Genomic DNA, 288,358 nt, shown 5'->3' with positions numbered 1-288,358 from the left:
TGCTCAGCAGAGCATTTTGTCTCGAGGGGATGGTTGATTCTATGGTGGCGGCCATTTTGGAAGTTGTTGCCTCATTGAAATTTGCATCTAATACAGGAGGTGGTGGGAGGCCGGGGGGGAACAAGTGGGGTCAGGGTCTTCTAGAGCGGCAGAGAGAATTAGTGGCCTTAAGTACCGGCCTTGAATTCCGTCTGGCTTCGCCATCCTGCTTGGATTTGCTGGTTTCTTTTCAGGCAGCATGGAAGAAAGTAAGAGTAAAGATCGAAAATGTATGTCCACACGTGATGAATATAAGGAGCATGATGAGCAAAGAGGTAGAGAGATAGAAAAAGAGGAGAAACCTAAGAGACGAAATGAGGGGAAAGACAGAGCCAAGGAAGGGGCCATAGTGCAAAAGGAATGGATGGGAGGACAGATATTACTCAAGTTAGACCGAAAGAGCATCAATGGTGTTAGAGAGAGGGTAGAAAAAGAAGCTCAGAAGAGAAGGAAAAGGTACAAGAAAGAGCATACAAAGAAGAGAAGGAAAAAGAGAGGAAGCAAAAGGAAGAATGAAGAAGGTATGAGGTACAAAAGAAAGAGAAGGAGAGACTACAGGAGAAGAAACACAGTGAAAAAAAGCCCAGAGAATGAAAGAACGTAGGTTGCAAAGAAGGCGAGAGGAAGAAGGAAAAAAAGGAGATGAGCAGAAGGGAGGAAGAAATGAGAAGGAGCAGGGAACAAAAAGAAGACAAAATAGACTTGTTAACAGATGCATAGTGCCAGGTGACGCACAAGAACGGTGGGAAGAAGAGAGAAGGTCACAACAGCCCCATAGGGAGTTGCAGGGAATACCAAGAATACATTTATGGGCTGACGAGCAAGAGACTGAAGTTATAGGGAAAAGGATAGGTGGTTTATATAGGCAAATGAGGGATAAGGATGGTTACAAAAACAAAGGGAATTTCAAAGGATCTTGATTAGAAGGAACAGGAAGTAGATTGGATGAGATAATGACAGACGAGCATAGAGTGCCGTCCATGAGTGGACTAAATCATGATGACGAGGAAAGGGACGATAGTCATATGAGCTGTGGTATAATGATGTCAGGCGAAGAAAGGGAGCAAAATGAAAGAGCTCAGAGAGTGGGTGCATGTGGTTTTCGATAGACCCGAGCATAGAAAAAGGGGTAAATGGTCAGACTTAGAAGAATCTAAAGAGAAAACACCAGAAACGACAACAACATTCTGAACGACCGTCAGAACGATCGCACAGTGCAGGGGATATATCTGCGCCATATGTGAGCAGGCTAAGGTCTATGCCAGGACGAAGACAGATGGGCAAAACTAGCCCGACCTGGAAAATGATAAGTGTAGGTGAGAATGATTATGGCGAGGGTATACACAATTCCCATTATTGGAGAAAGGGGGAGGACGACCGCAATATATACCATGCCACAAATGGATGAAGACAACCCGAAATGTAAATTGCTTAGTGTGACTGCTGGTGTGGGAAAATGGATTTATGAGTAAGAAAGAATGACAGCATGAATGACGTTAGCAGTGAGTAACGTAAAATTCCTACTAGCAGCCATTCTAGGAGAGAGAGCTAGGTCTGCAAGTTTAACAGCACAAAACATAACACATGATGGAGCACCATTGAACAATTGTAGAGCAGATGTATGGAGAGCGCTTAGAGTACAGTACCCCGACACATCAGACATGGCTGCGATTATGACAAGGAAAATGGGTGAGGACGAGGATCATGTTGCCTTTATCCAAGAGATTCAGGAGCATTGGCCTCTCAAGACGAGAGAACCGTGGGATAAAACAGTGGCATTATGTTATCATATTTTATGTCAGGAACTGCCTGAGCCAGTGCAACGGCAGATGAAGAAACAGGTAGGAATGGAAGCATAGCCGTGGCCAGAAATATTGTTCACTATTGTTGCAAAAGAAAAACAAGACGAAATCTGATGGTAGAAAGCAAGAGGAAGAGAAGTTAGTTCAAATTGTCAAAATGTGCAATAGAGTGAGCGATATTGACAAGTGGCGAAGGTGTGGTAACACAAGGAGCACAGCCACTGCTGCCAAGCAATATAGGGTACCCTACAGATTAAGGTGGAAATCATTTTTGTCCACGTGGCAGAGGGAATGGCCCTAGAGGCGGACAAGGGGGGGTTTCAAAACTCCCAAAGAATAGGAGGTTTTAATTGAGGACAGCCGCAGCAATGTTGGAATTATGGGAGAATGGGACATATAGGCTGAACATGTAGAAGTAGAGGGGGCATGCAGCAGAACTAGCAGGCTCTGAGGAGGGATGGACTATTCGCTACAGTATATTACAGAACCGCAAGAGTGTTATGCCCAAGATCACACACAGAATCAGACACATGTGCTGCAAATACAGCAAGCACAGCAAAGCCCAGCACAAGTGCAAATGCCACCAGGGCATCTACAACAAGTGCCTATACAAACAAAGTACAGATGCAGCAAGCAATGGTACCACAATGGAATGCAAATACAGACGCCCCACAAGCATCCATGCCCAGGATAGGGAGTGTGACCATGGTAGGAAGAAATCCTTTCAGGGGTACTGGGATGAATTTATATCCACAATATCACAGCCCACAGAGTGACGCGATGTACTATCTGTGACACCAGACCCCCAAGAGAAACCAAGGGTAAGGGTAACGATAGGTGGCAAGACATTTTTGTTTTTTGTAGTCACTGGAGCAACTCTTTCCTGTGTTCGAGAGGGAAAATACCCAGGATCCGGCATTGCCATGAATACACAGGGATTCTCTGGGGTGACAAGTTTAGTTCCTTTTACTGATCAGTTACCTATTTCTATAGGAGAACATGTTGTGTCTATGCCACTATTGTTTTCTCGACAGACACCAGTCAACATATTAGGACATGATGGGATAACAAAATTAAATATGACAATATCTTTCACTGATAAAGGGATTGTGTGTTCCACACCAGGAATACATCTTCTGAATCTAAGGGTTAATATTGGCATTTAAAGGTCAAAAAGCATTACAAGGGGTTGCCCTAGACCCAGAAGCATTTTTGTATGGAGTAATTGTTCTGTTAACATGGCTCCCCAGACTAGTAAGTAAAATATTGAGAATGCCTGCTGAATGTGTGTTTAGACCAGAAAAAAATATGGAGGGTGAAGATGCACAAGTTATTCCCATAGAGTTAGAAGAAGCAGCATTAAGAGTGCAGATGATGAAGGAAAAGGATGGAAAGCAGTGATAGCTCTTGGTGAAGTATATATATTGACAGACTTGACAGACAAGGAGTTGTTCAGAGATGATTATTCAGATGATGAGTTAGTATTTTTTATGAGTCTACCTATTGGATTAAAATAGAGAGTAGAGAAATAACACAGAGAATGGTATTGGTGAAAATAAAACTAATTTTTTTCAGGAAGATTTAGAAAAGTTGCCAAGTATTTTATGGACTAGTAGTCCTTATGATAGAAGTCTACTGAGTGGAGTAGGAGCAGTTAAAATTAAGCTTAAGCTAGGAGCCATTGTGCCATGTGCAAAGCGGTACCCCGTGTCCAGAGAAGCGGATGAAGGTATATTCAAAACCATTTCTACTTTAATGCAGCAAGGCATATTAGTGCCATCAGAATCTCAATATAACACGGCTGTGTAACCCGTGAAGAAATCGAAAGGGGGTCGTGGAGATTTATTCAGGATCTCTGTCTTCAATAATATTGTCGAAGCAGTGTTTCCTCTAGTTCCAAACCCAGCTACAAGATTATGCAATATTCCAGCCACAGCTAAATATTTAAAAACTGTTTTCCTCTCAGTTCTCCTTCATGAGTATTCACAGGAGTTTACCTAATTTTAGTATAGAAATCAGGGCCTAAAACATACTCGACTTCCTCAGGGGTACTGTGAACCTCCCTCAATCTTTAATAGGGTCCTCCAAGATGGTCCTAGGTAATGTACAGCTTGAGAGTGCAATAATTCAGTACTTAGATGTTTATTAGTGTGCAGCGAGACAGAAGAAAGAAAGATGCAGGAGAGACTCTGTTCAACTCATGACCATACTAGCAGAGAAAGGATATAAGGCAGACAAGGAGAAGCTACAATATTGTCAGGAAGAGGTCCTGCATATAGGACAGTTAATCTCTCAAGATGGGAGAAAAGTAACACCTGAGAGAGCAGAGGCAATCCAGAAGACTCCTGAACCAGAGACATAAGGGAAATGCAACAATTTTACGACCACTTTTAAAAGTACTCAAAGAAGCACAAGTGGGCAAGAACAAGATAAAATGGACATAGGAAATGATCAAAGGATTCGAAAAATTAAACAAGGCAATTTGCACAGCCCCTGTGCTAGGAATTCCAGATTATAATGAATAGTTCTATTTGTTTTCACATTCAAATAGAGAGGTAATGACAGCAGTCCTCGCACAGAAAACAACTTTAGGACATGGACACAAACCATGAGCTTACTATGGTGGGATTGTAAACCCAGTAATGAAAGGGCATTACCCTTGCGAACAAGCTTTAACTGCTCTCAAATTTGCGATTGAAAAGGCTGCAAGTATTATAGTGGGGTGCTCAATTACGTATTTGTCGAGCACTCCCTATTTTCCATTTTAGAGAAACCTAAAAGTAATTGACTACACAAAGAGCATCGGGATATGAGGTAATCATTTCAAATTCAGCGATTAAAATTGTTAGGTGTAGAATAGTGAATCCAACGACATTTCTAGCCAAGTTGGTAGGGAAAGAGGATTATGTACATGATTCCACAATGTATACTGAGTTTTATGATGATATTTCCCATGTTAGAGAAAATGCCCTTGGAGGGGGGGAGTTCTCTTTATTGAATGTTTTTCGAAAATGTATTAAACGAAAGGGATAAAGGGATGGCAGTAGTGAAGCAAAAAAAGAATAGTGAATTGAGGTAGTGACAAGTGCGAGATTGCCTATGCATTGTTCAGCACAGGCTGCAGAATTGGTGGCGTTTATCGATGCACTCCAGAGATATGAGGTTGAGGAAGTGACAGTGTACTCTGACTCTGCGTATGTCACGTCAACCATACACGCAGAATTGTCACGCTAGAAAAGGAGGGGCTTCCTCTGCGCAGACGGTTCACCAGTGCAACATGTGCCGCTATTGGATAAGCTTATTAAAATATTGAAGCTTCCATTGGCTATCGCAGTCATGAAATGTGCAGTCCGTATTAAAAGGGCAGATTTGATTTCTCACTGTAACAAAGCCACAGACATTGAAGCCAAAATGGCAGCATATTTCCCAAACATTTCTGATTTTGAAGTAGAGAGTGTTGTGCAATTGTCAGGCCAGTACATGATGATGAAGGAAGAGTGGAAGGGTTAATAGGTTATCTATTGTACAGTTAATTGAACTATAAGGTCGAGCTCCACAGGAAGAACAGGGCTTATGGAAAGAAACAGGGGTGTTCTTTATCCCCCACTGAAGCTATATTGAGACCAGATAGCACTGTAAAGACAGGTATTCCTCTAGCATTATTGAAGGTAGCAATGGAGCAGCTGCACTATCCATGCACACAACAAGAGAGAGTCTTGCTGCCACGATTATAACGTGTGGCATAGTTTATTGTGAACTGTATTGTATGCCAGATGTTCACAGTAGGACACACCTTAAGGACAGTGAGAGGAGCAATCCCATGGCATAATGGTTGTTTTCAACATCTACATATAGATTATGTGAATATGCTGCACTTATGCAATGGATACAGGTACATGATAGTAGTAGTTTGTCCCTTTTCCAGATGGATCGCGGCAGATCCATGCATGCACTCCTTGCCACATGTGCTGCCAAGTTCCTCATACGTGAGGTGTGGCTGCATCTGAATGATGTAAAGCTCTACAAAGGAGAGACCCGTACCCCTCGACAACCGATCACAGGGAAGCAAGAGAAGAAGTTCCAAGGATGACAAGGGCAAAAACAAAGACTTGTCAGAGTAAAGAACATTTCAGAAGTTTTCAGTCATTCCCAAGTCCGAAGGGAAGAGAATATTGCAGCAATTTCAGAACAATTTTAGTTAGGAAAAAGGAGCAATGTGCCAGAAACAAAGCAACAAAACATGCATGCGTGATACTTCATGATACCCATAACTGTAACGTTACACGCATTTCTGTATGCTGTTTTCACCTATATTCCTCAGTTTTGCCCAGCTTTAGTAAGACGATACGTGGATGCTGTTACATTTTAGGGGAATCCTAAAAATGTCCTATTATTTTCAGAATCCTTAATGAGATTATTCTGCAATTCTTGTTGTATAAAGGAACAGTTCATAAAGGTGGCCTAAGCACATGTATTGAGAAAAAAGAGAATGAGAATGTTTCAGAGTACAAGACATAAAACATGCCAGTGAGAAGACAAATAAGGTCATTTGGAATGATGCTTGTATTATCATTTTGTACAATGATCTGTCTTTCCTTCCTCATTATTACAGCCTTTTGACAGTTGATTCTTAATAATACAGATGACATATTCAGTGATGGTACTTCTATGGAGATCTCTAACAAAGGTACAGACAATATTTTCCCTAATGTTTCTGAACAAATTGTTCGAGCAAAAAGAGATGCTGAAGAAGATAATGAGGACATAACTCATATCTTGATAATTCTGCCCCTTCAAAGAATAATATGTGGTATCAGCACATAAAGGAGGTGGGGAAGAGATTGTCAGAGGAAAGCTGCTACATGTGTTCTCTCATCCCTTATGCCATGGGCACAGCCAGAACATTTATTGCAAGAGTAATACCTTTACATCATGCGAAGTGTCTCAGCTGTCTAGCAGCGTGCACAACAAGAGGACAATTCAAAGGAAAATGGGCAGCCCCAAGATGGAGGTCAAGAAAGACATTCCCATATGAAGATGAATATGTAAAAATGCAGAAGATGGAGAACGATCCATCTTGGTTAAGCTGAATGCCCTTATATATACACAGTGGCATGACTGGAGACAAGATAAGGATGGTTGAACAGAAACGATGTTGCGAGAGATCTCAGATGTTAGTATATGAATGAGTGGCAAACAGCACATGATGGGAAGATGGAATGCTAGCTTGCAGCGCACATCTACAGACGACAGCACCAGTGCGGATTGTGCAAATAGTGAATGACGAATGTCTGAAATCATGGGCCAAGTATGCAAAATTATTGACATCGGTCAAGGATGAAGCACGGCCTGTGTCCATATTACCAATGAAGATTGCCAAATATGTATTCGAAATAGGGGTCTGATTCAAATTGGAGAACATAAAGAATGTAACCAGATAATTGATGTACCAGGAATGAATGGAGTAACTGCTGTGCTGATGGACCACTATTGGGCTTGTGAATCCAAAGCTCATATGCAGCTGCCCGAGAATTGGGGAGGAATATGCTCTATGCTAGTCATACATGTTCCTGCATTGGTAATTCCCCAAAGGATCTTCAGATGTAAAGCTTTCCGAAAATGGATGCACGCCAGAGATAGAAGTGGTCACTTACCCTTGTTTCACTGAAAAGAGAGAGCTATTTCAAGAAAAATCGATAAAAGCTTATGACAGTATTCCAGATGAGCATAAACTATTTGGCAAGACGATGATGATACTTACATCTATATTCATGCCAGGACTTCAGACTGCAGTGAATGCAAAGTGGTTACAAATCACCAGATGGGAGCTGCTGCAAACAATTAACACAAAAATAAAAGGATTTAAAACTATTTGAGAAGAATTAAGGGACATTCGATTGATGGCCCTCGAAAACAGGTATGTCTTGTACTTCATTACAGCAATGGAAGATGGTGGACCTGATTACGACCCTGGCGGAACGGGTTAAACGGCGCCGTAAAAGGCTGCGGCGCCGTTCAACCCGTTCCGCCACATTACGAGGTCCCCTCGCGGGACACGTTAAGCACGCCTGGGAAAACCAGGCGTGCATACCGGGTCCCGCGAGGGGAAGAGGGAGCAAACAACGGGCCATCTCGTTATGGCCCGTTGTTTGCTCCCTCTCCCATTCCCATTCAGCCCTATGGGGGCTGAAATGGGAATGGGGATGAACCGTGTCCGGTCCTTGACTGAGGAATTACCGGGCCATCCGAACTCGGAATGGTCCGGTAAGTCCTCATTCCGAGGACACGGATGCGGTTTTGCCGGCAGCCATGCCGCCAATAGCGGCATGGCTACTGGCATACCTCGTAATGAGGCCCGGTGTGTGTGCCAAGATCAGGCCTTCTTGCCATACGTACAAACCTGCTCATGATGGAGAAAATGGAACCCTGCCAGTAGCAATAACAATCTTCTCAAACCTTTATACGAAAATGGAACAAGAAGTAGATGAGACTGAAGGCAATGACTGGTTCTCGTCCCTGTTTTCGTGGATTCCGACCTGGATGGCAAATGCCCTCAAGCTGCTATGAGCAATGCTAGTGTTGATGATGCTGGGATTCAACACTGTGAGAATCATCATTGGACAGTGTCAGAAGACAGCAAAGAAAGCTATTGGGATGGAGATAATGATCGATATAAATGCTGAAACTGATGAACTTATGCAATCATAAGAGCACCACCCATGAAAATATAAAGGGAAGTCCCCTGGCACCCGAAAGATCGACGTTTTACTGCCCTACAGATCATAAGAAATATAAAGGATGTTGGGTATTCTGTCAAACATCTAGGGAGTGCTGCTATATGACTTGGAGTGTGGATGAGCACATAATAAATGCAGGTCACATGTGGGGTTGATGAAGATTTGGATTCCAAAGAAACGACAGTGAGAAGAAAAGGTGGAGAAGATTTAGGAGGTGGTTGAGGACTTGACCAGAGGGGGAATGTAGAGAAGCAGATGACATCATATCTAGTGCATGCCCCCTCACCTCTGTCATACTGGAAGAATAGAAGGAAGACCGTACATGACCCAGGTATTATCCCAATACTGCATCAAAGATATGACAGACGTTATGCACTCAGACAACCGTATCAAATGTACCCTCTCACTGATGTGGTGGAAAGATGTCAGCATACACCATTAGACATAGAAGAGCTTCAAGCAAAAGCAGACCAGCGCAAAGTGACGTCATGAAGAGAAGACACTAAGATGCACTGAAACGATATGTGAATACTTAATGAATGATAACGTAACTGAAGTAACAAGAGAAACATGTATGCAGAGACAGGGAAATAATGTACACTAAGAAGATAAATGAGAAGAGAAATAGCAAATGTATATATGAAGAATCGCAAGGTAAATGAGATATATAGAAGCTTGGTGAGGTAGAAACTATAACATGAGAAAAGCAGCCATGATGGAAAGATGGACATCGGATCATGTCAAAACTACCTCAGAGACAAGCCAAGGCTGCAAGGCTGAAATACGCTGAAGAAACTATTTCGTGCAAGGAACAAAGGATATCTGTTTGACTGAGGCTGAGGATGACACATCAAGAAAAAATGGGAAGGTACAGAGGGAGTCAACATGGATAATCTATAAACAAAGGGCACATTTCTCTTAGATTAAGCAGAAGCGAAAACATTTGCAAGTACCAAGTATTGAACAATCAAGGATTCAAAAAGTATATGTAATATGGAGCGACAAAGTCTCTAGAGGACAAAAGGAGTAATAACACCGAGTATAATTGAATAAAATAGCAGTAAATAAAAGGTTGAAATGGACACATTCGTGGTTTACTGACACGAGGTGCAAGACTAAAAAATATGGCCTATTCATCAAGTTCTGACTGAAGACAGCGATGTACCTGCACTCACTACAAGTCCCACAGAAGAGAACAGTCAGCAAGGTCAGCGACAAAGAAGAAGCCGTGGCTCATGGTCTAACTGATGCGAGATGGTAGGCTAATTGACCAATGTGGGCAGTGGTCTGCCGTTTCTCCCCGCATCAGGATTTCGCTTTGCTTACGTGCTGCTAACAAGCAGAATGTCCAAGGTTAGGAGATTATGCCAACCAATCGTAAGGGGCTATGTAGCAGCATGCTCTACAATGTTTTAGAAGCCAATCCGTTGTTTCTCTATAATCTGTTATATGTATTTAGAGGTAGTTTGAGGTGTGCCTAACAGATAAGGAGCAGCCAATTATGTTATTAACACTTATACATACTATAGGTATATGTGTTCCCTTACCCAACCCCTCCCCCCTTGCTAGATTTTATCATTTGCCATGTAGGATGATGTCAAAATTGACATACATCAAAGTATGAAGTCTTTGTGAAATGGAAAAGTAACTGAGAGTGAGTGAGCTGCAATTCGTATGGTCACCAGATGTCCCTACTTTTTTTGAGCTGACAATAAAGTAGTACTTTGCCATATTCTTTGAGTCTGTCTGGTTATTTGGTTGCGAGATCATTATTATGGTATTTCCATTCTGCGTATGAGAAACGCCCAACGGTGCTATTGCTCAATACAAAGAGTTTGGAAAAGTATTCTCTGGAGAAGAGGGTGAGTTAAGGAGATTTGACCACCTTGAAATGAGCGAAGGGGATAAATAGTGGTACAAAAGGAAAGCTCCATTGAACATCAAAGGGACTTTAAACTGAGAATTGTAGAACTTGATTTGTCATGGAGACATTGAAGAAACAGACAGCCTCATTACGAGTTTGGCATTAAGTGGTAAAGTTGGCAGTAACTTTGTTACCGCCAGCTTTACCACTGCACCAAATTATGGGTTTGGCCATGGAGTGGAGGATTTGCCTCCAGGAAAATTCAGGAGGCGATTACTCCAACTCACTATCAGGATTCCCTTCCTCTGTGTCGGTTGACTCAGTCTCGAAATCCCCCTCATCCTCCTCACCTGATAAATTTGTTTCAGGCGACAGGATCCTCTTACTCCTCCGGGTGATGACCTCCTTTTTTTGTGAAGGTACGGTCTGCCACGGAAGGAAGCCACCGTGACTATGTGGGATCAGTAGGCCAGTGGTAACCTCTCTTCCATGACAGCCAAAGAAAAGGGGAAAAAGCGTCACGGCATAAAAAAAACCTCTGAGGTCCAGATTCCAGGTATGTATGTGAGTAGCTGAAGTTCCCAGGATTGCCCTTCTTGTATCTTCCAGATGGCAAGTATTCCAAAGAGTCTGGTATCTTCAGAAGGCGTATAGCACAGAGGGCAGAGCCGTGAGAAACCAACAGGAAGCGCCCCCAGACCGCGAGGAGGACAGCGGTACGCTGACAGGGCAAGCTGCAAGGCACAGAGAAAAAGCCGTGGAAAAAAACAACATGAGACGGTCACAGATCGCGAGATGGGCAGAGATGCAGTCACCGGGAAGGCAACAGCAGGACAAAGGTATGAAATCGGGAATAAAGAAGCAATGGCACAGCCTAGAGTGGGGACGGCAATATGGAGAGGAAAAGGAGAGAACGCGGCAAAAACGCTGTACCCAAAGAAAACAGAGAATGAGAGAAGAAGGTGCTGTGCATGAAAATGCGGTACAGCACGGGGAGACGGAAGAGGAGTGCCGGGCGAGCCAGCCGGACAAAGTGGATAGCAGGGAATAAAGCTGAGCACCGCTAAGCAGAAGTAATAAAGCACAGGCAACTAAAGAGGAACAATACCTAAGAGTTGCAACGCACCGGCTGCCGGATGGAATATGAAACGTCCGGCGGCGGCCATGTTGCGAAAAAGGCTAGACCACACATAGAGAATGCGGAAAGAACGTGAAGGGACAATGAATGGAGGCAACGCCTCCATCGATTCCAAAGCCTCCAGCCTCCCGGAGCCGTGACACTCACTGCCCAAAGATTGGCAGAATCAGCGGAATTACTGCGCCAGAAATTCTGCTTCGGTAATTCCACCAAAAAAAACATTGAGTCCAATGCACTCAAATTAAACGGGGTATTACACTGCCACCACCACTTGTAATCTGGCGGAAATCTTTTGGGTTGGTGTGCTGCCAGTTTTTCCCACTGGGATACCACCCAACTCGTAATGAGGCCTAGAGTGTTTTGAATGACTTGCCCTGAGTGTACTGGTGTCTAAATTGTGTGGGGGAAATTAGATCATTCCCCAACAGGACTCTCCCAGGCACCTCATTCTGGACACTGACAGGGATCCTCACTGTCATATTATTACACTGAATGAGAGCTGGAAGAATTGGAACCAACTGGACAGGGCCTCCAGAAGATTTAGTGGGACCCTTGGGTGCTTTAGCAACATCCTCAGGCTTGAAAAAGCTTTCATCCACTACTGCTCTGCTGGTCCCAGTGTCTCTCCTGTCAGGAGTATCCTGGTCATTGACAAGAACACTGTCCATATAATATTCTCTAGAGTTTTCTGGAATGGATTTATAGACATCTACATTTTGTTTCTTACCCAGACCCATGGACTCTAAGGATACAGTTGCCTTTAATCTTTAGCATGCCCCTTAAGAGGTGTGAATGGTGGGTGATTAGAAAGGGGAGGGTGTGTAAAGCTGCATGCTCAGGGGGACAATGAATAAGGTAATGGGGGCCATTTAAAATGCATTTTCTTTCAGTGGCTGCTGTGGAATGAGGTCAAGGCAGGACCCAGTTATGAGGTTTGTATTGAGTGTGGGGGATTGTGGCGATGTTTTTTGTGGGAAGTGGGCTGGGCCAGGAGGGAACATAGTTCCACTACATTTTATCGGACACTTCTGTTAGGCAGAATTATATGCAGTACCCTTTGGGAACACTACACATAATTAAGACTACAAGTCACAGCAGCCAGACTTATCTCAAGAGTAAGCGAGCAGTACAAGATAGTTACACAAAGGACAGCAATTACTATGATTCTGGCAAACACTGACTCAAGGTTTCTAAGTAAAAGAATATATATTTATTTACTTATCAGTTATATAACAGTTCACCTTTCTATGCAAGTTAAGAAATCACAATCATAAATACACCACACCACTTCCCTTAAATTCCAGACAAGTAAAGCTCACAAAATGAAGTGGGAGCAAAATGGCACTCCAGCAATTTAAAAGGGAGGGAAAGACAAAGTTATTAGAAATTAGGCAACACCAACAGGTAAGTAATCAGGGCAATTGAACAAGAGAGGCTACAAGGTTAAAATCAGATAGAAAAGGCTTAGGGCCAAAGTCAATGGTTCAAAAGTCTTTTGCTCAAGATAAGAGGTTCAATGTAGTTCGCAGTAAAGTTCGTGGCACAGATTCCGGACGAGGTTGGTTGGTAGAAAAGATAGTTCAAAGAGAAGAGAAGGACAAGCCCTCGGATTGGAGAAAGATTTCAAACACTTTCACCGTTGCTGAGAAACGCACAACCGGATTTGCACAGTACCTTAAAACAGAGAGGGGCTGTAGCTGATGCAGACGTTCTTGGTAGTTCCTGCAGGCTCACGGTTCCTAAAGCGATTGTTGGACTGATCAGAAGTATGAAGACTGGAGGGTCCTGCACTATCCATGGAAGAAACCAGCAGCAGCGCCAAACAACAAATAAAAGGTCCGCTCCTTAAAACCCAAGTAGGGTCTGAACTTCCTGGCTATCCGGCCCACTGTAGCTCTGTACAGCGAATTCGACCAGAGGAGGGGTCCTGGCTTGTTCCCACTGGCTTGGGCAAACTGGTTGGTCCCACCAGCTCAAGGGAAGTAGTTTCCTGGAGGATCTTCTCAGTCGTCGGATTCGGAGATTCAGCCCTGCAGCAGGGCTTCACCGGGTGGTTCAGTCGTGCTAGGGGGTCCTCTTCTTCCAGTTCTTTGTTGGTTCTTTCGTTCCAGTGGCGACTCTGCTCTTCCAGTCCCAGAGACCTGCTTTTCATGCAGTTGTCCCCATTCATACAGCCTGGCTGTCAATCACACAGCAGGGTGGCTGGCCTGGAAAGGCCAATCCCCTTAGCCAATCAGACGAGAGTGCGACTTGGGTTACTAAGGCAACCCATGGCAGGTGTCCAAAGATCCCTCCCTCACATCCTGCCCCTCTAGACTATCAGGCGCCTTAAGGAGGGCTTCTGTGCAGAACCCCGAGAAAAGACAGCGAACAAAGGAGCCATCCCCAGATTGGCGTGCAGAGAAAAACACAAGAAAGACTTTAACAAAAAGAAATGGTGAATAAACCCAACCGGAACCAAAATTACATGTATTTGGTCAAGCAGATTTATGTTTGAGGCTAATATAATAGCCTAAAACATTACCACGTTGATATAAGATAATCGTGGTAGAAAAGTTAGGGTAGATACCACTGCCACCAGCCAAGTCTTAACATTAAGGGAGTGAAACAAGGCTCCAAGAGGCACAGACAAAAAGGGATAAGAGTTAACCCTTTCCAATACTCCACGTAAGATGGGGTGTACTGGGTCTGTGGTTTAAAGTGACTATATAAAGTAAATGGCAACTTTACCTGTTTCTGGGGGACAGTAGTCATTCCCTGAAAAATGGAGTCAGGGGCATGTCTCAAAGACAACCCTGTGTCACTGCACTGAAAGTGCTGTGTAACACACACAAAAAGTGGTGCACATGGAGTAGGTGAGGCTCCAGTGCCCAAGATCACACATAAAGTAGAAATACACATAGCAAAACACATGTAAGAGTGGGAAAAAAAGGCTCACACTCTTACCAGGTGAAAAAAAAGAAATCCTAAAAATCCAGCAAAGCTGCTGCGGGGCTCAGTGAGTAAGGGAAATTAACCATTTATGATAATTCTCCCTAACAACTTCGACCACTGGTGACACATGGTAAAGCCAAAATGTGGAGTGTTATTATATTGTCTTCAACTTGTCATCAAGCTGACTTCAGTGAGGAATCTAAACACTGTATATGTTTTAAAACTCCTATGCAAGCACTAAGATGTTGACAAATGCCCTATGGACCCAGGCAAGCTGTTGCTGTTTTCCAGAGGATAGTGCTGACTGTATTCCAAAGTGTTTTGGAAGTATATATTTGTGTATAGCATGATCAATTCCCAAGAACAGTTTTGAGGAAATCTGAGAAATTGGTTGCAAGGAGAAGTGATACACCGGTGCAGAGGTTGTTTGAAACGTAGGCTTATATCTGCTAAAATGATGAAACCAAGGGTGCACCTAATGCATGCAATGTTAAAGTCCCTGAGCCTGAGGATAACGGATAAGGACATCTGCTCCTGGGTTTGCTCAGTGGCGATATCAAATGTGTTGAGGAATGTGTTGAAAGGGTACAATCTGAGTTTTGCTTAATGTAGAGGTGCTTATCATTTAAATGGCTTCCAGAATGTTGAAAGCCTTGTCGTGCTGTACCCATAATAGGGAGTTTAAAAGTTGAGTGCAGTTTAAAAGTTGAATGCACAATACTTCTTACAGGTGATGATAGTGAAGATGGTCTGTCTGACACTTTATGGTAGGTGGTAAAGAGCCAGCAGAAGCATTGCCCCGCTTACATGGAAGGAGGTGAATATATGTTGTAGCAGAGCAATCATCCTCTGAATGTCTTGGGCCACAAAATCTTTCTAGTTCTTTTAATGGGATCAGCCATTTGTTAAATGTTCAGACCACAAGCCACTAGTGCAGATCTTCACCAGCCCTGATTAGCACAATCGCACCCCAAGAATATTGTGTTGTATGCTTGGGCTACAACAATATGATTTGGAGATGTTGCATGTATTGTCTCTCGCAGTGGCCCTGGGATTTGAAGGAAAGAGTTAAGGTTCCCAGAGTTGAGGAAGATGTTTTTGCTTCTATTTGAGAGGGGGCTAATCAGACCTCAGGGTGGGAGCAACATTGTCTGAGGATTTGCTTAATGTCAGGCAAAGTCAGACAGTGGATTGTCAGCAGACAACCTACAAGGAGAGCATGAAGAAGCTTGTTTTCATTGGTGGGGGATCATAAAATGGCTCAGTATGATTAAGTACAGACCTTTAGGAAGTAGTGAAATAACTCCTCTGGAAATAGTGATGGGGGATTGTTATTCTGGCTTACAGGTGTCATTTTGGCAGGGCTCGCACCAAGGGAGAAATCCGGCATAGATATTGGCGGAATGGTATAGAAAGATAAGTGGATGACAAGCGATATAGCATGACTTGTGCACTAATAGCAACAATGGTAAGCGGTGGACAGAGGTTCTGCCGTTGCCTGTCAAGGTGCCTGATATGTGGGACCATGTTATGCTCTTGGATAAAACGCAATCTTTCTTGGTCTTGATTTTGTATTACTCGAAGCAGATGGTAGTCAAATCTGTGCGAAAGGTGACATTAGAGGTGACAATGGGGTCTTTAGACAATATCTTCATTCATTTTTTTGTGAAGAAGGGCCAGGGAAACTGTCATAAGCAATGTTGTGCATATTGGCATCAGAAATAAGCAATAGAGTCAACAGAGAACTCCTCCTGACAAGATGGACAATCCAAGCCCGCATAGGCCTCAGAGAAACAATGGACCTGGACACTATATAAGGAACCTTTTCTACTTGGGAGAAGAATTAATCTTGTCTTGTAAAATCTGTAGTGTTTTGGGTATAATCCAGGGGACACCATTTTAAAATACCTAGTCATTTGAAAAAGGTGACAAATATGATTTAAAAGATTGTATTCTTCTGATGAATGTATGTCATTTGCAAGGGAAGACTGAAACATGTCAGGTTTTTTTTTTAGAAGCGCACTGGATAATATACTTTTCAATCAATCAATCGAACAAACTTTTATTCGGTGTAAAAAAAACTTCAATTTAGAAAACAATGGAACACAATACAGTTTTCGTGGTCAAATTCATAAATGTACAATTGGCTAAAAGTATGATGAAAAGATGGAACTTCGTCTAATAAAAACCTTCATTCATAAAAGAGAAGCAATAGTTAGTATCAGTAAAATGAGTAGACACACAGGGTAGAGCCTCACTTGGTATAGGCCGGGGATCCAAAATCATAACCACTGGTCAGATAAGTATGTACTGATGGGGAGAGCAGGCTTGCAGCCCTGATAACAGTATCATAGAGCTGTGTGGACTAAACTCCTGCACCTGTAGACTTTAAAACATTAAGGGGTCGATTCATGGAGCAAAAGTGCGCCGTAAATCCCAGCGCAAGCAGGCGCAAGGTGACGCACGCGCGAGAAACCCAGCGCACACGCACGCGTGCGATTCAAGGAAGACGCTGCGCGTGTTTCCCGCTGTCCGTGCGCCAAATCCTGCCATGGCGCACGCGGGCACACACGGCGTGCGCTACACGCACAGCAAAAGCACACATAGCGCGGCACACACAACCAAAGTGTGCGGAACAGTGGGCGTAACACGTGGCATGGGGAATAACGCGTGAAAAAGAAGGCGTAACTGGGGGAGTACTGCAGGGAAATACACGGAACGCCCACACGCACGCGAACAACCCGTATTCATGGATTCGAATACGGGAAACCCGCACACGGCAAAAGACGCACACAGGCGTCAACGCGTCCACCACACGAAGGCAGACGGAAGCGTCCCCGCACACAGTATAAAAGTGCAAGCATACAACAAACACGTATATACAGCTACGATGAATGCCCCATTTGTCGCAGCACTGATCGTGGGACACCGCAGGAGGAGGAGAATAGCCAGGGCACGCATTTTCGCACCACGGACAAGCCTTTTTGGGATGCCTGACGACCAGGTCTACGGCAGGTATAGGTTTCCACCCCATATCATCCTAGACCTGGTCAGGGAGTGGGAAGATGACCTTACATCCCCCACCCTTTGCTCCCAAGCATTGAGCCCCTTGGAGAAGGTGCTCAATGTCCTGCATTTTTTGGCCACTGGGTCATTTCAGCAGACTACTGCCATAGTGGGGGGGGTCTAACAGGCCAGTCAGTCACGCTGCCTACACCAGGTACTGGCAATCATGACAGCGCGCCCCTCAGTCCGCCGGCACATATACATGCCCAGAACACCCGCAGAAAGGCAGGCCGTTGTCCTAGATTTTTTCAGGGTGGCACACTTCCCCAAAGTGCTTGGTGCCATAGATTGCACCCATGTGGCCCTACGTCCACCTAGGGCCACTGAGCACATCTACCAAAACCGCAAGCACTGGCCTTCCATCAATGTACAGGTGGTATGCAATGCAAAGGGAATCATCACCTCTGTCTATGCAAACGACCCTGGCTCCACCCATGACAGTTTCATATACAACATGTCCGCCCTGAGCCGGGCCCTGGAAGCTGGGCAGCATGGCGACACATGGCTCCTAGGTGAGTACAAATGCCCTTGCACATGCATGCATGTCACACACACACACACAAATACACAAACCCCAATAATCACAACCATTTACACCTCCCCAGGGGACAGTGCCTACCCTCTGAGCAACCACATGATGACGCCAATCCGGAACCGCACCAGACCACCCCAGGTAAGATACAACACCGCCCATATTGCAACCAGGGCCATAGTGGAGCGCACATTCGGAGTGCTCAAGTCACGTTTCCGCTCCCTTGACCGCTCTGGCGGGCAGCTACTCTATGCACCCCCAGTAGTGTGCAGGATCATTGTGGCAGCATGTGTCCTGCACAATGTTGCAACACGGCAGGGCGTACCGGTGGACATGGTGGCGCCCCCACATCCCCAACCACAGGCACAGGCGCTGCCCATGGGAGGGGACAGGGCACGTGGCGAGGAAGCCCGGACCCAGCTTGTGGCCACATTTTTCACCTAAACTTCCACCCCTGCGGAGTGCACACAGGCCTGGCACATACCAGGTGACAATCGATGATGACAAAGAGACAGTCAACTGTCACAACCCTACCACCCTGAGATAGTTGCCATGGAAGTGCCACATTGTCTGCATCCCTAGCTACTTAAACACAAGCTATCCTGTGTGACCAAAAGGCACACATATGACATGACATGATATGGCATTTGTAACGTGCCTATACACAAGTATTTCAAGGTGCGATGAGGCAGGGAGGGGGGAACAAGGGAAGACAGACAACGATACTACTAGGCCAGGTGTCATTTAGGTTGTGCAAGTGCAGGGGTAGGGGGAAGGGAAAAGTGCAAGGGGAAGGGGAGGGGCGGAGTGCAGTACAGGGTAAGTAGACTAAAAAACAAATAAATAGGCCAGCTGGTGGCAACTGCAAAGGTAAGTGCAGACAAGTGCTGGGAAGGGGGGGTGTAGGGATAGAGAGACAGTCCCGCAGTGCAGGGGTTGCCAGGGAGGCAGTGCAAGTGGAGAGTGGCTGGGCCAGGGACCGAGGTCAGTGAGAGTGGCCCAGTTGCAGATCCAGTGCAGTTCCAGTGAAGAATCTTGCAAGGGAGAGGCAGAGAGAAAGCAGAAGCAAAGAGGAAGGTCTTGAGGTGCTTCCGGAACCGGAGATGGTTCTCCTCAAGTTCCAGTGAGGCAGGAAGGCTGTTCCAGAGGGAGGCCCCTGCCGCGCAGAGAGATCTACCCCCAGCTAGTTGCTTTGAGAAGCGGACGACCCTGACATGCAAGGTGTGAATCACACACACCTGCAAAACAGGCCATGGCCATCACTGTTATGTCACTCAAACCCTCCCAAACCACAACATGACATGGCAAGCAATACCCATACACCAACACAGTACCAATAAGGTACACATTGCCATGTCAAAAATGTACAGTGGCATCAGACAATGATGCCTGACATGGAATCAGATGAAATGACTGACCAACAACCTCCCACCCAAAATAAGTCATTTCCAAATGCATTACAAGAGTTGTAGACGTAACATAACAATGAATGCCTGTCTACATGCACATTGTGCATTGCAAAATCAACACTGCAGCTTCTGTGTGATGTGTCCAACGCCTGCAACACACTGCTCAGCGCACAGCACAGTGAACAGCCATTGTGTGTGATGCACACCCTGAGCATCACATCTAAGCGACAGACCACATCAAAAAGCAAATTAGGCATGTACAGGATCCATAATTGGTCACAGAACATGTGCTGCAGGGACACAGTGGGCAGCAGAAGGCAAACAGTGTACACATGGATATGCAAGGGTGGTTGTACATGTAGTGCATCATAGTGCAAGTGTGTGGGTCAGTAAGGACATGCACACAACATATGCATGTGCAATCAAGTGACCATCAGTGTCCTCTACACATCACATGTGAACATTCACCATGTGTACACCCCAGCATGTCAAACCACAACTATCCCCTCACACCTGAAAGGTAAACACAACACATGAACAGGCATTGATCAGCAGAACACAACATGCACATAGGATACCACCATTACAATGTCAGGGTTCCCATCACACTGCAGGGCAAGGCAACTATCAACAACAACCCCCCCTCCCTCCCTCACAAATGACCATGACCGACTGAACAACTGCACCTGGGTCATGGAGCCTTCAACCCTCAATTTCACCTGGCCACAGGATCACCCTTCCCCTTCGTCACCATCTCCCACCTTGTGTGTAAAAAGGTGCCTGCACCCTCAGAGTCCACCCTCATTTGCAAAATCACAAAATCCAAGCCAGAAAAACGAACCAGAACACCCTCCAGTAGATGACTTGACGTAGCAGTACCTCACAAAGGCCAAGTACTACCACAATGATGTAACAACCAAGGTAGCACAGTAAAACAATGTCACAACAGGATGTGAACCATGTGTGGTACATAACATAGAATGATGCATCATGAACGGATGTGTACTGTCACAGGTCCCGTGTACAGGCGCAGGAGTGTCACGAAACAACCACCCCCACCGTGTCCCGGGTGCCTGCAAGGTCAAACTCACACAGGCCTCTGAGACCCTGGTGGGGAAGGAGGGTCAGGGATATGCAGTCGGGACAGCTGTTGGCACACTGGATAACTGGAATGAGTGGCAGGAGAGGGGAGGAGGAATGACACATGAAAGTAGGGAATGCACGAAAATGTACTACCTGCATGAACACATACACAATCCAAACAAACTTGGACATCATTGTCATGGCCTTCTGTAGTCCAGGCTTAGGAGTGTCACGAACCAACCACCCCCTCTAGGATTTTGGCGCCTGCAAGTTTGGGGCTTACACAGGCATCCGCAACCCCAGCGGGGAAAGAGGGTTAGGGAACGTTGCTTGGATAGGTACGGGAAGCAGGAACACCGGGTAGAGGGTACAGGGTTTAAAATTGGATAGGACTCCGGGTGATTAGGGGAAAAAAAAATACCAAATTGAATTACACATTCATCCATGCATTAGTGCACCCTCCAGCAAGCCTATGCAGAGCAGTTTGAAAGAAAAACAACAAGACACTAAGCTCTGGTTATGAGTGCTGGCCTCCTGCCTGCACACTCTCAGGTCCGGTTACAGGAGCACTGCAATGCTGCAAAGAGAGCCACAGTCAATAATCTGTGCGTGCCCATTACACAAAAACACACCACCAAACATGCCCCATAGCAAAAAACTACTCTACAAACAGACAATTTGGTGTAGATGCTTCGTACCCATATATAACATTACCCCTGTGATGGGTCATACACAGTCAATGCAGTAAGTCAGCCGCCAGTGGGTGCATGGCAAATGGAACACCAATGCGTCACAATTCACACAACATGCAATGTTCCCTGGGTAAGCAAACAGACCCATATAGCAAGGCATGACTTCAGAACAAGTCGTGTTCCACCATGACCAAAACAAAGTTGGCAGTGCATGTATCAAAATGTACATGGAAATGAAATGCACTGCACCCGAGTATGTCCCTTGCTGTATGTCCCTGTGAGCTGCCCCTTTCCATGTCTCGGAAGGCTACATGGTTGATACGAGTGCCTCAATGGACCTTGGTGTACCGGAGGGTATGTGCCACTGCCCCTGCAGGTGTCCCAGACAACCTTACAATCAACAGCCATCAGTCCACCAACACATCTGAGCTGCATTGTGTGCTTCAACACCAATATTCGTCCAAGCTCACCCTCAGTGCTGTGACTAAGCCTGCATGTGCAACTCGCCTGGTGCAAGCTTTGCTGTGTTGTGGCCCCCCTGTGCTGCTCACCTTGCCTGGAGTTCCTTGGAACACGTCAGCAGTTCTAGGATGTAGGTCTGCAATACCTGTGCCTCTGCTTGTGCACACATGTGCATGTGGGCACCAACAAACGTGTCCAGAATTCAGACGTCCAATGGGCCATGTCTGCTGGCAAAGGTGCTCTGGAGGCTCATCCCCCTGCAGAAAGGGCATGAAACACATGATTAATGCTTTAGAGTCATCTGTGTGTGTCTCTTCAGGCATCTCATTACTGGATCAGGTCAGAGACGTACATCAGAAATCACACCATCAGTCCGTCTTTCACATCCAAAGTGTGCAACACACTATCTATGGCATGAATTGCAACGAGCACGTGTACAGTAAAGATAAGAAACATACTACACAATGCATAGCAATGAATGTACACATTAATCATGAAACACCCCATCTAGCAAAAGCAGAACAGTGGTCAATAACACCGCAATCATCCCCACTAGGGTGTTAACACAAGTTACACAGCACCAGACATGCCAAAGATATGACAGTCCAAAGCCCTTGTGTAATAGGCTGTTACACCGAACCATCCTTGCGAGCCCATGGATAAGGGAAGCAGGAGTGGCATATATGAGTCAAGGACCCCAAGCAGCAAACACATACACAAGCCAAGCCTGAAGGGCAAAGCTGGAACAGACAGTGGATGCCTTCAAAAGCCACAAAGCACCGCACCGTCACATGAAAGCACAATAGACAAGCAATTTTAAACTTTATTAACTAATTACACTATCTATGAAAAACCTACATTACCTAATTAAACTAACTATCAAACAGAAACTTAACTAACTAAACTAAAAGAAAAATCAAAAATGGCCACATACAACCCAGGGGGCAGGGGAGGCACCCAGGAGGGGGGAGGTACATGGTGCTGCTCAACACCCACATGCGATGATGCTGAGCTAAAAAAAAAACCTCCATGGGCTCAACGCCTGCACAGCCCGACCTATGTGGGAGATAGATGGTCGTCCGAGTCTGGCTCATCCTGGAAAGGAGGATGTGGCACAGTAGCCTGGCCATGCCTAGCCGCAGCTTGCCCCTCGTCGGCAGCAAGTCTGAAGGACGGGTGACCCTGGTTCTGTGTGGCGATGTGACGTAGGTCTGCATGCAGAACCTTACGTGATACACATGCTTCCTCTTGCAAGGCAGCACGTGTAACACAGAGTTCCTCCTGCAAGGCCTGGCTGGACAACCGCTGCACCTCCTGGCAAGCCTGTAGCTCAGACGAGATGGTACGCTCAAGCTGTGCAAACCTCTCCTCTGCCCGCTGCCTCTGGGACATCATAAGGACACCCAGAGTAGATTTGAGGGAAGCATACTCCTCCCTCAGGGCATCCATGTGCGCCTCTGCGTGAGCAGCAATTGCTTGACGCAGAGATGACATTTCAGCCTGGCGTGCCTTGTCTGAGGCTGCCATGCCTAGCCTGAGCGAGCGGGCCGTGGACCGTGCCGCCTGCTGCTGGAGAAGCACCTGCCTAGCAGGGGGGAGCACAGATTAGGCCACACGCTCCATGCTCTCAGCGATGTTCTCCATTGCTGCCCCCTGCCGTTCTGAATTGGCAGTCATGTCTTGCTCCCACTCAGTATACTGCGGTTGCGCACGGCGACCGCGTTGCCGGGCTTGACCCCGGCAGGACCCAAGGACCGGGGGTCCTCGCTGTGTTGGCACCGCCCGTGGCTGCACGACTACATGCCCCCGTCGACGTGATGTCCCAGGCACATCAGTGACTGGTGTGGAGGGTGACCCTGCGTCCCGACCCACCACGGGCAGAGGAACCAAGACTGTCTGATCCCTCAGTGCAGGTGTCGCAGACAGAGGAGTGTCCACATCAGAATCACTCACCCCTGACACATGGACTTGATGCTCATCCAACTCAACGTGGACGTCAGAGTCGTCATCAAGGTTGGACTCATAGGCAGCCAGAGACAAGATGGACTGTAGCACTTGGGGGTTTTCGTGGCCTACCACCCCACGACCCCCACTTGTGCCGGGTTGATGTAGTGGTAACAACCCTGTGTCTGGCATGACAACACCATCCTCTGCCTCCATTGCGTCATCACCTGAAAAATAAGAGAGAAAAAAGGTCAATACACATGTCAGAAGCACACAACACACACACACACCGACAGCAAACGCATCAGGCAGACATGTGACACACAACATATAACCTGGCATGCAAGCTGGGTCAACTTTGAATTGCTTCTGTGATCAGACCTGTTGAAAGGTGGCAGTTTCCATGGAAGTGGGTCTATGCAGTGCAGAAAATGTGTACGCCACTCACTACCTACATGTACAAGGACTCCATGGTGTGTGCCAGGAAATGTGAAGGCAGTGCAAGGTCAAATTCAGGCATCACGTGCATTGTGCATTCAATGTGTACCATATCTAGAAGCCAAGCACCCCTCCACCCCAGTACAAAAGCAGGGATGCCTAGCATGGTATCAAAAGGCTGACCATACACCTGTGTATTGACAGGCAGTGTTGACTGGCATCAACAGCTTAATGTGATTCAAGTGACACCACTGAAAATGATGATGGGACAGTAAGCAGGACACATGATAAAAACTCTGGAGGCCGCCCACGTGTGAAGAAGACACAACAACAGTTGGACAGAGTCATTGGCCATTGAACAGGCTGACGCCTGTGAGCCACACAGATTGTCAGACCCTAAACATGTGTGCAACGCAGTACTGAGCCACAGTTGACATGGGAAGGCTGATGAGATGCCATGCAATGTATGTCACCCAGGACTTGTATTACAGTGATCATCCAGTCAAGGACACATAGGGGCATGCGTGCAATGCACATGGAGCATGAATGGGCACTGCGGGACATCTGACCTATGCACAGTACAAGTGAGATACCCTGCATCAAGTACTAAGGCTGTACCACACGGCATATGTCTGGCAGATTCTATGCTGGAAGTTAGCATCTACACAGGACGCATGAACAGGAAAGTGCACATTGGCAAGATTGAAGCAGACCAGTGCAAAGGTGGAACTGGGGTGCAGAGTGGCGGAGGAGGGGCAAGGGAGCATGCCTACATGGAGTCCCCGCATGCAGGCAGAGGAGACATGCATCACGGAAGCATTGCATTACTTACACATCAGAACCATGTACACGTCACATGTAGTGGCAATCATGCACAACACATCCCACAAGTTAAACACACACGTCCTCCACAAACACGCATCAACACTCACTGGACTGGGCATCAAAGTCCAGCATCTCTCCCACTCCTTCGACCAATTCAGGTGGTATAAACTCTGCAACGAGTGCCTCATGCGGAGTGAGCTCTTCCTCCTCTGGTGCAGGCCCACCGCCAGTCACCAGAGTCAAGTTGTAATTAGAGGCACGCTTAGCCTTAGTGCTGCGTTTGATGTCATTCCAACGCTTTTTGCACTCTTGCGCCGTGCGCACCTCATGGCCGAATGAACTGACATGTTCCGCAACATGCTTCCAGTGGGTGTCACGTTGGGCAGCCGTAGTCTGACTATTGGCACCCACTAGCATGTCACGGCTGTGGCCCCGCACGTAGCCCACGAGGAAGTCCAGTTCCTGCTTGCAGAAAGGCTTCTTCCTCGACGTGCAGAAGGTCGTGGCTGTGTGTGGGGTCCCAGCCTGTGCTGCAGGTGCAACCTTCCTCCTCTTGGACTGTGGCGCAGACCCTGGCTGGCTAATGCCGCCCTGACCAGTATGGCCAGTGGGTTCGGTGGATTGAGCCAAGGGAGTGGCAGGTGGAGGGACGACCAAAGGCCTGACTTGTGTCAGTGGCAGCTGGGTGCCCTCTAATGGACCCTGCGCAGCAACATCAGCTGTGGCAGGGTCATTGACCGCAACTGTCCTGGTTGGCAGACTCACAACCGGGGTGTTGTTGGGTGCATCTGCCCCTGCACTTGCCAACACCCGGCTGTTCGGGGCAGCAGATGACATAACTGCCCCAGGGACACATGTCTTGGTCTGAGCAGCCCGGCCTGTCCCTATGGTTTCCCTCCTGGCCTGTTGGAAATCTACCAAGGGCTCCTCAAGTGCCAACGCAGCCTGCGCTGGCAGACCCTGAGCCTGGGTGGCGGTGTCCACAGCTGCACCTGCAGCTACCACTACCCTTGGGCCTGTGGCAGTCGATGGAACGGACTGCCGGGTCACACGGGCGCCAGTGCCAGATGCAGAAGCTGCCTCCCCCGGAACCACAGGGGGTAGTGGCATGACTGCACTGACACATGGCACAACATTGTGCTCAAGTGGCGCACCCCTGCCTCTTCCCCCTCTGTGGCCGCCCTGGACACCCTGGAGTCCCCCTACTCCCTGGTCACCACGGCCACGTCCCCGACCATGCCCGCCATGAGGAGTACGCCCAGCTGAGGCGCCCTTCACCTTTGGTGTCCTCCCAACCATGGCACAGATGTAGTAGTGCCGGCACAGATGGAGTAGTGCCAATGGGAGGTGTACACCACAATTGACCTGGGCAATTGGAGTGAAGGGGGTGGGAAGCAAGATGTTAACAGCCCCCCTGCACCTGCAAGGCTGTATGTGACCCCGGTGATGTAGTGACGGGTCACGCAACGCTCAGGCACCCCAAAACTGCAGTAAAACCGTGCACGCAACCCTGCAGCCTACATGCGTGGATTCAACCTCCCGCAGTACGCAGTGGCACCCAGTAACACGAATAACGCGTACACGTGGGACACGCAGGCTACTATGACATTGAAAATGGGTGCGATACACAGGGGCACCCGCAGTGGGAAAAATAGCGTGTGCGACTCACCGTCTGACTAGCGCGATGCATAAAAACACGCGTAGCCAATACTCCCGCCAGAAGAAGAGATACGTCCTTGATAGCTGTGAAGTTGTGATGGCGCGCGAAAAAACAGGAAGCAGCAACACACGTCGGTCTCCACGAAAGGCACGTACAGCAAACTGCTGGCCCTGCTCACCTTTAACCCGTGCTGAAGGAAACGCCCGCGCGCGTCACGTCACTTACGCGCATGGGCCCCTTCCTCGGATTACACGTGGATCTGCAGTTTTTCACGCGTGCTGAAACGCCCATGCACGCCTGCGCGCGTCACGTCACAGAGGCGCTTGCGCTTGAAGGGCCTTCTGTCCAATGAAATTGCGTATGCGTGCAGACGCGCTTACGTGCTAAGGGCCTTTCCTCGAATTACACGCTGACGTGCAGAATTTTCACGTGCCAAATCACTCCGTATCAAGCTGGACACGCATAAGCACACGGAAGACCACGCTCCTGCCCAGAAGGCCAAATTACTGCCCTCCAGAGCCCCGAGCACGCTCCCACCTGCCATCTGCTGCTGCCTGACTGCCTGCTGCCCACGTGCCCTGCCATTTGCTGCCTGCACATCAGCCAGGGGTGCTGTTGCTATGACCACCCCTGCTGGAACTGAAGACTCCCGATTGGGATTCCATCGCTCCACAGCCCAGCCCCAGGACCCAGTTGCCCACCCACTCCTGCCTCTGGGGTTGTCATGTCGGGCACTGCAACATCTGGCACCACTGACAACCCCGGGCCAGAGAGGCAGAGGGGCACCAGCTTCAGTGCCAGGGAAGTTGGTGTCCTGATGGAGCAAGTCCTGGGGCAGTATGATGCCCTCTTCGGAAGTTCCCGCGCCGACAAGGAAGGACGGACTCGGATCTGGACGGACATCGTGACTGCCATCAACGCGGAGGGGGTGGCAGTCCGCGACTTCCAACATGTCAAGAAGCGCTGGGAGGACTTCAGGTCCAGGACCCTCAACAAGGCCCGGCGCCTCTTAAAGGCAGCGGATGCTAAGGGGCGCCGGGGCCACTTGTCGGAAGATCAGATGAGGGTCCTGGAATGCATATCCCCAGCGCTCCACGTCCAGGTCCTTGAGAGGCAGACCCGTCTCGAGTCGAGCGGTAAGTGTATATGCATCCTGATTGTAAGCTGTGCGTGTGGTGATGTTTCAGTAGTGTGCAGGTTGCACATCTGTTTGTATGGGGTCGAGTATGGGTGGGGGTGTACAGGGCCGTGAGGCTAACACATGCGAGGGCTGTCATGCGTGAGACATGGATGGTGCTTGTGTGTGTAGGCTTGCATGCCAAATGCAGTTGTGTGGGCACACATGTTTGGATGAATGTGTATGTAAGTAGGCATGTTCGTGATGTCACGCATGTATGTTGTTTTCAGCTGCATGTATCAGCACTGTGTACATGTGCATGTGTGTGTATTTGACAAGGGTGAAACAGTAATGCAACATGGATGCATGTGACAGCGGGATGTGGAAGCCTGATTGGCAGATGTGACATGGATGTCCATCTGAACACTGCGACAGTTGGCAGAGGTGTACACATGCATGCAAGTGTGGTGGTGTGTGTACATGTGTAGTGCACTCCCTGTGTTGCATGTGATGTCTGGCTCACCTTTGCCTGCTCATGCTGTTGTATGTGTATGGATGGTGCTGGCAGTTGCGATATGGCTGTGGTATGGCTCATGTGTGCAAGTTGAAATGACATGTGTGTTGGGGATTGTGATGGCATGTCTGAGGTTTGCCAATGCCACTCATGTACAACTGTCATGTGTGTATGTGTCCATTGTACAGTGCCCTGATGCCTGTGTTTTATTTCTCCCTGTCTGCAGCGTCAACTGATGAAGAGGGCGGAGAAGGTGCTATGGAGCACAGCGGCGGGAATCGCACCGCCAGCCGGAGACGCAAGGCCCGGCTCCCCTCCCAGGTTGTGATCTCGTCGGGGAGTGAGGAGTCCGGTGCCGCGTCCCAGGCCGCAGCTGCCGGGGGGAGGTCCAAGAGGCGGAGGTCGGAGTTAGACTCCTCGGCAGCAGAAGGGGCAGCTGGGACCCCACAGGGCCCAACAGGGGAAGATGGCACGGAGTCATCCAGGTTGGTGGGGGGTTTGGTGGAGGAGGAGGCCGTGCAAGCAACAGAGACGGGGTCTGGAGGTGGGGATTCCACTGGTGCTAGTGGTGCAGTGCAGGACCAGGGACAGGAGGCAGCACAGGCCGCCGCAGAGGTGCCTGTGTGCAATCCTGTCCCTGATCCTGTCACTGCATCATCTTGCACCAGCAGGGATGCCTACGTCCAGAGCCGTTTTCAGGCAGGGGATGAGCTCACGACAACTGGCCTTCCTCTGCCTGCGGACGTGGCTATCCGGGTCCGGGTTGAGCCTGTCCTGACTGGTGTGGCGTTGCGTCAATGGGCCATGCGAGGTGACCTGCAGTCTTTTCATGAGGAGACTGCACGTCATCTCGAATGGCTCGTTGACTGCATCGGCCTACTGGGACAGGTCACCCAGGCCGGATTCCTCCGTTTGATGGGGCTTGCTACGACCCCCTCCTCAACTCAACCCCCTATGCGCCAGTCGTCCTCCGTGCCATCTTCCCACCCATCTGTCACCTGGGTGCCCTGTGGAGCTGCCTCTGACGGTGCAGCCAGGCGGGCGGAGGAGGCATCCCTGCCACAGTCGGGAGTCGGATGTCCAACAGGGGTGGCCACATCAACGACTGCACCCCAGCCAGCGGAGGATGTGCAGGCAGCAGGAGGCAGTGCACAGGCAGAGGCACAGCAGCAGCAGCAACGTGGTGGGAGCCATGATGGCTCGGGGCCTTCGACATTGGAGGGGCAGGCATCGGCCGGAGGGCAGGAGGACCCTGGACGGGAAGTGTCTTCCTTGTGGCAGCGGTTGGGCCACGCCATAGATGCGGAGCGGCAGCGGGCGGAAGAGGCACGGCTCACGATGGTCAGGGCGCAGAACTCCATGCAGAGGGCCCTGAGGCGGGCCGAGTGCCTCGAGGCAATCCGCAGGGGGTTGGAGGTGGACACGTCGACGGCCCTGCGGACCCTCGGGGCCATGGAGGAGGACCGCCTCCGGGACATTGAGCAGGAGTTCGATGATGCCCCAACCCGGGACATCCAAAAGTGAGCCGTCGGACTAGCCGCTGCCCTTGTAAATAGTTCTGTAGTTAGTGTTAGGTTTCCTTTGGTTTTGCATTTTTTTTGGACCTTTTGGACAATGGGCCACATTTTTGTATATAGTTTTTTTTTATTAGGTAGTGTTATTAGATAGGTTTCATTTCTTCTGTTGGGATCATGGACCCTGGATTGTTTATCTGTATATAGTTGACTGTTGGATTTTCATTTTTTTTTTACGATTTACCCATGGAGCAATGGTTCTCAATTTTAATTTTCCATTGGATTTACTTTTGTGGACTGTGACTTTGGACACCTTTCCTTTGGATTAGGATTTGTGGTTTTGCATTATTTCACGGACATGCTGGTTTTTATTTTTTTGAATTCCCATTTTAGTTTGTTTTTTTTTAATTCAATTTATGTTGCTTTTAATACATATTTTTTGTTCAAACTTCAATGTGTAGTATCATCTCATTGGTTTCATGCATATCATGATATGGGTTTTGAGATTCACTGACACCCATTGGGTGTATGTGAGGGACATGTGTTCATTTCCAAACTTGCAATTGGGGTTCTATCATGTTATTGCCATTTCTAAGTGGGTGGATGCAATACTCGGGTGGGTGTTTGGCATTTGGAGGCTGACCATAAGGGCCACGGATTTAGATTGTGATGACATGTTGGCTGGGGGACATGTGTGGGGGCCTGGTGGAGGGTGCCCCACAGTGCTCGGGGGTGGGGGTGCAGGGGGACATGAGTTGGGGCCTGGTGGAGGGTGCCCCACAGTGCTGGGGGTGGGGGTGCAGGGGGACATGAGTTGGACATGAGTGGGGGCCTGCTGGCAGGTGCCCCACAGTGCTGGGGGGTCGGGGTGCAGGGGGGCATGAGTTGGACATGAGTGGGGGCCTGCTGGCAGGTGCCCCACAGTGCTGGGGGGTGCAGGTGCAGGGGGACATGTGTGGGGGCCTGGTGGAGGGTGCCCTGCACTGCTGGGGGTTGGGGGTGCAGGAGGACATGAGTTGGGGGCCTGGTGGAGGATGCCTCACAGTGCTGGGGGGTGGGGGTGCAGGGGGACATGAGTTGGACATGAGTGGGGGCCTGCTGGCAGGTGCCCCACAGTGCTGGGGGGTGGGGGTGCAGGGGGACATGAGTTGGGGCCTGGTGGAGGGTGCCCCACAGTGCTGAGGGGTGGGGGTGCAGGGGGACATGAGTTGGGGGCCTGGTGGAGGGTGCCCCACAGTGCTGGGGGGTGGGGGTGCAGGGTGACAAGAGTTGGGGCCTGGTGGAGGGTGCCCCACAGTGCTGGGGGGTGCAGGGGGACATGAGTTGGACATTAGTGGGGGCCTGCTGGCAGGTGCCCCACAGTGCTGGGGGGTGGGGGTGCAGGGAGACATGAGTTGGGGCCTGGTGGAGGGTGCCCCACAGTGCTGGGGGGTGCAGGGGGACATGAGTTGGACATTAGTGGGGGCCTGCTGGCAGGTGCCCCACAGTGTTGGGGGGTGGGGGTGCAGGGGGACATGAGTTGGACATGAGTGGGGGCCTGCTGGCAAGTGCCCCACAGTGATGGGGGGTGGGGGTGCAGGGGGACATGAGTTGGACATGAGTGGGGGCCTGCTGGCAGGTGCCCCACAGTGCTGGGGGGTGGGAGTGCTGGGGGACATGAGTGGGGGTGCAGGGTAGTCCCCCGTGGTGTGGGCTGCCTGCAGGGGCTGTGGAGGTTGTGTAGAGAACACCTGGGAGGACCCACACGGCCAATTCACGTGTAGTACACCACGGAACCCCTGAAATACACGTACCCTGCTGATATCGCGCGTGAAACTTCCCGCACACCCCAGTAATACACTTACCACGCTCGCACAGGGCCAATCGCGTGTGAAACTTCCCGCGCACCCCAGTAATACACGTACCCTGCTGAATTCATGTGTGTAACTTTCCGCGCACCCCGAAATACACGTACCCAGGACATTCGCGTGTGGAACTTCCAGCGCACCCCTCATATACACATACCCTGCTGAATTCACGTGTGAAACTTCCAGCGCACCCCAGTAATACACGTGCCACGCTCGCACAGGGGCAATCGCGTGTGAAACTTCCCGCGCACCCCAGTAATACACGTACCCTGCTGAATTCACTTTCCGCGCACCCCAAAATACACGTACCCAGGACATTCGCGTGCGGAACTTCCCGCGCATCCCTGAAATACACGTACCCTGATGAAATCGCGTGTGAAACTTCCCGCGCACCCCTGAAATACACGTACCCTGCTGAATTCACGTGTGAAACTTCCTGCGCACCCCTGATGTACACATACCCTGATGGAATCGCGCGTGGAACTTCCCGCGCACCCCTGAAATACACGTACCCAGCTGAAATAACGTGAGGAACTTACCGCGCACCCCAGTGATACACGTACCCTGCTTGCCGTGCTGGTACAGGGTTAGCACAGCCCTTTGCGCTGGATTGGGGATTTTGATGGCTTTTCCCTGCGCCAGGGGCGTTCTTGGGTACGTAACTGGCGCTGCTGCAGGGTCGCGGCGCCACTGTGCACCACGGCTGGTTTTGGTGGCTGGAATCCATGAATACGCTGTGCGCGGAAATGTATTTTGGCGCACGCGGGTGGCGCAGGGATACGCACGCGCACACTGTGCGCCAGCCGCGTGCGCCACTTGTGCGCTGAATTCTATGAATTACCCCCTTAGTCTGTGCAACCACACTCTGTGGGTGTATCTAGCAGTTGCAAATATAACGTGTGGTTGCAGAGGCTTTCTCAGGAGCTTGGCAGCATCACCTGTACAGCAGAACCTCAATTAATTTAAAACTGGTTTCAGGCAGCACCATCTCAGGTTAATTGTGCAAGGGCATACCAATAGATAATGAGTTCGTATTTCTTCTGCTAGTGTGCACATAGGGCACAGTGCAGAAGCGTTTGTGTGCCACCATCTAGTGAAGGAGGCAATCTGTAAAGTCCCAAGTTTCATTTGAATATATAATGACCGTTGGAAGGGGGGCGAAATGTAATCAAGATAGGTATATTGGTCAACTGCCGACCACCGAGATAGGTAATCCGTGCCCAGCTTTAACACAGTGGCTTTGCCCACTAATCTCTCTTTGATTCTTGTTTTTATCGCCTCCTTCAGATTCAGTGACCTTGTGCCCGGGAGGGATTTAAAGTGCTTTCTCATGTCACTTATTCCCACCATGCTCAATGTGTGTTTCAAGTGTGTAACCCATTTAACCCTGTACACTCCATTCAAAGATACAAATGGTTTGCTGCTTTCCGATAGATGGTCAATTCGTCTGTTTTGCGCAAACGCTCCCAATATAATACTGATTTGAACTCAAGTAACTCACATAATGGGGCAACATTAAGTGCAAGCTGTGGCAGCTATGAAGGTCTACTACTCGGTTGAAGGACCCATTTTTTTTAAAAATGTGTGCTCTATACTGGCAAGTTTCCTGGTATCGGCATATCCCCAGAGTTCAGACCCATAGGTGGCTGCAGATACAGCCTGTTTCTCATGTAGCTCCAAAGCCAGGGATATTGCATCACTACCATGCCTTCTGTGTGATCATTGAATTGCCCACTGTATTTTTCCAGAGTAATCCTGATTTAACAATTTGTTGTGACTATGCCCCAGAGTCTTACACACAAGTAGTCAAAATATTTAACCTGCTCCAGTCTGACATTATTAACTTGGATCGGCATGGAGCAGTGCTTGGCAGACTGTGGTTTGAACACCATACTTTAGTTTTTTCTGCATTCAATTCAAGGTGCAATTCTTTACATTTTGGCAGAAAAATATTCAAAGGATTTTTCAAGCCCATTGGTGTGGTGGCCAGGATAACCGCGTCATCCGCGTATAAAAGGACAGGGATCTCCAGGGTTGCCATCTTTGGGTGATCAAAGCAGCCCCTCCCCAAGGCATTTATTATCTTGTAAAAATGCATTCATTTCTGTATTGTAATGTTGGCCTAAGCATATACACATTGAATCGCGCCATTGCTCCCTTTCGAACTCCATCTTGGTCTGTTTTGCTCACTTTCCTGGGTTTTCATTCCGAACGCGGTAAAGATTCACAAAATCTCTGCTCCAAAAACTCTTCAGACATGCCCCTGCACAGGAATGCTAAAACGGCTGAGTACATTGTTTGTTTTTAATGTGGGGCCTTGAAGAACTGGCACAAACGTAGCTAATTTGTAAATTAGGTGCCTTCCTGTCTTCCTGACTCTCTTGCCTTTCCACAGCTAATTGTGAATGTGCATCTCGACGATTAAAAGAAGCACAATTCATGGCATGTGTATTCCTAAAAGCCGAGCTACTGAGTCGAAATGCAGACTGACCTTTTAGTCTAGAAATAACATAGATAATGTAGTGCAAGGAATGTTGCCTTGTGTTAGGAACAAGATATACTCCTACACCCACTCTGCTCTGTTCCCAGACAGTAAATTGTCTGAGAGATGATGCAGAGTGCTCCAGCATATGTTGGCATAGTAGAATGCTCACGTCGGTAGGTCATGAAACCTCATCACATGATGGGGTAGAACAAATTCGCCATGTTGTTCAAGCTGTATAAAATATGCTCACTCCCCCATTTCTTTGCTCACCTTCTCTATGCCTGTACAAATGCATTGACGAATCTGGGTCCGCTTAAGTGATAATAAACGGTTGTTTATATATCTGTTCCTCGTGACTGTTGTGTCTTTATTTACTAGCAATAGCCTCATATTTGGGACTAACAATCTCCTGAATGTAGAGGCAAAACAGAAGGGGGGCCAGGACACATCCCTGTCTCACCCCTTTGTTCACAGTAAAGGCATTGGTCTGCCCCCCAGATCCCTAGCCCAGGACATAACGTACGGTTGCTTGATTTTCCCCAAATAGTAGCATTATGGTGGTCAACAGTTGAGTGGGGATATTGTGATTTCTTAGCATCTGCCACAGTAAGTTCTTTGACACCGTATCAAATGCAGTATTTTTTTTTAAACCTTTATTTAAATTGGCAATTTAATGAGTACAGCAGTGAGTGTGTATCGTATCACAGATATTGAATATACATAGCATCAGCAATGGCATCTTACATAGTTCACAACTTGTGTATTTTAGAGCAACTTTGGTCCGTGAAGAGTCAACTATAAATTACAGCAGTAGTACATTCATTTGCCCAATTCCTCTGGAGCGAGGTAAATGTGGAAGTTCCCCCAGCTCTCCCTGGGTCTGGCTGCAGTGGGTAGGGTTTGAGCATGTTGTTCCTCATTCTCCTGTGCTCAAGTCAATGCTGTCAGCCACTCCTTCACTGTAGGAGGGGTCTTGTTCTTCCAGTTCAGAAGAATGTCTCTTTTAGCTATCATGTACCCCACATTAACAAATGCTCTATGACATTTACTCAGGGTAGTAGACCACAACTAAATAGTGCCCCCAATGGATGCTTCTCCAATGTGGTGCTCACCAATTTAGACATGATATCTAGAGTACCATTCCAGAAAACAGCCAATCGAGGACACACCCAAAGGATGTGTAGGTGATCTGCTGATGTGGTGCGGCATCTGGGGCTGTATTGATCTGTTAACGGGGCAATTTTTGAAAGCCTAGCGAGTGTGTAATAAAGTCTGTGTAATATTTTGAACTGCATGAATTTGAACCTCAATTTTAAAGAGACCCTCTTAGTATGAGCACACATGTGTGAGCATTGGGCTTCAGAGAGTTCCATTTCCATTTCTTCGGACCAGTCGGTGCGTGCTCACGGGGGAGGAATGTCCGTGTTTTCCAGTATCATTTTGTATAAGGTAGATAGTATGTTTTTAAAGTCCCCAGAGTTTGCTATGTACGCAAGTATAGGTGTTTCGGCAGGTTCTCTGGGGTAAGTGGGCCACCTGGATGCCACCGCGGAACAGAACCTATAATTTTAGAACAATTCTCCCCCTGTACCTTCATGTCCAGGTTTCCAGGTCTCTGGTGTAATAAATACCCCGCTCGGGAACAGGTCTGCCAGTGCCCTATTTCCCAACCCCTCCCACTTTGCCTGGATTGCCTTGTCCCACAGAGGCTTAAGCTCTGCGAAGTTCCTGAGTGGCAGCCACCGGTAGAAAGGGTATTCGTCCCCTATAAGGGTAAATATGGAGTGCCATGCTCTCAGCGTGGAGGTGACTGGGTTCATTGGGGAGTCATCTCTGTACCGCCGGTCCAGTATTAGGGTATTAAGGTTGGTGTGTCCAGCGGCCAGTGATTCCATCTTGGCATGAGGGGGAGGTTGTTCCACAATATACCAATAAGAGGAGAATTGTGCCTGGGAGGCCAACCAATAGAGCTCCAGATGAGGTGCCGAGATCCCACCCTTCTCATATACGAGTGTTAATTCAGCCCATTTCTTTCATACCACACTGCAGTGCCACAACAAGTGAGAGAGGAGAGAGTGCAGTACGGCTTACTGGGCCAGACTGGGACATTGGAAAAGATGTATAGTAACTTGGGTAGTAACGTCATTTTGATTAGGGAAAATGTAGCTGCTGTGGAGACAGGGAGAGATTGCCATTTTTGCATTTTGTGTTTGAGTAGCGGCCTCATAATTGTATTTTAGTAATGTAACACGTAATCTTGATATAATCACCCCAAGATATTTGATGTGGTCTGGTGCCCACCGCAAGTGGAAAGGTCCCTGATATTCGTGGGTGTTATCCGTGAGCGGAAATATCTCAGATTTCAAGATGTTAATGGTAAAGCCGGAGAATTCCCCAATGTGTTCTATATCTTGTAGGATGGGGTCCAGATTTATGTGTGGATCTCGGATGAATAGCAACATTTCATCGGCCTACAGGGATATTATCTCGGGTGGTCCAGTTAGGTGGCATCCGTGTTGTCTATGGCGTTCCCTGATAAAGTCTGCCATGAGCCCAATGGCCAAAGCAAACAAAACGGGGGAGAAGGGGTAGCCCTGATGGGTGCCCCTGCCTAGTTGAAATTGTTCAGATAGATAGGAGTTAACAAGTACTCTAGCTACTGGTTGTGTATATGATAATTTGATGTAACATATCATGTTCTGACCTATCCCCATCTTTTCCAGTGCTGACCACAAGAATTCCCATGAAACCATATCGAAGGCTTTCTGTGCATCGATCATTACCGCCACAGCCTGTGCTCAAGGGTTTATTCTAGCCATGACATTGAATAGTCTTCTAATATTCCGCGAAATAGATCTTCCGGGAATGAACCCGGCTTGGTCGCAGTGGACCAGGTGTGGCATCAGAGGCAGTAGGCGGTTTCCCAGAACTTTGGCAAATATTTTAGTATTGCAGTTCATAAGCGATAGGGGCCGATAGGAGCCGCATTGATTACCGGGTTTGTCTTGTTTGAGAAGTATTGTGATCACGGCCTCCCGCAAGTACCACATTAAGGTCCCAACCTGGTGGTGGGTTCGAAATTGGAGGGTGGAGTCTTTTTACCCCTTCCATAAATGCTTTGACGACTGGCCCTTTCCACCATGACACTTTGTTATGGGAAGTGGTGTGGGTTGATAAAGCTGCCAGGTGCACTTTAAGTGAGTTAAACACTAACCCTGCATCCAGTAAGTGAAGCATATAGGTGACAATATTGGAAGGAGTTAAATCAACTGGGTTGATTAGCTTATTCTGACACCAAATAACAAATCTTTTCCACTTGTCATAGTAACAGTGCCTTGTGTTAGGCTTTCTTGATTCTTTTAGGATATCCATACATCTCTGAGGTAAATTGAGATGTCCGAACTCTATAACTTCAGGAGCCATGCTGCCAAGTTCATCGAGTTGGGCTGAGGATGCACTGTTAGCCCCTTGTGCTGGGAGAGTAGGTTGTACCGGCACGGGTGTTTGATGGGGTTGCACACCGCCAGTTTGCGTAGGTGTGGATACCATGGTTGTCTTGCCCACATAGGAGCAACCAGGATGAGCGTCATCGATTCCCTGTGTATCTTGTTGACATCCTTCCTCATCAGAGGGGTTGGTGGAAAAGCGTAGGCAGCCATCCCTGACCAATTCACCCATAGGGCATTCCCCTGGGAGCCTGGCTGGGGGAACCTGGATGCGAAGTCTGTGCATTGCCTATTTTCGTATGTAGCGAATAGGTCTATAGTGGGGAAACCCCACTGAGAGAAGAGGTTTTCCACGACTTCTTCGTGTAGTCGCCACTCATGTTCCTCTGGGAGGGGATCCCTGCTCCTAGTGTCTGCCAGTGAGTTGAGATCCCCTGGAACATGTTGGGATGACAGGTAAATCTTTCGTTTGAGTGTCCATTTCCAAATTTTCTGGGCAAACTTGGACAGATTTGGCGAACGAGTGCCCCCTTGTTTGTGTAAGTAAAACATTGCCGTAGTGCTGTCTGTTAGGATCTGCACTGACAGGTTGGATAGGAGGGGCTGGAACGCCCGAAGCCCTCTGAAGACTGCCAGAAGTTCTAGCATGTTGATGTGGTTCTGAACCACTGTGTGAGACCAGAGACCCTGAGCTGTATGGTGCAGGTAGTGGGCTCACCACCCTGCTAGGGAGGCGTCTGTCGTGACAACGGCCTGTATCTCTGGATCGAAGAAGGGTTTCCCCTTTGTTAGATTCTCTCTTGTCCACCAGCGAAGACTCTGTACTAGTGTTGGTGAAAACGACCGCTAGATCATCCCACTGACCACTTGTTTGAGACCACTGTTTCGCCAAGCATTCCTGCATGGGTCGCATGCGCAGCCGCGCGTGGGGAACCAGGTAAATGCAAGATGCCATCGTGCCTAGCAAACGCATCGCTTTGCACACCCTTATTTGACGACCGGCTTGGTATTGAGGAATTTGCAGCAACAAATTTCGAATTCTTTCCTCTGATGGAAAGGCCAACCCCTCTTGGGTATTTAGGATAGCTTCTAGGAACTGTTTTGAGGTGCTTGGCACCATGCTTGATCTTTTCTCGTTGATCGAGAAGCGCAATTGGAAGAGAAGGTTGATAGTTCTTTGGATGTTTAGTCTGCAAATCAGGGGGGACTCCCCTGTAATGAGCCAGTCATCCAGGTAAGGGTACACTGGGATTGCCTCCCTGCGTAGGTGCGCCGCCACCACCGTCAGTACCTTCACGAATACCCTTGGAACCGAGGCTATTCCGAAGGGTAACACCTTGAATTGGTAGTGCTGGTTGTCTATCTTGAAACACAAGAATCTTCTGTGTGCTGGGATTATTGAAATATGAAATTAGGCATCTTTCATATCCAATGTTGCCATGTTATCCCCCTTTCTTAGTAGTGGGATTACCTCTTGCAATGTAGTCATGCAGAATTTTTGTGGCTTGACATACTTGTTTGCAGGGCGCAAGTCTAATACTGGGCGCATTGTCAGATCTTTTTTTGGCACAAGGAAGTAGGTTGAATAAATACCCTTGTTTACCTGGCTGCCCGGGGCAACTTCTATGGCGTCCTTTGCAAGCAGAATGGTGATTTCCTCGAGAAGGATTTTCTGGTGTTCCAACGAGTGTACCTTCTGTCGTGGAGGATGGTCGTGGGGGCACCCTAGTAGTTCTATACATTACCCTGTGGACATTGTGGACAGCACCCATCTGTCCGAAGTGATCCCCTCTCATACATGGGTGAAGGTGGAAATGCACCCCCCTACTGGGGATGCATGGGAGGGGACCCGAAGCAGAACCTCACTGTTTACCAGGTGGCGTACCACCTCTGGCGAGGTTGCCTCTGCCTCTAGTGCGGCCCCTTCATTGCTCTCTGGGAGCCTTGAGATGTCTGGAACTGATTGCTGCCCCATGAGGTTCCTTGATTTTGATAGTAGTTAGAACCTTTTTGTGAATTTTGGCCGCAAAAGCGACGAAAATTATTGTTTCCCCTTTGACCTGAGGGTTTATTTGTGAGTTGGCCGAGGGACTTTAATGTCTCGTACTCATCTTTAGCTGTCTTTAGGGCCTCCTTTACTGCTTTTCCAAATAGAATGTTGGGCTCCACCGGCATGTTTATGAGAGTGGCTTGAGTTTAAGGTTTAAACACTGACTGCCTCAGCCAAGCGTGGCACTTTATGACCATGCCCTCGGCTATCAATTTTCCAGCGTTATCTGCTGCATCAAAATTTGTTTTAAGGATGCACCAGATACGGACCTTACGTCTGCTGCAATTTGGGCCAGCTGGCCTTTTAGGGGCTCAGGTGCGGAGGATACTAAGGCAGCTCCCTCTTCCCATTGATGACAGTTATAGCTTGCCAAGAGAGTGTCACTGTTGGCGATGTGTGCCTGATAGGCTGAAGTGGAGGCCACCTTCCTACCCAGAGAGTATATTCCTTTGCTCTCTTTATCGTGGGGTGCTTCAGAAGAAGCAAGAGGTGTACCTGCCCTTTTTCTGGTGGTTGTAACCACCAGGGAGACGGGTTTTGATTGACCCCTAATGTACATAGGATCAGAGGGTTCAGCACAAAATAATTTTTTGACTTGTGGATTAACCGCACAAGTCAGATTTGGGGTTACCAGAGAGGGATCAATCCTTTGTTGGATAGATTTTAATATAGGAATAGCCTGAGTAATGGCTCTCTTGTCTCCTAGGATCTCTTCTGCGAAATCCCTATCTTCTTGCACACCTTGTGTGTCGATATGAAAATGGGCTGCTGCCTTAGCTAGTACCTCATTAAGGAGTGGCTGGTTATCTATCAGTGAATCATTCACCAGTGGGTCTTTAGGAATAGGCGAGTCGAGATTATAGGCTTCAGCCTCATCCTCTTCCTCCTCCTGGTCCTCGTCATCCCCGTAATAAGAGACCCCTGTCTGGTCATCTACCATTTGTGGTTCTGTCTCATCACAGAATGATTCGGGGTGGTAAGATTCAACCATCAAAGGGTCTGTGACCAAACTCTGTGAGTGTACCTCAGAGTGGAGTCTTTTAGCAGGGGGCTGAGAGGCTTTAGACCCCGAAGGGGCAGAGGTAGCGGGGGTGTTAACATAACTATGAAAATATTTAGGGTCTTTCTCATAGAGGTCTGCCATAAATGACATCCTTCTCATCACCCTATCAATATCAGCTGAGTTCCAATTCCCTAGAACCGGGAATGAACCTCTCCTGTTCTGGTTCCTCATCCATGCCCATATCATGAGGAGTGGGATGGACAATTTTACTCTTAGGAGTAGTGTCAGGGACCTTGGACTTCTCTATTACTTTAGGAGTCTTTTGTTTTTTCTTATGGTGTTGTGAAGGTTTCTTGTGTTGTTTATCCCCCTTCCCGTGTCATGTGGCGACCGCGAGAGGGAATGCCCAGAGGACACAGAATCTTTGGACCGCTCTCTCGGTGCCTTCCGTTGCTGATCGCTCGACACGCGTGTCAAGTCACTGCTGGAGCTGATGTGTATTTGGAGGGCGTGGTGTGGGTTGCGCTTCTTCCGCCGGGTGTTGTCCCCACAACTGGGCCGCTGGCCAGTCATCCGAGGTTGGGAGCTTGCGTGTGGGTGTCTGAAGTCACCCCTCTGCCCTCACCGTCCGATACGGCGGCGTTGCTGCCATCGCTGAAAGAGCCCTCTGCTTCCATGGCCTCTAGCTGCCTGGCGTAGTGGTCCCAGCGCTTCGTGGATCGGTCATTTAGTGTTTTTGGCTTGAAGAGTTTACAAGCTCGACACGTAGCCTCGGGATGGTCTTGTGGGAGACAAAGGTTGCATGTATTGTGATTATCTTCCATGGGGAACTTCCTGTTACACTTAGGGCAGAATTTGAAAGGAGTACTCTCCATTCTCCATATGTGTACATTTTGGCAGAGGGGCTGTGTATGTGTAGGAAATAAATGTGGGAAATTATGACCACCCCCCACTCTCCCTATTTGTACAGGGTCCGAGGCCAGAGGCCTTCCAAGGCCCGGGCCGAGGCCAGAGGCCTTCCAAGGCCCAAGGTCTGTCATGTAGCTTTAGACAGCTGGTTCCCTCGATCTTCGCTGACATTGATCTTCGGCTAGGATGGAAGATAATGGAATTATTTTTAGCAATATTTAAGTATAATTGGCAAATGCCAAGGGAACTCCGCAACGTGTGTCCGACTAATATGGTGTAAAAAAACAATCTGAGGGTCTGACATGCATGAGGGATCATGGGTAAACGGGACGTCCTCCTTGGGATAGTATTACTGGCATGCCCTAGTTCGACGCCCCTTTTCGAGTTTCGAAAAACAAACTGTAATACTCCGCAGCTTCCACTAGATGTCGGCCTATGCATCTAAACAGATTCCACAAGCCTCAGAAATACAATTACAATAAGGCTATCTCATTGTGATATATGTTTATGAAGACAGACATGGATGAAAAGAGGATACAGGCTACAGGCACCTTACTGGCCTCCCATTATCTCATCTCAAGAGACCCTGAATAATTTACTTTTCTTATCCTTTTCTTGATACGACTGTGAATCAATGGGTAATAACAATGAACTCTTTAATCTGTTTTGGTTCCCAAATTCTAATAAGTAACTTTCATTTTCATGTTACATTGACCTTACATAATCCCCTCATAAGCAGGGAGGATAGCTCTGGGGCAACGTGTTTGTCTTGGAATTCACGCAGAACAACAGAGGTTTGAGTCCCAGTCCTGTGCTTAGAGAGTAGTGTCCCGAGCAAAACAGATTCGAAACCCAATCCCGCCCTTAGAGACGGGTCTCCGGTACGAAGCGCCTTATAAAACAAATAATTAAAAAAATAATGAGTGCATTCCAACAAATTAATGAATTTATATTGTAATGAAATATATGCTACTTGATTCCCTTTTTCCACAAGGAGTGCCGATGTTCCTAAAAATCAGTGCCGCATTGACCAAAATGCGCAGCGCCCAGTACACGCGTGCAAGCTCAGGTCAGCTCTACTCACACTTTTCAACTTGCCATTTTTTCATTTCATATTCTAAAGATGGTGACATTGGTACATCTTGGTCAGGAAAGTAAAGAACTATCCTTTATAAGGCAATATGGTTGGTTCTCTACAAGACATTGCAAACAAATAAAAAATATTATTTATAATGAAATCAATAAACACACGCTTTGGCGCACTTTAGCTTCACATTCAATGTTAAATAAAAGAGGATGGTGTGAATTGTCATTTAGCAGTAACATGTGAATCTTGTTAAAATGGCAAATAACTTTCATTGGACATCATTTGACTGCAGCAGGGTATTGAATACTGATAAGGCGATCGGATTGGAACTTGGTTGTAGATATAAGGGTATAATGTTATGATGTAGATAGTCCACTTGTACATAGTTCATACTTGCTCAAGATGCCAGCAATGTAACCCCATCACAAATGGAACACGGTCATTGTCATCTTCAGAACCTAGGGGTTCAAGAATGTGCAATGTTTGAGAATGTTTATTTTAGATTAGTACACAGTGCGGGTTCATGTGTTTTCCAAACACGTCTTGCATTGGTTGTGGTGCAGGTGTTACCTGACCGGGAATCCCTCACCCCAACAAAGTTCCTTCCCTTCTGTCCCCGGGGGCGGGGTGGTTGGGTGTGGCAGTCACTCAGCCAATGAGTAATGGGGTAATCCCCGCTCTGAGCCACCACACGGCTGGAGGCTGCCATCTTCCCCCGCCGGGGACAGAAGGGAAGAAAGGTAATTGTTGTTCACTCCCACACCCCACTTACACAGAATTCCCTCCCTGCCCTGCCAACCCCACTTACCTTTTTTGCTGCCCATTTCGGGAGCGACGCGCTGGGAACACTTCTGTCCCCAGTACGTCCGCTCCCGATCTGCGACAGGCCGTCATGGAAAGGAAGAAGGGACTAGACATAGGCCCTCATTACGACCCTGGCGGAAATCGCGGTGCTAAATGCACCGCGGAGCACGGCGGAAAGCTGCCGATAGCGCCATGGAGGTTGGCGGATTTTCCGCCCCATGCCGACCTTGGCGGGGCGGTAAATCCCCAATCCCCATTTTACCCTTCCCCATTCCCATTTTTGCCCCATAGGGTATAATGGGAGTGGGGAAGGCGTTAATTGCGCCACCGCAAAATACGGTGGCGTAATTAACATCAAGGTCCCGTAGCGCCATGGATTTCTCCGCCCGGAAAAACCAGGCGGAAAACGTTCCATGGCGCTACGGGAACTCGTAGTAGGGCGGACGGGTCCGCCGCGAATAACGCTGGCGTAAACCCACTCCGCCAGGGTCGTAATGAGGGCCATAGTCCCTTCTGTCCCTTCCATGGCAGCCATTTTTTGTTTACATTTTTCACAATCTTTTCAATGGCCGCCATGGAAAGGGAAAACGGGGGGGGGGGGGGGTGAACGGACTTCGTTTTTCCTTCCCCGGTGGCCATATTCTTGAAATTGTTTTTTCTGTTCTGAAAAGCCGGAGCGTTTTGGAACAGAAAAAAAATGCTTTGGCATTAGCACTTCAGGTAATGCCCCCCCCCTGCTCAGGGCCTATTGCTTAAATAGTCAGTTGAAGTGCTCACCTTAGGAGAGGGGCTGCAGCATGTTTTGAGCTGAGAATAAAGCTTTCATAAACTTCACTGAAGGAATTATTTATTACCTACTACATTACAGTACCAACCATATTGACTTGACATTGTATCTATAGTTGCGAGAAGAACGAGGCTCCCAAATCTTGACATAGAGGACCAAAAACATGAATGTATTGTGGTAGAAATAGCTTGGCAAGCCAGCTTTGCTGTAGATGTGCTACCTGTTGCTCCGAGCATCGCGGTCCAAAACAAAGGAATTTGCTCCAGCTTAAATATTTAGAATTTCCACAGAACTCGTGGAGGCGTTTTATTGGAATGACGTCCTCTCCTTGTTTTGAGGTTGGGCGCCCTAGGAGGCTGTATCCCGTCATCTTTTCATGGTTAATACTGAGAAATTACAAAGCAGAGGGCGCTCTTATTTGTGGTGTACAGCTTTATCAGCAGGCAGGGGTGTTGCTAGGTCCGGAAAAGACCCGGGGCTACGCTAATGTCGGAACTTTCGGGACTGGGGGCTAGGTAGCCTTTTGGCTGTAGCTCCTGAGATTCTATCCGGGGCTACAACCAAAAGACCAGGGGATATATCCCCCTTAGGCCCCCCCTAGCAACGCCTCTGTCTGCAGGCCTTGACTTGCAAACTGTACCTCATCCCTCTCCAAAGACTAACCTCCTTGTATTAGCAAGGGGCGCCTTTTGTTGACAGTGGCCATTTTTAGAAATATAGATGGGGCAGCTGGGAACGATAGCTGGAGGGGCACACATCTAAAATGCCATCCCTTTTTAAATTGAAGCCCAAGAGTCCAAAAGTACATCATAGCCACAAACAAGTTTTGACTGGCATGAATCTCACAATCTCCCACAAGATAAGTGACGTTTGGACTGAATGAGGTGACCCTGTTACTAACATCCACTGAATGGCCACACCTTTAAGTGTCGGACTGGTTTTCAGAGGAAGCCGTTCCAACACCCTCCACTTCTGCATGCACAGGGCCACAATGCATGTTTTGCAAATGATAGAGGGGTGTTGGTGACCCACAAGACTGTTACATCTCAGAAAATCCGACAAACAAAACTGGGTAGTGTCAAAGGTGGCTGTGAGTATATGGACTGCTGACTGGGAGCCGCTTCATCGTTCCTCATATGGAATGCTGACTCGCTGCCCATGGCCAGCTGAATGGGAGCCCCTTGATCACTCTGCAAATGGACGGCTGGCTAGGGGCCCCTTCAGCCCTATGCATATGGAATGCTGACTAGGGGCCCCTTCAACCCTATGCATATGGAATGCTGACTGGGGGCCTCTTCAACACCCTGCATATGGAACGCTGACTGGGAGCCGCTTCATCACTCTGCACATGGAATATTGACTGGGAGCCCCTTCATCACTCTGCATATGAACGTCTGAATGGGGCCGCTTCATCACTCTGCACGTGGAATATTGACTGGGAGCCCCTTCATCACTCTGCATATGGAATGCTGACTGGGGCCCCTTCACCACTGCATGTGGAATACTGACTGGGGCCCCTTTATCACTCTGCATATGGAATGGTGACTGGGGCCCCTTCATCACTCTGCTTGTGGAATGCTGACTGGGGGCCCCTTCACCACTGCATGTGGAATGCTGACAGGGGAGGGGGCTTCATCTCTCTGCATATGGAATGCTGACTGGGGGCCCCTTCATCACTCTGCATGTGGAATGCTGGCTGGGGCCCCTTCATCACTCAGCATGTGGAATGCTGACTGGGGGCCCCTTCATCATCCTGCATATGGAATGCTGACTGGGGGCCCCTCCATCACTCTGCATGTGGAATGCTGACTGGGGCCCCTTCATCACTCTGCATGTGGAATGCTGCCTTGGGCCCCTTCATCACTCTGCATGCGGAATGCCAGCTGGGGCCTCTTCATCACTCTGCATATGGAATGCTGGCTGGGGGCCCCCTTTAACCCTGTGCATATGGAATGCTGACTGGGGGCCCCTTCATCACTCTGCATATGGAATGCTGACTTGGGGACACTTCAGCACTCTGTATGTGGCATGCTGGCTGGGTTCCCCCTTTAAGCCTCTTCATATGGAATGCTGACAGGGGAGGGGGCTTCATCTCTCTGCATATGGAATGCTGACTGGGGGCCCCTTCATCACTCTGCATGTGGAATGCTGGCTGGGGCCCCTTCATCACTCAGCATGTGGAATGCTGACTGGGGGCCCCTTCATCATCCTGCATATGGAATGCTGACTGGGGGCCCCTCCATCACTCTGCATGTGGAATGCTGACTGGGGCCCCTTCATCACTCTGCATGTGGAATGCTGCCTTGGGCCCCTTCATCACTCTGCATATGGAATGCTGGCTGGGGGCCCCCTTTAACCCTGTGCATATGGAATGCTGACTGGGGGCCCCTTCATCACTCTGCATATGGAATGCTGACTTGGGGACACTTCAGCACTCTGTATGTGGCATGCTGGCTGGGTTCCCCCTTTAAGCCTCTTCATATGGAATGCTGACTGGGGGCCCCTTCATCACTCTGCATATGGAATGCTGGCTGGGGGCCCCTTCGTCACTCTGCATATGGAATGCTGGCTGGGGGCCTCTTCATCACTCTGCATATGGAATTCCGGCTGGGGGCCTCTTCATCACTCTGCATACGGAATGCTGGCTGGGGGCCTCCTTTAACCCTCTGCATATGGAATGCTGACTTGGGGACACTTCAGCACTCTGTATGTGGCATGCTGGCTGGGTTCCCCCTTTAAGCCTCTTCATATGGAATGCTGACTGGGGGCCCCTTCATCACTCTGCATATGGAATGCTGGCTGGGGGCCCCTTCATCACTCTGCATATGGAATGCTGGCTGGGGGCCTCTTCATCACTCTGCATATGGAATGCCGGCTGGGGGCCTCTTCATCACTCTGCATACGGAATGCTGGCTGGGGGCCTCCTTTAACCCTCTGCATATGGAATGCTGACTGGGGCCCCCTTCATCACTCTGCATGTGGAATGCTGGCTGGGGCCCCTTCATCACTCATCATGTGGAATGCTGACTGGGGGCCCCTTCATCATCCTGCATATGGAATGCTGACTGGGGGCCCCTCCATCCCTCTGCATGTGGAATGCTGACTGGGGCCCCTTCATCACTCTGCATGTGGAATGCTGCCTTGGGCCCCTTCATCACTCTGCATGCGGAATGCCGGCTGGGGGCCTCTTCATCACTCTGCATATGGAATGCTGGCTGGGGGCCCCCTTTAACCCTCTGCATATGGAATGCTGACTGGGGGCCCCTTCATCACTCTGCATATGGAATGCTGACTTGGGGACACTTCAGCACTCTGTATGTGGCATGCTGGCTGGGGGCCCCCTTTAAGCCTCTTCATATGGAATGCTGACTGGGGGCCCCTTCATCACTCTGCATATGGAATGCCGGCTGGGGGCCCCTTCAGCACTCTGCATGTGGAATGCTGACTGGGCACCCTTCATCACTCTGCATGTGGAATGCTGACTGGGGACCCTTCATCACTCTGCATACAGAATGCTGGCTGGGGGCCCCCTTTAACCCTCTGCATATGGAATGCTGACTGGGGGCCCCTTCATCACTCTGCATATGGAATGCTGACTTGGGGACACTTCAGCACTCTGCATGTGGAATGCTGACTGGGGACCCTTCATCACTCTGCATGTGGAATGCTGGCTGGGAGACCCCTCATCGCTCTCTATACCAGAAGGCACTGCCACCCGCCAAGCCTAAGAGTTTGTTGTGTTGCAATTAGCTATGCGCATCTGTACTATGGGTGCATCCAAATGCGGGGCCTGGCTTTCTTTTGCCTCTATATTGCACAGGATCACGTCCGCAAACTGAACATTTTTGAGGAACAACCTTTGAGGGGGTGAAGGGGAGGCGAGGGGGCGTGATCTTTCCTGTCACCGTGTTCTAATGGAGCAGACTTCACGTTTACCAATAAGCTCTAAATTGGCTCTTGTTTACTTGCCCGCCTCCATGACTCGCGAGAGTCCTGTTTAGGGATCCGGTGCCCAGTAGCCTCGCTGATTTCCCCCTTAGGAGACTTCCCAACTGCCTGTGCCACCTATCTTAAGGAGTGCTCTTGTCTCCAAAGGGTTTGCCTTCACAAGGTTGCCTGAGCCCGTCGAACCTCGGCAGTGGCCTGGACGAGTTGCGCCCTCCCGGCTGGGAAGAACGGCAGGGCCATTGTTCTTGGGGTCGTACATCCTCCATGGAATATGGACCACCCCAAAGAGCCAAATTGTGGCTCTGCATGAGCGATGGTACTGAAGGTTGCAGATTTTACTTTACAGTGATAATGAGTTGTTTTACGTGATAAACACAACAAGGTCATCATGGGAAGGAAAAGGAACATTAACAGGCCTGTCACGGACAAAGGAGGAGCAGGGAAATATTGGTAAGGTTTGCGGGTGCAACTCAGGTACAGTACGTGTGGCTGTGTGCATTCCAGTGCTCTGGAGCTTTTCCATAGGGCGTGCACGTCTGATCTGCAGTTTGCAAGTTGGGTCAAATCAGGCAAGGCTGCCTGGAAGCAGCCATAGGGTACCAGATGCCTACCTCAATTTGTCATTTAGTCTGTTATGTAGATATAATAATGTGCTGTTTGTTCCATTGCGGTATGCCAGACCTTCAGCATGGCGATACAGGATTGCATGATCTTCCCCACAAAACCTCCCTGCAAATGGGGATGGCCAGGTGGTAGGGACGGAAGGATAATGGAAATGGAAATTACTGACTCGCCAGAGGGTCCACCACCAACGGTGGCCGACTGGGGGTGATAGTCCGGCACGCTTCCAGTGTTGATAATTAACACTTATGTTTATGTACTGTCATAGGAATTGGAGATATCTAAGGACGATGAGGATCGCTTCAGGTTGGTCTCTGGATTATGGCTATGAGTACGGCAGATGTGCATAGATTTTTGGTAAGGCGTGGGACACTCCCACAGGGTGCAGGCTCAGCGGTAAGACGGGATGAATGCTTAAGTGCACTGACAATGAGAAATGTTGGTTAGAATGCAAATGAGGAAAGCATGCACATTGTTACCAGGTGTTCGGTTGGTCAGCAGGCCTTCAATTAGCACAGGATGCGCTGGACACCTGGGCCACCTGCATGTAATTATGGCATTCTCAGCGCCAGGGCTGTTTTCAAAAATCCAACGAAGGGCTTAAAAAAACCACACTTTTGAGACTGTACGAAACTCTACCCCCAGTATAAGGCTTTGCAATTTGAGCATTGGGTAGCGTTGACAGACCGGTCCTTTTAGGGCGGTAGGTAAGTTATGGTTGACCAGTAGTATTACGAAGAATAAAGGTTGCATGAACGGTTATGATAGGACACACATATCCATGGGGAATAATACCAGCTGTTAATTGACCCCTAGCAGCACACACCATAATGAGAAGGGACTTGGGGTAAGTGAGGCCGTGCCAAAAACAGTTTGTGGAGGATCGCCTACCCAGGGGGGTGTATACACTTGCGTCCCCAACTCCTCAGCAGACATCACAAGGTGGAGGGACCTCCGGGGGGCCCCCGTTTTAGTTACAATGTAAGATTGAACATGATTTTAAGTGAATGGTAATTTTGCAAATATGGTCTCAGTCCTAGCTCAGGGACTCTGGATTGGGAGGTGTGCTCTGTTACAGGGGGCCTGGGTGCCACAGGGCCTTGCAATAGGTATTAGTACGGGATACAGAGACGCTGGGAATTGTGAGCAGAGAAAGCATGTGGCGGACCTGGGGTTGGAACACCAGCCGGGTTGATGGGAAATGGTTACGTTATGAATAGGGCTGGTTATCAATTAAAGAAAAGGGGGTAGGTCCAGGGGATTGTTCACTGGGGGAGTGGCTCAGCGAGTGAGCATTCGGGAACAATAAGCCGGCCAGCGATGAGAGGCACTGCAGGCTACGGAGTGCCCCCCCTAAAAACGTAAAATTTTCCTTAGTTCACCCCCCGCTTACCCTACCATGGCTGGATGGTTAGTGTTACCCTGCTAGGATTAATATTACGCCTCACAACAAACTGGGTGCATTTGGTAAACGAGTGTGCCAAGGGGACACCCGAAAGGAGGATGGAGAGTATATCTGGCCTGAAATATGTGGGGCAGTGATGGGGGTGCTGACCTGGCGGTCAGTGTTCAGAGGTGAGCCATGCTTGCAAGAGCGCTGACATAGTTATCCATACAAAGGGTATTGGAGCGACTACTGGCAGTCGGATACCAGCGAGGGGCTGTGCGCTCTGGAACAGAAACCGGAGTGACCCATACAAAGGTCATGAGTGTGACTGATCTGGCAGTTTGAAACCGAAAGGGGAGGGCCGTTCTCGCTGTAACTGTAACAGGAGAGATGCATACAAAGTTTATGGGAGTGACTGACCTGGCAGTCGGATACCACAACCCCTCAAGGTAGGTATTTGTGTTAACCCACGGCAAAAGATCTCCCCGTGGTTGTGGTCACAGCACCTAAGCGGCCTGGCTGTGCTAATCAGAGACGGGGAATGTAGAAAAGGTCTGAAGTTATTGGGGGCATTAGGGGTAGCAGGGGGCCACATCCAAAATATGGGAGATTACGGGGCAGTCCTAGCCGGGGAGGAGAAGGACGCTGCGGCTTCGGCCGTGGACGGGTTCCCAAAGGATGCACTCGAGCCAAATTCAGACGACGGGCACTGAATCCTTTAGGGACAGTTAAGACTCCTTGTCAACGATATTCAGTGGTCCCGAAGAATTACTGTATGACAGTTACAATCAGAGGCATATGTCTGCTACTATGCAAACCGGAAGTGACAAGTGTCCCCGGAAACTTATGGCAATGACAATGCCTGACTAAGGGGCTACCTTAGAAGTCTAAGGATTTCAATTTACTTAGGGCTGGGACTGCCCCCCATATTGCTGTATGACTCCAATAAATGTGATCTTGTGTTTCCAAATATACACCAGTTGTCCTTATTATTCTTAGGTATATGTATCTATTGCATGATGTCTTCTGCCCCCAGAAAATGGGGCGGCCTATGTGGGAAGGCCCCGCTATGGCCTTGAAGTTGATACCCTAATTCCCCGGGAACTGAAGTTGATACCCTAATTCCCGGGGAACTGTATGCTCTGAACACCGGTCTACCTCTCCTCTAAACCAGGATAATACACATCTCTGTGCTGAGAGAAAGCTTTTGAATCCCTTTGGTGGTGTTGGCGGTTAAAGTACTTACAAGCAGCTTACAACTTTTATTAAAACCCCTCTGGCAACGATATCTCTTCTTACCTTCTTATACAGACAGTCCCACCGTTGCTGCAGTGCTCGGTAGCTGGATAAACCTGTTTGGGGTTATTGAATTAGTACATTTTCTGATGCGTTCTCGCCATATCTTTTTCATTCCTTGTTTACAAAAACTCCAGTTTCTACCACTGTGTATTATTCCTCCATAGGTGTTATTATATTATGCTGTAACGCTTTTATTCTGCGCCAATCACCACCAGAGTGATGCATGTTAATGTTAATGTTAAAGGACATTTGTACCTCGCACTATCACCACCGGAGTGGTCCCCTGGCGCTCTGGCAGCTCTGAAAGAGGAGGGGAGGTTGAGTTAGTGGGAGGAGGCAGGAAAAGTGCAAGAGAGCAGTGATGTGCTGTTGGCGGCCTCAGCCCAGTGGGTCCGTTGACTGGGCCTGGGGTGTTTGCGGCCGGTAGTCGCCGTGTACTGTTGTGCGAGTCTATGTGCCTTTTTGTTTTGTTGTTGCAATGTTGTGAAGTTTGTGCGGTTTGTTGTGCTGTAGGTTTGGTTGTGTTTGGTTTGGAGTTTGAGAGGTGTATGCAGAGGGGAAATTGTTAGTGGAGTTGGTTAGTTGGAATCTCTATCCTGAATTGAGGCGCTGGGCTTGCGTAGTCTCCCCTGATTCGGCTCTGTCCTGACCTGGGTCCATCTGACATTCCGAGGTTCCTTACTTCTCTGCCCCCCACCTCTATCCGGCTCGCTCATATCCCGCCCTGTCCTCCCTTCATACTCCTGTGGCCAGTGCACCTGTCGATGTCCAGAAGTCAGGTAGTGTGGTGAATTGTCAATATGTCGACAATTCCACAACACTGTGGTATCTGGTGGTAACTAAGGGGCGGGTGGAGATGTTAGGTGGGATTGGCTGGGGTAGTTGACTCGGTCTCTGTGCGTGTCGCCTGTATTCCAGTCTATCCGGTGTCACCCGTCCAGGTGCCGTGGGAGCTTCCTTGTCATTTCTGGGGCTGTCTGTGTCCTTTTCAGTTTAGTCATCCTTTTTCTCTTTTTGTTTTCAGTTTGAGTCTGAGGTGTTGAAGAGCCAGGTTTTTAGTGATTTCCTAAATTTTAGGTGATCTTCGGTGTTTCTTATTTCTTTTGGGATGCTGTTCCAGGTTTTTGCAGCTAGGTGGTAGAAGGAGGTGCCTCCAAGTTTTTTTTTAAGGTATGGTTTGAGTTCCATCCAGACTTCGTTGCTTGATCAGAGGGGTCTATTTGGTTTGTAGATTGTTATTTTCTTTTGTAGGAATTCTGCTCCTTGTCCGCTGATTGCCCTGTGCGTTATGCACACTGTTTTGAAGGTGATGCAATGTTTTACTGGGAGCCAGTGTAGTGTTTTTAGGGCAGGAGTGATGTGGTCTCTTCTGGATAGTTTGAGGAGTAGTCTTGCTGCTGCATTTTGGATCCGTTGCAGTTTCTTCAGGAGGTATTCTGATATTCCGAGGTAGAGGCTGTTAGCGTAGTCGATTCTTGACATGATTAGGGCGACGATAGTGAGTGTTTTGTGAGTGAAGGAGAGGAATGGTAGAATTCTTCTTGCCGTGTGGAGGAGGAAGAAACATTTCTTCACTGTTGCATTTATTTGTGGTTCTAAGGTTAGGGTGTTGTCCATTAGGACTCCCAGATTGTTTACTACCTTCGATGGTGTTGGTGCATTTCCCATTTCCGTAGGCCATGGGATGGTGGTTTCATTCTCTTGGTTTTTGGATACGATCATGATTTCTGTCTTTCCTGGGTTGATTTTCAGGTTGTTTGCATTCATCCAGTTGAACACTTCTTTAAGACAAACGATTAGGGTTGAATGATCAGCATCGGTATCTTCGATTTTGTAGATGATTTGAGTATTATCTGCATAGTTGTAACATGTATAGTATTATTTGAAGATTTTGATGACCAGACTCTGGTAAATGTTGAAATATAGTGGAAATAGTGAGGATCCTTGTGGCACTCCACAGTCGTTAACTCGTGGAGTGGATTTGAATGGTTTAATCCATACAGTTTCTGTTCTGTCTGCTAGGAATAATTTGGTCCAGAGTAGTGCTGTGTCTGTTATGCCTATGTCTTCTAGTCTTTTGGTCAGGGTGTCGTGGCTAACTGTATCAAATGCTGCAGAGAGGTCGAGTAGAATAAGGGATGAGGTAGTGTTTGAGTCTGCGTTAGTTTTGAGGTCGTCCCAGATGGAAAATAGTGCTGTTTCCATTCCTCTTGCTGGTCTGAAACCGACTTGAGCTTGGTCTAGCAGGTGCTGTTTTTCTACGTGTTCTTGGGTTATTTTACATATGTACATTTCTAGATGTTTTGCCGGGTAGGGGATGTTAGAGATCGGCCTGTAGTTGGAGAGGTCTTCTAAGTCGCCACTTGTGTTTTTCAGGAGTGGCTTGATGTATGCTGATTTGAAGATCCTCGGTACAGTCCCTGTTGCTAGTGATAGATTTAGAAGGTTTCTGTGGTGTTTTGCTGGCGTTCCTTGTGCGAGGATTGACTTGTAGATGTCTGCGGGACATGGGTCGATGGGTGATCCAGCTTTCTTGCTTTATTTTACCAGCATTGCGAATGCCTCTGCTGATATTTCAGGAAAGCTTTTGAGGTTGTGCTGTGGTGTAGTGTTAGGTTTGTTAGGTTGTATGTTGTGGTTGGTTGGTCTCTTTTGTATAGTTAGTCGGATGTCATTGATTTTTTTTTTTAAGTGGTCTGCCAGGTCGTTGCATAGTTTTTCTGAGGGGGTTGGGTGTTATCGCAGCCAGGTGGGTTTCTCATTTCTTTAATGATGCTAAACATTTCTTTTTGTGTGTTGGTGGCATTGGTGATTCTGTCATCGTAATGTCTTCTCTTCGCCTTTTGAATTTCCTTCTTGTATGCGAGGATTTGTTTCTGGAACAGTGTTTTTTTTCTGGGTTGTATTCTTTCCCCCCTTCCAGTTCCATTTTTTTTGTTTTCCTTTTTCATGGCGTTTAATAGTGGGGTGAACCATTTTGCCATTGCTCTTTTTTTGATGGGGTGAACGGTTTTTCTGGGGCGATCTTGTTTATTGTATATGCGATCCATTTGTGTAGTATCTCCGCTTTCCCGTCTAGGTCAGCTAGCTCTAGTTCTGTAGTTGAGGGTTTGGTTAATTCCAGTTGTTCGAATAGGTTGCTTTCTTTGATGTTTTTCCAGTTTCTTTTTGTGGTGGTTGCGAGTTTCAGGGGTAGGATGCAGACTTGAGTAGGCAGAGTGATCATGAATGGGATGATGAGATGGTCGCTCCACAGTATTTGTACTGACGGTGCCGTGGTGATGAGTTTTTCGTTGGCGAAAATTGCATCGAGGGTGTGTCCTGCCAAGTGAGTTGCCCCTTTGACTAGTTGTCATAGTTTCATGGTGGCGAGTTGTTCAATCAGTGAGGTTTGGGAGTTGGTGTGATTGTCTTCAAACCAGATGTTGAAGTCCCCCAGGATGATTAGGTGTTTGTGGTTGATGGCTAAGTTGGTGATGGCTTCTATGAAGTTGTAGACGAATGTTGCATCATAGGTCGGGGGTCTGTACACCAGAATGAATGTGATGTTGGTTTTTGGGCTCGCTGTTAGGTGTATTACCATGGTTTCACAGTTGAGGATGTTGAGAGGTTCGTCAGTTTTTATTTTCAGGTGTTCTTTGAATGCTATTGCGATGCCTCCTCCTTTTTTGTTTTTTCTGTATATTTGCAGGAATTTGAAGTTTGTTGGAAGGCAGTTTTGGAGTGTGATTCTGTAGTTTTCCTCCAGCCATGTTTCTGTGATTAACAAAATGTCAATGCCTTTGTCGTCGAGTAGGTCAAAGATCTCTGTTGAGTTTTTTTACATGGATCTTGCGTTTATTAGATTGCAGTGAAGTTTGGAGGTGTTGTTTGGTTTGGACTTTCTTGTTGAGGTCGTCTTCTGATCGGTGTTGAGGTTTTCTTCCTGGTCGATCTCTTGTTGGGCTTTGGGTTTCGGGGTGTCAGCGTCTTCAAAGAGTTTTTCTAGGTTTTGTCTTGGGTTTTTTTTGTTTTCATCGGGTTCGTCTTCCGGCAGTTGTGGTTGTTGATTGGAGGTTCTTCTTGCTTTGGTGATGTAGGGTGTTATCGCATAGGTTGTGTGTTTGTTGTTTTTTGTGTTGTTCCTCCTTCTTCTACTTGCTTGTGTTGGGCTGTTTGATGTAGCTGCGTCTAACGTTGGGGTGGATTGCTGTGGTTGCCAGTTGTCAGCGAGCTATGGAGTTAGGTAGAGGGATTTGTCTCTTCTCTCAGCGTTGGTTCGATTTGTGTTCCTGTCTTTCGGGGTGTATTCTATAGTTGTCGTTCTTAGTTGCTGTTCTGGAGTGATTGTTCTTTCTTCTCTTCGTCTTTTACTTGGAATGGGTCATTTGCGCGGCATTATAAGGTTGAGAGTTGTTTAGTCTATGTTTGGTGATGTCCAGTTGGTCCTGCTTTGGTCTGGTTGTCTTGTGGTGTAGTAGAGGGTGTTTGAGGCTGTCCGCTACTAGTTTGGGCTCTGTCTGTCGGTGGTATTCTGGCTGAAGTTGGCGACTCGTTCATACCTTCCTAACCTCCGGGTTTTTAAACATTTCTCTGGATCTCCGGGGAAGACCCTGGAATCTCTGGGTTTTTGTTGTTGTTTCTGGGTCCCGTCAGATCCTCTACCCGATTGGCTGCCAAAGTCTCCTGCTGGTAGCCAATCGGGTGGAGGTCTGGGTGGGACCCGGAAATGGCACGAAATGTCCCTGGCCTGCACACTATATATATGAGGCGCCGTTGCTGGCGGCCAGCTTTTACTTACTTTTTTTTTCTTCATCCTTGCAGGATTGCGCAGCGCCGGTGGACTCCAGTTGCGACCTCAGTGTGGCCCAAAGTAAGAGAGACCAGTTTGCGTATTTTTGTCACCCAATGCGACCGCCGGTAAATACAGCTTGAAATCCAGCCATGTCATGACACCGGATTGCAAGCACTATTACTGTGTTAATTTTTCTGAAATTGTTACTTAATCCCGGGTTTCTGGGGTACAGACGTGTAGCATACTGAAGCATATCTGCTGATACGGAAATATACAAGGTTGATGTAGCAGGAAAAGAACATGCTCATCAACGCGTGTTACTTTGCAAAGCAATCGAAGACAAATAAGGAGAAACTTACATTACGTTACACTGACATGATGTAACCATGCCATCAGCTTACCTGGGTTTCTGACCGAGTTAATGAATTATGAATTAAAGCGGACCTGAGGGGTTGCACCACTGCCATCAGGTTTGCAGGCTGGACACATCACCACTGCATTATATAACCTCATGAAAAATAACAAACCAGGTGAAATGCCCAATTTTGGTACTGCAAGTTCCAGGAAAAACCTTTGTATTGGTTCTTGGAGTTTAAAACATGCACACATGTTAACGTTACCTAATAGTGGTTCTTCAGTTTGATGGGTATTTTTGGATTATGATTGCATTTCACTGTAAAGGGCAAACTGAAAACACGTTTCTAATGACAGCTACAACAACCGAGTTTACCTTTTTGACAGGTGGGCGGGGCGTGTGGGTGGAGCTGTGTGCAAATGGGCGGAGTCTTGTGTGGCTGTGGGTGGGGCATAACTCTCAGGGGTTTTGATTTTCAAATGTAGGCAGCTATGCACTGGTACCTTGCCCAAGAAATGGTCATACTGTGCTAGTCCCGCCTGAGTTAACCACGCCCTAGGCTGTGGAGGAAGGAGAAGGAAAAGGGACAAAAGTGAGGGGGGGGGGGCGGGGGAAGCAGGCATAGGAGGACACACAGCACTAACAAAGTGGGTAGATACGATGGGGGTGGTGAGGTAGCGGGCATGTGGCTGCATAAGTGGGGGTGTGGGCAGCGGATCAGGTGGAGTGCTGATATAGAGAGAGGGAAAAGAGGACTTCTAGCGCTACCAAGCATTTTCCAGTAATGGCGGCTTCCAGTACCTTGGAAGGAACTACTAGAATAAGTGGAATCGTAGTTGTGTGGTGGCTCGCGGTGTGGCCTTGAAGTGTAGAGGCCAGAATTATCAGGTGGGGTGTTTTTAAGGCACCCCATGAAAACCCCAGAAATATACTGGGCCTGGGACGCCAAGTGTCAGAAGGGACAGGGCCAAGGTCTGGCTCTGTAAAAAGGTGAGTGCAGGAAATCACACTGGCGGGAAGCGAGTTAAGACTACCCTGCAAGAGCCACCCAAGTATGGCCTCCCCATCAGAGCACATTCACGAATGCAGGCTGTCACGATATGCAAGAAGCTCTGGTACTCTGCCCACAAGGTCGGACTGGGCGATACAATTGCCTGGGGCACCAATGAAAAAGTGGCCCACAGTTGCAAATGGCAATTCATTCCTCATGTAACACTGTTTGAATTGTACCCATTTTTTTGTGTGGATAAAATGTGATGCAAATTATGCTTTTTAAAAAGTATTTGTTCAGAGGGGGCGCTGTTGCGCGGCGATCAAGATGGCCGCCTAAACGTGGTGCTCCGGGCCGGCAGAGCGTTCGATCCTGCTTTCTTCTGCCCGACGCCATCTACGGACCTGCCCTCTGCACCCGATCCTGCGGGAACACTTCTACCGCAACCGGACGCGGTTTGCAGCCGCTGCGAGCCCCGCGGACGGAGCTACGCCCTTCTTCCTACCCTGCGGCTGCGGCCTTCCGCCCTCCCCGAACCGCGGCTCCGACAGCGTCGGCCCGCCTTCGACCTGAGGCCGCGGCGCTGCGGGCCGCTTGGGGGAGGGGCGCCCGCCCGGCGAGAGACGCATCAACTTGGTAGCTGCTTGGAGGTAGGGGGAGAACGGGGAGGGGACTGCACCTGACTACAGTGATTCCGGCGGGCCGGCCCGCATCCTCCATACCCTGCGGGTGCCTCCTGTGTGCCGGCGCTGCGGTCCCCTCCCGCCCCCCGGCCTCTCTCTCTACGCTGCTAACTCCTGCGCCCTCCTCCCAGCCCTGCGGCTACGGCCTTCCGCCCTCCTCGACCCGCGGCTCCGACAGCGTCGGCCCTCCTTCGCCCTGGGGCCGCGGCGCTGCGGACCGCTAGGGTGAGGGGCACCTGCCCGGCGAGGGACGCCAGATTGCTGGGTCCGGCTGTGACCAGGCGAGGGACGCCAGATTACTGTGCCTGGCTGTGACCACTTGGACCACCACCTCTTCTCCTGACTGGCGCGGGAGCCGACCTGCCCCGTGCAATTGGTCCGGGCCCCGAGGGGCCACTTCAACTTTGTGGCGGCTTGGGGGTGGGGGGAGCGCGGGGAGGGGACTGCGCCTGACTGCTGTGACTCTGGCGGGTCGGCCCGCACCCATCACACCCTGCGGGTGCCTCCCTAGTACCGGCGCTGCTGTCCCCTCCCGCCCCCCTGCCTCTCTCTTCATGCCGCTGACTCCTGCTGCTTCTACCCAACCACTGTGACCCGTTGGTCCGTGCTCCATTTCCCCCCGGGCTGCAGGCGTCCTGGGGCTGAGGCGCTGTTGAACATTCCTTGGAGCTGCCTCCGCTGGACTCCCTGCACCGCGCCCCGGCCACTGTACGCCATTTCACCGGTGCGCGCCTGGGCCTATCACGGCGACATCCACTCTCCTGTCTTAGAGGGGCCACAACCTCCACTCCGGCCTCAAGGTGTGCTCGCTTGTTGCTCTGTGTCTACATTACCCCGGAACACGGATTGGCCCCTATATTCCGGAGGACGCTCCTTGGCACTAATATTTGGCTCTCATCTCTCCCCCTTCTCTTCGCCTGACACACTCATAAGACAGGATGACCAAGGGAGGTGCAAGGAAACAGAGCTCCATCAATATGTTTGCGAGAGCTGCGGCAAGGCCACCTGAAGAAGCCTCCGAGTCGGTCTCCGACGCCCCCCTCGACACATCCCCGGATTCCCGAAATATGATTGATCTCATGCGTGAGGGATTTACCGCTCTCCACTCCAAACTTGATGACATGACCGGCACCATATCCTCTATTAAGGCCCACATTGAGAGGACGGATGGCCGTGTGTTGGAGGTCGAGACACGGGTGGGCTCTGCGGAGGATGCGCTGGGGGCTCTTCGCGCCGAGGTCGGCGCTCTCTCCAGCCGAGTCACGGAGGTGGAAAAGAAGAACGAGGATTTGGAATCCCGCTCGAGGCGCAATAATCTCCGCATCATCGGGGTTCCTGAGGACGAAATCCACGAGCCTATGGAAGACTTTGTTCAACGCACACTCCTGTCGCTTCTTGACGAGCCTGAGCTTTCTCCACACTTTGCAATTGAACGGGCCCACCGCGCCCTGGTGGCGAAACCAAGACCTGGTGCCCCTCCTCGACCCATCATAGCCCGTGTACTAAATTACCGCGATCGGGACGCCCTCCTCAGGGCTGCGAGACTCAAAGGTGAGCTACTTCTGGGTGGCGCAAGGATCCACCTCTATCCCGACTTCTCGACTGCGGTCCAGCGGGAACGCAAGACCTTCCAGGCGGTGAAACGCAGGTTGCGAGACCACTCCATAAAATACGCTATGCTCTACCCTGCCAAGCTTCGCATAGAGTACTCCAATCAGGTGCTGTTCTTCACTATCCCGGAAGAGGCTTCCAAGTTCATCGATGAACACTTCCCTGGCTGATCCCCTCCCTCTGATCTCGGCACAGCGGTGATCCTTGGTCCCCGATGGGAGGCGTATGGTCCACTCGCCCCCCCGGAACTGGGACCATGCCAATCCTTTCTCCCGCAACCTGCTTGTTCAGCTCGACCTTGGTGCTCGCCCGCTGTTCCCTTGGCGAGAACTTTGTCTAATATGCATCTCTCATCCGTCACGGGCTTCCCATGCACTATTTGCTCTGCTGCAACCCGGAGCGTTACGGCCAGTCGGGCCTTCAGACCCCCAGGCGATGATGCCTCTGCTTTTGTTTTGTTTACTAAGGGATGGGCTGGTCATCCCTCTGATTGGGAGGGGGGTGTGGGTGGGGGTGGGGTATGTTGGGGTTGTTTGGGTTTTTGTTATTGGAAAAATGGCGATGGCAGCGAAGGCGAACTGTGCTGGGGCATTTGTGATATGCTCCTGTGGAACTGTTAATTTGACCTCTCGGTCCCCGACATTCAGCTTTATTCTTAATACCGCCATACTGTGACTGAGAGTGCCCTGACCTTTATGAGCTGGAATGTGCGAGGTCTGGGGAACTATAGGAAGATGAGACAGCTCCAGCTGCAGGCCGAACGCCACCGATCCAAGATTCTCTTCCTTCAGGAGACTCATGCTCGTTCTATACACTGCATGCGCTTCGCCAAATCCTGGGGTCCTCACCGGTTTTTCACTGATTATTCTTCCCAGAGCCGAGGAGTCATGACCCTCATTCATAGGAGCCTCCACTTTTCCCTCATCTCCTCGAAAATCGACCCCCAGGGTAGATATGTACTTCTTCACGCCATGCTGCACCATAAGGAAGTGATCCTCCTGAATATCTATGGCCCTAACCTTGACGACCCGGAATTTTATGTGCAGGTCACCTCCCTTCTCGATGGCTTCCCCCTTGTTCCAATCCTCTGGGGAGGGGATTTTAACACGATCTTCGATATAGCCCTGGATAGATCGGGCTCCAGGCCCCGTCACCTCTCCAGGGCGGCCTATGCGGCACTTTCCTCCCTTCCCCGTCTGGCCATGGTGGACGCGTGGAGGTTCTTCTACCCGGATTCCCGCATCTACTCCTTTTACTCCTCGGTTCACGACTCCTATTCTCGTATTGATAGGTGGGTGATTTCTAACATACTAGTCAAGAATGTAACACAACTAACGATCCTTCCGAGAACCCTCTCTGACCACTCTCCTGTCACCATTACAGTAGACTGGGGCCCCGATCCCGCCCGCTCCCGACACTGGAAATTAAAACCCCTTTCCCTGCTGGACCCTGAGTTTTGTACCGAACTTGAACTGTCGATTGAGGAGTACTTCGAGACCAATATGGGCTCGGTAACGTCCCACGCAACCCTATGGGAATCATTCAAGGCTTACACTAGAGGGATTGCGCTGTCTAAGGAAAGCTGGGTCCTTAAGTCAATCCGCAGAGACCTCGCCGCCAGCGAATCCAGACTTTCATCTCTGGAAACCACATGCTCACTACACTCCACTCCGGGCAACCTCGCTAGCATTGGGGAGGAACTGGATAACTTCCGCTCTCTTGCGGACCGCGAGCAGAGGTTCCTCGATAACCCTGGTGTGGCTAGGAGGTACGGGGAGGGGGAACGCCCCGGCCGCTTCCTCGCTAGGTTGATCCGGCGTGAGACGGGGCCCCCGCACATCCTCGGGGTTGAGAGATCTGACGGTTCCATGGCGGTCTCTTCACAAGAGATCAATAGGGAATTCTTCACCTTCTATGAATCTTTGTACTCCAATGCCGATGAAGTCTCGTTGGCGGAGATTGACTCCTTTCTCGATACCCTTCCTCTATCGACCCTATCCCCGGAGGCCGCGGGCTCCCTCGACTCCCCACTCACACGGGAGGAGCTCTCGACCGCAATTGACTCCCTATCCTCGGGCCGCACACCTGGCTCGGACGGTATTCCAGTCGAGTTCTACAAACGCTTCAAGGCACAACTGATTCCCCATTTGCTGGCTCTCTGGGAGGAATCTGTTGGGGCTGGGGCACTCCCTCCTTCTCTCCGTGAAGCCACGATTGCTGTGCTACTTAAACCCGGCAAACCCCCTTCACAGTGCGGCTCGTATCGCCCACTGTCCCTCATAAACTGCGATGTCAAAATATTTGCCAAGGCTCTGGCTCTCCGGCTGGCTCCCCTTCTGCCATCTATTATCCATCCAGATCAGGCCGGTTTTATCCCAGGTCGCTCCACTTCCCTGAACTTGAGGCGGCTATTCAACATTATTGATAGAATCAGCCCCGACACACACGCTGTGGCTGTTACCCTTGACATGCAAAAGGCATTCGACTCGGTCTCATGGAAGTATTTATGGCGAGTCCTTGAGTGCTGTAAATTCGGCCCCTCTTTTATCTCCTGGATCAGACTGCTTTACTCTGAACCGGTTGCCAGGGTCAGTACGGTGGACCGATACTCTCCCCTTTTCAAGATCGCCAGGGGAACGAGACAGGGATGTCCCTTTTCTCCCCTGATCTTTGCGATAGCAATCGAGCCGTTTGCCGACATGCTCCGCCAACGTCATGCCGACAAGGGTCTCCGCTCCACGGGACACACAGACATAGTGTCCCTCTATGCAGATGATGCCTTGCTGTTTGTGCGCTCTCCCTCGGCCAACTTACCCCCTATACTTGCAGACATTAGTCGCTTCGGCCGGATCTCTGGCCTTAAAGTGAACTGTTCGAAATCTACCCTTTTTCCGCTCACGGAATGCACCCCTCACTTCCCTGATGCCTTCGGTTTCACTTGGGCTCAAGACACATTTACGTACCTTGGGACGGTGGTGACTCGCCAACACGAGCGGACATTCCACGAAAACTACCAGAAATACCTCACGCACTTGACAGCCAAGATTCAGGTCTGGGACAAGCTCCCAATATCTCTGGCTGGCAGAATTGGCCTGTTGAAGATGGTAGTATTACCCCAACTGCTCTATAGGTTCGCTTATGTTCCCTTATGGCCGGGGGCGGGCTTTTTCCGCGAATTAGACTGCACCGTGAACTCCTTTCTTTGGCACTCGGGTGCGGTTCGTCTTAAAATCGGGACCCTCTCCACCCCCATGTCTTACGGGGGCTTCGGTGCCCCTAACTTTCTTAAATACTGGATGGCGTCACAAATCCAATATACCTCCTATTGGTTTGATACCACGGATCCTGCCCCGCATGTCCGACTTGAGAGGCTCGCAGTAGCTGACCGAGACATCCGCTCCCTGGTGCTACAACCCGCCCCCTTGACTCGGAACTCGCAGAGCCCGGTTGCCTGCACAGCCGTTGCACTGGCAAAAACGTGGAGTCTGTTGGGGACTGCCTACGCCTTCCACGGTAATCTTCCACTGTGGAACTTTCTCCCCGGGGTCCCGCGGGTCCCATTGGTAGCAGTGCGCCGATGGGCGGACCTGGGCTTCGAACTGCTACGCGACGTGTTCGACCAGGGTATATTCGTCGAATGGTCTGACCTCCCCCTACCCCTGAGAAGGGGCCAGAGCGTATGGCTCCAATACGCATCCCTTCGAAAGACCCTTAAACGACACTACCAAACATTCCCCGCAATACCGCCTGATGACCCTGCTATTGACGAGCTCACTTCTCCCACCCCTAGGAGGGGCAAGATCTCTAGGCTATACACCATGCTGCAGTCCAGATCGATTCCAGACTTCACCAAACTGAAACTCGCCTGGGAGGCGGACCTTGGTGTGGAGATGTCCGATGATCGTTGGACCCACCTATGCGACCGCACACAACGGGTTTCTTTCAACTCTCGGTTCAAACTTATCCAATTCAAAGTTCTTCACAGATTCCACTATACCCCGATCAGACTACATCGTATGTCGGCCGACTACCCTGCCAACTGCCCCAGATGTGGTCGGGATGAGGCTGACTATATCCATATGATCTGGTCTTGCCCTCGCCTGGCCCAGTTCTGGGAGGCCGTCTGCTCGACTGTATCCACCGTGACGGACCACCCCATTGCTCTCTCCCCGCTGGTATGTCTCTTCCACGATCTCCCGGGCCTCCCCCGAGACTCCAAGAAACTAGCTGGTCTTTGCCTCCTCCTCGCGGTGCGCTCTATCCTGCTCTGTTGGCTTCGCCCCTTCCCTCCTACACATGCCCAATGGTTGAGGGCGGTCACATGGGCCTCTGATGCGGAAGAGGCCTGGTCCCACCTACAACCCACACATTCCAGACCGAGAAATATTTGGCTTCGATTCCGCTCTTATATCTTAGACCTGGCCGTGACTCAGACCTCCCCTCCTTCTCCGGTTTCCCCTGGCCAGCCTGGGTCCTCAGCTCAGTCATAGCTCCCCGATACCCTCCTACAAGATCTCACTGCTTTTTGCTCTTTGATTGTTCGAAATGTGAAGTAACATCTGCATACCAATGCTATGTATACTGTTCTTCTACAATGTTTTGCCTGGCGCTGTTCGCCTGTGTTTTGCTGCCACGCTTATAATAAAAAGAAGTTTAAAAAAAAAAAAAAGTATTTGTTCAGCAACACTGTTCAAAAATATTAGCTGCAGAGTGAAGTAACTCATGAACCTGGCCCATATTGACCAAAAAAGTGGCCCACATTGTCTCAAAAAAGTGGCCCGCACCAACTTGTGTGATTTTGGTTCGGCCATGGGCCTATTGCCCTATAGGCCACCCTGAGCCTGTCTGCGCCCAGCACTACCATAGTGGCCTTGCAACACTGGGCCTCATTTAGACACATGTGCGTGTTTAGTTGTGCATCTGCACTAGTAACCCTTTCATTATTCATTATGCTGGTGCCTTTGTTATGTTGTATCTCATGCCACTTTCCCAGCTCGGGTAATGTGTCAGCATTGCCTTTCGTCTTCCCTGCCCTAGCCATAGCAGCCGCAGGGCGTGTTTTGTTTGTTTGTTTTATTTATATAGCGCTCGTCACCACAAAGGTATCTAGGCGCAAGTTTACATGATACAGGTAAAGTACATGTATTTTTCATTACATTTAGAAGAGTTACAAGAGTTCCCATTGATATTAACATGTACATATAAGAGAGATGGCATAGTACCTATTTACCAAAGCAATTTGGTAGTGGTGTACAAATTGCATAGGACAAAAAGTCTATAGGCTACAGTTGTGTAGTTCATCAAGGGCAACCTCTCATTGCGGTGTGAATAACAGAAGTTGGATTAGAAAGGTAATTCCAAAATACGATAACAGAGGAATTACAGGTGGATGGGAGGAGACATGCGCAGTAAACAGGGCTGGCACATTAGGCAGACCAATCAAGACAGCAAGCGGATTCATGGGGAAAAGTTATTCTTGTGAGACTAGCCATATTTTTACTTTTTTAAAAAAAAATGACCAATAAGCTGTCTCGGTTCTTTGATCAGTAGGTAAATCATTCCACTATTTGGAGGCTAAGACTGGGAAGCTCTTACCCCTAGATGTTTCAAGTTTATAACTGGGTATCATGCGTTGGTTGGTCTGGGCGGATCTAGTGTGTCTGGCAGAAAGGTTTTTGGGGAATTTGCAGTTTAAATATTTAGGAGCTTTGTTTGCTAGGCACTTGTGAGTAAGAGATAATGTTTTGTAGATGATTCTGTTCTTCACTGGGAGCCACTGGACCTTTTGTCTGGCGGCTGTAATGTAGTTAGCTTTGGGTATGTTAAAGGCAGCTCTAAGAGCGTTATTCTGTGTTGGAAGGGCACCATGTAGTGCCCCCCTTGGGGACTATTGCACACGCCCTACTCTTGGGGCCGGCAACCTTTAGTTCTCCACATGTTTTTGACTACAATTCCCGTCAGGCGTAGCCATCAAAGTCAATGGTGAGGAATCATGGGAGCTGTAGTCCAAAACATCTGCAGAGCCAAAGGTTGCAACCACCTGCCCCATCCATTCTTAATGGCCAGAACCTGACCCTTGAACATCTAATGATCTCAACAAAATGATAAAATGTACATATAAAAATACAAGGAGACATTGAAACTCAGATCACATGTCTTAGTTTTAAAAAATATATACAAGTTTTATTATATTTTTACACATTAAAATATTACACCAAACCCCAAACCCAGGACAGCACCAACCCGCACAGCAGTGGTAAATGACAAGCTTTGTACAGTAGCGGATGTGTGGCCTCCAGACAGTCCCTTCTGCGGCGGCAGCCTCCGGGGTGCAAGTCGCCTCACATCGTGCGGTAGCGCTTCCTCAGCCGGCCGTACAGCACTGCCAGCGTCACAGTCGCCAGCACCAGCAAACCTGACAGGGCAGACAGGGCTATGATGGCCCTCTCTGCAAAACACAAGATAAGAGGCGTCAGAAGATGGCCGAAGAGGTGGGAACACACACAGATATATGGGGCTGGCAGCGGAGTATGTGAGGTATCGGCATGAGTGCTGCCGACATGCTACTGCAGCAAGACATGTCAGGCATAATGATGCATTTGCAAGCAATCACCCCCAAACTGCACCAGGCAAGGCGCCGCACCGATGAAAATCAGATTGGTGGTGCACCTTGTACCTACATGGACCGCAAATGCTACAGGGCTGAGGCTAGACGTATGCGCGCTACTGCACCAATTAGTGCTGTGCATGCTACTGCTACATTTAAGAGCGACAGACATGCTTCTACACCAACTGCCAGGCAGGCCCATTCACTCACCAGCACCAGGCATGCTACTACACCAACAACTGCCAGGCAGGCCCATTCACTCACCAGCGCCAGGCATGCTACTACACCAGCAACTGTCAGGCAGGTCCATTCACTCACCAGCACCAGGCATGCTATTACACCACCAACTGCCAGGCAAGCCCATTCACTCTCCAGCGCCATGCATGCTACTGTACCAACAACTGGCAGGCAGGCCCATTCACTCACCAGTGCCAGGCATACTACTACACCAGCATCTGTCAGGCAGGCCCAATATCTCACCAGCGCCAGGCATGCTACTACACCAGCAACTGTCAGGCAGGCCCATTCACTCACCAGCACCAGGCATGCAACTACACCAGCAACTGTCAGGCAGGCCCATTCACTCACCAGCGCCAGGCATGCAACTACACCAGCAACTGTCAGGCAGGCCCATTCACTCACCAGCACCAGGCATGCTACTACACCAGCAACTGTCAGGCATGCCCATTCACTCACCAACACCAGGCATGCTACTACACCAGCAACTGTCAGGTAGGCCCATTCACTCACCAGTGCCAGGCATGTTACTACACCAGCAACTGTCAGGCAGGCCCATTCACTCGCAAGCGCCAGGCATGCTACTACACCAGCAACTGTTAGGCAGGCCCATTCACTAACCAGCGCCAGGCATGCTACTACACCAGCAACTGCCAGGCAAGCCCATTCACTCACCAGCGCCAGGCATGCTACTACACCAGGTTACCTTGCATACTTGTACACACCTGTTGTTGTGTTTTTTTCCCTATGACAATACCCATGGACCAACTAAGGTCCTGGACTGCATTCACTCTTGTGTTGTAAACCCTTGTTAACTGTGTATCCAAGAGATCTTGCACCATCAGAAGGCTTGCACCCTCCACACTCTTGAGGGTGGTATCCAGTGGTACACCTACATATCAAAAGTACAACTGTCCGTCTGTCTGTTATTATGCTAACAATTGATATGTGTATCATCACCAAAATTCAGAGATTAAACTAAAATGATACTGAATCTCAGAAGTGTGGGTCTCCCATCCTGATTTTTTGTTTGAATATATGCTACTACACCAGCAACTGCCAGGCAAGCCCATTCACTCACAAGTGCCAGGCATGCCTCTGCACTTATACACCCAAATGACGAGTAGCTGGGAGGCTGCTGCAATCTCAAGCACAGGGCATGCCAATCACCCTCATGCAACTTCATCTCAAGAGTGTCAGGCATGCTAATGCACCTGAGTGATGAGCATAGCACGGAACAAACAAGTACCAGGTGTGCCACTGCACCCATACCCAATAGCATGCATCTGCACCGTTCATCCCCAACCATGCCACTGCACCAAGGAGAAAACAGCATGTTATTATTAGCCTACTCACGGGTACTCATGATAGATAATGCGCCCAGGAAAGATAAAAGGCGGAGTCAGCCTTTGTGGGATCCGAACAGTAACACACAGACCTTCCACCCACGAAGCCAACTAACCGCCAACTATTGTAAAACTCTTCCTTCCACTGTTCTATGTATAGCTCTCCAACATTTTAGGAAACACAAGGGTGAACATTTCTGGGAAAACACAATCTGCACACACATTCTGAAGTTACTGGTATGAGAGCACAAAACACAATGCAGCCCAACACTGCTAAGTGTAATGCAACTGGCACGGACCAGCAACCTGCTCTGCTCTAATCACTCGTAAGTGTTACATGCGCACATACGCCCACCAGTTCCACTCCTGCAATGCTGAGCCCGAATCACTGACAGTTGATACATACACAAAGCCATTGGCCTTTAACTGTCTAATGTAGCAGGGGCTTACCTCAGTGTAGTACTCAGCTGACAGCCAATCGCTGTCCAGTGCAGGATGTGCAATGCCAGAAGTGACATGCTCATGGTGCTAGGCCAATCACTGCCTAGTGTAGCATGCAACCAGCACCAAGCTAATCACTGCCCAGTGTTGCATGCAACCAGCACTAAGCTAATCACTGCCCAGTGGAGCATGCAACCAGCACTAAGCTAATCACTGCCTAGTGTAGCATGCAACCAACACTAAGCTAATCACTGCCCAGTGTGACATACAACCAGCACTAAGCTAATCACTGCCCAGTGTAGCATGCAACCAGCACTAAGCTAATCACTGCCTAGTGTAGCATGCAACCAAGACAACCATCCCTCGGCTAATCACCGCCTAGTGTAGCATGCAACTAGCACTTGGGTAATCACTGTCTAGTGTAGCATGAAACCAGCACTAAGCTAATCACTGCCTAGTGTAGCATGCAACCAGCATTCTGCTAATAACTGCCTAGTGCAGCATGCAACCACACTTGGCTAATCACTGCCTAGTGTAGCATGCAACCAGCACTCCGCTAATCAATCACTCGGCTAATCACTGCCTAGTGTAGCATGCACCCAGCACTTGGCTAACCACTGTCTAGTGTAGCATGCAACCAGCACTCTGCTAATCAATCACTCGGCTAATCACTCCCTAGTGGAGCGTGCAACCAGCGCTTGGCTAATCACTGCCTAGTGCAGCATGCAACCAGCACTTGGCTAATCACTGCTTAGTGTAGCATGCAACCAGCATTCCGCTAATCACTGCCTAGTGTAGCATGCACCCAGCACTCAGCCAATCACTTCCTAGTGTAGCATGCAACCAGCGCTCTGCTAATCAATCACCTGGCTAATCACTGCCAGGTGCAGCATGTGAAGAGCACTTGGCTAATCAGTGCCTAGTGCAGCATGCAACCAACACTCTGCTAATGAATCACTCTGCTAATCACTGCCTAGTGCAGCATGGGAACCCACTTGGCTAATCACTGCCTAGTGCAGCATGCAACCATCACTTGGCTAATCACTGCCTAGTCTAGTATGCACCCGGCACTCTGCTAATCTCTGCCTAGTGTAGCATGCACCCAGCACTCAGCTAATTACTGCATAGTGCAGCATCCAACAACCACTCAGCTAATCACTGCCTAGTGTAGCTTGCAACCAACACTCATGTAATCACTTCCTAGTGTAGCATGCACCCAGCACTCGGCTAATCACTGCCTAGCATAGCATGCAGCCAGTACTCCACTAATCAATCACTTGGCTAATCACTGTCTAGTGCAGCATGCAACCAGCACTTGGCCAATCACTGCCTAGTGTAGCATGCAACCAGCATTCAACTAATCAATCACTCGTCTAATCACTGCTTAGTGCAGCATGCAACCACACTTGGCTAATCACTACCTAGTGTAGCATGCAACCAGCACTCCGCTAATCAATCACTCGGCTGATCACTGCCTAGTGCAGCATGCAACCAGCACTCTGCTAATCAATCACTCAGCTAATCACTGCCTAGTGCAGCATGCAAACCACTCTTGGTTAATCACTGCCTAGTGCAGCATGAAACCAGCACGTGGCTAATCACTGCCTAGTGTAGCACGCACCTGGCACTCCGCTAATCTCTGCGTACTGTAGCATGTACCCAGCACTCAGCTAATTACTGCCTAGTGCAGCATCCAACAATCACTCAGCTAATCACTGCTTAGTGTAACATGCAACCAGCACTCCGCTAATCACTTCCTAGTGTAGCATGCACCCAGCACTCGGCTAATCACTGCCTAGTGCAGCATTGCAGCATGCAACCTGCACTTTCCTAATCACTGCCTAGTGTAGCATGCAACTAGCACTCAGCTAATCACTATCTAGTGTAGCGTCCAGCCAGTACCCCGCTAATCAATCACTCGGCTAATCACTGCTTAGTGCAGCATGCAACCAGCACTTGGCTAATCACTGCTTAGTGCAGCATGCAACCAGCACTTGGCTAATCACTGCCTAGTGTAGCATGCAACCAGCATTCAACTAATCAATCACTAGGATAATCACTGCCTAGGGCAGCATGTAACCAGCACTTGGCTAATCACTGCCTAGTGCAGCATTGCAGCATGCAACCTGCACTTTCCTAATCACTGCCTAGTGTAGCATGCAACTAGCACTCAGCTAATCACTATCTAGTGTAGCGTCCAGCCAGTACCCCGCTAATCAATCACTCGGCTAATCACTGCCTAGTGCAGCATGCAACCAGCACTTGGCTAATCACTGCTTAGTGCAACATGCAACCAGCACTTGGCTAATCACTGCCTAGTGTAGCATCCAACCAGCATTCAACTAATCAATCACTAGGATAATCACTGCCTAGGGCAGCATGCAACCAGCACTTGGCTAATCACTACCTAGTGTAGCATGCAACCAGCACTCTGCTAATCAATCAAATGGCGATTCACTGCCTAGTGCAGCATGCAACCAGCACTTGGCTAATCACTGCCTAATGCAGCATGCAACCAGCATTTGGCTAACCACTGCCTAGTGTAGCATGCAACCAGCATGCAGCTAATCACTGCCTAGTGTAGTATGCAACTAGCACTCGGTTAATCACTGCCTAGTGCAGCATGCAACCAGCACTCAGCTAATCACTGCCTAGTGCAGCATGCAACCTGCACTTGGCTAATCACTCCTAGTGTAATATGCACCCACCACTCTGATAATCACCACCTAGTGCAGCATGCAACCAGCACTCTGCTAATCACTGCCTAGTGTAGCATGCAACCAACACAACCAGCACTCAGCTAATCACTGCCTAGTGTAGCATGCAACCAGCAATCAGGTAATCGCTGCCTATTGTAGCATGCAACCAGCACTCAGCTAATTACTGCCTAGTGCAGCATGCAACCAGCATGCTGACTGCCTACTGTAGCACGCAACCAGCACTTGGCTAATCACTGCCTAGTCCAGCATGCAACCAGCACTCGGTGTAAGGAATTTGATCATCCACACGGTGGGTATGCGCTCACCTGGTCTTTTTTTAAATGTTGAATGAAATTGAATGATGGTAGATCAACCTCTGGAAAAAGTGTGGGGCTAATCCGCTGACATTTGCCTATACTCACCGCACAACTTACGCATACACCTGTATACTCTCTGTGGACACAGCCTACAGGCGCAGCCCCCACAGTGTCATATTTAGTTGGGATCTGACAGGTGGAGCACACAATGCATCTCCAGAAGAGGAAGGGCCAAACCTTCCCCCTGCCATGGCCAGCCTAATTAACTAACAAAGGCTCCATGGACCCACCCTGTCCTTTTGTTGATCCCTGCAGCTGATGGCATCGAGTCACATAATTAATATACAAATAGAATGTACTTCAAACAGGCCCACATGGGGCCTGGCTGCAGAGGCTAACAAAAACCCCAACACCCTTTCATATGCACTATGTCAACCTGAAGCTAGCTCCCAACCTCACTATCGATTGACAGTGAAATGTCATGTCTGGGACTGCATGTACTACAGTAGTCATCCTCGCAGGGGGACCCGACTCAGAAGGTATGATTGCGTGGGTTGAGGGAGTCAGAGAGTCTGGTCTCGCCGCTGCTTCAAGGGAAACCTGCCGCTTTAATCAGGAACCACAAAGAGCTCCATTAACCAGAGAGACCCTTTGATCCACAACAGACAGGAAGATGGTTGGGATTTAGTAGTACATGTTTTCACCCCTTTATCTTTTCTGTTGCAAAGGAGATTGTTGGTAGGGACCCAGGATTGGTTCATTAAGGTAGGCTTTGCATACACCAATCCCTGTGGTCCATTTGGCTTCAAAAGAGGGAAGAGCCCCTCTTTTGGCAGATCATCTGAAGACTTCACCAGAAGCAGAAGGAAGAACTCATCATTGAACCCTGGCTGAAGGTACAGTCTGTCTTACATCTTCTGCCACTGAAAGAAGGCTAGGACCTCCAAGAGGGAAGCAAGATCCCTCCCCTAAACATCTCCAAGGGAGCAGAGGGAGCTACTGAATCTAAAGAACCCTCCAGCTGTTCCAGAACCGGTCCCAAGTCAGCACACAGCATGTCCTGCTAGGCTCTGCAGCGAGCTTCCACAGTGGGAAGTGCCGGAGAGTCTCTGAACCAAACCAAGGACAAGACAGCTGCCTGAAACACTCTCTTCAGCTTTGGGCCATTCGCCTTAAAAGACGACACAAGCCCAGTGAAGAAGCTAGGAGAAGTGCCTCGACGAGCATCTACTGATGTCCACCTTAAAGGACATTTTTGGGACAATCGAGCCTCTTGACCTGCAACCGAGCATCTTGACCTGCAACCGACTGTACCACTGACTGTTGATATGCCATAGTCGCTAAAGCCATCTGAGATGCTGCAACCAGCGCTTCAGAACCGCCGACCAGTACTGAGACCGTTCCTGACCCTGAGTCGCTGTGTAGGCCAGCCTGCAGTCATCTGTCCAACTTTGCTTGCAAAACTGCCTGCTGTCTGATATGCGCAGCTGTCTCCCATCTTGAACTCTGTCACAGAAGCTGCAAAGTGCCCTGAAACTGACTCGACCCTGTCGAGCACCAAGAATAAGGAACATTGTGGTTCTGTCCCCCCCGTCCTTATCCAAAGGCCCCTAGTGACATTTTATGACCCATTACTCTCTTTGTGCTGAAACCAAGTATCCTTGAACTGTTGTGATTATTTACTATACAAACTACCATCCTGTCAGTATCCAGCGTGCATCCCTTTTCCTTCTTTGAAACTGTCTGTCCTCTACATTCCCTTGAAGGGTGGGTTGTATTTCGTTGTGTGCTAGAACTGTCTGTTGTGATAATAATGAAGTAGATATTTGTATGCAATCTTGTCTGGACAGTCCCCTTTATTATTGGGTAAAAATAAATAATTGTATTTTGCTGTGTTGCAACTAACCAACGATCTACAGCCTTTCATAGATAAGCCTGCCATTCCCTCCATGTTAAAAAAATTACCATAGAGCTTCGCAGACTGGCACTTGACGAGAAGAAGGAGGCCAACAGATCCACCTCTAGCGAAAGCAGCAGTCATGGCTAAAACCATGGTTCCCAGGAAAAACCCTGGTACCACATCCCCAAAGACTTAGTGCAGGCCTACAAGGTGGGGAAGGATATTTTTGACTGGTTTGAAGTGCTCGTGCTCGCCTTTCAGCTACAGGAGGGGGACGAGGTACTGTGGGGTGCAGCCTTGATGAGTCGCTTACCGACACCAGTGACTGAGGCAATTCTTCTGAGGAAAGGTCCATTTATGAGAGCATGAAGGCAGCCCTCCTCAGGAAGTTCTGTACAACCCCTGAACAGTATCTCAAGAGCTTCTGAGAGCTCGGAAAAAAAGTTGGCAAACATTTGAAGTGTTCACACACTTGTTGAAATATCTGAGCGGGTGGGTGGCTGGTAACAAAATGGACACATTTAAAGGAATTTACAATTTGATTGTGTGTGAGCATGTGTGAGGTTATGTGAGCATAATTGTGAGGTTGACCTATACCTGCAGTTTGTGGACAAGACTATCAAAGACCCTAGGGAGCTTGCAAAGGCTGCAGACAGGTTTGTGAGTACTCAAGTCCAGAAAAAGGCTCAGGTGAGCACACCCAAACCAGAAGAGAAAAGTTAAGAAGGATGGGAAGGACAAAGTTCCAACCCAATCCTCTTCGAAGTCAGGTCCCCAAAAGAATGAAGGTAAATCACAAACTTTTAGTTTAGCTGTACACCCCGAAAAGGAGAGCGCAGGCACCCCTAACAGTGGGACTCCTGCGTTTTCACCACCCAAAGGTTGTTCCGTGTGTAAGGAGCTGGCCCATTGGAAAGGGGATCCTGCTTGCAAGGGCTTATCCAAGCAAGCCATAGTGAATGTTGGACTCATGGAGGAGGCCAACCCTAGTGTGGTGCCCCTTAGAGGAGGACTTCCCACTAAGCAAAAGGCGTAGCTGAATGTGGATTGGTTATACTGAGTGGGAACGGTACCGGGTCTCCTGAAGAGATCCCAGTTCCCAATAATAGTCAACTCTATTTAGAACATATGTATATCAATGGATACAAAACTTCTGCGGTCCAAGACACAGCCGGTAACCTCACTGCTGTCACCCGGCAGTGGGTACAGCCAGGCTAGTATATTGATGGGCCTGATTGTAGCATCAGTGGGTTTGACAGAAAGAGTAAGTGCCCCTTAACAATAGTAGATTTCAGCTGGTGAGGTGAAATGACCCAGCACCATGCAGCAGTGAAAGACTCCATCCCTGTCCCATATCTGTTGGGTAATGATCTTCCTAATCTCACAGCGGCCACCCTATCGAGGGCCAAACAGATGGCCAGATTGAACACTCTCAGAGCCTTTGGGCCCGGAGTGCTTCCAGAGGGCTTGTTGGAGGGACCAGCGTGGTCGGTAGTCCCTAGTCCAGTTCCACAGAGTGACCTACTCCTGAGGGAGAGTGGCCAATAGCCACTGAGGACCCTACTTTGGTAGCAGAGGACTCAGTGACTTCAGAGTTGCCTGGCGCAGCACAGGAACCTGAGGTGGAGAACCGGGTGAGCTCAGATCTGAATAGCCTGCCCAAGTTGGATGAGTTTGCATCAGCTGGGGGCCCAAATCAGACTGACTTCTTTAAAGCCCAGAAAGAATGTCCCACTCTGGCGGGTCTGTGGAAGCAGGCGAAGGAGCAGGGTAAGGGTGAGGCCCCTGGAATGTTCAAAGTTTAATTGGAGGATGGACACCTGTACAGTGAGCCAAAATACTCTGAGGGTGAGGGCAGCAGAAGGTTGGAGACTCCCAATGCCACAGAAAGATCCTTTTGGATATGGCTCACCAAATTCCTTTAGCGGGTTACTTGGGAGTGACTAAGACACCAGACCAGCTGTCTGTGTACTTTTACTGGCTGCATTTCGGTGTAAAAGTTAAGGAATTTGTCCGGTCCTGCCTGACTTGTCAAGCTCCTGGCAAGTCAGGTGGTTCCACAAAGTCTCCCTTAATTCCACTACCCATGGTTGGGCGGCCTTTCAAGAGAATAGGCATTGACATTGTGGGTCCTTTGCATCCCCAAACTAGCTCAGGGAACAGATGCATCTTGGTGAAAATAGACTATGACACAAGGTACCCTGAGGCTGTTCCTCTGAGAAGCATCAGAGCCCCCGTAGTTGCGAAGGCTCCAATTGGCATATTCTCCTGTGTTGGATTCCACAAGTAAGTCCTTTCTGATGGGGTTTCAAATTTCATAGCTGCGTATAAGAAGGCTCTGTGGGAAGAGTGTGGAGTCACCTACCGGTTTTCTACATCCTTCCATCCACAAACAAATGGGTTTGTTGAGTGGTTCAACAAGAGCCTGAAAGGCATGAAAGGTGGCTTGGAAGAACACCAGAGGAGAAAATGGGATATTCTCCTGTTTCCCTAAAGGGGGGTGCCACAGAATGAAGTACGGTTTAGCCCCTTTGAGCTTTTGTTTGGACACCGTGTCTGAGGACTGCTCAGCCTAGTGAAAGAGGTATGGCAGGGCAGCCCCTCACCTCCCACGCAAGATGTGGAGGACTATGTACTTAGCCTTTGGTCTAGAATGGCAAAGTACATGGAACAGTCATCAAAAAACCTAAAGGTCAATCAGGAGCTGATGAAGCACTGGCACGACCAGAAGGCCACAGTGAAAGTCTACTCTCCAGGACAGTGGGTGTGGATTATGGAGTTTGTCAAACCCAGTGCCCTTCAAGACAAGTGGACTGGCCCTTACTGTGTGCTGGAAAAGGTCAGTGAGGTGAATTATCTCATTGACGTGAAAGGACAAACAGATGTGCGGGGTCTTTCACGTCAATGGGCTTAAACCCCATTATAGCCGGGATGGCTTGGTCATGGCATTAGTGACGGATGGAGAGGCTGAGGCGGAGACCGATCCCCTCCCAGACCTGCTGCACACTGAAGCCACAGATGGGTCAGTTGAAGGTGTCCACCTTGCAACAGACCTGTCAGAATAGCAACTGACAGATGGTCGCTGTTTACTGGGACAGTTTGCCAGTCTGTTTTTGCTGACTTCAGGTCGTGCAGATTGATGCACCCATGATGTGGGCACTGGAGACAGTAAGCCGGTGAAGTGTAGGATTCATTGGATGTCCGATAAGGTCGGGAACACCATCAAGGAGGATGTTTCCAAGATGCTGTCCCTAGGTGTGATAGACCCATTCCACAGCCCATGTGCTAGCCCAATGGTACTAGTCCCTAAAAGGACCAGTGGGAGGAAGACTGAAGTTCGCTGTTGTGTGACTACATGGGGCTCAATTCTATCACACAGACAGATGCTCACCGCATTCCTCGGGCAGATGAGTCCATTGGCAAGCTTGGCGCTGCCAAGTACATGAGTGCCTTTGACCTCATAGCAGGGTACTAGGAGGTCGGCTTGACAGATGGAATGAGAGACGTCTGCATTCTCAACCCCAGAAGGACATATCAGTTCACTGTGATGCCCTTCAGATTGAAGAATGTCCCTGCCACCTTTCAGAGGATGGATAACCAGGTTGGTCTAGGCTAGAAAACTTCAGTGTTGCCTATTTAGACATTGCTTTGTTCAGCGACACCTGGAAGGATCACTTATCGCACCTGAAACAAGTGCTTCAGGTGCTGCAGAATGCAGGTCTGACTATTAAGGCCACAAAGTGCCAGATAGCGCAGGGCACAGTGACTTACCTAGGCCACCTGATCGGGGGAGGTACGAAACAACCTCTCAAAGTGAAGGTATGTGCTGTGAAGGATTGGGACATCCCCAATACATAGACACAGGTGAGAGCCTTTCTAGGTCTCACTGGGTACTACCGGTTGTTCATCAAGGGGTATGGGACCAATGTCAAGCTCCTGAATAATATAACTTCCAGAAAAATGCAGAAGAAGGTAACTTGGACCCCTGCCTGTCAAACCTACTTTCAGGATTTGAGGGATGGATTGTGCAGGACCCCAGTTCTGAAAGTGCCAGACCATGGTCAGGAGTTCATTATCCAGACAGACACCTGTGATTTTCGGATTGGAGCAGTTTTAGCACAGCTGAACTCTGAAGGGGTAGTGCAACCCGTTGCCTAAATTAGCAGTTGACTGGCAAGATGGTAAAAGAACTGGTCCATCATTGAAAAAGAGGCTTACGTGGTAGAGCGGGCCATAAAGCAGCCGAAACCCTACATCTGTGATTCACACTTTACAATCCAGACAGACCACTGGCCTCGTCAATGATTAATGGCCATGCAAGGGGAGAACCCTGAGCTTTTGTGTTGGGCAATATCCCTACAGGGATTAGATATGGACATCCAGCACAAGCCAGGCTCCAAGCATGGAATTGCAGATGGCCTCAGCCGGTCTTTTCGCCTTGATGACGAACCAGACCCTCAGTAGGGTGGTGGTTCATATGTTGAGGCTGGGGGGCATGTGAGGAATTCAACCATCCACACGGGGGGTGTGCGCTCACCTGGGCTTTTTTAAAATTTTAAATGAAATTGAATGATGGTAGATCAACCTCCGGAAAATGTGTGGGGCAAACGGCACACATTTTCCTATGCTAACCGCACGACATATGCATAGACCCGTATACTCTGGGTGGATACAGGGACAGTCCCCCCGTTAAACATAGATGGGATCTGACAGGTGGCGTACTCAATGCATCTCCAGAAAGGGGAGGGCCAAACCTTCCCCCGGCAATATCCAGCCTAATTAACTAACAAAGGCTCCATTGATCCACCCGGTCCTTTTGTTGAGCTCTGCAGTTGGTGGCAGTGATTAACATAATAGAATGTACTTCAAACTACCACATGGGGCCTGACTGCAGAGGCTAACAAAAGATACAGGAAACCCCAACATCCTTTCATATGCACTGTGTCAACCTGAAGCTAGCTCCCGCCCTCAGTATCGATTGACAGTGAAATGTCATGTCTGGGACTGTGTGTATTACAGTAGATATCCCTGCATGGGGACCCCATTCAGAAGGTACACAAATGTGGTTTGGGGGCGCCAGAGAGTCTGGTCTCGGCGTAGCTTCAAAGGGGACCTGTCGCCCTAATCAGGAATGACAGAGCTCCATTAACCAGAGAGACCCTTTGATCCACAACAGACAGGATGATGGATGGGACTTAGTAATACATGTTTTCACACTTTTACCTTTTCTGTTACAAAGCACTCTGATTATGACCTCACGCATAGAGGAGATTGCTGGTGGGGAACCAGGATTGGTTCATTAAGGTAGGCCTACCCTACTCCAATCCCTGTGGTTCATTTGGCTTTAAAAGAGGGCAGAGCCCCTCTGTTGGCAGATTCTTCGAAAGCTTCACCAGAAGCAGAGGAATAACTCATCAGTGGACCCTGGCTGAAGGTACAGTCTGCCTTACAGCTTCTGCCAGTGAAGGAAGGCCAGAACCGCCAATAGGGAAGCAAGATCCCTCCCATAAACATCTCCCAGGGAACAGAGGGAGATACTGAATACAGAGGACCCTCCAGTAGCTCCAGAACCGGTACCCAGCAAGCACACTGAGTGCTCTGCTAGGCTCTGCAGCAAACTTGCTAGGTGGGAATTGGCACCTTTCACTTTTGTATTCAATTTATATGAAATATGTGTATGAAATTTCAAATTAAAATATGTAATGGCTTTAGATTTTCTAACTCTGGTATTATGCATTATTGACTAATGTATTGACATGTGAGTACATGGGTTAGTATCCCCTATTCATTCTAAGAGAGCGGTATTTTGTGATTCACGGGCTTGTTTGTATATATCAAGGGTTCCACCCTTTACGCGAGGGTTTGCCTGTGACTCCAAGTTTTCCCTCTACCTCCCAGTGTTTTCTTGTGGTTCTGGTACGGCCGCTAGGCCGTGAGGTGTTTTTCAGCTCATATAGGAGCTTTTTTCTTCTTGGTTTCACCTGACTCATTGGCTGCTGGGTTTTTCCCTCCATTTTTCTGAGAAAATGCCTTATTGAGACTGTGGTAATCGAGTTTCTGTAACACTAACTACAGGTTCCTGATATTGTATCTTCCTCATTTATTTTATTATTAAATTTTTTTTCACATCTTGCTTGTTTTGCTGACGCTACCATTTCAGTGGACAGGATTTACTACATATACTGCACGCAACATGGCTCTAGAGAGATGCAAGAGCTATGACGATAAATATGTCGCAGATTTGTTAGAGAAAGCCTCATTACTGTGTGGCACGTCGGACGCTACGATTAATATCACGAGATGGGATGATCTCAGCAATCTCAGAAAACGTCTGATTAGGATACAATTGCATGGCTCGATTATGCTGGAATGTTTACGGAAGGGGACTCTACCCAAGGCCTGGTCGTACGCAACAAACCCAGACTTTTCCTTGACAACCCTAATTTTGTGTTGCAATGGAGCTATGTTGCCAACAAGTGTGGCCGTGATTGGCTGATACTGATAATTGATACAGCCACCGAAATGATCGAGAAGATTTTGGTCGATTTGAATACTCTAGAAGAGGAGATCAAAAAGGTGGTTCCATTAGAGCTTTATAAGAAACAACTAGATAACTTGATGACCGATATGTTATCATTCAAAGAAGATTCTCTAAAGGAACGTGTACGGAGAATGAATAAAGATCTGGTGAACTTTAGCCATGAAAAGGCGTTCCCGTACACACAGGAAAACTACCAACAAGAACGCCAAGCATCAGCCTCGACTGCTAACAACACACGAGGTCAGAAGAAAGTCTCATTTGCTAACACTTAGTTTAGTTCGAGTGACGGCAGCACATATGACTCGGCACCCACTAATCGTGGAAGAACAAACTACCGCAAACAAAACAGAGGGAATAATTTCAGAGGTAGAAACAATACAAACCGAGGTCAAGCGAGGGGCACTCCTGCTAATAGGGGCAATGGTCAACCTTTTTTAGAGAGAAGCCCGGAGGCCTGGGACTTACAACCCAGAGTGACAAGGAGTATGCAGGCATTGTGGTGAATCTCTCCTCCTATGTTCCGACACAGATCGAAATGAGATTGCTCGAAAGGGGTATGGGTTTCGTGTCTACCAACCTACATAACCCACTCCGATTTCGACAAGAATTCCATCAATTTATGAGAAAAATTCATTTATATCAATTCTTCCAGAATAACGCTCATGTGACAGAAACTTCTGAATCAGGCCTCCAAAACAAATCTAACTTTTGCGCCCCGAGTGGCACACACAGTTCTGAGGCCAAAATTTTCGAACATAGGGTACTCAAAGATGTAGAGAAAATGGAACAGACGAATAGTAGGACTACTTTCCACAATATGAGTACTGCTGAAGAATCTGCTAAATAATCAGGAAATAGTTATCCGCAAGGCGGACAAAGGTGGAGCCATTGTTCTCCTTAATCGGGCAGACTATGTATTGGAATGTAATCGGCAGCTGTTAGATCTTACATGTTATCAACCGCTTGAAAACGATCCAACATCGAGATTAGCAAAGGTTATCTCTAATAAAATCATCAAGGCGGAAGAAAGAGGTTGGATAACAGGGTAAGAAGCAGACTTTCTGGTTAAGGATAAACCCTTAATCCCTCAATTCTATACACTCCCCAAGATTCATAAGTCTTTAACCCAACCACCAGGAAGACCCATTGTGTCGGGTGTGAATTCAGTTTTGGAACCCTTATCTCATTTTGCAGATAGGTTTCTACAAACACTAGTGAAGAACATGGCGTCCTATATCCAGGACACGACACAAGTGATTGTAGAAATAGAAGGAATACCGTTCGACCCTTCAACTGAACTACTCCTGGGCTTAGATGTAACAGCACTCTATACTAACATACCTCAACAGGCCTCACTTGAAATGCTAGAGGAGAAACTTTTAAAGGATCATATTACAATCAAGACACCTATATCTTTCATCCTGTGGTGTGCCGAAATGGCCTTAACCGAGAATTATTTCCATTTCAATGGACATTTTTTAAAACAGATTCAGGGCACTGCCATGTGTGCGACACTAGCCCCAAGTGTAGCCAATTTGTACATGGAACTGTTTGAAGTTGGGACTGTCATGATAAGCACCAATCCTTTTCGACATAACATTAGGTTGTGGCGTCGTTACATTGACGACATTTTTGTCATTTGGAAAGGGACCAAACAACAACTGGATGAGTTTTTGGAATGGCTTAATGTGCAGAATGTTTTCTTGAAATTTACTTCGTCTTATAGTAACCAGACGATTGATTTTCTGGATATTACTATTGTGGCAGATAACATCTCAAAGACACTTTTTGTCAAACCATTTAATAAACTGACTGATAAGAACTCGATCCTCCATTATGACAGTTTCCATCCTAAGCATGTACGGGAAAATCTTCCTCTGGGACAATTCCTCAGACTGAAGAGAAATAGTTTGAGGAGAGGAGACTACAAAAGAGAAGCTAACAACATGCAGGAGCGTTTAATAAAACAAGCTTACCCGAAAAAGACGGTCAACTCTGCTCGCAAAAGGGCGGAGAATAATAATCGAGCAGAGATGTGAAAAGGCGAAGAATGAGCGCCTGGTATTTGTAAACACATATAGCCACATGTCGAACACCATTAAACGGGTGATCTGCAAACATTGGGATATATTGGAGAAGGGCAGTGACCCTATTGTAAGACCGATTATTGCCTTTAAACGGAGCCGCAATATTAAGGAACAGATAACTCGGAACAATATATCATCTAAATCAACCACTTCCCCCACGCTTACACAACTTTGGGGCCTACAAGCAGTGACTGGTCATTTTCCGTGTGGTACATGCACTAAGAAAAGCGTTTCCATTGATATAGGTTTAAAAACTCCCTGGTTACAGAAGACGCTGACCAACTGTAATACGAGTTGGGTAATCTATGTAATTTGGTGCCCGTGCAACAAATTATACATAGGTAAAACAGAGAGATAGGTGAAGTTGCGGATAGGGGAACACCGTAGCTGCCTTAAAAATCCAACTAAGAATGCCCCTCTGGTAGAGCATTGGATAGAATGCATTCACAAGGTACAAGATCTTTCCTGGTCTATCATTTATAAGTTGAAACCTAGTAATGATATTAACCGGGACAGAATAGCGCTGTCAAAAAAAGAACGTGAATTCATTTTCCTGACTAAAAGTATGCATAACGGTTTAAATGAAAAATTTGACTGGGTAGTTTAAGTTTACACTGAAAATCCAACTCAATTCCAGTTGAGAAACTTAGATAAATCTTATCCGGTGCATTATGGTCAGAACGTGTACGGGAGGTCTTAGTACACAACGATTTGTTAATTTACTTACCTATGGTGGCGGCCCCCTTCCTTTCTTCTTCTTTTTTTGGCCGCGGTCTCCCGTCCCGCCGTGCTGGATCCGCGGGTGTCTGCACCTGGCGGTTTGCGATGGGAACAATGGGGTAATGGTAACCATAGAGATGAGGTTACATGAAGGACTGGTCCCGTGGTATACATTCCGGTCATGTGACACGACATGAGTCACGTGGTAATATCGGCCCCTTGTGATTGGTTAGATACTAGGCGCCTAAAACGCATTTAAACACGGTTCCTCCCAGAGACTCGAAAGATACGAACACGGATCGGGACAACAGACGCAAGAGGAATTGTACAGGTGGCGGCCTATGGAGTGAGCAAACACACGCGGTGATTGATCAGCCATTAAGACGCCAGAAGAGGCGGTGCACCCTCCTGACCAGCTGATTTTCAGGACTCGGCGGAACACACATACAGAGGTAGTTAATTAACTAGCTGGTGACAACATGTTCAAATATGTTTAGATGGGTGCCTAGGAGACTTACCATTATCCCCCAACACTATCCATATCTGTTGAAGGAGTTGGGTTCAATAGATTCTGGATCGAATCTTTAAGGGGCTGGACATGGGTCTGCTAAATTTAAGTCATGATTGGGGAAAGCGTCCGTGAAGCAATGGGACGACGGTGCTAGTGCTAGAGGGTGACTATATAGGATCACCAGAATATGGTTATACGATACACTCTTTAACGTTTGGAACAGACGGCGGTATTAGATTCTAACGTGAGGCCTTTCATTTTTTTCCCGTCAGTTTCCACGCTTTTTGGTTGTTCCAATCGGATAGCCATAAGCTTAACCTCGTATATACAGGAGGGTCCCTACTTCTGTGAAGTATAATTACAATGATTCTAGTCAAAAATAATTTGGAAATCGTACCAGAAACGGTATCACACAATTTGTTGGGATTCTCTGAAAACAAAAAGGGCAAGTTTCTAAAGATAAAATGGGTGTTTATTTGACACAAAAAAGTGAAAAGCATAAGAAGCATAAAAAGCATGAAAAACGTTAGAAAACGTGGTGCAATAAGCAAATAGCTGCATACATAAATAGTTTCAAAGTTTGGAGTTATTCATCAAGAAAACACAAAGGGAACAAAAAACACAACAATTCAATTATGCAGTTTGGTTAACTAAAAACAGAAAGAAATCAGTTATCACATTTGATTACAAAAAGATGGAATACTCATAGAAACTAGATTCATGGACTGAAATTAAAGAGGGAATAGCCTAATTGTCGATCAACAAATTGGGTCTTTGGAATTTCCTTTTCCTCTAATTGGGCAAGTCCAAGAATACTCTTTTTCCTGTATTTCAAAGACAGGTCTGCCTACGTGTACGTGTCACAAAAAATAATAGGATAATAAGGTTCAGATTGACATCATCAAAACAACGTTTCGGCAAGAGTGCCACCTGTCTGGCCATAAGTTCATAACATAGTAGAAAAAATGCCTTCCTCAGGGCGAGATACCTCACAGCAACTTGACCCTGTGGGGAAGCAGACATAAAAGGATTAATTAGAACATGATAGGGGCAATCCCCAATTCATGAAGTAAAATTGCCCTTGTTGTTTTAAAAGAGAGAAAACACAGCAAAAGAAATTACCTAGTTACTGGGTTGTGGGTAAAATGAAGTAGAACAGGCGTAATGAGGGCTCGGGAGCCCAATGATGAACGCTTGAAGGGTGGATCCGGCGGAAATCCATGGGGGAAGCTGCATCGAGTTTAGGGTCACATTGGAAACAAACACTCACTGGGAATGGAAAAGGGATAATGTCAAAAAGTGGATTTTAGTGAAAGAGTAGCATATGGGAAAGGAACGCTATCTTAGGTATACGAATACTCACAATCGAGTATCCAAGGCAGTTGGGCCTTCACAGTGGCATAAAGAGTGGTTTGTAGGGTCTGTGAACTATCATCAAACCATCAAACAGAGTGGCTGGTCTCAGGCACGATGACCGGAAGGGTGCCAGCCAAAAAATCCCTTTAATCTTGAGTACCGGTGAAGACCTCTGTGAAGATCACCTCAGCATTAGCATTGTGAACATAGAAAAAATGCTGGGTACTGCCGCTGAGAAAAGAAAAGACAAATGGAGGCGTAAGGAAATTTGTGAATGCATTGGGCCGCAGAAATGCAGCTAACTTGTCAGCAGTTGTGGTTTGCTGTAAAACACATTGTCGTGGCTCATGGAATCTTACCTGATTAGCACTTGAAAAGCGAATGTGCGAAACCCTGCAGCTCCTGTTGCTCTGCCTGCTGCAGGGACTCTTAAGAGGTTGCTATGAAAGTGCGCGGGCACGCTATCGGTGGCGGCGGGTGGCGTGTGGCTGTATGGCCTCATCTGATTGGAGTATTGTGTGAAGAGCTCACGGATTGGCTGAAGGAAAACGTGCCTTCATGTCATTCACTAGAGTGAAAGTAAAAACCCTTCGTAACGCCTGCTCCTGTAACTTCTGAGTTAACGGGCAGGGCGCGGAAGGAGCAGAGTGCCATGCCTGTGCTGGAATCAGGTTAGTGTAAAACGGCATGCCGACTCATTTACGAGCCGCCAGAGAGAAGGAAACGTATGCGGGCTTAAATCGCGCTTATGCCGGTTGCTGCAGAAATGCTGAATCAAATAGCGAACGGCCTGAATTGAAAACAACGTGAGAAAGCTTAACATGCGTTGAAGAAACAGCTCAAACACATGTCAGGAGACACTGATTCACGAAAGAGTTGAAAGTAAAAAATTAAAAAATGCTAAGTCGGTAAGCATGTAGATCAAACCAAGTGGATTGGGAGGAAAAGAAATAGATGCGAACGGTCCTAAGTAAGGGCCAGTCATGCCCTTTGACTAAAGAAGGAACAATGGAAGGGGCAAAATTGCGAGAGTAGGGGGGACAGAAACTGCGGAAGAAATAGATATTAAACGAAATAGTTAACTAGAGATATGTTAAGTGAAAAAACAGGGGGCGAAAAGCAAAAGAAAGAATGAAAAGGAAGTGACAATGTTTTACATAGGGCTGAAATCTTCATTGAGTCCATTTATATGGGTGGATAGACGATAAATCCAACGAGCCTCCTTCTGAAGGAGACATTGGGAGACATTTGGGGTATTTTTTACCACGTCCTGAATCCACCAGAAAATATCATTGGCGGAATGTTGTAATTCAAGGTAATGACTGACAAGAGGTGCAGATGCTGTTCTACACCTGATTCTCGAGCGATGCTCCGATATTCTAATGTGAACAGGTTGAGAAGTTTGACCGACATAACGGAGTCCGCAGGGACATTGAATGCAGTATACTGCCTGCTTTGTTTTGCAGTTTGCCATGGTAGAGAGAGTCCACGTTTTTTGCCCAATTTTAAACTCCTTTAGTTTCTTAGTAAATTGGCAGACAGAGCAGGATCCACACGGAAAATGGCCTACAGTGGTCCTCAGGTCCCAGAGACCCATTCTGGGTGAGTCTTTTTTGAGGGAGGAGTGGACAAATTTGTAACGGATATTACTAGCCCTCTTGAAGGTAAAACGTGGAAGGGGCGCTTCAGGCAGACTGATTTTTACAATTGGCCAATATTTAGAGATACGTTTTTTAATCTCAAAGGTCTGGGGCCCATGGGTTAATACACATGTCATTTGTGAGTTGTTAATAACAGGTTGTGAGTTGGAGTCTTGTTTGGGCTTAAGCAAAATGTCCTAATCAGTAAATCGGGCCCTTTTGAACGCCTGGGTAATCAGTCTTTTGGGGTAGCCTCTCTCTTTAAGACGACAACTCAATTTGTCTGATTGTTCATAGAAGTCATGTAGGTCAGAGCAGTTTCTCTGGATGCGGAGAAACTGACCATAGGATAAATTGTCCCGGAGATGCCGGGGATGGTTACTTGAATAATGTAAAAGAGTATTCCGGGCTGTTGTTTTTCGATATAAAGAACAATTTAACTTACCTGATTGGTCTTTTATTATCAGGTCTAAAAATGGAATTTGAATGTTGCTGGATTCCATAGTGATCTTGATGTTAGGGTCCACATTATTCAACCAGTTGTGGAATAGAGTTAGGTCAGTTTGAGAACCGGTCCAAATGAAGATAATGTCGTCAATGTACCTTTTCCATTTCGTTATGAAATACCGAAAGGGATTGGTTTGGGATAGGATGTGAAGAGTTTCAAATTTAAACATGAAAAGAATCGCTAAAGTGGGTGCAAAGGCAGCCCCCATTGCCGTGCCCTTTGTTTGAAAGAAGAATTGGCCATTGAATTTAAAATAGTTTTTGTTTAGGGCTATAGCCATACGTTCTAGAATAAAGTTATGCGGAACACGGTCCTGGGTATCAAACTCCAGGAGGACTTCTCGCATACTCTCAATGGCCTGGTCCTGTGGTATGCTAGTGTAAAGAGATTGAATATCCATTGTCACTAGCAATTGAGTTGTGCTGTCAAACTCAAGATTTTCAAAAATCTCGATAGTATCAGTCGTGTCTTTAAGATAAGGTTCAGTTTTTACACTAATGGGTTTCAAAAATTTGTCAATGAATTTGCACAAAGGTTCGAATATGGAACCGCAACCAGACACAATTGGTCTCCCTGGTGGGTTTTCCAAATTCTTATGTATTTTGGGTAGCGCATACATAGTTGGAATGCGATTTTGACTAGTGATGAGAAATTTAGATTCTTTTTCTGTGATCCATTTTCGGTCTAGAGCGAATTGTACTACGCTCTCAATTTCTGTGCTGATGTCACGGGTGGGGTCTTTACAGAGTTTTTTATAGCTGATGTCATCTTCTAATAAAGCATCCATCATGGAAATATATTGGGTTTTGGACATCACAACAATCCCTCCTCCCTTGTCAGCAGGTTTAATGATGATGGAGGGGTTTTTTGATAGTTCAATCAAAGCTGAATTTTCAAGTTTGGAGAGATTGTGTCTGATGGGTTTATGTTTAGTTTTAAGTGTGTCCAAATCTCGAAGGACACACTTTTCAAATGTAAGAATTTCTTTTGTGACTTCATTATCTGGCGGTTTAAAAGTCGAGGGGACTCGTAGGCCTGTGTCTGCTTCTGGCTCGTTCTCGCCATGTTCATTAAAGAAAACTTTGAGGCGCACTGTTCTCAAAAACTGGCGAACTTCAAGTTCTGTTTCAAACCAATCGGTTTGTTGAGAAGGCACAAATGAAAGTCCTTTGGAAAGGACTTTAGTCTGAGATGGGGTAAGGTCAATTTTGGCTAAGTTAAAAATTGGTATGCCAATTTGATTAATTACTTGTTCAAACGGCGCCGTCCCCGAAATTGGCGGCGAGGTTGTTGATAAGGGGGGAACCATGGTCGAGCATCTGCGACACAGACCGTGCATCAGATCAGTTTTGTGAGAGCTGGCTACCCAACACCTTCGTTGGGTTCAATAGTGCAACTCCCTTTGGAGGACATTCTCGGCATTATCTGCTGGGTAAGTGATTGGTTTCCTTTTATGATTGATTACAATGGGCGACCTAAGTATATGTGTTTCGCCAAGCGATCCGAACGAGTAGAGTAGTATCCTCAACCGGTGTTTATGTCATTCTTTGTAGAACCAGAATATAATATCCTGATAGGCTGACATGCATTACTAACGTCACAACCTTCAACGACGACTACCCCTATGTGTTGTGGGTAACTTGCCTCATATTTTGGTGAGTGAACTTTGGCATTTTTTACAATAAATTCTCTGCTTACACATTTAATGGTAAATTGATCCTTCTATCTAAGGATGATGATTTTTTAAGATTCAGACCTCAGAGGGAGGGTAATACCATAAAGAATGTAGACTTGAATGAAATGGGGCCCTGTCGATAGGCCCTTTTAATTTTGATGTCTACTTGCCCTGTGCTCATTTCTCTTTTGCACGGGATATGTCTGCTGGTGATCTCACAGCTCGTCTCAGTTCTTCTACATGGTCTCGGTCACAGGGACTCGAATTTATGTGATTTTGGATATTTTAAACATAATTGTTTTCGGCTACTGATTGTGTCTGGGATTTGAAATACTAATACACCATTTTTTGACGTTAATGGAGGAGGATACTTGCAGCCTTATGTCTTAGTTGAAACCTTTAAATTGAGCTATTGATGAGCTCTAATGGACCTGGTACGATAATAATCATGTATTTAAGGTGCCAAGTTAACTGTATTATATACATTCACAAACAAGTAATTGTTATATTGTTTGTTTACCGCTCTCTCAGAGGGGATACTATCCCGTGAAGTCTTCCACGTGTAACTCCCTGAATACAAAGATTGGAGTTGCAGTTTATCAAAGTACCTGGACTTTGAAGAGAATTTTCAAGTTTAACAGAAATGAATTACTGTTAATATGCAATGATTCTGTTTTTTAGTCTGCCCCTGATGAATTTCCCGGAATAACTTGTTGGAGGAAAGAAACATGTTGGGTGTGTTTTTACTATTGTCTGATTTGTGCGTATGTGGATAAATGAAGCATATTTTATGCATGAGAGTGTATGGTACGAATGGTGATAAGTGGAATAGTTAGTAAGTGAATTTTGATCACGTATTATCACTGTGTATAAGCCACTCGATCACCTAGGCGCCCATTTATGGGTTGCATTTGTGGAATTACGTTGCATCATTACTGTGGGGTGATTTTTTCTGTTTATGTTATTGTTTTCTCTGTATTTAGTACTCTATTGATTTATCCAATGAGAGTATTCTCTAATTCACTTTTGTATTCAATTTATATGAAATATGTGTATGAAATTTCAAATTAAAATATGTAATGGCTTTAGATTTTCTAACTCTGGTATTATGCATTATTGACTAATGTGTTGACATGTGAGTACATGGGTTAGTATCCCTTATTCATTCTAAGAGAGCGGTATTTTGTGATTCACTGGCTTGTTTGTATATATCAAGGGTTCCATCCTTTACGCGAGGGTTTGCCTGTGACTCCAAGTTTTCCCTCTACCTCCCAGTGTTTTCTTGGGGAATTGGCAGAGTCTCTGAACCAAACCAAGGACAAGGCATCTGCCTGTAACACTCTCCTCAGCTTTGTGCCGTCCTGAGGATGACACAAGCCCAGTGAAGAAGCTTGGAGAAGTGCCTCGACGACCATCTACTGACGTCAGCCTTAAACGACATTTTCAAGCCAGCCGAGCCCCTCGATTTGCAACCGACTGCACCAATGACTGTTCTTATGCCACAATCGCTAAAGCCATCCGAGGCACCTCGACCAGTGCTTCAGTACCACCGACCTGCACAAAGACGATTCCTGATCCTGAGCTGCTGTGTAGGTCAGCCTGCAGCCATCTGTCCTGCTTCGCTTGCCGAACTGCCTGCTGCCTTATAGTCGCACCTATCTCTTGTCTTGAACTCTGTTGCAGAAGCTGCAAAGCTCCCTGAAAACAACTCGACCCAGTCGAGAATTAACTACATCTACAAGCACACGGTACATTGTGCTTCTGTCGCCTCACGGTACTTCTCTGAAGGCCCCTACTGACATTTTATGACCCATTGCTCCCTTTGTGCTGAAACCAAGTATCATTGAACTGTTTTGATTATTTACTATACCAACTACCCACCGGTCAGTATCCAATGTGCATCCCTTTTCCTCTGCATTCCCTTACAGGGTGGGTTGTATTTCGTAGTGTGCTAGAACTGTCTGTTGTGATAAATAAAGTAGATATTTTCATCCAACTTTGTCTGGACAGTGCCCTTTATCATTGGGTAATAATTGAATTTTCGATGTATTGCAACTAACCAACAATCGACAAGCTTTCAGAGACCAGCCTGCCGTTTCATCCACATTACCAAAATTGTACAAGGAGGTTTATAATTTGATTGTGTTTCAAATCTGTTTGGATCCCTTCTGGTCTACTAAAGGGGTTCGGCCGATTGGTGGTTTAGAAACCGATATTCATCCCGGGACCAGTGGTGCCCCGGAGGTTGATTTGCCACACTCAGCTCATCACTGCCTACTGTAGCATGCAATCACTGCCTAGTGTAGCATGCATTCAGCACTCTGCTAATCACTTCTTAGTAGCATGCAACCAGCACTCATCTCATCACTTTCTAGGGTAGCATGCAACAAGCACTCAGCTTATCACGCTTTGTGGCGCATGCAACCAGCACTCCACACACTAAGCTAATCACTGCCTAGCGTAGCATGCAACCAGCACTCAGATAATCACTTCATAGTGTAGCATGCAACAGCACTCCCCTAATCATTGCCTAGTTCAGCATGCAACTAACATTCAGCTAATCACTGCCTAGTGTAGCATGCAACTAGCATTCAGCTAATCACTGCCTAGTGTAGCTTGCAACTAAAACTCAGCTAATCACTGCCTAGTGTAGCATCCAACAAGAACTCAGCTAATCACACCTTGTGGCGCATGCAACCTGCACTCCACACACTGAGCTAATCACTGCCTAAAGTAGCACACAACCAGCACTCCGCTAATCCCTGCATAGTGTAGCATGCAACCTCTGCTAATAACTGCATAGTGTAGCATGCAACCAGCACTACGCTAAACACTGCCTAGTGTAGCATGCAACCAGCACTCTGCTAATCACTGCATAGTGTAGCATGCAACCAGCACTCTGCTAATCACTGCATAGTGTAGCATGCAACCAGCACTCTGCTAATCACTGCATAGTGTAGCATGCAACCAGCACTCCGCTAAACACTGCCTAATCACTGCATAGTGTAACATTCAACCAGCACTCTGCTAATCACTGCATAGTGTAGCATGCAACCAGCACTACGCTAAACACTGCCTAGTGTAGCATGCAACCAGCACTCTGCTAATCACTGCATAGTGTAGCATGCAACCAGCACTCTGCTAATCACTGCATAGTGTAGCATGCAACCAGCACTCCGCTAAACACTGCCTAATCACTGCATAGTGTAACATTCAACCAGCACTCTGCTAATCACTGCATAGTGTAGCATGCAACCAGCACTCCGCTAAACACTGCCTAGTGTAGCATGCAACAAGCACTCAGCTTATCACGCCTTGTGGCGCATGCAACCAGCACTCCACACACTCAGCTAATCACTGCCTAGCGAAGCATGCAACCAGCACTCAGATAATCACTTCATAGTGTAGCATGCAACCAGCACTCCCCTAATCGTTGCCTAGTGTAGCATGCAACCAGCACTCAGCTAATCACTGCCTAGCGTAGCATGCAACCAGCACTCCCCTAATCACTGCATAGTGTAGCATGCAACCTCTGCTAATAACTGCATAGTGTAGCATGCAACCAGCACTCCGCTGATCACTTCCTAGGGTAGCATGCAACCATCACTCAGCTGATCACTTCCTAGGGTAGCATGCAACCAGCACTCAGCTGATCACTGCCTAGTGTAGCATGCAACCAGCCCTCCCCTAATCACTGCCTGGCGTAGCATGCAACCAGCACTCCGCTAATCACTGTATAGTGTAGCATGCAACCAGCACTCAGCTAATCACTGCATAGTGTAGCATGCAACCAGCACTCCGCTAATCACTGTATAGTGTAGCATGCAACCAGCACTCAGCTAATCACTGCCTAGTGTAGCATGCTCCCAGCTCGCAGCTAATCACTGCCTAGTGCAGTGTGCCCATAGTTCACAAAGATGCACAGCATAATGTAGCATGCATCTACCTTAGAGACAAACATTTCCTAATGCAACCTGCACCTAGTTCAGAGGTAGTCACTGCCTAGTGTAGCATGGACCTAGAGAGGAGCCATTCACTGCCTAGAGTACCGTTATTCTATCTCAGAGCCAATAAGCACCTAGTGTAACATGCACTTCGAGGCAATCACTGCCTAGTATGTACTTACCTTTGTCCTAACCAGTGCCTGCTGTAACGCACACCTGGCTCTGAGACAGTAGCAATCAGGTCAGCCTTCAGTCAGAATGTCACTCAGACACCTGTAACTTTGGTCAGTCCATGGGAAATCGGATCTGCCATATATCATTTGGATTTGCCCATCAGATTTATAATAAATCGAAGCTTCCATTGAACGGACGCCATTTTCATTTTGGCTAGTTGGATTGTCAGTCACTAAGATTTATGTATAATCAGATGCAGTTCAAATCAGCCAGTCACAACTAACATCATTTTGTCAAAATTCTGCATCTGGAGCCTTGTCACCATGAGGCCACCCATTGCTGGCATGCCGGCAACCCTGCCTCAGCAATCCTTAGTGCACCCTGCTCCCCATCTAGGGAATGCTAATGCCAGGCGAGGTGCCCATTTACCTGTGGCAGGGCTGGAGTTGTCCTTCCGGTGGCACTCTTTGCCCCAGTCCTCAGGGATGACGGGAGCCGTCAGCTCAATGAAACGATGGAGCGGGCACGAGGCGCTGCAGCCCGGCAGCACCAGCTGGTACGGGGCACTGCTGGACGTGTTCCGGTACAGCATGCTGACACTGTAAGAGCTGGTAAAATGGCAGATAATGTTAAATGAGCATCTCGCCTGTGTCTCATTGCCGAGTTTTAGTGGTGGCGGCGGCAGAGGCAGTCACATGCTGTGGCAGACACGTGAATGACAGGGGCAACCGGAGTAAAGCAAGTTACATTTAAATAAAGCATGGAGGACTGATGCTTGATGAGTATATGTTTGTTTGTTTTAATATTTGCAATGCGCACCAGACCCGAGGGTATCAGGGCGCAATAGGCATCAAGAGGGTTGTTCAGCTTAGGTTACATTGCTGTACAAAATCATACATTTTATACAGTAAGTTGTACAAAGGAAGTTTGTACAGAATACAGACATAAGACAGGCAGGTTACACAGTACGGCAAACACACAGTAGACAATATACACATTATGTACAAGAGGAACAGGAATTACATTGTATATGTAGTGAGAGGTCAGAGATCATTTTCCTTGATCCAATGGAGGAGGTTGGACCTAAAGCGTAGGTAGGGCAGCTCTTTCCTCAGGGGCGGAGGGAAGGAGTTCCAGTATTGGACAGCTTTGACCGGGAAGCTACTTCCACCAGTCTTCGTACGTTTAAATCTGGGCATCGTCAGGAGGTTGGCGTTAGCTGTTCTCGTGGGACGGATGGAGTGTTGTCTCGTAATCCTGGCTATGAGGTATTGTGGAGCGGTATAGTGGAGACATTTGTGTGTCAGGAAAGCTGTTTTGAGGAGGATTTTGTCTTTCGTGGAAAGCCAGTTATTGGATCTTCTGAGGTCAGAGATATGGGCTTTCTTAGGAATACTTAGGGCTGCTCTCAGGGCATTGTTTTGTAAAATCTGAATCTTGTTGGTGATGTATTTGTTACTCCCTACATATAAGGCATTACAATAGTCCAATTTGGATAAAACAAGGGAACTTGCTAGGGTAATGCTAGGGTTGGTGGAGAGGAAGGTCTTGGCTGCTCTGATTAACTTACAGGTGTAAGCAGTTGATGAGGTCATCGAATTGACTTGTTTTTTAAAGGTTAACGTAGAGTCTAGGTAGAATCTAAGGGTTTTGTCCTCCTTGGCTACTGTAATGTTATTGTAGTCTATTTTGAAATTGGAGTAGTTGTGGCCTAGTTTGTTAAGGTTTGCAGGCAGTGCCGAGAATGAGGAGTTCCGTTGTTTCATCATTCAGGCATAGACCATGAGAGGCCATCCATGCCTGGATGATGAGGTACACTCTATTCACAAAGGCCAAATCCTTGTTGTAGTCTCCATTCAACGGGATGAGTATCTGGGTATCATCGGCATAATTAGTGTAGGTGATACCCAGGCCATCTAGATCATCAAAAAGGGGCTTTGTGAAGATGTTGAACAGGGTGGGAGACACATAGGAGCCCTGGGGCACACCGCAGGTGATGGGTATGGGGTCAGCACCTGCTATGGGTGAGAAGACGTGCATTGTTCTATTGTCGAGGAAGGATTGGATCCATCCTATCACTTCTTATGAGAAATGAGCGGCAGAGTCCAAGTGGTTACATAGGATTTTATGGTCCACTAGGTCGAACGCCGCTGAGAGATCAAGTAGTAGTAATAGTGCTGCCTTACCATCGTCTCTCAATGCGTCTATGTGTCCCTCAAGGTCGATTAGGGCAGTTTCAGTTCCATGTTGTGGTCTGAAGCCTGACTGACGTACTCCTAAAAGGTGGTTACTTTCCAAATATTGTTGGATTTGAAGGTACGCCACCTTATCTAGAATTTTAAGCAGGAACGAGACTGTGAAGATAGGGTGATAGTTTGTGGGTATGGACGGGTCAAGTGTTTGTTTTTTAAGTAGTGGGAGAACCCAGGACTGTTTCAGGTTATTGGGTATGGTGCCAGTGGAGAAGGAGGCATTTATGAGTTTGGAGATGAATGGGGAGAGGTCGCATGCAGCGTCTTTCATGATTTGGGCTGGGCAGGGGTCGCCGTGGCAGTTAGAAGGTTTGAGGGCAAGGATGACTTTTTCAACTTCTAAGATGGATACTTTATTGAGGTTGAAGTAGGGTGTGAGTTGATTGGGAGGTGGCAGAGTAGGCTGGGACTGGGGCAGAGGCGCAGAAGTTTTGTTAGGCTTAGGGGCAAGGAGAAGAGTTTCTTTTTTGTTGTTATTCTTGGCTTGGAGCGTCGTTACCTTGTTAGATAGGACACTCTGACTGCTGGTGCACCATATTCTGTCCTTGAGACAGGTATCCGGGGCTTGGATGGGCTTGGATGGGCGTTTCTATCTCTTTAAGGATTGTGAACAATTCTTCAGTACTTGAATTAGCTTCTGTAATACGCAGGTTGCATGAAGATTGTTTGGCGAGGATAATTTCTCCTTTGTAAAGAGTAGCTATTTTACTAAGGTTGTTTTTGTTGGAGTCAGAGGGATCTTGTCTCCGAATTTGTTAACTTTTGGGTTTTTCTAATCTAATTGCTTTCAAGTGGGGAGAGAACCAACTATTCACATGTTTTTTAGGTTTGCTCTTTCTAATTTTCAGTGGTGCTATGACATCTAAGGAAGATAACATTATTTTGTTGTACTCCTCTACCAAGCGAATTCAAGGTGGGAAGAATCAGGGGAGTGAGTTTTTCAGCTGTGATATTTCTTTTGTTTCTGGTGGGAATGGCAGGAGCTATGCTATTGGCAAGTAAGGGATGTGTAGCCTCTAAAGAGAAGGAGATCAGGTGGTGGTCGGACCAGAGCTGCAGTGTTATGGAAATAATGGAAGTCTGGCAGTTATGCTCTGCTATCCAATCGAGGGTCCTTCATTAAGTTTGGGTCGCACCCGTCACTTTTTGGGTAAACCCCCATTCCTCGAGGGAGTCGTTGATATGCGTGGCATTGTGGTCTAATGGGTCGTTGAAACCTAGGTTGAGATCTCCTAAGAGAAGGCACTGTGAGGAATCTTTAAGGTTGTCAGATAAGATATTAGTTAAGTCTTCTTCAAATGAGCCTAAAGGGCCAGGAGGTCTGTATATGAGGTGGATAGACAGGGTCTGGGTGTCGGAGATGGTCAATTTAGCAGTGAGCGATTCGCATGATTCTACATTTTGTGGCGTGGTGAGTCTCAAGGCTAGACTGGTTTTGGCAATTATGGCAAGGTCTCCACCTTGGGATTTAGTGCGATCTATTCTAAGGAGAGTGTAGTCCTCGGGAATGGCTAGCATGATCGCCGGGCCTGCTGCTGAATGAAGCCAGGATTCAGTGATGGCAGGGAAGTCTATTGTTTCTGTCTGGAGTAAGTCTGCTATTTATGTGGCATGGGCCACCATGGAGCGGGCATTTATTAGGGCTCCTCTTATGCTGATCTGGGAAGATTCCATTGGTAGTACCTGGGTGTTATGGTGGTGCTTTGGTTGGGTGTTGATGTCTCGAGTAAGCCGGCTGTTAAGCTGAAGTGAGTGCTGGGTATTGGAGGCTTTGTGGAAGGAGTTTTTGGTATTGGGCTGTGGGCCTCTCAAGGTTCTGGTAGTATTATCTGTGAGAAGGTGTGAGTTTTTTGCTAAAGGTTCGTAAATTTTAGGGAATCTGGCATTATTTGTGAGAAGGTAGAAAATATAGGGCGCCTGGCGGAGTCCTGATTTACCCAGGTGGGTATATGTACAAAAAAAAAAAAAAAAAAGAATAATCAGGATGAAGAAGATCCTACAAGTAAGCCAGTTGTGCCGTGCATGTATGTTTATTTTACATTGACACAGTCCTTTTTTAGTTGATTCAACCATTTATTTTACAGGTCTTTCGATAAGCACGAATGTTTTTTGGCATCAAACGGACAAAAGTGATTGTGAACGGTGGTAACACGGGTTAAGTGTCAACCTCTGATGTATTGAGGTTAAAACTCCACACTGAAGTACATTCCCTGTATAGATGTGATAGAGAAAGAACTATCAAGCAGGGAAAGTATACCTGAGGCTTGAAAATGGCCCCAGGGTTAGTTCACACAAGGTGTACACAACAGATATTTACACAACATACACAAGGGGGAAGATACAGTTGTGTCACGGGGATCGACACAGGTGTGTTTCGGCCAAAACATGGCTTGATTGAAGCCGGTCTATATGCTGGCCTTCGTCAGGAAAGGCACCATTGGTGGTGCTGTCCGTTGATTCTGTGGGTTTAAGAGAGGCAGTGAGGATCTTCAAAAAGGGGTGATTTAATTAATTTAGGATAGTATTGAATACTGGCCAAATTTGGCCATGGTGTTACATCTCATGGTGCAACTGAGAGACGGCTTACCTGCTGCTCCGGTGGCAGTAGCAAGCTGGGAAATATCCTCACGTGGTTGAAGGATAGTGTGTGCGTGATTGCACTTAGGAATATGCCTGAGAGTGCTTCAGGCCGACATCTCTCGGGTTCCCACTGACTGTGAAGGGCCACAGTGGGTCCCAAATCTGAGAGAAAGAGAATACAGGATCAGAATGCATGATCCTGGATAAGGATTCAGAGGAGTGGATTTGATGATGGTGAGAGAATCCTACTCGGGGTAGACTGCCCTCGAAGAGCATGGTGGTGGGCGAGTACGTGCCTATGAGGTGTAGACGTCTGACCAGTGGTTCAGGTGGTCTGTGATGAGTACATCTCGGTGAGCAGGGTGGCTCCCACGGGGGTAGAGTTGTTCCGGTGCAGCGGTGGTCCATGGGGGTGGAACTAGCCGCATGCCGAAATCCTGTATGGCTATCGGGAGTGCGAGAGCGCGCATCGAGTAGCGCTGAGGTCTAGGCAGGAAAATGACCGGTGAAAAGACTGAAATCGATGCAGTGAGACCGAGTTGGGAAAAACGGCACGAGGGGTGTGGAGGACTTAGAGTGCCTGAAGGTGCGCGCATGAAGTGGCGCTGAGGTGTAGTAGGGAGCACTATATTCAATGCAGTGAGATCGTGTTGGGATCTGGGAAGTGAGAAAAGGCACGTGGGAGGTGCGAAAATTAGGGTAATTAGGTGCCTGTATGTGGCGGTGTGGACACCTGAAATGCCTACTTTTAGTTATGAGTGGAGCCCGGCAACAGGGTATAGTAAGTGCAGACTGGCAAGCCAAGTCAAAAAGGGGCGCGCTCTGGTCAACAATTAAAAAGCTAAGGTGCTGTTCCCTGGCTAGCTTACCGCAGTATGTCCGGCGTACCTCTGTATACGGGGTCCTCAGCTCGAAATGAAACTGTGAGGAGAATGCTGGCTGCTGTGTAAATATACATTTTACAAGCTAGGCGGCAGCCAATCAAAAACGCGCATTGGAAGTACCCAATGGGTACAGGAAGGAGTTTGAACCAATCGCGTGTTGTCAAGAAGGTGGAGCATAATTGAACTACTCGAATGGTGGAGCATCATGGGAGGTGTGGTCCCAGAAACGGTGCTTGCAGGCTAAAGCAATGCTGAATGGGATGCACTGAATGCAAAATGTGGAAAAGGGTGTGTAGAAAAGGCAAACCGGTTGGCTCTGAGTCTGGTAGCATTTCATAATAGCTCCATAGAGACACCTATTGTTTATTAATTATTACCAGCGGGAAGTGCGTTGTAAATATACATTTTACAAGCTAGGCGGCAGCCAATCAAAAACGCGCATTGGAAGTACCCAATGGGTACAGGAAGGAGTTTGAACCAATCGCCTGTTGTCAAGAAGGTGGAGCATAATTGAACTACTCGAATGGTGGAGCATCATGGGAGGTGTGGTCCCAGAAACGGTGCTTGCAGGCTAAAGCAATGCTGAATGGGATGCACTGAATGCAAAGTGTGGAAAAGGGTGTGTGGAAACGGGCAAACCGGTTGGCTCTGAGTCTGGTAGCATTTCATAATGGCTCCATAGAGACACCTATTGTTTATTAATTATTACCAGCGGGAAGTGCGTTGTATATACCGGTGCATGATCTGTCCAAACTGCCTATTGTGAGTGCTGGCATAATACAGGTAGAGAGGTCCACTATACATGCTGTTGAGTGCATACGCATCCATTCATTGTACGGGTCCATAAAATAAAAGGTTAATTAGCATTGGACATATATGCATGTCATATCACATGTCACCCGTGGTGGTAATTAATACATGTGTACACTTGGTGTTAACGGGAGATGCATAAGTACTGATTGCCAGATGTCAAAACAATTGGTGAAAAAACCACAGTCCATGTGAATACATGTGTGCACTTGGTGTTACATAGGTTCTGATTGCCAGAGATTAAAACAATTGGTGACAGTAATACAGTTGTTAATGTATGCAAGCTGAGATATCTATATAGGTTGCCCCTGGTGTCCCGAAATGATAAAAGAGGGTGAGGGGGTTTTTGTTTTTAGAAATGTTTCCATTCAACGGTTATATTTAAACCGTGACGTACGGTGTCCAATTTGTGAACCCATTTCTGTTCCAGTTTTGTCAGAGTCAAATTGATATCCCCCCCACGACGTTGTGGTTGGAGCTGTTGCAGCACGGTCCATGAAAATTGTTCATGAGTATGGCCCTTTTTGGTGTAGTGTTCAACGAGTGGTTTGTCTTGGACTGAGTTCTTTATGCAGGACCTGTGTTCATTAATCCTTTGTTTTACGGGCCTTTTTGTTTTGCCAATGTAGACCATGTCGCAGGGACATTTGATGGCGTAGATAACACATCTGCTCTCGCAGTTGGTGTGGTTGTTCATCTTCCATGTGAAGTCCTTGTGTGTGAAGGTCTTACTGTTGGTGGTGTATTTACAGGCGACACAGTGTCCACAACTGAAGTGACCAGTAACTGGAGGGATACTCCATAGGGTTGCAGTCGTTTTCGTGGGTTCCAAAAATGTGTGTACAAGGGTATCCCTCAGGTTCCTGTTTTTCTTGAAAGCGAACAGTGGTTTCTTCGCTAGGCTGCCCTCGTTCTTAATCAAATGCCAGTTTCTGTTGATGGTGCTCTTTATGAGATTGCTGACCGGGTTGAAGGTAGTTAAACAGACAGTCCTGTTGGTGGGATTTTTTTCTTTTGCTGTCAAGCAAATCGAGCGGTCGGTGTTCTCTGCTCTCTTCCTGGCAGTCCTGATGGATTTTTTCGGATAGCCTCTCTGTCCTAGGCGTATTTGAAGTTGTTTTGCATGATGGAAGAATTTCTCTCTGTCGGTGCAATTTCGACGGATGCGAAGAAACTGGCCGTATGGGAGGTTGTACTTTAACCCTTCTGGGTGGTAACTCGTGAAATGTAGCAAGGTGTTTCTGTCGGTGGGCTTTCTGAAAAGTTCTGTTTTCAACCTATCTCCAGATCGATAAATATGTAGATCGAGAAAGTTGATTGCTTGGTAATCCCACTCGATGGTGAACTTTATGTGGGTATTCTGTGTGTTCAGCCATTGATGAAAAGCCAGTAGTGATTCTCGATTGCCTTCCCAGATCAAGAGCACATCGTCAATGTAGCGGCGCCAAATTTTGATGTGTGATCTGTGAGGGTTGTTGTTATAAATGTTATCTTCCTCATACTGGGCCATGTAGAGGTTCGCGACGTCTGGTGCAAAGGTGGCCCCCATACTAACGCCTTTGATCTGTTGGTACATTTGTTGGCCGAATAGAAAAAAGTTTTCTCCCATGGCTATTCGGAAACATTCTATAAGGAAGTTGGTGGGTATGGTGGTGGTGTCGGTTCTTCTTTCAAGGCAGGTCGCCAGTGCTTGTAGTCCTTCCAGTTGTGGGATGGAGGTGTATAGTGCCTCTACGTCCATGGTGACAAGGATGGAATCAGTGGTGAGATGTATGGCGTCCAGGATCTTAATGGTCTCAGTGCTGTCTTTTATGTAGGAAGCCATTTTTCCGATAAAAGGTTTCATAAAAAAATCTGTGTGCAACGAAAGGGGTTCTAGAAGAGAGTCACAAGCAGAGACAATAGGTCTTCCTGGGGGTTTTGTTGCATGCTTATGGATTTTGGGTAGTATATAGAATGCTGGGATCCTGGGGTGCGTTTTGTTTAAGAACGCCCGTTCATCCTGACAAATCCATCCTTCGTCTTCGGCGTGTTTCGTTAGGTTGCCGATTTCCGCTTTTAGGCGAAAAATCGGGTCCGTGTTCAATTTCTTATATGCGGTCGTGTCACTGAGTAGACGTTGGCACTCTTTGTTGTAATCTCCGGTTTTCATGATCACAATACCTCCACCCTTGTCGGCTGGTTTTATGGTGATGGTAGTGTCTTGGTTGAGGTCCATTAGAGACTTTCTCTCGTCTCTGTTGAGGTTGTCTTGATAGAAGTTTTTTGTCGTGAGGCCGCTGGTGATGGTCTTCATCACGATTTTTTCAAACGTGTCGAATTCGCTCGGGATGGTGTGCGGAGGCGGAGTGAAGGTTGATTTGGGTTTGAAGCCTGTCATGTTATCTACTGGTCTCTCTGGTCCTCCGGTGGCGATGGTTTCGGAGTTTTGTTTCTCAGGTAGGTACACCTCAAAAAAGTATTTTAGTCTTAGAGTGCGGAAGAATTTCCTGAGTTCAACTTCTGTGTTAAAAGGGTCCGCCTTGGTGGCTGGGACAAAAGATAGACCTCTCTCCAGTAGAGTTTGTTCTGCTTTGACTAGGGTTCTACAAGAAAGATTGAAGATAGGGATGGTGGCTAAGGCTGGTTCGAGTACCACTGGCGCGTTCTCATGTATTGGCCCATTTGTTGTGGTCGTCTCCTCGGTCGGCCCCGTTGGCCCCCTCTCTGAAAAAAAGGATGTTGGGGTGGTGGTCCGGTGCTCTTGCTCCCTCCAGGTGGACTAGATGTGCTTCCGCTTGAGGAACCTGAGCTCCCAGAAAATTGCACCATGCGGTTGCGTCTATCGTAATGAGTTTTTTGTTGCTGTTGTAAGTCACTGTAGAACGTCTCTTTGAGGTAGGGATATGTTTTTTCCTCAGCGTAGTTAGTGAGGTCTTTCCTGAACTTCTGCACCTTGCGTTCCACCGTTAGTTGGTTAAATTTCACTACTTCTTCCTCCATTTTCTCCAATTTCTTCTTGGCGTCATTGATGGTTTTGTCTTCGGCGAATTTTTTCTCCAGAGTCGTTAGATCTTCTCCCTGTTTTTTACATTCCTCCTGTGCCGTGTCTATAATAAGAATGATCCAGTCACGGCTGCATTTATTGCCGACGCCGCTGAAGTTAGTTTTGAACTTGGGGTTGTCGGTGAACACCCGGGGAATATTTTTCACTTGTAATCCTTCGGGAATAATCCCGGCCTTAAGGTATTCCAGCATGAAGGTTCCGTGCATCTCTGTGCGTATCAGTTTCTTCCTTTTTTGGAGAATGGTGTCCAGTTCGTCTTTATTTGCGCCTTGCGCGATAGGTCCACCTTCTGATCCTAAAGTGGACATCGTACCCATCAGTTTCTGAAAATATTCGTCCGTGTAGGACACGATATTTACTTTGTCCATGTCGGTGGGTAGTAGGAGAAAAGACTAGGTTCTATTGTCTGCTCCTATTTCTGAGATAGCCCTACAACCGTGGGTTGTGCTAAATATGGTAGAAAATATAGGGCGCCTGGCGGAGTCCTGATTTACCCAGGTGGGTATATGTACAAAAAAAAGGAATAATCAGGATGAAGAAGATCCTACAAGTAAGCCAGTTGTGCCATGCATGTATGTTTATTTTACATTGACACAGTCCTTTTTTAGTTCATTCAACAATTAATTTTCAGGTCTTTCGATAAGCACGAAAGTTTTTTGGCATCAAACGGACAAAAGTGATTGTGAACGGTGGTAACACGGGTTAAGTGTCAACCTCTGATGTATTGAGGTTAAAACTCCACACTGAAGTACATTCCCTGTATAGATGTGATAGAGAAAGAACTATCAAGCAGGGAAAGTATACCTGAGGCTTGAAAATGGCCCCAGGGTTAGTTCACACAAGGTGTACACAACAGATATTTACACAACATACACAAGGGGGAAGATACAGTTGTGTCACGGGGATCGACACAGGTGTGTTTCGGCCAAAACATGGCTTGATTGAAGCCGGTCTATATGCTGGCCTTCGTCAGGAAAGGCACCATTGGTGGTGCTGTCCGTTGATTCTGTGGGTTTAAGAGAGGCAGTGAGGATCTTCAAAAAGGGGTGATTTAATTAATTTAGGATAGTATTGAATACTGGCCAAATTTGGCCATGGTGTTACATCTCATGGTGCAACTGAGAGACGGCTTACCTGCTGCTCCGGTGGCAGTAGCAAGCTGGGAAATATCCTCACGTGGTTGAAGGATAGTGTGTGCGTGATTGCACTTAGGAATATGCCTGAGAGTGCTTCAGGCCGACATCTCTCGGGTTCCCGCTGACTGTGAAGGGCCACAGTGGGTCCCAAATCTGAGAGAAAGAGAATACAGGATCAGAATGCATGATCCTGGATAAGGATTCAGAGGAGTGGATTCGATGATGGTGAGAAAATCCTACTCGGGGTAGACTGCCCTCGAAGAGCATGGTGGTGGGCGAGTACGTGCCTATGAGGTGTAGACGTCTGACCAGTGGTTCAGGTGGTCTGTGATGAGTACATCTCGGTGAGCAGGGTGGCTCCCACGGGGGTAGAGTTGTTCCGGTGCAGCAGTGGTCCATGGGGGTGGAACTAGCCGCATGCCGAAATCCTGTATGGCTATCGGGAGTGCGAGAGCGCGCATCGAGTAGCGCTGAGGTCTAGGCAGGAAAATGACCGGTGAAAAGACTGAAATCGATGCAGTGAGACCGAGTTGGGAAAAACGGCACGAGGGGTGTGGAGGACTTAGAGTGCCTGAAGGTGCGCGCATGAAGTGGCGCTGAGGTGTAGTAGGGAGCACTATATTCAATGCAGTGAGATCGTGTTGGGATCTGGGGAGTGAGAAAAGGCACGTGAGAGGTGCGAAAATTGGGGTAATTAGGTGCCTGTATGTGGCGGTGTGGACACCTGAAATGCCTACTTTTAGTTATGAGTGGAGCCCGGCAGCAGGGTATAGTAAGTGCAGACTGGCAAGCCAAGTCAAAAAGGGGCGCGCTCTGGTCAACAATTAAAAAGCTAAGGTGCTGTTCCCTGGCTAGCTTACCGCATATGTCCGGCGTACCTCTGTATACGGGGTCCTCAGCTCGAAATGAAACTGTGAGGAGAATGCTGGCTGCTGTGTAAATATACATTTTACAAGCTAGGCGGCAGCCAATCAAAAACGCGCACTGGAAGTACCCAATGGGTACAGGAAGGAGTTTGAACCAATCGCGTGTTGTCAAGAAGGTGGAGCATAATTGAACTACTCGAATGGTGGAGCATCATGGGAGGTGTGGTCCCAGAAACGGTGCTTGCAGGCTAAAGCAATGCTGAATGGGATGCACTGAATGCAAAATGTGGAAAAGGGTGTGTAGAAAAGGCAAACCGGTTGGCTCTGAGTCTGGTAGCATTTCATAATAGCTCCATAGAGACACCTATTGTTTATTAATTATTACCAGCGGGAAGTGCGTTGTAAATATACATTTTACAAACTAGGCGGCAGCCAATCAAAAACGCGCATTGGAAGTACCCAATGGGTACAGGAAGGAGTTTGAACCAATCGCCTGTTTTCAAGAAGGTGGAGCATAATTGAACTACTCGAATGGTGGAGCATCTTGGGAGGTGTGGTCCCAGAAACGGTGCTTGCAGGCTAAAGCAATGCTGAATGGGATGCACTGAATGCAAAGTGTGGAAAAGGGTGTGTGGAAACGGGCAAACCGGTTGGCTCTGAGTCTGGTAGCATTTCATAATGGCTCCATAGAGACACCTATTGTTTATTAATTATTACCAGCGGGAAGTGCGTTGTATATACCGGTGCATGATCTGTCCAAACTGCCTATTGTGAGTGCTGGCATAATACAGGTAGAGAGGTCCACTATACATGCTGTTGAGTGCATACGCATCCATTCATTGTACGGGTCCATAAAATAAAAGGTTAATTAGCATTGGACATATATGCATGTCATATCACATGTCACCCGTGGTGGTAATTAATACATGTGTACACTTGGTGTTAACGGGAGATGCATAAGTACTGATTGCCAGATGTCAAAACAATTGGTGAAAAAACCACAGTCCATGTGAATACATGTGTGCACTTGGTGTTACATAGGTTCTGATTGCCAGAGATTAAAACAATTGGTGACAGTAATACAGTTGTTAATGTATGCAAGCTGAGATATCTATATAGGTTGCCCCTGGTGTCCCGAAATGATAAAAGAGGGTGAGGGGGTTTTTGTTTTTAGAAATGTTTCCATTCAACGGTTATATTTAAACCATGACGTACGGTGTCCAATTTGTGAACCCATTTCTGTTCCAGTTTTGTCAGAGTCAAATTGATATCCCCCCCACGACGTTGTGGTTGGAGCTGTTGCAGCACGGTCCATGAAAATTGTTCATGAGTATGGCCCTTTTTGGTGTAGTGTTCAACGAGTGGTTTGTCTTGGACTGAGTTCGCCTGTAAATACACCACCAACAGTAAGACCTTCACACACAAGGACTTCACATGGAAGATGAACAACCACACCAATTGCGTTATCTACGCCATCAAATGTCCCTGCGACATGGTCTACATTGGCAAAACAATAAGGCCCGTAAAACAAAGGATTAATGAACACAGGTCCTGCATAAAGAACTCAGTCCAAGACAAACCACTCGTTGAACACTACACTAAAAAGGGCCATACTCATGAAACATTTTCATGGACCGTGCTGCAACAGCTCCAACCACAACGTCGTGGGGGGGATATCAATTTGACTCTGACAAAACTGGAACAGAAATGGGTTCACAAATTGGACACCGTACGTCACGGTTTAAATATAACAGTTGAATGGAAACATTTCTAAAAACAAAAACCCCCTCACCCTCTTTTATCATTTCGGGACACCAGGGGCAACCTATATAGATATCTCAGCTTGCATACATTAACAACTGTATTACTGTCACCAATTGTTTTAATCTCTGGCAATCAGAACCTATGTAACACCAAGTGCACACATGTATTCACATGGACTGTGGTTTTTTCACCAATTGTTTTGACATCTGGCAATCAGTACTTATGCATCTCCCGTTAACACCAAGTGTACACATGTATTAATTACCACCACGGGTGACATGTGATATGACATGCATATATGTCCAATGCTAATTAACCTTTTATTTTATGGACCCGTACAATGAATGGATGCGTATGCACTCAACAGCATGTATAGTGGACCTCTCTACCTGTATTATGCCAGCACTCACAATAGGCAGTTTGGACAGATCATGCACCGGTATATACAACGCACTTCCCGCTGGTAATAATTAATAAACAATAGGTGTCTCTATGGAGCCATTATGAAATGCTACCAGACTCAGAGCCAACCGGTTTGCCCGTTTCCACACACCCTTTTCCACACTTTGCATTCAGTGCATCCCATTCAGCATTGCTTTAGCCTGCAAGCACCGTTTCTGGGACCACACCTCCCATGATGCTCCACCATTCGAGTAGTTCAATTATGCTCCACCTTCTTGACAACAGGCGATTGGTTCAAACTCCTTCCTGTACCCATTGGGTACTTCCAATGCGCGTTTTTGATTGGCTGCCGCCTAGCTTGTAAAATGTATATTTACAACGCACTTCCCGCTGGTAATAATTAATAAACAATAGGTGTCTCTATGGAGCTATTATGAAATGCTACCAGACTCAGAGCCAACCGGTTTGCCTTTTCTACACACCCTTTTCCACATTTTGCATTCAGTGCATCCCATTCAGCATTGCTTTAGCCTGCAAGCACCGTTTCTGGGACCACACCTCCCATGATGCTCCACCATTCGAGTAGTTCAATTATGCTCCACCTTCTTGACAACACGCGATTGGTTCAAACTCCTTCCTGTACCCATTGGGTACTTCCAATGCGCGGTTTTGATTGGCTGCCGCCTAGCTTGTAAAATGTATATTTACACAGCAGCCAGCATTCTCCTCACAGTTTCATTTCGAGCTGAGGACCCCGTATACAGAGGTACGCCGGACATACTGCGGTAAGCTAGCCAGGGAACAGCACCTTAGCTTTTTAATTGTTGACCAGAGCGCGCCCCTTTTTGACTTGGCTTGCCAGTCTGCACTTACTATACCCTGCTGCCGGGCTCCACTCATAACTAAAAGTATGCATTTCAGGTGTCCACACCGCCACATACAGGCACCTAATTACCCGAATTTTCGCACCTCCCACGTGCCTTTTCTCACTCCCCAGATCCCAACACGATCTCACTGCATTGAATATAGTGCTCCCTACTACACCTCAGCGCCACTTCATGCGCGCACCTTCAGGCACTCTAAGTCCTCCACACCCCTCGTGCCGTTTTTCCCAACTCGGTCTCACTGCATCGATTTCAGTCTTTTCACCGGTCATTTTCCTGCCTAGACCTCAGCGCTACTCGATGCGCGCTCTCGCACTCCCGATAGCCATACAGGATTTCGGCATGCGGCTAGTTCCACTCCCATGGACCACCGCTGCACCGGAACAACTCTACCCCCGTGGGAGCCACCCTGCTCACCGAGATGTACTCATCACAGACCACCTGAACCACTGGTCAGACGTCTACACCTCATAGGCACGTACTCGCCCACCACCATGCTCTTTGAGGGCAGTCTACCCCGAGTAGGATTCTCTCACCATCATCGAATCCACTCCTCTGAATCCTTATCCAGGATCATGCATTCTGATCCTGTATTCTCTTTCTCTCAGATTTGGGACCCACTGTGGCCCTTCACAGTCAGCGGGAACCCGAGAGATGTCGGCCTGAAGCACTCTCAGGCATATTCCTAAGTGCAATCACGCACACACTATCCTTCAACCACGTGAGGATATTTCCCAGCTTGCTACTGCCACCGGAGCTGCAGGTAAGCCGTCTCTCAGTTGCACCATGAGATGTAACACCATGGCCAAATTTGGCCAGTATTCAATACTATCCTAAATTAATTAAATCACCCCTTTTTGAAGATCCTCACTGCCTCTCTTAAACCCACAGAATCAACGGACAGCACCACCAATGGTGCCTTTCCTGACGAAGGCCAGCATATAGACCGGCTTCAATCAAGCCATGTTTTGGCCGAAACACACCTGTGTCGATCCCCGTGACACAACTGTATCTTCCCCCTTGTGTATGTTGTGTAAATATCTGTTGTGTACACCTTGTGTGAACTAACCCTGGGGCCATTTTCAAGCCTAAGGTATACTTTCCCTGCTTGATAGTTCTTTCTCTATCACATCTATACAGGGAATGTACTTCAGTGTGGAGTTTTAACCTCAATACATCAGAGGTTGACACTTAACCCGTGTTACCACCGTTCACAATCACTTTTGTCCGTTTGATACCAAAAAACTTTTGTGCTTATCGAAAGACCTGTAAAATAAATTGTTGAATGAACTAAAAAAGGACTGTGTCAATGTAAAATAAACATACATGCACGGCACAACTGGCTTACTTGTAGGATCTTCTTCATCCTGATTATTTGTGAGAAGGCATGAGGTTTTAGCTAAAGGTTCGCAGATTTTAGGGAGTCTGGCACGGAGTTTGAGGTTTCTCTGATGGAGACTGCATGGTCTGGTGTCCAAATTATTCTGACTTGGGGGTTTGTTGTAAAAGGTCACAAGATAAGATGTTAAAGCTGCTAAAGGCAAAGTATGTGTCATAGTAGGATTTAGTATGTTGATTAGGTTTAGGATGGTCCTCAACAGGACAGTATAGATCATTGGCAGATGCATAATTTGCACATATGCAAAGATATACTCCCAGGCGTGACAGTATGCAACAGAGAGCTGTGTCGCAACAGTGCGTTGTGATTGGGGGACCACCCTCTTAAGTATCTTCTCCTTGAGTCCCTGACCCTGATGAGATGGCAGACCATCCAATCCATGTGGTGCGAGAAGCCCGGTGCAGTAACTGCTCCAGCTCTTGGGGTGCCACGCTTCTAATGCAGGACTCCACCTGGGCCGCCGAGACTGACACTCTGAAACTTCGATCATTGTATGGACAGAAAGCACCATCTGGGGCTGCAGGCTCAGTGTCTCCCCAGCTCCCTGAAATATGGATCACCAAGTACAGCAAATAGCTGCAGGCCGGAAAACTGATTGTTATGCATTGCCCATTTCAAGATGTCTGCCAATATGTGTAACATTGTTTGCTTTGCAGGTCCGATGGTTGGGATTTCTCAAAACAATCATGGTAGTCGAGCACTTTCTTCAAGTCATTTGATTACACAGCAGTATAAAAGTACTCCCAGCTGGCGACAAGGAGAGTCACAACTCTGCTCCTTGGCACCTTTTGGGCTTACTACACACAAATACCCAGACTCGCTTTAAAGTGGAAAAGGTTGCTCTAATATGACAGGCCACAGCTCATAAAGAAACGCTAATCTGGCTCCTGGCCTTACAGACTAACATAACCGTTTTAACAAATTGCCAAAGAATTAAATAAATAAAGAATGCCCATTCCCCACAATTAAATAATGAAAGCATTTCAAATTCCTCCCTTCCTATCCCTTGCTACCTTCCGTCTCTTTAAAATCCCCTCAACCTTCATTCCTGCTTTTTCCCATCTTCTCCCGAGGCCACGCCCCTCCTTCTTCAATATCTGTTCCCCCTCTTTGTACCCCTGGGGTAGCCCGTTCGTGCAAACAGCACAACCCCCTTCCTTTACCATGCTAGTACCCCATTGTGCTTCCCCCACCCCTCCTCCAAAGGGCCATGTCCCCGGCATCAAGCAACTTGTTATTCCCGTAAACTTCCCTCTACACCAATCTCCTCTTTCCTAGGACCTGCAGCCAGGCTGACCTGCCACATCAGCAACAATGAACCTTACATCACGTCGCCCCGTCTAACGCCCAGCCTGTCACACAAAATCTACCAGACCCTCTGTCCCATTATAACCCTTCACAAAAACCCTGGTCCTGAAAATGGGGGTAAAACAAAATTCCAAATAAGGTCCCACCCCCGCCTTCAAATAATAACCAAAAAAGGGGTGGGAGGGTGGGGACAAATAGAAACGCTTTGCGTTCCCCCCGGTACCCCACTTCTGCCTTTTGATTACTCATCGCTTGGTCCTAACTTGAGTTTTTTCAGAAGTATGATCCTTTTGAAGTCTTTTAGCACTGTTTTTTCCATATGGAGTTTTTCCCCCATAGAAAGGAGTATTGCCCCTGGTCTAATTTGCATATCTCTGAGTGTAGTGCCTCAGGGAATAGTTTCCCATATTTCTGCTTCAAGAAGGAAAGAGGATGGTTGTGTGGCTTGCAGCCGATCGGGAAGACGTGGCCAGTACTGATCTGTGCCACAGTCCCAGTAAATCCTTAATTATTTGAGGCAAATTGTTTTTCTTCCACATGTAAGGGGGTCATAACGCAATTCCAATAAATGTTCTATTACAGTTTGCAGTACTTGCCGTTAATTACCTAGGGAAGCAGATTGTGAAACACAAATAAGATGTTTTAAGACTAATCAAGAGCCAATTAAGAGGAGATTCATAGCAGACGTGGCACAACAAGCTATGCTGTAAACGGCGGCCATGTTAACAAGTATGAGACTCCCTTGCTTTTTGTACCCTCAGACCCCATCCATCCAAGCTTGAACCCACCGCACCTTCAATATCAAACCTTGAGCCCGACATTCACTCAGTGTTACCGCCTTCCTTCTCTAGTAGCCAGCCCTGAGTAGTGGTAGATGCTTTTTTTTAAAGTGGAGAGTCATAAAAACGTTCCCTCAATTGGCCAGCGCGAGTGAGTGCAGCAAGCTTTCTCAAACAATGTGGTGTAGTTCGGGAGGCTTCTCCCTCGTCAAAACGTTCTACACGGTAGGTTCAAATGGTGCATATTTCAGCACAATTTTGTGAAAAGTTCATAGAAAAAGCCACACAAATCACAATCAGTTCTGAAGGGAAACATAGGAAAACTCTAGGGGGTGCCAGGTCACCGACACTACATAGGAGCATTTTGTAAAACATGTGCTGACTGTGAACAAAAAAAAACATGAGGTCTGTCTCAATAATGTTTGCCAGAATTGTCCTTTTGAACACATGTTCATGTTTCCATTACCCCACAGCATATTTGAGCATTTCCCTGTAAAATACATGTTCATGCTTCCAATGCCCAACATTATATTCCAGCATCTCCTTATAAAACACACACATCTTCACAATGCCAGTGCACAATAATATATGCCAGCATTGTCCTGAAAAATATTTTAAGCTGCCCTTAAAAAAGCATGCCATTGTAAGAACATATTTCCATGCTGGCTATGCCAGATATCTGCCAGGACTGCCACTCTAAGGACACATTTCTATGCTGTCTTTGCCCAGTATATACCAACATGCCACAGGTAAATTGTTTCACAGTGCCTTTACCCAAAACGTAGACAAGCATTCCCACTGTAAAAAAAAGATGTCCTGTCCCTGCCCTCCACACACTTTCATTCATGCATTATCTCTCTCTCTCACACACACACACACACCACCACAAACACACACACACATGCATGTAAATGCAGGCACGACCAAGCATCCATGCATGATAGAACACGCCTAACAGCTAAGCGTATCCGGCCTACTGCACATGCAGCCGTACAGACTAAAATACCTGACGTACCTCAACACCTCTACAACTAACATGCGGCGACCACCACCCAAAAGGAATTTGGGATATCCATGCCACAAACTCTCTCAACAATAGCACTCTATCTCTAAACCCTCAACAGCACCCACCCATGTGCCTGACCTTTCTTGGGCTGCTTAGTCGAGCCTTGCCAGCCACCCAAGTCCTAGAACAGCAACATGCACACACGCACTACTAAACTAACTCCCTAGGATTTTCCAACGACATCGACTGCGGTCACCAAGGGCGTTCAACCAAGGAAAAGCGCATTTAGGCCACATAAGTGGGGAAAGAGTGCTATATAAATAACAAATACAATACAATATTTCTTTTTTACTTACCTCTGCGTAGGGGAGCCCCAGAGAGACCACTCCTGTTCCATGCCACTCTATTCTCTAGGCAGGAAGTTGGAAACGGAGGATGCTAATCAATGCCTCTTCCTGAGTTCTGCCTTGTGTGCATGCCCTGGGGCAGTGATTCACAGCACCCCGCACCCCCACCCATAGCACTCCAATGCTGCGGAGTGGCCTCTGCTATCAATGGTGCCTGCAGTACCTCATCAAGCATTCCCAATGGACCATGCTTGACTGATTAAGCATAACTTTCAAGCCAAACATGGATCATTTGGCATGCGTGGGCCAATGCAGCCAAATGGGGGATCTGTCAGTTTTTACCTCACCCAGTCACTTAGCTCCCCCAAAACGAGTGTCTGGGCACTGGCAAGTTCTCTATTATGGATGAGATGTCACTAGGCCGCAAATAATTTCACCCCCAGTATTAATACCTGGGAATCTTACACATCCTGTACCCAACTTGAAACAATAATACGCTCAGTATTCAGGTGCATGACCATGATACCCTCTAAACCTGTTAGAGTATGTTTCATTAAAGGTGGTAGCATATATTTTTAGTTTGGGCTATTAGGTGGCGCTTGCACCACTTATAAGACGCAACTATTGCATTAGAGTACAGATTGGGAGAAATGGCATAGGAAGAGGGATATGATATGATCACTCATTTATAAGCGCCTGTACACAAGTGTTTCTAGGTGCGAAAAGACAAGGGAGGGAAGACAGAGGGAGGACAAAACAAATTATTTTACTAGGCCTTGTGTCATTCAGATCGTGCAAGTGCAATAACAAGAAGTGCATGGGGATAAGGGAGGGGGAAGTGCAAGGGAGAGGGGAGGGGAAAAGAGGGCAGCAATGCTCTGATTAAGTGCAGCCAGGGCAGCGCAGCTCTGGGTAGTTTGAGGAGAACAAGGGTCTATAGGGTTACAGTTACAGGCCCTAAGTGCGTGGTAGGCCCGGAGGCAGTGCAAGGGTAACTGATCAAGAAAGTGCCCAGTACACAGTGAGAATCTGAGGGTAGCCAAGCAACCAGTTGGTACAGCAGACAGGTAGGTCAGGAGGCGTGGGGGGAGAGAAAAAGCAGATGAGAAGTGGAAGGTTTTGAGCTGCTTCTGGAACTTCAGGTGGTCCAGCTCAAGTCTGAGAGGGGCAGGGAGGCCGTTCCAGAGGGAGGCATCTGCAGAGAAGAGAGATCTACCCCCCACTCTCTGCCTGGAGAAGCATCTAACCCTTAGAGAGTTGGAGGTAGCTGGGCGAAGGGCTGGAGAAGGAAGGTATTTTGGAAGAGAGAGTTGGATGTAGTGCGGGCCCCAGCCCCAGAAAGCCTTGTGGACAATTCCAAGGGTCTTGAACTTGATACTTGCAGCCACCGGGAGCTAGTGGAGAGATTTCAGGGCTGGAGAGATATGGTCCATGGTCTTAAGGCCAATGATAAGTCTTGCAGTCCTGTTCTGGATTAGTTGCAGAGGGTGGAGAGTAGAGGAAGGCAGATTGAGAAAGAGGCTGTTGCAGTAGTCCACCCTAGAGAGAACCAGGGTTCTGGAGACAGTGAGCTTCTAGGGGAAAGTGAGAAAGGGAAAGGTCCCTTTGAGGAGGTGTAGCTGGTAGTAGGACTTCTTGGTGACGTCTGAGATGTGAGGAGAGAAAGGGAGAGTGGAGTCGAAGATGACAGCAAAGTTTTCTGCCTAGCAGGAAGGCAACGAAGGGGCCCCAAGGCAGGCGACCAGAGAGAGAGGGAATCCCAGGGCCAGGGGTCTGAATGAGAAGGATCTCCGTCTTACTGGCATTAAGGCAGAGATCGTTGGAGGTACACCAATCCAGAATGGTGGATAGACAGTCAGGAATGGGCAAGAGAGGAGTCTGAGGGGATCCTGAAGGAAAGCTGAGCGTCATCCCCATAAGACTGAAAGTTAGAGAACAAGGTAGAGATCAGGTGGGCCAAAGGGGCCAAGTAGAGGTTGAAAAACAAGGGTGAGAGGATAGAACCCTGGGAATGCCACAGGTAGAGAGGGAGGTGGCAGAGAGAAAGGGACCAAGTTAGACCTGGGAGGGGCAGTCCAAGAGGAAGAGGTCAGCCACTCCAGGGCCTGATCTGTGAGGCCCAGGTTCTCACAGAGTTGATTGATCAGAATGGCATGGTCAAACGTATCGAAAGCAGAGGAAAAATCAAGGAGGATGAGGACAGAAGGAATGCTGGAATCAAGGTTGGAGAACAGGTCTTTACGTGTGTTCAGGAGAGCAGTTTCCATACCTCTAGCAGCTCTGAAGCCAGACTGATGGTCATGTAGACAACCAGAAGATTTCGGGTGGAGTGTAAGCTGGGAAATGGGCAGTTTTTCCAAGAGTTCCAGGAAAGGTGTGATGGAGATTGGCCGATAGTTTGTTGGGCAAGTAGGATCGGCAGACGGCTTCTTGAGGAGTGGGTGCACAAGAGAGTGCTTAAGGGTAGAGGGGAAAGTTCAAACACAGCTTGTAGGTGTTGTTTGGGTATTTCCCTATCCATTGACTGCCCATGGACATGCTAATCCCTATGGCCATTCCCACCCAGTTCCTGCCCAAAACCCCTATTCATGGGAACTCATTGAGCTTGTTTTAAACAAGTCTTGCCATCAAACTTTGCACTCAAAGCGCCTGCAAGTGTTTTTTCAAAGCAGTCTTCTGAGCGTTACTGACTTAATTGGAGCTGTAAACCGGCTACTGCGGTAATAAAAATGTCTTACCCAGATCTGCCTTCATCCAATCGATTTTATAAGCACTACGCGTGCCCTTCTATGAATTTCTGTTAAAAACAATCATTTGCAGCGCCAACAGTTTTGACTTGCGAATAAGTATGAGGCATTTGCCAGGCACTCATACAATTTTGCACCTGCTATAATCAGTGGACAGTTTATTTATTAATTCATTGATTTATTCATGTATATAGCACTCCAAACCCGTAGGTATCAGTTAATAGCACTACGGCAGTGCCTGGCAAGTGCGTTTCCCATGCCTACATAAAAGCCTAAACTGTTGCATTGCCAATGTTTGATTGTGTTGTTAGTTCAACTCTTCCATAACTCAGAGCACATGTACAGCAATGTACACACAATCAATCCTTACTGAGAAACAACATACCCGTCAGTCTCTTGGTAGAACTCGAAGATGTGGCAGGCAGCGTAGGGTGGGTGTCGGCCATTGAAGACTCTGAGTGCCCCCTGCAGGGCAATGATGGTGCTGTCATGCTAGGGGGGTGGAAGAAAGATATTTGTAAACTTTGCAACACACATGATAAAATGGCCTGTCTTTCCATCCCAAAGGCACATTTAAACCCAACCACTTCTGAAGGGTGACCCAGAGATGTGCAGCACGTCAGTCATCCAGAACGTCACCTCTTCTTTGCCTGTGCATTATGGATATTTCCACATGGACGATCAGCCCTTCTGTACCACTGCACAGATGATGTCAACCCCAAAGGGCCTTCACTCTCTCTTTACCTGTGTACTACTGCTAAAATCTGGCAACTTCAAGTATTTTGCATCTGTGCAGCACTGATAGTCGTCCAAGGATACTGATATATTATGTATCCATGAAGCACTAAAATCATCTGTAAATGACAAAATGTGTTCCAGGTCTCGGGAGGATAGCTCAGGGGCAACACGCTCGCCTTGGAAACACAATGACATGGAGCAACACAGGTTTGATCCCTGGGTCCGTGCTTAGAAATCTCTGGGTATTAAGTGCATTATAAATAACCAATTACAATTACAGGTAGGGTGCCCAGGGACATTAATGCAAATTCAGGTTCTCAATGGTGTTGCAAAGCAATTTATTATAGGCGTTTATCCAATGTGCATTATTCTGACCCCTAGTGGTTTGTACAAAGAGTGTCTTGTCAAAATGGAGGATATTACTCTGCTCATAAAACTCTGCAAGCAGCTACCCAAACACGCACCCAAGCTCAGACAGTACAGTGCAGAGTGGGTTAAGGGCACAGCAGACAAGATGTTCATGCTATGGCCACAAGGGGGATCACAGTCGAAGGTAGTTTTGCAGTATATTACAACATATTTGCATGCTGCATACACGAGTAAATAGTTAGACAAACGACTAGCGAGTTTAGAGCTCTGGAAGATGTATCAGGAGGAGAGAGGAGTCACCTCCTGTAGATTGGATACTTAATGTATGCAAAGAGGGGGTGAGGAGCCTTCTGCTCCCCCTGCCGCGCCTGAAGCAGATACCGATAGTAAGAAAGATGACAGGCTGTACCCATTAAGGGAGCTCAAGGCAGCAACGGGATATAGCAACCCTGCATATGAGTCGCCGGGCAAAGCAGCGACGAGGGCCCAAAGAATGTTCCCGAGCAAGATATAATCTCTAAGGTCCCAAGGGACAAGGAGAGACGCGACAAAGAGAGAAGCGATCGACCAAGTACATCCTTAGATATAGGACGGGAAATAAAGAGATGGAAAGGAGAAAAAGAAAAGACTGATGAGTTAGCGCTTATACAGAACAAATGGATGGGTTGTCAGATTTTGCTCAAACTCGATGCTAAGAGCATTGGGACGTGAGGCAAAGGGAAGATCGAGATGAACAGAACAAAAAAAATAGAGAAATAGAGCAAAGATTGAAAGATAATGGGACAAAAAGAAAGGATAGACAAAGACTGGAACAATTGTATGAAGATGAGCAATTGAAAAAACAAGAAAGAGCAGAGGAACAGAGAAAATATGACAACAGACAAAGGGCAATCGAAGAGCAAGAAAGATTAGAAAGGAAAAGAATGGAGGAAGAGGAAAAGGAAATTAAGGGATAAAAGAATGCAAAGACATAGAGATGAAGAGATACGAAGGGAAATGACCGAATGGACATGAAGAGAAAAGAGGAAGACAGGGTGACAGAGGAAGCAAGAAAACAAAGAGAATTTGTTTACAAGTTCGAATGAAAGAGAAGGCAGAGAGCACACAACTTTGATCGCATGGAAAAGGAAGTAATGGATCCTAATCCAGTAGTGGCATGGGAGGATTTAGAAGAGTTCTTCCCAGCACACGAGCCAATAGCAGGTCCGTCCGGAGGAAATCTGGAGAATGAGTTTAACTCTAGAAGTATTGGGATGCAATCGATAAAGTGTATCAATATATGAGGACTAGGAATGTACTGCAGGGCAAGTGTAAAAATGATCGACTCAAGAGTACGCACCTGTACGACAAAGAGGGAGCCTCATGTAGTTTTGAGCCCAAAGAGCTGTCTTTAGATAGACTGACTCTGAACAGAGGTTAAGAGGAGAGAAGTCACACGAGTTGGGGACAGGATATGTCAGACGAGGATAGAGAAGCCTTCCATGGGGAGGAAGGTAATGTATGTGACCCTGAAGGGTGTTTTTCAATGGATAAGGAAGTAAGGTGGTCAGATCTAGAACTACCCAAATCTCGGGCATCAGGATCATTGATGCAGTAAAATCCACCTAAAGGGCGATCCCATGCTCAGAGGGGGGACTCGCCACCGTATGTGAGCAGGCTAAGGTCGCTGCCAGGGAGAAGGCGGTGCAGAATCATTGTCCCTGCTATGGATAGTCAGACGATGGGTGACAAATGTGAGTTTGTGATTTCACAGTTTTCTTTGCTAGAGAAGGGAGGAGCGAGACCACAGTATATACCTTGGCTACAGATGGATAAGGACAATTTAAGGTGCAAACTCCCGAGTTTAACTTCTGGTGCTGGGAAAAGGATACACAAATTTGAGAAAATGACGGGAGGAAACACATTAGCTATAGGGGACATTAAAGGTCTCCTGATTGCCATTGTTGGGGCTAGGGCTGATGATATTCGGTTAGAGCAGGATATTCCAGTGTTACTACGATAAACACTGCTCACGACGGGGCACTGTTCAATAACTGTAGGGCGACAGCCTGGAAAGCGCTTAGAGTACTGTATGCAGAAACATTAGATATGGGAGCTATAAAGGCAAAAAAGATGCAGGAAGGGGATGACCCTCTTTTTTACATTGAGAATTTCCAAGAGCAGGGGGCTTTGGAGACACGCGAATCTTGGGGGAAATCTATACCTGTATTTTATCATATATTGTGCCAAGGGCTGCCAGAAGCAGTGCAGAAGCAGCTCAAGAAATTGGTGGGCATGGAAGCAAAGCCATGGTCAGAAATACAGCTGACCATTGCGCATTATTGCAGGCTCTTGCAAGACGAGAATCGAAAGAAGGATGATGTTAGGAAAGGTGAAGAGGCAAAGTAGTACAGAAAAAACGATCCAAGTATGCCATTGAAGGTGCAATATAGACTAGTGGAGACGGGTCTCCTTCACAGCAAGCGGCGAACATGCCACAGGTGAATAACCAAAGGTAGTTTGATAAAAATATTAGTGGATTTGCACTGCGAGGAAGGGGAGGCTTTCGAGGTAGGGGCTTCCAGAATAATCAGGGAGGCTTCCAGAATAATCAGGGAAACTTCCAGAATAATCAAAGTGGGTTTCAAAACACGCAAAATGATAATCAAGGCATGCAGGAGGGGCATATTAGAAAACCGCCTCATATATGTTGGACATGTGGTATGACAGGGCACTTTGCTCCCACCTGTAGAAGTAAAGGAGTCATGCAGGATGGACAATTCTCAAGAGGGGGGACTACAAACCCGCCTGCGTATTCACAGCAGAATGGAGATGGGTTAGCTCAGAATCAGACAGTGCAACAAACACAAGCACTGAGAGTGCAGCAAGTCTTTCAAACACAGCAGGCAACAATGAATCCGTCACAGGGGCAGTCACAGCAGTCACCCATACAGATAAAGCAGAGCACAAACATGGGACAGTTAATGACTCCTAGAATAGGAGGTGTTACTGTTAATGGAGGGAATCCTTTTACAGGTACAGGGATGAGAATGTGTCCACAATAGGACAGCTCACTGGGAGACTTGATGTATTTGATAATATCTGTGATGCCCAATCCTCAAGAGGAACCGAGGGTTGACGTCAATATAGGAGGCAAATCCTTTTCGTTTTTAGTAGACACGGGTGCAACACGCTCATGTATACAAGAGGGGACATTTTTCCATGTCTGGGTTCACAGGAGCTACAAGTAGAGTTCCTTTTACTGACGCAGTACCAGTCTCTATAGGAGAGTGTGACATGTCTGTGCCATTATTGTATTCGAGGCAGACACTGGTCAATATATTAGGTCGAGATCTAATGACCAAGTTGAACATGACAAATTCGTTCACTGATGAAGGCATAGTGTGCTCAACACCTAGAATGTATTATTTAAACGTTAGTGAATTTATTATGGCATTTGCAGGACAGGTGGCCGTACGAGTAGTGCCATTAGAACCAGAAGTTTTTCACTATGGGGTACGCATTCTGTTGACATGGCTGCCAGGTTTAGTGGGTAAAACTGTGAGAATACCTGATGAATTTTTATTCAGGCCAAAGATACCTATGGATGAAGAGGAAGGATGAGTCTTTCCTTTAGAGTTGCAAGCAGCTATAGTGCGAGGAGAATTAGCTATGCTTGATGGAGTTGATTATGAAGGCAGACGGTGGTGCACAGTGATTGCCATCGGGGAAAGGATACAGATTGACTGACGTCACTGATGAGGATTTGTTTAGAGATCATCCATCAGATGACAAAGTGATATTTGAGATGAGTATTACTTATTGGGTCAGAGCAATTAAACAAGAGGTTCCTCCGAAAATGATGTTAGCACAGAAACGCCCCGAGTATTACGATAAAGATATTGTGAAAGGGCCAGTTTCATTATGGACAAAAGGCCCCTATGACATATGCCTATTGAAGGGGGCTTGATAAGTGAAGATTAAATTGAAACCAGGAGCAATTTTACCTCGGGCACGACAGTATCCTATGTCTCGAGAGGCAGTCAAAGGTATTTTTAAGACAATGGGCCTCATTACGACCTCGGCGGTAGCCATGCCGCTCTTGGCGGCATGGCTGCCGCCGAACTCGCGTCCAGGTCCCCAAAATGTGGAATTACCGGGCCATTCCGAGTTCGGAGGGCCCGGTAATTCCTCCTTCTAGGAACCCGGTCCCGGACCTTCCCCATTCCCATTTCAGCCCCGATAGGGCTGAATGGGAATGGGCGAGGGAGCAAACAACAGGCCGATTATGAGCAGCCCGTTGTTTGCTCCCTCCTCCCCTCGTGGGACCAGAGTGGGTCCCGCGAGGGGACCTTGTAATCAGGCGGGATGGGGTTGACGGTGCTGGCGCCTTTAGCGGTGCCATTAACCCCATCCCGCCTGGGTTATAATGAGGCCCAATATCTGCTATGGTGGAACAGGGCATCCTAGTGACGTCAGAGTCATCATGTAATACAGCAATGTATCTGATTAAAAAAGGGAAAAGGGGTCATGGCGTTTAATTCAAGATTTGAGACCTATTAACCAGATTGTAGAGGCCGAGTTCCCTCCAGTTCCCAATCTGGTGACAATCTTACGTAATATACCTGTTGAGGCACGATATTTCACTGTGATTGACTTAAAAAATGTGTTTTTCTCAATCCCATTGCATAAATACTCGCAAGATCTGACATCATTTACTTTCTGCCAAACTTGCCTGAAAAGCACTCAGTTACCCAGTGGTACTGTGAGTCCCCATCGATTTTCAGTAGGGTCCTACAGATGGACTTAAGCAATATTGGTTTAGTAAGTGTGTGTTTCAGTACGTAGATGACATATTGGTCTGTAGCACCTCCGAGGAAGAGTGCAGATGTGATTTAGTGCAACTGGTGATTGTCCTTGCAGACAAAGGATATAAAGTAGACAAGGAGAAGTTACAGTACTGCCAAGAAGAAGTGCTGTACATAGGCCAGTTAATTTCGCATGAAGGAAAGAAAGTTACTCCTGAGAGGGCTGAGGCTATTTTAAAAATAGTAAAGCCACTCACGATAAAAGCACACACAGAGATTTTTGGGACTGTGTAACTATGTGAGAGTATGGGTCTTTGATTACAGTTTATACATAAGGCCCTTGTTGCAAGCTTTGAAGAAAGCACAGGCAAATCAGGAAAAGATTGTTTGGAATGAGGAAATGGAAGAATGGTTTGATGAATTGAAAAAGGCAATATGCACAGCTCCAGTTTAAGGATTCCCAATTATGCTGAGGAATTCTTCTTATTTTCAAACACGAATGGCAGTGTTATGGCAGCTGTAATCACGCAGAGAATCACGTTGGGGTACAAGCCCCTTGCATCTTATAGTGGGATTCTGGACCCAATAATGAAGGGTCACTTTCCTTGTGAACAATCTTTGGCAACCGCTGTGTAAGCAATTGAGAAGGCTGCTAGCATAATGATGGGGTGTTCTATGACGTTATTTGTTGAGCATGCATTATTTGCCATTTTGAAAAAAACCTAAAGGCATCTTAACATCTCAAAGGGCTTCTGCCTACCAGGTAGTAATATCGAATCCGGCGATAAAAATAGTCTGATGCAGAATAGTGAATCCTGCCACTGTAGCAGAACCACTGGCAGAGGGCAAGCGTGCATATGATTGCTCAAACTATGAGGAGTTCTATGATGAGCTCCCAAGAGTGAAGGAGAATGCGTTGGTAGCTGGGGATATTATCTTTATTGACGGTTCTTTGAGAAGTGATCAAAATGATGGACAAAGATATACAGGTGCCGCTGTGATGAAGCACATGGAAAATGGAGAGTTTGAAGTACTGATAAGTGTATGACTAACATCTCACTTTTTGGCACAGACTGCAGAATTAGTGGCGCTGATTGTCGCGCTCAAGAATAACGCAGACCAGGAAGTGTACAGTGACTCCGCCTATGTGACGTTGATGGTACACACAAGGCTAGCACGTTGGAAAAGGAGGGGCTACCTCCGAGCGGACGGCACTCCAGTGCAACACGCAGCCTTATTGGACAGACTCATTAGTGCACTACAACTCCCAGTAGCCATCGCAGTGGTTACGTGTGCAGCTCACACTAAAAGGGCAGACTTGATCTCACGTGGAAAAATAAAGCAGATGAGGAAGTGAAACGTGTTGCATGTACAGAAGTTATTATGTCGTTTGATGCGCCTGATATGAATGAAAGCATGGTGGTGATGATGAGTGTGCCTAACTGTTAAAATAATGTGTCTAGAATTCAGTTGGTAGAGATTCAAGGGGAAGCGCCTCAAGATGAAAAAGACTTGTGGACGTGGAGAGGGTGTTCTTTAAACCCCTCTGAAGCACTGTGTGCGACAAGACAGCACTGGTAAACCGGTGATGCATGTAGCCTTATTAAGGGTGGCGTTGGAACAGCAACACTACCCTGTGCACGTTACTAGAGAGAGTCTCGCTGCAACAATTGCAGAGGATTATTTTGTTGCAAATATAGTAGAACACATTGCATTTAATGTAGTAAATTGTATCGTATGTCAAAAGTTTACTGCTGGGCACACATTGCACACAATAGTTATTCTGAGAACTAATGGTCCCTTTCAGCATTTACATATCAACTATGTCGACATGCTGAAAGTATGGAATGGATAAAGATACAGATATATGATCGTAGTGGTATGTCCTTTCTTGAGGTGGATTGAGCTGGACCGTGTACACACCCAGATGCCACCTGTGCAGCCAAATTTTTAGTACAAGAAGTGTTGTCTAGATGGGGAATATGTGAAGTATTGAGATCAGATAATGGCCCTCATTTTGTTAATGAAGTCTTTGAACAAATAAGCTTGTTGCTTAGCATAAACCACAAGTTTTCATCAGCGTATCACCCGTAGTTGAACGGGACCTGTGAGAGACTCAACGGCTTGCTTAAAGAGATAATAGCTAAATTAAAGCTTACCCTGAAGAAAAGATGGTTGCATTGTCTACCACTGGCATTGTATGCGTTGAGAAATCAACCGGGTTCAGACCACCATCTTACCCCCACGAGATAGTGACAGCAAGGTGAATGAGGACACCTCTCACACCTCCGTCTAGAAGTAGAAGTGATGCGCAGTCGACAGCAGAATTGTTAGGGAAGGAGCTATGTGACTATCTCACAGGCATGACTTCAAGTATCTATGTCATTTCAGATCAGCTCAAACGAAAGGGGTGTGGGGCAGCACAGAACACAGAAGGAGATGCTACAGCAACCGTAGTGTTAGGCGATCCCCTGCACACGCACACCAGAATACTGCTCACATTTCCCCAACACCTCCCTCCAGGGTTCGAGGCTCATGTGAGTCGGTTTTCCCAAAGGACCGAAAGCTCCGCACCAGGTGTGCTTTACGGGCTCGATTGCAACCCTTCCTGCACTGGCAGTTGCCATGGAGAACATACAGCAGAAGGGGCGGCGTTACATCTCCACGCCGACCACGTGATCCAGAGTGGCGTTCCTCACGTGACCTTGGTGGACGTCACATGACCCCGAATCGCACAGTATATCAGGCTTGAGACACGGAACACTCATTGCTTCTCAGCTGTCTTCAGACCCTGTTTGGCGTTACGTTTTGCTTTACTGTATACCTTGATCTCGGAACTCTAACTTGGACTCCTTCGGATTACCCCTTTGTACCTTTGCTTGGAACTGTTTACCTGTTGCTGGATTTTGGACACGACCCTGACTTGCCTTTGGATCATCCCTTGGTACCTTGCTGAACTCTTACACCATTTCCCTTTTGGGATTCAAGTCTCGCCGTCAGTCCTACAGGTGGCTTATCCTGCATCCACACTTACCTGCGGTCCTGTTGCTCTAGGGACCGCCTCATCTGAGTCTCGAACCTCCCTCCTAGGTTTCCTGGGTTTTCCAAACACCAGATAGGTAAGACTATTCAGATCCTTTGGTTAACGTGATATATTGTAATTGCCTGGTACTTAACCTCGTTCTTTTTGACAGCAGCATCGGTGTTCCAGAGGTTCCGTGGATCCGGGAAGTAACACCTCCCACCTGTGGCCCCAAAGGTCGCACAGTGGGTTTCTTTTAGTTCCCCTGTGCGTCACTTGAGGACAGAGGTTTCAACGGTCTACACGACACTCAAGTCAGAACAGACTGAGAAGCCGTATAGTCGTGTTAGACAATGCAGGGATCCACGGAAGAACCCATAGCTGCTTTAGTTCAGGCGATTACAGTATTAAGGACAGATATGGCCGCCGCGAATACGGTGATTCACCAAAGATTAGATTCCATACAGAGTGTTCAGCATTCTCTTCCTGCAGACCCTGAATTCGGGGATGCTAGCACTTCAACCACACCTCCTCCCTTGGCAAATATCCCAGCTCCAACTCCGGTGGTCCTCCCAACCCCTTCCCCCCTGGCCGCTCCTGAACGTTATCAAGGTGACCCCAAGAAATTCAGGACCTTCATCAATCAGTGCAAATTACATTTCTTGTGCAGACCTCTGGCCTTTCCTAATTCCACTGCTAAAGCCGCCTTTGCCCTTTCCCATTTGGCCGGGACTGCTGCCGCTTGGGCTAATCCTTTATTGGAGAATAATAGCCCGGTTCTTTATGATTTTGATTTGTTAGTTCTAGAAATGTCTCGAGTCTTTGATACCAGACACAAGGCACAGTCTAGGGATTTGGAGTTGTTAGAACTAACTCAGGGCAGAGGGACCTTGATAGATTACATCACCCGGTTCAATCAATTGGTTGCCGAAACATCATGGCCGGAAAGCAAGCGGGCAGTTATCTTTTATAGGGGGTTGAGTAACGTAATGAAAGATGCTTTAGCAGTGACACCTTCCATGCCCACTCAGTATCAGGAACTAGTGGATCTTGCTCTGCAGGTAGATGCACGGCGATCAGAGCGCAGAGTTGAGTTGGGGGTTTCTTCCCATCCTACAGTTTTCAGTACCCCTGCTTCCAGTACTGAAGAACCTATGCAAGTAGGAGGTTTACGTAGCCTTATTACAACATCTGAGAGAGAACGTAGAAGGGTGGATAATGCATGCTTTTATTGTGGCACCACGGGACATTATGTGAAGGAATGTCCTCGACGTCCCAAGAAGAGTCAGGTTTTTCGGACAGCTCTACCTTAGATCCGGAGACCAGGTCGAGTGTTCAGTCTTCATCTCCGGGTACCCCTCTTGCCTTTGCTCGTGTCCAGCCCATCTTTGTACAGGCCACTCTTTGTCCCTCTACAGGTATTTCTCATGCAGTCACGATCATCATTGACTCAGGGGCCACTGGGAACTACATAGACATTGCGTTAGCCCATTCCCTCAATCTACCTTTAGTGGTAAAAACCCGACCTGAACCTGTTCAGGCCGTAGATGGCACTGCACTAGTCTCTGGTCCTGTTAGACACCAAACTGCACCTCTATTGTTGACCATACAAGACATTCACACAGAGACGTTAAGTTTTGACTTGATTACCACACCTCAATTCGGTACCATATTAGGAATACCATGGTTACGTGAACACAATCCTCTGATTAATTGGCAATCAGGCACGGTGCTCTTCGAGTCTGAGATTTGTCAGAAATATTGTCTTCCAACCCATCAAGCAACCGATACTCTTTCTCGGGCCTTGGGAGCCCTAGCTCAACTCACGCTGAATGATGATGGATCAGAGGTGGTGAATTTCCATACTGTTGGGGGGGTGGTGTCAGGGATTCCATCTGAGTATAAAGCATTCGAATCAGTTTTCGATCGCGGTTCTTCTGAGGTACTTCCTCCACACAGACCATATGACTGTCCAATTGAATTAATCCCTGATTCCACCATTCCTTCGGGCAGGATTTATTCCTTGTCTCCCTCGGAAGAACAAGCATTGAAAGAGTATGTACAGAACGCCCTACGATTAGGACACATCCGCCCCTCTACTTCACCAGCTGCAAGCCCTATATTTTTTGTACCTAAGAAAGAGGGGGATTTACGTCCTTGTGTGGATTATCGGCGTCTTAATGCTATCACGAAAAAGGATAGATATCCAATTCCGTTAATCACACCCCTTCTGGACCACTTATCTCATGCTTCTGTTTTCACCAAGCTGGATCTTCGAGGCGCATACAATCTAGTACGCGTTCGCGAAGGCGATGAGTGGAAAACTGCCTTTTGTACCCGTTACGGCTTATATGAATATCTAGTCATGCCCTTCGGCCTATGTAACGCCCCGGCAACTTTCCAGCGTTTTATGAATGACATATTCAGGGACATTCTGGATGTATACATGGTTGTTTATTTGGACGACATCTTGATCTTTTCACGTAATCTTGATGACCATGTAAAGCATGTCCGAGAAGTATTATCCCGTCTAAGGGAACATTCCCTATTTGCCAAACCCGAGAAATGTCAGTTCCATAAAACGTCTTTTGAGTTTCTGGGATTCCACATTACCCCTGGGGCATTATCCATGAACGAATCCAAGGTTAAAGCAGTCCTAGATTGGCTAGTTCCTCAAACACTCAAGTCATTGCAGGCCTTTTTGGGCTTCGCCAACTTTTATAGGCGTTTTACTTCCTCCTTTTCCACAATTGTTGCCCCACTTACGGCACTGACCAGCCCTCAGGTACCCTATCGATGGCAGAGGGAACATCAGGAATCTTTTGAGGCTTTGAAAACCGCTTTCACTACCGCACCGGTGCTCCAGCACCCCAATCCCGATCTTCCGTTCATAGTTGAGGCGGATGCCTCTTCTTTCGCTCTTGGTGCGGTATTGTCTCAGACATGTCCTACAACAGGCAAATTGCACCCGGTGGCATACCATTCCCGTAAGTTCTCTAATACTGAGACCCATTATTCCGTAACAGAGAAGGAACTCCTGGCTGTCATGGACGCCTTTCGTGTCTGGCGCCATCATCTTCTGGGGGCTAAGCATCCAATCACTGTATACTCAGATCATCGAAATCTACAGGATCTGGCCTCATTGAAGTGCATCAATAGCAGACAGGTCCGGTGGCATCTTTTCTTTTCCTCTTTTGATTTCCATATTATGCATCGTCCTGGAACTTCACATGGAAAAGCGGACGCCTTGTCACGTTCCCCGGGTGGGGTCGAGTTGCCAACCTTCCCTGACACTGTTCTCGGAAAGAGTCATGTGATTTGTCTCTGCACTCCCTCTTCGTCATTGTTAGATTCGGTACGATCTTGGACTAGCAATCATTCCGATCAATTGCGGGATTGGGACCCCGTTTATTCTGATGGTTTGCCTTTCGTGCATGAACGTCTGTTTCTTCCCACACCTGACACTCGTAACTTGGCCCTTGAGTGGTCTCATGATGCTCCCTTTAATGCCCATCCCGATCAAGAGCGCACTTTGGATCTCTTAAAGCACTGGTGTTGGTGGCCCTCTATTAAGCGCGATGTGGAATGCTATGTCAATTCATGCGCTGTTTGTGCTCAGGCTAAACATCGAAGAGGACGACCAGTTGGGCTGCTGCTTCCGCTTCCGGTACCTCCCAGACCTTGGCATACACCGACAATGGATTTCGAGACCGATCTCCCCAAGGTACGAGGTTTTGACACCATCTGGGTGGTGGTGGACACGTTCACAAAAATGGCTCGTTTTGTTCCTTGTAAGGGTATTCCTTCGGCCCCAGTCTTGGCAGACTTGTTTTTCGAACATGTGTTTGTGTTATTTGGTCTCCCTTCGGTCATTGTATCCGATCGAGGGTCACAATTCACTTCTCGTTTTTGGAGGTCATTGACTAAATTACTTGGCATCGATACCAGGTATTCATCGGCCTATCACCCTGAAACTGATGGGCAGACCGAAAGGACGAATCAATCGATGGAGCAGTATCTTAGGTGTCTTATATTGAAGCAACAGACCTCCTGGTTGAGTGCTCTACGGCTTGCCGAGTTCGCATACAATAACGCGGCTCATTCTGCTACAGGTTTTTCTCCTTTCTACGCCCTCTATGGCCAACACCCCAAGGTTTTGCCTGTCCCTGATGCTTCTGTTTCTTCGAATCCTGCGGCCACGGCTTGTCTTAGAGATATATCTGCTGTTCATGCTAGTACTGTGGTCCATCTTACTGAAGCAAAGGCTTCTATGAAGGCTCGTGTTGACGGCAAGCGCCTGGCTGCTCCTCCCCTGGTGGTGGGTTCTAGGGTGTGGTTGTCTTCACGTCACCTTCGCCTGGTGGGTTGCCGGAAACTTCTGCCTCGTTTCGTTGGCCCGTATGTGATCTCTCAGGTTGTGAATCCTGTTGCTTTTCGTCTAGTTCTCCCAAGTTCTTGGGGTATCCATCCTGTTTTTTATGTCTCTCTACTCAAGCCTTGTCCTGATTCTTCCCGCCTCCGGTCCCCTGTTGCTCCGGTGTCCCTGGCCTCTCCTGATGTTTTTGAAGTGTCGGCCATTTTGGGTTCCCGGTGGTTTAGGGGTAGGCTCCAGTATTTAGTGGATTGGAAGGGTTATGGACCGGAGGAGCGTTCTTGGGTTTCCGCTTTGGATCTTGACGCTCCTCGGTTGGTGGCTCGCTTCCATAGGGATCACCCGTCCTGCCCACGGGGTCGTGGGCCGTTGGGGGGGGCTATGTTAGGCGATCCCCTGCACACGCACACCAGAATACTGCTCACATTTCCCCAACACCTTCCTCCAGGGTTCGAGGCTCATGTGAGTCGGTTTTCCCAAAGGACCGAAAGCTCCGCACCAGGTGTGCTTTACGGGCTCGATTGCAACCCTTCCTGCACTGGCAGTTGCCATGGAGAACATACAGCAGAAGGGGCGGCGTTACATCTCCAAGCCGACCACGTGATCCAGAGTGGCGTTCCTCACGTGACCTTGGTGGACGTCACATGACCCCGAATCGCACAGTATATAAGGCTTGAGACACGGAACACTCATTGCTTCTCAGCTGTCTTCAGACCCTGTTTGGCGTTACGTTTTGCTTTACTGTATACCTTGATCTCGGAACTCTATCTTGGACTCCTTCGGATTACCCCTTTGTACCTTTGCTTGGAACTGTTTACCTGTTGCTGGATTTTGGACACGACCCTGACTTGCCTTTGGATCATCCCTTGGTACCTTGCTGAACTCTTACGCCATTTCCCTTTTGGGATTCAAGTCACGCCGTCAGTCCTACAGGTGGCTTATCCTGCATCCACACTTACCTGCGGTCCTGTTGCTCTAGGGACCGCCTCATCTGAGTCTCGAACCTCCCTCCTAGGTTTCCTGGGTTTTCCAAACACCAGATAGGTAAGACTATTCAGATCCTTTGGTTAACGTGATATATTGTAATTGCCTGGTACTTAACCTCGTTCTTTTTGACAGCAGCATCGGTGTTCCAGAGGTTCCGTGGATCCGGGAAGTAACATCTCCCACCTGTGGTCCCAAAGGTCGCACAGTGGGTTTCTTTTAGTTCCCCTGTGCGTCACTTGAGGACGGAGGTTTCAACGGTCTACACGACACTCAAGTCAGAACACCGTAGTTAAAGAGTTATGTCTTCCCAATCTTTTCCCCAGGGATGCAGTCCTAATAAGGAACTTCACTACAAGGTGGCACGAGCCGCATTTTAACGGCCCCTTCATAGTGGAGGACGTAACACTGTCTGCAGTCAAAGTGCAAGGTAGACGCGCTTGGATATTTTTCGGAGATGTGAAGATCTATGCTGGAGAACCCCCGCCACCCTCACCCCTATTGGAAGCAAGCATCGGGGGAAGAACAACAGCACGTGCAGACTAGGTCTATGACGAGGAAGAAGGATGCAGAAGCTTTTGAATAAAGATAAAGAATATGTTGGACTGTGGCTTATTTCGCAACACTCTTTTCAGTCACTAAAAAAGAAGTTAAGGGAAGCTATTTTTTCTTGAGCCACAGGAGTTTATTTACATTGGACTGAGACATATTTAAGTCTTGATCATAAAGGAGAGCATGCCAGATTTATAGTTCCTTCTCAATGACTGGAAGATGGAGCAGTTCTCCTATTCTTTTCTTACTGACTTTCTTTTCGGAGGTGCCTATTGTGGTGCCCAACGACAACGTTTCACCGATCATTCTTGCAGTTTTTCTGTTCATATTGCGCGCTTACCCTGCGCTTGTGGGGAAAACACAAATGCCCCTGTCACCGGACAATGCGCATAGAATGGTCAGCTTAGTATTTTACTACTTGATTGAGGAATGCCTGCATCTTGTTGGGAGACAAACTGATGTCAGAACCTTCCTGAGAGACCCGAGAAACAATGCAGTGCTTAATGAAATACTGAGAGATATCATAATACAAGTTAATGGGTACTCTGAGAGAACACTGAGAACTGAATGAGACTTTTCATGCTGAAGGAGAATCTTCATGTCGTCTGGTCAAAGGCCAACTCGTGGTATCCACTGGGAATTTGTGTTCATCATCGCATAGCCAGCTGAAGCTGATCAAGGAACTTTTTTGTGCCGACTCAGCAGCTTCTAGAAGTAGTGCATAATGTTGCCCCATTAAGGATTTGTTTTTTCTTCCTTAAAAGTAAAATGGGCAGCATCAGTAGCAACTTTGTTATGGCAGATCACGAGAGACGTCCACGATGTGCAAAAAGCTATTGCTGCAAATGGTCCTATCTGTGCATGATTTACACTTGCATTTTGTTCATAGTGATAATGCTCTCATTTACAGTACAAACTGCTTGCTATATAGACGCAAGTGGAGCAAAGACTCCTGTGTATCCTCCTGTACAAGAGAAGGGTACAGATGTGGATATTACAAGGCAGCCAAGACCCTATGTAGTTATTCCATACCAGTAGATGGTGTAAAATTGCTTGGGTCTATGACGAATGTCACCAGACATATTTCGTTAGAAAAAAGTGTTGTGGAAATTGTTCTTGAGCACCAGAAACAGGCTTGAAAGGAGAGACAAAGGAAGAGATTGACTAGGAATGAACCTCCATAGGTAGCACATGTTAAAACACCCAGTCCACTGATGAATGTCCCTATGATTGGTCCAGTGAGAAGAAGCTCTGCTGACATACTTCATGAGGTGATTATAGAGGCTCATAAGAAAAGAACAAGATCTAAGAGAAGTGCTAGCGAGGATGACCATGAGCTAAATGATTACCTGGACAGTACAGCACATTTGGGGAATAACATTTGATATCAGCATATGAAGGAAGTACGAAGGAGGACCTCAAAGGAGGAATGCTTTGTATGTGCACTCCTGCCTTATAGCATGGGGATGTCTAAGATCTTCATAGCTATTGAAATAGATGTCCAGACAGAACATCATCTTTCACACATAGCATTCTGTCATACAAGGGGTCAGTTCATGAGCCGAGATGCCTATTTCAAATGGGCAACTGAATGGACAGATCCAGATGAAGATGATTATATCCACGATACGAAGACAAGAACTAGAGAGCACACTAAGAATCATGTGATCAGTTACGAAAAGCCTTAAGTAAAAGGAGCTCTATTCAGATGGGAAGTAAACAGAAGGCTTGAGAGTCCAGGAAAATCTGCAGTTGACATTCAAATTTGGAAAAACAGAGCCCAGATGCAGATTTGGGGATCAGTGTTATCACCAGATAGCTGGGAAGAAGGAGTGGTTATCTGCATAGCCTGGATGGTAGATGATAGTCCTGAATCAACTATTTGGAATGCACAAGTGCTGTGCAAGCCATAATGGCCGAAACTTGCTAAACTACTGACCTGGGTCGAAGACAGAGGAGGACCCTTGCAGATAGTGCCTTTGGAGAGTGCAAAGCTGTCCTTCAGAAACAATGGCACAAGAAATGTTGGAGAGAATCAGAACTGTGGTCGTATCTTTGAGGCATCAGGAATGAACATTGGGACAGCAGTGATCATGGATCACTATTGGGCATGTGGATCTAAAGCTTATATGAAGTCACCCAAAGATTGTGGAGGAATATGCACACTGGTGAATGTTCATGTTCCAGCGTTGGCGATTCCTAAAAGTGATTTGAACCTTGACAGTTTCCCGAAAGGAGATGCTCACCTGGCGAAGAAGAGATCTGTGGAGCTGATTAATCGAATAAATAGGGAGAACTATTTCTCTGCCAAGTCAATAGAAGCCTTTGACTCCATCCTGTATGAGCAGAGACTATTCAGCCAGACTTCGTCGTTATTCACGTTGACCTTTATGCCGAGAATCCAGGTTGGAAACCAAATGGCTGCTTTATGTCTAAAGTCGATTGGATTTGGACTTCAAGTGATGGCTCTCATGATTATCATAATGTTAGTGAATCAATGGTGCCGTCGTGTGCCAAGTCCCATGCAAATTCGGTTATTCTTTGGTCATTCATCACGTTATCTAATTCAGTGGCGAGTCTCCCTTCCACGATTGTTTTCATTCAATGTCCAAATCCAATCGACTTTAGACATAAGACAGATCATACAACCTAATGTCTTTGAGAACCAGATTGGAAAGGGAACAATTATGGATACCAAGTAGATGTACCCACCAGTGACCGAGAGATAAGTGGAAGGCGAAAACCGCGCCCGGCATAGACACGCTGAGACGCTCTCCCCGAAGAAATGATGAACAGACCAATTGATTTGCACTTTGTCTTTTTAAAACTAATAGAGTTTGCACACTATTTGTCCTAAAGAAAGCGGAAAAGTTACGAGAACCGCTGAAACCGGTTGACAGACAGAAAAAATAGGCACAGGCGGGCTGGTCCCAGCCGTGGTAACTAAAGAAACACCAAGTGTAATCTCGGTAAAATACAAGCAATAGCAGACTCATTTAAAAAAGAAGTGAATTGTATTAGATTTATATTTGTTTGTGATCCAAGAATAACAATTGAAGCAATACAAATATTTTAACTAATTAAGACACACCTATTGGTAGCGACACAAATGTAATCGACTACCAATAAGTGCCCAACTTTTAGTTTAGTGAAAGTAGTGAGAGAGTTAGGGTGAGTCCTCTTACTACCCTTGATAGGCATTACACACAGCGCAATCCAGGGACAGGTAGAATGGCATAAGGGATTAACAGAATCTTTACAGGGATGTGTATTTAGAGGTAAGGGAAGTAAGCCTGAGGAATAACTTTCTAACCATAAATGTTTTGTCTCTCTGTGTTATAATTGATTGGGTAAGGGACATTGCTTGACTACCCCATGACTCCTATTTTTGTAATAGATTATTAGGATAATACTGTCCCAATGCAAGAAGACAGCCAAGAAAGCCATAGGGATGAAAATCATGATCAATGTTGAGTCAGGATGGAAGGCCAGAGACTTGACAGATGAAGAAATCAGAGACTTTGTGAAGGCCAGTATCCATGCACCTGAGGGAACAAAGTTTCTGTATCCAAAGAACCATAAGAAGTATGTGGGAAGATGGATCTATTGCAGAACAAGGATAAACATGTGAAATCAGCTGGATGCCTGAAAGGAGTCATAAAGATATGGATACCAAAGAAGAATTTCTTCAGACAAGGATGTCTAGATGTGAAGGATGATGGGAGAGTGGTCGATGAATCGCCCAGAGGGAGGGTGGGGGGGAGTGTAGAGAAGGAGCTAGGTGCCCCCACCTCAGTCGCATCCCCCATCTTGCATATATCTTGGGAACCAGAGTGTGAGACACGTGCAGTACCAGTGAAAATACTGATACCAAGGAGAATTCTGGAAGCAAGGTTCCCATTGAGAAAGCCGTACCTGCATACAAGGAAGTATGATGGCCATTTGAATGAAATACCGGAAGAGGCAGAGCAAAGGAATGGGCAAGACGAATGGTGACGTCATCCAGAGCAGAACTGACGTACATAGAAGAGATGCAGAGACTAGAGAATTCTGATATTCTATAAGGCATCAAGAGAGTATTGAAGATAAGTGACATTTTGGGATCAAGATGAAGAAACATATGCTACAGAATGGATGAAGATATCAAGATGCTTTACAAGTGTACATACGCAAAGAAACGCAAGCAGACAAAGTATTCTTGAGGCTAGCTTTATAGTGATTAGATTGTGGCATGCACCAACATGTACATATATATTAGAGTCAGCAAAGAATGGATGTTTTCACTACGTACTATAGCAGAGCTGTTCTAAAGAAGGAAGGCCTCTTTTTCCAGTATGTTGCAGTTAGAAAATAAGTGAACTACAAAGTGAATCTCGGAAAGGCGAGGCTGGATGTGCCAAGAAGCCAAGGCCATATCAGACTGGAGTGAGCAGACATTGGATACAAATCGTGTGCAAGAATGAAACTTCTGTTCAGGAGGCTTGGCCAAAAATAGGGAAGACGTCAGAGGTCTATTAGAAAATAGTATTTTAATACACTAGAAGCTTGATTTTGTGGTCTTCAGTCACGTGGAGAGAAGAAGTTGGACGAACATGATGGCCACACCTACGCATGGAGGGCAGAGCGTTCCTTCACTCCCCTGACTTCTCCAGAGCAAAGAACACTCCCAAGGACAAGTTCAAAACCCTCATTGACAGCAGACCACTGACGTGATGATAGTTGATTATGCTAATTGGTGGTAGCTATGGTTAAGACTAGCTCTCCAGCACCGGGAAGCTCAGCCTGCGTGTTGCTAGCGTAGGTGGAAAAGTACTGACAGAGGTTAGAGTGCCAACCAATGGTAGCAGACCGCATGATTAAGGGTCCTATAGTTTGCGTAGGCAATGGGACAGCGTGTATTTAGTGATGTTCATAGTGACCTGTATAAGGGGAGGGCTTAGTTGCCACACCTGATGTTAAGAAACAAATCACTTTCTTCCAAAGCCTTAGACAAGTATGGATCGTATACTAAGATGTTTCCTTAGGAATTGTACGAAAGGACCGAAAACAAAAGGTCCGACCGTACAAAAAGACTGAAAAATACTACCACCAAAGGTTCGAACACCAAAGGTTCGAACCTTTGGTGGTAGCATTGTAGCTAAGTATATAAAAAAAAAGACTGCAGGGGCTGCGGGGGGTGTACCCGCAACACCCCGCTCACTTTACAGTGTGGTACAGGGAGCGGGTGTTGCGGGGGACACCCTTGCAGCACACCCTAGAAAAAAGAAAACTGGGCTGCGGGGGTGACCCCTGCAGCCCCCGTAAAAAATAAAAACAAAAAAAACAAAAAGACCCTGCGGCACCGGTTCCCGATCATGGGAGTGAAAGGGAACTGGTGCTGCAGGGAGACAGCATGAAGAGAAGGTAAGTAGGGTTTGTTTATGTTGGGGGTGTCGGTGGGGGGTGTGTTTAGGGTGTGGGTGGGAGGGTGTCGGGGGGGTGTTGTGGGTGTGGATGGGGGCGTGGGTATGTAATGGTTTTGTACATGTGTTTGCATGGGAAATGTACGAACCTTTTGTGGTTCGTACATTTCACATGCAAACTTTTCAGCCACTGTAAAATCAGCCGCGGTCGGATCACTTAGATCCTTTCCTTAGACCCTATCACTTTCTTCAATATTTTTGTAGTTTGCCACATAGAATGACGTTAGTAATACGTACGTTGACATCACCAATGACGATTTTTTGTGTAAGGAAAATGGAAGCAGGGTATGTCGTGGGGGTGTTTGCAGCCGGAGTCACAACACACAGGCTAATGAGCTCTGGAGATGTGGTCTGCTGGGGTACCAGAAACGCTTTTGGACTACACTCCCCAACCTCCTGTGTTGTGTGTCGGAGGGGCACGTGAGTGGAAAAATCATGCAGGAGAGCTTTTTAGCTCTGCCTCTGCCCGTGCCACTTGCTGTAGATTGTTTATGGAGGTGGCACAGGATGAGGAGCAGGAGGAGATCCACACTGGTACCATGAGGGACCCCAAGCATGCAGAGGAGCGGTTTGCCAGTACGGTAGCCTTACCCGGTCTCGTTGCTCGGCTCCCATAGTCGGGTGCCTGCTATTCCAGACAGCGGACGCAGAGGTCACTGTAACAGCCCAGGTGTCAATTCGCCTCTCCTTTCAGTGCCTGGGGACTCCTGGGAGGGATTCACCAGGCATTAGATAAATGCTCAAAACTATATTTCAACATGCTAATGCTAATCCTCACTGCCATGTGATATTAACATGCGTTGGGTTGGGGCAAGTTAAACTACTAAGGAACGGAATTCATTCGCGAACGCTTTATGTGCTTGCTAAATCCTGTTTGTGGCGCTTCCTGTCATATGTTTCTGTGTAACTGCAGGCAAAGCAGCACCAATTGTTTGCTCTGTGTGCTTTCAACGTTGCTATGTGTTTTGTATGTGGCATTTGCTAGGAAACTCTACTTACTCTATTGAGTTAATGTATTTTGAACCCTTAATCAAGAAAGGGTGTGTGTGTCATCCTCCCAGGTGCTAAAGGGGTGTCTGCTCAGGTTTCCAGGTGCTCTTGACCAAGGAAGGGCAATGTGAATTCCAGGAGCTCTTGAGTAAGGAAGGGTTAGGTGGAATGGAGAGCATAGGCCCTGATTCACAGAGCGTTTTCCAATGAGGTTTTGCCATTATAAAATGCTTCTGTGAATTAGGCCGACGGTGTATAACGTTATCAGGTCAGGTCACGAACGACGGTGTAACAGCTGTATCACGGTTATCTTCAAGAATCCGTAATGAGTATGTTGTATGTGACTTTCCCTACACCCTCCTTTACCTATCCAATTCGAGTTCCCTAAGCTTTTTGCTGGTTTCCCTAATTTCCCCCTACCCATCCAAAACCTTTTCCTAACCCTCTTCCCCCCATTGGCTGTCTCATGGTTACCTGTTGTGTACAATCAGGAACCTGTGCCAACCAAGGTGGGAGGGTCGACTTACATTCGACTTCCGTGGTCAGGAAGGAGTTGTGTGGTGATCCAACGGGCATGACGATAATTGACATTTCCCTTGTGCAGCATGAATATGTTATAAATTACCCTTCGGTGCCCAGAGGATCGCTGGTATTCCTCTTAAAGATGAAGGCGGGTTTGAGGTTGAAGTAGTCTTAAATAAATTCCCCAGCACCTCTGGTCTCATCTAAGAATCCTACCTGTAGTCTGAATCAGGAAAGTAATGACTCATGTTGCGTTATTTAATGTTAGGCCTTTTTCATATAGAGCAACATTGGTCCTTATGATGGCTTTTTGGAGCGGCTGGTGGTCTTTGTGTGGACCACACAGAGGTTTTGAGGGGAAGTAGCATTGTCATTTTAATAATCTTTGGAATGGATAGCCAGTTTAGGCAAGTAGAACATGGCAGCCTGGGCTTTCGGACTTTTGTGATTACTGGGTGCCAGTGTTCATGTAACTGTGTTCATTTGAGTGTTCCTTTGGGAGGTTACAAAGGCTGAGGAGGTGATCAAGCTTACACCTTTTGAGAGTCCTGCGTGTCAGTGTGAAATTGCTTGATTTGTAGCATGTTTTATTCTATTGTGAGCTTGTGTGGCAAGACCATGGTGTTGTTTATGAGGGGGTTGGTGATGGAGCATAGTGGAAAGGTGAAGGATTAGCAGAAATCGTGGTGGTGCAGATAGGGTTAATGGTGAGGGTAATTATGGTGCTTTGCGTAATTATGGTGGAGTAGAATCGGCATAGGGTGATCTGATGCAAGGATGGCAAGGAGAGGTGTGGTCTTTTGAGTTGTGAGGAGATGCAGGGCTCTCTTGTCATGAGATATGTGGGGCAGTGCCGATGTGGGTCTGATGGGCTATGTGTCTATCGCTTGTGCTTTAAAAATACATCTGAAATGTGACTGGAGCAGAGGTGTGATTGGTGGCTGTGAAGCCTATGCTGATATGCTGTTTGTGAGAAGTAGGGAAAATAATGAGCTAATTAGGAAATTGTCCTCTTTTTTTGATGTATGGGCTCTTGTAGAGAGGACTGGATCACAATGAAAAAGTAAAAAAGGACCCCACAAGCTACCTAACAAAGTGTACACTGGAGACATTTTGGGTGCTCGTTCAGACAACAAAGTAAAAAATGAAGGAACATCTTTTTTAGCAAATATAAAAAGATGATGAAATGGTCAAGATTAGCAAAAAATGTGTTATAATTTATTTTTTAGCATAAAAATTGAATTGATCCCAATGGTCATATTTTAACATAAAAACAACATAAAACACAAATAATGAACACAATTCTCCAAAATAACACAAAGCCGATTATTTGACAATAGTTGCCTAAGGGTTTTGAAAGTGTGTCATAGGACACACTGCAGCTAAAGGTGATGTTACCAGCTAATAGGTGACTTCAGTTTGTTGCAATAAACAACACAAATCAAAAAATGTCCCACACAACACAAAAGATACGGGGACATTTTTTGATAAAATAAATTATAACACATTTTTTTGCTAATCTTGACCATGTCATCATCGTCCTGGGAGGATAGCTCAGCGCCTTGGAAGCAAGATATGAAGCAACACAGGTTCGATCCGCACTTAGAAACCTCTGGGTATTTAAGCACGTTATAAATATGCAACTAAGGCAAAACAATTATGCAACAAAAATAAAAATTAAACTATTCCTGTAACAGTGCCTCGATGCCCGCAGGCTGTATGTGAGCACTTTAAAAAAGCAAAATAATAATAAAATAAATATGCTGAGATGGCGGTTGATGTAAATTCTGGGTGATGCAGTTCTTCATGCTGAAATGGTTTGTGGGGGCCGAGGTTCGATGTGGCTGTTGGTGGTGATGCTAAAGGTTGGGTCGTGTTTAGCTGAGAGGTGGAGGTGGAGGGGGCCAGGGCAAAGGGGTGGACTCAGAAGCTCCAGGGAGAGGGCCACCACTGAGGTATTCCAACAGAGGTGTGTAACTGTGGGGTGTTAGGTTATGGGGGCAGGATTCCTGTGGTGGGTGTTGGGGCTGGGGGTGACGGCATCCATCTGTATTGTGTGTCTCCTTGTACCTCTGTGGGTCTGAAGTGAGGTAGTTAGGGGAACTCTGATTCGGGTGTCATCAGCTCACTCACATAAGGTTACGGTAGCCAGGGTGTCATGTTTTCTTTGACCAGTAACAGAGACATAGACGTAGACATTGTAGGGCCTGAGCGGGCAAGGCCCACTCAAATTCTGTAAATGCCCACTCAGCAGCACTGTGTGGGCATTTACAGATGTTAATGCCACTGCAGTGGGTCCAACTACATTACCTTCAGGCCCCACTTGTTAGACAATCCTGGCCTCGCCTCTGAACAGAGTGAGTGTTTAGCCCCGCGACACCCATTTGAGCCTGATGGGTTGTGGGGAGAAAGGGTCAGGGAAGATATACATTGGACTGTTGTTGAGGAAGAATGTGAGTCCGTGCTTTTCTCGGGATACCTAACGCTTATAGCTTGGAAATTAGGGTTTGATGGTGGACCATGTTAGAGGCAGCAGGCATGTTAAGGAGGATAAAGATCCCTGCACCGTGGCTGTCAGTCTAATCTTTTAGATTATCCCAAATTGAAATCAGAGTGGCTTTCATGTCCTGTTATGGTTGTACATCTACTTGAACTTGGTTTAGGCTGGAGTGTGTTTCAAGATATGGAAGAGCTGTTCGTGCATTCATTGCTCAAAAAGTACTGCTAATACTAATGTATGTAAATATGTCCTGTTGAGCTTATGGCTCTTAAATAGGTAGCGTGTCATGCAGTAGATGGGATGCAGAGTAACTCTTACACCAAATAATCAAACCAACTCAGGAAGATGGCAAAGTTTGTTTACTGTTTTAGTATCAATTGTCTAAAACACAGAGAAACAAAGGACGTCAACGGATGTCGTACAGCATTATCTCTTGAAGCATTTCATAAAAAGCAACACTTTTATAGCAAAAACTCATCATACGTCACATCATACTAGTGGCAAATAAGCAAAGACCTACAGGGGGTTGTGATTGGCTCAAGGCGAACATTTAAGTATACATATAGGAAAGGGTTGTGATTGGGTCTCTACAGTCAGGTGGACAAGTCATGCCCAACCCTAGTGCAAGTCATCTTCATCGCTTATTAGATACACGGTATATTATTGGCTATCAAAATATAAAGTTCTTAGTTATACAGCATTCTACAATTGGTTGGCACGCTTGTGCCCTTCTGGAACATTCGGCTCACTAGCAGCACGTACGCTCATATACCAGGTGTCAGGAGGTGGATTTGACCATGTCTCCCCATCCAATTAGCCCAACATCTCTCTTCACCCATGCCTTCTGCCATGCACATTGCATTTGAACTTGGCCTTGCAATTTATTCTCATCCCTGGGAATATAAGGGAGTGTGAACATACGCTTATCATAGTTCTGGACTGCATGCCCAACTTCTATCTCCATCCTCAGCACAAGTGACAGGAAACCACACTTCGTTCCATTTTCCAACATTTAATTGTGTTAAATGAACAAACTTGGCACTCACTGTGTTCTTTCTTTGCAGCTTAGCAAGGGATGATTCAGCATCTCACACTCACTGTTCCTCAAGGATAGATAACCAGTTCTTGGCTGCTTTAGCCTTGAGACCAGGCCGGGCAGCTCTTCCAGGACTTTCCACGATCTCAGCTGCTTTTCTGCTGCGACACAGCTTCAGTCTTGTACTCCAGGGGCTCGAACTTACTAAATTGTGACACCGATATCCAGCTTCTATATAATGGGGGCACCGCCTACAGTCTATTCACTACATATAGCTAGCTTGTATGATCACTTAATCTACTTGCGTTGCTGCATCTTTACAGTTATAAAATGGCTTGCATTTTCTACAGTGCTCTTCACATGTGCAATCTTCTTTTAGCGTATGAAAGTTTACTCTCCTCTTTACTTCGTCATCAGTTTCAATAAGGTCCATAAATTCTATTCTTCAGTCAGTCTTCTCAGTGTGTCACGCTCATCTCTTGCGACGTCACCAACTTCTCTTTCTCTCATTCTCATATTTCTTTGGGGATCTCCTCCAAGAGATTGTCATCTCTTGGAGGATACATCAGATAAGGTTTTCTTAGTGGATACCTTTCCTCAAAGATTCTCAGCGGAATTGTCACAACTACTGGTGTCAAACATGGCATGATTTCAGGCTTCATGCATACAGGTAGTAGGGGGCGGGACTTCCTACAGGGGCAATTGGCTGCTTCTCTACACTATGTAAAGCCCTTTAGATAAAAAAGTGTGATATAAATAGCAAAATTATTAAAATTATTATTACAGCACGCAAAGATATGTTAGACGAGTGTTGGTGGAGTTTGATATGAATTGACCTGGCAAATCGTGCAGGCCGACAAAGTGAGTGTGGTTCAGTATTAGTTTGAATGTTGTAATCCACTAATGACACTATTTCCAAAGGCGGAACAATTTATCACAAACAAGGTTTATACAAGGTATGATGGCAATGTTGGATTGCAGCCGACACGTGTTTCGACCACAGGTCATTTTCAAGGCATGGATTAAACAGTTGGATATCCTTTGTTCTGGTCGTGGTTCCTCACCAGGCGTGTACCGGACTATTGTCCGTTAACTTGGCTTCCTCTATAATGTGGAATATATGTGGGTTCTCTTATATAATAAGTGTCCTCATCTAAAGGGAATGTTTCCCGGTGCCTCGCGTTCGAAACGCGAGTCATCGGGAAACATTGCCTTTAGAAGAGGACACTCCATTCATATCAAACTTTATCATTTGGAGGCCGGGGTAGCGTCTCCTTGTATTTGGCCACACAGCATGCAAGAAGGCGTTTATATATATAGAGCGCACCCAGCAGCGATTCTGCCCCACATAGTTCAAATCAATGATTGGTGGAGTCCTCGGTGTTGAGCACATGTTGCTTTACAAATGGTTTTCCCTGTGCAGTTTTGTAGTCCTACAGGATGTTCCTAGTTTCAGTGAAGTGTTGTAGAGTGTTAAGAAGCCACTAGAAGTGGTCATTATCTTTAAAATGCTTAAATAAATGGCGGCACGCATGGGTCAGACGGGCATTCAACCTTCCTGTTTGCCACGACCAGTTCTTGTAATTGTGTGCGTGAAGGAAGTGTGGAAGTTACTGAGATATGGTGATCAGATAAAATGCATGGTAGTCCAATTCTGTAAGTGTGCCTTGGGTGTCCCTAGCAACTGCTTCTGTGGCAGTTGATGGCGTGCATTTAGTAATCGGTTTGCCGGTGTCTGTTTGGCCAGAAGTGATAGATGGTTGTCCGAAATGTCTGAATGTTCATGCATTATTCAGTAGTACTGACTTTCAAGCCTTAGTGATTGCATAATACCCGCTATTGGTGATTATAGACTGGACCTTGAAACAAAATTGGTAAACCAAATAAAAAACCTAAATCACCTTAGGTTGGAAGCGAGAGAGAGAGTGTGTGTGTGTGTGTGTGTGTGTCTGTCTGTCTGTCTGTTTGTCCAGCTGGGGGCTTTTAGGGAGAAAGTGTACAGCCTGTACATATTGTTATGCCCTTCAGGTAACAAGACAATGTTTGAAAAAGGCGACATATACCCTACTGCATATACAAACCGCTAGGGGTCAGGATAATTCACATTGGGTAAATGCATATAAGTCGCTTTGCAACACCATCGCTACAACTTTCAGAACCTGAATATGCTATAATGTCCCTCGGCACCCTACCTGTAATTGTAGTAATTGGTTATTTATAACATGCTTAATACCCAGAGGTTTCTAAGCGCAGACCCGGGTATCAAACCTGTGTTGCTCCGCGTTGTCATGCTTCGAAAGTGAGCGCTTACCCTCTGAGCCATCCCCCCGAGACCTGGAAGACATGTTGTCATGTACAGAAAATCGGAGTGCTTTAAGGATACATAGGGGGTCATTACGAGTTTGGAGGTAGCCATGGCATTATTAGCGCTATGGTTGCCTCCAAACCGGGGCCCGGGTCCGGTCTCACTGAATGGGTACTTACCGGGTCATTCCAACCTTGGAGGACCCGGTAAGTCCCCATTCAGTAAACCATTCCCCATTCCCATTTGAGCCCCCATAGGGATCAATGGGAATGGGGAAGGAGCAAATAACGGGCATGCTAATAGCGGGCCCGTTATTTGCTCCAGGGTCCCTTAACGGGTCCTGCTAAGAACGGCTGTTCAGACCAGACGTTCCTGCTGGGACCCGCTAAGGGACCTCGGAATATGGCGGTAGGGGCTTAACGGCACCGCCATCCTTAACGGTGCCGTTAAGCCCCTACCGCCAGACTCGTAATGACCCACATAATATATCAGTGTCCTTGGACGATTATCCGTGCTGCACAGATGCAAAACACTTGAAGTTGCCGGATTGTAGCAGTAGTGCATACTGCATGACCCTATAGAAGTCATCTAGTATTCATCTGTCATAAACACAATTTCATATTCACTCCATTCTTCAACACGTGTTTCGTGCCAAAGGCACTTCCTCAGGTTTAAGAATGGAGAGTACTGTTATCTCCAGTACCAAAATATTAGGGCAGCTCCTGGTTTTTCCAGTTCAAAGGCACAGTGTTGCTCCAAACACTCATGTCACCACTAGTTGGGGGATGGACATTCACCTTCTGTTACTGATTGAAAGGACGTGTTTGGTGTCCAGCTTCTAAAAGAGAAGTCCTTCAACATAGCCTGGTGTTTGGTTTCCAGTAGCAGCGGCATGCATCTGTGACATTGCCCGGTCACATTACAAATACATTTGTGGCACACAGGAATTTTGATGTGGGTGCCTTTTCAATGCCAGTGTAATTCACAGTAATTGGGTCATTGCTGAAATAATGCGTGCATCGTGCATAGTTTAGATTTGTGCAGATGTGCCATTTTGTCAGAACAAACACGTATTTTGCATAAAGAGTCAACGTGCAGCTTCATTTTCGGTTGTGTGGTTCAGACATGAGTGCCCAAAAGGCAGAACCATGTCCCAAGGCCTACTTAAGGCTGAGCTTCAAGAGGGCCTTCATGCAAAAGTGGTGGGATAGGGTAAAAATCAACACGCAAAAAATCACCAGCTGCTCACATTTAGTGAAATACCCTACAGCATGAGTCACATCAATGTACGACAAACCTCGGACACGTGGCACACTTAAACAATTGGTGTGCTAGAAGAAATCTTCGTGTCCTCCATCAACAAGCGGGTATCTTATGTGCTTTTTGGGCGAGGAGTGGGCAGCTCTCCGGTCGGGCCTGAGACCCTGCCTTACATTGGCTGGAGAGGTAGTAGTTTCCAGCCAGGGGCACCAACATGCCCGCCTGTCGATGCCCAGCATCTGCATCCTGTTAGTGCCTCTGCCAACCATTTCCAAGGGGAAACATGTAGACATGTTCTTTGCTTTGCGGTCTGATATTCAGCAGGCTGAGAAGAGGCCAAGTGGAAGCAGTGCTACTGCCAGACCCTTATGTTCGAGACCTTAGATTCTGTGACCGATCTGAGATGGGGATGTGCACTGGGTCACGGTTTGGTCAGATCCCTGGAGTTGGCATGCAGTATTACCCCAAGGGCAAAGGTGAGGCGGGTGGCTGCATGGAGAGGCAGTGTGCTGACCACTATGGTAAATGGGAGGTGACCAGTCCTGGTCTAGGCCTTGACCTCCAGCAGTGGTCAGGAGAGAGTGGCCTGCCTATATGCACAACCACCAGAGTGGAAGCCATTTGGGGAGCCGTATGTCTCCAGACAGGGCAAGTCGAAGTCTTTCATAGATTCATGGGTTGGGGAAAATGATCAAATGCCTTTGTATGTATATACCATGTTTGAAAACCTTGGTGTATGTGCCCAACATGCCCTCTCTTCTGGGCTGCTTTCTGGAAAGTCAAAGAAGGCCTAGTATGACCGGCGGGTGCTGCCCTGTCACGGCACATGGGAGCAATGCAGGCGTGCCTCGCTTGGAGTTGGGAAAGGTTACCAGGGAAGCCTGTGACTCTTATGGGAGTCTGCATTATCACCACGAGAAATAGTTCCACAACCGCCTAACAGTGGAGAAGGTCCCCACCTCTCCAGCAACGCTTCAATACGTGCCGAAGAACATGTGTTTCAAGTCTCTGACGCTACATGATAAAACAGCCGATGTTATCCATGGGGTCTCTGAGTGTCGCGGGTCACTCCACGCACGGGTTTGTGGGAAATGTGTTGCATGCCCTTTGAGGCTGGAGGGAAAGAGCAATGCCAAGGCTGGGCCTGATTATCCAAATTACAGCCAATCCTGACCAGGTGTCTCAACAGGTTACTGGAGCAGAAGCACACGAGAAGGGAGCGTGGCAAGCAATGGCTCCCCCATAGCCAAGTGCAGTGTGGGTTTAGTATGTGAAGGGAAGTGGCCTGGTGGGCTCACAAGGCCAGTTTATCCCTTGGTATACATGTGGCCATGCATCTCACTTGTAGTGGGCCTGAGTTTATGACTTTGTGTTTTGCACCGACCCAACTGATGGGCTAAAGGGGTTCTCCACAAGCTCTAGTGTCATGGGATGGCAAGCTTTCTTCACAGGGAAGGGTCAGCTACAGGAAAGGCCCCACAACAAGGACACGCACACCCCCTGTACTTGGTATGACTTGAGCAGCCTGACTCTGTGACTGGGCATTGCTGATATCACCTCGGGAACATCACACCCTATATACCAGCCCAAGACCATTATCATCCCCAGGAACCAACACTTCACTGCCCGTGCATCTGACACCTTCATCAAAGGGTGTCATCTCCTACCCTGTAGGCCACTTCCTGCACCACCCGTGTGGCGCAGGAAACGGGTATTAGCATCTGTGCAATGTTTGGGATGAGGCAGAATACTTACTGCGGAATACATGATCATCTTCAGCGGGAGAGATCGCCTAAGCACCTCAGAGAAGTTCCTCAACACAGCGTCCACCAGGATCCCTGCAGAAAAGGGGTTCAGAGGTGACTCAGGGATCCCACTCACTCACTAAAGAGCAAATGCCAGGTCACACTTCCTGAAGCTACACACCACAGCATTTGACCTTGACAGAGAGGCCCTTACAGGTTGTTTTGGGGGCACAGACCTCCTTACAGCATGTGTCATAGAAATAGAAGATGCACCAGTTAGTGTGGAAGGAACAGAGGCCTTTACAGAGTATGTTGGAAGCAGAGGAAATTATAGTCTGTATTTGGGGGTGAGGGGAGGGGCTTTCAATTGGTGTCCCGGGAACGGAGACCTTTCAGTCAGGGTCCATCCCCTCACCATCTTGGTCCTAGACAGAGAGGCCACAATCCAAGCCAAGGAGGCCTTAATTGTCCCTATTAGACAAGACGTGCCTTTGCCGCTTGGGTCTTGTGCAGAGACTCCACTACACTCTGTGGAGGCAAAGGGGCCTGTAGGCAGAGAGGCCTTCAATTATCTGTGGTACTGACTCGGCAGGGCCACCACTGCAGCCTAAGGCAAGCAGTCACGAAGAGTGTATTTCCAGGGTGTATCTGCTCTAAGGACGTGGGCAGTGAGTGTCTACAGTGCCTCCCCCAAGCCCCACACATGCTGAGCTTAGCATCAACCCATCTGTTCCTTTTTGGGGAGGGTCAGTTCTATGAACTACTATTTACCTTTGTATGAGGGTGGTTGGTTGTGGCAACCTGCTCCTGCTCCTATTGGGCTGAGTAGTGGCTCGACCATCGCACTCCTGCTTTGTGGTGATCATCAGTCCTCTCGACACCCTTTTCCCCTTGTGTTGTTTGAAGAGTAGATCGTATATACCCCTAAAGCACTTTGTATGAATCAGGTTGATCCTTGTTAACTACCCCCTTTATGCAACGATTGGTATCCATAAGCCCCCTTCTTCGCTCCGCGAGCTATTGGTTGGCCCTCACAGGCCATGCTCCTTCTTGTGTGTTGCTGATCTATTGCTTCAGCTCCCTCTTATCCAAGTGTGCTCTGTGTTGGTCTCTTCAACCGCATCTCACTCTGTATGCTGGGGATGGGACTCTCTATGCCTCTACTTGGCCTTTGTGCTGGGGGTTGGGCCCCTCAGCCCCCTCCCAAATTCTTATGTTGAGTGCCGGAGAGCGCTTTGCTTACCCCCCGTCAGACGGGCCTTTTCGTTCAGCTTGTGGAAGCCCACGTGGGACATGACCTCAAAGGTGGAGATCTCTTCCAGCGTGGCCATGACCTGCGGCGTGGCCCACTCTGGCAGGCTCAGGTTGTGCGTCTTCTGCAGAAAGTGAGAGGAAGAAGGTGGCATTAGGATTGCACTGGGGAGCTGGGAACAGTACATGTCTTTGATCAATGTCTTACACAGCCAGCCCATCAGCACCCTACTGGTGACAAGCATTTAATCAGGTTGCCTGGATGAGCCAGCAGCTGGTGGCTCCAGCTGTCTGCCACTTGTTCACAGCTTTCCCCCAGCTGCCCTTGCTCGCATAGCTCTCGACCTCCCTCTGCTACCCCCTCTCGACTCTGCTACCATCTGTGACACCGCCTTCACCTGCCGGCCACCTAGAAAATAGAAAAGAGACTCTTTCAAGAGCTCCATTTCCTATTTTCTTGTTGGCCATCTTCGTTGCAACCATTTTTCACACAAAAAAAACAACCATTTGCACCACAGACTTTATGCCAGGGTGTTAACTGCAATAATGCTGAGATTGTTAGGCAGTATTGGATAGTAATGGCCCTCGGTCTGCGATAAATGCCCTTGGGATGCTCATGCCTATTAATTTGATTCCTTCGACTCTCTGCAATATTGCCAAATTCTACACCACAAACTCTCCATGGTCAAATGACTCTGAGCTACAATGAACCAGATGCTCTGTGATTTTCAGAATTCCACACAAACACCTTCCTCGCTCAAGCAATTTGCAAGGAGTAACAAGGGTTTGTGTGGACATGGTAATCAGTAACACACAATGGCGGAAGCCCTCAAAACCTAGCAATGGCACATTCCTGAGCCTATGAGCACATGCAATAATAGTCTGGGACTCTACAATGCAGGTCTATATAGGAGAAGGCTTACATACCTCAGTTAAAGAGTTCATTCAGAGAGGGAGCGGGCCCTTGTTAGGCTCAGCTGAGAATGATCCATTTGTTGATAAAAGAAACAATGAAGAAAAGCGCAACCATAACTAGTACAACTCTTTCATATGCTTAGTACTAGAAATAACCCAGTGGGAGGGTGACAAAAGTGAAAGGGATGGAGAAAGAAAAGTGGAAAAAAAAAGAAAAGGAAGAAAAAAGGTAAAATTCAACAGGACTTTCTATTACAAATTTAAAGAGGAAGTGATGAGACATTTGTAGCAAAAAGTAAATAGAATTGATTGTCTGTAACTCTGGGTCCAGGCTGTTTCTGCTTCTGCCACCTTGCAGATTTCCCTGCATGGCTCAACAAAATGGCGGCAGGAAACCTTTCTGAGAGCAGTGCATTGAGCACTGGAGAGCTGCTGTGAGCGCAGAGCTGCCAGACCTAAAGGTGGGGGTGCAGGCAGAGTGCTGGCCGGCAGGTGAGGCATGGGCTGTTCTACGTGAAGGAAAAGAGACACAGCCCCTTTAATAAAGGGACATGCACCAGGACGGGAAGAGGGCGGATGGGGAGGGTCAAGAGGAGGGAGCGGGCAGTTGAGATGTAGAAGACAATAAAGAAGGCTAACGTTACCTGAGGCTCCGTGTGTCATTGGCGTGTGTGTGTATGGATGACTGCGGGAGAAACCTGCAACAACTGGCGACGAGGCCGACACGAGCCCTCGCTCTGCGACAGCATCAGAGGGCCCGTGAGCCCAGCAGCAAGAGAATAGGTGTGCCCGGCAGACTAAGTGGACCCGTGTGCCCGGCAGTATTTGTGGGCCTGTGTGCCCTGCAGTATCCATCAGCCCGTGTGCCCAGCAATTTTCGTGGGCCCGTGTGCCCAACAGTATTCATGGGCCCGTGCGCCCAGCAATCTTCAGAAGCCCGTGTGCCCAGCAGAATACGCGAGCCCAGCAAGGAAGGCACCAAGTGAGGGGCCCGTACGCCCAACAACGGACATACACCCTGCACTCCGCCGAGGAAGAGCCCAGTGGTGACGGAGCTGCAGCGACAGGAACCTGGCGACCGCTGCCCCCAGGAAAGACGGAGCAGCCCCCTCTAACGCAGCGAAACGGGCCCAAGGAGACCCACAATCCCAGATGGTCGCTGCGAAAGGACGGATCACCGCGGACGCATCCGCCATCAAGTAAGGAGTCCCGGCAAAGACGGGGAAGAAGAGAAAAGGAACGAAGGGCACGCACTTAGGACCCCGTGTCTCCCACTATGTGACAGTAGTAGCAGTTCAGGCATACAACCACAGATACAGAACCCTGTGTCTCCCACTTGTGACATTCCATTGATTCAAAGGGGGATAATAAACACCCCCTGTCTCCCACTTGTGACATTCCATTGATGCAAAGGGACCTTGTCCCCAACAAACAAACAAAAAAAAAAGAAAAGGAAAGTGACCACCCAAAGTGTGCACACACGCACCTGTTCTCCGTACAATTTACGCTATGGTGCCTGGCCCCCACGCCAAACACCCAGCACTACTCAACCACTCTAGGAACTTTGATTTGGTCATACACAAATCCCACAACACTGCCTCATCGGCCACTGAAACCAAAGAAACACCTAATCCTTAAACTCCAAACCACACCAAAGATATTTTGTCACACCCAGCGACGCCACCATGTCTGCTCCTGACGCAGCCGATGCCAATGCCCCGCCACCACTGCCAGGGGGTCTCTCCTCACATGCCATCTAATGAGAAGGCCCTTGACATTCACGCTTAACCCACACCACGACCAGGGCCAGCGGTGGGAAGAATGGGTCGAAGAATTTGAGGACTTTGTGGGTGCCATTGGCACACAAGGACCCCCTAACATAATAAGTATCTTTACTAACGTTGCAGGAAGAGAAATCAAAAACGTAGAAAGACAAACCTAAGGTAAGGGGACAAAGTGTGAGATTGGGCATGACATCTACAGATACGATAAACACTACTGTCACCAGCTGTGAGTTCCCTGGGGCTGATGCTGGGCTGGACTGTCAGCCTGAGGAGGGAACAGGTGGGAACAGAATTCCTAATAAAAAGCTGCAATGCTCTGAAGCCTAATTACGTCAGTACTGGGTGATAGCAATGGCGAGACCAGGCCTAACACCTAGAGGAGCACATAGCAATAACTTCCATCGTAGCACATAAATTGGACATTATTGGCACAAATGGTGCAAAGATTGTTTGGTAACTAAAAGTGATTTGTAGGTAATGCTGCGCGAGATAGAATGCCACAGCAGGCAAAGGAGTGGGGCAAAGCAGCGAGCCTTGACCGTTAGAATATGTGTCAAGCAAAATAAAAACCACACTAGACAGATGAATCCAGCTGAAGGACAGAACCAGCCAGAAGAAAGGAAAAGAGCACAGGCATGTATTCAATTCTCCACTAAACCATACGCTTAAGAGAAGATTGGTGCGTCACTGCAGACCAGCCTGCCAACTTTCCCATTTTAAATGAGGAAAAAGTAGCAAGAGACGGAAACCGAACGTGGGAGAGAAGGTCCCGGGAAGATAGCTCAGCGGGAACGTGCTCTCCTTGGAAGCAAGACAACACGAAGCAACACAGGTTCGTACCCCGGGTCCGCACTTAGAGACCTCTGGGTGTTTAAGCACGTTATAAATACCCAACTAAGACAAAAAAAACAATTACGCAACTAAAAAACAAACAATTCCTGTAACAGCGCCTCGATGCCTGTGGGCTGTGTGAGCGCTTTAAAAATTGCAAAAATAAATAAAATAAGGTCAAGCAAGGCATCATATCCCTAGCAAGCAAGAAGCCCCCAGGCATGGGTAGCTTTGCAACAGCCTGTCATGAGACAGGAAAGGATGCTTGGGTGCCCGACTGGTGACCTTCTTTGGCTCCTTACTAGATTCGGGAGAGGTAATAGATTCCATACTTTCGCTCCTGAACTAAGGCACAAGAATCTTCGCTAAAATCCTTGCGATGACATTAGAGCCAATTGTACCGGACCCAATAAATAAGGACCAATTGTTTAACAAAATAGGCAAGCAGGCGATGATAATGTCTCGGAAGAATAGCTCAGTGGCAATGTGCTCGCCTTGGAAGCAAGACGACGCGGAGCAACACGGGTTCGATCCCTGGGTCCGTGCACGTTATAAATAACCTATCATATCATTAATGAAATTGTCTCGGCTCGTAGGGAATAAGGTCCCATTTGCTGTGGCCTCAATTGATTCTGAAAAGGCCTTGAGTTGGCTGTCACTTTCCTGAATTGGTGCAGAGTGAATAAACATATCTCTCCAATGATCACGCTACATGGAGGGGGACACGTCAAGAACATGAAGCAGATGCAGCTCCCTATGCGGGCAGTTCCAGCACCCGTTTTCTATACTTTGGTATTGGAGAAAAGCCAAGCAGACAAATATAGCAACCGTGTGCCCATCTCCCCTGACTGCTCTGGTTCTGAATGCAGACCTTCCCTTTGGCCTCAGTAGCTCAGGCTTTCTATCACAGGGGACATGGGGGTGAACTGATGACTGTAGCTCAAGTGTATAGGGATGGCAAAGCATGCAAGGCTGATTTTGGGGTGGGGTAACGAGGCAAATATCTGTACAGACATGTCCAACACTGGATCAGCCCTAAATAACATTGCTGAATATAGGTAACTGACTAGAATCTATGTATCCAAAAATAGAGGGATATCATGAGGATACAAAGCATTGGAGACAACACATGAAGGGCCGATTCACAGTGAGTATGCTGGATGATGTATACTGTCCCATGATTCAGTGAGTATGCTGGATGATGTACACTGTCCCATGATCTGAGAGTGAGTATGCTGGACGATGTATACTGTCCCATGATCTGAGAATGTGTATGCTGGACGATATATACTGTCCCATGATACAAGTGCGAGTATGCTGCACAATGTATACTGTCCCATGATCCAAGAGTGCATATGCTGGATGATATATACTGTCCCATGATCTGAGAGTGTGTATGCTGGACGATATATACTGTCCCATGATACAAGTGCGAGTATGCTGGACGATGTATACTGCCCCATGATTCAGTGAGTACGCTGGATGATGTACACTGTCCCATGATCTGAGAGTGAGTATGCTGGACGATGTATACTGTCCCATGATCTGAGAATGTGTATGCTGGACGATATATACAGTCCCATGATACAAGTGCGAGTATGCTGGATGTTGTATACTGCCCCATGATCCGATCGAGAGTGAGTATGCTGCACAATGTATACTGTCCAATGATCCAAGAGTGCATATGCTGGATGATATATACTGTCCCATAATCCGAGAGTGAGTAGGCTGAACGATGTATACTGTCCCATGATTCAAGAGTGAGTATGCTGGATGATGTATACTGTCATATGATCCGAGAGTGTGTATTATGGATGATATATACTATCCCATGATCTGAGAGCGAGTATGCTGGATGATATATACTGTCCCATGATCTGAGAGGGAGCATGCTGGACGATGTATACTATCCCATGATCTGAGAGTGAGTATGCTGGACAATGTATACTGTCCCATGATCTGAGAGTGTGTATGCTGGACGATATATATTGTCCCATGATACAAGTGCGAGTATGCTGGATGCTGTATACTGTCCCATGATTCAGTGAGTACGCTGGATGATGTATACTGTCCCATGATCTGGGAGTGTGTATGCTGGATGATGTATACTGCCCCATGATTCGATTGAGAGTGAGTATGCTGCACAATGTATACTGTCCCATGATCCGAGAGTGCATATGCTGGATGATATATACTGTCCCATAATCTGAGAGTGAGTATGCTGGACGATGTATACTGTCCCTTGATGCAATAGTCAGTATGCTGGACAATGTATTCTGTCCCATGATTCAAGAGTGAGTATGCCAGACGATGTATACTGTCCCGTGATCCGGAAGTGAGTATACTGGACGATTTATACTGTGCCATGATCCGAGAATGAGTATGCTGGATGAAGTATACTGTCCCATGATCCAAGAGTAAGTATGCTGGAGGATCTATACTGTCCCATGATAGGAGGATGAGTATGCTGGAGGATGGAGACTGCCCCATGATCTATGAAGGCATATGCTGAACGATATGTACTGTCCCATGATCTGAGAGTGAGTATGCTGGATGAAATATACTGTCCCATGATAGAAGAGTGAGTATGCTGGACAATATATACTGTCCCATGATCCAAGAGTGAGTATACTGGACGATGGCATACTGTCCCATGATCCTAGAGTGAGTATGCTGGACAATGTATACTGTCCCATGATCCGATCGAGAGTGAGTAGGCTGTGTTGAATGATGCATACTGTCTTATGATCCGATCAAGAGTGAGTATGCTGGATGATGTATACTGTCCCATGATCCGAGAGTGTGTATGCTGGACAATATATATACTGTCCCATGATACAAGTGCGAGTATGCTGGATGATGTATACTGCCCCATGATCCGATCGAGAGTGAGTATGCTGCACAATGTATACTGTCCCATGATCCAAGAGTGCATATGCTGGATGATATATACTGTCCCATAATCCGAGAGTGAGTAGGCTGAATGATGTATACTGTCCCATGATTCAAGAGTGAATATGCTGGACAATGTATACTGTCCTATGATCCGAGAGTGTGTATTATGGATGATATGTACTATCCCATGATCTTAGAGTGAGTATGCTGGATGATATATACTGTCCCATGATCTGAGAGTGAGTATGCTGGACGATGTATACTATCCCATGATCTGAGAGTGAGTATGCTGGACGATGTATACTGTCCCATGATCTGAGAGTGTGTATGCTGGACAATATATATTGTCCCATGATACAAGTGCGAGTACGATGGATGCTGTATACTGTCCCATGATTCAGTGAGTACGCTGAACGATGTATACTGTCCCATGATCTGGGAGTGAGTATGCTGGATGATTTAGACTGTCTCATGATCCAAGAGTGTTTATGCTGGATGATGTATACTGCCCCATGATTCGATTGAGAGCGAGTATGCTGCACAATGTATACTGTCTCATGATCCGAGCGTGCATATGCTGGATGATATATACTGTCCCATAATCCGAGAGTGAGTAGGCTGAACGATGTATACTGTCCCATTAGTCAAGAGTGAGTATGCTGGACGATGTATACTGTCCTATGATCTGAGAGTGTGTATTATGGATGATATATACTATCCCATGGTCTGAGAGTGAGTATGCTGGATGATATATACTGTCCCATGATCTGAGAGTGAGTATGCTGGACGATGTATACTGTCCCATGATCTGAGAGTAAGTATGCTGGATGATGTATACTGTCCCATGATCTGACAGTGTGTATGCTGGACAATATATATTGTCCCATGATACAAGTGCGAGTATGATGGATGCTGTATACTGTCCCATGATTCAGTGAGTACGCTGAACGATGTACACTGTCCCATGATCTGGGAGTGAGTACGCTGCACAATGTATACTGTCCCATGATCCGAGCGTGCATATGCTGGATGATATATACTGTCCCATAATCCGAGAGTAAGTATGCTGGACAATGTATACTGTCCCATGATTCAAGAGTGAGTATGCTGGACGATGTCTACTGTCCCATGATCCGAGAGTGAGTACGCTGGATGATATATACTGTCCCATGATCCGAGAGTGAGTACGCTGGATGATATATACTGTCCCATGATTCGAGAGTGAGTATGCAGGACGATGTATACTGTGCCATGATCCGAGAATGAGTATGCTGGATGAAGTATACTGTCCCATGATCCGAGAGTAAGTATGCTGGAGGATCTATACGGTCCCATGATAGGAGAATGAGTATGCTGGAGGATGGATACTGCCCCATGATCTATGAAGGCATATGCTGAACGATATATACTGTCCCATGAGATGAGAGTGAATATGCTGGATGAAATATACTGTCCTATGATCCGAGAGTAAGTATGCTGGAGAATCTATACTGTCCCATGATAGGAGAATGAGTATGCTGGAGGATGGATACTGCCCCATGATCTATGAAGGCATATGCTGGATGATATATACTGTCCAATAATCTGAGAGTGTGTATTCTGGACAATGTATACTGTCCCTTGATGCAAGAGTCAGTATGCTGGACAATGTATACTGTCCCATGATTCAAGAGTGAGTATGCTGGATGATGTATACTGTTCCATGATCTGAGAGTGAGTATGCTGGACTATATATACTGTCCCATGATCAGAGAGTGAGTACGCTGGACAATGTATACTGTCCCATGATTCAAGAGTGAGTATGCTGGATGATGTATACTGTTCCATGATCTGAGAGTGAGTATGCTGGACTATATATACTGTCCCATGATCAGAGAGTGAGTACGCTGGATGATATATACTGTCCCATGATCCGAGAGTGAGTATGCTGGACGATGTATACTGTCCCATGATCTGAGAGTGAGTTTGCTGGACGATGTATACTGTCCCATGATCTGAGAGTGTGTATGCTGGACAATATATATTGTCCCATGATACAAGTGCGAGTATGCTGGACGCTGTATACTGTCTCATGATTCAGTGAGTATGCTGGATGATTTAGACTGTCCCATGAACCAAGAGTGTGTATGCTGGATGATGTATACTGCCCCATGATTCGATCGAGAGTGAGTATGCTGCACAATGTATACTGTCCCATGATCCGAGAGTGCATATGCTGGATGATATATACTGTCCCATAATCCGAGAGTGAGTAGGCTGAACGATGTATACTGTCCCATGATTCAAGAGTGAGTATGCTGGACGATATATACTATCCCATGATCTGAGAGTGAGTATGCTGGATGATATATACTGTCCCATGATCTGAGAGTGAGTATGCTGGACGTTGTATACTGTCCCATGATCTGAGAGTGAGTATGCTGGACAATGTATACTGTCCCATGATCTGAGAGTGTGTATGCTGGACAATATATATTGTCCCATGATACAAGTGCGAGTATGCTGGACCCTGTATACTGTCCCATGATTCAGTGAGTACGCTGAATGATGTATACTGTCCCATGATCTGGGAGTGAGTATGCTGGATGATTTAGACTGTCCGATGATCCAACAGTGTGTATGCTGGATGATGTATACTGCCCCATGATTCGATAGAGAGTGAGTATGCTGCACAATGTATACTGTCCCATGATCCGAGAGTGCAAATGCTGGATGATATATATTGTCCCATAATCCGAGAGTGAGTATGCTGGACAATGTATACTGTCCCTTGATGCAAGAGTCAGTATGCTGGACAATGTATACTGTCCCATGATTCAAGAGTGAGTATGCTGGACGATGTATACTGTCCCATGATCCGAGAGTGAGTATGCTGGACAATATATACTGTCCCATGATCCGAGAGTGAGTACGCTGGATGATATATACTGTCCCATGATCCGAGAGTGAGTATGCTGGACGATGTATACTGTGCCCTGATCCGAGAATGAGTATGCTGGATGAAGTATACTGTCCCATGATCCAAGAGTAAGTATGCTGGAGGATCTATACTGTTCCATGATAGGAGAATGAGTATGCTGGAGGATGGATACTGCCCCATGATCTATGAAGGCATATGCTGAACGATATATACTGTCCCATGAGATGAGAGTGAGTATGCTGGATGAAATATACTGTCCTATGATCCGAGAGTAAGTATGCTGGAGGATCTATACTGTCCCATGATAGGAGAATGAGTATGCTGGAGGATGGATACTGCCCCATGATCTATGAAGGCATATGCTGGATGATATATACTGTCCAATAATCTGAGAGTGTGTATGCTGGACAATGTATACTGTTCCTTGATGCAAGAGTCAGTATGCTGGACGATGTATACTGTCCCATGATATGAGAGTGAGTATGCTGGACGATATATACTGTCCCATGATCCGAGAGTGAGTACGCTGGATGATATATACTGTCCCATGATCCGAGAGTGAGTATGCTGGATGATGTATACTGTGCCATGATATGAGAATGAGTATGCTGGATGAAGTATACTGTCCCATGATCCGAGAGTAAGTATGCTGGAGGATCTATACTGTCCCATGATAGGAAAATGAGTATGCTGGAGGATAGATACTGCCCCATGATCTATGAAGGCATATGCTGGACGATATATACCATCCCATGATCCAAGAGTGAGTATAGTGGACGATGCATACTGTCCCATGATCCTAGAGTGAGTATGCTGGACGATGTATACTGTCCCATGATGCGCAAGTGAGAATGCTGGATGATGTATACTTTCCCATGATCCGAGAATGAGTATGCTGGGCGATGTATACTGTCCCATGATCCGATCGAGATTGAGTATGCTGGACAATGTATACAGTCCCATGATCCGCAAGTATGAATACTGGATGATGTTGATGAGGAAGAGATCTGCTGTTTGTGATGTCATAATAGCAAGCTGGTAATTAGCTGCAGCAGAACCATGATCAACCACAAATGAGAAGTGTTTGAGAACCCCTCATTGATTTTTTAGGGCGACATGCCTTCGTATCGCACTTCTGAAAGCATCTGGGACAACACATCAACACTGGATGCCCGAGTGGGGTTGCATTAGCAACGTACATTGCAATAGGTTAATTGGGTGAGGAAGCTGCGCTTTATGACAGGACAGTGGCAGGAGAGGAGGCAAGGAGGATAGAAAGGGGGAGTTTTCTAGTCAGGGTGGTTGAGGGAAGATTCCCTCCAAAAAGGTACAGATGGTTTTGGCAAAGGACAGCAAGACTGGGCGGTGTGGCTGGAGGTGGGCAGTTTGCTAGTCGGGAGCCTGAATGACCCCCTCATTGAAAATAATTGAGCTGGGAGACATGGCACTAGCAGCAATAAGGCTGCTGATGTGTGCAGGAGCCTGTTAGGGATAATCAAAGCAAGATACACATGCAGCGGGAGACAGGCGGCCATTACTGTGAATACCAATGGTTTGACATGGACCCATATGTGGCAGGTGAAGTAAGGAGGTTGCAGGCTACAGGAGGGATGCACATGTTCTTTATTTTAAGATAAGTGGGTAGAAGCAATAACAGACCCTACAACATCAATGCCTTCCCCTGTCTATGTAACTCCTTTCTAACCGCCTTCCACAGAACACTCCCCACCTACACCTTCTACCTTCCACACTCTCATATTCCATCCAACCTTCTATGCGAAATACCTAGTACAATACTACATCCCAACCCCCTAAATAGAACACTTACAACTTTGCAACACTCCCCTATAACCAAGTGAAATAAAATATTAAAATAACATATTCAATGACAACTATATCCACATCATAACACAGTAACATACCAATTATAGTACATCAAATAACGGTTGTTGATGAACTGTAGATCTACACCCAAACATAGTTTAAAACTTATCCAAATCAGTTTGTGGATAATACAGTAAGAGTCAAAAGCAAAATACATAATATATACAATACTCATCTATACATTATGAATTCCTTAAATTTGGCAGGTACATTACGCACCCTTAAGCTTCTCTTAAATCCCGCCTGAGTGGAAGAATCATCCAACCTAACATTACCATTGCCATTCTTGTTGTTCACAGCACAGTTACTTTGTGCATTGGCAGTCACATCTTTATTATCACATCTGCTTTGTAGCCTAAAATGGTAATACCAAACATTTTCATCTTCTTTTATCTTTTCTTAATACAGTTTGAATACTCTATTGAAATTTCAAACCATTCCACCGCCAATTCTGACTGCACTCTTGAAACATGCAATAACCTTTACAGGTTTTGAAAACTTGGATTCCCCTTTTTTACTTATTCTACCCTTCTTCACTCTCACCAAACCTCCCACACAAAAGGTCTCCCTTTTCTGAGCAATGTTACCTTTGAATTTCTTATCATGATATTCTTTATACTTTTGCGTACTCCTCATACTTGCTCATCTACATCCTCCTCTGCCCCTTCTGTATTTGCTCTTGTTATGCTCCCTTCACAAGACATTCTAGATAGAAAATCTGCAGTACAATTCCTTTTCCCTGGAACATATTCAATCTCACAATTATACTCCAGTAGTTTGAGACTTAACCTGGCAATCCTTGGTGTAGCTTTAGACATACCTTTAACAGTTAATAGTTCCACCAACGGTTTGAGATCAGTTTTGATTGTGAATTTCTTTCCCCTCACATATTGCCTAAAATGTTCTACTCCCCAACTGTCATGCCCCGGTGTTCGATTCCCCCGTATAGCCATGGGATAAAAAACAATTTGAGGTTGCTGTGGCGCTTGTGACAGCTGAAAGCACAAAAGAACTACAGCATCCAGCATTCCCTGTCTAAACACGGTCACATGATGCGGAAGCGATGTACCTCCCGACTTCCAGTTGGAAACACTACTAGTAGCAGTGAGAAACGTTCCTCAGGTGCTCCTTAACTGTGTTGCTCTTGTCACGTTAAGTTGCATCTGTATTCTTGACTTGCTGGTATCCTGATTTTTGGTTTACTTAAGGACTGTTTTTGCCTGTTCCCTATCTGGTCTCTGACGCCTGGTCCCCTCTTCTCAATTGCTCACTTCCTTGGTTATCGTACCTCTGGATTCCCTCCCAACACCGCGCCTTCTCTTGCCCTTGGATTTGTTTGCTGCTTCCGGATATATTAGTACCAGCTTTACTTTTTGGTTGTACACTAACTTTCTACACACCTGCTAACGCGGTACTTGACTTTCTTCCTCACTGGATGCGCTGTCCTGTTTTCTCCTCCCACTGCCATTACTCTCCCCGGAACCTGTGTAGGGACCGCTGTTGCTTCTGACAGCTAGTCCCTGCTTACACTTAGTTGCGGTGTGTTTTCCTGCTTCTTCCCTCTATCGTCTTACCACCATTGGACGCTCTGCTGCATTCCACCCGGCCATTCATCCGCTGCACAATCATCATTTGGTAACCGCTGGACGCTCTGCTGTATTCTACTCTGGGTCCCTACCTGCTGCATTACGATACCTCGGTGACCCCTGGATGCTCTGCTGTTCTCTGCTCTTGGGTCCCACTCCAGCATCTCACCTGGATTACCTGGCTTCTATTCCACTTGGATTTGTTGAGACTTCTTAGACGCGCCCTCGTGCTGTTCAGGTTAGGTTGTTGGGACATTTGCACTTGGATCAAGACTCTCTTGGGACCTGGTTCTTCCTTTTCTGCTACTCCTTCTCACAAGATAAGTAGGTTCTTCACATTCTCCTCTAACTCAGCAGGTAAAAGTGGAGCAACTTGGGGTGTTGCAGAGTGCTGGACTGGAGTCTTTTGGTATTTGTGCTGTGCTATTGTTTTCCTTCCCTCTAGAACTGTTGCTGCTCCCTGACTTTTCGCTCAAGCTCCTGGCCTGGCAGGTACTATTTCTACCCTGCAGGCCACGCTCTTGGGAGAAAGGTTTTTTTGTCTTCGGTCTACGGTTATTGGTGGTTCTGAGCCGGCTCACCCTCATTGGCCATTGAGATCACGACACCAACAACATCGTAGTAATTCTCTTTCAATCACAGAGTATCTTGCTTCCATGTCATTTATCGCTCTAGAAGCAAATATAACGATTTGTTCTCTCTCTCCATTGTCGTGAAATAAAACAGCACCCAATCCTTTGCCACTGGCATCTACTGTAATTGTAGATTTCCTTCCTGGACCATACCCACCTAATAGTGGCACATCAAGAATACATTTTTTAATAATGTCTACACATTTTTCATGTTCACTATTCCACATACATTTTACATGTTCTTTCATCATCTCTCTCAATGGTTGAGTTATTTCTGCAAAATGTTCAACACATTTTTTATAGTACTCCGCTAACCCTAAAAAAGAATGTAGATCATCTTTGGTGCTAGGATAAGGTGCCTTCTTTAAGGCTTCCATGGCTTTAGATTTGGGTTTGTAACAACCCTTAGACAGAGTGTGTCCTAGGTAATCTACTTCACCACTACCAAATGTACACTTAGTGTATTCCACTGTTAATCTTTTTTCCTCTAGTCTTTTCAGAACCATACACAACTTTTGGCCATGTTCTTCCGTGCCTAATCCACACACTAATATACCATCCTGGAAAACATATACGCCAGGTATCCCTTCTAATAAGTGTAACATTACTCTCTGAAATACTGCTGTGGCCAAAGCCAGACCAAACGGCATCCTTTCATACCTATACATTCCGAATGCAGTGATAATTGTAGCACATTTCTTTGACTCATGACATAACTGTATTTGGTGATAAGCAGCTGACAAGTGAATAGTGGAGAATGTGTCAGCTCCCACAGTCAAATTTAACATTTCAAAGATAACTGGCAAAGGATATTTTTCAACAATTATAGCCTTCTTCAATTCCGCAAGATCCATGCATATCCTCACCTTGCCATTAGGTTTCCTGGCAACCATAATAGGGAATACCCACTCAGATGCATCAACTTCTTCAATCACTCCTTCAACCTGTTTAGTTCCACCTTAACATCCTCTCTCAAGGCTATGGGAATGTGTCCCACAGCACTTGTCATAGGTTGAACATCAGGTTTCACTAATATCCTATGTTTGTACCCTTGCAGTTTCCCAATTTCCTAACTAAATACATTAGGAAATAATTATCTTTCTTTACCTCTGACATATTTTGGTTCCACATATTTAGATTTAAAACTTCTATTGTTGGCCACCACTATGGAAATTGGTTGCACACCTCCAGCATTCAATTTAACCTGTAGTTGGGCCTGGTCTTCCCATCCCAACACATTCACTCCTTTTGAAGCCACATATACTTTAACTTCTGCCAACCTTCCCCTAAATTCACCTAGAACAAGTCTATATGCTAATATCTGAATCATTGAACCCTCAACTGCACCAGGGTTTCTAATGTCTGACTTCTTCAGGAAAGGATTTAAAACTTTTGAGCATAGTTCTTGCCATCTCTCCTTCATTATGATTGTATAAGGGGAACCCAAATCCACTGTGAGTTCTGATACTATGCCATCAATTTTGAACATGGTCTTAGGAGTGGTCATTTTGTTGCTACTCCTACCCATCATGACTACATCTACTCCTCGTCTCTCTTCTTCTTCATCATCTTCATCTTGTACACACTTTATCCTTTGATTGCCCTTCTTATTCTTGCACATAGCACTGAAATGACCTCTTATTCCGCAATTAAAGCACTTTTTATTCAAGGCAGGACAATATTGTGAATTGGCAAAGTGTCCCCTTTTTCCACATCTAAAACATCTTCCTGCGTATGTTCTTTTCATGCTCTCCTCTTCTTTCGTTTCTGCATGATATTTGGCAAACTCTTTTCTTTCTACTCTTTGTTTCTCACTGAATTGATCACCTTGGATATCTTGGTTCCCAAATCACTTTCTCGATCCTTAATGGCTTTACTGCATCTCACAATATGTTCTACTTTTTGGCAATAGCCATTGCCTCCTCTAGGGACTGATCACCACACATCCATAGCCAGTTTCTATAGTGCATTGACATATTCATCTACACCTTCGCTCATATCTTGTTTTCTTGTGTAGAAATACTGTCTATTCACAGCTACGTTTCTTTTGGGTTGATAGTTGATGTCCAGAGCTTGCATAGCAAACTCGTATTCATCTGCACCATCACCATCTCCATCATCACCTTCAGTTCTTTGAGGGGGCAATTCTCTATAAACTCTGTGCCCTTCTGGGCCTAAAGAATGCAAAAGCAACCTTTTCTTTTTACTTGCTGTGAAGGTTCCATTGTCAATGGTATCACTATAATTCTTCCAGCACTCTTTCCATTCTTGCCATGGAATGGTAGCTTCACCAACTGTTGCTAAGAATGGTTGAGAAGGGTGAACAGTTACTCCTTGCAAATTGCTCAATGCTACTGATAATTACAAGTTCCTTTACGGTGATCAGGTACAGTCTCACTGTTATGACTGATAAGCAATGTGTTCCTAATGTTGACTCATAAATTTAACCATTGTTCAACACACTCACATATGCTTAAAATATGAGAGCCTCTCTTGGTAGAGGGTTGCAACAATGTAACTTCTTGTATTATTGTCACCACATGGATAGAAGTATATAACTTGTGCTGCCACGTAATGTCTTGTGCTAATAACTGAATCGGCCTGTTTTAAAGATAGCCGCTGCACACAAAGTCACGCCTTCGGGTCCTGTACTCTAACTTCCCTGAGGTTGCATGCGCGGGTTAATAAGTGTCGTATCGATAGCACGCATGCGTATCATCGGTCCAACAACAACACCTCAATATGAATTTGCAAAACATTGGTTTCCCTTCAGCTGAAAACATTGGTTTTGCTTCCGCTCTGCGTTTCTATATTTTCCGGCACAGTTTCTCCTAGGTCGTCGGCAAGTGCAAACACAACTACGTACCGGCAGCCCTGTGGGGCCTTCCTGGCTCTCTGGGGATCTTCCTATTCCCAAGGGCACGACTTGTATACCATCCTCGTTGCCATGTGAAGTAAGAAGGTTGCAGTCTTCAGGAGGGATGTAAATGTTCTTTATTTTAGGATAAGTGGATAGAAGCAATAACAGGCCTCACAACACCAATGCCTTCCCCTCTCTCTCTCTTACTCCTTTCTAACCGCCTTCTACAGAACACTCAAAACCTACACCTTTTACATTCCATACTCTCACATTCCATCCTACTTTCTATGCTAAATACCTAGTACAATACTACACAAGGCAAAGGGATGGATAATTGTTGTGTTGGAAAAGGTAACCAAATAAGATCTCCCCTTGTTTTCGAGCTCCTGTCCACCATTGACCGAATATGTGCATAATCGTGGGGGCAGGCCCACAGCACAAGTCAATATGAATTTCCAACAAAATTAACAAGAGGGGCACCATACGAATGGAGCTGCAAGATGACATGTGCGAAATCAACTAAAACATCTTTTGTTGGATCTCCTTGCTCCAGGTGCATTGCACATGTCCCTCTAAAGGAGCCATCTTGATTGTTGCGAACCCCTCTGCCGACCTATATCACGTTCTACCAAGACATATTACGACAGAGTTGTTTGTACTCTCCATTCATTGCTGCTCCTAAACAACATGTTTCAAAAACAACAAATAGCATTTCTATTTGCATTAACAGGGAGACTCATGCAAAACATCGGGGCCGCAACTACTTTGGGGAAGTGACAGCCCTCCAAGAAAATAAGGCAGTCTAGCGCAAGGCCTTTCCGCTCTCGCTGGCGCTCTAATTCTTACTGTGCGCGCAAGTCGTCACGGTATACCTGCCTTCCTCAGGCAGTGTTGGCGCTGGAGACTTGATACACTACCTTGAGTGGTTACATGCATTGCTGACTAATCTAGAACACAGGCTGCCATGTGTGGGCTTCTTTTTCAATCAATGGAAGCCCTGTTCAGGGTTGGAAAGAGTTCGCCTCTCCCTCCCCTCTTAGCAACATCTATGGCCCTGCACCGGGTCCACTAATTCCAGTTACATTCATATATGCCGGTGAGTGAGACCTGGGTGTTCCTGCGTGTCGTGGGACACCTAGCACAGTCAGGGACGTCATTTCACCAAAATGCCAGAGGTAGCGGAAGTGACATCACACAACCCTTGATCTCCTAATGACAACACAGGAAGTGATGTCATTTGACCCCACCCCGAAGTGATATCGCGGGAAGCGATGGAACACAACCTTTCACCGGTTGAAAAAACAGGAAGTGGCATCACATAGCATTGTACATTACGAAAAATATGGTTAGGATATCACTATAATGTGATGTAAATGGATCACCATATGTATCGTTAAGATCAGTCAGACCCTCCAGGATATTGCGGCATGAAATGGAAAATTTTGCCGCACAAAAAAGAAAAAATTGCGGCACACAACTGCATTTTTTGCGGCATTATTTGTTGTCGAAAAATACATCATTTAACATCTTTTTTATCCAAAAACAGAGAACTTGAACAGTACAGAGTGTTGCACATTGAAACAGGAATGTTTGAGGTGATGTGGAGAACTTTTAACAAACCTTTGAGCTAACTTTATCGAGCAATAGCATCAAACTGTGAGCCTGAAATACCCGTCATTGTTTTTTCAAAGCAGTCTTCTGAGTTAATGCCTTCTGCCACTTGATTTATAAGCACTATAATGGCACTGATTGCATAGCTTTCTGAACACCCCCGTCCATTCCTGAGCTACATCAGTTTCAGTACTTGGTCTCAATCCCATCTCCCCTAATCACATCAGTCCTGACTTGCAGCTCCTCTTTTATTCTGTGGGTTCCTAAATATAGCTCTACCAGTCGACCTCAGTCCTGACTTTCAGCACTCTACGCAACTCCTGCTTTGGTACCTTCATAATGCTGCCCAGCTATAACCCCTGTATTTTCAGTACTGGGATGTAGACACATAGAGGCACACACGCACACAGCTCTGCTGATCTACCTAAATTCTAAAATGCGCCCCTTCTGCTACCCCCCTACTGAGATCCTCTCACACAGGTGCGTCCAGGAACACCTGTCCCTGGTTAAGGTAACCCTTATGGTCCATTTCTGGAAGCCCATCACTGCTTCACTACCACTCTTTAGTCATAGCATGTGAACCCAATATGTACGGGCAGTCCTCCGGGGTTAGGTCCACACATTTCAAAACAATGACATTGAAGTGGAGCTAAACACCCTCAAAGCCTAAATTGGCAGATAAGTACCAAAATCGAAAATTTTAAAAGACTGGGGAGTGAAGCGTTGGGTATAGATAGTGGGTGAGTGCAGTGAAGAAAGAGGAAATCCAAAGATGGCATGGGGGTGGTGGGATCCCTATAAAAGTAAATGGAAGGTGTATCTTAATTAAAGATGACAACGTCGATACGATAATCTCAAAAAGACTCAGTCTCCCATCCAAATGAGCCATGAGAATCCTCCCTTCAGCGGAGGACAGGAGCATCCTCTGCAGGCCATCTGGCTTGCCTCCAAGGCTGAAGGCACTTCCCTCGCCAGCATTTGTCCCCCAGATCTATACTCCCAGTCCGTTGCTGCGCACTGCTAGAATTGTTTTGCATAAATCAGGGCATTTATGTAATTCCTTTAGCTCTTAGTCTTCACTGTGGGTCACCTGCGTCTGAAAATCACCTCCTTCCCAGTTCCTATTCCAGCTTTCTACCAGATTCACTGCCTGCTCCTCTGGAAGCACTCTCGAAACCGCATAACACTCTGAGGTGCTCCCACAGTCGGTCCATCGCTACTAATGTTCTGTGAGTTGCTCCCAAAGCCTTAATCCTCCACAGCAACACTGTGTTATTTGGGGAAGGGGTCCCTCAAGATGCTTCTTAAGCTCAAGGGATCCAGTAAGCGCTCTTGCCAGTAATCCTGCCAGGTTTCCTGGCACCTTAAATCCTTTAAGTCATTTAGTGCGGTGGACAGGCCACATCACTGGTGAGGGTCACAGCACAGCTGTGGCAGCAATGCGCTTTACAGGAGCTTGCTGCCATGTGAAGAGGATATGGGATACTGCTGTTGCCGAAGCTTGGTCTCGGCAAGCTTGGTGTCAGTGCAGACCCTCCCTAGAATAACTCTGTTACACTTAATCAGGTCCAGTACCTCTGCCAAACACAAAACGTGGGTTCCTTCCCCAAGATAGTTTCTATGAGTGTCCTTCACTGAAGTCCTGCTAAAAACAAGCATTTGCAAATCCAACAGTATTGACTTGATTTTAACATAACTGTGTATAGGAATTGCCAGCTGCTGCTATGGTAATTAATTGCAAGGCCTTTGTCATTTGTGTCCCGTTCTGTCTGGCCACGCTCTTTAGGACAGCCAGGCTGAGTCACCACAGCCTAACATTTTGGGGTGTGAAGGGGGGAGAGGGCTACAGCTCGATCAGTTCCATGGAGGGGCTTGAATTCAAAGGTGTCAACCCTGGTTCACACCTTTGAACTGAAGCCCCTCGGTTTATTTGCTTTTTGCTCAGTGGAGTTGTTAACCTTTGAACTGCTGCAATTGGCAACCCCTCTGTGGATGCTATAAATCATTAAATGAGCGTGAAAAAGATACATAAAGCTAATGTGTCTTTTTTGCGCTCATTTAATGATTTATAGCGGCCATAGCGGGAAAAGGCAAATTTTGCGGTTTTTTTGCAAATTGCAAAATCGCCATAAACTGGGTGGTCTGATCAGTGTGTATAGGCCCATATTACCAAAGTACTGTGAATGCAAACAGACGTCCATGACCAAATGGTAATGATGTGTTATTATATAGCACTTACGCTTAAGCGCTTTATATAGAAAAAATATACACCCAATATCACCCAACCGGTGTTGGTACTCATTTATCGACCTCAGAAGGATGAAAGGCTGAGTTGAGGCGTTTAAGCGTTTAAGAACAGACTAAATCAGTGACTCATCCCCTGAAGTACGTCTGAAATAAACCTTTAATGAGTCTAGCAATTATTTTATAGAATTCCAGAAAGTCACATTATATGGTATTCCTATTCTTTCTTATTTAGGGTCAGTGCTGAAAGTGTTAGACTTGTGGCACTCCTGTTCTTATTTTTCTTCTTTTTTTAAGGGGCCTGAACAAGAAAGCCAGCCACTCCCGAAGTAAAGAGCCACATGGTGCTGGCCACAGCCCAGGAGCTTGCATTACAAAAAATAAAACCGAAAAAACTTTTTTTTTTTTTTTTTTAGAGGTCGCAAGGGAGACCTCAGAGGTCGCAGTTGCGACCTCTGGCGACCCCTAAATGACGTCCCTGAGCACAGTTTCGGCCATTTCACGGTCACTGGAACACCAAAGGTTTGGATGAAACCCCAGGGGTTTAAGCTCAATAGTGGCAAGATGGAGGTTTTTGTCTTGGCTGTCACACCTGTCTTAAAGACCCATCATGCCCTTATGCCCTTATGCTCTTTGGTTCATCTACTCACTTATAACGAGTGCCCACATCTCTTGGTGTCTTATTCAATGCCAGCATAGTCATGGCATCCCAGAAGAATTCTTCAAGCAGCTCTGCACATTATCAGCTGGGGCTGCCTAACCATGCCCAGCTATCCCCCATGGTACAGGTAGCCTGGCTACCTGAAAGCTAGTGTGTGCCAAATCATTGCTTGCTACCTTGCCATCAGAATAATATTGTAATTGTTTATTTGTAAAGCGCTTATACACAAGTGAGGTCCTTCAAGGCGGGAAGGGAACAAGGGGATATAGTCGTCATTCTTAGGCCTTGAAGATTCTGAATGAACTAAAAAACAATAACTAGCATACTGGGCCAGAAGCATTTCTACTTATATAAGTGCTTGAGAAAAGATTGGGGAGAGAAGGAGGGGGAAGGGAGAAGGACATACAAAGACAAAAAAAGGTTGGTCATCACTGCACCTGTGCACGAGTATTTCAGCTACAACAAAGCTAGGGAGGGGGCACAGAGGAGGACAGGACAGACACACCTGCTAAGCCTACAACATTCAAAGTCGTGTAAGTGCGCAGACAGAAAGTGCGAGGGAGGGGGACAAGCGCGCCCAGTCCAGCAGAGGCCAGGGGTAAGGGCAGAGTGGTTGCCACTCTCATGGAATGTATTCCGAGTGCAGGCAGAGTGCGGAGGCCTGGAGGTAAGTGCAGGACTGGTCGGGGGAGACTGGGACTTGTGAGGCTTTGGAGGTGCACCAGGCGACCAGTCAGCGAACTGGGCAGGTTGGGGAAGAGAACGAAGGAGGGTCACAGGAAGGAAGAGAAAGTACTCCCTCAGTTGGCTTCAGCAGGCAGACTAGGCAACTGGCAATGCTGATATGTGTTTATAATGCATCATGGCCTAATGGGTCTGCTGCAGCCCACCCACTGGCTGCAGGTTGATGCTGGTTGAGGTTTCTCGGATTAGATATGAGATCTGCCACAACTGTGCTTGGCTTCTGCTGAACCACTAAGAGACAGAAACTCATCAATTGGTTTAAAATACAAGATGAGTAAAGACCATGCACTGTATGCTGCCTGACCGCACATCTCTTCTCTTGTATAATCCTGTGACTTTTCTCCCAGCTCTGAAATGATAAGGCACATTTCTCTACATGGCTACATATCTTCCCTCTGGAGCCGACCCCATATGGTCCTGGTGTGGACTGTACTATCTATAATCTATATCTATATCTATATCTATATCTATAAAAAGACTGGATGTAGGGCGAGTAAAGGCAGAAATTAGGTTCCTCGCCCTCAAAAATGTCCCTCATCAACATCACGTCATGGCAGCTAGACCCTGGGATTTCATAGTGTAATACTCAAGGAAGCAGTAAGAAAGGAAATGCCAGACCCAGCTGGAATGTTCTCTTTTCAATTAAGGCATAGGCAATTTATTGCAAACTCTGAAGATGGCGCTCCCCTATAAAACAGCCCAAAACCAGTGCCAGGCTGCTTCTTATTAATATCTCCTTTATATGAGATCAAGGTGAAAAGGAAGTTCCCCAGTGCTGTCACATATGGACTGAGGATCACTCACCTGACAAAAGAGCGTGTCATACACCTTCCATGCCCGGCGCGGTCCGGTCCCCTCCACGCTGTACCCGGTGTGGTTGGCGATTTCTTTGATGAAGTCCTATGGCAAAGGAGTGGCATGGTGAGATGTTACAGCAGCCGCCTCTCCTACCTCCCAATATAATCTTGCATGGGCGGAATACAACAAATGATCCACTGTGAGTTTGTTCATTTGACTGTGCAGTCTGTACGTTTGATGTCAGGAGACACAGGGTTATGACATCATGGATCTTACTAAAAAAAAGTATGATGGCTGATTATTCAATTAGACGAATAATTAAACCTTTTACTATTCGAAACTGATTTCAGCAAATTGAATATTGTGCGATAAAAAGTGTTTCTTTTTAATAAATTAGAAAATCTATATTGATAGCTGAGCATAAAATGACCACAACAATGCAATTAGTCAGTGATGAGCAAACAATGCGTTATAGAGTATTAGTACCCGGTCGGAGATCCGGGGGGCGGGGCGGCCTTCCAACCAATGGGGAGGCTCAAAATGGGGGCATTAAAACATGTTAATGCTGCCGTCCAACTCTCCACATTGTGCTAGTTCGCTATCTTCCCCCCACCTGGATCTCAGGTAAGTGCTACCCCGCGGCCCACATCCCCTTGCCCCCTTCCCCACCCCCTTTTACACATATTTCCCCCCATACCCACCCCACTTACCTTCCACAGCCTGGTCCCTCACCAACACTGGAAACTGCAGTGTTCCTGACTTGCCCCTACATCATCGTCAAGGAACGTCATGGAAAGGGAGAAGGGACTATCTAGTCCCTTCTCTGGATCCAAGGGGGTCATCTTTTTTTTTTTTTAAACAAACTATTAGTATCCGGTACACTGTGTTGGATAGTAATAGCAATATTACCCTTGCAGCAGGATGGCCCCGGGCTAACAGTAAAGCCTGAGCGAATAATCTCCCCCCTGCCCGCGCTCGAGTAATATTGCTTAATTTACAGAGTGGAACGTTGGGTGCTTGTCAGCTAATCAGGATTATTGAAACACAGTCAACGATAGCATCTCCTATGAGCCCTGTGTCATGCCATGCTTCTGCCAAACGTAGCCCCACATGCGCCTACAGGGCGGCCGGCCCCTTACCGTGCCTGGGGGTTGGCCCCTTTCACTTTCCCTGGTGCACTGCCTGATTATTTGGCTCCAAAAGCGGACTTCAATTCAACTTCGTCACAAACGTTCTTTTCACAATTTTTGGGAAAATGGCTTGCATGCCCAAGGCCATAAACGTACACAGTTCAGTGCAGGAAGAAGAGAAACGGTGTCAAATCTGGACTAAACTCGACACTGAACCCCATAGCCAGGCTCTAACAGCCCGCAACCGAAGATAACAGCCTTGTTACCACTTGGTTGTGGGCAGTTCTGATTACCTCATTGCTTTTAACCCTTGTTGATAAGGCTGTTATCTTCGGTTGCGGGCATTGCTGGTCATTTCCACAACTGAGGGCGATAGGGCAAAATGATGATGTAACACATCCATTATTATTCCATGTCTTAAATGGTAACGCCAAGAAACACATTGTCAGAGTCTGTCTTCAATGGCCATCATTGCCCCATATTGGCATAGCTCTGTACCACCTGCTCTGTCTTAAAAGTACCCACACCACAGTTTCTAGCTGCAAGCCAACCTGACTGTTTCGCACCAACAACTGGTATAGAGACCGGGCTCATACGAGATGCTATCAACAGGCAGTTACTGCACAGTCAAAGCTCTCGCTACTCTACTCAGTGATGACGCAACGTGTTTGACAGCTAAAAAGAGGCCATTTCCACAGAGCAAGCAATACTGAGGTAATTGTACAGACCACAAAACCTGAACCAACCTGAACCAACCCCAAATATACAGACAAGGACACAGAAATAACACCAAACCAGAACCCCACTCCAATGAGCTCAACAACTGTCACCCCACGCATGACCAAAGCAGTCAGTTTGTTAAGAATATGTCTGATGAACATTGAACAGGCCAACAAATACTCCCCAGTGATCTGACTACCAAAAAATGATGGTATGTAATAGGCCTAAAGAAACATGGTTTGTAGGCTATTTAGTCACCAGGCTGGGCCATTGACTTCCTGTTGACAATAAACTCAACCATAAAAATACAAAATCATGGAGAAGAGATGTTATTATGAATTGAGATTCAGGTTACAAAACACAATTCATTTCAGTACTTAAGTCGTTCCATGTGTAGTGCAAAAATAACAACTTGTGACAGCAGTTATCTACCATACGCTTAGATAGAAAATCCCACGGCACTTCATTAAAGAACTTCTTCCAACTGAGGTCCCCATTATCATGGAACTGATTGACGCTTCTTGGAACCAGGTGAAGGAGAAGATGATCTCCCAGCTCCTGGAAAAACTCATGCCCAGGGGTCCTAGGCCACCGCGGCCAAATTCAAATCCCTCTTATCTGAGTATAATTCTCAAGAGAAAAATCACAAGACATTTTGTAGATTTTGTGAAACAATACGACTAGCATTCTGACTTGCAGACCGTGGGAGGAACGGAAACTCCAGTAATCAAAGAAGGACTCATCATCACCTTGTATGAAGACCACTTGGCTACTCTGATTCTCTTTGGCCTCATTGTAGACTACCATACAATAAATAATGGCATTTTATCAAAAGACTAAAACAGAGGATGAAAATCTCTAAGACTGCCTGAGAATGGATCCAATGACTCCCCCTCACCCGCAATCACGTAATCAGGTTTGGATCACCGGATGTGGTTCATTTTCCCACTGGTAAGGGAAATGACATGGATATCTGGCTGGTCTATGTGTTCCTGTGTCTTTTCCCAACCAATTGAAAAATGCCCTTGGCTCACAGCTGTGAATGCATTCATGCATTGTGGTGATCAGCAATAGCAGCTGCCATGTATAATATGTCAGGAACCATTATTAAGGATCTTGTCCGCTTCTTGTGGCCTCACACACTCTGCCTGCATCAAGATTTGGTGTGGGTAGAGACCCTTGAGCCAATTGCCAGCTCTGTGCTGTGCTCTGTGTAAAACAACCCAATCTAAGAGGGCTTCGAAACGAGGGACTGCGCAACAAGCTTGTGTCTACATGTTTGGCCTTCTTCAGGCTGGCCATTATTGCCCAAGCTCAAATGAAAATTCTGCTGCTGGGGGATGCAGAGAACATAAAATTTCAGTCGTATGGCGACACACTGGGGAAAAGGGTGTGCCACCATACCTAGAAAGATAGGAACATGAGTGTGATCTTTGACTGACACATATTCTTCTCCCCCAACTAAAGAAAGTGGTCTCAAAGATCAAACCAACTACCCATCCATTGCACAATCTTTTAAAGCTTTTTAACACACTGCCTGGTCATGGGTGGCCAGGTCAATGGAATAAAGTACTAAATATGTCTTACAGTGGAATCCAAGGTTACATTTAAAGTCCTCTGCATCCTATGGAAGACATTTTGGGGCAAGGGTCCAGGTTTTTTTCACAGGCGGATTGTTTATTAAGCATCTATCATTAACATTCACTAAAGCAATAGTAGTACTGCCCACCCGCAGAAGCAGAATTGTCCAACCAATATATCTAGGTGAAGAGAGAATACTGGTGAATTTTCTGGCGCATAGTACTCCAGTTAGCAAGGTACAGGGATTCTTTGGTAGGTGAAAGGCTCTTGCCTAGAACATCTGTAACTACCAAGGATTACAGATTCTGGCAAGCCAGGCATTACAGCTACCCTCCGGGGGACATTTTGACTTTGTAGTTTAAACACTGCTTGAGCTCTTGTGTAGAGTGTATGGTCACGATCAACACACGATATTCCCTCATTTGAATCTTTCTATATTTCCAGAGTCAGCGCTAGCAGGAGTATATTGGTAGTTGTTTGGCTTAGCAAATCCAGCAAGGCCTGAGTTTGATCGGATATTGCCTTCTACAGGAATCTATATCTTCCTGAGGCAGTAGCTTAGAACATTATTTTTATGGTTTTTGGTTCCATCTGATAAGTTTTCTTTATTCGACGTGGTCTGACTCCCGCCCTGTGTACGCCAGGAACTGAACAAAGAGACAATACAGACACCAGAGAAGTACATAATGTACATTATTTACAGACAGATCAACCTTTCCGTGTAAATATATCATGTTGTTAATCTAATATAACCAGCACCTAAAAAGCCGATTCACACTAAACAATGAGACGTGTATGTCATTTATGCAAGAGAATTTTGTTATCAGGGTTACCCTAAATATATGCTGATGGACACAAAAGAAACAACTGTCTTTATCTCCAGATAATGCCTTTGTTTGACCAGATTGCTTATCCATTTTTATTTTTGTTCCATGTGACAGGATTTCCATACGTTATTTAAAAGATCAGCTTCAAAACACCCTGCTTAAAATTTTGTTGTGTTTTCTGAAGACCCTAGCAGGGAACACAAGGTAGGTCTGTTGGTAGATTGTCACTGTTATTGTGATAACCTATTTGTTAAATTGTTTAGTAATTGCCTTTTTTGTGCGTTGGGGCTTTTCTTATGGCATATTTTATTGGTTATATTGTCACAGCGCCTCCTCCGTGGCGACTCTGGAGCAAGTGGAGACTGCATCGCCATTAACGCACCATCACGTTTCCGTAGGAACGTGGCTTAGTGGTCCATGCATTTCCAAGATGGCTGATGCCACCTTGTTCTTATTAACTTTTGCTCTGGCAATCGCTGAGCTGCAACAATTCTCCTTTGGGCCATAGGTTGTTAGTTTTCCTTCTAATGAGACGATATACTGTTCTTTTCGGCTTCGAAACAACAACACCAACAACAACTCATGGAGGTCCTTCATCGATTGAGAGAACATCAGCTTCTGGTGAAGCCCGAAAAGTGTATATTCGGGGTCACTAATGTACCATATTTGGGGTATATAGTACCCGGTCAAGGCATCTCAATGGACCAACACAAAGTCCCTGCACTACCTAAATGGCCCTGTCCCACGTCAGTCAAGAATGTCCAGAGGTTTTTAGGCCTTGCACATTTTTACTGCAAATTCATCCAGGGTTTCTCAGACATCATGCTCCCCATCACAGCCCTACACAAGAAGAATGCTCCTTCTACATGGGAAAAACTGCTGAAGCCGCATTCCAACTTATCAAGGAGAGGTTTAGTACTGCCCCCATTCTGCTTCAACCTGACCAATCTCTTCCTTTCATCGTCAAAGCTGATGCTTCAGCAGCGGCTGTAGGAGCCGTCCACAAACAGAAGGTAAACAACATCGAACATCCCGATGCATACTTGTCTAAGACTTTAAATTCCAATTACTGTAACTACTCTGTTATCGAGAGAGAACTTTTGGCAATTCAATTGGCCTGTGAGGAATGGCGTCATCTAGTACTAGTAGCTATGTCATCCGTTTGCGGTACGTACAGAGTATAAGAACCTCTGCATATTGCGACAGATGGAATGTCACAATGCCAGGCAGGCACGATGAGCTCATTATTTCACCCAATTCCATTTCACCATAACCTACATACCTGGAAGTCAAAACACCATAGCTGATGGTTTGTATCGCTACCATCATACAAAGGTAACAGACCCCCAATTCCAAAAGCGTTGTTTCGGAGGGATATGTTTGTGTACTCTGTCTCGCCCTTTCTACAGGAGGTCAAAGAAGCTTAAGCCAGGACGCTCCATTCCTCCAAAGGCAAAACTCCTTTTACAAAGAAGGAAGGTCTGTATTTTCATCAAGATCGCTTGTATCTAGCTTCGGTTCCGCTCCAACAAAAGGTTTTGTCATGGTGCCACAACAGTAAGGTGGCAGGTCATGAGGGCTATACTACAACCCTAGAGCTCATCCAAAGCAATTTCTGGTGGGCCCAAATGTGTAGAGACATTAAGGAATACATCGACTCATGCCCTGTGTGTGCTCAGACCCTGGAGTCATGTTTCCACAAACTTCATTGTTGATCTTCCAATATTAGTGGGAAAGACTGCCATCATGGTCACTATTGACTCTTTTACCAAGATGGTTCACTTTATCTCCCTCTGAGGGCTACCTACTGCTCTGGATATGGCAAAGATCTTCTTTCAAGAGATCTTTAGATTACATGGACTTCCGGAATGTAATCTCTCGGATAGAGGAACACAGTATACTTTTGTCTTTTGGAGCACCTTGTGCCGACTATTGGGTATTGAAATCGCACTCGCCTCAGGATACCATCCGCAGACCAAAGGGCAAACTGAGCACCTTAATGATAGCATGGAGCAATACCTTAGATGTTTTGCCAACATCCAACAAGACAACTCGGTAGAGCTCCTCCCTACAGCTGAGTTTGCCTATAACAACGCTCTGTTGGAGAACATTTCACAAGCTCACAAGAAGGCGTATGAAAACCTTGAAGGCAGCAAATCAAGAAATAAACAACAATCTGATAGACATCACAGAGAAGTACCTGACTGGGATGTGGGAACCAAGGTCTGGCTTTCCAATAAATAAGATGGGTTCGACCGTTCAAGTTATCGCCAAAATACATCGGCCAGTATGAGATACTAGCCAAAATAAATCCTGTAGCTTTCAGATTGTGATTACCCAAGTCTCTGCATCGCCTACACCCATTTTTTTCACTCTTCTCTTCTTCGTTCGTATGTTCCTGATACCCACTCTCCCTCAAAGCACCCATACCGGGCCCTAGTTCCACCTCAGACTGATAAATATGAGTTTACTCATATCTGTGATTCCACTCTCCAATACCTGGTGAGTTGGAAAGGGTATCCTTTGTCTGAAGATTCATGAGAACCAAGCTCTCAAGTTCCATCGTCTTCACCCTGGCAAACCCCGAAGGGGAGTTTGGGGGACGGTACCGTAGGGGGCATACTGTCACAGCGCCTCATCCATGGCGACTCTGGAACCAGTGGAGATTGCACCGCCATTAACGCGCCATCACATTTCCCTTGGAACATGGCTTAGAGGTCCATGCATTTCCAAGATGGCTGCCGCCACCGGGTTCTTATTCACTTTTGCTCTGGCAATCGCTGCGTTGCAATCCTTCTCCTCTGGGCCATACGCTTACATTTTCCTTCTTATGAGCTCACGCTCTGCCTTCTTACCCATTTCCTCTCTCATTCCCTTATCCTTGCTTGCTCGCTGCCTCCCGTTGACCCTGCTTAGCGCTCCACTAATCTCTTGTCCTTGCTCGCCTTTGAGTCCCTTTACTGCCTTGCTGTTCCTGCTCCTTCGGTGGCACTTGCAGGATCCTCTCCTGCTGGACACTGGACATTGATAGTTGCTCTCCAGGTGCATACTGGATTTGGTATCCACATTGCTGGCCAATCTCCAACTCCTAGGTTTTTTTGGAGCCTTGCAGCTTTTTCCCCTTATCGGCTGTTCCGCGGAAGGGGGTCCTGTGTTCAGACACTTGCTCTGTTATCACACATCTGCTGATCTGGCATAGTGACTTCCTTCCATGGCAGACCCTATATTCACAAGGAGAGAATAACCACCAAGAAGAAGAAGAACGTAAGGATACCCCAGCAAGACCCCTCATCTTCTTCATCATTCGACGATGGTGAGGAGGAGGAAGGGGATTTTGACATATATTTAGGTACGGCTGGCTTTTTGGAATCTGCTGATTTTGAAACTATCACACTAGGTTAGCCTGTTCTATTTAGTAGCCTACAAATGTCCTTGTTAGGTCTGGGCCTGTGAGCAAGACCCATGCTGTTCCTTTGCCCATAAGCTGTCCAAAAGTGCACTATGCTGGTACATGTGCGGTACACTCACAATTGTACTGCACATGTACCAGCATAGTGCACTTTTGTACAATAGTCCATCCCTGGGCTCCACCTGAGCCTCACATTATTTATTGTATCCGCAGGGACGATTCCATGGTCTCTCCCGGAACCATAGCCGTATTGATTACGCCGCCTGCCTATAGAACCTCATCCCACTAGCAGGATCCAAATAGGTAAGCCTTTATGCCTATACTACCAGCCATTCTTTTTAATTAATACCATCATTATGGCTACTTACAGCCTCGTCTACCATTCCTTGATCTCTCCCGACAGGAATGGCCGCCTCACGGAAATTGAACCCTCATCAGTGTACTTAGACACTTAGATGAACTGAGCCACTGTGCTCCCTAGATCCGGTAAGCTCCGGAATCTCCTTGTTCAGCATGTATATATTTACTGCTCTACTGCTAGACCGTTCTGAATTGACTGACTCCTGATATACTCTCTGTCTGTTTTACTTCAACAGACCATATAGGATACTTCTCTCACATGAATATCCCATCCTGATGAAGGCCTATACCACCTAAGCTCAATTTTCTTACCTGTAATTTGGCCGAAACACTGTCGTGTTGACTTGTTCTTTTGTTGTTGTTGTTCAACCCTAGATTGTGTTCCACGCAAGTACGATGATGACTATGTTACTACTTCACTAAATTCTCTAGTTTCCTTCCCAAGGAACACAGAGAATGTAGAAGCAATAGAACCTTGTCTTTCAAATATTTAACATTTGATCCATGTGATTCAGGTACTACACCTTGTAAGTTTGTAATGTTGAAATATCCTATGTCCTAGAATTACAAGTGTATCTTAAACACCCACTGCAAACAAATTAAATCTGAATTGCAGTATACAGAAAATCTTTTGTGTGTGATTCTGTGTCCACCACATCAAGTTGTGACGAATTCCGGAGTCATCTGTTCTTTCTTCAGCAGCTAGACTCACATGGCCTTGCTCATCTGTGTGCTTTATATGATGTTACCCACCTGGGCAGAGCAAGGCATCAACCAGGTGCCCCGTTGAATATTGATTGTTCAGACAAGGCCACTTTGCATCACTTTCGTACACTGTAAGTAGACAATATAACTGAAATGTATATTTCTTACAAGGTCTATCACGCAGGTACTAAATCACTTCTAAAGAGAGAGCGACAGATCGACCTTGTTATAAATGTACATTTTAGTTAGACTGCTAACTACGTAGGGAAGTGATACAATGGGGTCATGTGTTTCCTATAGGGTAGATGACAGCCTCGCCTGAATAATGGCAGGCTTGCAGTCATCAATCTCTCCTTGTTACTTTGTATTAGTACCCGGCGAGGGTCAATCAGAATGTAGCAAACATTCTGATTGGCCCTCGCCAGCACTTTACCCGACTGGGAATCCCTCGGCTGGGATTCCTTTCCTTTGTTCCCGGCGGGGGCTTGGCAGCCCGTCAGCCAATGAGGAGGCTCGAAAAGGGGCAATCCCCGCTCTGAGCCTCCACATGACTGGAGGCTGCCATCCTCCCCTGCCAGGGATTCAGGTAAGTATTTTCTTTCTTCCACCCCCTCCCCTGCAAACAATACCCTCCCTGCCCTCCCAACCCCACTTGCCTTCTTTTTTTCCCCTCCATTTTCAGAGTGAACGTGCTGGGAACACTTCTGTTCCTAGCGTGTCCTCTCCCGATGGCTGCCATGGAAAGGGAAAACGGCCTCCATTTTCCCTTTCCTGACAGCCATTTTTAAAAAAAAATTCTTTTTGTTTTGTTTTCTGTTCCGAAACGCTGCAGCATTTCAGAACAGACAAAATGCTATTAGTACCCCTGTCTTGCGGGCCGGGGGAACTAATAGCAATAAGTCCTCCGCCATGGGGGCCTTTCCGAGTCAGGTATGCCCCGTGGCGTTCGTTAAGGCCCTCGCTTCGCTCTGGCTTTTTACTATGGGCACCAGGGCATTGCCTGACTCGGTAATACCTGCTGCGGCGAGGGCCTTATTGCTTAAATAGTTGTCTAAGGGTTCCACTCCTATACATTCTGCTTTCTCTTTTGTACCTCACACGAAGGCACTTATTTCTAGTTCTGACAATGAATGCAGGCTCTTGTCATTTCTCTTATCATCTCTGGTAATTCAGTTCTTTTTGGTTTTCCTAGGCAGCCATCAGCGCCTTGAAGGCAGTTCTTAATTCTACCACCAGGCTAGTTTCTGAGGCCAAGAACTTGGTCAGGTTTCGTCCTGCTCTCGGGTGGGAGTTCAGTTCAAGGCGGTGTGTCTAACTCACATTGCAGTTCCTACCAAAACACTGGGCTACATCATGCCCAAAAGATATTTGGCTTTCAGGGGACTATGGGGTCTCGGGAGCCAGCGATTACTTCTGTTTGAGGTCCCTAAGGTTTGCTGCTCCTTTAAGGCGCTCTTTCTCTGGCACAGCTGTTACATAATGGACCGTGTGTAATGCCCTTCTACCTACAATGGCAGAGTTGCCTAACTTCAGTGGCAAGCGCAGAACTTGGATATGGACCGGACATTTCCCTTCACAAGTGATCCTGTCGCTCTCTAGTCAGTGGAATAAAAAAAAAAAGTAACTCTTATGTTTGCCTCTTTATTTGTGCCTTTCTTGCTTTGGTAAACATGGATTCAACTACGATGTTGTTCTTATGAATGTTTTCATTGGTCAGCATTAAGGTGCAATTTGGTGCAATGTTTGTGCTATAAAACCTTTAATTAAAACCATCGTTGGGCCTTCAAGCCGGCAGGTAAAATGTGCCCCCTATGTGCATGGGCAAGGACACTGTGAATACCGACGGCACACAATGGAACCTGGCTCTTGTTTACATCCAGTTTCCTGCATGAACAGCAGCCATGCACCTGGACACGAAGCTTCTAGATTGGGTCGCCATCTGCCGACGGTTGGTGCACTTTCGACATTTCACAGGAAGGGTGAGTTATTTTGCAGTTCTCCGTGGATGTCTTGGCTGTCTTTATTCCAAGACATTCTTAAAACGCAGGCATCGAAATGATGTGGGCACCTAGAGCGTCTGTGGGCAGTGGTGTGATGTGGGCAGCTGGGCCTTCTGTGGGCACTATTGTGATGTGGGCCCCTGGGGCTACTGTGAGCACTGATCTGATGTAGGCATCAGGGGCTTCTGTAGACACTTGTGTGATGTGGGCATCTGGGGGTGATGTGGGCTTCTGTGGGCACTTTTGTGATGTGGGCATCAGGGGCTTCTGTGGGCACTGATCTGATGTAGGCATCATGGGCTTCTGTGGGCACTTGTGTGATGTGGGCATCTTGGGGTGATGTGGGCTTCTGTGGGCACTTTTGTGATATGGGCATCAGGGGCTTCTGTGGGCACTGATCTGATGTAGGCATCAGGGGCTTCTGTGGGCACTTGTGTGATGTGGGCATCTGGGGGTGATGTGGGCATCTGGGGATTCTGTGGGCACTTTTGTGATGTGGGCATCTGTGGCTTCTGTGGGCATCTGGGGGTGATGTAGGCATCAGGGGCTTCTGTGGACACTTGTGTGATGTGGGCATCTGGGGGTGATGTGGGCTTCTGTGGGCACGTTTGTGATGTGGACATCAGAGGCTTCTGTGGGCACTGATCTGATGTAGGCATCAGGGGCTTCTGTGGGCACTTGTGTGATGTGGGCATCTGGGGGTGATGTGGGCTTCTGTGGGCACTTTTGTGATGTGGGCATCAGGGGCTTCTGTGGGCACTGATCTGATGTAGGCATCAGGGGCTTCTGTGGGCACTTGTGTGATGTGGGCATCTGGGGGTGATGTGGGCATCTGGGGCTTCTGTGGGCACTTTTGTGATGTGGGCATCTGTGGCTTCTGTGGGCATCTGGGGTGATGTGGGCATCTGGGGCTTCAGTGGGCACTTTTGTGATGTGGGCATCTGGGGCTTCTGTGTGGGCACTTTTGTAATGTGGGCAGCTGGGACTTCTGTGGGCACTGCTGTGAAGTGGGCAACTGGGCATCTGTGGGCCCTTTTGTGATGTGGTTAGTTGGGACTTCTGTGGGCACTGATCTGATGTAGGCATCAGGGGCTTCTGGGGGTACTTTTGTGATGTGGGCATCTGGGGCTTCTGTGGGCACTGCTGTGATGTGGGCATCTGGGGCTACTGTGAGCACTGTTGTGATGTGGGCATCTGGGGCTTCTGTAGGCACTTTTGTGATGTGGGCATCTGGGGCTTCTGTGGGCACTTTTGTGATGTGGGCATCTGGGGCTTCTGCGGGCACTTTTGTGATGTGGGCAGCTGGGGCTTCTGTGGGCACTTATCTGATGTAGGCATTATGGGCTTCTGTGGGCCCTTTTGTGATGTGGTCAGCTGGGGCTTCTCTGGGCATTGCTAGGATGTGGGTTTCTAGGTCCCCAAACGAGTTTCGGCTCTGGCATCTCTGTGATATATGATGGTTCATACCACTCCCTTTCATCCACAGTTGTGGAATATGTTCAGCTGTTGAATTAAGAATGTATAATTATAAAAAAGTTGTTCCTTGACCACTCCCTTCCAGCACTCTATAGCAATTGTAATGTTTTTGCAGAGCGCAACAACTTTACTTTGTCTTACTGCTGTGGCAGGGAAATGACTGAATAACTGGCACCGTTAGCAACGGTGCCAGTGATTCAGTGGTTCCTGTGACTCCATGGAATGGGAACTTACTGCCGTTGCCGGCACCCTTAGTATCCCGTAACACCGTGATCTCAGGCACTGGTACCGGTAAGGCGAGTTTGCCGGTACCAGCGGGTTACCGGCAAACTCATAATGAGGGCCTATGTGGCACAGGTACCGGCGGGTTACCGGCAAACTCATAATGAGGGCCTATGTGGCACAGGTACCGGCGCGTTACCGGCAAACTCGTAATGAGGGCGTATGTGGCACAAGGGTGCTCTCATCCAGTTGCAAAGCGAATAAGAAGTAAGCCGCTCTTGGAGCAATCCTAACTAAAGGTCAACCTTGTGATTATGTATTAATTAATTTCTCTACAGAAACAGTAATGGTCTCTATAGTTGGACAACATGGACAGAAACAGGTGGGAACTTGATTTTAGAAATCTTCTTGTTAAAAAGTCAATAACACTTTATGATAATTGGTTATTGGAGCAAGTCACAGGCAGCGGGGTTGAGAACATCATCTACTTTGAAAACATTACCAAATGTTCTGTAAAGTTGCACAGTATATGAACATGTTTTTTAAAACCCTTAATCTGTCGTTGTGTCTGTGTGTTATTATTATCGGCTTTCAATTACTGTGTGCTCTGCTATTAAGTTGTGCCTCTGCTGATTTGTATTTGGTTGCTGAGTATTTGAAAAGATTTGTAATGAAATTTCATCTTTTTAACCTTTCTTTTTTTTATTCCTGTAGTAATGGATTGGTACCTTGTAAACTATGTAAATGATCTAAATGTGTTGATTATTCGTAAATTTAATTTGTGTATATCTACTTGTGATGTTTGTTTTGTAAAGGTTTCATTTAAACCAGATACAATACAAAAAAAAAAATATATGAACATGTTTGGAATGTTGTCCAGAAATAAGAATGTGTAATTATTCTTTCACATGTTTTGCAGTATGCTGCGTCAGAGCTGTGCTCAGAAGACAGGACTAATCTTAACAGAACAACCCATTGAAAGAGGGATGCAGAAGTATGGCTCAAACGGTAAACCATGAGTAGTAAAACCAACAGCAACCTAAAGAGGTAACTCACTGCGGCGATGCACTGCATTATTTACTCTTCTGCACCTTGGCCTAATGGGCATTGCCATTTTCAATGCTAATTTGCCTCTGATCGTCCTGATTTCTGTCTTCCGGTGGTTGTTGCTTTGCTTGATCCTCCCATTGGAAGACATGGCAAGTAGATTCAGTATCAATGCTCTTTCATCTCCAAGGCCTGAGCCTTCAGACATTCACAGCTTAGTCTTCAGCACCATTTTGATGAGGAAGTTGGCAGCTTTGTATAAGGCTCTGAGTGCCCTCGTCACGTTCTCATTGTCAGACTAACCGACCACCACCTCACATGGCTGGCTGGTCTTCAAAATGTGGGATACCCAGGAGCCTTCACAGATCCCCTCGAGGGCTATAATGAGGGCCCATCTATGGGGTGCAGCTCTAGCAGCATTTTTGGATCCTCAGCCTCGGGTGCAGGAGAAGCCACCTTCGGGCGGCTGATTACGGTAATCTGAACTGTACCTCTCACTTTCCGAGCACATTACTGGCATATTCAGAGCATCATTTTGCACGTTGCATGGCTTCAAGTGTACATGTCTCGGACTGATGTAAGCAGCAAGCAAGACCACGCAGAGCAACAGAGGTTTGAATCCCGGATCCGCGCATGGAAACCAAACTCATGTACGGTATTAGGCGTGTTTTGAATAAACCTATTAAATAAATAAAATACATTCAGACGTGAACTAAATGCATCCGTGGCGCTGGAGAATTTTGGAGCTGCTTTGAGGTTGGGTCCAGAAGTAGCGGTGGCGGTTCTCCTTGGAGTATCCTCCGCCACGCTGTCTTCACCAAAGGGAAAGCGCCTTTCTTTGGATTGATCTCCACAGTTGATGGTTTCCCATCAGATGGTTTGGTTCCAGACTACTTTTGAAATTCTCACTGTGCGTGCCAGAGCTGCATGATCACACATGACACAGCCTTGTTTTACATCCACAGTTCCACGCTCACCAACAACAATTTTTTCTCTTATTAAAACACACTTTTTTTGCGCACTGTATGAAACATTTGGCTGGGTATTTAACCTGTAGAGGAGGAGTCAAGTGCCTCTACAGGAAGTCCCACCCCCAATTTGCCATATGTTGGAAACCAGAAATTGCGACATGCCCAACACCAGTGATGGTACCTATACCGCGAAGAGTCCTTGAAACAAGGCATCCATTGAGAAGATCCTATATGATGTACCCGCGGAGAAATGGCAGTCTTCTGAAGAAAATTCCGGAAGAAGTGTGAAGATGAATGAAAGAGAAGACTGGTGATGTCACATGAAGCAGAAATGATGCACCCAGAAGAGATGCCAATGAAGAAGGTGAATAGACCTTCTAGAATCCAATGGCGAAGTAAAGAATTGAGCAATATTTCATGAGCGGAATGAAGATTGCAAGTGCGCAGAGCACTGAAGAAAATGCAAGTCGTTTTACAATTATACGGATGCCGTATTGCAAGTAGACTAATCAATCATGAGGCTGGCTATACGTAGTGAATAGACTGCAGGCGATGCCGCCAATATATATACGGGCGAGTTATGAGGAGTCCACTGTGGGGAACTTACACACGTCCAGTTGGTCTAAATTCCTTATAGAAAATATCCTCATACGCAATATCTATGGGGGTCAGAATATCAATTCCAATCTAGCTGTGTTTTAGTCAATACAGTTTTTATGTGTCAAACATGTCCGCCTCTGACTTGCTCCGGATGGGTGTACTTTTCATTGGAGTCCCTCTTCTATTTCGACGGCAATGAGCGCCGTCTCACTCTGCATCACTGCTTTTAAACTCTATGGTTCTAAGGGAACGAATTGTTGTGACCAAGCGGCAGGGAAAGCCGCGAAACGCGTTAACGTTCCCAACGCGCACATCTTTTTTGCACTTTGGGGGAGCCTTATGTTAATGGCTTTTTAATATGTTTGTGCCGTCCTGCAAGGCACCAATAAAGATGACTTTTCAATTGCGAATTGGATGTCCGGATTAACATTTTGGGAGAAATAAAGAGTGCTGCTCAGTTTTACCTGATTCCATCAGTGTGAAGAAAAAGGATATATATATATATATATGTATGTATAGAATCTGGATGATCCACAATGCATTTTAGCAAAGTAGGACCCTGTGAACAGAAGGGCTGAAAGTGTGGCGCAGTTGAAGAAAAGAGCTGACGGCGAAGGAAGATTTGGGAAGGCTTGTCTGGCCCATTGTCAAGGGTTGGGGCAGCCAAGAAACTTGTAATATATCTGAAAAGATACAATGAACGTGAGAAGGGAGACAAGCTCCTGTTAGATGTAATGCAAAATCAGTAGAAATGCCAGGTTTTATTCATTTAATAGTGTTAAATACAAAGAAGGAGCTCAAAACACGGTCTCCTGTCACATGGTCAAGTTGAAAATAGACTTTAGGCAAACTACACCGAGACCAGAAGATAAGGCCGTGCTCACACTCCCTTTTATTCTCAGGCACAGTGATCCTTTGCAAGGCCGAGTTCAAAAAGCTAATTGAATGGCAGACAGCAGGAGTGATGATGGATGATGGGCTAATTGGGTGCTGAGGCACAGACAGGTCCAACCCTCCAATACCTGGGGTACCAGCTTGCGTGCTGCTAGCGAGTGGAATATTCCAGAAGGGTGCAAGAGTGCCAACCAATCATAAAGGGCCACATCGCAAAGAGCCCTATAGTTTGAAAGCCAATGAAAGGTTGTGTATTTGATGAACGGAAGATGACTTGCACTAGGGGTGGGCACAGCTGTCCACCTGACTGTAGAGACCCAATCACACTCCTGTTACCCATAGAAAGTATGCCTACATGTTCCCTTTAAGCCTATCATAAACCCCCATATTCTTTCTTATCGTGCCACGTAGTATGATGTCCCGTATGACGAGTTTTTGCTATATAAGAGATGTTTTTTATGAAATGCATTGAGAGAATGCTTGTGCGGGGTCTGTTGATGCCCGTTGAACTCCCTGTTTTAGATACTTGTTCACTTCCTGAGTCAGTCTGATTATTGGTACGAGAGTAAGATCTGCATCCCCATCCATCCCAGATAGCGCTACCTCGCTTAAAAGGGCCTACCGGTTCAAAGGTTGGCTATGCAGCAAAATGGATCAGATGCAATTGACAAATAAAGCTAAAGTCTTCATATGGTTGTGGCTTCTTCACCAATGTGGGCAACTTCACGATTCATGGTAGTTGCTTTTATTCCCAGCACTAACATGCACCCGCAATCTAACTTTCAGGTTCTGCAATTGGAACTATTATTATTTTGCGTTTTAAACGTTTTACACATTTCTATAAACTACAGATCAAAAATTATAGCCTATTGGGCCATCAAGTCAAGACAATTGTATGCAATGGCATGGTCTCAAATGCATAATGGTCACCACAGAAAGTGTACGTCTAAAATGTTTAACTCAGAGTGTTCATATTCATTGGTCCAAAACACAGCTTGTTGCACGATATTCACTTTGTTCCCAAATATTGGACGTTGTATCAATAATACCTGTCCTTTTATGGACTATACCCTATGCATGGGGTGATTTTCACTAAAGAAAAAAAGATTGTATACTAAATACCCGCCAATCATTTTATTTTTCAGCTTACTTCATTCTGAGCGAGACGCAAATCACCATCAGCAAAACGTGTGATGTTCAAGATTACATTATGCAACTGGGATCAGCACCATCATTGCCACTTACACAAAATGCTCGCCTCCCTTTGCCGAGAAGTTCCCTTCCCAAATGTGCCCTCAACTTCTCATATTGCTCCCACTCTTTTCCATCCTTCTCACAACGTTCGCTCCCCTTTTCTTCCCCTCTTTCTCCTTCCCCTTTTCTCACTCTCTTCTCCTTCTCTTCTTCTCCTTTGGCCCTTACATTTATTATTTACCTGCCACGCCCTTATCTCTACTTTGCTTCTATTTCTCTAGGGTTCCACATTGCTAAATCATTCCTCTGATTTTTCCCATTCGGTAGTTCCTCTTTCTTTATCCTTGCTTTCCTTCCTCTCTCTAGTCCTATTTCTATCTGCTCTGTCTTTCATGCACCCTCCTTCCCTCCCTAGCTACCACTCCCCTTATAGGCCCTCCTTACTTTACAAATACTCCTTCATCGCCCCCAGTGTTCTCTCTCGGATGCCACTTGCCTTCAGTGTACCCTCCATGCCACTCCTATCCACCCGTAGACCCTCTGGCTCTCACCTTCCAGGCATCCATCTTGTCTTGGTACTGGGGCAGCTGGACTGTCTCCTCCATCAGCTCGTGGTATCGGGGGCAGTCCTTCATGGGGAACTTCAGGAGCTGGAAGACAGAGACAGGGTCAGTCATTCATATCCTGCAGAGATAGTGAACAGGCTGGAGCCATCTGACCCCCTTCTATTGGCCTGCCTGCCTGCTAGGTCTGCCCAGTCTCTGTTTGCAAGCTAAATGTACCTGTTCACTATGCCTTCTTCCTCCTCTCTGCCATCTTAGTCTCCTCTGTCTAGCTGGTGTCTGCCTCTAGATGCATGTTCTCTGCCTCCCCACTCTGCCTGCTTGCTCTGCATGCTGTCATATTATTCTCTGTGTCCTTCTATTCACGTTGACTGCTCACTCTCTGCCACTTCACTGTGCTCCATCTTGCTTTCTCCTCGCTCGCTTCCTGCGCACTCACGGCTCCCAGTTTGCATCCTCCTGGCTTCTGTCTGCCTGTTTATTCACTTCATATCTGCTCATTCCCTGTCTGCTGTTGCTCTGCTTGCTCAGCCTGCATTTCCCATCTACTGGCTCGCTGCCTGCTTGATGCCTGTCTTCTCGGTCCGTGTGCTTGCTCTGCCTTTGTGTTCTCTCTTCTCCCACCATCATTGCTCTCTGGGCTACATGCTGTTCTTCTGTCTTGTTGCTCCTCACACTGTATCTCCTAAGGTCTTGTTTGCTTAATTTCTGTCAACTTTTCTGTCCATCTTGCTCTCTCTCCTGTCTCTCCGTGCTTGTGCTCTGGCTGCTTGCCTTCTTTGCTCACTTCTTTCTCTGCTTTCTCTCTCATTCCTGCCGTTCTGAATCTGTAGTGTATGCCTGTAGGCTCTCTCCAGGTCCTTTTTCCCTTGCTCTCTTTCTACTCACTCTAGCGTCTTGCTCTCTGCCTACTGCTTGCTCTGTTTCCGCATTGTCTCTTGGCATACCCTGAATCTGCTTGCTGTCTGTCTGCTTCTGCCATATCTGTGTCTGCTTGCTCTATGCCTGGCCATTAGGAGGATTTCTCTCTGCCACTGAATTGAAGAAATGTGAATGCTATATCCAAAGCTAGGCCTCCGGGTTACCATCAAGTTCACCTGACTCTTCACCTGTAAAGGCAGCTGGGTTGCCAAGGCAGAACTCTCTGGCGGGCAGAGGCGTCTCTTGGGGGTTGTTGGGGGGTGGGGAACCTTTTGGTTATAGCCCCGGGTAGAAGCTCAGGGGCTACAACCAAAAGGCTAGCTAGCCCCGAGTCCCGACAGTCCTGACATGAGTGTTACAGACCTAGCAACACCCCGGCTGGAGGGGACCAGGGTTCGTAAAGGTCCAGTCAACACTTCATAACATACAATTAAGGGACTTCCACGCAGTCCAATACTCAGTATATATCTTGATCTTTCCATTTGCAGGAAAAAGGAAATACAGAATTGCACGAGAGTAACTTTCTAAAACTGGATAGATCAAAGGCTTAACATGTGACTATGTCAAGTAAGGGTTACCAAGAGAGAGGCCAGTGTCAACCGGGGACTCTCGTACCAAAATTCCCCAAATGGGGGTTAGATTGGTCCCAAAGTTAGGTTTATTCTAAAGGGGATACATCTCTCCTGTGGAGTTCATTTCAGTGGTGTAAAGACACTAGGCATGTGCTTCTGGTTATAGGAAAGCAACTGTGAGATGTCAAAGGTTTGGAAATAATTTTGAAAATCCAGGCTCACCCGTGTCAGAAGTAGTTTCCAGTTTAGCAAAAACAATGCTGGTTTGGAAAAAGAGGATTGCCCCCCCGCCCCCACAGGAAGAAATAGGTTAGGGTTGCCAGATGTGTTGCTGGTCCAGGGAAAAGGGTCATCTGATGTCCAGCATCAGACAGCAGATGTCCAGTATCCATGCGGTTTGGGTAGGGTGACCAGATTAAAAAAAATAAAATACCCGGACGGGCCATCGAAATAGAAGTAGGACTAAGGTAATCACACACAACTTTAGTCCTAATTCTATGTCGGTGGCTTGTTGGGGGGGGGGGGTGGCGGGCGGTACGGGGGTGTGCTAACATGCACACTCCTCATTGGAGGAGAGCGCCGTGGAGGGGAAGAGAGTTGAAATGGGGGCGTGAAAAGCATTTCACGCCCCCATTCACGCAAAAAGTTTTGCGTTGGGACTCGATTTTGGGATTTCGAAATCGGGTCCCGGCAAAAAAAGGGACCATATCTGAAACCCCGGACAGGGTTTATAAAAGAAAAAACTCCCGGGACCCCCGGACGTCAGGTGATTTCCCCGGACTGTCCCGGGAAAACCCGGACGTCTGGTCACCCTAGGTTTGGGTCTATTTGACCTAAAACATTTGACCTAATCACATTTGATCAAATTTATTTGACCTTTTTTTCAGTCTAAAATGCAGGGGGAGACCCCCCGCAATCACCCCCCACTTCTTCTCAACCTAATCTATACCCTTACTTACCCCATATATATATTTAATTAAATTTGACTGAATAAAAGGTCAAATAAATTCGATCAAATGTTTTAGGTCAAATGTTTTTAGGTCAATTGTGCTAATACCACAGACACAAAAAGACGGCAATTCTCTGGGATAACCTTTTGAACTGTCCCACCTTTCCCAGATTACGATGTGTCACTCCAAGACAGAATTGTAATAGAACTGTGAGATTAGCCTTATATGACGTCAGACTATAATTGTGAAGTTTAGCATGCATCACACCTTTGATAGAACTGTGAAGTTAAGCATGCGTCACACCTAGAAAGAACTTTTGAATTTTAGCATGCGTTACATCTAGATAGAACTGTGAAGTTTAGCATGCTTCACATCTAGATAGAACTGTGAAGTTTAGCATGCGTCACACCTAGACAGAACTGTTGAAGTTTAGCATGTGTCATACCTAGATAGAACTGTTGAAGTTAAGCATGCATCACACCTAGATAGAACTGTTGAAGTTAAGCATGCATCACACCTAGATAGAACTGTTCAAGTTAAGCATGCATCACACCTAGATAGAACTGTGGAAGTTAAGCATGCATCACACCTAGCTAGAACTGTGAAGTTTAGCATGCGTCACACCTAGACAGAACTGTTGAAGTTTAGCATGTGTCATACCTAGATAGAATTGTGAAGTTTAGCATGTGTCACACCTAGATAGAACTGTTGAAGGTAAGCATGCATCACACCTAGATAGAACTGTGAAGTTTAGCATGCGCCACATCTACCTTAGTCTAGTTTATTTATTTATAGAGCACACCTAACCCAAAGGTATCTGGGCGCTTTTGCTTGTGCAAACGACAGAAGTTACAAACATATACATAGTTAAATACGTTAGGCAGTTGACTTGTGTTACAGATCAAGATAACATGCCTGACATAAGAAATAATTATAGAGATCAATACAGTTACAGATGGAGAGCGAAAGTGACAAACGCCTAGCTTTACAGATCCAGGTGTTAATCCAAACCAGGCATGTGAAGTGTGCTAATGTAGTTATTTGAACTTAGTTTTGCAGGGCCGAGAGCCAGGCTTTTACCTTATTTCTGAAGGACCAGAATGAAGGTTTGGCTCTTAGAGCTGTCGACAGGGAGTTCCAGAGATCAGCTGCTAGAACTGGGAAGCTGGACCTGCCTGCTTTTTGTAATTTGTATTTGGGAACATTTAGACAGTTTCAGTAGTTGGATCTGCTGGGTCTGAGGGATTGGTTTCTGGTGAAGTTGTCAAACCAAATACTTTGGGGAAGTATTGGAAAGGCATTTGTGAGTGATCACTAATGTTCTGAATGTGATCCTGTCTTGCACTATGAGCCAGTAGGTATTGTGTCTTGCAAGTGAGATGTGGTTAGATCGTGTGATGTTTAGAGCCATTCTAAGCGCATTATTTTTGAGCACTTGTAACTTGTTCAGATTTTGTTTGTTGGTGCCTAGGTATAGGGTGTTACAGTAGTCCAGTTTTGATAATATACGTGCTCTAACCAATGTGATGCAACTGTTAGTGGACATAAAGGGCCTTCACGCATTAATCAGCTTGGAGGTATAAGCTGTTACTGACACCTTTGCATTGACTTGTCTGGTGAGGGAGAGGGTGGAATCCAAGTATAATCCTAGAGTTTTAACATCGTTGGATACTTGGATGTTATTGCCATCGATGTTGAAGGAATTATGTTGAGAGTCTAACTTGTTAAGTCGAGGTCTTGACCAATGAGTAGTAGCTCAGTCTTATCGCCATTGAGGCAGAGGCCATGATTAGCCATCCATGCCTGAATTCTCAGGTAGATTTCATTCAGAAGTTTGGAATTTTTGTCGTAAGAGCCTTTTAGAGTGATGAGGATTTGAGTGTCATCCGCATAGTTAGAGTAGGTGACACACAAGTCATCTAAGTGATCAAACAAAAGCTTGGTAAAAATATTGTATAGGGTAGGGGGGACACAGGAGCCCTGTGAGACTTCCCATGAGATTGGGGCTGATTCAGCTGAGGCCGTTGGTGCAAAGACCTCATGGTCCTGTCTGCTAGGAAGGACTGTATCCAGGCGACAGCTTTAGAAGACAAAGAGGCTGCTGAGGTCAAGTGTTTTGCAAAGATATTGTGATCGACTAAATCAAAAGCTGCTGATAAATCGAGTAGGAGGAGGACGGCCAGATTTCCTAGAATGCGTCACATGTAGACAAATCTGCAAAGTTTAGCATGCATCACACCTAGACAGAACTAACCCAACTCTAAAAGCTGAACATTCGGCTTATACCTCTCATACAGTAACCTACATGACTATTTCTCTGCACAGCTATCCGCATGTACTTCACCACATGGCAACAATAGACAAACGTCACATAACCCGACAAAACAGCACATGCAAATTTGTTACAGACCGAAAATCGCACTCAAGCTCAGCGAACGATGCAAACCGAATTGAATCTGCCAACAGGACATCACAACTCTCACTGTCCTATTCCCACTATACCCTACTAACCCCCCCGATTCCCTCTTTTTTAGATCTGCAAGAGCGCCTAGGGACCAATTCCGTTGGTGACGGTGTGCGGTACAAATATCTTTAACATTAACAATGGACAGCCGACAAGTGTTTCAACCTGGGGGCTTTTTAGCTAAACTTGCTCATAATTCTCATTCCAGCATACACTTCTTTATGCACACTGAATTCAAATTTCGCCAACTCCGAACGGTCTGCATGTTGCATTTCGCAAGCTGCATATGACTCTATTTGTTAAGCACTGGTAAGGAGTTTTGACTTAGCATGTGCTTTCTCACATGATCATTTGAAACATTTTGCCATGTCAGTGCGCCTTTTCCTTTCTTTCGTTTCCTCTCAGACGCACTTGGGCTCTCATTGATACCGATTACCCTCATTGAGAGAAATACTGACCTACACTTCAGGTAGTTCTTTTGAACTAATAGTAAGACCACATGTTTTTTGAATGTTTAAATATTCATATCTGCACACTCATGACTTACATTACTCACCCGGTGCCATAGCATTGTATTATGGCACGCTGGTTTCAGGCCCCTGCATATATAACTTCCCAGCCTCACTACTTTATTGCTCATTCGGTGGCTCCACGTGCACAGCGTAGCATGGGTGTTGCTATCCTTACCCCCAAGGGGCACACACATGCTCAATCATGTATGCACTTTGGATAGTTTCTTCTCTGCTCAAGGCATTCTGAATTGACTGAGGGGGCACAGGGGTTTAACCTCAGGTGGATTTTCATGGTGGTCACTCATTACAAGTGAAAGTGGGTAGCTGTTTCTGTGGTATTCTCTGTATACTACTGATAAATTGTCCTCTACCACACAGTCCCCTAAAAAAGAGGACTACCTAGCTCTGTACTAATATAATGGTCACTCAGTACAAGTAATTTACAAGAGTGATGTATTGCAACTGGCATTTAAGTGCTTTTCCTTCTGTCCTTCTCAACCGCTTCTGCCCGTGTTTACCAATTACGTACGTACTGATTGTCCATCTGAACACGTGTTCTTTTATTTGTTTTTCGCCATTTGTGTGGAATTGCGTTTTAATTATTCCATACCACGGGAACTCTAATGTCTTTTAGGGCACTCACTTTTCAGGAGATTTACAATGTGTGATAATTGCTTTTTGATGCAACGTTGTAACAACCTTGATAAAGACCTGCATTAAGGTCGAAACATGTGTCGGCTGTCCATTGTAACACAATACCTTTGTCATGTAGATCCAACCTGCACAGATGTTACACCTTGATCTCCCTCTTATTATGATATATTAAACCACATTCTTTGTTACAACATCTGTTCCATACGCATAGCTGTCTTGGGTATTTGGTTACTACCTCTGGTTTTGTTTAGGCCTCTAGGGTGTAGGTGCTTTATCTAGACACATGCCACGGGAGGTACTTCTATATACAAACGAATTATAGCGGACCCAGCGCAGGTGATCTTTCAGCTCGTAGCTCTCCCAGCAGTTTCATTGCACTCTTAAGAATGTGGTGCGATATAACAGCTGAGAGATGACAACTCACTGGGGTTGGTGTAAGTGGCTAACGAAAAAGGACACCGGGCATCAGTCTGCACTAACCTGATCTAGAAAACAGGCAACGTGTGGGCTTGGAGAGATAACTGGCTGCACTCACCCTGACCTAGAAAACAGGCAATGTGTGGGCTCGGAGAGATAACTGGCTGCACTCACCCTGACCTAGAAAACAGGCAATGTGTGGGCTCAGAGAGATAACTGGCTGCACTCACCCTGACCTAGAACACTGGAATAGCATGGATTCAGAAAGGTGACTGACTTCACTCATCTAATCTAGAACACTGACATAGCATGGATTCAGAGAGGTGTCTGACTTCACTAACCCGATCTAGAACACTGACATAGCATGGATTCAGAGAGGTGTCTGACTTCACTAACCTGATCTAGAACACTGGCATAGCATGGATTCAGAGAGGTGACTGACCCCACGTATCTAATCTAGGACACTGACATAGCATGCATTTAGAGAGGTGGCTGACTTCACTAACCTGATCTAGAACACTGGCATAGCATGGATTCAGAGAGGTGACTGACCCCACTTATCTAATCTAGGACACTGACATAGCATGCATTTAGAGAGGTGGCTGACTTCACTCACCGTGATCTGAAACACTGGCAAAATATAGGCTGGGAGAGATGACTGACTGCGCTCACTACATTGCAAGTGAACAATACAACACAATAAACGCACAGATATGACAGGCCTCACTTAGCATATCCCAAGTGAACAAGGGTGGACTGGCCTATAGGGAACTCTGGAGATTTCCCGGTGGGCCTCTTCACCCTGGGCCTCTTTTGTGTGGTATTTCCTCATTTTCTCATAGGAAAAGGGTTGGGCTTGATCAAAACGTGTCATATGGGGCCACCTCGAACATTATTTCCAGGGTTTCTTTTGGCCCCCAGTAATTATTTCCAGGGCCTCTTTTAGTTCCCAGTCCACCCCTGCGAGTGAATGGTAAATTGTAAACACAAGGAAATGGCTAGATGAACTGGTGTGGAACACTGGCATAACGTGAGCACGGGGAGAGAGGGCTGGCTGGGTGAGTGGGCTAATTTGGGCACAGAGTACAGTAGAGACTACTCTGAGTGAGCGGCACAGGGTGGGGACAGAGAAATTATGAGCTGCGCTCACCCAATGCCGAGTGTGGGCCCACAGTGATGACGTGCTGCACTCACCCGGTCCTGGGACACTGGCACCGTGTGGATGGGGATCGGCTGCCATTTTATCTCCGGGTTCCAGAGCTCGCTGCTGTTTGGTGGGTACAGGCCTGCCAGGTTGGCCTGTGCACTCATCAGAGTCCGATCGTAATCCGTGCTCCTGACGTAAATCTACAGAGGAAATGATGTAAGCAAAAAGAGGAGTTTGCAATTAAGCAACAGGGGCATCAACCTGTGTTACCCTTACCGCACTTTGCTGTGCCCCCTGTGTAAAATGAGCTCACTGCCTGTGATGTGAGCCACCCCCTGTAATGTAAACCCCTCTCTAATGGGGGTACAGCTCTTTAATACAACAAGCACACCTATGAGTACACTCTTTATTTTTTTCTTTTATTTCAATTGGTTAAATTTAAACCTTTACAAATAAATGAATAAGAGAAACAAAAAAAGAAACCGATACATAGATACATAAATACATAGAAAGCAAAAAATCTTCAATGTTAACAAGGAAAAACAAAAAACCACATATCTTCATTGGATACTTATTAGCTCTTAAAAAAGCGCAAACTTAGAAAAGATACATTTAAAGGAAAAAAATGAAAAGACAGAGCGAACAGTAACATACAAAATATCTGAAACAATGAGTACACTCTATAAAATGGGTCACTTTTTTGCAGGCACCTCATGTAAGTGTGCTCCACTCTGTAGTAAGAGGACTGTGATAATAGAAGCACGCCTCTGTAATGTGGGCACCAACAGAAAACAATCTGCAATGTTATCTATTCCTCCTGGCATTGCTTATTGTTTTGGCGGCATTCTTCCGCATATAGGGTTTCCCCCTGGCGTGATTTGAGCGCTGCACCTGCCAGAGAGCGGCCGGTGTACAGAGTGCCCACCTGTCCAGTATAAAAGGGGGCAGGGAAGGTCTGCCAAGGACTGGATCAGAAGACAAACCCTCAGATAAAGAAACTTGCTACGCTTATTGCAAATCCTTTTGACAACTACCTGCGGCCCGTCACAGAACTGACCCTGTGAAACCATCTCTATTGTGACAAGAACACAGATCAAGAAGCATTTCAAACCGCAACTACACTCTCAACCAGAGAAACTGGAGTAATGAGGCACAGCCTCGGTATCCAACATCCCCCACTGACAAATCAAAACTGTCAGCAAGATAAAGTACTCTCTCGGAAGCAAGCGTTGGAATTGGGTCGCGTTTGCTCCTGTTCCTTCCCTGCCCCTGTGAAGTAGTTAGGAGTGCTGGCCAGATCGGGTTGTGGCGTGTCGGTGGGGGGACAAGGGGTGAGTTTTTGGGTGGATTTTAGTCCCGATCAAGTTTACTTACATATATCTTCTTATGCAGTGCGTAAGGTAATATTGGCAGCAAAAGATGAAATATTGCAGCTTGGCTTTGAGATAAGCGAATCTATGACCGAACCACCAAGACATGTATCCCTGGGCGAGAGGAAAGCACCAAACAGGGTGGGTCACAGAGTACTGAACCAAGAGCAACGGAAATACGAATTAAGACAACAACTGAGAACGGAACCCCATCCACAGCACTCTTCGAAACCTAACAAACATGGGGTGATTACTCAGTAGCTGACAGCTGAAAAGGAACAAAAAGGAACAAAAAGCGCTTTCATTGGTCTCTTGGAATACGAGAGGCTTTTGTCATCTTTATGAAAGCTTCCCAATCGAGTTGGAAGTCAATTTTATAATATGTTTGCAGGAAACGTGGTTAAGGAGCCCGCCAGTGAAAGATGGCAATGTCACTATGTTAAATCCAGCAGGAAAAAATGCCCATGGACGACCGTTTTCTGGTTTGATAACCATGATGAGAATTGGCTGCAACTGGGAGGTGCTCACAAGCGAAAATCCCAACATGTTTGTGCAATGCACGCTATTGCAGCGGAAAGGATGCGGTGGGAAATCACAGCAACACCTCCTAGTACTAAATGTGTATTGGAACCCGGTGATGATCATAACTAAGAAGTTCGCAGACACGGTAGCAATCTCTCTAGAAAAACACATGCAAGAAAAGTCTAATACCATGATCATTATATGTGGCGATATGAACTTGACGTGGTTTGACAAGAAGGGTGGCCGGATGATCAACACCCGAACTCATACAATCCAGGATAGAAGGAAAGTCTGGGACAACATTATGGAAGCCTATGACTGCGACATGGTGAATGGACAAATTGATGGCGACAGGCCACCGAAAAACACATGGCATAACATGGGCAACGCAAAGGTACTAGATTACATCTGGGTATCGAAACACACTTGGGATACAATTAAAGAAATGAATGTAATCCCATCTAAAAACAGCGACCATGAGTTATTGGCAATATACTTGAAGTTAACATCGGGACAAAAAAAGCTGATATCACCACAAGACCTCGAAGTAAATAATGGAAAAAATAGGCTACGACTGTCTGCTGACCAAATATATAGCCTCACTGAGAAACTAGATACAGCGAATAGCATGATCGGCAGTAATGTAGATTACGTGTCGCTGTTACCTCGAAAAAATGTCCAGACTCTGTGGAAGAAAAATTCTGAGAAAGTGCATACCCACGAATGGAGCATGAGAGCAAATGATGAAAAAAAGAGACTAAAACGTGACATACGCAACTTGAAAGCACAAGGCGGTAGCGACAGCATTAGCCTGATTAAAAAACGGAGACAATCGTACCGCAATTGGTCCAAAGCATTCAAGTATCAACGTGATCAAGAACGGGGAGAAGTAATGCTGAATTTGCTGAAATCTCACAAATGCAGAGACATTTGGCAAATACTTAATAACTGTACGGCCAACCAAAGCATCAGAATGGCAAACGTGGTGACAGAAGCAGAGTGGAACCAACATTTCAATAAGGTCTTCTTAGGTGATGGAGAAGTTGATGTTAAACAGTATGACCTAAAGTCCGTAAAGTGGGACTGTACAGAATCTGCTGATGACATACTATTTGCAATTGAAAGACTGAATAATTCACGAGCAGCCGGTCCGGATGGCATTACTAATGTCATGATCAAACAAGATAAATTGGAATGGTCGAAATTCATCGATATTCTATTTGCTAAGATCGCAAGGTATAGAGAAATTCCAGCATCTTGGACATCCGCGATCATAGTGCCGATTTTCAAGAAAGGCGACCGGGCAAACCCAGCTAATTATCGCCCGATCGCCTTGCTGGACACAATCGGTAAGGTGTTTGCGAATTTTTTGCAAAAAAAATTAACCAAGTGGGCCAACACAAGTGGAATCACAGATTGTAGACAAACTGGATTTACTAAAGGCGTTGGCACTGAAAACAACCTGACTTTGCTTAACATATTAAAACTGAATGCTTTGGCAAGAAAAACGAAGCTGTTTATAGCATTCATAGATCCTCATCAAGCCTTTGATTGCATCGACCGGAAACTGCTGTGGGAGAAACTAAAAAACTGGAAGTGCCCTCATGAGATCTTGTTCCCTATCATAGCACTACACACGGCCACAACCATCCAGATAAGGCTGAACGAAGTAGGGCAATTATCAGAGAAAATGAAGACCCAAAGAGGGGTCAAGCAAGGATGCCCAATTGCAGCTTGCTTATTTAAGCTGTTCATCGCGGACATTCCAGCAGCCCTGAGTGATGTTCGTTGCTTTCCTCCTAAAATAAACGGATCCCAAATAAACTGTCTAATATATGCGGACGACTTAATCCCAGTAGACACCACGCAGATTGGCCTACAACGTCTGCTATACAAATTACACCAGTATATCAAGTTAAACCATTTGTCTATAAATACATCGAAAACAAAAATCATGAAAATCGGACTGCAGAAAGGTTCAAAGAAAAATCGTTTTACTTGGAGAATTGGAAACACGATGATAGAAGAAGTAACGGAAATTAGATATCTGGGCATAATGATATCTGCCTCGATATGTGAGAAGATCTGGACCAATGATCTGGTTTACCGGATGAATATCCTGGCAACCCAAGGAGTAAGAATTCACAATCTCTTTGGCAAGTTCTCTTTAACTCCGATCCGTTTATTCTATCTACAAAAAGTAATTCCATCCATCACCTATGGAGCCGAATCTGGTTGGAACCTTGACTACAAAATGTGGGCAAAACTGGAAGGTCAGTTCTGGAGACGTGTTCTAAGGTTACCGAACTGTTTTTCCATCTCGGTAATAAGGCATGAATTAGCTCTGGATGACCTACATACAACTGTGATCTGGAAATCATTAGCACTATTGAGAAAGACGATAATAACGAACAAAGAACCTGCCTATGCGATCCTGGCGATGGACGACGAGCGAGTTGCTGGGGGAATACTCGCAAATTGGTCTGCGAAGCTACATGAAATCTTGTTAGCAGCTAATATTAGCAAAGAAACACTGATAAAATGGCCACAAATAGCAAGAAAAAAACTAAAAGAATGGGCATGGTCACGAAACATGGACATTATGGAAAGCCAGGTATCGGCGCCTAAACTTGGGCCGACAATTAACAAAATGAACAAGATGCCGGGATATCTCTTACAGTTCCCATCAAGACACCATCGTGATTGCTTTCTTCGATTACGAATGAATGCGTTAAGAACTAAGGAAATCTTACTAAGAAGAAAGGATCCAGAGACTCGTGACAACCGGTGCAGATTTTGTCAAAACGAAATTGAAACTGTGAGACACTTAGTAGTTGCCTGCCCCAAACTTAGATCTATAAGATCTATACACTTGAGCAAATATGCACCGAGAAATGGAAACATGGAGGACTGGTGGTATAGAATCCTGAGTGGGAGCTCAATCCACCTAACGTGCTCAGTGATAAACTTAATTGATGTGCTCGATGTATAAGAACTAAGGGGGGGGAAAGGGCAGTTGCCATGGAGTAGAGGGATGTCTATTACAAAAAGTTTAATAACAAACTATGTAATAATAAAAAAAAAAAAAAAAATAATAGGTTTCATTTGAAGGACATACAAAAAAAAGAAAGAGGTAAGCATGGGCCACCCTTTTATTTGTGCCCCTTTGGGGTTGTTGGACCTGGTAGGGAGGGAGCTCCCCAGGTTTCAGCAGCTTGTGTTTGCCGGGGTGCTGGTATACTTTGGGCAGCCGGCTTCTGTAGGCAGTCGGTGCCGCATTAGGGGACAGTGGCATTGTGTGGGTTTTGGCGCCAGAGGATCTGATGCAGATTAGGGGGTCATTGGGGACCCAGAGCAGGGTGTTTCGCTACCGGCATTCCTCTGTGCATAGGAGCATGAGCCTGTGGCTCTTTGCAGCAGTCTCAGCGAAGGTGCAGTGAAGCGTGCTGCGCACCAGGTGGCAGTGCTGTGCGCCACCTCAGGGTGTGCCGGGCTGTCTGTTGCCTGCGAAAGCCCAACCTCGGCCTGGCATTAAAAAGGTGTTTTGACCTTTGGGGTACCGTTTTAAGAGGTTTGGGGATCTAGGTGGGAGGCTGTAGGTGGAGTAGGGATGGGGGTCAAAGAAAAAAAATATATAAGAAAGAAATACGATTTTTAATTAATTATAAATAAGTAGTTGTATCTTTAAAAAAAAGAAAACCACAATTTCAGAGATACAAGGAACATACAGAAAGACTGGCAGTGGTTAAGGATAGGGCAAAAGGGAAGAGTTTTTTTCTGTGGGTGGGGGGAGAGAGTTGGGGTGCCATGTCTGCGGGTTTAGTGGACGCTCAAGCCCTGAGAAAGGCGCAAAGTATTATAAGTAGGGCATCAAAAGCCCAGCTGGAAGGGGTAGTACAAGAGGTCACGGGGGAAAGAGGGCCTGGGGGGACCACAGCACAGGGCGGCCTCGGGTGGGGCCCTCACAGCGGTGGTGGCTTGCAGTCCGTTGACAGCGACAGAGGAAGGTATGGCTAAAGAAAAGGGGAAAACGTCCAGGAGAAGCAGAGTGGATACCCGGAGGCGGATAGTTAGGGATGTGAGGGCATCCGGGAATACGGGTAGGGAGAAGGAAGATGGGCAAAGGGAGGTGGGTAGGCAGTACGTGGGTTTTAGAGAGAATGGAGGAAGGGATTGGGGGAGGAGAGGGACAGAGAAGAAGAGCAGGACGGGGCAGCGGTAAGGAGGGGACAGGGGCGGCAGCAGAGGGGGTAGGACCAGGGTGGTCTCACTGGACAGTGGTGAGGAGCATAGAGGCCGCAGCATGCGAGGTGAGGTTCCGTTTTCATTGGGACACGTGTGGGAATGCGGGAAGGTAGGCCATGTGTTGTTGGCGGCGTGTTTCGGTGGGTGAGCCGAGTGAAATGTGGGGAAATTGGGTTTTCTTTGCCACATTTGGGACTTTGCCAGGGTTTCTGGGTAATACATTCTGGGCCGATTTGCACAAGTCAGACCTCCCACCAATGTCCTCTTTTCGGAAATGCATGGGGTTCCCTGTTTTCCTTGGTGGCTTGGACACCCTAGGCCAGAGCCGAGCATGACATTTTTTTTTTAGATTGGGGGAAATGGGAGGGGGCAGCTCACATGGTCAGACTGGACCATACAACGGTCTTAGGCACCAATGAAAACATGGTGTCATGAACCCTCTTGGTTGGCGATGGATGCCGTTGTTACGGCTTCGCCGCCATTAACACTGCCACCACGTTTTTTTCACGTTTCTCTGTTTACGGTCTAGTGTTTTTTCCTCTGTTCTTCGTCTCGCCTATTTACTTCCTGCTACCCATGATTCCTTGCGTTGCAACCGTCTCCTTTCGTTTTCACGGTGAGACGCTTCCAGTGCTTTTCTCTCGCTCGCTCTTGTTCCCCCTTCTGGGGATTTCTCTCCCTTCTTTTCTCCTTCCTTCCTGTCTCCCTGGCGGCTCCTCTCCTCCGCCGGTTTCCCTCTGCTGCTGCGTTTTGACGCTTACCGGCTACATGCCAGTGTTCTTTCCTTCCTTGTCATTTCCTCTCCGGAAGGATCTTCGATTTGTTTACCTAAAGGATCCCGAGGCAATTGAATTTCACTACCACTACAGCGACAACTACATCTCTCATCGCAATCCACGACTACAACTCAGGGGTTTTTTCCGCCTTTGGGCTTTTTCCCCTTACCCGCCTGCATACGGGAACGGAGCCAAGGTGGTAACCAATACAGAGTTCCACCACGGCTTCATTCCGTGTCAGAGCATTCACAACGAAGAGTAAAAAGGATTACCTTGCCCACAGACACGGCGTCGGAGCCTCAGACCCTGAAGACTCAGGTGAGGAGAGTGGTGCCTCGGGTGGGAAAGTGAAGCATTTGGACAATACCCTTACGGTGACTTCAAGTCATTCTCCAGATTGTGACAGTTTGCAACGCCCGAAGATACCAATGGCTACTCCAGAACAGTTGCAGGATCAAATCCAAGAACTATGGAAAGCTGTACAGTCCCTTTCTCAAGAGCTTCAGACTGTTAAGGCAGAAAATGTGGTATTAAAACAATTGGTTTTGGGCAAAGAACCTTCCCCTCCCCCAGAATTGCCACCTATGGCCCTATCTTCGGGGAAGTTCGACGGTTCTCCCAAAAAACTTAAAGAGTTTCTGGAAGCTGCCACTATTTACTTCACTTTCCGCCCTCATATGTTTTCTTCTGATCAGGCTAAGGTTGGCTTCCTCATTTCGAATATGGTGGGCAATGCCCTTGCGTGGGCTACACCTCTTGTGACAGGAGAAGACCCGGTTCTACAGAATTACGGGAATTTTAAGATTCTTCTCAGAGAATCCTTTGAAAGACATGAACTCACCTACACTGCTTGTGAGGATCTCCTGGATGTTAAACAGGGAGCCTCAGATCTCCTCACCTTCATTACTAGATTTAAGACTCTGGCGGCAGGGGCCGGTTGGCCTGAACAGGCACAATTTGCCATTTTTCGTAGAGGTCTCAAAGAGGAGATAAAGGACGAACTAGCCCGGTCTCCCCGACCTGCCTCTTTTTCGGATCTTTTATCCTCGGTCCTACAGATTGAACATCGTCTCCATGAGAGACATAATGAAAGAAGACGTTACAGAGAAAATCCCTCTACCATAGGGACATCATCCAACACTCTTCCTCCATCTTCTAAACAGAGTGAAGAACCTATGCAGATTGGAACCACCCGAGCACCACTCACCATGGAAGAAAGAAGAAGACGAAGAGAAAGAGGGCTTTGCGCCTACTGTGGGTCTGACAAACATCTGCTCAAGGACTGTTCCGAACTACCTCCACGGCGTTCGGGAAACGAATCACCCCGGTTTTAAAAGGGACAGAAAACCGGTGGTTATCTAAATCTTCCAGTCCCTACGTTTCTTTGGCTGTATCCACAAAGAAGACACCTGAAGATTCCAGACTCATGGTTATCAATATCAGCGTGATGATCCAAGATCAGCTCGTAGAGACTTTGGCACTCTTAGACTGCGGAGCAGCCGGTAACTTCGTTGATACCTTATGGGTTGACAAGGTGGGCCTCAAAAGGCTAGCTAGACTCGAAGACCAGAAGGTGGAGGGTGTAGATGGTACTCCCTTGTCTTCAGGACCCATAACGCAGACGACTGAGGAGCTAGAAGTCCGAATTTCCCAGCATGTGGAGAGTCTTAAATTTGACATCATTAGGGCTGCCCATTTCCCAGTTATTTTGGGAATCACTTGGCTCAGGAGACATAACCCACAAATAGATTGGGTATCTAATTTGCTACGTTTCGAGTCTGAGTTTTGCAAGAAGCATTGTATTCCTCAACAATCTTATCTACAACTACAGGTCACCCCTGCTTCTTGTCAGGAATCCTCAACTGTCCATAATAGGGCACATCTTGGTGAGGCTTTCAAAGAGGTTTTCACAGAAGTCAAGCCAGCACCTTTACCACCCCATCGTCCTGAGGACTGCTCTATTGATCTTGAGCCCAACGCACTGGTTCCGTTCGGTCGTATGTTTTCCTTGTCCAGATCCGAGAAGGAGGTCTTACGAACTTACCTGGATGTGAATCTGCACAATGGCCTCATTCAACCTTCAAAATCTCCTGCCGGAGCTCCCTTTTTCTTCATCTCCAAGAGGGATTCCAAAGAATTACGACCTTGCATTGATTATAGAGGTCTCAACAAGGTCACTGTCAGAGACCGCTATCCTATGCCACTCATCACAGACATTCTTGAGGCGGTTCAAGGTGCTCACATTTTCACTAAGCTGGATCTTCGCAATGCATACCATTTATTGCGCATTGCTAAGGGTGATGAATGGAAGACGGCTTTTCGAACACCCTTCGGATTGTTTGAATATAGAGTCATGCCCTTTGGGCTAGTTAATGCTCCCGCAGTTTTCCAAAGATTTATGGACCGCATGTTTTCGGATCTCTTATTTGTTTCAGTGATCATCTATCTAGACGATATTCTTGTATTTTCCATCAACAAGGAAGAACACGAAGAGCATGTCCGGACAGTGCTTTCTCGACTTAAGGAGAACAGTTTACTAGCCAAACCTGAAAAATGCCAGTTCGGGGTCTCGAGCATTCCCTATTTGGGGTTTATTTTGTCTGACCGGGGTATCTCCATGGACCCTCGCAAGGTGTCTGCCATTTTAGAGTGGTCTTCTCCCACCTCTGTCAAAGAGGTTCAGAGATTCTTGGGTTTAACAAACTTTTACAGAAGATTTATACCCCGGTTCTCCGAGATGGGCCTACCTATAACCACACTTCTCAAGAAATCATCTGGAACCTTTGTGTGGTCATCGACGGAAGAGTCTAGTTTCAGACATCTCAAAACTTTGTTTTGCTCAGCACCCATATTGCTCCAGGCCGATCAAACTAAACAGTTTATCGTGGAAACTGATGCCTCTTCCGCGGCCATCGGTGCTGCCTTGCTCCAGGAGTTCGAAGGTATAGAACATCCAGTCGCCTACCTCTCTCGCACTCTGACCATCAGTCAACTTCACTATACCGTCCTTGAAAAGGAGTTACTAGCTATGAAATTGGCCTGTGAGGAATGGCGACATCTGTTATTGGGTGCCAGTATTCCTTTCATCATTCGCACGGATCATAAGAATCTAAAGGTCCTGTAGTCCCTCGAATGTGCCAACTCTCGCCAGGCGCGATGGGCTTATTTTTTTTCCCAATACGATTTCACCATTACCTATTTACCAGGCTCTCAGAATGTCCTAGCCGACGCCTTGTCTCGCAAGGAGTTGGTTGCTGGTTCGGGCCACCTCTCAACCGAACTTATGTTTCCATCTACTCGCATAGTGGCACCTCTTCACACTTTTCTACAGGAGCTCAAAGAAGCTTCAGACTCTGAACCCTGCTTTAGAGACAAATGCTTGGCATCTCAGTTTCATACCAAAGATGGTCTCTGGTTCTACAAGAACCGACTTTACATACCTTCAGGACATCTCCGCAAGAGGATTCTCTACTGGTGCCATGACAGCCGAGTTGCAGGACATCGAGGCCAGGCAAACACCATTGAACTCATAAAACGCTCGTTTTTCTGGCCCAATCTTCGACGAGAAGTCCAGTCATACATAAAAGCATGCCCAGTCTGCGCTATGGCAAAGAATCCAACAGGCAAACCGTTAGGTCTCCTTACTCAGCCTGACATACCACAAAGGCCATGGGGGAACTTGTCTACTGACTTCATTGTGGATTTACCCTTATCAGAGTCCTGTTCTTGCATCATGGTAACTATAGATTCATTCACCAAGATGGCCCATTTCTCTCCACTGGAGGGCTTACCTACGGCCAATCGCATGGCCGAAGTTTTTGCCAGAGATATATTTCGTCTTCATGGCTTGCCCGATAAGATTACTTCGGACCGGGGTAGCCAATATATTTCTAAATTCTGGAAGGCTTTGGGTTCCCGGTTAGGTATTGACCGTGCTCTTTCATCTGGCTACCATCCCCAGACTAATGGTCAGACGGAAAGACTCAATTCCACTCTGGAACAATATCTCAGATGCTACATAAATAGACTCCAAGATAATTGGGTACAACTCCTCCCCACGGCAGAATTCACCTACAACAACTCCAAACACTCTGCCACGGGTATCTCTCCTTTTTACTGCAACTACGGACTTCATCCCAAGTCCATTTGGCCCATTGCTTCTCACACCAGTAACTCTCCTGCTGCCGAAGCTGCTTTATCGGAAATTTCTGAGGCTCACCGGACGGCCAGAGACAGTCTAGCGAGGAGCCGTAGAACCTACAAAACCCTTGCTGATCAACATCGCCAAACGGCCCCCACTTGGACTAAAGGGACGAAGGTATGGCTTTCGACCAAATATTTACCAAGGTGGATCCGGTCCTCCAAGTTGTCTCCTCGGTTCCTGGGTCCGTTTCCCATCCTAGAAAGAATCAACCCGGTGGCTTACAAGATTCAACTACCCTCCTACCTTCGCCGGGTGCACCCGGTGTTTCATACCTCCCTTCTCAAAGAATCACGAACTGAACCACATTTTAGGTCTAAACCCTTGCAAGACATTTCACCCAGAGACTCCCAGGAGGTGTATGAAGTTTCTAAAATCCGTGACTCCCGCTACTACCGGGGACGTTTACAATATCTCATTTCCTGGAAGGGGTATCCCAGGTCTGAAGATTCCTGGGAACCTGTGCATTTTGTCAAAGCGCCCCGCCTAGTAGCTAAATTTCATCAGAGCCATCCTGGTAAGCCGGGCGGGGTGGGCAGTAAGAGGGGGCATACTGTCATGAACCCTCTTGGTTGGCGATGGATGCCGTTGTTACGGCTTCGCCGCCATTAACACTGCCACCACGTTTTTTTCACGTTTCTCTGTTTACGGTCTAGTGTTTTTTCCTCTGTTCTTCGTCTCGCCTATTTACTTCCTGCTACCCATGATTCCTTGCGTTGCAACCGTCTCCTTTCGTTTTCACGGTGAGACGCTTCCAGTGCTTTTCTCTCGCTCGCTCTTGTTCCCCCTTCTGGGGATTTCTCTCCCTTCTTTTCTCCTTCCTTCCCGTCTCCCTGGCGGCTCCTCTCCTCCGCCGGTTTCCCTCTGCTGCTGCGTTTTGACGCTTACCGGCTACATGCCAGTGTTCTTTCCTTCCTTGTCATTTCCTCTCCGGAAGGATCTTCGATTTGTTTACCTAAAGGATCCCGAGGCAATTGAATTTCACTACCACTACAGCGACAACTACATCTCTCATCGCAATCCACGACTACAGCTCAGGGGTTTTTTCCGCCTTTGGGCTTTTTCCCCTTACCCGCCTGCATACGGGAACGGAGCCAAGGTGGTAACCAATACAGAGTTCCACCACGGCTTCATTCCGTGTCAGAGCATTCACAACGAAGAGTAAAAAGGATTACCTTGCCCACAGACACGGCGTCGGAGCCTCAGACCCTGAAGACTCAGGTGAGGAGAGTGGTGCCTCGGGTGGGAAAGTGAAGCATTTGGACAATACCCTTACGGTGACTTCAAGTCATTCTCCAGATTGTGACACATGGCCAGCAGTTGCAAATGGATATTCAGTCCTTTAGTCACAGACTGTTTGAATAGTACACAAGGGGTTGTTTTTTATTCAAATGTAAACAAATTGTGATATTTAAAGAATATTTATTCAGCAACAATGGTCAAAAATACTAGCTGCATAGTGAAGCAACTCCTCAAACTGGCCCACATTGGCCAAAAAAGTGGCCCATTTTGATTGGCCTACACTAGCATTTTGCATTTTTGGTACAGCCATCACCCTATTGCCCTATAGGCCAGTCCAAGCCTGCCGACTCATCCCTAATGGGTGAGGGGGCGTTCACCCACTGGCCACCTCACCCATTATGGAGGAACCGAGGAGCCAGCCCAGTGAAACACTGAGCACTCCCTCAGCTGCTTTTTCCAGCTGAGTGAGTGCTCCTGGGCTGGCTGAACTGTCAAAGGGAAACACTGTTTGCCTTTGACAGTTCGTTTCCCCAGCCGCACATGATCACTGAGCCATGCAACGTTGGGGGTGTTTTGCTTCGCCAGCCTTGCATAGCTCATTGGAAATGCTGGCTGGGGCACTGCATGTATGTATGTGCGAGGGGGTGCTCCTGCGCCTCCTCGCACATATGGGCAGAGCAACCTGGAGCGGGGCATTTTAGCAACCTGCAGAAGGTAAGTTCATGGCGATTTATTTTTTATTTAAATGTGTATGGATGTGTGTATGCTTGTGTTATGGGACTGTGGTGGGAGCAGGATGGGCTGCAGAACTGGGATAGTGGTGGGAGTATGGTGGGGAGAGCCCAGGGGCTGTACTGGGAGTAGGGTGCGGTGACGGCACGCAAAAGTTCATAGCGATTTCTACATACTGTCCATCCGGCACTTTTAGGGGGGCCAGGCCTGCCCAAACTTGGCTCAGGGGGGGCCCGAGCCAAAAAAGTTTGAAGACCACTGCCCTAGGCCTATATCTGTCTGGTGTGCCTGTCTGAAAAAATCGTGAAATTCAGCTGTCGGAAAAGACTTGGGGTTATGGGTGTTTTAGGGTTTCCCCTCGGCGCCCAGGTAGGTGCACCCACACATGTGAGGTACCGTTTTCATCGGGACACGTGTGGGAATGCGGGAAGGTAGGTCATGTGTTGTTGGTGGCGTGTTTCGGTGGGTGAGCCGAGTGAAATGTGCAGAAATTGGGGGTTTTTCCACCACATTTCGGACTTTGCCGGGGTTTCTGGGTAATGAAATCTGGGCCGATTTGCGCAAGTCAGACCTCTGCGGATTCCTACGGATGTCCTCTTTTCGGAAATGCATGGGGTTCCCTGTTTTCCTTGGTGGCTTGGACACCCTAGGCCCATATCAGTATGTTGTGCCCGTCTGAAAAAATCGTGAAATTCAGCTGTCGGAAAAGACTTGGGGTTGGGGTGTTTTAGGCTTTCCCCTTGGCACCCAGGTAGGTTCACCCACACATGTGAGGTACCGTTTTCATCGGGACACGTGTGGGAACGCGGGAAGGTAGGCCATGTGTTGCGGCAGCGTGTTTCGGTGGGTGAGCCGAGTTAATTGTGCAGAAATTGGGGGTTTTTCGCCACATTGCGGACTTTGCCGGGTTTCCTGGGTAATACATTCTGGGCCGATTTGCGCAAGTCAGACCTCTGCGGATTCCCATGGATGTCCTCTTTTCGGAAATGCATGGGGTTCCCTGTTTTCCCTGGTAGCTTGGACACCCTAGGCCCATATCTGTATGGTGTGCCCGCCTGAAAAAATCGTGAAATTCAGCTGTCGGAAAAGACTTGGGGTTCGGGGTGTTTTAGGCTTTCCCCTTGGCACACAGGTAGGTGCACCCACACATGTGAGGTACTGTTTTCATCAGGACACGTGTGGGAACGCGGGAAGGTAGGCCATGTGTTGTTGGTAGTGTGTTTCGGTGGGTGAGCCGAGTGAAATGTGCGGAAATTGGGCGTTTTTCACCACATTGCGGAATTTGCCGGGGTTTCTGGGTAATACATTCTGGCCTGATTTGCGCAAGTTAGACCTCTGCGGATTCCCACGGATGTCCTCTTTTTGGAAATGCATTGGGTTCTCTGTTTTCCCCGGTGGCTTGGGCACCCTAAACCCATATCTGTATGGTGTGCCCGCCTGAAAAAATCGTGAAATTCAGCTGTCGGAAAAGACCTGGGGTTAGGGGTGTTTTAGGCTTTCCCCTTGGCGCCCAGGTAGGTGCACCCACACATGTGAGGTACCTTTTTCATCGGGACACGTGTGGGAATGCGGGAAGGTATGACATTTGTTGTGTTTGTGTGGTTTTCATTATGTTTCAACCCATTTGCTGGTGCCCTTTGTCACACAATCCTTTAATTTCCCAAATGTGCCCTACATTTAGCCACTGCTTTAGGCACCATACACGTTTGTAAACTTCACAAGACACCTACCCTTGAAAAGGTCTGCCTGTGCTCTTTTGAAAAATGTATGCTTGCCGTTCCTCACCACATTGGTTTTCCCGATTTACACATGCTAAGTACATCTATTCAGGCCGTAAGCATAAAACTCCAGTGTACCATGGCTCAGTGTTTGGCTTGTGTTATTGCTTCTTTTGTGACACACTACAAAAAATGTGTGATTTCCTAACTGCAAGAGTCGGGGAATATAGCGGAGCATTGTTTTCCTCAAAATTCATAGAAGCCATTGCCGTACCAAGCCAACCATGTCCACCACATACCTTTTTTCTGTCATTTTCCCACTTTTCCCCCAAACTATGGCATTTTCCCCTACCTAGTTGTTGCCCGACCTGCGCAAATCACCCCTTCCTAAACTTGGAATTTTGCCTACTTTTCAGAAATGTATGCCTTTCTGTCCTCCAATTCGGCTTTCCTACCCTTTTCTTCCATTCCGTCCACGCATGTCGAACTGGCAAAAATGGTCAAAATCGCCTACCTCTCACAAAACGGTTGATAGCCACATCAATTTTTTTGTTTTTGTTTCCACTCATCCTGTTCTTGAAAGCCAGGAAACTGGGGAATCAAGCACAGTAAACCATTTGTTCCTAGCTCTTACAAGGAAAAAACCACAGGCTTCTTTGTACATCCTTTTTATTTCGCCCTTTTTTGGTTATTTCCTCTCACCCCCCTACAGCAACCTAGGATTCCTGGGTGGGGTTACAACCGCCTACAAGTGGGAAAAAAAGGGGCCAAATATGGAAGAGATATCTCTTGTAACAAAAAAGTTATAAGGCATTTAATGGCGACATACAGAAATCACCAAAAAAGGCCTTGGCACTGGGGGGAAAAAACCCATGGAATTTAAAGGGTTAAAGAACGTAATGGCCGCTCAGTGGCAGATACCGTGCGCAGAGGCAATTATAACACAGGCATAAACATACTGCAGAAAAAGTTTCTGTACCTCCATTTTGTGGTGATGGGTGCTCTTGAATGTGGATGCACAAATCTTGATTTCTTTTACTGAACATTCTACTGTACGTGCTGTGAACTGACAGGACACTAGCAGGCTGAATTTGTAATGGTACCTGCGAAGTGTTGTGCAGAACTGTCAGTGTTAGATGCTAACGTCTTGGATGGCAATGGTGGAATCATGTGTGCCTATTTACCCGTACCCAAGGAGGTAGTGGTGGTCAAAAGGTAGTGGAAAGGGAAAAAGGACAGCTCTTGCTTTACTGGGGTGCTGCCCTCTCAGTACTTTGGGCACTGCGCATGCCACAATCTGCGCTTCTCACCATGCCGTACAATGGACATGGGACTTTCAGGATCATTCAATCAGGTACTGTGGGTGTGGTTCTCACAGGAAGGGGTGGTCAAACTGCTGAACATTATACTCTGCGTAGTGAGGCTGGCTGACATGGCGAAACGCATTGTGTTGACTGTAGGTGATGCCTTTGTGCTAGATCTGCACAAGTATGCCCTGAAAAGAAACTTTGATGGCAATTTTGGTTTGGAAGGAGCGGACGCATTGTAGAACGATGTCTACGAGCGCAGTTTCGCCAACATGCATGCACTTGACAAAGACCTGGCCACTTTTGCTAGAGCCGATGTTATCGTCATCCACTACGGCGGCATGCAAATGGGTTATGTGGCTTGTTTAGGTTTGTTCCGTTGACTGAAGAGGTTGCTAAATGTAGTGAAGAGGCTTTTTCCCACTGCCAAGGTGCTTTTCTCCTCCATAACACCACAAAGAGTATGGAACAATGCTCCTGGGTATTGTTCCGAACCAGAGGCAGGAAGGTGTCTCATCAACAGAAGCATGTATACTTTTTTGTCCGCTGCTGGGATGTTCTTCTGCAACAATGACCTCATTAGTTGTGGCAATGCAGAATTTTTCCAAGCAAATGGCATTTCTTTGTCGGCCATTGGTAATGCTGATTTGTTTGCCCATCTACAAGATGAAGTGAGAGTTTACTATAAAAATGTCCGCACAAGAAAACACAAAATCAAATAAAAACCGAAAAAAAGGTGTTTCTCTAGAAGCATCTAAAAAAAAGCTGCCCCTTACAACGAACTCCACCTACCCTGGTTCCACGTTATTCCCCCACACGCAGCACGAAAGCCACATCTGGGGATTTTCAGGATGGCGGCCATGGAAATAGGACTGTGGAGCCACAGGGATTGCGCAACAATGTTTCTGTCATGAATGACATTTGCGATGTCATCTTTGATGTCATGGGTGTTAGTCCTTGCAGTTCACAGTGGTAGCGCGAGTTATGGTTGCTTAACTTACCATAACTGGCGAATTTCTGGGAGTTTTCGGTTTTACCTGTAACCATAACGTCTGTAACAATGTTTGTCCATTGAATTTTACTAGTGCAACTTAACCATAACGTCCCTTTAACAACATTATTTGTCAGTGTATAGAACAAATATGCTTACAATATCACCCATCCTCAGAAGGATGAAAGGCTGAGTTGGCCTCGCTGGGATTTGAACCTGCAACCATCATCCTGCAGATCACACAGATAATGCAGCAGTGAACACTGAACCCACTGAGCTACTTTACCGCCTATAATAAAATTAGCAATTACATGTCTGAATGTTCTCAAAGTCAGAAAGCAAATTACCCTCTGTAGTGGATACCATTAAACTGGCAACTGAGATTGAACAGCAGGCCAGCTCATCCGCAGGTCTGGTGCAAAGTCGGTCACATGTCAAGCCTGCATGGATCTATTTTTCAGGCTTCAGAGGTTGGCAAAATAGGGAAAGCAGCACACTCACACGAGATCCCATACTCTGGGCACTCATTACCTCATACATACAAACAAACATCCTGAACAGCATGTCAGGGAGATAGGAAAGATAGACACATTACAAAAAAGCATTCCTTGTGGCTCAATGAAATCAAGGGCCACTTTATGTGCTATGGTCAGACATTTCTACACTGTACATAAGCTTTTATGCACAAGGATTTTGTCAAGTGACCGAGAACACCAATATGGAATGTCTTGTGATGATCGTAACAGAGATAGCGGCAGAAAAAAACATGCTTTAACTGCTATAACTGCCACTTGCAAAAAGCAAAATACATAGTCCGAAATGTATGCTTATTCTACTTTAAATTATTTTTGGAGGTTTTTGTCTGCATTGTGAATTTGAGGTGTTTAATAAAAGACTAAACCAGTGACTCACCCCCTGAAGTGTGCCTGAAAGAAACCTATTATTAGTCTAGCAATTATTGTATAGAATTCCGAAAGACAAATTATTTTGTTATTCCTATTCTTTCTTATTTAGGGTCACTACTCAAAGTGTTACACATGTGGAACCCCGTTTTTTTTAAGAGGCTTGAACAAGTATGCCAGCCACTCAGAAACAAAGAGCCACATGGTGCTGGCCACAGCCCAGGAGCTTCCATTAAAACAAAAGTGTTTTAAATAGTATTCTATGGGTAGCAAGGGAGACACAGGGGTCGCAGTTGCGAGCCCTGGTTACCCCCAAATGACGTCCCTGGGGAAGGGGGGGCTGGGCAGGGGGGGCCTGGAACCCTGTAGTACTCAGAGGGAACTAGGCATTCAGTCAATGAGATAGAAGAAGGTGTTAGCAGGGGAGGGGGAGAATGAAGGAGCTTCCAGAACGTAAGGAGATTCGGCTCAAGCCTGAGAGGGGCAGGCAGACCATGACAGAGGGAGGCTCCTGTGGAGGAGAGAGATCTACCCCCACTCTCTGCTTAGAGAAGCATCTGATCTGCAGAGAGTTGGAGCTAGGAGACCAAAGAGCACTAGCGTGGAGGTATTTAGGGAGAGAGAGTTGGATGTAGCTGGGTCACAGGCCACAGAAAGCCTTGCGGATGATGCAGAGGGTCTTGTACTTGATCCTAACAGCAACCGGGAGCCAGTGGAGAGATTTTGGGGCTGGAGAGATGCAGTCCCTGGGCTTGAGGCCAAGGATAAGTCTTGCAGTCCTGTTCTGGATTAGTTGAAGGGGGCGAAGGGAGGAAGAAGGAAGATTGAGAAAGAGGCTATTGCAGTAGGCAAGCCTAGAGAGGACCAGAGCTCTGGAAACATTTATTTGCTGGGGGAAGGTGAGGAAAGGGAGAACGCCGCTGAGGAGGTAGCTGATAAGAGGCCTTCTTGACAAGGCCTGTGATGTGAGAAGAGAAGGAGAGAGAGGAATTGAAGATAACACCAAGGTTTGTTGCCTCACAAGAGGGTAGGGGGAGGGGACCCATAGAGGGCAGCCAGAGGGAGAGAGGGAAAGTGGGTGCTGGGGCCCAATTGAAAGGATCTCAGTCTTACTTAATTTTTTCATCATCTGCTCTATGACTGTCCACAGGGCTCTTTCCTCTCACCTGTATTGGTGGCCTTCTTAAGTGCCAAGGAAGAGTATGCATGTCGTTTTTGCATAGACTTGCATAATATCCTCAGACTTTTTAGATCTTTTCAGTTCTGCTTCTTCACTTCTGCCGAAGACACTCAGATACTTATCCAGTTTGATGGTAGTCTCAACTCCAATTCTGTTAATCTTGCTGCTCGTATGATAGCCATCAGTGAATAGATGGTAACTTGTTGCCTCAAACTGAACACTGACAAACTTAGAATTGGATTATGGGAGACCAGCACAACCTTTGGCCTTTTATGCAACAACAGATATTGTACATTTACTGTCCTGTCCCAAGAATACTGTACATTAAGTAGGATTTCTCATTGGCTCAAACCCATCTGTAAAGCCTCAATTTGCAGCTGTTGTATTAACATATTTCTTTTGCCTTTGAATCCTATTAAACATTCATCCTCTTCTATTCACCGAAACTATGAGAGCAGTGGTTGCAACCATAGTCACCTCTCACCGGTGCTATGGCAACTCATTTATCTAGGTTTTGCCTAAATAGCTACCTTATCTCCTTCAGCCATACGGGTAATCGTTGGCACAGGGAAAAGGGATGAGATGCCAACTGATCGTCAGGTACTTCACTGGTACCCAATTACTCGACAGATTAAGGTCAAAGACCTCCAAATGGCATTCGAAGCCCCGCAAGGCATCATACCCCTTGTTCTGAATAACTCATTTGGTAACTAGTCTACTCCCCGGGCCTTTAGGTCAGTCAACCTTCAGCTCTGCCGTGTACCAGGATTGAAGCAGCTCAGGGTTGGTGGTCGCTCCTTTTTTGGCTTTAGAACATAGACCTTTGAGCTCAATTCTTCATGAGCTACAACTTTGCCAAGGCTGTCTGTCCATTAGTAAGACATATGACTTGGTTGTACTCTAGATTAGCTAAATGGCCATTCCCTTCCTTTCAATCGATGCAGGGCCTTCAGTGGCTCTGTGTGCGGGTGCGTTAGCATAAAGTAACATAACATACCATAGCATAACCGTATGGAAGGCCTGTACTGCTGAGCACATCCTGTTTCAAACCATAGGAGTGCTTACCGAGTCTGCGATATTGCCATTTCAGATATTCTTGAAGTTCTTGGAGTTATTACAGGTGAGGACCAAATCTTGGAGTAAACTCCCTAAAGCTGCCTTTAGTAGTTAGGGGCAACTCAGGAGGCTTCATTGGATGAGGTGGGGGCTTTCAATTAACCAGATCCACATAAAGAGATGGACCATAGAGTCAAGGCAACTTCCTAAAACTCACGAGGCATTGCATATCATTTGTGTGCTTCTGTAGGAATTACACCCACTTAGGAACCTACCGAGCACCCTAAAAGGGCTTCATTGTGCTTCAACTGAAGAACTCCAGCAACATGGACTACTCCATAGTTACTCTTCTAGTCCTACTCCACCCTACTGCCACCACTGTTTCTCCCGACCCACCCACATGCCATCTTGCAACGTCTAAATACCCCTGCTAAAAAGGCCATCTCCATATAATGCACCCAATCTGCCATGCCCTATCCCTGGTCAATCTTCTGCAATCTATATACCAAATTGCTTGGTATTTTTTGCCTAAGGCAGGACATAGTCAGTAAAATCATAAGTATATCGGTTATACTCTATAATAGACCTTGCTCTTACAAGGAGTAATACTTCATGCTCACCTGCCCTGGCTCATGTTGGAGGGATCCTATTCCTTCATGTTAGTGCTACTTCTCTTTTGCCAATATGCATGGCAGGTGCATCATCCTTGTGCCCTGCTTATCCCTTCTCTCTTAGCCCATTTGCGTTTCAGCAAGTCTGACAGGTTTGAACATCCCATTGACTTTTTAGTTTGGGCTATTCGGTGTCGCTTGCGCCACCTATAAACCAAAACTACTGCATTAGAGTACAGATAGGGAGAAATGGCTTATGAGGAGGGACACAAAGCTTGTAGGTGTTTGGTCATTTCCCCACCCGATGACTGCCCATGCCCATGCTAATCCCTATGGCAATTGCACCTAGTTCCTGCCCCTCCACGCCAGAAACACCTCCTCGTGTCAACTCTTTGTGCTCACTTTAATCAAGCCTTACCATCAAACGGGGCATTCCAAGTGCCTGTCAGTGTTTTCCAAAAGCACTCTTCTGAGAGTTAATGACTTTATTGGTGTCGTAAAGGCGCTACTGGTGTAATAAAAAGATCTTAACCAGGTCTGTCTTCATCCACTCGATTTATAAGCACTCTGTGCGTCCTTCACTGAAGTCCTGCTAAGAACACGCATTGACAAAGCCAACAGTTTTGACTTGTGTATTAGTATTGTTTACAAGTATTAGGCATTTGTCAGACACTTCTATCAGAGGCCCAGGTACACCCTTTTGCCTCAGCTACCCTCAATGACCAGTCAATACCAGTACAGCTTTGCCTGGCAAGTGCCTTTCCCATCCCTGCACAAAAGCCCAAACTGTTGGCATTTCCAATGCTTGTTTTAAAAACAACACCTCCTGATTACTCTCTACTGTCAGAAGACTCAGTCACCTAAGGAAATTAAGGTGTGTGGGACGAAGGGGTTATCCAGAGAGAGAAAGAGAGAGAAAGAAACAAAGAAAGAAATAAAGAAAGGCCACTCTGCAGACATTGAGAGGGTAGATAATGTGAGCAGTTGCGAGGTTCACTAGGCTGTCTCAATCATGTCCCCATATCCGATTGAAGAGCACTTTCTGTTTGTGCTAATTTCTCTCACCGTCACCACTTGGTTAGTAACTTCTCTCTCTCTACTCTAGCACTGCGCATGTGCAAGGTTCGGATGGGGCGCTGAGGTTACCTCCTGTCGCCTGTATGAGCTGCTGAGGAAGTCTTGATACCGGCTCCGAAGGTACTGTCCGAGTTCATACTGCTGTCGCATCCCCTCCTGGCGAAGAGAGAGTACAAAGGAAAAAAGAGGGAGTCACATGTTTGCAAAGTAAACGGAATATTGAAGTCCACCTTTCCAGGTGCACAGTCACTGCAGTTGCATATTATGACCACGTCTGCACATGCATGCACCACACGCACCCATAGCCCAGGGGAGCACGAAACAACGCACATCTCTGCACCTAGTGAGTACAGAACAATGTCCACATGTGCATGTTCTACACAAGACTGGACTCGGAGAGCATGTGTGGGACATACAGAAACCTTGAGCTGCATGAAGGGCAACCGGCTGCACAGGGTATCTCCTAGGTGCGCCACCGCTCCACAAAAGTGTAAGGGAAATCCCACATAGACAGAGGCAGATGTGCTTGAGGTATGCATACTAGGTGAGATGCATTAATGACACGTGTTTTCCTTCTATGCCCCCAGGATCCACCTGTGGATGCAGGGTTCGAAATTGTGGGGAGCTGGGAGCTATTTAGCTCCTGCTTCTAGCCTAAGAGAACCTGGTTACCTTGAAACCAACTGCTACCGGGAGCTACTTTTCACTCCCAAGGCCAATTGGTGCATTCTAAACATGCGTATTTGACATTGAGTATATGAGAGTGCTAATAAAGAAGAATTAGGACATATCTAGAACACATTTAAACACAATGGATCATACATAATGGACAAATCATTAAAGTGTGCATCTCAAGTGGAAGTTAGATTTGTGGTGCACTGTGTACTCACTCCTGGCCCCCCAGTGGTAGCTCCTGCTTACTGGGTGATGCCTGACACCCAAGAGCTGGTTTTAGCTCCTGCTCAGCGAATCTGAATGTGGTACCTTGGGATGCCACATGATCCACAGTTTGACCCTTTTAGGATACTCTGCCAATGACAAAGGAAGTACTCTTGCAATATGACTCCCATAGCCCCATCATATGCCACTCCTTGCTCCAGAACCTGGCCTTCATTTATTCCATTTCCCTTAAAGTTGCAAGATCTGCCATCCTTACGCCGAAGCTCACCCACCCCCTTGGCACTCAGGGCCCCAGGATCCACTCCTTGGGCCTAAATGCTCCAAGAAGCACTCTGATCTACAGCCTTGTGCGACTGCAACATTTCCTTTGCTGCCTTCAGATAGGGCCAGATGCAACTATATACACTCCCATGGAGACACACCACACTGACTCCAAAGGAAGGAAATGCATTCACATTTCAAGCAGCCATGCATATTAGTATTAAACAAATAACAATATAAAAAGTATACATTTATCTACTAACTCCCTGAAATGCACCACATAAAGACAACACAGCTGCTACACTTAAGAGTATTTATTGCATGCAGGCTGCACACTGCTGTCTTTCTCTGGCCTAGACTTGGGACTGAAACAGATTTTGGAATTGCTTCACCCTAACAGGGGCCTAAAACCAGGAATCTTTTTTCCCCATGTCACGCCCAATTCTGTTTGCTGATGCAGACCTCCCTGTTGCCCTTGCGCCATGAAGCTCTTCTTGGTCTCATTCAGGCGCTTCCTCATCTTGCCGCTTGATCTCGTTGAAGAGCATCAAGATCTGATGTGTGCTTAATTTCAGACTCTGCTTGCTTTTGCTACCTCGACGATTATCTCTCTCCCTGCCCTTCAGGCGCCTTGGAACACTTGTGTTTAGGCGCATTATAAATAACCTATCAATCAATCTCCCTGAAGATAAGTGCAGGTCCCACTGGTCGCAATCTGCTTTACCACTGTTGGCTTTCACCCTTTAGCACCTGCCCACGTGTGTATGGGTCCTCATCAGTAGGAGACACGCTTTGGCTGCCTTAGGTGTAAGGCCCGCCCTCTTTTTCCCAGGCCCCTTTACATGCAGGAAAGCAGAAGAATGTGGACGATGCTGCTGCTGCTATACTGCTGCTGCTACTATACTACTGCTGCTATGCTGCTGCTGCTATACTGCTGCTGCTATACTACTGCTGCTGCTGCTATACTGTTCACAGTGTTGTGCAGATAAGCACAGAGGCTGGGCGCAGTGACTGCAGAAAGAACCCCAAATCTCCTTCAACCCCAGGACCCTCTCTGCAACTCAGTTTCCTCCAAAAATATTCTCATCTTTGCATGAGTCTTCCCTGGATGGAAATCAACCCCAGTCACTGTATTGCAGTCAGGTCTTCTCTGACTGCGGGTTAGATGTGCTTTCTTCGGGGTACACGTCTGCAGAGGGGCTGCACATCTCCACCAAGGGCTCTTTAACCACATGGAATGCTCTGTTATAAAGGAAAGCACTGGGGAAATCTGCAGAAAGACCCTACTGCTAAAAAAATGAACAGCCCAATAACAATTGAATATCCCCAGCTCAGACCCAAGCATGGGGCTCTAAATGGGAAACCCTTTGTTTGTAACACATTTATTTGCGAATTTGCAAATATAGTGTACATTGTGCAAAGTAACAAGGCACGTGCGTGTGTCAAACAATGACTACAAACAGGTGACTATCAAACAGGCTCTCTGGGATGTTTTTAAGTCAGAAGGTTGTACAACGTATAGAGAAGTTTGCAGGGATCTGAAGATGTGTCATGTCAGGTCTGAAGTAATAAACCAGGCCTGAATTTTAGGCTCACCTCATAGAACCTTTTGGTAGATGTAGGCCTGCATTTATAATGTGTAGGCAATGCAAAATGCCATGTGTTACTAATGACAGGTCTTAGGGATAATGATCCTAGAGTACCGTGTAAGACACAAGGGTGCGCACGAAGGAATGATGTTACCTGAGAAAAGTGGACATGTTCTCTGCCACATTACTATTTTTTGCAGGCTTTTGAATTCTGATCTAGTTATTTTACATGTAGATTGTTGTGATGCAGCAAAAGCTAAAGTATTTACTTCTCAAAGTAAGGAAGTTAACATATACATAGAACTCCAGAGATCTGTGTGCATCCTGCATGCATATCTTTGAATTCTCGCAGAGCGGTCTCTTCCTGTCAACTTTATGCAGTCGATAAAATGAGTACTTTTTAGTTAAGTAATATGAACATATACTGTTTAAAATGCTGGGAAGCTACTGGTACCAATAAGGTTTACTGCTTGCACCAAGTGGCCTTTTGACTATAGTGGTTTTGCTGCAAAAGAGCCTGTTAGACAGTGGAAGACCCAGATTCTCATAGAAAACTACAGTTTTTCTTCTCACTCCTTCCTGCCCTAGATGCTCATCTGTAACATGAAGTGGTCAGGGGGGACCTTGGCCTCGGGAGGAGACAGAACAATGAGTGAAGAATGTCAATTGGAGTGACAATTGCATGTGTCAAGTCTTCATAGTAGGTGTGAATGATCGGGTGACGTCCAGTGCAAATGTTGCATCGAGCGTAGCACCCACACAGCCCCAATTAGCAATCTAACTTCCATGGCAACAAACTGAATCACACAGTAAATCCCCTTTCTTTTTAAACTGCTTCGTTTATTTCCATAAGGCCTGTTTGTTAGACATTAAAAAGGTATTCCTCTTTTTGTAGCACTGCCAATCTTTCCCATTTCACACAAAATAAGTTCAATGCCTGTGTCAGACAGTGGCTACACGCAGGTGCCCTTATAAAACTTTCTTTTTTTGTTGAGTGTTTGGAAAACTCTGGGGATTCTTTTGGGAGGGTCTCTCATAACTGCATCCTCGTACAATGGGATGGGCATTTGGTTCAACTATGCAGTTTAACTTTTTAGTTAAAAGTACACAATAGGCTGGAGAGGCTCAGATGTGGGCCTTGTCTACTGAAGCATGCTAAAACAAATGCTCAGAAATGTAGCTCTTTTAAGTATGTAATGACCCATTCCTAGGCCCAGTTGGATGTAGTGCGGGCCCACCCAATCACGAAATCCTGGCAATTATCCAATGTTACCTAAGGAAATATAAGTACCCAATTGGGGACAAGGTTAGTGGGTTCGTCCTTCTCAATTCCAGAGGGGCTTGGACCACAGTCTCTGATTTGGTTCAATCTAACAGCATTTTCCAAGTACTATCTTTCGAGTATGATCAGAGGGGCAGTGTGTGCTAATTACCTCCGGCCTCTTTCATCTTCTTCTGCAAGCCAGTTGTGCTCTCCTCTGATAGTGTTGCTCTCCCATTGAGTCTGTGTATTTCCTCTCTCTTTGGGGGATACTGTCCTGAGCTCCGGTACCAGGCCTCGAGCAGGCCATGTACCAGAGTAAATAGGTTGTCTGGGGACTCCACTCTCTCTGGGACACTATGCTCAGTCCCGCGTTTTGCTTCCTCCATCAACCGTATTCTGGCAATTACAGACTTGCTTCAACTCAGTTTAATAAAATGGTGGCAATGGTGGCAGTGACAAATATGAATCTCGTGACCTTACACTGGGAGGATGTCTGGTCATCTGGTCAGCTGTGTCTTCTCATCCTTATATCTGTGAGCAACACAACGTCTTGATGTCCTCTCCCCCACTTTGCCATTTCTTGTGTTCTTCCAAATTCAGCCATTTCGATTTGCAGCGAGTGCCCTCTGGTATTGACACACTGGCCCAATGCACTTCTCATTAAATTGCATTGTGCATCATTGTAGCTTTTTTGATGGTCACAGCAATAACCCATGTAAGGCTCAAAATGGGTGGGTTATGATGTTGCATGCTGCAAGTGAGGGTTTATTTGGACCTAGCCCAGTTGTGTTGCTTGTGTCCATGGTATATCCAAAAGCCCCACGCCACCTCTTTATTCCCCAATAAGCTGCTGGCCTTACAATGCCCAGAGCTATCTGATAGTGATACCACTGCTTCCACTCCCAGCCAATAACCTGCAAATTCATGGGCGGTCAGACGCTTAGAATTCCTCCCAGCCTTAAGCCATATGACTTCCAGCCCACCTCTCGACTCATGCGAGAATCAAGCTTGTTCTCTTGTGCACAAGCCACCCCCCGAGAGAGGCCATTTCACTTCTTATCGCAAATCACTTTTGGTGTCCTGGCCTATGTACTCACTTTGACCTGATTTGATTGCTAAGATATGAGAAAATGTGTTGAAAATTATATACAATAGCACTAATGGTAGCTGTTTGGACTGTCCCTCCAGTTATTTGTTTATTTATAAAACTAAAAAACCACCGCTTGGAACTCTCGCCACTTGAAATCCAGTGTTGATATGCTGAACGTCTATACAAATTGGTTATGACATTAGAATTTCCCCTGAAGAAGTTCTGCAAATTGTTTTTGACTTATACAAGAGCTAAACATATCGGGAGTCTTTTCACTGCTAAATTCAGCAGGATGTTAGAATAGGCCATTGTTTGTCTATAGTGTGGACCTAGATAGAGGTACCCAATAATAGCATAAGTTTGTAGGTGTTAGACATTCATATAATCCATTTAATTGAATGCTAGCAGGTATAAGTGTCTTTTTAGAGGGAAACTTTAACCCTGGTTTGATGTTCTTTTGAGAAAACAGAATTTCTTATTCAAGAATTTTGCACAATGTAAAGGGCTTTGCACATGTCACTTTAATGATTTTTGGATGTGTTTGATATAAATGAATGTTATGTCTTTGTTTTTCTTTTTTTAATAATAAACTAAGAATTTAACATATGAATGAGTATTAGTTGGGGGATCGTGATATAATGTATTTATCTCGTTTCTACACTATTTACACTGTACTGTTGATCAGTAATTTTATGCAAGTTGTAGGACATGTATATGTCTAGCGACGTTAGAGTTGCAATGGGTGGTTCTTTATCCTGGGTGTTCCCACTTGGGCACCACTCACTACTCCACAACACTGTCATCTCTTCAGATTTCCAGACAAAATGCACATGTTCCTGTTTGGAATCCAGAACCTTTTGAGGGGTAAGTCGTCTTGCCTTGCTGCCTGTCCACACACCCTCGGGTCCTACCCCTCTAGAAGCTCTGCTTTTCATTGTTTCTAATGCATTTTTCAAACCTCTGGAAATGGTGCTCCGGGGAAGGCCTCACCAATGACGCATTCAGTTGCAACCTTCTGAAATGTACTTTAGTTGCTTGGAAATGTTTCTGGTAAAATCATAGGCTTTTAGTTTGGTTTTGAACAAACACTTGTGGACTGTTTCCCGGATGTCCAGAAGAAGATCATTCCATTCAAGTGGAGCAAGAAGAGAGAAAGAGCAGAAGAGAGATGTTCCTTGATCCACAGGTTATGGGGAAATCCCTTCAAAAGAAGGATCCAGGGATCTCCTTCAATCAGTAGGGCTCATTAGCCGAGAAAGAAGGAGATTTAGATCTCACCAATTACAACCTGTGAAACAGCTTTGGTTTTGCAGTCTAAGTCATATTGCTTTCTTTTCCCCAAGAGTTGTTTTGCATGACCAATTTTCGGGGTGTTTTAAAAAAAATTTATGACATTTTAACACTTTAAATAGCACCTGGCCGGAGCTTGTTTCATGCCAAAAGAGGTTGTACTAACCCCGGAACTGGTCAGATGCCTTGTGGCCTTAAACTGTACCAAACTAAAGTCCAAAGAGGAACGACCAAACAAAACCTTCCCAACATAGTTTCAACTGGTATTGTGTCTCCTTTCTGAGACACCCAAGAAGAGTGTGCGGCCTAAGCAGGGGTGGATGAGACATCTAACATGAGACACTGGGGGAGAGGCAGCGCAAGTGAATCTATTACTTTACATAGGTGGCACGGCACTTTACCGGTCAGCCACACGGCCTATGCACATTTTTTGAAAATGTTGTTGTCATTGGTTAACACAACTCCCTTCCCTTTTGGATAGCTTTAGTTGCCACCCTACATTATGTTCTGTTTTCAAGGGTTTCCCCACCCCATATACATGGCATTATAATGGGCTGCCTTGAATTGTACTTGCTTCCGCTCCTACCATTTTCTATGGAACCCATGCGCTTTTGTTCTGTTTAGGGGTGGACTGGTCTAAAGGGAACTCTGGAGATTTCCCGATAGGGCTCTGCATCCTGGGCCCCTTTTGTGTGGTATTTCCACATTTTTCCATAGGAAAGGGGTTGGACTTGCTGAAAAGCTGTAATATGGGGCCACTTTGAAAATTATTTCCAGGGCCTCTTTTGGTTCCCAGTCCACCCCTGGTTCTGTTTCATCATATAATTATGTAATGGCCTATCTGATGCTGGGTTAAACACTCAGCTGTGTCACCCTCAATCACCTATTGTTTTTCCTGTAACTTTGGAAGTGATGCAAAAAACTGACAGTTGTGCCCGCATTAATTCTCTTTTTAAACACAATGAAAAGTACTAGCTTTAATAAGAGAAGATGTGGTGGAGAGCAAGCTGCTTAATAGACTGGTGGTGCAAAAACGCAAAGCATTACAAAGTAATCTGTATATCAAGTTTTAATAAGGGCACTGCTTCTTAAGTCCCAGTTACTTCAATGACCGAGAAATCCCATTTTCAACAAAGCAGTGACATATATTATTTCACCTTTAAGAAACCAGGGACAGTAGTGGTTTTGAAGTTAATTTGAATGTATGTAGTTGGCCCATGGTGACGCCTTTATACAAATGAAGGCGCGCGCCTGCGCGCTACCGGTGCCACATAGACAGTCTGACCAGCAGCACAGCCTGTACATTCTATCAAGATCGGAGCATTTCTCTCATGCCTATGAGATTACACAGAGATTGACTGTTTGGTCAAGCAATTAAGGGTTCCGCCCTGACGAAGAAGGCAAACTCCGAAATGCATTGGCAAATGAACTCTCATAGATGAGGCAACAGCTGGCCTCTCCTGTTTTGTTATTAAAACTTACATTTCTATGATTTATAAGTTTCTAACACAGAACATATTATTTCTACAGGTTCCTCAAGAGTGGTATTTTTCTGAACTCATTCCTACCCACCAGCAGCTTCATATGGGGAGCAGAGGGAGAGCGACTGGCTGACTATGTGGTTCCTACTCAGTTTTTCTGTTGTCATGTAGTTGGCCTTCACCCACACTGTCCAAGTAACTAGACACTGTCAGGTAACTGCAGGGGTGTGCTGAATGGAAATACCAACTATTGTAAAGAAAGTGAAGTCAATAGGCTCTGGGGGGAATGTTGTTGCAGAGGGATAGTAACACACCCCAGCCTGGAAGAGGCTATAGCGGCTGACGTCATAGGGCTGCTCCTTGCACAGAAAGCAGGATGACACCTGTAAATGACTGCACTTTAGGGATGAACATTAGATCCTATTTGTAGAAGATTTTCTTACCTGAAAAGTCCCTTGGTATTATGTAATATTTCCTGTCAAGAGGTATGTGTGAGTGGCTTGCTGGCCGCTGGGAATCTCACCTTCCTGTTATATGCAGACCAATCTTGAACTGGTAACTGGTCAAACCTGCCAATCTTGCTCAGCAAGGATCTACTGTGGGATCCATTTTGACAGTGTTGAATCGCCAGCATTGCAAAGTGGGTGCGGGGTCGACCCTTTTTTTTTTTTACTTTGACCTTCAAGAGTAACTGTCCGAATATGTAGTTTTGTGTGATGAAGCAAAAACAAGGAGTGATGGCTGGAAGGTTTAGAATGAATTTTAACATCTTGTTTTTTTTGTTTTTCTTTGCTATGGTCACCCCGAGTGGGACGGGTATACACAGACGTGGGTCCCGTTCCTGCTGAGCCTAGAGACCAAAGCTATTCCTCACTGATGAGGCCCAGCGAGGCCGAAACATGTTTGGGGATGCTTGTGGTCTCGTGCAGAAGGGATGTAACCAAGCAGTGTGGGCTGGACTGCCCCTTTTGGGGAGGAACCAAGCCTGATTTGCATATGGGTTCTCCCCTTTTTTAATGGCTTGGCAGGCGAAGAACGATGGTGTGCCCAGAGCAATGCCAGAGGTTAGGATGTATTCTAAACCTTTCAGCCCTCACCTTTTTGTTTTTGTTTTGCTATAGTACCCCGTTCTGGATGATGTGCAGAACCTTCTGGGAGTCAAGGGTATTGTCTACCACTTCCTAGGAAGGGGAGACCTTTCTCTGGTGATAAAATCACAGTAAGAAGGCTGTTTCCCCACCCCAGCCGGAGGCGACTTATTTGATGAGCCTCCTATTGAGGGATTCCTGGTTACACAGGACAGGAGCTACACAAGGGGAGAATCACAGGAGAAGGACAGGTATTAGTGCAGGTAACAGGTACTCTGTGGTATCAGTTAAATGATCCACTTTCCCAATTATGTTTAACTTAACTGGTCAGTCCCTTCCTAGAACCACCAGTAGTTGCAGCTACTTCCTTCTGTTTACTTCACAGGGAAAGTTCAAGATACATGGGTTTCCTTGATGAGGGACTTAGTAGGTAATGAATGGTACTTGGGCTAGATTTAGAGATACTACGGGTCGGGCAGAAGGGCATGCTTCTATATCAAAAGAAATCCCAATTACCTAAAGCTGAATCCTGGCGTTGTCGGCAACATGGATGGGTCCAGATTGCAAGATGCAGCGGGAACTGCATCTCCTCCTTTTATGGATACAGATGGGACTCTGTTTGCTTGCAGCATTTTATGAGCAGGCGTGATCATGTCATAATTACGGTGGCCATCTTAGATGGGAATTAACTTTGAATCTCCTGGCGGCCATCTTGGAATGGCCTCTTACATGGGAACTTTTCCCAGTGCTGCCATATAGCGGCGGGTCCATTTCAGCTGCCATAATTGCCCCGGAAAGAGGGGTGGGAGGCCCCAGGTAGGTGGAATCGTAACATTAACCAGTAAATTGCTACTTTCTACAGATCAGATCCAGGCCCACCTATTGAAAGATATGCCAACCTTGAAAAGCCTTCATTAATCTGAATCTGGTGCAATTTATGTACTTACTCTGGACAAGAAGTACCAGTTCCTGGCATCCAACCCTTGCTTAAAGCAGCATCCCTTTGGAGCCCCTTAAAGATTGGTGACCTTGAATCTTTTCCTATCTGAAGAGACCTATCCTGCTGAATCCTACCCAGCACTGATTTGGGACCTACTGTCTCTTCAACCAGATCATCTCTGAGCTGGGCAGTTGCCTAAAGAATGATCCACCCTGCATTTAGACCACGTAGCGCAACAAGTACGAGGTGTCTACTGCCACATCCACTTGTTCATCTCTTGAAATTGCACCCCAAGCCTGGCAACCCCCGTCATGACATGCCTTTCTGCTGCATCCACTAAGATGATGATCTGCATCATTGGTCTTATCTGATGAGCCTCCTATTGAGGGATTCCTGGTTACACAGGACAGGAGCTACACGAGGGGAGAATCACCGGAGAAGGACGGGTATCAGTACAGGTAACAGGTACTCTGTGGTATCAGTTAAATGATCCCCTTTCCCAATTATGTTTAACTTAACTGGTCAGTCCCTTCCTAGAACCACCAGTAGTTGCAGCTACTTCCTTCTGTTTAAGTTACATGACGTGCCTTTCTGCTGCATCCACTAAAATGATTATCTACATCATTGGTCTTAATAGCTTGCGTGGGTCAGAAACACTATTTTTTACCAAAGGAGGTCAGGGGTAAAAATACCACTGCTCTACATGCAAATGTCTAGGAAGGATCCTCCTTTAAAAAGCACTGGAATATCTCCTATTCCAGTATGTATAGACAATGAGGGTTTAGCATTACCTAAAAATACAAATTAGATTGACCACGAAAACCCCAGGAACAACACCTGAATTCGCCCAAGCAAAGGCCATCCCTGTACAAAGTAACAGTTTCTCTGTTTCCCAAAGACCCGCCCCTCTTTGCCTCAGAAATTGCTTCTCAATGTCTCCACGAAGTACAGTCAAATGTCCCTTGGGATTGCTCCGCAAAGCCTTCAGGAACTGACCCCGGACCTCCGCCACAATCTGTTCCTTGAGGCTTCCAGGGACCTCACCTAGATGCCCCTCTAACACCATCCACGATCAAGAATGGGCCTTGGGCTCCCCGGCAGCCACTCCACAATGACTGCAGGACTCGCTCCTTAGTTCTCAGGCAAGCCTCACCACAGTGACCCTTCCCACCCTCCCTGGGATTCCCCTGTGTAGTGCTTGAGAAGAGGGCCAGAATGTCAGCCTCTCACCTGTGTTAGCTGCTGCAGGCCGCCTGGCCAGGCTGCATCCTTGTGTGGATCCTTGGGGTAAGTGTCAATCGGGGCCCGATCTCCATGGCGGTAAAGCTTTAAGGAAAACAAAAAGATTGGCATTTTTCCTAAACCTGTGCATAAACCAGAATTCTGCCAAACCATTTACATGTCAGTGATGCGTGGCAATCGCCTTGATCCTGTTGTTTGGTCCACACCAGCATTACTCATCAATTCCTAACAGATAAAACATCTTACCTTCTGATTTAAATGTACAGTCAGAGTCATGCTTTGATTGCTGTTTGTGCCACTGAAATTGGAGCTGTACATAAAAAGTCTTGAATTGCCAGCGTTATGGTTAATATCAAAGTCACTCCATTACACAGACTCAGACTGGCGTATAGGGCAATAGGACAATGCCCGAACCAAAAGCGCAAAATGCTACGTGGGCCTGTTTTTTTTAAATCAAAGTGGCCCACAATTTTAGCCAATGTGGGCCAGTTTGATGAGTTTCTTCACCATGCGGCTAGTAGTTTTGACAATTGTTGCTGAATACATATTCTTTAAATTGCACAATTTGCATAACATTTTAGCAAAAAACTCCCCCTTGGGTACTATTCAAACAATCTGTCACAAAAGGAATGATATGAAGGGTTATTGATAACGCGCATAATACCCAGAGGTTTCTAAGCGCGGACCGGGGGACCGAACCTGTGTTGCTCCATGTGGTCTTCCTTTGAAGGCGAGAACGTTGCCCCTGAACTATCCTCCCGAGAATGAATTGCCATTTGCAACTGTGGGACACTTTGTCATTGGGGCCCAAGACAATTTTATGCCCCAGTCCGACCGTACCGTTACATGCAATCTTCCCCCCCATTGGCTGTCATTGCCTGCTCTCTGAACGTGAAGGTGGAGAGGGCATGTGTGGGCAGAGTGTAGCAAACTGCTGAGTTCTTGGGCATCTGAGAGAGGACTGCTGACTGCAGAGCGGGAGGAAACAGGAGTAGTAAGCTTCTGAAAACCTTCCATAGGATTGAAAGCCAAAAAGGCTGCGTATGGGACTGTGTGCTCCGAGCACCACAGCCGCGTCCCAAAACTCCGAATAGGATACAGACTGAGGCCAAGCGCTATCGAGTAGGTTGGAGAGTGGTCTCATTTCTTTGTGTGCTTGCATCGTGGTCCACCGGCTCCTGTCTCCCCTGCCTTTGGGGGCACTGTACTGCTACCCAATTTCATGACACTGATAAAGTCACAGAAGGTAGGAACATTTCTCCATTTCTGTAATGAGGCTAAATATTATTTAGGGAAAGTCTAAGATCATTGTCCGCACTATCAGTAGCAGTAATTTAGGTAAATAAAGATTGAAAAGGATGTTAAGTTCCAGGCAACTCCCCTCTGCTTATCAAAGACTCTGAGTGGAGCAACAGTTCATTAATGTTGAGTATTGTAACATCATAAGAGTAGGTAGTAATACTTCAATATTCCTGTTAGCAGTGAAGTCTCCTCAAGGATCTCAGGAACCGCCCTTTCTTCATACTCATCAGGCCACTTCTTATTCAATGCTTGCTTAATAAAGTTTGCCAATGTGTAAACTGTATCCTTGTCATCAGGAAGCAGGAACCAATTGATTGCTTGCTAATTAGTTCCTAGCCAATGTCTCTCTGAGGAATTCGACCATCTGCACAGTGGGTGGCACCCGCCTGGGCATTTTATGAAATTTTTAAATGAAATTGAATGATGGTAGATCCACCTTCGGAAAATGCGTGGGGCTAATTCGCACACATTTTCCTATGCTCACCGCATGACATACGCATAGACCTGTGTACTCTGGGTGGACACAGCCTATATTTAGTTGGGATATGACAGGAGGAGTACACAATGCATCCTCAGAAGGGGGAGGGGCAAACCTTCACCCTGCCGTGACCAACGTGATTAACTAACAAAGGCTCCATGGATCCGCCCTGTCCTTTTGTTGGGCCCTGCAGCTGGTGGCAGAAATTTGCATACCATTCATAGGGTCATTCAAACAGGCCCACATGGGGCCTGGCTGCAGAGGCTTACAAAGGAGACAGAAAACCCCAACAACATTTCATATGTAACTGTTTCAACCTGAAGCCGGTTCCTGCCCTCAATATCAATTGACAGTGAACTGCCATGCTTGGTACTGACTGTTTACAGTAGTCCTCCCTGCAGGGGACCCCATTCATAAGGTACCAGAATGTGGTTTGCAGGAGCCAGAGAGTCTGGTCTTGGCTCAGCTTCAAGGGAGACCTGCCTCTTAATCAGGAACCACAGAGAGATCCATTAACCAGGGAGGCCCTTTGATCCACAACAGACAGGAAGATGGGTGGGACTTAGCATTACATGTTTTCACGCCTTTACCTTTTCTGTTGCAAAGCACTCTGGTTATGACCTCACACATGCAGAAGATTGTTGGTGGTGATCCAGGATTCGTTCATTAAGGTAGGCTTAGCCAACACCAATCACTGTGGTCCATTTGTCTTTGAAAGAGGGCCAAGCCCCTCTTTTGGAAGATCATCTGAGCACTTTGAATGGAGTAGCAAGAAGAACTCATCATTGGACCCTAGCTGAAGGTATAACTTGGCTTAAATCTTCTGCCAGTGAAGGAAAGCCAGAACCTACAAAGAGGTCCTTGCCTTTTTTTAAAGGGACATTTTTGAGCCAGTTGAGTTCCTCGAGCTGCAACCAACTGCAACACTGACCGCTGTCACACCGCAGTCACTTAAAGACATCCAAGACATCTCGACCATTGCCTCAGAACCGCCGACCAGCATGGAGACAACTATTCATGACCCTAAGCCGCCATGTAGGCCAGACTGGAGCCATTTGTCCAGCTTCACTCACTGAACCGTCTTGCCGCCTGATACCCGCGGCTGACTCTCATCTTGAACTCTGTAACAGAAGCCTGCTATGCATCAGGAATACATCCAGCACAAAGTAAATTGTGGACCTGTCCCCCTGGTCCTTCCCAGAAGGCCCATAGAAACATTTTTAGACCCATTGCTCCCTTTGCGCGAAAGCTAAGAAACCTTGAACTGTTGTGGTTATTAACCATACTGACTACCCTCCTGTCAGTCTCCAGAGTGCATGCGTTTTTCTTCTTTGAAACTCTCTGTCCCCTGCATTCCTTTCCATGATGGGTTGTATTTCGTAGCATTGCTTTAACTGTCTGTTGTGATAATAATAAAGTAGATATTTTTATACAGCCTTGACTGGAAAGTCCCTATTATCATTGGGTAATAATTGTATTTTTCGCTGTGTTGCAACTAACCAACAATCCACGACCTTTTGGAGATAAGCCCGCTGTTCCATCCACATTTGCTTGCGTTTCCAATCTCTGTGGATTCCCTTCTGGTGTACTAGAGGTGTGGGGCTGATTGATGGTTTAGAAACCGATATTCATCCCTGGACCACTGGTGCCCCTTAGGTTAATTCGTCACAGTATCCTAACTCTTTGCCAACCCTCTATGTACAGACCTCCACTCCACCCACTTAACACAAGCAGAGCAATCAACTGCTAGAGCATCCTGCGCTCTTCCATGTAATAGCAACCAGTACTGTTACATTTGATCTTGTTTTGTTACAAACAATACCCAGTGTTAGAGTATCATATACATTTTAGTTAAAAGAGAGAGCCCATGAGCCCAGGGCAAGCCCCATTAGCTCGGACACGACATCTAGGACCCATGTTCGGCTGGGCTCATGGAACACCAGGGGCCATTCCCATTTGACGGCACAAGGAGACATAAAACTATCCGACTACGACATTTTGTGTTTACAGGAGACCTGGCTTACACAAGCCCTGACACTAGAGGGCTACGAAATCGCTTTCTCACCAACAAAAGAAGGGGCAGATGGGGCGGCCATCTTCTGGCATTTTGACAGCTTGCAGACAAGGAAGTGGCTTCTCTCTTGAAGAAACTCTTATCAGTAATCCCTCCCTGCTAATGGTCAAAGACACATGGTCCAGCGGTGACGCCAAGGATGAAAAAGGAAACTCTTCATCATTCATCATAGCAAACACCTACTGGAATCCAGCGGTGATCAGTGATTCCTCCTACCTGGAAATGTTGGAAGCGGCGATCGATGAAGCTCAAGCAGTTCATTTAGCCCCTTACCTCCTGATATGCGGCGATCTTAATGCTACGTGTCAACTTACCTCGAACATTCACAACCTACACGGGACGTTAAGTCGAGCGGCTCGAAGAGGGGCTGAATGGCTAAAGCTGATGAAATCACGTGATATGCATAACTTAGACAGAGTGTTTCCAGATTCTATGCGTTTTCCAACATGAAAGCGAGACACTGCAAGAGCTACCATAGATCACATCTTCGTATCTACGACGTTACTGTTGGTGATGACATCATTTGAAGTTATAGACATGTCAGCAAGTGACCATAACCTCCTTTGCACGACTTGGCCAACAAAAGAGCCTTCAAAAGCAAACTCTGATTTCCGTCTGAGTATTAACAATCAGTGCTCAAGATTGAATTTGTCTGCTTCAGCTATAAGTGATCTCATGTCTAAGTACCATACACAGGCCCACGTCGCTCAAGATAAACAGATCGACTATCTGCCACTATTGACGACGTACAAACACCAAATTCATAAAAAGGGCTCCCAGAATACCAAAACCCATGTGCACGACATAAATCTGGTGACAAAAAGAAAGGATATGAGAAAACTGAAACAACGAGCTAAACTGTTGGGGACTCGGTCTGCAATCAGAGCGGCCATTGAAGGATGTCACTTATATAAGCCTGGGTCCATAACCATTGCTTGACCTTATACCAACAGGACTCAGAGAACATACTGAAAGCAATAACGTACAACAACAGGCGAGAGTTTTGGTCACTCTTAAAATCAGCTACCTCTACTGCAGAGCCAGCTTTAATCTCAAACATTGGAGAATCGACATCATGGGTCAAATTCTTTCAATCTCTATTCCAGAAGACCCAAAACTCGGGCAGAAAATCCTCTGCTGTCGAACCTACAAACTGGAGATGCCTGGATGATATAGATGAAATAACGATCCAGATAATGAAATTAAAAAACTCCAGAGCGCCAGGCCCTGATGGTATAACTAATGTAGATCTGAAGGCCTTCACATCAGAGTGGACAAAGTTCTTGAGCAAAATCTTCCGTAGATGCGCAATGCTAAAGTTAATCCCGCCGTCTTGGAAATCTGCCATCGTCGTGCCGGTCTACAAAAAAGGAAACAAGGCCGACCCGAAAAACTATAGGCCGATCGCCTTGCTCGATTGTATTGGGAAGGTGTTTGGATCCCTATTGCTTCGAGAATTCAACGTATGTGCTAAAACGGCTCCATGTAAGGATTACTTACAAACCGGATTTAAAATAAATCTGGGAACATCTGCAAATATCCTGATGATAAGCGCATTAAAGAGAAGAGTGCTGGAAGGTGGGCCAAGACTCTTCATCACTTTCATTGACCTTACTCAGGCCTTTCATAGAGTAGACCGCACATTATTGTGGGCGAAACCTGAGGCCTGGAAATGCCCACAACCTCTTCTGGATCCAATCAAGGCCCTCTACACAGGTACCAGCATGAGAGTGACACTACACCAGCAAGGGCTACTCTCACGGGACATACCAACGGCTAGAGGAGTCAAGCAGGGGTGCCCCCTGGCCCTGGCTCTTTTCCTGGCATTCATTGGAGACCTGCAAGAAATGAGTCCAACTGTCTGACGTTTTCCTCCCAAAATGGGTAATACCCATGTAAACAGACTACTGTACGCAGACGACCTAATATTATTGGACCACACTCCCATAGGTTTTCAGCGCCAACTGAGCAACCTCCAGGAGTATATGGTGAAAAACAACTTAGAGATAATTGAAGGAAAAACAAAATTCATGATTATCTGTACATCCATCAAGAAAAAAGACAAAGTCGTCTTACATCTGGCCAGTCAACCCATGGAAAAAGTGAATGAATTTAGATACCTTGGAGTGATCTTAGACAGCTCAAGACACGAAATGGCTATGCAAGAACACCTGATACAAACGACCAAAAAGTTGGTTGCGCAAGGTAAGGCAATTAACAGAAAATGTGGGCGTTTCTCTGTGGGCGACTCCTGTCCTGGACTTCTATAAAAAAAAAGGTTGTACCTACACTAACGTTTGGTGCGGATGCCATGCCAAACCTACCCGCCATACTTTGGCCGAAACTGGAAGCGCTGTTCTGGAGATCCATACTAGGCCAAATTCCACTTCAGTGGCGGTAATAAGAGAAGAACTCAGTTTGCTGTCTCTGGGAGGAACAGTGAAAATCAACACTCTTATGTTATTTCGGAAATGTAGAATGTCCAACGAGCTGTCGATCTACAACTTGATACTCCGAGAAAGCTGTAGTACAAACAACAAGATGATGAACACTTGGTCTACACTAAATCTAGATACACTATCTTTGCTAGAATGTGATGAAGAGACCCTTTTTACAAACCCCACAAAACCCCAGAAAAAACTAAAAGAGCTGGACTGGATAAGGACCAAAGAAGCAGCTTTAAACAACAAATTCATACATCATCTTCCTTCTAACATCAGGAAATTAAACGAACTTCAGCCTTACATCAAAAAGTTTCCGTCCAGGCCAGCGCGAGTCCTCCTAATGAGAGCGAGATTAAACCTCTTGCAAACAAACGAAATACTGGCAATTAGAGGTTTATCAACGACAAAGGAGTGTCGCTTCTGTAGTCAACTTACAGTAATAGAGTCAATTCGTCACTTGCTTCTCTCTTGCCCCAGCACTCGAGGAATAAGAACTATCTACCTGAAAGACACTTTAACTGATCACGCATTAAGCGACCAAGACAATTGTTGGGCCAGACTGATAGGGGGCGACAGACCCTCTTAGCTCGGCGTCCCCTCTGTTGATGTCCCTCATGATGAAATTTTGCATCTCATTGTGAATCCATTCTGTGATATTGTGTATCTGCTTGTGGGCCTTGCAACGGATGAGATGCTGAGTTAAGATAGAAATCGTTTCCCACACCATTTCAAGGGATTTGTTTGCAATAACTCGATCACCTTAATCCTATCTTACGTAACGTTTTTTCACTGAATTCCAAGAATTTTGTTATGCTATTGTTTCTTTGGGGACCAATAGCGATGGCCTTCGGCCGTAGCCACTGTAAAGGTTACACTCATAATTAGTTCCCAAGGACCCATTTCCCTCTGCCTAGTAGATGTGATCTCTGCAGGTGTAAAATATCTTTTTCGCTTCCTATTCCCGCAGAAATTTCCAATCCATGCAGTAGAGTATTTGTACCTATACACACACAATAACGGAAAAAACTGTTGAAAATTAAAAAGTCTTTGTATCCTCACAGGTGCTCCCTCCCTGACACTCTCCCATAGTCCAATAGATTTACCCAGTTTTCTCCCGATAAGCTAAAAATGTTCTGCCCATAACTGGCTCCGGAGACGACATCCAACTCCCAGGGTCGGACTGGGGCATAAGATTGTCTCAGGGACACATGAAAATGTGTCCCACACTTAGAAATGGCAATTCATTCCTTTTGTGAGAGACTGTTTGAATAGTACCCAAAGGAGAGTCTTTTGATAAAATGTGATGCAAATTGTGCATTTTAAAGAATATTTATCCAACACCAATGTTCAAGCCTCCCCAACTTCATATGGTGACCTCTTTCCCACTTCCTACCTCTAGTCTGAGGCAATTGCTTCCATTTTCATACTCTAAATAGAATTTTGAGCACCTTTAATTTTGGAATTCTCCCTGCATTATTGCGGCAATTGCTTACATCGAGCAAAAAAAAGAATGGCACATTTAGTTCAAGCCTCCACAACTTCATATGGTGACCTCTTTCCCACACCCTACCTCTAGTCTGAGGCAATTGGTTCCATTTTCATACTCTAAATAGAATTTTGAGCACCTTTAATTTTGGAGCATTTTTACTATTAGTACACAGTTATACTAAAAAGAACATAAACAACAGAAGGCAGACAGAGACAGAGGAGAGCCTAGATGACAATCAGAAACATGTAGGAAGGTAAAACATTTCAAACAATAAGCTTCATGTGCTAAAGCCCAACTAATAGTTTGACATCCTCCTCAAACTTTCTCGGTAGCTTATCAGCACATTTCCAAACTTGCGTAATGGGCTTAATCAGGCCCGTATTTTGTCCCAATTAACAAGGGGGGTAACCAGAACTAATGTCTGGCAGAGGGACTCCCAAGACCCCCCTTGTTAATCTGCATATTTAAGTAACTTTGTGTCTCACCCTAAGTTACTAGGGGAATGCAGGCGTGGACCCCTTGCTCACTATTCTTAGAGAGGCACAGCTCCACCCTACTGATGAGGTCCAACCAGACCGAAACATATGTCTGGGGTTGCTGTTGATATTCTTGTTCAAAGGAGAATTGCCTAGCATTTCGGTGCTAGACTGCCCCAGGGCAGGACAAAGACCGATATGTTTGGGATATTTCTTCTCTGTGAAAGATAGTGAGCTAAAGACTCTGGGTAAGTCTCTCGTAACCAGGCCTAATGTCTGGCAGAGGGACTCCCAGGACCCCCCTTGTTAATGTCCCTATTTTGTCCCGACAGACATCTCAGCGAAAATAATTCATCAGTTATTTGTTCAATGTCTTCCACATGCTTGTTGAAATATCTTTCAGAAATGGCTATCATAGCAGGGCATTTGGTGAGTAAATGGGCCTCATTCTGAGTGGGGTGGTAAGGGATACCGGGCAGCGGTAAGGAGACCGGTGCCGGCAAACCCTTACCGCCCTACTATGAGTTCCCTTAGCGGGTCCCTCCTTTAACGCCTGGTCTGACCAGCTGTTATGGACGGGACCCGTTAAGGGAAATCAGAGCCAATAACGGTACCGCAAATTGTGGAATGGGGAATGGTTTTTTCAATGGGGATTTACGGGTCCCGCAAAGGTCGGACTACACCGGTAAATCCCCATTGAACGAGACCGGTGCCGGTACCTTAATTGGAGGCAGTCATGATGCAAATAGCGCCATGACAACCTCCAATCTCGGAATGAGGCCCAATGTCTTGTAGATTAAGCTTCATTTTTGTCACAACATAATCTACAAGATCTTTCATTGGAGGGAGTCTTCGTCCAAGCACATTGCAGCATAAACACACCCAAGGCACACCCAAGGGCCCTCCCTTCAATCTGAAGAAGACCACGCCCATCCAAAATAAAACCCAGTCCTGAGGAAAGCATAAGAAGGGCTACATTAGCAGCTGTTCACTTTTATCTTATGCTGGAAACACCTATAGTGTCGACCTGAAATATCTATTGAAAAATAACAACACATAAAGTCACTGGTCACTAACCCCTCACAAATATCACTGCATGGTTCACATAAGCACCATATGACTTTTAGTATGGTGTTTGTATAACAGCCAAGATAAAACAACTGAGTACGTTTTAACTAAAGTTGTTCATGTTATGGTATCAAGCCTGAAACCAGGCCCTTTTAGCAATATGATGACAAATAAAATTGTATTTTACTGTTGAAATTGGTGATCTGTTTTCATGTGATATACAAACCAACTTAAGGTGTATGCAAAAGTGGAGTACACAGTGTTTGTACCTATAGGTGTGGAAGGGAGGAGTAGCCTGTATCCCTTTTATGTACATCATCTTCTGAAAACTGACATCAAAGTCAGTCCTCTCTTTCATGTGAGTTTTCAGATGTATATTATTGTACCTATATGGCAGTTTGTATATAAAAAGTAAATTCACTCTGCTCATGCATTGCGTGCTTCCTATAAGTTTGAAAGCTCAAATTAAAGTGAACTCTAGCTTTGATGTGCGTTTTTAATACATACAAGAGGCATATACAAGCTTTACAGTTCATACATGTATTCAATTTACATTTCTTCAAAGCTGACATCAAAGTCAGCCCTGACTTTGACGTGAGTTTTTAGGGTATGAAAATTGCGTAATGTATGGACTGTGAAACACATACACCTCTTTGTACAGTTCGTATGCAAGATTCACATTCATTACATCTCCTAAAAACTGACATCAGAATCAGCCCTGACTTTGATGTGAGTTTTCAGGAGATGTATATTGGTGATGTATGAACTTGGAAACTCATACGCCTTGAACAGTTTGTATCAAAGATGTACATTCATTCGGAGCATGCGTCAAACATAGATCAATCTTAAAACGTTGATATATCAAAATTGGCCAAGTCGATTTTCAATTGTTTTTTCTCAGTGCACCAATTCCTGATGAGATCGTGGTGCATGCCAAAAATTACGAAAATCAAAGAGGCTGATTTTGAGATATTTAGGCCGCAAAATGTATTTTTTGTTTTGGCTATTAGGTGATAGCACCAGCTACAAGCTGAAAGTGTTGCATTAAAGCACAGCTAGGAAGAAATTGCATATGTGGAGGGACACGGAGCTTGTAGAATTGTTTGTTTATGTACCCACCCATTGACTGCCCATAGCTGTGCTAATCCCTCTGGCCATTCCCACCAACTTCCTGCTCCAGGCCACCCAAAACGCATCCTCCCGTGATCTGTTTGAGCTCGCTTTTTCAGACCTTACAATCAAACTGTGTGCTCGAAGGGCCAGCCAATGTTTTTTCAAAGCAAGGTAGGGTGGTCTAGAGTTTAGAGGCAAGGCAGACTCCTGCGCCATCGCCAGTTTTTTCAAAGCAGTCTTTTGAGTGTTAATGATGTAATTGGAGCAGTAAACGCACTACTGGTGTAATAAAAATGTCAACCAGGTCAGCCTTTAGCCACTGGATTTATAACCACCATGCGTATCCTTCACTGAAGTCTGGTTAAAAACAAGCACTGGCAAAGCCAACCGTTTTAGTTTGGGTATAAGTATTAGGCATTTACCAGGGACTGCTATTATATGCCCAGTTACTCATGCCATGCTGCAGCTGCTACCATCGATGGCCAGTTAATCCCACTACGGCAGTGCCTGGCAAATGCTTTGTCCATGCCTACACAAAAGCCAACATTTTTGGCATTGCCAATGCTTGTTTTTTCAGTGGTTAAACCCCATGTTAAAAACTGTTCAAAACGAAAACAAAGTAAAAAAAAAAGTTTAACCTATGAAGCTGACCATGAAAAACCCCAAAATTTTGCATGCACAGACCGATAACTCGAAATCTTAAGCTCTTTTCTGAATCATCACAGACAGTTCACCTGAACCTTAACTATGCCATGCTATATATATGTATATGTACGTATATTTTGTATATGTATCAGGACCACCTTGCCCGCACGCTACTGTCACTGTGCTTCAAAATTCAGGGCTTCAGTCTCACAAGATTACAGAATAAACATAAAAATGAGATCAATCAAAACCAGGTGAATGGTATAAACCCGAAAGTTTTTAATGTCCCAACAAAATGTCAGATGCAAATAAAATAAAAGGTTCCCTCCTCAGGGACGGTGTTTATGTTGCTTAGAATTGGCTCAAAGGGAGTGCCTCGTCCTTCAAACCAGGGTATCCTAGCTACGGTTCCTGGGCAGACACGTTTCTTAAGGCCTCTGGCTCACTGCTTCCTAGGGTTTTGTCTCAGGGCTTTATTCTTGCTGGCCAGCAAGGACTTCCTGGCAGGCTTGGCCCAATGTGGGTGCTTTCGGGATGCCCTGGTGCCTTCTGTTGGGGTTCAGCGAAGTAGTAAGGCCCTTTCCTTCCCGACTTCACTGACTTCTCCTTGTGATGTTCTCGCTGAGGCCCTCCTATGTCCTGACTACTCCTACACTACCCTCCCTTCTCCCTGATGAAGTGGTGCTGTCTCTTTCCTCCAGCCTCCTCCACAACCTCCACTGGACCAAAGTGATACTCTGGAACATCTCTATCCTTCCTTCCCAAGGGGTTGCTCTCGCCTTCTCTCTTTTACCTAAGATGGTCTAGCGCTATCCCCTAACATTGCTCAGTCCCTTTGTTTCCTTCCTAATGGTATATCTGCTCCTCCTCCCAACAATACTCTCTCCACTGCTGGTATCCTTCCTCCACCTCCTGCTCACAATACTCTCTCCTCTAATGGTATCTCTCTCTCTCAAGGTAATTTTCTCTCAATTCCAAGTCGTCTCCTCTCACCTCTGTTCAACAATACTTTCCTCCTGGTTCTTGACTCCCCTACCAAGACAATTCTCCAATTAGATCTCCTTCACTACCGTTTTTAAGGTGATGTATCCCTTCCTTTTCTCCAAATCAATATCTGTCTCATCCTCCTAGATGGTATCTTCCTCCGTCTGTTCTGTTTCCATATCTCCCACCTTCCTGTCCAAACTGATATCGCCTTCCCCTTCCAATACCACAATGTTCCCACAAATCAAATTCACCTGCACAAACCTCCTCTCCTCCTCTTTCTAGATAATCCTTCTCTCTTCAACGATAGTCTTTTCTTTCTCTCTCTAGACAGTTTTCCTTTCTTGCACACTGTTCCTTTCCATGGTACCCCATGCTTTCCTGTCCAAGGCGATATCCCTCTGCCTCTTCCCCAGAACAATCTCTCACTGTCTCCAACAAGCCAGTAGCCCCCTCCTTCTCTGCACTACTACTGCTCCCCGCTTCTAACAGCACAAGTTCTTTCTCCAGGATAACGCCCCTTTCCTCGCTACACCATGTTTCTACCACCTTACCATGCACCAGTATCTCCTCCTTACCAATCTCTGCTGACATGCTCTTGAAACATCCTTCCTGTAAAAAGTGGGGTTGAATAATGAACACCTGTGTAAATAATGTTAATAATATTCACATGTGTGTGTTATACTTGGTACAGCCCAGGCTCCCCGGCGATGTATCCATATACCTTGGTCTTGCAACATGTCTGCCGCGCAAGACACCTTTTAAAAAGAAAATAACAGCCGTCTGATGGAGCTCCTGAGCGGAGCACCGTTGCAACACGTGCTGTCTAATCATCTGTTCCTAAGCCATGCTCCTGCCACTCTGCCCCAGGAGCTAAAGAGGGCCCGCTTCTTGGGCCTGATCACCAGCTGAAATACTGTGTTGATATTCCCCGCTGTGCCTACCAGCAATGCAGCGACCTTTGATCGTGGGAGCCAGGAATGGGCCGGCTCACATTGCTGCTGGTCCATTCCCTTCACCTGGGCTTCTTCCCTAATGACTCCTGAAAAAACTTTAGTTAACGGTCAGTTAAGGAGAAAAACTTAACGCAACAAAACCACTGTGATTCAGTGCATTGGGGAACTCAGACCGGCTTAACTCGGCCATGCCCACTATATATTTTAGAACACTACAGGAATACTAGCCATGGCCCTCGGCCATGGATTTTTAGAAGATTAATAGGCCACTAGCCATGGCCTTCAGCCATGCTCACTGAATATTTTAGAACACTACCAGACCAGCAGCAATAGCCTTTGGTCATGGCCAGTGGGCATGGCTGCATATTTAAAAACAAAAACATGCCACCACCCAATGGGCTACTACCAATGGCCTTCAGTTGTGCACATTGTATATTTAAAAACACAAACGGGCCACTACCCATCGCCTTTGGCCATGCCCCCTGTGTATTTTAAAACACTAGCAGCCCACTGGCCATGGCCTTTGGCCATGCACACTGTACATTTCAAAACACAAATGGGCCACTATCCATGGCATTTGGCCATGGCCAGTGGCCACGCCCTTCGGCTGTGCCCACTGTATATTTTAAAACACGTGCAGCCCACCCACTCGTCTGTAGCCTCTCTGTACTTTAAAACACTACTGTGTCGTGATTTTTCACCACTGACATCACTGTAGCTGTTTCCATACCGCAGTTATAATTGCAATGAACTACAAATAGTTGTGGCTGCCTGGAATCATAATTTCAATGGACTACTGATACCCAGAGGTATCTGTAGTTCTCTTATACCCAGACCCATTGGGAAAAAACAGTGGGGATAAAATGCTTCCCTGCCCTCCCAGGCACTCACCAAGTGCCCCCCTCAGCTGTGCCAGCTCCCCCCAATCCCCTCATGGCCTCCTCACCACCTCCGCCCTCTCCCATCCCCCCCAACACTTGTTTCTGTGACACAGTTTCATATCAGAAGTCGGGAAGCTGTGGGCACGCTGAACGTAAGGTCATTTGGGTAGCGTATCATACAGTGGATGGGAAGCAGAGTAACTCTTACACCAAATAACGGAACCAACTCTGGAAGATGGCAAGTTTGTCTGTTTTATTATCAATTGTCTAAAACAGGGAGTTAAAATGGACATCAATGGATGTCGCACAAGCATTCTCGAAGCATTTCATAAAAAAATCACACTTATATAGTAAACATTCGTAATGCGTAATGTCATACTACGTGGCAAATAAGAAAAACCTACGGGGTTGTGATACGCTCAAAGGGAACATCTAAGTATACTTTCTCTAAGGGGATGGGTTGTGATTGGACATCTACTATCAGGTGGACACCTCATGCCCACCCCTAGTGCAAGTCATCTTCAACAAGTATTAGGTACACAGCGTATTATTGGCTCTCAAACTATAAGGCCCTTCGTCATATAGCTCTCTACAATTGGTTGGCACTCTCGTGCCAGTCTGGAACGTTCGGCTGACTATCAGCATGTAAGCTCATACCCCAGGTGTCAGGAGGTGGACTTGACTGTACCTCCCCACCCAATTAGCCCATCATCTCTCATCACCCATGCCTTCTGCCATGAAGATTCTTTGAACTTGGCCTGGCAAAGTATCCTTGCCTCTGAGAATATATGGAAGTTTGAGCACACGCTATCGTAGTTCTGCAACTGCATGCCCAACTCTATTTCCATCCTTGGCTCACGTGACAGGAGACCACAATTCGGCCCATCTTGCAACATTTAATTGTCTTAAATGAATAGAACTTGGCACTCATGGTGTTCTTTATTTGCACATTAACAAGGGATTATTCAGCATCTCACATTCATCACTTTCAAGAATAGATAACCAGTCTTGTCTGCTTCAGCCTTGACACCAAGCCAGACAGCCCTTCCAGCGTCTTCCACAATCCCAGCTAATTCTATTTGAACCGCTGTGATTGAAAGACCTCTGTGTAACATCGTTTACTGCTCACATTCCCTCTTGAGATAAGCCTGGCTGCTTAGATCGCTACCAAAAAATGTGTAGTACAGACTTATACCAAAGGTTGGTTTTGCTTAAACCTGTAGTCCTAATTGTGTGTGGTGGTCCTAGAGGGTACTGCATGCAATTCTCCCTAACACTGGTGGCAAGCGGTGAGGATAAGGTATAGTTGTTACATAGAGAGTGCTGCTTTTACTTTTGTACACATAACATTCACAAGGCTAAGCACCACTAGAAAAGCAATTGTTTATAATGCCTAATATGAATAGCTACAAACAGTAAATCCGGATCATTCTAACAGTAGATCAACTGAAAGATATGTGTAAGGTCAGGTCTCTCTCTGTTAAAAGTTGTTGAATCATCAAAGTCTGAGAGGTAGGGCTGTTACCCCTACTCCTTCAGCAAATGTGGATAGTGTTAATGAGGATGATAATGATTCAGAGTCTAGCTCTAATGTTGTTGATGAGCCAGAAGAGTTGGAGGAGTCTCAGGATGTGAGCCCCTCTGCACCTCAACAAGCTATAGGCCCTCAACCTCTAACCACAGGGACCCTACCAGGTCCAGTACTGAATCCAGAATTTGTCTCTCTTGAAAAAATGAGACTTGAGTTAGAGTTCAAAAGGCTCCAAATACAAACTGAAAGTAAACATCAAGAAATCAAACTCAGAGAAATGGAAATGCATCATGCTCTTGGAATGAAGAAATTGTCTCTTGAAAATGGTTCTATCTCAGATTATTCTAAGTCTTCCAGCCCTAAGAGACCTCACATGCCTAAGGAAGCTGTGAGTGTGTATGAGGTGAAGCTTGATATTTTGGATTGGTTTCACAGGGAATGCAATTCTGGGTTTCACAGGGAATCAGTTGATTCCTTGGCTTTTGTCTAGGCTCCCCCAGGTTGTAACTGATGCAGTAATGGGGTTGGGGGAACTTGAAAGATTTGAGTATGAAAATGTGAAGCTAGCTTTGATAGCTAGATTTGGGGAAACTCCTTTCCAGTACCTTAAGAGGTGTAGGACCCTCAAAAAGCATGATGGTACCCCTTGGGCTACCTGGGTGTTTGAATGTTTGAAGAATTTAGATGGTTGGGTAAAGGGTTACAGAGTTAACACTTTTGAAGGAATGAGAAATCTGTTTTTGTTAGAATCTATTTTTGATGCCTGCTCTCGTGAGCTGAGACAGCATTTGGGTGACTCTAAGGAAATTGATCCAAAGAAGTTAGCAAAGGCTGCTGACTTCTGGGTTGCCAACACGGTTACTCACAAGGATTCTGGGGCAACTCAGAAACAGGGTGAAGGGAAGCAAAAAACAAAAAAAAGGCAAGGAGAATTCTAATACCTCCAATCCAAAAGAGGGCCCCAAACAGAAAAAGGGTAAGCCACAAGGGAAACCGAATCAGGCTAGTGAAACCTCTGGTGCCAAACCAGAGGGAGGACAGCAGAAACCCCCATTTGTCAAACCATTTGGAAACTGTTATGCTTGTGGGTCTACTGACCATCTTCAAGGGGATCCCAGATGCAAGGGTAAACATTCAGGGATCCATACTGCCTCCTTAGCCTTTTCCCCAGAGGGAGGAGTACAAATGGCAAATGGGAACTTTCAATTACTGGCTAAAGACCACATTGGAGTCTCAGCCAGTGTTTCTTTAGTGTCCCTGGGTCTGTGGGAACAGCAGCATTTACATGCCTATAATTCAACTCCAGATAACACAAATGAATATTACAAAGACAGTGTACTTGTAAATGGTCAGGAGACCCCTGCCATTAGAGACACTGGGGCCAGTATTACAGTGGTGGATTAATCTTTTTTCAAACCTGAGGATGTTGCAAAGGCACCCAAAGGCCTCACTAAACTTGCTGGAGGCCCTGTCCAAATGCATCCTAGACTACCAGCTCTCATCCAGTTCAACAACATGACTGTCAAGATACCTGTTAGTGTGCAGAGTGAGGTGCCTGGGAGAGTCCTGTTGGGGAATGACTTAAAAACTCTTGCAGTTGTATCAAGCACCCCCAGGCCTCCCAGCAAAAGGAAACAGGAGCAGACAAGGAAGTCCAGAGAGAGCACCTTAAAGGACTCTCAAGAGGATGTTACAGAATAAACTATACCACCCAGTACACAAGAGCTACTAACTGCAATTTCCAGAAAGAAGGAACCAAAGGGGAAACCCAAGGTCTCCAGGAAAAAGCCAGAAATCACTCCTGTGCAACAAACAAGGACATCCCCGAGAGGACTGTCCAAAATCACACCTGTGACTGCTCCACCAGCTGAGGCTGAGTGTGAGAACCAACCAGGTGAGGTTGAGTCAGCTGCTGAAGATTCAGAGCTGGAAGAAGACCTTCACCCTGTTGGAGATCTGGATCCTAAAGACTATCCTGAGCTGCAGTCTTTACTGGCAGAAGGTGGCCCCAGTAGGGCAGACTTCAGCAGAGGTCAAAGAGAGTGTCCTACTCTTGAAGGCCTTCTCCAACAGGCAGCTTCCCAGCTGGCCGGGCAAGAGCCAGGGAAGCATGGGTTATACTGGGAAGATGGCCTCTTCTACAGTGTACCCACTGAGTCTATCCCAGGGGACTACCGTAGACTTGTAGTGCCCCTAGAGACAAGACACCCGTTCCTCCAGTTAGCCCATTAGATTCCTTTGGCTGGTCACTTAAGCTTTAAGAAGACCAAGGAAAGGCTCTCTCTATATTTCTACTGGCCTAAATTGGGGATGTAGATAAATTCTGTAGGAGCTGTCACACTTGTCAGATATCTGGCAAGAGCAGAGCCAAGAATGTGGCACCTTTGGTGCCTCTCCCAGTGGTGGGAGTCCCTTTTGAGAGGTTAGGAAGCAACATTGTTGGTCCCTTAGATCCTGCAACTTCTTCAGGCAACCAATTTATATTTGTTGTAGTTGACCATGCTACTAGGTATCCTGAAGCTATACCTATGAGGACTCTTACGGCTCAAGCTGTTGCTAAGGCCCTACTTGGTATTTTTACCAGGGTAGGTTTTCCTAAGGAAGTCATCTCCGACAGGGGATCAAATGTTATGTCCCACTACATGCAGGCCATGTGGAAAAACTGTGGAGTGACTTACAAGTTCTTAACTGCCTACCATCCCCAAACCAATGGGTTGGTAGAGACGTTTAACCGAACAATGAAGAGCATGATAGGTGCCTTAGAGGAATCCCTTAGAAGAAAGTGGGACCTTCTAGTGCCATGCCTTCTATTTGCTTATAGAGAAGTCCCTCAGGAGGGAGTTGGATTTAGTCCCTTTGAACTTCTCAATGGTCATCCAGTTAGAGGTCAATTGGCCCTAATTACGGAGGGGTTGGAGAGTGTTCCTTCCCCCAAGCCAGTGATAGTCACTGACTATGTGCTAGGTCTCCAGAAGAGAATGGCACACATGATGACAGAAGCATCAGATAACTTAAAAGCAGGTCAGGCTCTGGTGAAGCATTGGCATGACCAGAAGTCCAACATGGTTGAGTTTACTCAAGACCAGCAAGTTTTAGTTATGGTACCTACAAGGCAGAGAGCCTTACAGGACAAATTGATTGGACCCTTCAAATTTGTGGGAAAACTTGGAGAGGTCAATTATTTGGTGGACTTAGGCAATCCTAAGGAGGCCCCCAGGGTCTTTCACACCAACCGTCTAAAAGCCTATGTCACCAGATCAGAAGTGGGAGCTTTGCTTCTAGCCTCTGCTCAGGAGGAGGAGAGTGAACCTCTACCTGATCTCCTCAGGGGACAACCTTTAGATGGAAATATAGAAGGAGTTAATCTCTCTTCTAATCTGACACTGAAACAACAAGAGTGCAAATCTCTGTTAAATCAGTTTGCCCCTCTGTTTTTACAAGCACCAGGCTTGACCCCTTGGGGCCAGCATGAAATTCTCACTGGTGACTGTTTACCTGTTAAAGGCAGAAGTTACAGACTGTCAGATCATGTAAGAACCCATATAAAGGAAGAGGTCAACAAGATGCTTGATCTCGGGGTTATAGAGCCATCGACCAGTTCATGGTCTAGTCCAGTTTTACTAGTGCCAAAGAAAGGATCCAGGGAGTTGAGATTCTGCATGGACTATAAAGCTCTTAATGCAATCACCAAGACTGATGCCCAGCCTTTACCTAGGACAGATGAACTGGTGGATAAACTTAGGTCAGCCCAGTACCTCGGTACATATGACCTAACGTCAGGCTATTGGCAAATAGCCCTGACAGCCCATGCCAAGGAGAAAACTGTATTTTCAACCCCAGCAGGCCTCTACCAGTTTAATGTTATGCCTTCTGGACTAAATAATGCACCTGCAACATTCCAAAGGATGGTTAATCAAGTTCTGAATGGGATGGAGTACTTCTGCATGGCATACTTGGATGACATTGCAGTGTTCAGCCCTACTTGGAAAGAACATGTTGACCACTTAGGATATGTTTTTCGGGCTCTTGAGCAGGCCCATCTGACCATAAAGGCAAGCAAATGTCAAATTGGTCAGAGCAAAGTGGTCTACCTTGGACATGAGGTAGGAGGAGGTGAAATAAGGCCACTGCCTAGCAAAGTACAAGCTGTACAAGAATGGGCCACCCCCACTACTCAAATCCAAGTGAGAGCCATTTTAGGTCTCACTGGATACTGTAGGAACTTCATAGAGAACTATAGGTCCATAGCTTCTCCCTTGAATGTGATCTCCTCACCCAAATTTTCTAAGAAAGTCAGGTGGAATGAGGAGTGCACCAAGGCATTTGAAGGACTTAAGAAAGCCCTTTGTCAAGCTCCAGTCCTGAGAGTTCCTGAATACAACCAAACCTTCATTGTGCAGACAGACGCCTCCAATACAGGTATAGGTGCAGTTCTGAGTCAGCTGAATGAGAAAGATAAGGAGCACCCCATCTGCTTCATCAGCAGAAAGCTGAAGGAACCAGAAACAAGGTGGGCAACCATTGAAAGAGAATGTTTTGCTATTGTGTAGTCACTGAAGAAGGTTAGACCATACCTGCATGGATCTACTTTTGTGATTCAGACTGACCACCAACCCTTGAGATGGTTATGCAGATGAAGGGGGAAAATCCTAAATTGTTAAGATGGTCAATCGGCTACCATTGAACAGGGTGTAATCACCAAAAGGCTGATGGTCTCTCCAGAATGTTTGACCGACTGGAGTAAGGAGATTCATCCAGGGGTGGATTAAATCCTCCTGTCCCTTAGTCTGGAGGGGAAGAGTGTTAGGGAGAATTCTCATACATGTGCTAATTCCCTTCACCTTATAGACCCCCAGCAACTTTGCTCGATTTTGAGGACTTTATTTTTTTAACTTGGAGAGAGTGTGAGCCTTTTTTCCCACTCTCTCGTGTATTTTGATGGGTGTTTTACTCTTGTGTTCTTTGATTATGGAGTTTTAGATAACTCCATAGGCATCATCTTTTCATGTGTGTCACACAGCACCTTCAGTGCAGTGACACAGGGATGTCTTTTAGACTTCCCAAGGTTTAAAGACCTTCTCTGGGTCAATCTACTGTTTCCCAGAGAATGTAGAGTTACATTGACTTTATTAGTCTTTTTAAATTCCTAGACCCAGCACACACTATTGTCCTATAGAGTGCTGGAGGGTTTACATTTTATCCCCTATGTCTAGAAACTCATGTAGCAGTCAAATGCTACCCTTTCCTATTGAAATGGCTGGTGGCAGTGGTTTTACAACGAACTACCATGATTTTTCCCAACCGCGAACACCGGTAGCTAAAAATCGCGGGAGCCATGTTTTTCAAGTAGGCGCCTTAAACCCCTTTGTTTAAACGGGTCCCGGTCTTCTTTTTTCGCCATTTCTTTTTGGAAAGGTCCTTCTAGTGTTTATCGCTGCACGCCAAACTAGGTTTGGTCCCTTTGTTCGTATGCCTTTGGCGGGCTTCCGGACTGAAGCGTCTGAGTGTCTGGGGTGGGCAGGAAGTGAGGGAGGTCCCCGAAACTCCCTGTGCTTAGTCTCCTAGGAGACCCAAATGCACTCTGGCATGATTGGCTGGCTGACTGTCCGGCAAGGACAGCCACCATGCTGGGTGAGTGACAGCTAGGCTGGAATGAATTGGAGAAAACTGTTTAAAAGTCGAGTCTCTTGGCTTGGAAGGCAGAGTCGACCACTGGAACGAAAGAACCGAAGATGAGCTGGACGAAGACGACTACTGCAACTCCTGGACCGTTGGTTTGCCCGGTGAAGCCCTGCTGTAGGTCTGAATTGACAAACTCTGTTCGACAGAGAAGCCGCTTCAAGGACGACTTCTTCCTTTGAGTTGGTGGGACCAATCAACTCGTAAGCCACATCGATACCATTCTCGGAGATGGTTAGGTTACCCAGGGAGAAGGACACCAGCTTGTGTGCTTGAATTACAGCTACTGGAACTGAAGTGACTCAATTTTGTCTACGTTTTCCAATGTCCCCGTGCAGTGCAGGAGTCCCCCGACGTCCTCCCTCTTGTCCCCACGACTGAGGCTCAGGAACAGTGAGATCTGCAGGACCTGCCAGGAACCAACGACTTCAGCTGCATTTGTTTCTTCATACTAAGGTATTGTGCCAACCAGATTGAGAGAACTTACCTCTCGCGGTGAAGGTTCGTGGAACTTTCCCAACTTGCATGCCTAATCAGCTTGTGACCCCTCAAATGATTCTTTCTTTCGCAAACTACTTCTGAGAACTTTGGCAAAGACTTTACCGTTTACTACCAGAACAGGCTCTTTCCTATCCAGAAAACTAGCCCATTGACTTTGGCCTCGGCCTATTAACTTGGATTGACACTTCTGGTGAACTGAAACTATTTGCACTATCTAAAGAGTATTTGTAATCTATTTTTATTAACGTGTGCCTTTTTGCTCACTTCTAAGTAACTGAACTGCTATTTGGCTTCTATTTCAGGCAAGCTGGAATTGTCTCAGAAACCTAGTGATTTGTATTGTAGTGTATTGGTATATAATATTGAGTTGCCTCATACTAGTGAATGTTTTCTAAATGATTGTGTAATAAATTAATAAGTGTTTTACCAAGAAACCTTAAGTGCAAGTGTCTACTTGAACCACTGTGATTGAAAGACCTCTGTGTAACATCGTTTACTGCTCACATTCCCTCTTGAGATAAGCCTGGCTGCTCAGCTCGGTACCAAAAACTGTGTGGTACAGACTTATACCAAAGGTTAGTTTTGCTTACACCTGTAGTCCTAATTGTGTGTGGTGGTCCCAGAGGGTACTGCGTGCAATTGTGCCTAACAGTTTTTCTGGTATTTATTTGAATAAAAATGAACAAACCATTGCAAAACACAAGTAATACAGAAACAAGCATCTGGGGGAGGTATGTGGTGGGGTCACACTGGGGCAGGGGTAGAGTGGTCGGGTATATAATGATAACCTAAAAATGCCGAAACCACAGAAACACCACAACATGTTTTCAGCCGCGGCCCAATGGAGTGGAAATCATCACCTGCTAGAGAGGGGCTTACGCACCTCAACCCAGTCATTTGCCTAACGACATCTTACAAGTATTTACTGAGAAATGCTGACACACACACACCATAATATAGCCACGACCAGACGCTCATTCCTTACAGCCACATGCACCTAGCACACACAAAGCCAGAAACACTTTCCTGGCATACAGTCACACCAACACCAATTGCTAACACACACAGCCAGAGAGGTATCGATATCACACGCACAGCCAGGCACACACCCCAAGCACGCAAGCGAAGCAGAGAAAGCGTCGGGGGCCGCCACTTGTGCATGATTAGTAATTCTGACAGGTTATGATAACGTTTGCGCAACGTGTCCGCATTTCCTCGCATGATAGTTTGAGGAAAAGGAAGGAAATCACAAATTGGGACAGGTGGCCGAGCTCCCCGAGCCCAAGTACTCTAACCGAGCATCCATGGTAATGCTTGAGTATTTCTCAAATATCAATTACTGAACGTGTCAAGTATTAAAAAAAAGAAAAGAAAGATTGAATAAAACTACAGGAGCACCTTGTAGAATATCAACAGACTGTATGTAAATACATAACTTTGCCCCAAGTGTGAGCACTCCTGACATTGTTCGGCTGAGGCAAAGGGGCAGATTGCATCATTGTAGAACATAGAACTGAACATGAAATGTCTATCGCTGAGCCAGGATGCAGCCCAGGCAGCTTCCTAGTGGCAAAGATTCATTCAGGAATCGCCCCCCACAAGAGTCAACTTGGGAGCTCTTTTTGGGGGCGTATATACACATTTACATATACTCTGTTGCTAGTCTACAGTATGCCTCTGATGTTTTCTTAAATATATATGAAAACCCTACTGAAAGCCCGTTTAAACCTCCTACCGAATCAAGAAATCTTAGCAATTAGTACAGCGTCCGAAGAAAAATCATGTAGACTTTGTAAAGACCCGCAATCTACAGAATCAATCAGGCACCTCTTGATGGTTTGTCCGACAGTAGACCAAGAAAGAAAAGCTTTCCTCGGCCCCCTGTTTACAACCTCTTACGTCGTTGACGAAAACATTTGGTGGAATCGCCTTATCACAGGAGCCCAAACTAGATAGCTAATAGCAGCAACCAAACTTCTAACCATCGCCTTGGAGAAGGCCTCCCAAATTCAACAGGAGTAGCCTACAGAAATACCCATTTCAGCCAAAAGATGATGACGATACCTGGACTATTCCTTTTCCTGAAGTCTTTTCATTTGCAAAATCCTGTCTTTCATGGTCTGTGTCGAGAACGTTGAAAACGCACAGTAAAAACAATAAACACTCCTCTTCAAGATGTCTTTGTAAAAATCTAAACAGATTAAATACAAAAACAAAATATATATACATATTTTTTGACACCCCTCCTTTAAGTTCACCTGCTTTTTATTTTGAATTCCCACACAGGACGTGTATTTCGCGCACTTGGACACTTTTCCAAGGCTTGTATTGTTTACTGTGCTGTTGTCACCTTGAACAGGTTTCTTTGGGTTAGTGGCATGTCCAGCAGGACTCGACGGGTCCCCCGTGGAACACTGTCCACTGAGAGCACAAGAAATACCACAAGCCTTGAAAAAGTGCATTACAGCATGAAACGTGTGCCTGCTGGATCAACTTCATTTGTGGCCAGACTCGGACAGACCTATAGAGGACTACGCCCATTGCCGAACCAAAAGCACAAAATGCTGTTGTGGGCCCGTTATTTTGGTCAAAGTGGGCCACTTTTTTGGCCAATTTAGGCCAGTTTGATGAGTTCATTCACTCTGCGGCTAGTAGTTTTGACCAGTGTTGCTGAATAAATATTCTTTAAAATGTGCAATTTGCATCAGACTTTATTAAAAAAAAAACTCCTCCTTAGTTACTATTCAAAAACTGTCACAAAAGGAAGGAACAGTCATTTACTACTGTGGGCACTTTTTCATTGGTTCCCGAGACTATTTTATGGCCCTGTCCCGTGCCCGATCCTGTTTGTGGCAAATGAAACAAAAATACTAATGAGCTGAAATATCAGGGAAATTCTGAAATATGATTGGGAAATGCTCAAACTTTACCATGGATCTGAAGATTGAGTGCCAGGGGTCTGGGAAACTCGCTTACACACTTCTAATACACGGTGTGCATAGGCAGTCAGAAACAAACTCCCAACCTAAATTCCAAACACACTCAGAGCAAGACTCATATTGGTACACGCAAATTCCTGGCACGCAAAGACACACATACCCATACTCACAGCCGGGCACATCTGGGAAACACACATGCACATCAAGGTACACATTCTGAATGCTGAAATACAAATATACATTCCCAAAACTGACGCAATTGGGTACACATTCTATTAAAAACAAGGAAGAAAAAACATGCTCCTGGCACGCGGGTACAAAACGTCACTCAACGGACAAGCCTGGGCGCTCTGAAAGTCCTACAGTGGTGACTTGGCGCTGTATACAAGCATTTTAAAAATAGCATAACACCTATCAAAACAAACCTGATAGTGTAGACATTCATGAAACATAAAAAGCCCTTCGCACATCTGTGAGATAATTGCCTCGTCAGAAACAGGTGCCTGACATACTTGCAGGCAGTCATGCACTTCCCCGGCACACACAAATGCCCAGCTAGGAACACATTTGGCCGGATTCACAGAAGCGTTTTGCAACAGCGCAATTCCATTGAAAAACGCTTTGTAAATCAGGCCCATTGGCATTGCTGGCAAAGCAGACACACCCTAACATGCATACCACTAGACAAACCTCCCTTACACACACGTGCCTGACCTTTCTGAGCTGCTTAGTGGAGCCTAGCCAGCCACCTAAGTCCTAAGCCGGCGAAAATTCACACAAGCATCTGTGAATCTAAACTCTTGGAACCTCCTACACATTGACTGCGGTCACCAAGGGCGTTCCAATCACCAAGTGCATTGAGGCCAAGCAAATGGGGAAAGAGTGCTATATAAATAACCCAATACAATACTCATGCAATGCTACACCGGCAAGCAAACCCATGCACCCATTCCCTGCAAACAAAACGTAGATTCTTAAATAAAAATGTTTAAGTAGCCAGACACACAAATGTGCTAACGTACACAACTCACAGCCCGAAAGGCGTTACACGCCCACAACACCCAGACATGTTAGAAGCCGCATGTACATTTGTAACACACGGAGCCAGGCAATAACTTTGACCAAACCTGCAGAAAGCAGGCACCCCAAAACATATGCACACACATGCCTAACCAATGCACACAGACACACCTTCCTAACGAATTCGCTCATGGTTCCCTGGTAGATTAAAAAAAATGTACATTTCACTTCCTAACTTCAAATGTGTTCCCAATATGCTCTCAGGGGTGGACTGACCCATAGGGAACTCTGAAGATTTCCTGGTAGGCCTCTGCACCCTGGGCCTCTTTTATGTGGTAATCTATTTTATTTCCGCATTTCCTCATAGGAAAGGGTTGGGCTTGCTGAAAATGTGTAATATGGGGCCACTTTGAACATTATTTCCAGGGCCTCTTTTGGTTCCCAGTCCACCCCTGTAGGCTCTCGTTTATTATTTTAAAGGAAGCTTACAGAACAGAGCAATTTCTGGAGGAAAAATAGAATGTTCCATAATGTCAAGGAGATTGAAGTACAGTTATTAGGTTTTGTCTCAGAGCCAAAGCGTTCAGCGTGGATGATGGTGGAAGGCAAACGTGTGTTAAAACACACTCGCCACGAGCCTGCGTCATTATTCCCGCCTTGTGTGTGCGTTTGGCATTGTGATTGGCTGAAAGGTGACCAGTCTGTGTCTGCCTCTCTTGCAAGGTCTGGTCCCAGATGTCTGCCGCTTGACAGAGCGGGCATGTTTGTGTCCAGTACATTGGTGAAGGCTGCTGCTTGCAATATTGTGAAGTGTATCGCTGTCCTTCAATCGTGGCATGAAGCATGTGAGGGCATTTGAGTCTGTCTGCGCTTAGCACAGTAAAAACCTGACTTTTTTTTCCAATGCATTTTTATTTAATCCTTCAGCAGTACTAAAGCCATGTTCATGCGAGACAATTGCGTGAATAACAATGTAAATGAAGTGTTTATGTTCTAAATATAGAATTCAAATATAATTTTAACATGGAAGAAATACAAACACCTCAATTAGATTTCAGAGGTATACCAGGTCTGATGTGGGCACTTTTACTTCACCTGAACACGTACTTTGAAACATTGTTAAGCCCAGGTGGGGGTCGGTGGAGACCCTGAAATAGCCCTGAGAAACGATACAGAAAAGTGACCCACATTCACAAAATGCAGCTTGTGACTTTTTAGAACAAACTATTCGAAACATTCTTTGGAGACCAGGGGGGTAATTTTGGCAAAAATTGCATGAAATGGTTCTAGTTTAAACACTTTAGGCAAGTAACATTGGTCCAAACTACCAGCGGCACAAACATTAACGAGGCCCACATTAGCCCAGAAAATTGAGCCCCACTTGTCTGTCTGCCTGACTCCACGAATTAAACTTTGGCCTAGTTCAGAATATGCCTAATCGTGTCCTTTCCTAGCCTACTCTCTGTTCTTTTAATTTGTATAGTTCACCTCCCACTCTCCATGGCCCCAGTTCACCCCATCCTCGTCAGCGCCCTGAAGCCACCTGTTTACATGTAGAGTGCTCTCTATAACCAAACAAATAACACATTTGGCAGAGGATTTTTTTTTTGCCTGATGAGAGGGGCAGCTAGGATTTGCCAGCTGCTGTCATGTACATGGAAGAGCCCTGAGGTGATCAACTAGACTAAGCATTGCGTGCCGACATGACGCAGTGTGTGTATCTTCCGCCCTTCAAAGAAGTGCGCTGCTAAAGGATATGCTGTGCAGAATGTTTATTTATTTATTTGAAAATGTATATAGCGCATACTAAGGCCAACAAAAAGCATCTAGGTGCTGTAGGGAGGGCAGTCAGTCCAACAAAAAAAGAGATCAGTACACTTAGGAATGAGCACACTAGATAATCAGAACAGATGAGTTTGTAGTGCCTTGCAGAAAGGAAAATACTCCTAAATGTTATGTAACGAGACGGGGAGAGAATTCCAAAGTCTGGTCGCCAGAACTGAAAACGATCAGCTCCCAAACCAGCTCCTTGAAACCTAGGGACTTTCAAAAGCCTCTGGTCTGCATATCGCAGATGTCTAGAAGTTTGGTAGTGTTGAATCTTCTTCTTGAGATATTCAGGACCAGAATTATGCATGGCACGGTGTGTAACGCAAAGCGTCTTAAAATCTCTCCTAGATGCCACTGGAGACGACCTAAGAGCTCAGACGATGGAATCGTCCAAGGTGCTTTCGGCGCTACTCTAGCTGCCGAGTTCTGAAGCACCTGCATCCACAAGATTTGGTATTTGGGTTGCCCCAGATAGATCCCGTTGCATTAGTCTAAGGACACCATGATGGTGGAAGTAACCACCATCGTCCGACAACAGGGTGGGAGCATAGGAAGAATTTTTCTCAAAATGTTTAACTTCCCAAATCTTGTGCTGCAGATTGCTTCACCCCTAAGCTTTTAACAGAAGGACAGGCAACAGGGCATATGCCCAAGGTGTCTGGCCAGTATTTGGCGTTCCAGTTCTTGTCAGCACTATGTGGACCATACATCAAAATCTCAGTTGTGTTGTCATTTAATTTAAGCCAGTTATCTGACATGCATCCATTTACTGATCTTGTGCAGACAGTCCCAAAGTTTACTAGGAGGATCAGTTTGAGGGGAGTCTAGCCTAAACACTAACTGAGTGTCATCAGCATAAGTGCAAAAAGGAACACCACACTCAGCAATGAGATTGGCCAGGAGCCGGACATACAATTTAAAAAGAAGCAGAGAAAGGGCTGAGCTCTGTGGAACCCCACAAGTCAGTCCCAAAGTCGGTGAGAGACAGTCCTGAAAAGAGATGGTTTGAGATCTGTTTTGAAGAAATGAGCTAAACCAGGTCAGCGCAGGACCAACCACTCCTGCTTGCTCCAATCGAATTAATAAAATGTGATGATCCACTGTATCGAAAGCCGCATAGAGATCAAGCAGAATAAGAACCCCAGACTCTCTGCGGTCCCGAAGGAGGGCCAAGTCATCAAGTAGAGAAATCATAACGGATTCCGTCCCAATAGTTGGACGGAAACCGGACTGCTGTTGGTTGAGGCAGTCATGGAGAATTGAGGAGTAATACTAGCCTCCATCCATTTCATGATAGACGCGAGAAGGGAAATGGCGCAGTAATTAGCAACCTCTAGAGTATCAGAATTAGCTTTCTTCAATAAAGGGGCGACCACAGCATGCTTCAAAGAGGCAGGAATAATCCCAGTGGAGAATCAATGGTGAAGGGCCTGAGTAAGCAAGACGATCGCCGTTTGGGGGAGAACCTTTCAAATCCGAAGGGGAACAACATCATGTGGTGAAGCTGATTTAATGCTGCGTAATGCTTGCATTAAGGCTTCATCCTTTACCGGTTCAAAGGAAAAATTGGCAAGCTGAAGGGGATCAGTTGTTGTGACAACCGGCTCGACCAGAGGCTGACTGCCCCAGTCAATAGATTGACCGCCCCTGACTGTTTGACAGATATCGTGAATATTATCGAAGGAAAAGGGGCCAATAGCATTGCAGTGTGACTCAGTATCAGGTAATTTAGCCTGTTTCCTAAAAGAGGGGGCAGAAAGTTCCTTAGCTACCAAAAAACACTTCCCTCAAGGAACAGGATGCATCAATTATGCGATTGGCATAGAACTTGGCTTTTTCAGCAATAATCATTTTATGATAGCAGGAAACCGCCAACTTATAAGAGCTACAGTCTTCCTCAAGATAGATGCAATGGCACTTTCTTTCAAGACAGCGACAGACTTGTTTCTGATTACGAAGGTCAGGAGTAAACCAGGCGGCAGTGAGCTTAGATCTCCCAAAACAAGTTTTCAGGGGAGCCATATCATCAGCTACCTTGGCCAAGGATTTCAAGAGAGAGGAACACATGTCAACTCCTTTACCATGATATTCGTCATTGACTTCAACCAACCGGTCAGTAAAAACCTCCAGGTCAACCTTATACCAGGCCCTATGAGGATGAAGACAATGAGAAATTATTGGAGCTGAAAAAGAGGTTCTAATAGTAAATGGAACCAGCAAATGGTCAGACCAAATCACTGGGACAGAGGTACAAAAGGTCCACCATTGACTCCTCTGAGAAAATAAAGTCCAAAAGGTTACCACTTTTGTAATTGGGGAGATGGTTTTGAAGCCCCAAAGAAAGGCTGGCAATCAAGGTCCCAGTGACCCGATCTGAAGGGTAATTTGGGTGGAGATTAAAATCTCCTAGAACTATTAAGTTGGAGTAGGTCAGGTCTAAATTGGCCACTTCCTCTGAAATATGTACGACAAACGCCATACGTGCAAATACCACCAACTAATAACAGGTATATGGACATATGGTCGGTAGCCTTCAATTGAACTAAAAACAGTTGGTGATCCAATACAATGGGCTGACATTGGAAAGAAAATAATTAAATCAGAGCTAACCCTCAACCCCTACCCAGGAGGTGGGGGGCCTGTCAGAGAAAGTAAGGGGCAGAGTCAATTAATAGGTAGTGTAGATCAAAGCGGTGACCAACTGCTGACCTGGCATTGATCAGCACGCACCTAAGGGGGCTAATAGTCTGTTGACCGGGCTTCTTCCTCATCCCTGGGAATACCCTGCTCTGAGACAGATTGAAAGTGTTTATTAACCTCCCCCCCCCAGACCCCATCAGCTCTGTTCCTTTTGGGGCCAGGGCAATCAGTTCACTTCTGGAGTAACTAATAGTGTGTGCGGCCCCAGAAGTGCTTACCTCAGCAGCAGCAGTAAATACTTGACTCGATATGGGGGCCCACAGCCCCTCCAGTGCACAGACGCGCCTAGATGCGCTTGCCTTTTGCGCGCCTTTGGTGTGCGAAAGGCACGCTCACAGGGCGCATCCGCTCCAGGCTGCTGTCTATATACAGCCCTGGAAGCAAGAAAATCACAGGCGTGAAAGACAAAGAAAGAGGACTGTGGGCCCAAGCTCCAGCCAGAAGTGGAGTAGAGCGGCAGCCAGGCAAAGCAGCCCACGAAGTACTAAATCAGGGGAGAACACCCCAGTAATAGCAACAAGACAGTTAATGCATACAAAAATTATTTAAACAAAGGAATTAATTAATATTTCTATTTAAAACAGATAGGACATAAAAATAAAAAATATAAAATATCTGGCCTATAGCAACAGTTGGTTCATTTCATGAGAGAAAGGTCTGTTGCCAAGAACATGCTGTCCAAAGCAAGAGTTGGGGTAGGCAGGCGAGGCTCTTACCTCATAAAGGATTGAGCAGGTGGCATTTGTCGACAAATTAATAGATGGCATATGATAATACATATCCTATCGCAGGAGGCATTATACAAATGCAAGGTAACATAACACATCCTATGATGTGAGTACCAGAGAAAATGACCCCAGCACCTGGATAAGTTAAGCAAATATTATGGGCCTGATTCATGGAAATGGGCGCATAGGTCCCGCAAAGCTTGCGTGTTGATAACAACTCTGCGCGGCCCGTTGTGCAGAAGAAAACCTGCGTGCTACGCGCATTCACAAAATTGTACATGCAAAGTAACCCTATGCACAAGTTGCGTATGGAATGCCCATGACACACCCACACGCAGAGTCTTTCCAGCCATGGAAACAGCCCTTTGCACACACCCCGTGGAGAAAATGCCTGCAAACCCCCACAGCCAGGCCAGCACCCCGGCAGGGATCCGTGGGGTCCCTCGTAACTATTCCCAGGACTCCTTCAACACGCGTAGCACGTATTTTAAAAGTCATCATATCCTGGCACACATGTGTGCGAACCCCTGTAAACGGTGGCTGCACCCCACTACACTGCTTACGCGCACCCCCAAGTCCAATCGGAACTCCAACAGCGTGCACACCCCTAAATCCAACATCTGAACTTACATCTGCATTGTGATTCCTATGCACAAGTGTCTGTACACCTGCCTTCAGGTGGCGGAAAGATCAAAGTGCTTTGCATGGCCATTTCCTTGACGAGAGGTTGCGCGGACAGATCTATGAATACACATGGTTATGTGCATTTGTGGGTGTGCGATGGACTGCCAGCGGGCCGTCCCTCGTAACACCCACATTTTCACTTGCTCTTCCCATTTTGCGAGTTCCGCCCCCTACTCCGGTCTATTCGCAGGCCAGGCTCTGGGAGGTGCCTCGCTCAAGGCACTCGGCCGTTCGCAGAGACGTGCTGAGGCTGAGCGAAGTCCCCCCACAGTACGAAAAAGTCCCAGGCTGTTGATTCCATGAAATGACAAACAGGGTTTTGCGTGCGATTTGGAGAGCAATGTCCCGATTTACAGCACAATATATTCCATGAAGCAGGGCCTACGCCTCTACACAAGCTAGAACGGTTGGCTTTGTCAATGTTTGATTGCTTCATCAATCAGATGTTGTCACTGTGGGAGCACAAGTCACAGGGGGGATGGACAAGACCTAACGAAATAAAGAAAAAAACGTACCGCCACAGAGTGACCATAAAACAATGTTCAATGTAACTGGAAACTTATGAAACTGAGGGTTTCAATGGGGCAAGTTTACTTGGTGTAAACGTTAACTTGGAAAAGGGACGTTATAAAACACAATGATAAATGAAACATCTGTGGTAGAGCCAGCCTCGGCAATGCCTGCAGAAGGGTTTAGGCTGAATGAAAGCTAGCCACCCCAGTAAGTACTCACCAGAGTGACCATTCGCAGGGTCCGGGCTTGGACTGCCAGCGGGGCGCCGGCCAGGGTGAGGAGGGTCAGTAGCAGCACACAGTGAGGCCGGCTCCGGTGCATAGTGCCAGCGGCACAGGTGTGAGAGCACTCCTGCTGACCAAACACAACAGGATAGTTATACCATGTCTTAACAAGCTCGCCCACCCCCGCCTGGCACTGCCCGCCCTGCTGACGGGCCTGGAAAAGGCATGTTTGTGCAACCGCAGGAACAAGGCCCTGTCGCCCGCGCGAACGAGCGTGCGCAGGTTCCGCGTCTCACAAACACATACTTGACGCGTCTGACACAACCTGTCATTTCCCTAATCTGTTTGAACGATGATCTTCACGGCGATTTGTTGGTGGATAACTTTTATTTTTCTGCCGAGAACGAAAGTTAAACGATTTGTCTAATTGCACTCAAAACAATTTGTCTCAATGACGCAGGTGTTCGGTGACGGAGCATTCTTGCAACCTTACAACCCAAGAACGGCCACACTCAAGGAGAAGGATGTGACGCGCGTCTCTGCTCATAAAACAAGGTCCCAGCTGCTGCTGCTGAGGTAGGCACTCTCCTTCCACGAGGTAGAGTGGTTCTCTCTGCTCTCGGGTCCTTCCTGTGCGAAATAGGTAACATTGCGCATGCCCCCGAGGTAGGACCCTGCTTTCTTCTGACGTGTTGTCGCACCGATTTCTGTGAGAGATGTCCCTCCTCTGTCCAGGGACGTCATTTCACCAAAATGCCAGGGGTAGCAGAAGTGACATCACCCGACCCTTGACCCCCTGATGACATCACAGGAAGTGATGTCATTAGACCCCGCCCCAAAGTGATATAGCGGGTAGCGATGGAACACGACATTTCACTCGTTGACAAAACAGGAAGTGGCATCACATAGAATTGTACACTATGAAAAATATAGTTATGATATCACTATATGATGTACATTCATACAAGAATGGATCGCCATATGTATCATTAAGTTCAGTGTTTATTGGCCCGTATTACCAAATGACTGTGTATGCAAGCAGACGTCCATGACCAAATGATAAGCGTAAGTGCTATATAATAACACATCATTAAGCGCTTTATATAGAAAAAATATACACCCAATATCACCCAACCTGTGTTGGTACTCATTTATCGACCTCAGAAGGATGAACGGCTTAGGCTTAGTGAGGCGTTTAAGAACAGACTAAATCAGTGACTCACCCCCTGAAGTGTGCCTGAAATAAACATTTAATGAGGCCAGCAATTACTGTATAGAATTCCAGAAAGACACATTATTTGGTATTCCTATTCTTTCTTATTTAGGGTCAGTGCAGAAAGTGTTAGAAGAAAAATAAGAACAAGAGTGCCTCAAGTCTTTTTTTTAAGGGGCCTGAACAAGAAAGCCAGCCACCCCAGAAGTAAAGAGCCACAGCCCAGGAGCTTGCATAACTTTAAAAAAAAAAAAAAAAAAAAAAAAAAAAAAAGTATTTTTTTTTTTTTAGTAGAGGTCGCAAGGGACACCACAGAGGTCGCAAGGGAGACCACAGAGGTCGCAGTTGCGACCCCTGGCGACCCCCAAATGACGTCCCTGCCTCTGTCGTTTGAACGTGCCCCTCTTTCTCCCCCCCCTCCACCTGGTGTTGAAATAGGATTCTACCTCATCCACGTAGGGTTCGATCTGCTGCAAAAACATTGCTTTCCTTTCATTAAAATCAGGAGTGTGATTGACACTCAAGGAGCCATTTTGATGCAGCGGTGCTTGCACTGTTCAAAGGTCCCCAGATTGGCCACAAAGTTTGGGCCTCATTACGAGTTCGGTGATGCCGTAAATACCGTCACTTCTACACTGTTTTACAGTTCACCAAGTTACAGGTTACAAAAACCGGCAGTAAATTCCACTGGTGTTAATTCCACCAGAGGAAAATGAGTGCCAGAGCGGTTAATGCCAATACAATGGTGGTACTTCCTCCAGTGAATCAGCGCCAAAAAAGACATGGTTAATTCCACACTATCAGAAGTTGCAATACTACCGAAATTTCGAATATAACAGGTGGTAATTCCTCCAAAAACGTAGTGCAGTTACTTTCACCTAACAGGTGGAGGTAAAGGCCTCCGGGTGATGAAAATGAATCCACAGGTACGCAGGGGTGTGGCCAGGATTGTCTAACAAGTGGGGCCTGAAGCTAATGTAGTTGGGCCCAGCGAAGTGACAATAACACCTGTTAATGACCACACAGCGCTGCTGAGTGGGCATTTACAGACTTTGAGTGGGCCTGGCCCACTCAGGCCCTACCTGTCTAGGCCTCTGCAGGTACGAACAATTGGTACCAAAAGAGTATATAAGGCCACATCTTCCTCACTTCTTAAGAACATGCAGTCAAAAGCAGACATGAACTATGGCCTCCACAATCAGCAACTGTTCATTGAGCTCCAGCGGCATGCAAGGCCGCAGTAGGGAAGAATGCAGCCACCACAAATGCAGAGGACACATGTGTTGCAGAGGCCACCCATGCCTTTTGTCGTCCTTCCCTGTGGCCACTGACTGATGAGCAATTAGTCACACTGTGTCACCTGAACCACAACACCATCACAGTCCTGCTGAACCTGATTAAGGCAGACCTTGAGAGCGGGATCAACATCAGGACTGCCATCCCACCCCTGCTGAAGCTGGTGTCTCTCCTGCACTTGTGTGCCACGGCGCATTCACACACTCTGCTCAAATTCTCAATGGTATGTCCCAATCAACTTGTAAAGTGCTAGATCTAGCGGTGACTGAACTCATGAGACATGCTCACCAGCACATCTCCTTGCCCTTCATCCAGGCCCAGGTGCATGCATCAGAGGCATGGTTCTACATCATAGCCCACTTCCCAAATGTGATAACAGCACTGAACCTAGGCAGTGGAGCTGGTGAATCAGAACAGTAAACAGTACCATTGCTTGAACATTCAGATGGTATGTGATGCTGATCTCACCCTCAGCCACGGCTGTGCCCATTTCCCGGATTCCACCCATGATGCCATGGTCCTAAGGAACAGCAACCTGTCAGGATACATGAACACCCAGAGAGAACAATGTACCTGAATTTTGAGGAAGTAGTCAAACTGCCAATAAATCAGCATGAGGAACACAGGAGGAGACATGAATGAGAACAAATGTGACATAAGTACAAGTCTCATAATACCTATTCAAAGATCAATGAAATAGGCCCTAGCCCATCAATTACATTCCTTTGGGCACAGTGTGACCTGAGCAAACAACATAGCGGGTAGCCAAGGTCCTTGTCATATCCTGCAAGCCATTCCGAGCCAATTCAAGGGGATAGTACAGCCAATGGGTAATCACCATGCCCATTGTTGTACCTTTTAGGGTGACGTTCAAACAGGTCTAATCCCATTAACCATGAGGCAGGATAGACTACCGTCTTATGCAAAGCCCCATTCAAATGCACAGACACAATTGTTATAAATAGAGGTATCAACAAACTCATGTCAGCACACAAAGGCCATCATCAAAACAGTAATAGTAATGGGAACTTCATGTGGGGATTAATCAAAGCCCCTAAATAAACAAAACTGAAGGGCCACAGGAAGAATGGCCTCTCAGCTTTTATCAAAGAAAATAAGAAAAAACTTCACACAGAGAATGGGCTTATTAAGGCAGACTGTGGGTGTTTCTCCACGTAACACAAGGATGCGCTATGTGAAAAGGCTTACCTGTCATTACAAAAGGAAAACTTCCTTTTTAATTCACAATGGCAGAAGAAATCCAAAGGTCCATTTCCCATGAAAAACAGGATTTGTAAACACTGACACCGAAACGGCTTTGCATGTGTGTTTGCATTTTTTAAAGCAAGACCAGAGAAAAATGTTCCCCAGCCAACATAAAGATGTCAGGGAAAAGACATGGTGCGTGTTGACAAAAAGTAATGTATGTTATGATTCACATGGAAAATACCAGCTAGCATCTGAATAGAAAATTCGTCTTTGTTTCCATGAAAAAGTTCCTGTATGCCTGAGGCATGCCCCTTTGCTTGCTGTTGGCCAAACGTCACAAAGGACTACCAGAATGAAGGACTGGCTGGCATCCCAGCTGTTTACAACTGCAATAAAGTGTGGCTGCTAAGAGGTTTTGAAAACAGACTTTCGATGGACATCATTTAGGGGTCACCCGGGATCGCAACCACAACCCCTCAGGTCTCCCTTGCTAACCCTAAAAAAAATCGAAACTACGTTTTCTTTCGTTTTATTGAGGCTCATGGGCTGTGGCCAGCAGCACTTGGTTCTTTGTTTCTCGAGTGGCTGGTTTTCTGCTGCTCCAATGTGTCTGTGATTTGCAGGTTGCAGGTTCAACTCCCAGAAAGATCAACTCAGTCTTTCATCCTGCTGAGGTTGATAAATGAGTACCAACATAGGTTGGGTGATATTGTATGTGTATTTGTTCTATGTGAAGGCTTAAGCGTAAGTGCTATATAATAACACATCATTATCATTTGGCCTTGGACGTCTGCTTGCATTCACAGTGATTTGGTAATATGGGCCTATATACGCACTCAAGTTAAGCAGGGACATCATTTGGGGGTCACCAAGGGCTGCAACTGTGACCCCTGAGGTCTCCCTTGCTACCCCTAAAAAAAATATTTTTTTTCTTTAAATGTAAGCTCTTGGGCAGTGGCTAGGGCCATGTAGTTCTCTGTTTCTGGAGTGGCTGGCATTCTTGTTCAGCACTCTCAACAACAACAAAAAAACGGGGGTTGCTCAAATGTAACACTTTGAGCAGTGACCCTAAATAAGAAAGAATAGGAATAACACCTAATTTGTCTTTCTGGAAGTCTATTCAACGATTGCTAGACTCATTAACGTTTTATTTCAGGCACACTTCAGGAGGAGAGTCACTGATTTAGTCTGTTCTTAAACAGCTCCACTCAGCCTTTCATCCTTCTGAGGTCGATACATGAGTACCAACACAGGTTGGGTGATATTATGTATATTTGTTCTCTATAAAGTGCTTTATAATAGCACATCATTATCATTTGGCCTTGGAAGTCTGCTTGCATTCACAGTAATTTGGTGATCTGGGCCTATACACGCTGATATTAACAAAACATATGGTGATCCATTCTTTTATGAAATGTATATCACATAACCGTGATATCATAACCATATTTTTCATAGTGTACTTAGGAACAATGCTATGCAATGTGTTTCCTGTTTTGTTAAGGGGTGAAAGGTTGTGTTCCATCTCTTCCCGTGATGTTACTTTGGGGTTGGGTCAGATGACATCACGTCCTGTGATGTCATCAGAGGTCAAGAGTCATGTGATGTCACTTCAGCTACCCCTGGTATTTTGGTGAAATGCCGTCCCTGAAATTAAGGATACATATGGTGATCCATTCTTGTATGAAATGTATATCACTTTACAGTGATAGTTAACCATATTTTTTGTAGTGTACTTAGAAACAATGCTATGTGATGCCAGTTCCTGTTTTGTCGAGTGGTGAAAGGTCGTGTTCCATCGCTTCCTGTGATGTCACTTCTAGGTGGGGTTAAGGGTCATGTGATGTCTCTCCCGCTACCCCAGGCATTTTGGTGAAATGACGTCCCTGAGACTTTCCCTAGACTTGGTGTCTCTGAAATCTCATTTCTGTGCAAAGCAAATCGCTCTAGTCGGTGCATGGCTGGAATATGGGGAGGGGGATCTCTGTGTTGAACCCAGGTTTTACGACCGGCAGCTACCAACTTCAAACAATAAAGATGATAATAAAAGAAAAAAAAAACTCTGGTAACATGCTGGCCAAGAGAGGCAAATAGCACTGGGGACAAGAGGGCTCTTATTTGCATTATATAAAGAGTTACTATTAATTTAAAATAACTATTATAACTTAGGCCTTTTTCCAAGCAACCACAAGTCGTACTGTATAGATTGATGTGTAATTTTTTAGATAATTTCCAGGTGATTTGGTGGAAATAAAAATCCTCCACTTGTGACTTAGGGAACTGTAATAGCCATCTGAAATGGGTTTTTGGCTGATCTGAACATGTTCGGAATCTGAGAGTTGGCAAACGGATGGAGGGTAAAATTAGGAATATGGATAATAAATTACATATTGCTACCTATTATGCTTTTTCTAAGAACGGTGTGAAGAGGGATAAGGAAGCCTGCCACCACAGCCCCTCAAAATAAATTCATGACAAGGAAGATGGCCAAAAAAACACCTCAATCAACCATTCTATTTTGGATGAATTCCCAACAGACCCATGATTAACAAGTACGTTGAGAGCTATCCCCTCAGCCAGCTATACCGACCAAGGGACATACAGATCTATCCATGCGTGGATGAAGAGCCACAGGCCATGATACGAGACACCTGTATGGACAGCTTGGACTAAAACACCAAAGAGTCATGTGGCTGACGTCATTAGAGACACCCTGACATAGCAGCATTAGACATGAAGCACACGTGCCATCAACACTTCGGGACACAAACACGCACTTGAATACATGAAGAACACAAGCGTACAGTTCTATAGTTAGATGACAGATATATATACATACTGCCATTGCTTTTATTATTTTTGCCATTAGCCAAATGCAGCAATGCAGAAACCGCAAGGCACAAGAGATCCCAAGCAGAGCTTGCAGATGCTTACACACGAATAACCTTATGGAACTGCAGGAGCACCTATGGGACCTGACAGAGCCAAGTGTGACCTAGGGAAATGTAGTACAGAATGGAAACTGCAGTAACCGCATCACAAGGTTTAGGAAAGTTACATCAGGACTCAGGCCTCTGAGCAAGAGAGGAGCTGAGCTGATTCAAGCTGGACAGAGAGCAAGACGTGAGGGACAGAGAGCAAGACGTGAAAGACAGGACCAACAGCCAAGGTCAAGAGATACGGATGACATTCCAAACCCAGGTGACAAAGGGACCAGCTGCAGAAAATACAAATAAATCCTCATAATTCAGAGCTGCACAGCTCAAATTCGTGGTCTCTGAACACATGACGCAGCCGGAGCAGACAATGCACAGCAATAAGCAGTGGGAAAGGAGAGCTGGTCCCAGCCAGCCAGACACAGTATGCAACAATATGCAACACATGTTGTACCGGTCAGGAGAGCACTCTCACAAGGCAAAGTTGGTACACACAAGTCACAATACAGACACATAATCGTTCTCATCACCTTGAAGAGGTACACAGTGAACTGAGAACCTTTGCGGATCCCAGGCCTGGGGACGTCAGCTCTAGCCAATCACAGGTCAGTACCCAAGGGGTGGGTAGCAATGGCAAAAAAACAATGTGAAGTCCACCACACTGCAACAATGTTATAGTTAGTGACTTGGGCATGGAACAGGCCAGTCACCTGACATGCGAGGGCCAAAAGAAGAACATCTATAATGTCCTACATAGGCAATAGAATTCACAATACCCAATCACTTGGCCCGATAGGCTTTCTGGAGAGGGGTCCAAGTTGTAACGAAGTGCTGACCCAACTGGAAATAAAACCGATCTACGAGCCGAGGAAGAGTGAGATGTGCATGAATATATTCTGTTCCTGTGCCGATCACGGTTGGTTTTGTCTGTAATAAACCGCAGTCTGAACTTGCCGTTGACCGAGTCCTTCGTGTATTCTGGGGGAGGGTGTTGGTCCCTCCTAGTCCGCAGACTTCCAATGTACCACTGGCATACCTGGGGGTCTTCACCCCAACAGGTGGAAATATATCATCTGACAGCTGCAAGGAACCACCAGAGGAGAGTGCTGAGATTGCATCTGGGTGGAGCTGTCTATTGGTGGGAATGCCTAAAAAAGCTGACTGGGCCCTATGGTGAGGAGTAGGGGGACCATCCTTGAAAGGGCCCTGAAATGCAGCTTGCTTTCCTGAACTTTAAACAGAGGTTTTCTATGTAAATAGACTTGAGCCCTTTGTAACCAAAGGGTTGGGAAATCTGCTTGCCTTAAATCCTTTCCCTTTATAGTGGAGGTGGGGGCAAAACATCCTTAGCCAATTGAACTAAACAAAATATGAATTTAATTAATTCCCCTTGGTGGAACACCACAGGGTGATTTTTGTTAAAATTCGAAATTAACAAAGCTTATTACCAGTATGCGCTGTAAACTATAATATGTAATTTAATTGGGCAATCTTTCTGTTCAGCTTCCCCAACACAGGACTTTAAGTGGAGGGGAGTCTAAAATACAAAATTCTCAATTGTATACCATCCAGCTTCCTCAACACAGGCCTTTAACGTAGGGGGGTCTGAACAACCCACTGCTAAATCACCCTGGCCCTCATTACGACCCTGGCGGAATTCGCGGTGCAAAATGCACCGCGGAGCATGGCGGAAAGCCGCCGATAGCGCCATGGGGGTTGGCGGATTTACCACCCCATGCCGACCTTGGCGGAGCGGTAAATCCCCAATCCCCATTTTACCCTTCCCCATTCCCATTCTTGCCCCATAGGGTATAATGGGAGTGGGGAAGGAGTTAATTACGCCGCCGTAAAGTACGGCGGCGTAATTAACAACGAGGTCCCTTAGCGCCATGGTTTTCTCCGCCCGGTAAAACCAGGCGGAGAAAACCTCCATGGCGCTAAGGGAACTCGTAGTAGGGCGGACGGGTCCGCCGCGATTACCGCTGGCGGTATCCCACTCCGCCAGGGTCGTAATGAGGCCCCCTGTGTTTAGTTTAAAGCAAAAGTGTGGGTGAAATAATAATTGCCATATGCATTTGCACAAATTTGTAAAACTAAACTGCTAGCTTTTTAAGCGCGCAGGAAAATCGAACTTGCACAGCATTGCATAAAGTGTGAGTGAAATAATAATTGCCATATGCATTTGCACAAATTTGTAAAACTAAACTGCTAGCTTTTTAAGCGTGCAGGAAAATCGAACTTGCACAGCATTGCATATGTAAATGGAATACAGTCATTGACCAGTGCTGATTATTTCTTGAAGTGAACACTGTAGAAAGTAAAGTACTGTGATTTGTGTTGTTACCAACAAACTTGTGTGATTTATTTGTGTAACAAGAAGTTTAATTGTGACCCACAAAGAAGGTGGCATGTGTCGTTTTCGTGTGATCTGCATTATCTTTCATTCAAATAGATACAAATATTTTTCCTGTACAAAGGCCTGGTTCTTCACTCATTGATAGCTCATGGGGAGGGATCCAAGAGGCATGATAGGGCTGAATAATAGAAATGACATCAATCGTCCATTGTGTGACACCTAGCTTGGGGAACTCCCTGTGTTGAGGGTGGCCTCTCAATAAACCCTTACATTCAACAACCAACAGCCACATTCAACACTTTCCTTTCTACCTGCTGCCGATGACTCAGGCTATCCGCAGTTACAGTGGTTGATGGCACCTGTGAGGAACCCAGTACAGCATAGAAGGTGACGTGTAACATACATGCCAACCCTCCCAATTTAGGTGGGAGACTTCCCATTTTGCAACTAAAAATAGCGTTTTTTTTCACTGTCTCCCGGCCACTGAGGCTGCGGAGCTGTTGATTTTAGGTAGCACTATTCTGGTGATATCCCGCCTAGTAATATTTCTGAAGGATGGAATTCAGTGCAAGAGTATTAAAATTGCTCCTAATTAGAAAGGGGCTGGTAGTTAGGGGAAGAGACTCTTCCAGTTCAACTCATTTTCCCAGTTGGAGCATTTTTTCGCATTAGAACTCAAAACCTGTATGTTGCTTTACATTTTTTTGAGAAGCAGAGGCAACTTGGGCCTTTGTATAGGATGGTGGTTGGTGTGGGTCAGCGTGGTTATTAGACACACACCGCCCGTCCAACACTGATGAATTCCTAGCTATAAAAGTAGAACAAATGACAGGCATGTGACACTCATTAGGGACCCGAGCGCGTGCATCCACCGTTTTACCAAGTGATTTGCTCATCGCTCCCACATTAAGCTATCTCTCAAGAGGGCCCCGCAAGGTGGCTTGGCGTAAGGTGCCATCAGCTAACGTATTGGTAACAGTTACAGTCGATCGACTATTCATGCCTGATGTCGCTGTTGAAGGTCCCTAATTGGCAGCATAAACTTGCGCATTACTTATTGGAGGCAATGTAGTTGATTCCTTCAGAGTAGAGATGATCGGCATAATTTTCTTAGGGAAATATGGCAATGGGCAGTTATGCGCATGCTAGCTTCCTAGGTGCCTCACCTTCAGTGTCTGTTTGGCTCGTGTCTTCTAATTCACTGGGTTTCCTCTCAGGTAAAGCCCACGATTGCGATTGGGTAAACAAGTCAATCACTGTAATTAGAGTGTCTGAATCCTGGTTTGTAATTTCATGTATATTGACTGGAGATGTCAAGGCCGGAAGATCCAAAGCTAGTCATCTGCATGCTTGTTAGTGGGCGAAAAAACAGGATACAACGTTTGTAGTTCTGAAATGCCATTCATAGCGATACCCATTAATGTTTTAATCTCTCTTTGTTCCTTCGCCATAGTGGCAGAAAGAACCATTAATGCCTCTATGGAAGCCACAATAGCGTAGAAAGCAACCGCTGTAGATCTGGCATTGCAGAGAGCTGGGTGCCACTTTTGTTGTCATACGAAATCGGAGCATTTGCACATGCAATTCTTTCAGAAGGCGCCGAAGAATTGCGTTACAGTTTTAGTACCGAATATAGTAAAGAGTTGTTGTTATCAATGGAGGGAGACAGGGGGGATATCTCTTCTTGGTCCCAGCATTCCTGCAGGGAAGGTTCCATAAAGGTATTGGTAGTAGGCGAAGCCCACCCCAGCGGTAATTCTTCAGCTATGAGAGCCCCCCGGGGGGTAATTCTTCAGCTATGGGAACAACCGAAGATAACAAGGATCTCTTCGTACCCAACACTGGTTCCGGAACAATCGTTCCAAAACAGGCCGTAATTCTATTAGGGGCCACACATCCCCTCCCCTCCGAACCATAACCGTCTTGGGCCATGCAAGATGGACCTTAGGCTTTTTCCCAGGTAGTTAAGTAGCTTTTTTCATCTCCGCGGTAGCACTACACAGGCCTGCTTCCCTACCCCTATTAGCCTTCATGTCAGTCAAGCGTGGGTGGAACGGTTTGATTAGATCAGTCAAAAAATGCAGTATTACTCAGTAGGGATACTTTTTTCCAGGCTCACCGCGGCCAAAGCTTCCACGTGTAGACTTGACATGTAGTGAAGTTATACTTTCTTCCTAACAATGTGACCCACTGAATGCTAAAAGAACATGCAGAGGGACCTATTGATTGAAAGATGGATGGATGGATCCCACGAATCACCAAGCTGTAAGGAAACAATGTACACGTTAACAAAATGAACGTTACTGAACCTAAACTAAAGATTAGACCAAAGACAATACAGACCTGTGCAATAAGCGCAGGTTCCTTGCAAGAAACTCTGAAGGCACAGGCGGGTGGTTGGTAAAGAACTACAGTAGAAACAAGAACAGGATAAACCTTGGGCTCAAAATCCCCGGATCTCCAGAACCCCCCTAGAAGTGTGCTTACCGTGGAATCCGGAAAGCGTAGAGAGAATATACTGAAGACCTCAAGGGTAAGTAAACATTACCAGAAAGCTGAAAAGGAACAAATCTACTTCCCACGTTGCGCGCGTTTGCGTCCTCACTGGAAGTGTAAAGATGAAGAGCAACAATCCTCTCCCACGTCGCGTGCGTTCGCGTCCTCAATGGAAGTGTAAAAGATGAAAAGCACCAATCCTTTCCCACGTTGCGCGTGTTCGCGTCCTCAGATGAGTAGAACAAATGAAGAGAAAGGTCCTTTCCCACGGAGCGCGTGTTCACGTCCTCAATGGAGTTTTAGATGGAAGAAAACAAAGTTCTATCCCACAGAGCGCGCAATCGCATCCTCACATGAACAGCAGTGTTAAAGTAAGAAGGTAAGGTAGAACTGAGCACCGTGGAAAAGGCAGAAGGAGCGAAGAAGAAACCCTGGACAGGTAAGTACAAGAACAATGATAGAGCCATGACCAAGGAAACAAAAATAGAAGTCAGCGTCACTACAAACAAGGGTAATCCAATAGCAGGTCGAATTTCAGTCCGGGTCTAAAATCCTAACGAGGCAAAACAGAATCCAAGGGGCAGGCAAAGGCAAAAATGTAGAGACGAAGCAGGGTTTGGCAACAAGAAAAAAACAATGGGCCTCATTATGACTTTGGAGGCAGCCATGCCCTTTATAAGGGCATGGGTGCCTCCAAAACCGTGTCCGGGTTCCCTGAATGGGGAAATACCAGGCCATTCCGAGTATGGAGGGCCCAGTATTTCCTCCTTCAGGGAACCCGGGCCCGGTCCTTCCCCATTCCCATTCGAGCCACCCATAGGGCTCAATGGGAATGGGGAGGGAGCTTACAACGGGCCCATTACAAGCCCGTTGTTAGCTCCCTGGTTCCCTCGCGGGACCCGCAAAGGACGTCTGGTAAAACCAGACATCCAGAGCAGGTACCGCGAGGGAACCTCATAATATTGCGGAATGGGTTTAACAGCACCAGCACCATTAGCGGCGCCGTTAAACCCATTCTGCAATAGTTATAATGAAGCCCAATGACCCAAAACAACAGTCGAAGTTTATTCAAAAGCACCAAACTGAACACCGGAAGGGCTAATAAGGACGAATACACGTGACCTTACACAGTTTACCCAATCATAAGGGACGCCAGCGTTGCCAGGGCAACCTCCAGTCTCTGTGTCCCGGCTTACCACTGAAGACTTTTCTTGAAGGGAAAGTACGCCGGCTTGCTGGAAACTAAAAGCGCCTAGAATGTAAACCTGTATTAACATTGTCTTGTAGTAGACGCCTCGTGTGTGTGCGCCTCTAGATTGTGACACAGTCTACTACTACTCTTCCAGTTAACTTAGCCCTTAGTCCCTTCTTTATAAGTCTAATTCTCACCACTTTTATGCAAAGTCACAGCCAAGTACCACTTTCACCAACGAATACCTCACCTTGCACACTCCTTCATCAATTCCGCTCCATGCTTTTGATTGATTAGGATCTATATTGGGGAGGAAGGATATCCAGGGGCAACACGTTTGTCTTGGAAGCAAGACAATGCAGGGCAACACAGGTTTGAATCCTGGCCCGCACTTAGAAACCACTCACTGATATAAGCACATTACCAGGCAGAGTGAGCTGCATCTAGGCACAGATGGGACCAAATTCAAACAAGAAAAGAGAATTTAAAAATAAATATTTCGGAGAACAAAAGGGTTTTCAGTTGTGTACAAGAGTTAGCTAGGGAGGTGAAAGAGTGAAGGTGGAAAGGGAGGTCATCCCAAACCCTTGGACCAAGTACTGAGATTCGCCCATCTCCTCTGATAATGCAGTGGGAGGTTGGAATCTCTAAGAGGTGGACAAATAATGAGTGAAGGATCGAGCGGGTTCGTAGAAATTAATTTTAGCTGTCAGATAGGCTGGGGCTAGAGCCTGTGCGCAATGTGTCTGGGAATAGAGATAGAAGAATCCCATGGAAGTTTGAAAATGAGCTGGACAGCCACTTTCCAGCCCATCTGGACACGATGAATTAAATAGCTCGGTAGACCAGCATAAAGAGCATTGCCATAGTCAAGACGTGAATTGACAAGGGCACCTAATACTGCTGCATGGCCAGCTCTAGGGAGGAAAGGGAGCACCCATTGTAACATACGGATACAGAACAGTTGGTGAGTAGGTGCAAGTGGATCTAGGTCACGTGGCCTAAGCCCTGCCCACCTGACAATCACTTTAAACTGTTGTCACATTCCTGTTTTGCCAACCTTTTCCCATACTTACGCAGCCCTCCAGCCTCTTTTCCTTTGCGGTTGGTGAGCAGGTGCAAGTGGATAAAGGTTATGTGGCCTAAGCCCCACCCACCTGACAATCACTTTAAAATGTTGGTGCCTTTCTGTTTTGTCACCCTTTTCCCCTACTTAACCAGCCCTTCAGCCTCTTCACCTTTGCAGTTAGTGGGCAGATGCAAGTGGATCTAGGTCACATGGCCTAAGCCCCGCCCCCTTCTTAGCACTGCCTCTTCCTTTCTTCTCTTAACTCTTAGATCAAGGGAGTCTCTCACCAGGGCGTCTAAAGTAAAGGACAGACGAAGAAAAGGGCAATTCCTGTTTTGACCTGGTTGGACCAGGAGGACCCAGGGCGCAAACCCCTGCTCAGATAACAGGTAAGCATGCGCCTACATGTGTTTTCCCCCTCTGTCCCCACAGGACATCCCTACCATCACCAGGATGTTAGGAGAGTCTGCAGATGAAGCGATGAAGTACCGGTTTCCTGGAGGTGAGTATGCAGGAGAACGCCTGGTTTCAAAGGTAAGTAAACTGGCCCAAGCGGTGGTGAGCGTCACGTTGCATGAGAGTGCACAGTAATGTTAAGCACCGGCCTTAAGGATGGAGCAGCTTATATAGCCAAGCTTCTGAAGCCACGCCCACCAGGTTCAGCCTGCCAGCCACACCCTGCAACACCCAATGAGTCAGCACATGAAGACCAGGCCTAGGGAGCCACACCCGATGAGTCAGCACATGAGGATGTTAAGAAACCCACTTTGGATCCCGATAACCTTGATAACTATTGCCCCATCACCCATCTTCCCTTTCCTAGGTAAGATCATCAAGAAAGCAGAAGCCACGCAACTTCAGCAACACATTGACAACAACAATCTCCTCCAAACCTACCAATCCACGTTCAGACACAGATGCAGCACAGAGGCAACAACCGTAGAGGTGGTCGACAACGCCCTCAACATCTTTGGCGATGGCCACCCCTGCCTCCTGGTTCTACTCAACCTCTCGACCACCTTTGACACAGTAAACCACCAGGCGCTTACGGACACCCTGCATCGGCGCATATGGATCAGCAACATTTTCCAACGCTGGCTCAAGTCCTACCTCACCAGCCACCACCAGTTTGTTCAGATGGACTCCTCTAGATCGCCAATGTCACCTGTCACCTGTGGAGTGCTGCAGTGCTCCATCCTCTCCCCAGTGATCTTCATTCTATGTATGGAGCTGCTGGGGCCCTCCTAGCCACACAAAACGTCCACATATACCAATACACCAGTGACACACAGCTATACCTCAAGATCAACTCCATCAATGACATCCATAGACTCAAAACCTGCCTCTCGGTGATCCAGTCTTGGATGTCCAGTGCATACTTGAACATCAACCCCTCCAAAACCGAAATCCAACTCCTCACCAACAACACTGAACACCCAGACATACAGGAAAAATTAAGGGCACCTGGCGGGGTCCTGATATACCCAGGTAGGTACAAAAACAATAATCAGGATGAGAGATCAAAAACCTTTGTGTGATTCTGAACATATGAATTTATTTCAGAAAACACAGAATCTCAATTTCACAATTATTTTACAGAACTTTCGATAAGCACAAAAGTGAATTTGACAGACGGACAGATAGTGATTAAATACAGTGGAAATATCAGATGACACTCAACCTCTAAACTGTAGAGGTAACAAATCCACATTAGAGCACAGTAGCAAAAAGTGGTAGGACGGGCCTACAGTTGCAATAAAGTGCACCCCGGACGGGGAGTAGTCCAGGGTTTTATTAACACAAGGTGTACACAACATAAACTACAGAACATACACAGAAGGGAGTTTTTTGCAATTGTGTCACAGGAGATCGACACAGGTGTGTTTCGGCCATCCTGGGCTGGATTTGTAGCCTGTCTGGGTGTTGGCCTTCATCAGGATTAAACACCAAATGTGGTGCTGTCCGTGAAATCTGTTGGTGGAATATAGGCTTTTTTAGGATCTCGAGTTTTAGTTCATGATTGAGGGATTTAATAAATAAAGGCCTAGGGGTGCCATGAGAATACATCGAACAATGTATAGATGCACAGTTTACCTGCTGCTGCGAGTGGCAGTACGGTGCCGTGTGACAACAATCCTCAGTTTTTGTTGGATTGTAGGTGCGAGATGTACTTGAAGTTAGCCGGCGGTGTCCTGATTGCTGAATCACAGGATCTCAAAGGGCCGGAACTGGGCCTAAATAGGTCCCAACAGCTAAAGGAGAACGCACAATCCCATTAGACTGGGTCATACAGTATACAATTTGGTGGTATCTTGTGCGCGTGTTCCAGTTGTAAAATGGGAGACCCAAGGGGGGGTCTATTTATTCCATTTAGACAAACGGGACCTACAGGTAGGTGCTCGTGGTGGTCGAAATGGCCTGATGTGGGGGACGTGTGGAGTCCCCTCCGTGGTAGACAACATGTGGAGGCAGTGCCATGCTATGGAATAGTCCTGCTATTGTGAGCGAGATCAGTGATGGAGTAGGGCGGATAGTGTCTGTGCACCTAGAAGGCGATGTGCCGTTTATTTTCAGGGTTTACATGGAGTGAGCCAGGCCTGCTGGCTTGTGGTCGGGTCTATGGGTTTTGTGTGTTGTTGCATAAAAAGTGCTGGATGTGGACTGAGGTTGCCGAACTAGTACAGGTCTACTTTTACACTAGATATTAACGTGGTGGTGTGTGAGCAATTGCCAGCCCCTGTTTCATGGGGGCGAAATCGTGTGGCAACGTGCATCATTGCACTGTGAATCAATACTGGTGACTTCATGGAAATGTCTACAGCCGTGTTCGGGGTTGAAAGTGCTGACAGAAATTAACAGTGAGTTAAGAGAAGGTTTGCCTGCGTCGTGACACGGTCAATCAATATTGGTGATCTCGTAGACGAAAAAATCAAAAACAGCAGCCGCTTTGGGTAGAGCGTGCTGATAGAGCTTACCGCAAGTTGCAAGAGTTCGCCTACATTCCTGGCGTCCACAGCTCGAAATGATTGCTGTGGGGATCGGGTGGTGGTGTTGGGTAAAGTGTGCAAGCTCCTGGGAGCGTTAGCCAATCGGGGCTGCCGGGAAGCATGTGCCCAGCCAATCCCTCAAGGCCCACGTGGGCTGTAGAGGTCGGTCAATCTAAGGATGGATGAATACCTTGCTCACGCTTGAACTACAAGCGGAGTGTAGCATCATGTGATGTGTGGTCCCGTGTCGTAGACGTTACTGTGCGGGCTGAGTGCCTAGCAACATAAGTGATTATGGATTTCTGAGTCCACAAATAAACGCGTGGCTGGTGGCCCATGAAAGCTAAAAAGAAAAATCAAAATTAAAAGAAAAAGAAAAATAGGCCTGGTCCTCAATGACCGGGAAATGCGCATAGCCCCGTGCATCATGGGATATGTGGTCCCGTGGTGATGTAGTTCCACAGGATAGTGTCATAAAGTCATTGTTGACGACGGGCTCTGAGGGTGTGTGCGAGAGTGCATACCGAGACTGCACTCATGGAATCTGTCTAACTATGGCTGGTCCACATGTTGGTGGGGCCATAGTACATGGTGTGGCCTGGAGGAAGTGTAGTACATGTTGGTACAATAATTTCTATCTTTAAAAATTATTATACACAACAGACAAAATTAACCACTGTCAGACTAGTTTTCACAGGCATCCATCCACACAATGCTGCAGGTTAAACACTTGACCTATGTATGATGTTGACTGGGTTTCCACGATACCCAGATCCAGAATGTTGTAACAAGGTATCCCACATGATGTGCACAAAACATATTAGTGACTGACATGTGTTGGTCTGGAGGTCTCCTCTCTGGATGCACAGAATATGTAAACAAATAAACAAATGCTATAGGTAACTAAAGAACACCCCTCGGGGAGACCCATAGATGCTAGACAAATTGTGCCCCATGGAGAAAAGAACTGAAGCCACCGTCAATGGGCCGGAGTGGAGCAGTATGAGGTGCTAAATGGGCTACTCCCAGAAGTGTTTCCACTCGACAGTTATGTTGAGGCCGCTATGGACTGAGTCGAGTTTGTGGACCCATTTTTGCTCCAATTTAGTGAGGGCCAGATTGATGTGGCCTCCACGTCTTTGTGGTTGTAATTGTTGTAACACAATTGTAACATGTGTATGGCCTTTTTTCTGGAAGTGTTCAACCAGGGGCTTGTCTTGCACTTGATTCTTAATGCAAGATCTATGCTTGTTGATCCTCTGTTTCACTGGTCTGATGTTTTTTCCGATATATACCAGATTGCCAGGGCATTTGATAGCGTAAATCACATTTCTGCTTTCGCAGTTAGTATGGTTGTTCATGTTCCATGTGAAGTCTTTATGAGTGAAGGTTTTGCTGTTGGTCATGTAACGGCAGGCGACGCATCGTCTGCAGCTGTAATGTCCCTTTACTGGTGGAACACTCCACAAGGTCGCTGATGTTTTGATGGGTTCCAAAAAGGTGTGAACCAAAGTGTCTTTTAGGTTTTTGTTTTTCCTGAATGCGAACAGGGTTTTTTTTTGCTAGGCTGCCCTTGTGTTTGTTTATTGTGGTCTTGATTAGATTGCTCACTGGGTTGTACGTGGTAACACAGACGGTCCTGTCGATGGGATCCTTGTTTTTGGTAGTCAGACATATGGTGCGGTCGGTGTTTGCTGCTCTCTTCTTCGCCATCCTGATGGACTTCTTCGGGTAGCCCCTTTGTCCTAGACGCTCCTGCAGTTGTTTCGCATGTAGTTTGAATCTTTCTTTGTCGGTGCAATTTCTACGGATCCGGAGAAATTGTCCGTAGGGGAGATTGTATTTTAGCCCTTGGGGATGGTAGCTTGAGAAATGGAGCAAACTGTTCCTGTCGGTCAATTTTCTGAAAAGTTCAGTTTTCAGCAGGTCTCCGGATCGATAGATCCGTAAATCGAGAAAATCGATGGTTTGGAAATCCCAATCTATTGTGAACTTGATGTGCGTGTTCTGTTGATTGAGCCAGCGGTGAAATACAGTAGTGCATCTTTGCTTCCTTGCCAAATCATGAGTACGTCGTCTAGATATCGATGCCAGATTTTGGTGTGCGTCCTGTAGGGATTGTTGTTGTGATAGACGTTGACTTCCTCATACTGGGCCATGTAGAGCTTAGCTACATCCGGGGCGAAAGTTGCCCCCATGCTGACGCCTTTTATCTGTTGGTACATCTGCTGTCCAAACAGAAAAAGTTTTCTCCCATGGCAATGCAAATGCACTCGAGGATAAAGTTTGTTGGAGTGGTTGTTGTATCTCTCCTACTCTCGAGGCAGGTGGCGAGGGCTTGCAGGCCTTCCTGTGGGGGATGGAGGTGTATAGTGCTTCTACGTCCATAGTGACGAGGATTGAGTCCGTGGTGAGTTTCACAGTGTCCAGAATCTTCATGGCATGGCATTTCCAAGCCATCAATTTTCCCGATTTGCGGATCTATCGATCCGGAGACCTGCTGAAAACTGAACTTTTCAGGAAATTGACCGACAGGAACAGTTTGCTCCATTTCTCAAGCTACCATCCCCAAGGGCTAAAATACAATCTCCCCTACGGACAATTTCTCCGGATCCGTAGAAATTGCACCGACAAAGAAAGATTCGAACTACATGGGAAACAACTGCAGGAGAGTCTAGGACAAAGGGGCTACCTGAAGAAGTACATCAGGATGGCGAAGAAGAGAGCGGCAAACACCGACCGCACCATATGTCTGACTACCAAAAACAAGGATCCCATCGACAGGACTGTCTGTGTTGCCACGTACAACCCAGGGAGCAATCTAATCAAGACCACAATAAACAAACACTGGCACCTGATAAAACACGAGGGCAACCTAGCAAAAAAAACCTTGTTCGCATTCAGGAAAAACAAAAACCTAAAAGACACTTTGGTTCACACCTTTTTGGAACCCATCAAAACATCAGCGACCTTGTGGAATCTTCCACCAGTAAAGGGACATTACAGCTGCGGCTGATCCGTCGCCTGCCGTTACACGACCAACAGCAAAACCTTCACTCATAAAGACTTCACGTGGAACATGAACAACCACACTAACTGCGAAAGCAGAAATGTGATTTACGGCATCAAATGCCCTTGAAATCTGGTATACATCGGAAAAACCATCAGACCAGTGAAACAGAGGATCAACGAGCATAGATCTTGCATTAAGAATCAAGTGCAAGACAAGCCCCTGGTTGAACACTTCCAGAAAAAAGGCCATACACACGAACAATTAACCTGGACTGTGTTACAACAATTACAACCACAAAGACGTGGAGGCAACATCAATCTGGCCCTCACTAAATTGGAGCAAAAATGGGTCCACAAACTCGACTCAGTCCGTAGCGGCCTCAACATAACTGTCGAGTGGAAACACTTCTGGGAGTTGCCCATTTAGCACCTCATACTGCTCCACTCCGGCCCATTGACGGTGGCTTCAGTTCTTTTCTCCACGGGGCACAATTTGTCTAGCATCTATGGGTCTCCCCGAGGGGTGTTCTTTAGTTACCTATAGCATTTGTTTATTTGTTTCCATATTTTGTGCATCCAGAGAGGAGACCTCCAGACCAACACATGTCAGTCACTAATATGTTTTGTGCACATCATGTGGGATACCTTGTTACAACATTCTGGATCTGGGTATCGTGGAAACCCAGTCAACATCATAGGTCAAGTGTTTAACCTGCAGCATTGTGTGAATGCCTGTTAAAACTAGTCTGACAGTGGTTAATTTTGTCTGTTGTGTATAAGAATTTTTAAAGATAGAAATGATTGTACCAACATGTACTACACTTCCTCCAGGCCACACCATGTGCTATGGCCACACCAACATGTGGACCAGCCATAGTTAGGCAGATTCTATGAGTGCAGTCTCCGTGTGCACTCTCGCACACACCCTCAGAGCCTGTTGTCAACAATTACTTTATGACACTATCCTGTGGAACTACATCAGCACGGGACCACATATCCCATGATGCACGGGGCTATGCGCATTTCCCGGTCATTGAGGACCAGCCCTATTTTTTCTTTTTCTTTTAATATTGATTTTTCTTTTTAGCTTTCGTGGGCCACCAGCCACGCGTTCATTTGTGGACTCAGAAATCCATAATCACTTATGTTGCTAGGCACTCAGCCCACAGAGTAACGTCTACGACATGGGACCACACATCCCATGATGCTACACTCCGCTTGTAGTTCAAGCGCGAGCAAGTTATTCATCCATCCTTAGATTGGCCGACCTCTAAAGCCCATGTGGGCCTTGAGGGATTGTTTGGTCACATGCTTCCCGGCAGCCCCGATTGGCTAACGCTCCCAGGAGCTTGCGCACTTTACCCAACACCACCACCCGATCCCCACAGCAACCGTTTCGAGCTGTGGACGCCAGGAAAGTATGCAAACTCTTGCAACTTCCGGTAAGCTCTATCAGCACGCTCTACCCAAAGCGGCTGCTGTTTGTGCTTTTTTCATCTATGAGATCAACAATATTGATTGACCGTGTCACGACGCAGGCGAACCTTCTCTTAACTCACTGTTCATTTCTGTCAGCACTTTCAACCTCGAACACGGCTGTAGACATTTCCATGAAGTCACCAGTATTGATTCACAGTGCAACGATGCATGTTGCCACGTGATTTCGCCCCCATGAAACAGGGGCTGGCAATTGCTCACACACCACCACGTTAATATCTAGTGTAAAAGTAGACCTGTACTAGTTCAGCAAACTCAGTCCACATCCAGCACTTTTTATGCAACAACACACAAAACCCATAGACCCGACCACAAGCCAGCAGGCCTGTCTCACTCCATGTCAACCCTGAAAATAAACGGCACATCGCCCTCTAGGTGCACAGACACTATCCGTCCTACTCCATCACTGATCTCGCTCACAATAGCAGGACTATTCCATAGCATGGCACTGCCTCCACATGTTGTCTACCACGGAGGGGACTCCACACGTCCCCCACATCAGGCCATTTCGCCCACCACGAGCACCTACCTGTAGGTCCCGTTTGTCTAAATGGAATAAATAGACCCCCCTTGGGTCTCCCATTTTACAACTGGAACACGCGCACGAGATACCACCAAATTGTATACCCTATCACCCCGTCTAATGGGATTGTGCGTTCTCCTTTAGCTGTTGGGACCTATTTAGGCCCAGTTCCGGCCCTTTGAGATCCTGTGATTCAGCAATCAGGACACCTCCGGCTAACTTCAAGTGCATCTCGCACCTACAATCCAACAAAAACTGAGGATTGTTCTCACACCGCACCGTACTGCCACTCACAGCAGCAGGTAAGCTGTGCATACATACATTTTTCAATGTATTCTCATGGCACCACTAAGCCTTTATTTATTAAATCCCTCAATCATGAACTAAAACTCGAGATCCTAAAAAAGCCTATATTTCACCAACAGATTTCACGGACAGCACCATATTTGGTGTTTAATCCTGATGAAGGCCAACACCCAGACAGGCTACAAATCCAGCCCAAGATGGCCGAAACACACCTGTGTCGATCTCCTGTGACACAACTGCAAAAAACTCCCTTCTGTGTATGTTCTGTAGTTTATGTTGTGTACACCTTGTGTTAATAAAACCCTGGACTACTCCCCGTCCAGGGTGCACTTTATTGCAACTGTAGGCCCGTTCTACCACTTTTTGCTACTGTGCTCTCATGTGGATTTGTTACCTCTACAACTTAGAGGTTGAGTGTCATCTGATATTTCCACTGTATTTAATCACTATCTGTCCGTCTGTCAAATTACTTTCGTGCTTATCAAAAGTTCTGTAAAATAACTGTGAAATTGAAAAGATTCTGTGTTTTCTGAAATAAATTCATATGTTCAGAATCCCACAAAGGTTTTTGATCTCTCATCCTGATTATTGTTTTGATTTATATGCACCCAGACATACAGACCTGACTATCATTCATGAACTCTGAGGGATTCACACCCGAGGTCAACTCCTGCAAAAAGAAAAGGACCAGAAAGCAAACCTTCTCTGCCTATGCCCCAAGACTATGGAACCTCCTCCCCTTCAGCATCAGACTCACCCCCACGCTCCTACAACTCAGAAAATTACTCAAGACCCACCTCTTCAAAGAGTCTCTCCTCCTCAACACCCAGGCCATCATGTTGTCCCTTGCACCACCTGACTCACCAGATGCCGCCCGCCTCACTCCTCCCCGCCACCTGGTACAGCTGTATGCCTCCTCTGTGCCCTATGTATCCTACCCCCCTGTATATCTGTTCTGTTGTGACCTCTGAAAAGGACTCTATTAATAATATGTACTGTTGTATAACTCTGTAAAGAGCACCTTTATGTATCTGTATTTTGCATACCTCTGTAAAGTGCTCCGGTGCTTCTCAAAGCTAGTCCATGCTCAGGTGGGGAGTACAGCAATCACTGTACTCTGGAAGCCCTGCCACTCTACTTACTCTCAAAAACCTTCAGACTAGGATGTCAAAACTAACCAGCTTAACAACCAGACAGGATTGTGAATGTTAGACATTGCCATAGGTATTTCAGACAGTGAATATTGGCTCGCGTCACATCTAGACATGACTACTGCCTTCTCTATCTGTGTTCTCGCCCGTATGTAAACTGCTTTGCAAAACTGGGCCTCTCTCCCATTGTGCAGGATTCTAAAACCTAGGTGTGTTGTCCCTTGTAATCTTGTACTCAAGCTGAATTGTGAAACTTGGACTCTATTGTGAGGCTTGGGCCTCTCTCTCACTGTACATGGTTCTCGGATCTGGGCGTGGCCCCCATCTCGGCCTATTGTGTTGTGAAACCTATTGTAGCATGAAAACTAGCCCTCTCTCCAACTATACTGGAATACCAAATTTAGGCTTAGTCCCTTTCTCTGCCTATTCTATCATGAAACCTCCAACCGAATAACTTCCAAGCCTACGGTATGTATACGCACCACTAGTGTGGACACAGGCCACAGGCACGGCCATGCAACCATGCACCATAGAATACTGCTATGCCTAAGCACATCCGGTCTAGCAACGCACGTACCCGACCAGACTGAAACACCTAACTCACCACAACACCTCTGCCACTAGCATACAGCGACTACCGTCTGAAAGGAATTCGTATAGCTGGCCACACATTGACTCTCTATACAATAGCACTCTATCACAAACCACCAGCAGTGCCCACCCACGTGCCTGGCCTCTCTTTGGGCTGCTTAGTCGAGCCGCGCCAGCCACCGAATCCCTAGAATGGCAAAATGCACACACGCATGTCCTAAACTAAAACCTTCAGCATTTTTCACTACATTGACTATGGTCACAGAGGACGTTACTACCAGAAAGTGCATTGAGGCCACACAAGTGGGGAAAGAGCGCTATATAAATAACCAAATACCATAATAATAGTAATAATAATAATAGAAAAAAAAGCAGAAAAAGCTTTTTACCATAACACTAAAGCCACTTTCGATTTCCAAATATACCCTATTATGTTATCATTTTGGCAAGGGGTAGAGAAAAGCCAAACAATGGGGGAGCAATGGGTGTCTAATGGCGTCCTGCATTAGGTATATTGGGCCCAGAAACAAAAGTTCAGTTGTGAGGGGGTAAAGTTGGAGATTACTGTTAGCCAGCCTTGTTATAATTGATAAAGACAATTTGTAGATGGCTGAAAGATTACTAGGGGCTAGATACTGTCATTGAAAAATAACTACAGACTGTTCCATTGGATTGGTGAACAATTGTATTATTATTTTCTGCATCGCTGAAATCCGTTCCTAGGACATATGTCTTTAACCAGCAGAAATCAAAATGCCCAGGTATCACACACAGGGCAAACACAGCTGTAATTGGTCTTTAGACGCCTTCTGACCCTTTTCAGCAAGCGCTTTCAACAGAATAAGCGAGTCTTCCTCACAAGCTTCCAGGGAAGGGGAAGCTAGGAGCAGATCATCTACGTACTTCACCAGTGTCGACCTTCCTGGAAACTGAACTGAATCAAGATCTTTCTTTAAAGTTTGGGAAAACAGAGTAGGACTTTCTACATATCCCATTGGAAGCCTAGTGAACGTATACTGAGTGGATGTATGGGTAAATGTGAACAGCTTCTGGCTGTCAGGATGTATGGGTATGGGGAAAAATGCTGAACACAAATCTACAACAGTGAAATACTTGGCTGAATAGGGAATGCGTGACAAAATGGTAGTTGATTAGGTACAACTAGAAAAAACAGTAACACGGCTACACTAACTGCATGTAAAATCTGGATCTAACTCTTTACATGGCTTCTTAGTGATATGATATGATACGTCATTTATAATGCATCTGTACACAAGTGTTTCTAGGAGCGACAAGGAAAGGGAGGGAAGACAGAAGGAGCCAAAACAAACGATCTTACTAGGCCTTGTGGACATAATAGGAGTATTACAGGGGCTGCAGGTTGGCACAATAATACCTTGCATGGATTCTATTACAGGTCGAATACCTTCTTCAGCCTGTCAGGAAATAGGATACTGAAGTACACATGGCAGGGGCCTGGCAGGATTTAGAGTAATTTTGAGTGGCTCAGCATTGACAATGTACTAAGTGCAATGTGCATGGGTTGACCATAACTTGCAAAGGACAAAGTAAAACAGTTCCTGCCACAAACAGGGAATGTCGGCATGGTCTCCCGGGTTAAAACGGGTACTCTTCTGTAATACTGCGAGCACCTTGTGCTCTCTGTAAGCAGGTGTCAGGTTTATGGCTCACCTGATAATGGTCATCCAGAGAAGGCATAGGTAATGAACTGGTCAGTCATCTTAGACATGTTTTGCGGGTTGTGGAGGAATGGACGTTCCGCTCTGGATGCCACCCTGCCTGTGATTTAGAATGCAAGCCAGATGACGTTGGGCGTGAACCTCCTTCACAAAGGAAAATGACCATGAAAAACTCTTAGATGGATCCAACAAGGAGAAAACGTGTCCAGAATACCAATTCCAGAAAGAAGGTGGAAAGCACAGAGTAACTCGAAGAGAACACCAAGGGAAACAGAAGTAGAAACTAGCAAGCAAGGCATCAGGGGAGGCTATCAAGGCACTTACATGATTTGGCAACGAGTGAGAAGGCTGGAGATCCAGAGGAAAAACAGAGAAGGAGTCTGGGAGCATACAAGGACAGGGGTAAAAAACTGAGCTATGAACTAAGGAACCAACCTTAGCATTGAGACGCGCTGATCCTCTCATGTCGGTGCTTGATGTAATCTCCAGTTTGGGAAAGGGAAACGCTGTAGCTGCGTTGGGGCTGACGTGGATGCCGCCATGATGAATGAGGCATAAAGGTGACTGGTGGATTTATCGAATCCGCCATCCGGCAGTTAACAAAGAAACATGAGTGTGCGCTAGATGTTTAGGCATTCTCCATCTATGCCATAAAAACCAGCAGGTTATTGTCGGAATATCAAGTTATAGACTATTAGCGGAACAGTAAATAGAGCTTAAACAATAAATCTAATCCAAACAAATTCAAAGGAGAACATGAGCACAGCAAGAATGCATGTTGGTCAGATATTGGACCTATAGTGACCATAATGATGAGGTATTGGAGTACCCCTATATCTACAGCATTAACTACCTCATCAGAATGCATTGTTTGTGAAAATGAAGAAGCTTTTAAAGTGGGGGATGATGCTCTAGTGTCAACCAAACATGAAATCTTTTGACCAGCAACAACACAATAAACATACAAGGCAGTAGGATCAATCGATATAGGTGGTGCAACAAGTTTAGGGACCCCTTGGAAATCCTAACCATCGGTCTGAAGTGGTGGCGGTTGGGGTAGGGACCTTGTCATTCCACTTGGCACGGTTGGCTGTCCACCTTGTCCATCATACTGGGGCTTTTGTGGACACTCCGCTCTCCAGTGTCTAAACACTTTGCAATAATTGCACTGGCCACTGTACATGTTTGCATAATACCATTAAGCAGTTTGCCCTGGCTCGTATGACTGGGGTGCTCCTCTCCCTCTTCCCTGTCCTTGTCCTCACCCACCTGGCGCGAGGCGAACCCCCCCCTTCCCTGGGGAGGTTGTAAACTATGTATCTGCAACGCCATATGTTTGGTTTCAGTGGTTTCTTTTTATCTTTCAACTTTTTCATGGAAGTGCTGTGCAGCTAATGAAACTTCTACCAAACCGTTTCCTTCCCATCCTACTAGCACTGCCTTAAATCCTTCAGATACCTTAGGTTGCAAACCCATAACAAACTGAGCCACCACGGATGGAGGCGCTATACGCGCTGCATTATCAATCCCAGAATATTGTTCAAAGCGTTGTTTCAAACGCTCTAGATATTCCACAGGATTTTCTCCATTGGTCGCTTGCATGCATTTATTTTAGACCAATCAGTCTATTGGGGACACATTTCAGTGATAGTTTGCAGCAGTCTAGCAGTAAAAGTGTTTAAATCCCTAGAGGTACCAGGTTGAGCAAGGTAAGTGTATCTGTGGACAGCATTGCTTGCAGGAATTGATTCAAATCAACACAAGTAGGGGGATAGCAATCTATTATGACCTGAAGTTCCTCCTGAAACTTAACAGGATCTTCTTGTATCTTTGGAAATCACTGAACAATTATAAACAAATCAGTAGTGCTCCAAGGGGCATATACAGTAACTAAAGTAGCGCCTCCTCCCTGTAGTTGTCTAAGCGGGAATGTACCAGTACTGGTACTGGCTGTCAAATTCGTAAACCCTTCAAACGTGGCTGGGGAAGACGAAAAAGGTTTAAAATATGAACTTGTATTTCAGGGGGATACGGACCAGCCATAGGGTTTATTGGTGTAGAATGATGATAATCTGGTGGTTGGGTAGAGTCTGGGCAAGCCAGTTGTAGGTCAGATGTATCATTTAGAATGGCAGGGTTGTAAGTGTCCAAAATATCTTCAGGACTTTCCGTTAACGGGGACTCCCCTTGGATTACAGGATTAAATCGCTTATGCCCGGCTTTATGGGCCGGTGCCTGCAGGTTAGAGTGCTTGGTTTTCAGGGACTTAACTTGGTCCTGGATCTTTTCTTGAGTGTCTTTCAGTGCCCGGGGGCTGGATTCAATATGACTCTTAGTAGCTTCACTATACCAACCTATATTACTGTCTCATTGCCGTTGTGTGTACACATGCGCAATTTCTTTTCATAAATTCATTGTTCTGTCTAAATCAAAGGTGCCTTCGTGGGGTAAGTGTCTAAGTGACTCACCCTGTGTATATTCATGCCATTTATCCTGGTACTCACATGCTTTGGGCAAATAGTGAGTAAACATGAAGTGTGCTGGACGTCCTTTAGGAGGAAGCAGAACTTATCTAGACTACCCTGAACCCATTCTCACAGGGATAAAACAAGGTATGACTTTTTACGGATCCAGGTCCATTCCTTACTCTGTCTGCATCGGGACGCTGTCGTGTCCTGAGGCTGGTGATGTTGGTATGGCTCATTAACTAACCGCTCTGCCACGTCTAATCACAGGCTCAGTTATTACCGCCTGGCCTCTATTCCTCCTCTAGTACAGGAATTCCAGTGACACTTGTAAGTGTTGGACGGATTTCAGATGACTGCTGGTTTACAGCCTATATCCCTTTTACACTACCCACAATGCAGAGCAGTTTTCAGCTTTTTCAGAGTCATGGATAGATAAGGTTCAAAGACAAGACATATAATCAGTAGAAACAAAGCCTGTTAGAACTTCCATACTAGGATAGAGAAAAGTGTGAAATATAAATCAGGGTCACAACTGAGTTGCACTTTTAGGGTTTCAAGTGTCAAGGTACGGGTTAAGATAAGACAATCATGGGGCTCTCGTCTAAAATATTTTCTTCATGCTCATACTGAACACATTCACGCTAGTCCCTTATCCA

At 46.4% G+C, this 288,358-nt stretch overlaps 1 protein-coding gene across 1 annotated transcript; it reads right to left on the bottom strand.

Moving 5' to 3' along the window:
- Positions 1 to 66,014: 66,014 nt before the first annotated feature.
- On the bottom strand, positions 66,015 to 259,829 carry LOC138453024 (testicular acid phosphatase homolog). The gene is made up of 11 exons (XM_069605444.1): positions 259,696 to 259,829; positions 227,430 to 227,525; positions 216,366 to 216,452; positions 194,414 to 194,566; positions 186,718 to 186,816; positions 169,037 to 169,132; positions 146,658 to 146,790; positions 145,425 to 145,507; positions 115,156 to 115,262; positions 92,990 to 93,168; positions 66,015 to 66,305 (listed from the first exon to the last, which is right to left on the bottom strand). Exons 1-11 carry the CDS (start codon positions 259,795 to 259,797, stop codon positions 66,199 to 66,201), a joined length of 1,242 nt encoding a protein of 413 aa, XP_069461545.1. The 5' UTR covers positions 259,798 to 259,829; the 3' UTR covers positions 66,015 to 66,198.
- Positions 259,830 to 288,358: the final 28,529 nt, after the last annotated feature.

This window comes from Ambystoma mexicanum, chromosome 1p, assembly GCF_040938575.1.
Source record: "Ambystoma mexicanum isolate Mex_15411 chromosome 1p, UKY_AmexF1_1, whole genome shotgun sequence".
Lineage (NCBI taxonomy): Eukaryota > Metazoa > Chordata > Amphibia > Caudata > Ambystomatidae > Ambystoma > Ambystoma mexicanum.
This window is presented reverse-complemented; position numbering and strand designations above follow the sequence as displayed.

Bases quoted from the DNA above. Each gene is read 5' to 3' on its own strand.
- LOC138453024 (XM_069605444.1), bottom strand. From the start codon at position 259,797: ATGCACCGGAGCCGGCCTCACTGTGTGCTGCTACTGACCCTCCTCACC. The intron at 93,169-115,155 runs GTATGTTGTTTC...CCATTTTACCAG, and splicing joins TTCTACCAAGAGACTGACGG to CTCTTACAGTGTCAGCATGC. The intron at 66,306-92,989 runs GTAAATGGGCAC...TGTGTTTTGCAG, and splicing joins CAACTCCAGCCCTGCCACAG to AGAGGGCCATCATAGCCCTG.